We start from the raw sequence: 288,254 nt of genomic DNA on the forward strand, positions 1-288,254 counted from the left end.
GTGATTCTCCTGCTTCAGCCTCCAAATTGTATGATGTATTTTCCTGTTTTATATACTTAGTATGTGAAAACTCTGCAAACTTTATTAATACAAATGACATGCCAGAACTTAGGAGAATCTGACATTTTCCCATGCAAATTAGTAGTGATGTGGAATTCCTGGGCTGGTTTGGTTTTATAAGACATGGGGCGGATTCTTTGCCTAATTTCTGTGGCGCTAACAATTGTTAATCACCCAGCACTCTTACCTCCCCCAACAGCTCAGGTGAGGGCGTTACCCCCGCTGTCATGATGAGAGGCAGGAGACTGAGGCTTAGATGAACAGGTGACACATTACTGTCCAGCCCCACCCACCCTGTAGTTTCCTGCCATGGCTCAGCTATCTTCCTGCAAGAAAGGACAGACACCCTGGTGCTGGGTAGAATTCCTTGTGAACCCCTTTCCATCCTCCAGGGAGTTCTTGCTTTACAGTGGTGGCTCATGGGGAGTCCTCTGGCCCACTGAGAAAAGTGACTCATGTTGTGACATTACTGCCTCTGTCCGGCTGCTGTCGATTGGGTGATTTGTAAAGAGACATTTATTGCTCACAGCTCTGGAAGCTGGAAAGTCCAAGGTCAAGGCAGTCCAAGGTCAAGGCACCTGCACATCTGGTGCCCCAGGGCCTGTGGCTCACAGACGGCAGCATCTCGCCGGGTCTTGTGTTGCAGCGGTCATCTCATGAGAACTCACGTGGTCGAGGAGCAGGAGGGCTCCTCCAGGCCTCCCAACAAGGACACCAACCCCAGTCCTGAGAGCAGGACGTCCCAAAGGCCCCACCTCTTAATGTATCCCGTCGGAGATGGTTTCAGCATGAGGTTTTGGGGACATTCAGGCCAGAGCCATTGCTCTGCTGTGGTGTTAGGGCTGCATGGCATCATTACCGCAGCAGAGCCACAGCTGCTTATCTGCATTTGCTGCAGGAGGAAGACGCAGGTGCCTGTGCAAGTTGGGGTGTCGGTGCAAGAAGTGGTGACTCTGGGAATCTTAGCAGGAGGAACTTAAGGGCTTTGAGAACTGACACCTTAGGACTGTAGTTTTCTTCAGACTGTAAAAACCTTGGTGTGTGACAATACTGAACATTGCCTGAGCCCTGTGATCCTGTAAACAGTGATGGTTAAGACATTCCCCCTCCCCACAACTGCGCCCCCACTTTTACTGCAAGAAGCCCCTTCCCATGTGGCTTAGGCTGACTGGCGGATGACCATTTACCGAGGACAAGGCCAGATACAGGCCTTCAAACCCCTCTTCTCTGCCTTATAAGTGATTAGCTAAACTGCCTGTTCCCACTAATCAATCACCTCCCACATTGAAATGGTTCTTCGTGGTGCAGTTCCGCCTAGGGGGGTGGACTTGTCTTTGACTGTCGCCTTCCACAGAGGACGGTTAGGGTGGGCAGGAAAGAATTCTCTGCTACAGGTCTGCATTCCAGGCTGTTTCCAGAAGTGGGAATTCTGGTGCCCTGGAGTCTGGGAATGGATTTCTAGTGTCCCAGCTTCAGGTGGAGTTGAAATTGAGTGAGGCAACCCACGACACCCATCTGGAGCCAGGAACTAGAGCCATTTTTAAAGTGGCAGTTTCTCCATAAGATTACCCAAAAAATGCGCTCAGCACGTTTTTCTTTCTTTCTCATATGCATTTGGCCATCTAAAATGGGAATGGTGGTTTTTTGAAGCATGGATGTAGTTTTAAATTTTGAGTATTGTAAACCTTAATGTAGCTTCTTAAAATGTTTGCCTGATTATCTGGAGATTTACTAAACCTTTGGAGTGGTAATAATGAGTTGATCTATAGGACTTTGCTTTCTATGATGCAATGAAAGTACTCTAATTAAAACCTCTGCAGTTGGGTCAGCACGTGATTGGCCAAAACAAATTCTGCTTTTTGGGTTTCTTTAACCAAACAAGGGAGTAGAGTGTAGGCTGAAGTGGCAAATTCATTTCAGAGCACGCCAGAGCCCTCAATGATTGAGCAGCCTTCTCAGGTGAACGTGTAACGTGCCGTGAGTCTTGGCAAGCCTGGCTACTGATGTGTGCACGTGACACCACAGAGCCACACCTAGGAAGATGTGGTTTCTGTAACAAACTTTGGAAAACCAAAGTTCAACTTAATTATCCAACTTTGTTACAGAAAAAGCTTAGACCAGATGGCCAAAGACCTGATTGTTTCATGGTTGAGACGTGGTTATAAAATTGCCCTTACTTGGTGCCAATCAGTGTTGGTCCACAGTGATACTCCTCCAACCTCACTGAATAGTTTGGAGACTGATATGAGACTGTGAAAATCTCCTTAAGGTGAAAAGGGCTCTGGGGCAACCGGGAATATCCGCACACCCGTGGCCATTCCCCTATAAGGTGGAAAGGACGGCTGGGTCACGCGGGAGCATCTGCACACCCGTGGCCATCCTCTTTAAGATGGAAAGGGCTGCTGGGGTGCCCCGCAATATCTGCACACGCGCGGCCATTGTGGCTGTCCCCCTTTCTGCTCAGTCACCTCTGTGTTCCCGCATTCAGGCTTTGGGACACTCATGAACAGCTCGTCTCCTGGGCTGGTGAGGAAGGAGTGGGAGGTTGTTCTGAGGCTCTGTCACTGTTTGCCCTGTCATGAGCTGGGCAAGGCAGTGGCAGTGATCTTGGAGGAGTCTGGTCAGTGAGGGCTCTGGCAGGAAGTGATGAGGCTTGAGGTGGCTCTGCCAGTCGTAACCAAATGTCTTCCCTCTTATTTCCATGATTCCTTCTAGTTCTGCACCTTGCACTGCAGAGTCTCTGTGTATCTATAAATACACATGAGTAACGATACAGGTGTCTCTTTCCCCTCTGTCTGGGGCTGGGCCCAGGGAGTGAAGTGCAAGACCCCCTTACTGCTGGAAGCGCACCAGCACGAGGCACTGCCTGCCCTGCTGACGAATGCCTACAGCGAGTCCTGGAAGCCTCCTTCTGAGCACCTGGCCTGTTGACAGTGTATACGGGAGACAACTGAGCTCCCCTTGTCCCCACCCTGAGCAGAGACTGGGGAGGCGGCGGCAGCACTGCCCCCATGGTGCATCCTTGGTGCATGGAGGAAAGTGTGTTCATGCTTAAAACACAGCCCATCCTCTCAAAAGCAGGGTGACAACCACATTTACTTCTGGAATTTTAAAAAAGGGCCCGTCTCTTTGAGAGAAGAATGTGGCATGTATGTGTGTACCTCCTTTGTTTTTTTTTGAGACAGTTTCCCTCTGTCACCCAGGCTGGAGTGCGTGGTGCGATCTCGGCTCACTGCAAGCTCTGCCTCTCGGGTTCATGCAATTCTCCAGCCTCAGCCTCCCGAGTAGCTGGGACTACAGGCACCCGCCACCACGCCTGGCTAATTGTTTGTATTTTTAGTAGAGACGGGGTTTCACCGTGTTAGCCAGGATGGTCTCGGTTTCCTGACCTCGTGATCTGCCCACCTCGGCCTCCCTAAAGTGCTGGGATTATAGGTGTGAGCCACCGCGCTGAGCCGTATGTGTGTACCTCTTTACAAGTCTTGCCCGACATTTGCATTTAAAAATTATTGAAAAACTTAAGGATGTAACTGACAAGAACTTTATAGGTTTCTCCAAGTAAAAATTTGGAAAAGTTAAGTGAACCCATAATGTGTTTCATTTCTATGAGTCCCACATTTGGATTTTTAAATGTGGGCAAAACATCTGTATGTTCTTCAGCCTGATTTCCGTGGAATCGTGAATGAAACGTGCTGAAGTTGCCGTGCGGATTTTGTTATGTGGCGGTGACAAGTGGGGCTGGTCATTAAACAACTGGAGGGATCCCTGTCCTTTCTGTGCTCCTGTTGGACACTAGGCACGTGCTTGGGTGTTTTCTGTGTGTGTGTGGACAAGATGAGGACAGAATTTCCAGATTCACACGGTGGTATCTTCTCCCTTTTCTGTTAAAACGTGTCTTCTGCTGCTTCTACATAGACCAAGTGTTTCTTTCTCTTGCCTGTCTACAGAAACGCTGTTTAACAAAAACTGTATTGTAGACATGTGAAGCTGAATTCCACATGATAAAGCAGATAGAGATGACTGAGTATACTGTTTTGTGGAAGGAAGGTTTAAAATGATTTTTAGCTTTTTCCCTGAAATAGGGAATACTTTTAACTTTTTCCCTGAGATAGGGAATAATGAAATGGGAAAATAATTAAATTTTCCCATGTAATTGTTAGATTATATTTAATTATTAGATTATTCATGTATTGCAAGGGAAAAAGGAACTAGATCACCCCATGTACCCAAATGAAAATTTAAAGGGTATGGGCGAGTTCATTTGAACTCCTTTAATTTGTTTTTGTTCGTTTGTTTTTGAAAGTCTCACTCTGTTTCTCAGGCTGGGTGCAGTAGTACAATGACAGCTCACTGCAACCCCAACGTTCTCCGCTCAAGTGATTCTCCTGCCTCAGCCTTCCCAAGTGCTGGGATTTACAGGCGTTAACCACCACACACAGCTTATCACCTCTTGGAGACTAGCTTTGAGTTTGGGCATTCACTGAACTATATTTTGGTTAATTCTCAAAGTTGTCACTGTTTATCTTTAATTTGCTAAAAATCTACATGTATTGTAAAATGCGTTACATTTCCTTAGCATTCACGGATTCCCTGTTAGTGGGGCAGAGACACAGAAGGGCAGAAAGCGTTCGGACATCATCAGGGTTGCAGTTGAGTCCTTGCCCCGAACACACTGGAGCTCTGGGCTCTGTGGCCACACGGGGGTCCTCTGTCCACTGAGGGGGCCGGGTTACCTGGAAGGTCCCTCCAGCCTCTGCAATTTTGCCTTTTTCAGGTTAACATCTCATCGTTGTCCTGGACAGCACTGCCTTTCGTTCACTGACCCACGAGTGAACAGCTGGTCAGTGGCCAGTGCTGCTTCCTTCAGCTGGGAGGTGGTGATGTGATAACACTTCCGTGGCATTTGGTTCTTGGTGTATTAAGGGTTCGGTTGTATGTTTATTTTTAATCTGCACCTCTGAATTGGTCTTTTGATTGCAAAGAGATTGCTTACTGGATTTGTTTCTGAATATTTCGTGGATAACAGGAGAACCTTGCTTATCTGTGTGTTCATTTAATGTGTTTTTGCCAGGCATTTATATGGGTGTGTTAGCCCTCAGCCCACTTTCTGTGTGTGGTGGAGTCATTGAAATCATTTATGTGAAGTCTGTCTTCTATTAAGGCCAGAGGACGTGGGGTGGTGTCTCCCTAAACTAGGGGGAAATGGCATTGTTCTGCCCTCCTCCCTGGGAACGCTGGTGTTTCCAGGTCTCTGAACTTGGCTCCCACACTGGGAGAGTGGCTGTGGCTTCAGGAGCCCGTTTTGTGCGGGACTGACTCCTTCACTTGCTTTATTCCCCACCGTCTTTGCTGCTTTATGACGCAGGGATGAGGGAGTTGGGCCCAGGGGGCCTTGCCTGTGCCTGAAGGGCCCGATGCAGAAAAATGCTGGTGGGAAGGTTGTTCCTTGAGGGCAGCTTTTGGAGTCTTTTCCTACTTTTAACTGAGAAGCAGCTATTCACATGGTTCTATTCTGCTGGTGTGTTTCAAAATAATTGGTGTAGAGTTGCGAAGATGTCCGAGACACCCATGATCCACTCTGTGCCAGTGCCAGGCATTGTGCTCAGATGCCTTCAGACCACATTCACATGCCAATGATTCTTGCTTGGTTATTCTCAAACTTATGAGAATCTAAAACGCGAGCCACGGTATGGATTTTCTCTTGAGCCCCCATGACTTTGCCTTGTATTTTGGGCATGAATGACTTCATCAAGGGGAAAGAATTTGAGGAAGGAGCCTCTGAGGCTAGGAGGGGGTGGGAAGGGGCCGGGGGAAAGAGGAGGGAAAAGGAGCTGTAGAGAGAAGAGCCAGGCTGGGGCTGGGGCATCTCCCCATGATGCTCCCCCACCCCTGGTGCGAGGCCCCAGGGACTGACTGATTTTCCCACAGGAAATGTGTATGATTGCGTGTCTGTTTTGTGGGCTGGCCATTTGGATTGAGGGAATGTCTGTGTTGTGATTCCTTATTGATTCGAAGGTTGGAAAGGTTTGTGCTCAATACAGGGGTCTCTTGGTGCGATGGGAAAATGTGATCGCAGCCGCCTTCAGGGTGGGGAGAGCGCTTGAGGCCCTCACTGGCGGCCGGTGTCGGCCTTCGCCTCCCTGGGTGAGGGCTGCTCCATCTCCGGCTCTCCGTCTCCTTGCCTGCACCTTCCTCATTGGAAGCCGTGATCCATCAAGTTTGTCCACGCGTGTCCTGCAGACTAGTGCTGACTGCAGGTTCAGGAGTGGTCAGAGGAGGCCCTCGTGATGCGAAGCTAAACGTTTAATGATGGCGCTGCTGAGTGCATGAGCCACGTCAGCCCAAGAGTCTGGGTAGGAGGGAACCGCGAGGTGGAGGGAAGACTGGACAGATGGGTGCTTTCCTCGGCCCCCGGGAGCATGGCCAGGTCCACGCTCAGACCCCCTGGTTTCTCCCATATTTCCATAAATAGCAAGGGAAGGACTCGGGGCACCCAGGGACCTCAGGGGTATAAGCTGTGTCCTCGCGTGGCCCCAGCTGTGGCCAGTGACGTTATTCTCTTTAACCTCAGGCTTATTTTGTATAAAAACACAAAGGGACAGAAGTAGTTCAAGGGCCTCTAAAGACTTATGTAATTGTTAATAGGCCTACTTTTATGCTTTCTTATGTATTAAGAGCAAATCATGAAGCAAACTCATTTCTGTTTGAAGAAATCTTTACTGTCCTCATTTTTGTGGCAAGCAACATTCTTTGCTTAGTGAGCGTTAGTGCCCTCCTGCCCAGTGCCGTTGCCTGGCGTGTCCTCCCACACACCTCTGTCCATTGGTCTCTGTTCACCTTTCCACCTAGAATTGTAGGAGGAGCGCTGGGATCTTAGGGCTAGAAAGAAACTCTGAAGATCACTTTCAGGGGCGGCTTTTAGTCAGGGATCTCCAGAGAGACAGCCAGCCGGGTGTGCGTGTGTCTCCAGGGCGAGGCTTGCTGCAGGGGCTACAGAGTCCAGGAAGCCACAGGACCCACAGCCTGCAAGCTAGAGTCCTGGGAGGGTGTGGCTTGAAGACTTGAGAAGCGGAGTGTGCAGATCCCACCCGGGTCTGAGGAGCTGAAACCCAGGAACACGGGCTGCAGAAGACGGATGTCACTGGCCCATCAGCCAGACAGGTGGAGTGAACCCAGTTTTCCCCGCCTTGCTGTTTTACTCGGGCCCTGGGTGGATAGGGTGGTGCCCCCCACACCGGCGAGGATGGGCCCCCACTCAGTCCAGAGGCAAACATGCATCTCACACAGAAATAATGCAGAACCAGCCATCTGGGCACCCCGGCACGCTCAAGTCGATGCACAAAACCAGTGCCGCGCGTGGCCCTGATGTCTGCGTGTTCGCATCACTCCACGCACATTGCTCGGTCATCGCCTCGGTGAGTTTGTAAGTTCGTTGTGTGGTTCTGGGGGTCTTTGTCCCGGGTGGTGGTGGTGGTGGTGGTGATGACAGGCTCCCCACCGCCCAGCTCAGGTACGGAAGGTGATGCCACCAACCGCTCCTTATTTCTCAGACTCTCGAGCGGGTGCTCTGTGCAGCCAGTTCCACCTGCAGCAGCATCTGTTCCCTATGCCGATTCCATTTGGAGTGTGTGCCTCCCTTCTGTTGAGGGTGCAGCCTTCTTTCAGGGAAGAACTGTGTCCTGTTAGCCTATATCTCCTGTGGTGTATCTCATGGCTGAATAAGTAGCTATAGGATACCTCGGTGGCTGAACGATAGGTTCATTGGAAGGAAAACTTTATACTTTTTTTTTCTTTTTGGGATGGAGTTTCACACTCAACGCCCAGGCTGAAGTGCAATGGCATGATCTCAGCTCATTGCAAACTCTCCCTCCTGGGTTCAAGTGATTCTCCTCCCTCAGCCTCCCAAGTAACCGGGGTTACAGGCGTCTGCCACCATGCCTGGCTAATTTTCGTATTTTCATTAGAGACAGGGTTTCACCATGTTGGCCAGGCTGGTCTTAAACTCTTGGCCTCAGGTGATGCACCCACCTCGGCCACCCAAAGTGCTGGGATTACGGCCATGAGCCCCTGCACCCAGGAACTTAATACCTTTTTTTTTTCCTTTAAATCATAATGGGCTTGTTAAATGCTTACGTTAATGTTTATTTTTAAAAATGTTATCTGTGACCTTTCAGCTTTTCATAGCACTTCTCGTGTGAGTATTTAAAAAAGGCCCTTTAGCCGTGGGGGAGAAGCGGTTATCCCTTTCAGCAGAGGGAGATGGAGGAACAGGCCCTGGTGGGTCTGAGCACAGGCAGTCACCCCAGCCTTGGTGCATGCTTAGGTCTGTTCTCCGTTCACGGTAGCCGCGTCAACTCTCATTGTCAGCTTAAAAATAAGCTTTTTCCTCTTTCTAATCAGAACAGTTAGTTTGTTAACTGTCACATTAAGGTATCGAGAATGATGGCTTTCAGGCCTCAGATATGACACAAGTAGTAAATGCAGCTGACCCTGAACAACATGGGTTTTGAGCTTTGAAGGATCACTTATGTTATTTTTTTTTTCCAACCAAACCCTTATTGAAAAAACCTGGCTTTGTGGAGGGCCGACGTTTCCTACATGTGGTTCCATAGGGTGGCCGTGGAGTCCTGTGGATACGTAGATTTGGGTAAACTCGGGGCGTGTTCTGGAATCCATGTCCCTGTGTATACAGAGGGACAATTGCAGCTTTTTAGAAGTTTGTGTCCTGCCTTGTCCTAAAAAGGCTCCAAGGTGGATGCAAAATTATTTCATTCCTTTGGTTTTCTTGGTGGGATATTGATGTTTATTCTTCAGTGTCTAATATCCTGAGTGAACAGAGTTACCGCTTCAGGAACAAAGCCAGTCTGGAAACACATATTGAGATATCCACCTTTTCTTCATGGTTTCACAAAAGGCCATGATCATATTTTATTCAGTTGAACTGTAGGAAACTGCCGATATTTGCTGTTTTTGGCCTACAAAATGGCAAGTTCGTACGATATTAAAAACAAAGGCTTCCTGGATGGGGAAAATAGGAATCGGTGAGAACCTGAAGTTGTCTGTCATGGCCTCTGAATCACAGGTAAATAAACCTGCGTGAGGGGGAGTTGACTGTACAGTATTTTCCTTCTGTTTTGAGACTGTCAGAAAAAGGTCAGTTCCAATGCGTTGGGTCCCTTTGCCTCACCTTTGCTGCATAGCTCTTGCCATTATACCTCTTGTTCCCAGTGCCCAGGAGGCTGATGCCACATAGAAGACCTGCAGGTCGGTGGATGTGAAACTGGCATCGGACACGCTGTGCACCTTAGGACGCATCTGAGAAGTGCGTGCTTGCAGCAGATCTGAGGTGAGGGCGTGTTCCATCTCCTCTCCCTTCTCTGGCTTTGCAGGCCTTTGAAGTTGGTCCTGGAAAGTGAAATTAGTTAATACTGATTTAAGCTCCAGGTCAAAGTCTGGGGGCCGAAGAGACCCGCCCTTCACTAGGGGTGTGAAGCATTGGGTCTTCCCATCAGGAGGCAGCAGGGACTTGAGAAAGCCCCACATGCCGTCCAGTTCCCTTATGTTGAAAATTTTTGTACTCGGCCATGCCGGGTCATTTTGGGAGGTGAGTAGGGGATTCACATGGGGGTGTGCAGTATTCTTAGGTGTCAGGTGCGAGAGTTGAATTTGTAGAAGCTGTGCAGTTAGGAAAGGGCCTGGCAGGGAGTGCTGTTTACACGGAGCCGATTTAACGCGAGGTCTGTGCTCTGCCTGCCTCCGTGTCTGACCGGTGTCTCCCAGTCTGCAACAGGACGTTCACGTGACTTGGCGCCATCGTCCCAATCTGTGTAGATGTCTGAGGATCTGTGCGCAGCTTCTCTGTGAGAATGCGTTGTGATAATGAACTGAGAAACAGTGAACAAACCCTGAATTGGTTAGCACTGGTTCCACGGCCACTTCTGCCGTGGTTGGAGTCATTCATAATAAAGTGTGCTGGACTCCTATGCAGAGCTCTGAATTTCAGAGGCCCTTTAACTTGGCAGCTAACCAGCTGCTTCCTTCAGAAGACATTTGGGTCCTCTTTACCTACCAGGGTGACCCTGGGAGTTTGAAGATGAGTGAGACAAGCCCTCCGTGTCTTGTGGATTTTACTGTCCAGAGGGGAGACAGATGTGGATGGTGAAGGAGTCCCTATCAGAGGTCAGCGCATGTCAGTTTTGTTTCTTCAGCACTTGCTGTGTTCAGGCGATGCCCCGGGCCATGTGCAGAGCATCTGGGGACCCTGCCCATGGCATCCCAGACACAGCTAGCATCTGCGCCATCTTCATACTTGGCCTGAGTTTTGGGGAAGTACCGAGGATGGCTTCTGTCTTTGCTGGAGAGAGTTGGAAGTCAGGGCAGCCCTCCACAAGGAGATGATCGCCAGCTGATTCCTCAAGAAAGAGAGGTGGTCCCTACATGGGCAGAGCAGGGCAGCATGCACAGACCTGGGTGTGGGGTCTGGGGCATGTGCATCTGAGTGGGGTCTGCTGGGAGACAGCAAGAGTGAGGTGTGAAGGCAGTTGGAATTTACAGGATAAATTATCACTAAGGCGATGCTGGGAAAACATAAAATGGGGACTCTCTGGGGTAAACGTGGACTTAGGGTGACCCTGGGCGTGGGTGTTTTCAGGCTCTGAAGGCAGAGATTTAGGAAATTGGGGCAGAGCTGAGCCCCAGACGAGGATGAAGACCACCCTTGGGATGTTAAATGAGACAGGGGTAGAAACCCAGTGAATGTCATGGGGGGTCAGTCCAGCAGGAAGGCAGCAGAGGAGACTGGTGTCCTCAAAGGCCCCTTGGGCCTGTCTCTGAAAGTGCTGAGATTACAGGCATGAGCCACTGCTCCCTGCTGATACTTTTAAAATTTCTAAGCTACTCTCTCTCATACCCACTCCTGTATTTTTTTTTTTTTTTAGACCAGGTTTATGGCTATATTTTCTCCAAGGGAATCAAAAAGTTACCTGTTTGAAGTACAAATAACACCGTGTTTAACAACCGAAAATGCCAATTTGCATAGAAGTTTCCAAATACCCAGTTGGTTTGAGCCTTGCATTGCAGTGTCACTACCTGCTCTTAAATTTCTACACGATGTATTGATAGCGAGGCAGGGACGGCTCGTACATCTTCAGGTTTCGATTCTACTAACTTGGGCTATATTTTCATTTATTTTGGCACACCTGTGGGTGTGGCAACAATGCCAGGGTATTTATTTTGAAACTTGTCCAATAACAGTTGGGAAGATTTTCACATTTTTAGAATTTTCATAGTAATAGTTATAATTTACAAAGAATTTAAAATTGTGTAGTCATTATTTTGCTTTTTTTCTGGATGTGCTCTGAAACAGAGTTGCTAACTATCATTCTACATCAGAGGATTCAGAACAGTACCCTTTTGGAGCAGATGCCTGTAATCGAGGAATTCTGCCTAGTCAGTTCACTTTAAGCGTGTTTAAAAGGTTTTCTTTATCCTAGTTGGCACCTGTGGCTATAGTTGGTTTTCACTGGTGAGGAATATTCCACGATGGAAGCCGTAATTCATCTGTTTTTCATATCGGTGGACATTTGGATTATTTTGGGAGGGTGTGTATGTCTATTCAGCCTTCATTTTTTCAGGATTTTTTGTAGAAGATAATGTAACAGTGTAACATCCTCTGCTAGGGAGCCAACATGAACCCTGATTACAGCCACACAGACTCTCACACAGACTCTCAGGCCTTGTTACCAACGCACAGAACCATTTTCTTAAGTTGAAACACAGTAGCAGAACCTGAAGCCATGTGAACGGTTCCTCCGATCTTACACTTGGAATTCACCTTTTTATTACTATGTCTGCTAATTAGGAAGCATATCAATTATACAGAAATCTGAGAATGTAAAATTACGCGTTTATAACAGAAAAAACCTTATTTAATACCCCAGAACACATGGCTATGTTTTTCCCTCATGCCCCACCACTGTTTTCTTTGCTTGAAATGGGAAATGACACTTGAATGCGGTTTTCTAGCCACTGTTAGACTGGCATAGTTCTTTAGAGACAGAGGATGTAAAGCACATGGAGAATTTCTGTTTGTGGAATGTGATTTCCGGGTCACCTCATTCAGGCTACCACCGCCTTCCCCTCTGGCCGCCTGCACCGTGGGACGTCTGAGAAGGTCCCTGTTTCATCCTCTGGAAATTCTGCAAAGGAAGGAGAGGAGGGCGTGCAGGGTGTGGTGCATTTGTGTTGGTCCTTCCAGCTTTTATTTGGAGTCTCGGCTACCTTGGTGGTTCCCGCCTTTATGTCCCTAGCTCGTGGCTTCGTCCTTGTGTCTAACTCACAGGCAGACACATGGAAAAGGAAGTTGTATTCAGCCAACAGCTTGATCTTATTCTCAAGGCTCAAATCGACTGGGTATTTGGAGACTTCTGTGCAAGTGGACATTTTTGGTTTTTAAACATGGTGTCTTATTTGTACTTCAAATGGGAAACTGGTTCTCTTGGAAAAAATATAGGCATAAAGCTGGTTCTTTAAAAAAAAAAAAAAAAAAAAAGGGAGTGGGTGTGAGAGAGTGGCTTAGAAATTACACCAGTAATGGTCGGGAGTGGTGGCTTACACCTGTAATTCCAGCACTTTGAGAGGAGGAGGCAGGTGGATCCCCTGAGGTTAGGAGTTCGAGACCAGCCTGGTCAACATGGTGAAACCCCGTCTGTACTGAAAATATGAAAATTAGCCGGGCATGGTGGCAGGCACCTGTAATCCCAGCTACTTGGGAGGCTGAGGCAGGAGAATCACTTGTACCCGGGAGACAGAGGTTGCAGTGAGCCGAGATCACACCGCTGCACTCCACCCTGGGCGACAGTGCAGAAACTCCATCTCAAAATAGAAAAACACAAAAAACAAAACAAAAACCCGGTAATGAAAACCTGATTGCATCATCTGTGATGGAGATGGCGGATTATTTCATTTTTAGTGACAGGATGAATTGGATATGTTTGCAGTATTGATTTGATAAAGGAAATGGTGAGAACCAAATGTGCCGCCCAGCTTGGGCCTCGCCGTTGGCAGAACACCTGGTGGGCAACAGACTGGAGACTCGGAGACCGAGGGGAAAATTCTCATGCTGTGACGCTGGTGCAGTGTGTGCTTCTGGACTCCTGCTGGAGGGAGCTGCCCTTTTGCCTTGCAGGCTTTGGTGCAGTGGAGACCTTAGGACCTGCCCCTCCTGGTACACCTGTGGGTATGGCGAGCAGTACTAGGGCTGAGGCACAGGTGTTGAGCCCAGAACGTGGGACGGGAGAGGTTGCACACGCCGGCAGGCGTCTGCTCCAGCAGCCAGGGGTTTCCGCAAGGGGGCGGGGCGTTGGTTTTCCTCCTTGAATTTGGGTGGGGAGGGTGTCGTGGGGTGCTGTGTCTGCGCTTGTGTTGCTCTGAGGTCAAGTTGTGGCCCCGAGTCCCTGTCCCTCTGCCAAAGTGAGGTTTTGCCCATTTTCAGGTCAGATTTCCCTTGGGTCCGGGTCTCTAGGAGTGGGGGCAGTCGAAGGGGGCGTGAGCACGGTGGACGTGCGTGGGCCTCTTCCTCTCCCCTCAGCTCCTGGGTTGTGTGTGAAGAGCTGCCCAGCGGAATCACCCTCCTGCCTGGTGTTTCATTCACCAGAAATCGTTCTCACTGTGGACTCTTGAGTCAAATGTAATCCAGGAATGGAACGTGCTGTTGCTGGATGCCACACACAGCATCAGGAGCCTAGTTGGGGATTATATGGTCTTACCCCACACCTTAAAAGTAAAGACTATAGTTGTCAGGCGTCTGAGCCCAAGCCAAGCCATCGCATCCCCTGTGACTTGCACGTATATACGCCCAGATGGCCTGAAGTAACTGAAGAATCACAAAAGTGCAAATGCCCTGCCTGGACTTAACTGATAACATTCTACCAGAAATAAGTGAAAATGGCCAGTCCTTGCCCTAAGCGATGATTTTTTTTTTTTGTGAAATTCCTTTACCAGGCTCATCCTGGCTCGAAAAGCTCCCCCACTGAGCACCTTGTGACCCCCACTCCTGCCCGCCAGAGAACAACCCCCATTTGACTGTAATATTCCTTTACCTATCCAAATCCTATAAAACGGCCCCACACTTACCTCCCTTCGCTGACTCTTTGGACTTAGCCCGCCTGCACCCAGGTGAAATCAACAGCCATGTTGCGCTCACAAAACCTGTTTGGTGGTCTCTTCACACGTGCGTGCATGACAATAGTTAAGGGGATACTGAAGTCTTTGGCAGCTCCAAGAGCTTTTTCAGTTTGTGTCGGGCCATTGTCGGCAGAAGGAAATGCTTGCTTAGAGAATCTTACAGAAATGTTTGGTGCAGTGCCATTAACTCGTGGAATAAATGTGTAAGTTTCCATGGCAGACCTCTGGAAAGAGATGCGCTTTGAGTGCACCCTGGCCTGCTCGCTACAAGAATCGGCCGTGTCACCCCGCTTTCCGTGGGTCTGCAGGTGTGCGTGGTCTATTGCCCTGCACTGTGGCCATGGAAGGGAAGATGATCTGGAATGCTGGTGACAGTTATCGGTGTGTGTTGATGTGTGCTGCTTTCTACAGGGGAGAACATTTCTGTTTAATAAACATCTCATCTCGATGATGACTGCAAGATATTTGAGTCTCATTCAATAGTGTTTCTGGGTTCCTTCTGTTTTTAATCTGCTTTCTAGCACTAGGCAAGTGAAGACATGGAAAGTAAAAACCCATCGAACTTGTAGAGACATGGTGTTGTGTAGGAGCAGACTGTAGCCTCTGGCTCTGTTTAAAGATTGTAGTAAACCTCTTACCTGGCATAGTCAGGGTGTAAATTATCTTGTTTAATCGAAATGTGTATGAGTCAAAGCTGGCGCCTGCATTGTTGATGAAATACCAGATTTTAAGGGAACATGTCAATGTGCCGTAAGATACCAACAAAGTTCCTCACTGAAGTTCGGCGCGGGTTCGGAGCAGCTGGGCCTTAGGTCACCAGGGTCGTCTCTGGGAGGAGATGCTCAGTGTGGGCATTAGTCGCTTAGCTTTTCCAGAGCCGAGGAACAGCTCTCTGTGGTGGTTTTTGAAACCTGTATTTTGAGTCAGTTTGTCCCACTTGACTCGAAGTTGCCACGCGATTTCAGACCTTTGCCTCCACCGTGCGCTCGTTTTCTTGTCCCCTGATAACTGCCTCGGTTGCCCCGGCCTGACATTTGAGTCTCGTAGTTCATGGACACAGGCTCCGTGGTGGGGCCAAGGCCGCGACTCCGGCTTGCACAGTTCCGTGCCTCTCACCATGGTTTATCACATCACTCCCGGGATCTCCCATTTAGAGGAAGAGTGTCCCTTTCCTGCAGGCCCTGTGTGGTGTGGAAACCACCCCTACCTAGCTTTTTCTGTTTGAACTGTACCGTGAAGCTATTTCTGTCCTAGTCAACCGTCAGAATTTAAGGAACAGTGATTTATGTAACTTATCACACACTTCTCAGCAGTTCTTTATGAATTTCATTCTGTTGTGAAATTATTTCAGTTTTCATGGCTATGCTGGTCTCACGTTGTGGCCCTTGAAATGAATTCCCTTCCCCATTGTGTGTTAAGGTTGTGCCTGGGAGCTGTTGAAGCCTCACCTCTGCTTAGGGCAGTGGCTTTGCTCTCCTGACAACAGGAAGAATCTTATTTAGAGCATTTCTAATGTAGTTTTTGCTTCCAGACAGAGTTACTTTTTTTCACAGAGACAGCCACTAAAGTCATAAATTATGCTCAGGATGGACACACGGGTCAGCTGACAGAGTGGAGTCCAGAACAGATCCAAAGATGCAAAAGCAGTTCAGTGGAATTTGAGCCTTTACAACAAATGGTGCTGGAATTATGGGACAGCCGTATGCAAAAGAGTGAAAACAGGGAGAAATTCCTGTATGAAAATTAAGGTGGACCATAGCCCTGAATGTAAAATACCAAACTACAAAACCTGTAGAAGAAACGGAAATTGTGGAGACCTAGGGTGAGAGCTCTTAGCCATACCATGATCCATAATCAAGGAAGAAAACAAGTAGGTAAGACTCATCAAAATTAAACTTCTAATATAAAAGACACCCTTAGGGAATTGAAGAGACACATTTTCGATAGATGGGGAGAAGATGTCTACGAACCATGCAGCCGGCAAAGGACTCGTATCCAGAATGCACAGGACTCCCACGGCTCATGACAGAGAACAAACCACCTGACTTAAAAGCGGAAGAGACCTGAACAGATGCTTCGCTGAGAAGGACGGGAGGATGGCCCGAAAGCATCTGAAATGACCTTCAGCATGACTGGTTGCACTAAGATGTGCACCGAAGCCGCAGTGAATTTGTTCACACCCCTGCTGGAGCGCCTGACTGAGGTCTTCCGACAGCCCCAGGTGCTGGTGAGGACAGGCAGTCGGGACTCCTGTGCGATGCTGGGGTTCAGCACGGTGCAGACAACTTGACGATTTCTTACAAAACTGAACTCACACAAACGTGGGGCCTGGTGACCCCAATCCTGGGTATTTACCCTAGAGAAACAGAAGCTGATGTTTAAGAAAAACTGTGCCCAGATGTTAATAGCGCTGTCTATAGTTGTCCAAAACAGGTTACAATGTGCCACAGCCATACGTGGAATAATAAATACCCAGCAGCCCCGAGGCCTGGCTGTTGATCACAGGACACCCTGGGTGCACCTCCAAGCACGATGCCCAGGAAATCGTGATTTTGCGAGTGTTTTGCCACAACGCTCGCAAAAGACAGACCCGGGGGATGGGAGGACAAGGAGAGGGTGGTTGCTGGGAATGGGAGGGTATGCTTATGAGGCCCCGTGAGTGGGTTTGGGGCTGTTGGACTGTTCTGCTTGTGTGATGATGATTATGGGAATATTTGTGCCGAAATTCACAGAACTGAACACGGTCCACTTTACAGTAATTTTTAAAAAGTGGTAATATGCTTATTTTCGGTACTGTTTTTAATGGAAGATGGAGTTTGCAGATGATTTGTCAGGGCAAGCCTATCTCAAGAGTTTGTAGACGATTCGTTAGGGGCCTGTCTCAGGGCGGTTGGGTTGGGTTGGGTTGGAAAAGCCTTCCCTGTTGCGGGCAGTAGCATGGGGCATGGAAAGGATATTGCCAAAGAAACACATAGAATCCTTTGAGGAAACGTGTATTTCTAACTTGCTATAAGATAGAATTGGAAATTGTAATGGTTTTGTTTTCTAGAGTCTTGGTAGAATAGGGAAGACAGTGTAATAAAAGCTAATTTTGAAATGAAGAATTTTAAAGATTTTCAACAGCAATAGCTCTAGGAAGTCACCCTGGAAATGTTTTTAAAGATGTTCAATAGCAATAGCTCTAGGAAGAGTCACCCTGGAGTTGCTTCTTGAGCATTGGTTTCCTGGCTGTATCTTCCGACTTTCATTTTTACGTTTTGCTGTGAGTTGGGGATGTGTGGGAACAGCCATCCCCAGGTGTTGGGTAGGAGTCGCCCTGCAGGGGGGTGCATGTGGCCTGAGGCACTGTTTCAACCTAGCTTGGAACATGGGGACTCTTGTCAGTGGCTGGAGTAAGAGTACCAGCCTGGCAGGCTGGGGGGAGCCCTGGGGTGGTCTGGGCACTGTCCTCCCTGCCTGCAGGATGGCAGCTGGAGGAGCTCGAAGGCTGCCTGCCTCGTGGCTGTCAGCGCAGCAGCCTCTCCTGGCCTTGGAGCAATCTTTGGGTCCATGAGTGTCCGCGCCGGGACTTGCCTCCTGGGACCTCCGCCACTGTCCTGAGGGCCCTGGTGCCACTTTCCCGGTGGGACCCAAGCCTCAGGCAGCTGCGACCCCAGATTCGGTTGCTTTCCCTGCCGTCTCATTCCAGCAAGAGTGCTCATCTCACTCAATGTAGAGCCTCAGGTTCCTTCAAGATCCCCAGAGATGGAATCTCCCAATTTAACAAGATAGTTGGTGACAAGATTTGAGCGGCACTGATTTAACTCAGCTTCCAGAGTTTAAGTTCCCAAGACACACTCCTGCTCCTTCCCTGGCCTCATCCTGTGTGGCTGGCGTGGATGCGGGGTTTCCGGAGGGTGGGGCTGAGGCAGGTCAGCAGCAGGGGGATGGCTCATTATTGATCGCTCAATGCCTTGAGGATAACTAGGATTAATGACCTTTATAGGGCTGTAGTTTTGGAGTATATATATGTGCGTGTGTGTGTGTATGTATATATATATATATATATATGTATGTATATATATATATATATATATATATATATATATATATATATATATATATATATTTAAACGAGGTAGACACGGTTATCACTGCATTTTTCTGACATGAAACTTGGAGAGCAGAGGGTTTAGGAAACTCCTGAAGCCACACTGTCAGCGGGACCCGGGCTGTCTGGCCTTAGACCCTGCACTGCTTGCCCCTCACCACGCTCTCAGCAGACCCGGGTGGTCTGGCCTTAGAACTCACGCTGGTCGCTCCTCCCTGCCACGTTGTCAGGTTTTTCCTGCTTCTGGGCAGCATTTGATAGCTTGTGAAACAAGACCAAGACTTACTATGAGTGGATATGCCATTATCTGAGATCCACAACGTTTCCTGGATCTGGCGTTGCTGATGTCATGTAAGGGGAGGTAAAAACATTTTCATTGTGGTCACTGGGGCTCCTGAAATGGTATTTTTCTCAGTGAAAGTTTACTCATAAAAATCTGTTAACTCAATACTATGTGAACAGGAAGAAGTGTGTTGGGCTCTAGTTAAATGTCTCAGAGCCGCAGAAGTAAATGAGGGCACCTTCCGAGCACAGCCTCCCGGAGGAGGCCAAGGACGTTTGTCTGGAGGGTTTGCCATGAAGCAGGACTTGGGCAGGGCTGGTCTGCCTAGGGAGGCCTCTGCCATGATGTAGGTTAGTTGAAGTAGTTGACGGGTGGTGGCTTGAGATCGGTGGTCCCCGAGGAAGCCCCTAGCAAGGCCGGTTTCCGTGGCTGTAATCCTGGCTTCACGGGTCTGACATACAATCCTGCCCTTGGATACTTGGATCCCAGCCAGGTCAGATGGCCCTGAAAGGACATTCGGACTGTGATGGCTGCACCCATTCTCAGCATCTGTAGGGTCTCCTATGTATGTGTGTGTTTCCATTTTCTTTCAGCACAAATTCTCCCAGTGAAGTCGTGAGAAATAGAAGGAAAGGTGGAATGAAGATGTGATTGAGGAAAGTGTGGTGTGGTCTTCGACCTTATTTTGCCTTGGTTGGTGCTCAAGAACTCCACCTGACCTCAGAGCTGAGCGTTTCTGCCAGGAAGTCCTGCCTTTTATCCTGCCTCGAGGCCTGTTGAGACACTCCAAGAAGCTTCGTTAACAAATTGCCTTTTCCTTTTACAGCAGTTGGATATATTTGCAGCAAAACAAAGGAATAACCCCCCAATATGGTGATGAAATGCATTTACGTATAGATAACATTCAGTCTTGAAGGGCCTGGGATTTTAATCATCTTTGGGTCATGTAACAAGTGGTGTTGGTGATTAAAATCTCCTGACAGCTTTGTTCTGCCACGTTCCTCAGTTTTGAATGATGATCTTCCTGGTGTTGTACCTTGGAGGGGCGTTTGTGTCAGTAGAGAGCAGAGTGGTGGTTCCCAGAGGCTGGAAAAGGACAGAGGTGAGGCCCCTGAAGGACGCTGGTCTTTTGGTTTAGGGGTTTGGGGCTCAGCCACCTTCCTGTGTCCGTGTAAATTATACCCAGGATCATTTTCACTCGCCCCACTTTAGTTGAGCATTGGAGCTTCAGGATGTGTGTGCCCATGTCACCTGGGCCGTGATCCTGGAGTTGGATGAGACTGATTCCCGGGTTTGTAGAATTACTCTGGGATTGTTGAAAACAGAAGCACTTGAGGCATTCATAATGCTATTTCCTGAACATAATTTATGTTCAGTTCTTCAGAAACATTTATCTGAGGAAGCATCTATAATTTTTGTTTTCTGCCACTCAGTGCTAGAAAGAATTGTGCAACACTCCAGTGAGTGGCATTATTCCTCTCCACTATGCAAGCAAGATTAATGGTACCTCTGGCTCCCCTCAATCTTCTCGTCTGCAGGGCACCTGGCGTGGCAGTGTGCTGCCTTCCGTCTTTTTGGGGAGAATTAGTCGTGTTTGTGTGTACTGCTCAGCTCAGCCTGGTGCGGTTGTGTGAGTGAGGAGCTTGGATGCTAGGTGACCCTCCCAGGCCTGCCTCCCACCTCCCTAGGCCTTGTTCTAAACTGACAGATAAACAGTGTGTTTTGGAAGAGGACAGCAGCAGGGCAGGAGAGAGTTTGTTCAGACTTTCTTCTTACACTGACGTTTGAGCCTTCATCTAGCCTGGGCCCTTCTACAGAGCTGCCTTTGTGTGTTGCAAACCATTCCCTCCCAGTAACCGTGTTTTCAGAGGTTTGGAAATGTGACTTAACTCATCTTCAATTTAAAATGTACTATTAAATTTTAGTGTTGAAACTGATGTATTTTATGGCCTTTATTTGATTTCTCTTGATTTTTTTTCCCCACATGAGACATGGCATCTTAAGGGAGACAGCCTGGTGTTGGCCGCCTTTCCTAAGGATGGAAGTGAATTCTGAAAGCCCTTTATGTGGGCAGCGAAATAATCAGGGAACCGTTATTATAGCTATGCCTGTCCATGTAAAGCAAGAACTACTCATAAGCAGAAAAAAGTGCAGCCCAGGGGCAAGGTGAGCCCTAATGTTGCCTGTGCCTCGCCTCCCTGCCATGAGGAAAGGAAGTGCAAGCGCAAGTGGTTGAGTTAGCCTCCAAGCCCAGCCTGCGCCCCCCTCACATCCCTCTGCATCTGCAGGGGCACAGGCCGTGCTGCCACCCCTCGCTCAGTGCCAGGGCTGATGCGTCAGGAACAGGGGGTACTGTCCGCCCCTTGCTCGGTGCCAGGGATGATCTGTCAGGATCCCCCGTGCTCATCTGGTCCTCATGTCTTCATCACCAGCCTCCTGCTGGTAACGGGCTTGTTATTACCTTGGTATGGGTAATAACATACCCATAACAACGTATATAATGACATACCCATAACAACGTATGTAATAACATACCCATACCAACGTATGTAATAACATACCTATACCAAGGTGTTGTGGGGCGGTGCTCAGTCCTCCGAGGGAATCGGCCCTTAGCCGATTCATATTCAATAGGACCGGGAAATGGGTTCTTGTTCCATGTCCTGGATCCCAGGAAGCCCTTTCCCTGGACCCTGTAATGCCCAGGGTCTTCCTGAGAAACGCTGGTGCCACTGGAGCACAGCCCAGCCCCCTCCAGTTTCTCCGCTTTGTAACTGCACTTGTGTTTAGCAGGTCTTCCAGGACTTAGACGCTGCTTGGTGTGAGCCAGGTTTTGTGTGGAAAGAGGACAGATCTGAGCCGGCAAACAATAAGCCCAGGACCATCTTTTATGCTTCCAGATTCTGTGCCCAAAAACTCACTCGTGGACATTGAGGGTGACGCATTTCTGTTCCAAGACGTCTGTGGACTCAGCTGGAGGGATGGAAAGGATGTGGAGCCTCTTCATTCCTGGCCAGGGCTTGGACCTGCTGTGCAGCCTCCCAGTGGCATCAGGGCCCTGTTGTGTCACAGCGGCCTCGGGTTGGTGGCACTGCCCCAGGATGTCCCAGGCTTCATGATGTCCAGGCTCCCCTGGCATGGCGGCCTCAGGTCGGTGGCACTGCTCTGACGGACGTCCCAGGCTTCATGATGGTAGGGCCTGCTTTTGCCATGGCGGCCTCGGGATGGTGGCACTGCCCCAGGGTGTCCCAGGCTCCAAGGCCAGTGTTCCGTCCAGCGAAGGGAAGTTGTACTGTAAGGTCTAGTCTCGGAAGGTGCCTGGGGTCCTATCCTTCAGAGCGGTCCTACCACCACAAATCAAGCCAGGGGAGGCCCTGCCAGAAATTGCAGCTGTTTTTCAGGTCATTCCACAAGGCCTCTTTTATTTTGGCCTAGTCAGGTATATAATTCTTTTTCTCTTTGGTTTTTTTGAGAGAGGCAAAAAAAACCCCTTTTTGTTGCCCAGGCAGTGGTGTGAGCGCAGCTTACTAGAGCCTCAACCTCCCAGGCTCAAGCGATCCTCCTGCCTTAGTCTCCTGAGTAGCCAGGACCCACAGGCACATGTCCCCCGTGTCCCCATGCCTGACTTATTTTTGTATTTTTTGTAGAGATGGAGTTTTGCAATGTTGCCCAGGCTGGACTCAAACTCCTGGACTTAAGCAGCCCAGCTGCCTCAGCCTCCCAAAGTACTGAGATCACAGGCATGAGCCACCGTGCCTGGCCAAGTGTGTTTCTAATTTCAAAATTAAGAGGACCCAGAGTCAGTTAATTATGTCTCTACTGGAACATGCTGCTTATAGTACATTAGGAAAAATCATCCAGAACTTGGTAAAGGAGCTGGACCGACACAGCCCTTCGAGGTTGTCCGATGAACCCCTGTGGTGTTTAACCATCTGGAGGGATGTACCGTGTCAGACTCACTGTTGTCGACCGGCTGAAGCCCAGGTTTCATGAGGTTATGTGTCGGCTTGTAGTACTTTCTCTGGCAGAGATGCGAGTGACTTCTGCCCAGTAAGAGGCTCATCCTAGGGACTTCATGGCCTGAGGGACGGCAGCCTGTTTGAGCTGATCGCGCAATCTCGCGCTACCCTTATTTTCTGAAACGCCTATGAGTGACTTCTCACACGGTCTTTGAAGCGGCTTCGTGCCCGCGCTCCTTGGTAATGATCGAATGCTTTTTTTGACCCCTCGTCCCCTTTCTTTGGGGTGTTCCAGTCTCAGTTCTCATGTGTTCTGCTTCTGCAGGAATTTCTGAAGCTGCTGAGTGTAGAAAGCACTGAGGAGGCTGTGCTCCCACCCCTGTGAGTCTTCCAGGCATCATCCTCTCCCCCTTGGCGAGGAGGCGTCCATGGCACACTGAGGGGGCTGTGCTCCTGTCCCCCGTGAGCTTTCCAAGTGTACAGGAGGAACCTTTCAAACCCTTCTTAAACTTGTTTTTATGTCTTTGTTTTAACAGATTGCTTTGCATCTTCTCCCTTATCCAGAAGTGAGGGTGAACGCTGAGTTATTCACGGGAGTCAAGAAACCACACACAGCCCAAAGTGACGTTTGTTTCCCTGAAATGATTTGTGTGTGTTCACCTTAAAATGCAACTCAGTAAAACAGGTGTGTTTTGAGGAATGACTTTAAATTACTCAGGTAAAAATGTGACAGTTAAATTTCATCATCTCTGTGGGTGTCCACAACTCCCTTCTGTGATTGCGTGTGAGTTTGTGACTTGTGGTTATTTTTGAAGAAAATCTGTTGCTGAGGACTTCAGAGGGTGTGCTGGGATTGTGTAGGGTGGACATCGGGGGCTTCAGTGTGTGGCTTCCTTGAAGAGGTTCAAATTAAGGCTGAGAGTCCCTACTCCAAAATGCTCCGAAACCTGAAACATTCCGAGCTTCCTCATGACACTCGAAGGAAATGCTCTTCGGAGCACTTTGGATTTCAGGCTGGGGATGCTCAACTGGAAAGTGATATATTGAAAGACCCTTCTGTCCCCAGGAGCTTGGATAAGGTCATGGAGGGGGCCTGTGCCGGGTTTTCCTGGAGTGTGAGGCAGCCTGGGCTCGCTGAACTGGTTTTTGTAGGAGCCACAGAAGGGAAAAAGGGTCAAAGTGGCCACGCCTGGCTCCTGAGAAGGCTGGACCAGAAGGAGGTGGATGCGGAGGGCAGCAGTTGAGTCCCCAGCGTCTGGGACTCCTGTCCCTGGTGGAGTTGAGAGCCTCCTCTAGTTGTGGCCTCTCCCCTGTCAGCAGCCACTGAGGCCTGAAGGGAGAGGGGGCTGAGGAGAGGAGGAAGGATAGGCCTACTTCTGGAGAGGGCCAGCATCAGCCTGTGCTAGCCTCGTTTGTTACTCCTGCGTCCAGTGTGCACGGCCGTGCCTCGTGGTGTAGCGGTTCCCGGGATGCACAGCGCTCTTGTCTGCAGTAACTGCTTTGTCTCCGACCGTTGGAGGCAAGTTACTTTTTTCCCAGTGAAAAGAGGTAGAAAATCTTACAGAAATGCATTTGCTCTAATGTCTATTTTCTGATAAGACATGGTCGCTTAGGCTAAATCTTTGGGAGGTCAAGGCAGGAGGATCACTTGAGGCCAAGGGGTTCAAGACCAGCCTGGACAACATAGCAAGACCCCATCTGTATAACAGAAAAGTTAGCTGAGTGTGGTGGTGCGTGCCTGTGGTCCCTGGTACTCTGGAGGCTGAGGTGGGAAGATCACTTAAGGCTACAGTGAGCTGTGATTGCTCCACTGTACTCCAATCTTGGCGACAGAGCCAAGACCCAGTGTCAGAAAGAAAAGTTAAAAAAAAAAAAAATCCAGAAATGTCATTTTCTTTTTAAATCATCCCAAAAGAAAAATCGGTTTTTTCTAAGAATGTAAAGGGAAACTGATACGATTCTTTCCTTGCATTGTTTCTCCTTTTCAAATATTTACAGTGGTACATCCACATCGTCTCTCATCTCATTACAAAGCAGCAGGTGTCTTTGAGGTTAGTGGTGTTTCTCTGTGTCGCACCTTGGAGAACAGCCAGCATGAAACCTCTTACCACGATCGTGCGCATCGTTTGTAGTCCCAATTAAAATCCTCTCCAGAGACGCCTGTGCTGCTTATTATAGCAGAACTTTGGTTTCGCTGAAATGTGCATTCAGCTAATGGTTTTAAGTTCATATCTGAGATGATGGTGTATAATTCCTGAAGCATATGGGATCAGTAATGATTGAAGATAATTCTGGCTGATGTCATTTAGAGGATATTTTTCATTTCAAGTTAAAGCTTTCTTTGCGATAGTCATTTTGGGATTCATTTAACTATGTGCTTTATTTCATAGCTCAAATTTTCATTAGTCATTTCATAACATAGGATTTTGAAAGCAGATTTGGCAAAATCTTTCTAACAAAATGTTTGCTTATGACGTCCCAAGGAACAGCACTCAGAATTGCTGGTAACTGTGGTACATTTTAAGGCTGATGATAGAAGTCACTTGAATGGCAAGGGCTGCTTTGTGAGGCAGATGGGGTTTGAACCCCGACCCTCCTGATACACCAGTCCTGACCCTGGCCTTCTCTCCTCTCCACTGGGAGATGAGAAGGGTGCCAGCATCCACCTCATAGGCTGTCCTGAGAGCCCGGGACTAAGGGCTTGTGTTCCTGTTACAGGTGGCGCAGATGTGGGGGCTTGACGATATACACACTGCAGGCTGCCAGTGTTGGGATAATCCAGTTTTATTCATAAAGGGGGGATATGCTTTGCTCCTCTGAAGACCAGGTGCGGTGCTGCTGTTGTAGCAGGTGTATGGATCCTCTTGGGTGGTCCTCAGGTGGACAAGGAGTCACTGATTCGGATTCCCAGTGTTAGATGTGAGGGGACCATGGACCTCATGTTTTCAGAGGGGAAGAGTACAAAGTTTTGCTTGTAATTCCAGGACTGTCAATCCCAGGAATGCCAAACCACTGGCTTTCACCTGACGCAGTCGTAGGTGACACTGTATGGAAATGAGGACTCATGTTCCGCATACCTGAGCCCAGTACCCATCTCCCTCCAGGGCTGTGGTCGAGCCCTCTTCATTTCGCTGGGTTGCCAGCCTGGGAATCTGTAAGCCCAGTGACGTCTCCGGTCTCGGCCCCCGCTCCCCGTGGGGACAGGAGGTGGCTTCAGGAGACTGGTGATGAATGCCTGAATGAAGCCGACTTGTGACTGCAGTTCTGTCTAAGGGCCTCCCCGGGTGTTAGATGTCAGTAAATGACACCTGTGTGTGGATCTCATGTGATGAGAGAAACAGTGGGGGAAATCAAAGCTTGTGGAGTCTGCAGGTTCTCGACTTGGGGGTGTGTGTACCTGTGTACTTGGTGAGGGGTGTGATGTCTGGAATGAGTGTGCAGGTGTGTCACGTTTGTGCGTGTGTGGTGAGTGTATTTAGCAGGTGTGGCTGCAGTGAGCATATTCATGTGTGTTGTATGTATTTGAGGGTGTGTGGGGAGTGTGTACACGGATCATATTTGGTGGGTGTATTTGAGGGTGTGTATGGAGTGCATACATGCGTTTGCGTGTATAGTATTGGGTGAAGGGGTGGCATGTGTGGAGTAAGCATGCACACGTGTATGCTGTGTGTGGGATTTCTACATGATCCTCCCCTGAGCCTGCTCCTGGGCCCTGCTGTCCTGGCAGCTTTACAGTTTGGTGTGTTTTTGATTCCACAAGATTCTGGAACCAAATTCTGAAGCTGTGATCACAAACTTGCAGCCCTGGAGGACGCTGGCTCGTGGAGCTGGCATGAGGATCTCTGTGCTGGCCTCTTCCTGGACTGGGCTCTGTCCACAGAAGAGCATGTCTGATGATTGAGCTGTGCGGGTCTGTGGCTCCCCAGCCTCGAGTCAGCCCTCAGTTCTGTCCCACCTCTGTTTTTCTTGCTGAGGGGCTCCGGGAAGTGGTGCCTGGGATGGCGTTTTCACCCTGGGGTTGCTTCGCCAGCTGCCCAGGTGCTGGCTGCCTGAGCTCTGCTGCCATCCTGGGTGGACGGGGCTGTCGCGGGGACATCCCTGAGCACCCGCGGGAAGGCAGGTTTAGGAAGTGCCAGAGGTGAGTGGTTTCCTCCCACACTTGATTTTCTGGAAAGTTCTGGGTCTCCTATTTTTCCCTAAGGGAAGTTAGAAACTGAGTTTCTCTTTAGGGGAACGTCTTTGCAGCGTCTGTTGTTTGAATGTTCTCCAAGTGTGGAATACTCGGGGCCGTATGTGTTTGGGAACATCCGTGTCCTGAGCGAATTCAGTAGGGAATGGAGAGAGGCCTCCTGTCAGCTTGGCCTGTTTCCAGCTTGTTGAGGGTTGATGGCTGCTGGTATCCCAGGGAGAGTTAAACACTGGGCGGTGTGGGATGGGAATGTTTGCTCTGACAAGGACAGTGGGAAAGCATCTAAACAAACGTTGCTAGCAGTTCTCCGGGCTTCTCGGAGTCGAGCTTGTTTTGTGGGGTTGAGGGAAAGCTACCCTTGTTCCTGTTCCTCACCATTTGAAAGGTGTCCAGGACACGTTCCTCTGGAGAGGTGATGCGTGTGAGTGGGGGTCAGGTCATAAGCTCCGAGGTTATTTCGAACCTGTCAACTGATTTCCTGAACACACAGGTGCTTGGTAAAGGTGTTCCTGATTAGCTAAAACATTTCAACAGGATGTAATAGCTGGTGGTTGTTTAAAGACTATCACAATTTTCCTGTTACTTTTTAAATGCCTGTTGAATAAGGCAGGATTCACATATTTTTCTTTTCCTGTCTGCATACTTAATATTTTGTTTTTTTGTTTTTTATGTGGGTGTGCAGATAACAGGATTTAGAAGCAGTCTCAGCCCTAGGGAGACTTCAGGACTGCCTCAGTCAGTGCTGAAGGGAGGCAGGGATTTGGGGGCTACCTCCTCCATAGGACGGACACTAAGGGCCAGAGGTCAGCAATCTCAGTGAGGTCACAAAGACGGGCACACCCAGCACCCTGGCCCATGTGCCTCTCCTTCACCTTTGTCTCTGCTCAAAGCTGCTCTCCTGGGTCATCACGGGTGATCTTTAGGCACGTGCTTGGTTCTTTCAGAAGTGGCATCTGGCTGTGGTCAGTGTGGGCCCTCAGGACTTCCATGTTTTTGGCTCACATCAATATTGGGCAGTGGTGTATGTTTGTTTTGGAGGGGTAGATCGGGTGGATTTTGGCTTTGCCAACTCATTTAATACCTGTTCTCCTAGGCCCGGGGACCCTCTCGTAAGCTGCATGTTCTTCTGGGTTCTGGGGCCCTATCATAAGCCGGTGTTCTCCTAGGCGCTGGGACCCTATTGTAAATTGCATGTGAGGGATCTCGGAGGTGCTCCTTATGAGGATCCGATGACTGACCTGAGGTGGAACAGTTGCAATTCAAAACCACCCCCCAGAAAAATTGTCTTCCATGAAACCCATCCCTGGTGCCAAAAAGGCTAGGCGACAGCTGGCCTAATAGGTGCTAAGATGTCAGTAGATTTTTGGACTTGGGCCTCAGTTGAAGAGGATCAGATTTTGAAAGGTGGGGATTTTGAAGGCTTCTAAAGGGCAGGTTTTCATCTCCAGTGGCGCCTGGGCAGAACTGGGTAGAACTGACCCAGAAGCTGACAACTAGTCAGGCTGGCTCACTGCCTGTGTCCTGCATGTGCAGCCTTGCTGTTTATTCAATTGTCTCGAGGTGTTGTGGATTCCATCCACAGCCTCAGAGTAGTGGAACCCATTACTTCAAGGCTGACCTTATTTAACTTTATCAAAAAGACATGAAAATCATTTAGTATAAATCTTCCAGATACCTGTATCCTTTCTTTTCCCAGAGGCTTTTAAGTATTACAACTTAAAAGTCTTCAAAAATAACTTGAAAGGAAAACCTCCTAAGTACACTTTTGATGAGCACCCTTGACAGCTTTAATATGTGAAGTAAATTTCCTTGACTTTTGTATTCCTAGAAACTCGTTCTTGTTCGCAGAAGACTTTGTATTTTGTCAACAGTGGCCACTGTTCAGTGACCATCATACCTGCCGTGTCTCATTTAGAAAGTTGGATGTGGATGTATTGACTTTTCAGACACACAAACACTTGGGCTGTTTGTTTTTGGTTTTGATTTTTTGTTCCACCGCCCCCCCCCCCCAGCTGAATTCAAAAAAGGGAAAACAAGCAGACAGAGTAAGTACCCGAAAGTGTCTAAGTGGCTGGGTGGGGGATCCTACTATGGTGTTGGATTGTGTTCTGCCAGACATCGCTCCTCGAAAAGCTGACCCTGAAAGGGCTAGCATTGCCCTCACCATGGGACATTCATCTGTCTCACCAGTAAATGAAGAATCTGCCAGAGTACTGTGAGTCAAATTCAGTCAGAAATCGATTAAATAAGAGGCTTTGTCTCAAAGGTCAAAACATGAGGACACATTTTTAATTTTTAAGGAGCTCTTCGTGAGTCAGTCCTGATGTGTACTGCATTAGGAAACCTCTGAACTTCCACGGTCAGGCCCAGAACTCTGAGGGAAAGTGGTTGTGCTCTTCCCACTGTTTTTGTTGGAAAAAAAATTCACTTAGGTAGAACTGGAAGCCTTTCCGCAGTGTTAATACTCATGACCCGTTCTGGGTCTCGGTATATGTGTATTGTATAAATGTACATGTTTGTGGTGTACCCATACTACGTGTATTTCCACTGTGCATGTATTTACAATGTATAGGTATGTACACTTCATATGTGTCCTATACACGTGCATGCTGTAGGCATGCATGTACACGTGTGTATGTGTGTATCTATGGGCACTATGGTTATATGCACACTACTTGGACACCTATCTGTTCTGCATGTGTACATACATGCATGTATTTAATGCCACATACATACCTGTGTATGTACACCATGTGGGTATGTGCACATTATTTCTGCAGATGTATATATACATATGTGCACACAAGCATGCATGTACACTATGCACACTGAATAAACTGGATATGTACACACTAATACATATACATGCTGCATATGTCTGTACACTATTGCATATGTGTATATGCTGTATACGTTAGTGTACTGATGTACATTGTATACATGTGCCTATATGTACACTGCGCATGTGTATGAATGCTATAGTGCACCTATGTACATTGGATAAGAATGTATGCTATATGCATGTGTATACATATAGCAAATAGCATACCTGTGTACATACGGATGTGCATGTGTATGCCGTATGCATGTACACACAGGTTATAGTATACCTGTGTACACTGTATGCATATAGATGGGTGTACATGCTATGCATGTGCATACATTTTAGCGTACCTGTGTACATTTGCTATATGGACGAGTGTATGCTTTATGCTTGTACACACGTAGTGAACTTGTTTGTACACTATATATATTTGGATGTACACTCTATACATGGATCTGGATGTGTGTGCACTTTGTACACATGTAGTGCACTTACATACACTCTATGTATTCAGATGTGTGTACGCTCTATGCAGGTACACGTATTACAGTGTACCATATACGTACATTATGTGGATGTAAATGTGTGTGTGCTCTATGGCACCAGGAATAGGGCTCCTGCAGGGATCCGAGAATGCACCATCTCGTTGGCATTGGAGAGTGTAGGGTGAAAACAGTTGTTTGTTGCAACCTAGTTGAAATTTGGCAGGTTACTCTACCCTTTGCAACGATTTAGGAACAGTCACTTCATTGATGTGTGTGTTCCTGAAATCATAAACAGCTCTGTGAGGTGTGTCTCATCCCCAGACGAGAGAGGGAACCGAAACAACAATGACTCGGTCACTTAAGTGAGGTAGAACTAACAGAGCAGCTGTCTAGCTTTCCGTATTATAACTTTGTCAGCAGCTCAATGCGAAATCGGCACTCATCAGGAAATGTGTCCACTTTCTACTGTTCTTGATTCGTGGTGTATTTACTGCCTCGTGTTATTCCTCACGATGTAGCAAAATCCCTCCTAGAGTTGTGAATATAAACAGTTCATGACAATTGTAGTATCTTCTTGGTTAACATTGAAAACGATATGTAAGTTCATCTTCAGATACTGTTTGGAAAGAAGAGAAAGAAGATGTTTAGGACAAAAGAATAGAGAGCTTTCAAGTAAACAGGGAAAATAAGGACTTTGTGCAAAATATTTCCGAATTTGAGAATACTAAATCTCACATCTAAGATCATAGGTAGTTTTTTTGGGGGGATTTTAAAATTAGTACTTGGTTTTCATGCCTTTGGGAATTTCACTCCTGATGGAGGATTGCAAGAATAATCTGATTTTTCAGAACAGAAGGACAGTCTGTCTCAAAGGTAAATTCCAGGTTCTACCATAGAGAAATAGAAATTGCTGTCAACTTTCTGTAAGGTTCTTCAGTTCTTTCCTCTTCTGTGGTTAAAAAACCATCTCTGGGTTTAGTCTCAGCCAAGTTCCTCTTATGAGGTTGCCTTACATTTCACACAGCTGTTGAGAGTCTTCATCATTCGTAGTTAACTTGTTAAAAGCAAAACTTTGTACTAGTTAGATCTGAGCACCTTGAAGGCAGGGCTTTGTTTTATATTTTTAATAAGCAGCAGGGTGATGGCAGGGCTAGGGCCCTTCATCCCATGATGCGTTCCTCTGAGCTTTCAGAGTTCTCACTGTGCGGAGTGTGGTGTTGGCTGTTTAGGGTTTAAATAGGAATACGAGGCTCTGTGACTTGGGACGCTCTTACCACCTTCATAGAGAGCTTGGTGACAGCTTAGCATGACAGCTTGCACACCTGTTGTGTATACTTTATTACGACCCCACAGAAAGGGTATTGAGTTAAACGTGACTAATTTCTTGTGTTTGTTTTTCTTTTATTCCTAGTTACAGTCCCGATACTTTTTCTTCCTTTAAAATCTTGCTAATCGCTGGTGAATTAGTGATAAACTATATTTATGTGTTCTCCAGATCTAGCGATTTAATTGGAGGTCATTTTTCTTGTACCATGTGTCAGTGCTGTGTCAGGATGGTTCAGTTTTACATTGTCAAAGGATTAACTAGAGCAGGATGCAGTCTTACTGGAACTTGCTCATTTATGAAATATAGGCACTTTATTTTTTGTTATACTCGAGGTGTGCTCAAATGTAAACATTTTGAGCCGTGTTAGAAGGATATACAAGATTGTAACGAAGAAATCAACAACTTGATCAAGTACCAGCTAATGAACTTTATGTTTGAAGTATATGGAACATGGACCTTGGCAATCAGTTTTCATCTTGAGCTTTTATATTTCTACTAGAATCTTGGTCTGTCACCCAGGCTGGAAGGGTGGAGCACAGTAGTATGATGTCCATTCACTGCAACCTCTACTTCCCAGGTTCAAGTGATTCTTATGCCTCAGCCTCCCTAGTTGCTAGGGTTACAGGGTGTGTGCCACCATGTCTGGATAATTTATTTTTAGTAGAGATGGGGTTTTGCCATGTTGGCCAAGCTGGTCTCCAACTGCTGACCTCAAGTGATCCACCCACCTCAGCTTCCCAAAGTGCTGAGATTACAGGTCTGAGCCACCATCGCTGGCCTGACCTTCTGTTCTAATATTGGTTATTCAGTCTCGGTGATAGCACCTGGTTGTATTAACTTGGGGTAGAAAGCACAATTGAAATGAACTTCGTTGTGTATGTACGTGTTGACTTAGCGTTCATGGCAGCACTGTGAGGTGGGCATTGTTCCTGAAGGAAGGCCGGATGGGCAAGTCGGGACTTAGATACGGGACTTGTGGGCAGTCACTGTTGTCCCATGGCTGAGATCAGGCCTGTCTGTCGCCTGTACCCCGAACTCTTCTTAACACACGAACGAGCAACTGTCAAGAGTCGGTGCTCGAGTGTGATGTGGCCTGTGGTGTTTGCCTCACAGCCTTGCTTTGGCTCGGGGTAACAGGGCAACAGCTCCCTCCCTCGTGCGGCCTCCTGGGAGTCCCAGGAGAACCCACTGATACCGTTTATAAATGCCGGACATCGAACGTTCTCCTTGGTACCAGCACATCCGGAATCGGACAGTGCAGTTAGATTCTCGGCCAGCAAACCTGTACAGGAGTGTGTGAACTCTGCGTTTGCTTCTCCTGGACAAAGGTGAATTCCTGGTCACTACTGGATGGCAACAGGTGTGGCCTCAGGAGCAGCACGGAGACAGGCACCCGGGTGCAGGAAGAGCACCTGCAAGAGGGGTTGGGGAACGTGACAGACGCACATGTGAGTTCAGCTGTTACCGTAGGGGATGTGGGATGGATGAGACCAGATTTTCTCATTGTTGCCCCTTTCTGAAAAGGACCCTGAATTGACTTCTCTGTGGCTCCTCGCGCCTCCTTGTCAGGTTGGAGGAGACTGCGCCCCTGGCTCAGGCCTTGCTTGCGGCGACGGAAGCTGCTGTTTCTTGCCCTGCCCTCCCTGTGACGTCCTCTGTGCTGTTCTCCTCCGGGAACAGTTCTGCCGAGCAAGCTTGGACTCTGCTCCCTTCTGCTCTTGGATTTCATGTCTGGAAGGCTTGTGTTCTTTTCTGGTTTTTGATAATGCTGAGCTGCGTTTTTGCAGGGATCACACGTGCCAATAGCAGGGAGAAGCCCCTTTGCAATTTTAACATCTTGACGCTCTCAAGCAGAGCTTGCTATCGAAGTTGACAGCCTCCTGTGTTTTTGTTTTGGCAGAAACTGAATTTCAGTCCTAAGACAGCTTCAGGACACTTGATCCTAGCTCTTCTCTCTCACTGCTCCCCTCGTGTGTGGCAGAAATCATACGCACTGAAGTTTACCAGTCCCTTCATTTGAAAATCAGTTAATGTATGCGATCCTCGTGAGAATTTTACTTTTTATAAAAGCAATCACAAAGACTGGGTTTTGTGAAACCAGTGCTTTATGTGTATATTAATTGCACTCAAAATAAGCTTTGTCTTCTAAATATTCCATGTTTTAGATTAGCCCTGGAATCATGCCCTGGAGTAGTTTTGCTTTTCCGCTTTTATTTTTGGCTAAGGTAAAGTTGAGAACATTGTGATATTACGTGTAGTGAGCCCTTTTAGCTTCTTCTATGTCTGTTTTCCTTTAAGCCAGAACCAGTAGACTGATACCAGTTTGTGAACACCTGGCATCTCCCAGGCCTTTCCTGGGTCTTCCCTCCGCTGTCTCGTGGACAGAGCAGTCACTCGTGGAAGGTGAACCTGAGAATCTGTGTGTGGAATTAAGTAAATGTCATAGCTCTCTTCTGTGATGAACTGAATCACATTAAGCCCAGTAAATTGTAACAGCAGGTTTTGCACATACAAAGCATTGAACACCAGGACAGGTAACCAGGCTGCGACACTTCTGGTCCTGCACAAGACCTCCGGTATCACAGCGCATTTAACAAATTGGCAGCATTGAGTGTTTGAAAACGTTGTGTATGTGTCATGTCCGTGATTTTCGAGGGCCTGGAAAAACACCTCTGTGGTTATAGCAATCTTGATCGTTGGGAGCTTAAGGTTAGTACTGGGGCAGACTGTGTTTTAAAGAATCAAGGTCTCTCGAGTATGTTTCAGTTTTCCCATGAAGAAGAAAGATGTTAGCTGTTCTTTCCTGGACTGTGGCTATCAGAGTGCCCCACCACGGTCACTCACACATTTACTTCATTTCCGTTTAACCGGGCTGGGCTTGGGCCAGAGTACTTCGGTAGTCAAATGTCATATGAGGCTGAGGAACTGTCTTCTGCTTCATCGTTGGCATATGGAAATACTGTTTTCCAAAGCATACTCTCCTTTATCATTTGTTTATATAAAATAATGGAATGATTATTTTAACTGTGCAGTTTCCTATGCTTGGTTATACAATTGCGGAAAGATAACGGGTTTATTTTGCTAAAATCTGTGCTAGGAATTGTGCAAAATCTTTGTAAAATGCCCAGTTTACTAGCTTAAGTTATAGATCTTTGTATAAAAAAGAAAAAGCCTATTGCTACGAGGAGCATTGTCTTTATCGATGCAAAAAGCTTTAGGCTTATTGGCTGTGTAGTCAGTAAAATGCATCAGAATGTGGAGGAAATTGAGAAAAGCATTGAAGTTTTAAAATCTGCTATGCAGTTTTCTTCAACTCCCTTGCAAGGTACTTAATTTGAATAAAAGACAGAATAAAGTGTTCCCATTGAGGAAAGTGGCAAGAGGACTGTTGAGAATGTGTTCTGAATCTGAGCAGTCCTGCCACACTCGTCTGTGATGTGGTGGTGTCCATGGTATCACTTTTACAGAACTTTAAGAATGCTGCTTCTGTGAATAAAATACATTTATTCTTAGCATTTCAGTTTTGAGTTTTGAGAAGTGTAAAACGTATTAATGCTTTCTTTCCCTTACAGAATTTGCTTGTTCTTTTTTTTTTTTTTAAATGCCTACAAGACTCTGAAGCACATTAATCACTTGAAAAGAAAAAAAAAGGGCCTGGCGTGATGGCTCACGCTTAGTAATCCCAGCCCTTTGGGAGGCCGAGGTGGGTGGATTGCTTGAGCCTGGGAGATTGAGACCCAGGGAACCAGCCTGGGCAACCTGGTGAAATCCCATCTCTACTGAAAACACACAAATTAGCTGGACGTGATGACTGCACACCTGTAGTCCAGGCTACTCCAGAGGCTGAAGAGAATGGCTTGAGCCTGGGAGGCGGACCTTGCAGTGAGTGGAGATCACGCCCTTGCTGTCAAGCCTTGTTGACAGAGTTTGGACCCTGCCTGAAAAACAGCAACGTTCATAACGTATGGGTGAACTGCCCGGCTGCTCTGTCTAGAGTAGAATAAATCCAATTACATTTTTGTCTTTTATTAGCATTGAAATTTTCTTAATTATCCCTTTGTTTTCATTACATTGTAGCAATATATTGCTGCTTAGAGTCTGGAACAAGTAGGCTTCTCTGGATCAGGTCCTCACTGGATTGCTAAAACTCAGAATGATTTTTCCCCTCCTTGGATGTAACTTATAGAACTTTGCCTTTTGAGGTGATGTGTTGCATTTGATAGCGGACACAGGAACGCCCAAAGAATTCACTTACGGGGCTAAAATGTACGTGCTTTGTAGTGTTTCCCTCCTAGAATGAAAACAGTATCTCTCATTTGTGGGTCGCTGATGCTATTTGCTGAAAACATTTTACATTTTATTTATTTTAATTTTTTGAGACAGACTCTTGCTCTGTCACCCAGACTGGAGTGCAGTGGCACGATCTCGGCTCACTGCAAACTCGGCCTCCCAGTTTCACGCCATTCTCCTGCCTCAGCCTCCCAAGTAGCTGGGACTACAGGTGCCCGCTACCACGCCTGGCTAATTTTTTGTATTTTTGGTAGAGACGGGGGTTTCACCGTGTTAGTCAGGATGGTCTCGATCGCCTGACCTTGTGATTCGCCTGTCTCGTCCTCCCAAAGTGCTGGGATTACAAGCATGAGCTGCCACACCCAGCCGAAAACATGTTTCTTTACTGCCTCAGTCCTCAGTTGGGTAGTCTGTTCTTTGTTAGAACATTCAGGGAGCGGGGACATCTTGAGTCTTGAAAGGTGTGCTCTGCGAGATAGGAATCTTCCGGCTGCTTATTTAGGGAATCCTCCTGGTTGTCATTTACTGGAGAGCGCAGTTTCCTGGCTGCCCTGGTCTTTGAGGGGAGGGAGACTGAGGGGTCATTTTCCCACCTGGACCAACGTGTTTATTAAACCTGGCTTGTGGATCATTTGGATCTTTTTATGAAGGAAAAGCCACATCTGTGACTTTCAGATGAGTGGAAGTCATGTTAATATATATATATATATATATTTGGCTACTATGGAGAAGTTTTGTCCTTGGGACCTGTGAATACAGTCACGGGAGAGCAGAATGTTCACGGTGTGGGTGCCTACAGTGGACATGCAGAGTCACATTCTTCACAACTATTACGTTAAAAAGTGACAAATAAGAGAAAAATATTTTCCTCATGACAACCTCGGTAAGAAGCTGGCACTACTCTTGTTTTTGGAGGGGTGTGAAGGGAATATTGAGAAAGTGTCATCAACATTAGACTCACCCACTCTGCAAATCCTGTGCCGGCTGGAGTGAGGACCCCGTGACGGAAAGATGCACCCCTCTGCCCGGAAGGAGTTGAATCTTTGTGGCACTCAGGATGCACGGTTCTTCTCTATATAAAGGCAGAGTGTGAAACGCCGTGGAGGCTGAGAGAAGAGATGTGGTTAGCAAGTATGAGTGAGACGTTTGGGGCTTGTTAGCACCTATCGTCTGTGCAGCAAGCTTTGCTATCTGCACACGTGTGATCCTTAGAACACTGGCGTGTGGAGCCGTGAGGCTGTCAAGGGCCCCAGCTCCCGGCAGGCTGAGGAGTTCCCTGTTACCACTAGGATAACCGTGATTGAAGGCTGTCACTCAATCCCAAGTCCCCGAAGGGGGCTCCTTTCAGAGAGGAAAATACCCTTAGAGCCTCGGGCAGAATTCAGTGATTTTTCTTATAATGTTGCTTAGATTTCAGCACCTTAGCTGAAAGCTGGTCTCCCATGCGGTGAGCAGGAGCCTACCTCATTGCTTCAGCAAGGAAGATGCTACCCTCATGCTGGAATTTACTTCAAACAAACTTGAAAGCTCTGGCACCGCTGCTCATTTCCATACTGTAGCAGGCTATCTAAAATACGGAGCATGCCTTGGCATTTTGATTTTGTTACTCCTCTTGAAGGGCTCTGAGATGGCTCATCGCGAGTTAGACATTTGCAGAAATGATCAAACAGAGCTGCAGTCATCTTGCAGATCAAGTGAAGTTTTTTTCTGAAAGCTTGTTACAGGCTTAAATTTCTGGTCCCGTTCCATCCACTGATCTTGTATGATTGGTTTCTTTTTGCACCCATTTGGGTCTGTGAAGCGTCTCCCCACCGTGGTAGAACTTTAGCTCTGATTTCATGCATGAGTCGGTATCCTCACTCCTCATCTGCGAGGAGAAAGCGCTGTAGCTCCTGCGTGGTTTCTGTCCCCTCCCTGCACGTGGATGGATTGGGAGGTATTTGTGGTGTGTGAACTTGCTACCCCCAGAGACTCCTTGTTCACTCCCTGGACCACACTCCTCCCTCCTCCCTCCTGGTTTACTCTCCTGTGTCCCCACTCCTCCCTCCTTGTTCACTCCCATGGGCCCCCACGCCTCCCTCATAGTTCACTCCGCAGGGCCCCCACTCCTCTCTACTCCCCTGGGCCGCATTCCTCCCTCCTCTTTCACTCCCCTGGGTCCCCACTCCTCCCTCTTGGGGGCGTGGTAGTTTCTGCTGTGCTTGTGCCAGCGCGATAAGGCTGAGTGGCAGCTCCAGGGCTGTGGCTGCTCACGCAGCTGTGGCGTTAGTGCAGAAAACTGGGGATGCAGCTGCCCTTGCTGTGATGCTTCGAGTGTCACAGTCGGTGTGGGAACCTGGGTGGGACGTGGATGTCCCAGGAAGGGACAGGAGCCTCCCCTCAGCCTCTGTCAAACACTTCTCAGCCAGGCGTGGTGGCTCATGCCTGTAATCCCAGCGCTTTGGGAGGCCGGGGCGGGCGGATCACCTGAGGTCAGGAGTTGGAGACCAGCTTGGCCAGTGTGGTAACTTTTGACACATTAAGAATTAAGGAAAATGACACTCACTTGTTTGCCTTGCTTTTTAATTGATGATTGGTGTAGCCCAGTAGTCTGAACTTGTTAAGCAACCATTCTTACTGAAAGATGAATCTTTAAAAGTCTCTTCCTCTGGACACGTCTTTGGCTGCTGTAATCAAATGCAATGTAATCAGCACTGGTTAATGGCTTTTCTTGCTTGGCTAACAAATGCTCCTCAGAAACTTTGGTTTCTTGTTATTTTAATTTATAATTATGTTTTAAGCCTTCTAATTTTTTTTAGCTTTCCTGAGAGTTGCGAATAAATGTGATGGGTGCTTAGTTTGGGATGTTGACATATACTCTATGCCCAGCTACTATGCCATTGTGTGAACACTGATTTGTCACTTTCTCATGAAGACTGATTTCACCTAGTTTGGTAAATTCTATTAATTTTAAGGAAAGGGGTGGAATGCAACTGCTGTTAGGAGGCTTTTTTAAGGATCGGGGAAATGTTGCCATGATTATTACCATTACAGAAGGAACATAAAAATACGTGCTGCCTTCAGTCATGATGAATATGTAAGTCCGCATCTGTGACTGCAGAAAACAGCAGCCCCAAATCTTAAAATCGTGTGGATGCACCAAGCCCATCTGCAGGGCACTGTGGAGCAGCCTGCATTAGCCGAAGTTGGCCCACAAGCCCTGAGGGATGGTGTCTGAGTTATGATAAGGCTCTGACTTGGGATTAAACAGGCCTCCAAGTACTGTGATATTCTAAACAAAGACACGATACTGCCCAGGGAGCCCAGTGGGCCCCTGTAGGCAGTGTAGGTGAGAAAAGGCTCTAAGGAAGATTCCTGCAGCTCAGCTACGAGGGTTCTGTAAGGCAGTAGACACATCAATGTTCACATAGGAGTGTTGAGCTATATTCATTCCTTTTAAGCAGCCAGGCTTGTGTGTGTTTTTAGGGGCACTCACACAGCGCCCCTTCCACCCTCACTGCTGGTTGTGCCTGTTTGATGTTCTGTGTTAAGTGTGTCCACTCTCCAAATGTATCTCTGTCTCTAGAATATTTTAGAGTAGACCATTTATTGTTTAAACGCTTGCTTTTAGTGAGGAAGAAATCTTTAAAACGGGCCATACAGACCCTGCTATAAATGTTGAACAATGGAATGTGTAATGTTTAACACGTAGTGTTTAAAGTAGAAGACAGTTTAATTTAGAAATCCTGTTGCAATGCCAGTTTAAATTACCACCATCCGTATGCATATGGAAAAGAATGAGAGTGAATGTACAGAAATGGAATTTTCTCTATTTTGTAGAGATTCTGTAATGTATCAGATACAAGCCTCACTTTATGATTTAAATGCATGAAGCTGAAATTACAAAACTTGACAAAAACATGCCTTTGAATAGTGAGCCTTTATCCTCCTTGAAATAGTGATTCATTCACTAAAATGTCCACCTGCAACTTTGTCAAACACATTTGTTGCATTAGTTCTCAAGTGAGCTCAGTTTTCCAGACAGGGAGATTATTATTGCTTAGAGTTTGTCCTGATGATGTTGGTGAACAGGGAAAATCCTTTGACGTGGATCCTCTGTGTGTGTTACACATCAGACGCGGCCTGCCCAACCCTCTGCCTGTAACTGGGAACCTTGACTGTCGGGATCATTGTAGAGAACCTTGAGGAAAGCAAAACAAAAGGCCTCTGGAGTAGCAAAAGATGTAGCTGATTTCATGCAGTAAAACTTACACATTTTTCTTTAAAATGCATCATTTGGAACCTCAGCTTGCTGATTATTTTAGAATCACTGTAGTCTGCCGACAGCAGTCGTGGGAACAGGTGCATGGCCCGGCTGGTGCAGGAGGGTCTCAGAGCGGAGCCACACTGCTGACACCGAAGGAGGGACTGGAGCCATCATGCTCGTGACTCGTGCAGTTGGCCTTGGCTGACCTCCAGAAGAGAAAACGTCAGTATCCAAGGAGGAAAAAGTGTATTAATTTCATGAGTGTTTGCCTTCGCAATGGCTACAACCCTGAGTTTGTGGCACCTGCTGTCTCTGGAATGAGGAGTCTTCCCTTCCTGGCAGACAAGCTCTAGATGGGAACAGGAGCTGTGATTGCTGGATTGAAGAGGTTTCCTTCTTGGGGAGGTGGCCTTCGAGCCTGACATGAAGGAAGCTGTGACTGGTGGGAAAGGGCCTTGGAGACAGTGTATTTACCAGGAGGGTCAGTGACTGAGAACCATCCTGTTCCGAGTGTTGCCATTCTGGTTCTAGAGTAAACTTGGGGAGAAACAACAGCCAAAAGCCTCGAGGAATATTCCGTGATGTTGATCACGTTTGGTAGATTTGTTGCTGAGACTCTGAAATGAGAAGCCCTGGAGGTGCAGGTCTATCAGGCTGTGGGACGTGGGAGAGTTGCTGCCTCAGCTGTTGGAGTCCCCGTGCCAGAGGCTCAGTCCTGCAGAGACTTTTGCACAGTGGGCAACTGATGCCTCCAGTTGACTGTGAGTCCCTCAGATGAATACCCATGAAAGGCACCATATCAGTAAAGAGTCAAACTCTGTGAAGCAATTGGAGATTTATTCTGAGCCAAATGAGTTACCATGGCCCTTGATACTACCCTCAGGAGATCCTAAGAACGTATTCCCGAGGTGGTCAGAGCCCAGCCTGGTTTTATAGCTTTTAGGGAGACATGAGACAATTGATCAAATAAATGTAAGATGTACATTGGTTTGGTCTGGAACGGTGGGACAACTGGAAGCAGGGGTGTCCAGGTCATAGGTAGATTCGAAAATTTCCTGATTGACAGTTGGTTAAGAGAGTTGTCAGATAAGGGGTTGTGGAGACCAAGGCTTTGTCATGTGGAGGGAATCCTCCAGGTAGCTTCAGAGAGAATAGATTGTAAATGTTTCCCATCAGACTAAGAGTCTAAGTTCTGTCTAATTCCAGAAGGGAGGTGGGGTGATGAGGCAAGTCCGACCCCCCGGCGATCATGGCCTGGACTAGTTTTTCAGATTAGCTTTGGAATGCCCTTGTCAAAAGCAGGGGCTGTTCAGATGGCCAAGGGTGCTTCAAATTCTAATGTTTTCACATCCAGAAAGTGATTGTGTTTTTTTCTGTGGATGACAGCCAGTGTGGTAATTAATATTTTATTAGCAGATTAATTTGGAAGTCAATGTGTTTTCAAGTATGTTAATTATTAAGTCATCAACAAACAGAGAAGGGCTTTGAAACCAGCCTGAGACTCAAGAGGCTCATCAAAGAAAACGATGGACTTGGGAGAACTGATTCACGTGTTTACTGTGCCAAGTTTCAGGCATTATGAGAAGTCTGTGCTGATACATTGTGACTTGAGAACTTAAATCTTGATGGACTCTTAAGAGTGAGGCTTTTTTTCTTTTCTTTTCTTTTTAAATGGTCAGTGTTTCTGTCTCCTGTGTTTTGTCTTCCAGCCGCTGAGCACTTTAGGTTTGTGTTCACGTGGCCTTGTTCTCTGAACCACCCGCTTTGCGGCTCCTCTGTCCTGCCCGCCTTAATCGCGTCTTCCCTGACCCGTGGGTTTTATCTCGAGGACTGTTCTCCGCTGTGTGGAGTGGAGGATCAGTGGACACTGGCTTTACCGACTCATTTTCTGTTTCTGTGTAGCTCCCAGTTTCTCAAAATCATAATTGTCTTGGATTCCCTGTGGAACTGGGAGTCAGGCCTTGGTCGCAGTGCTAGGTGGCCTTGGGTGCAGTACTGGGGCAGGAGGGAGAGATGAGAACAGGAAAGACGGGTTTGTCAGAGGAAGGAACCCTTTACCGCATTCCTGTGTCTGTTTTAGGTTAAAGATGAATGGCCGGGTGGTGGATGTCTCACCTCCTGTGGCTGGACCTCGCTGTGCTGAACCCTGAGCAGGGGCCCCAGCAGCTGCCTCCTGCCAGGCCGGGGCCACAGGGCTGGGCTGCTGCCTCTGGGGTGGGTTGCGAGGGCTCGTGCCAAGTTGCAAGGGTCTGCACCGCTCCTGTGTGACCTGAGGGGCATGGGGGAAGCTGGTCTGTGCTCCTTACCTGGGAGAAGTTGAGCTCACCTGGGCCAGAGCCTCTGGGGAGGTATTAAGGCAGAGTCCTGGAATTCCTGCTTTCCCCAGACAGCAAGAAAGCTCAGTGTTGCACCTGCTCTGAGATGCCCTCAGCAGCCATATATAGTTGATTTTAACATGAGGGAAGGTGCCAATTAACCCGGCTCTGTGGAGAGCTTTGAGGAGTTCAGGCCCTGGGCCCCGGGCTTTTTAATATGTTCCTTCCTGAACAAAAAACAACAAAAGATCCCTGTGGCTGATGCCGACTGCGTGGGGTAGGACATACCGAGCTTGCCCCTGAGTTTCCTTGGTGCTCCTCCCAGCCCCCATGGACACCAGCCTTTCCAGGCCGAGGCTTGTCCTGTTTAGACCCTCGTTGGTGGGGTCTGTGGTCCTGGATTGAGGGCCCAAGCACTTCTTTCATTATTATAAATGATTCACCCGAGATACACGGCTGCCCCCAAACATCTCACGAGCATGAGATACAGCCAGTGCTGCTGCCCCAAACTCATAATTCCAGTGGAATGAGGAAATTTTACTTTTAATGTGCTCGTGTGACTCAGATGCAAATATTCAATTCCCGTTAAACTTTCAAGACCTTGAGAACCTCTGAAATTCCTTGGAAGCCGTTCCTTGGCCCCACGACTAACTCTCCTGTGGAAGGGAGGCTGGGGTGGTCCGCGGGGTCTGGGGTCCCGCTGCGTTCTCCAGGATTCCTTAGGTTTTATCATTAGTCCCAGCTCTTCAGCAGGTGGAGCTGATTGACTCTGACATTTCCATTACATTGTTCTTGTGTTGCCTCAGTTAACTTAGAATAACCAGTATTTACCAGAAATAATTGATGGCGAGATGGGAATTATTGGTGATTCCCTGACATAGACAGCCTGTATAGATAAGTGTGTTACACGGTGTCTGATTTCTGAGATGTTGGTCCACACCTTCTCAGGAACACACTTTCAGGGGTAGATTCCTGTGCAGGAGAAGCTGCTTTAGCCCGAGACGCAATGGCGGCCCCTGCACTGGCATGGCAGGGTGGCTGTGTGACTGGGCAGGGCTGGACATGCTCCTGTCTGACCCTGCGCTGGGCGCCCACCTCCGCACCACATGTGTGTTGAGGGTGCCTGCCTTTGTTCCCCCAGCTCGAACTCATAGAATTGTATACCTTCCTGACACATTCCTGCATAGAGATGATTAGATCTGGGGGCTGAATCTCAATGTGACATGCATGTAGGTAAATTATTGACGTGAATGACTTGGGTCCTCCACCTTCAGGGTCAGGAGGCACGAGGTGGGTTTGGAGACAGCTGCCTGGCCTCAGGAAGTTTCTCTCAGAGCCTGTTTCTTTCACTAGCAAAGTAAGTGATGCCTACCTCACCGGGCTTAACACACGCTCAGTACTCAGATGCTGTCTGGTCTTTGTTATAGTTAGTATTTGGGGAACAGCGTAGCTGGTAAGAAAATGTGTTATTTTTACAATTTATAGAATGTCATACAAGGCAAGCGTGAAACCAGGACACTACCTTAATCTGAAGATGCTGGTGCTTAGTCTTCTCCTCAAGCATTTTGTTGTAATTCTGGTGTGTGTCAGCCAAGTCATATGACGGTACCGCGTGCGTGATGCCAGCTCAGTTACCTTGGAACAGGGAACCTGAGGCTGCCAGGGAGCATCCCTCCTGCCTCCAGTCCTCGGGGGTTTCTCTCTTTCTCTCCTTTCCTCTGTCCCTCCCTATCCCCCAATCCTCCTCACCACTCCTGCTCCCCTCACTACCCTCCTCACTTACTCTACAACAGAGGTCCAGACTTTGACAAATCTCAGCTGGGCCTATTTATCGCTTGGCTGGGAAACCAGAGGGAAAGGGGCCCAGTTACTACAAAAATAGAGAATTGAAATAGAATGTGAGCTACTTTTGCGTCTTGTTTTTTATTTTAATCTGAATATAAAAGGCAAGTGTCAAACAAAATCGATGCTAACTGCGCCACTCAGCTCTGAGTCTGCCTTGTCGGGGCTCCTTGGGTTCCCATGCCCTGGTCTTCTCCATGAGCGTCTGGACACGCCGTGGCTGTGAAAGGAGCATTCAGTTATGGTCCTTTGAATGTTCCAGAGTCATGTGTAATAAAAATCTTCACGTTTACCCACAGCCAAGTCTTGATTTAATAACAGGTACTGCAGGTCTGTAGGATGGGCTGAGCCTCTGTTTTAGAAGCAGCCGCACCATCTGAGGGGCAGGTCCGTATGGGCTGGCAGGCGGCCTGGTCCTTGGAGCACAGGGTGGACCTGACTCAGTCCTGGCAGTGGGGGGCCTTGCAGTTCTAGAATGTAGTGACGCAACCTGTGGCATAAATACAAAGCCTCATGTGCCCCCATGAGAAGCTGGGGCTTCCCCTCAGTACTGTGGTGTGCTGTGTTTGTGATCGTGCAGATGTAAAAGGGTGAGGGAGATGTCTAAAAACCAGGCTCCCAAAGACAGTCCTTCATGTCTGGTGCTTTCATGTGTATATGCACACGTGTTTGACGCGTGTACACCTTCACACGTTCACCTGTTTCATGCGTGTACACCTGTTCGTGTGTTCATACACCTGTTTCGCGCATGCGCCTGTTTCACCTGTGTATGTGCCTGTGCATTCACCCCGTATTGCATCATACGTTGTATTTTACAGATTGGGTATTTTCAGTTTGTATCGTGAGCTTGTAACGACTTCGTGAAGAAAAGAGAGGGGCCCTGGCAGCCTTTGGCTCTGAGAAACGTGATGTCAGAGGAACAAATGAGACAGCCCGGGTGAGACCAGCAGAGGCCATGGTGGCCTTGGGAGTCCGTGCACATCCACTGTCTGTCGCTGTGTAACAAGTGACCCCAAAACCTAGGGGCTTGAGGCAAAGTACACGTACGACTGTACAGCTTCTTCAGGTTGGAAATATAGGGCAGCCTTGCTGAGCGGCTCTGGCCCAGTCCCCCGGGTCACCGTGAAGATGCTGTCCAGGGCTGCAGCCATCTGTAGGCTCAGCTGGGCTGGAGGTTCTGCTCCAGGATGCTGTGCTGACGTGTCTGCGGGCAGAGGCCTGGTCCTCCACACCTGGCCCCTCCCCGGGGCTGCCAAGTGCATTCCTGCCCAGGGCCGCTCCTTTCCCCAGAGACGTAGCAGGGCTGGTCTTATGCCCAGCGTCAAGGTGGCCGGCTCAGGAGCAAAGACTTGTTTCCCCTACTCAGCGGCTACTCCTGCAGTGCTGGGCGACAGTGGAGGTCGCGCAGGAAGGTGTTCGCTGAAGACCGTGCTCTGTGACTTGACGGGTGTTCCTCCCAGGAGGGTGAAATGGAGATTGGATGCCGGGAGCAGTATCCTGCGTGACCCCACGTGTAGTGGGGTCACAGCAGAGCTAAGTCCTTCCTTTACAGATACTTTTCAGAGTTTGCCCGCCTTTAGATTCTCTGATCAAGGTGTCTGAGGAGGGTCCCAGGAGTCTGCCACCTGCCAGGCCAAGGAGGTTCCCTGCATGTGGCTGTCCCCTGACACCTCGAGAAACGTGACTCAAGAGAATCACCGGAGTTTCCTAAATGAGTCACCTGCCTTCTCTTCCCTTTGCTTTCATGCCTCCCCCAGGGTGGGTCAGTCCTGTCAGCCGCAGCGATACCTGCATGCTGGGGTTCCAAGGAGATTGGGGGTGTGTGTGGTCCCCCAGGGAGATTTGGTGACTGAGGATGCTGTCATAGCAGCCAACATGTCCCTATTGTTTTCACTTTTAATGAAGTTCAGTTACTAGGTTTTCTGAGGCACAATGATGTCCTTGTGAAAAATTGGTGATCAGGGAACCAAGTAAGTGTGGGAAAAAGATCCTACCCTTAAACCTAAAAAATGATGAAACAGCAAAGAGCCATGAGGAGCCCATGAACCTCCTCATGGGGCGGTGAGGAGACACCTCAGTAATGGCTTAAAAAAAAAGTGATAATACTGAAGAAAAGGTAAACTAAATTTTGGGTCTCCTATGGGTGAAGAGATTGTGGTTTACATTTTGGAGGCATGCATTTATATACTTACTTATTTTTCTTTGTTGGATTTAGAATTAGTTGAAATAATTGTGTTTTTTTAATTTAAAAAAAATGGGGTATACGAAGTCTAATCCCTTTGTGATATTTCTGTACTGTGAGACTCCACATACAAAAGTGAAGCCCAGACTGTCTGTCTCTAATGAACCAGAGAGAGGTGGTCATCTCCTGCAGGCCGGTCTGGTCTCCAGGCATCTGGCCATCCTCCCAGTCTTGGGCACACCTGCATCACTGGTGCTTCCTGCCAGACTGTGACTGCCCAGGTTTCAGGAGCACCCGGAACAGTTTTCCTAGGGGCTCCTGCTTTGTCCTGGCTCCTGGAAGCACAGGCTTTTGATGAAGGACTCTCCCCACTGCCAGGTAAATTGGTGATTGCCCCACAGTCTGTATTTGTCGCATGGGGCACAGAGAGTCCCGGCGTGGTGTCCTGGCCCTGGAGCCAGCTCTAGGACTGCCTGGAGGCCTTGCCTCCCCCCCTCATCTGGGAACAACAGGGTGGTGGGGAGGAGAAGGGAAGCAGGGTCTTGCCCCTTCTGCGTCTCGAGAACACGGGAACACATCGTCCCATTGCCTCGCACCATTCACAGCCCAAGCTTGTGTGAAGTATTATTTTATAACCTCCCCTGACAATGATGTATTTTATATAAGCAGCACATAAAGTGGTAATTTAATACCCTATCGAGCAAGATTAAACAATAAGGAGCAGATATCACTGTAGAAAAGTTACTTTATCCGGGAAACATTTATCTACTGCAGGTGGATGTGAATCATGGCTTCCTCCTCGGTGGCTCCTGACGAGCCTGTGAGATTCTGTCCTGTTCGCCACTGTTAGTTATAAGCTACACCTTTCCTTCTATGATGTTAGTTACAAGCTCTACCTTTCCTTCTATGATGTTTATTTCTTGCCTGTTCACCACTGTTACAGTTAAAAGCTATACCTTTTCTTCTGCGATGTGTATTTCTTGCCTATTCACCACTGTTAGTTACAAGCTATACCTTTTCCTCTGTGATGTATATTTCTTGAAGGCATGGACTAAATCCTAATTCCACAGTATTCGATGCACATACTCAAGAGATACTTGTTTGAATGAATGGATTAATGGAAAATAGAAGTGGTGACTTCACTTTTAATTCATTATGTCAAACTTTGTTTACACGGAAAATTTTATGGTCCTTTGGAAAAACAGGGCCTCTGTGCAGGGTTGTTAGAGATTATGAGAGTGCCACAAATGGCTCTGTGGCTCTAGGCTCACAAAGGGCTTGAGGGACTTGGTGGCGGCACCTGTGTTGAAAACGGAGTTCTGCAAATCCATTCGAGTGACCTGCCAGCACACACAGCCCTCCTTCCCAGTTGATTTCTGCAGAGGCTTCTTCTGAATGCCCCAGGTGAACGTGGGTTCAGCCAGCACTGCTGGGCTTCCACAGCAAGCCAGGGTGCTGCAGGGATGAGAGAGAAGAGGGGCAGGACCAGGATCTTCCTGGGCCCCAGTGCCTGTGTGGGGACACTGCCTGGCCTGGCTCTTCTGGGGGAGGTCAGGGAAATGATGGCATGAAGGGACTGTTGGTATGAGTCGCTTGCTCAAACACAGATCCCAGGTCTGTGTGGGAGGCAAAATAGAAATTTATGTGGGTATCATCAGTAACATAGCAAACATAGGCTTCTTCCCTAGGGTGGGTGACCCTCTTGCTCATCTGCTGAGCAAAGGCCCGGCCCGGCCCGGCCTTCTGCGCCTCCATAGTGAGCTTTTCTCAAGCTCTGTCCACTCCGTGGAGATGGCCAGAGCCAGGGCAGACATGGGGTGTTTTCCACTTTTTATTTATTTTTTCTTTTTTGAGATGGAGTCTTGCTCTGTCGCCCAGGCTAGAGTGCAGTGGTGTGATCTCGGCTCAGTGCAAGCTCCGCCTCCCAGGTTCACGCCATTCTCCTGCCTCAGTCTCTCGAGTAGCTGGGACCACAGGTGTCTGCCAACACACCAGGCTAGATTTTTACGTTTTTAGTAGAGTCAGGGCTTCACCGTGTTAGCCAGGATGGTCTCGATCTCCTGACCTCGTGATCTACCAGCCTCGGCCTCCCAAAGTGCTGGGATTACAGGCGTGAGCCACCGCACCCGGCCAGGTATTTGTCAGTTTTTGTAAGCTACATTTAAAGAATGAAACAGACCGAACAGAATTACTTCCTTTTGAATATTTAATACTCAGTCTACCAGAACACTTCAATATAGTTAATGTATTCAAATAATAAGAAAGAACTTTCCCTCTGTTCCAAGGAAAAAGTATAAACAACCTTTTACTTGTCAGGGATTTCACTATGTTTCTAAAAAGCCAGGAAGCACTTTTCCTGAAATAGACCCATCTCTTCCTCTGCATAGACCCTATGAACATTTTAGCTACATTTCTGCTGTGTCTTGATGTGATAGATTATAGAAAATTCCTTACTACTGGAACTTCACGATGCTTTCCTTTTAAACATCAAATAGAAAGTATGGATAGCAAATCTCAGATTAGTTGCCATTCTCGGTCTTGGTAGAGCTGCCACCAACAGCCTCTGTCAATTACAACAGAGTGTGTCTCCCCAGAAACCGGCTTAGATTGCAGACCGAGCCAGGCTCACCCAGGATTCAGTGCAATGTCTTCCAAAGCCGTAACCACTGCTCTTGGAGGAGACTTGAGAAGTCCTCCCTTTGATGCCTGTGCATGGCTTTTCTCCGACCACAGCAGCTGCAGCAGCTGCAGCAGCATCTCAGAGGATGCCGGCAGGGGTGTCCTGGGTATTGACACCACGGTAGGGGCCTGCAGTGTCTGAATGAAATGCGCCGTGCCAGTGAGCACCCTAGAGGAGTCCACAGCCACGTTTCAAATGTGCAGTGGCCCGAGGTGAACCCCAGAGCACTGAGGAGCTTGGAGTTGACCTGTCACAACTCCACTGAGAGAGCTGACTGAATTCCGAACCTGTGCGGGCAAAATATGGCTGTTTGCGCTTGGCCCCTTCTCAGTCCAGGGCAAGGGATGTTGTCTGCACAGCTAGTGGGAGCTTAACTCTGTGCACACTCGGGGCTGAGTCACGCTCCTTTCTGTGAGCCAAGGGAAGATAGACAAGCCGAGCTCTCCTGGAAGAGGGCCCTGACGAGTGGAAGCTGAGCTTCAAGATGGTGTTGTAGTGTGCGTGGCGGGTTCGGAGTTGGTGCGTGCTGAGTGGGGGCCCGGCTGCTGCTGTCGCTATTGGGCTCAGCAGACGCTGTGGGGGACGTGGCTCCTGTTGTACTTGGTGGTTTTCTCCTCACAGAGGTGGGTTTCCCTGCGATGAAGGTGTCAGTGCTGTGACAGGCAGCCTGGCAGGAGGAAGGCGCTCGTGGGGTTGTGCCCCGAGGCCCCCTTCCTCTTGAGGAGCAGGAAGGGGATTTGGGACCCTGCTTCCGGCTGTGCTCCCTTGCTAGGTTCTTGGCCTCGGGGGCCGGGAGAAGCTGAGTGCAGGCCTGAATCCTGGATCCCTTCCATAGCCTCCGTGGCGCTTGTGGTGGCATGCGGGACGAGGCCCTTGGAACTCCAAGCCCTACCCTGGCATGCCCGCCCATTGGGGCGTCTCGGGCACCTGCTGTGTGCTAGGCTCCGTGGTGGGGTGGGCGGTAGCAAGGGCTGTGGGGTAGAGTGGACACGGATCGCGGATGATGATGAGAAGCATCAGGGAGGCAGTGAGAGCACAGCTGAGACCTGCAAGGAGGGGACTGGCTGTGGGTGTTGGGGCTCAGGGAGCTGCCTCTACCCAGAGCCACAGTGGCCAGTGAGGGCAGAGCAGGGAACCGAGGCCCAGGGAAGCCGTGTGTATGGTTCGCATCAGGTGTGCAGGTCTGCCGGGCTGTGCTGCCCTTCTCAGTCCTGGCTGGGCCTGGGGTCCCAGAGAGAACGGAGGGTCTTCGCATCTCCTTCCTCTTGCTTCCCTGCTGCTTCCTGGTCAAGGGATGCTTCTTTATTGCAACTCTGGCAGTTATTCTGCATATTAAGAGGAGTTTCACAAAATCGTAGTGGGGGAGGCGGACTAGGGATTCATTTTTTTTTTCTCCCCCTGATTTTACACGGAGGCTTCTACTATCCCTTAGTGTAGAGGCAGAGTGCAGATGCTCTACAGTTCTCTGTCCAGGAAGAGAAGAGCTGCTGGGAAGTCACAGATCTGATCCTTGCAATAGCACTGACATTTTAAAGTGGGAAAATGCTGATGTCTATAATAATCAGAGTAAAACTTCAGTAGCTTCAACATAAAGATGTCGAGATGATCTTAGAGCCATTTTGTCCCTAGATCCTTCTGCAGTGTGGAGTGTGACATCTCTACCAGCTTCTGGTCAGTGGCCGCCTGTGGGTAACTGAATGCTTGAAGTGTAAAGGAGAAACTGACCTTCTAATTTTATTTAATTTTAGTCAAATTTAAATAGCTATATGGGCCGGGCACCGTGGCTCATGCGTGTATTCCCAGCAGTTTGGGAGGTCGAGACGGGTGGATCATGTGAAGTCAGGTGTTCAAGACCAGCCTGACCAACAAGGTGAAATCCCGTCTGTACTTAAAAATATAAAAAATTAGTCGGGCGTGGTGACAGGCGCCTGTAATCCCAGCTACTAGGGAGGCCGAGGCAGAAGAATCACTTGAACTGGAGAGGCAGAGGTTGCAGCAAGCCGAGATCGAGCCACTGCACTCCAGCCTGGGTGACAGAGGGAGACTCTGTCTTAAGGAAAAAAAAAGATTTTAAAAAACCCTACATGCCCCTAGTTGCTTCTGTAGGAGACGGCATGGTTCCAGAAGGTAGACTTTGTGTTGAGGACTCTGCAGCGTCAGGCTGGAGACAGTCTCCCTTCCTAGCAGCGTGGGCCCCTGGGCTGTTCTTCTACCAGAAGGGATGGTGGCATCTCTGGGAGGTATCTGTGGACTCAGATCTGTGTGGATTAGTGACTTGTGTTACTCACAGATACTTAATTTTATGGGTAAATGAATACCTGGACTGGCTGCAACTTCAGGGCGAGATTCGGGAGTAGGGAGTGAAAAGTGATGACGGAACCCTGGGCTTGTCCTGCCGCCCCCAGGACCCGGTCGGGGTGCCTTCTCGTCTGAAGTCCCAGCACGTGGTCAGGGTACCCCTCCCCTCTGAACCCCCCAGGAAGTGATCGGGGCACCACTCCCTTCTGAATCCCCCCAGCACCTGGTCGGGGCGCCCCTCCCTTCTAAAGCCCCCAGACCCTCCTGGCCTGCGGTGCTGCTTCTCCAAATGCTGCCCTTGGCTGTTTTCCAGGAGTCATCTGCACCCGAGCAGGCTGCGTGTGTCATTTCTTGTCGGATCTGGGGTGTCAGTGAAGCTCATTTATCTTGTCTTCCTCCTCACGTGCCGTATCTCACCTGTTGTCTGCCCGAGTTCGTGTGAGTGCGTGTTGTGCGTTCTCTGGCTGTACTCGGTGCTTAGGTGACAAGAACGTCTTAGAGCAACGGACTGTCTGCTCCAAAGGACGCTGTGCATGAATCGAGACACGGTTTACTTGTGGGGTTTAAATTTCCTGGGTGTTGGAGACAATGAAGGGGAAACAAAGTCTAAAAAAGCCCCTGGGGATGAGGAAGGCAATAATGAAAAAAATTACTTTATATACACTTAGCAATTGATTTAATTTGTAGGTGAATTTTGCATTTTGGGAGCTACTAAAGCTACTGTTTATAGGGATTCCTTGATGAGCTTCTTGTTTTCTGTCAAGTAGAAAGTAAAGTGGATCGGTTTTGCCTTTAATTCTGACTGACTAGAATCTACTTCCTTTCCCCCACCCCATTCACGTTAGGGTGGGGATTGGACTAGAAGAGCTGTAGGATCTCCTTATTTCTGATCTTAAATGAATTTTTTCTTTACTCACTTTTTTTTTTTTTTTTTTGGGTGAGCTGCTACTTTTTCCTTCAATGCACTGTTCTTTGGTTTGGGAAATGTGCTCAATTTGTACCGTGCTTTAAATGTAAACAGTGGTTCTAAATTGCTACTTTTCGTTAAAGTTAGATATAGCATCTTAATTAAAATGTCATCTATAAATCAGGCACAGTCTGGGGCCTGGAGACCCCTCTTGTCACTTCCTTCCAGCTGTGTCTCCTTCCCTGGCCACGTTGCCCTGGCCACATCTCCTCCCCACACCACGCCGTGTCATCCCCCCACCACGTCACCTCTGGTCACATCACCTCCCTCTTGGCCACATCACCTCTGGCCTCACTGCCTGCCTCCCTCCCTGCCTCCCTCCCTCCCTCCCTGGTAGCCTCTGTGACTCCCGCTGTCTGCCCTCCCGAGGGTCTGTTCAAGGCTCCTTCCCCGTTTTCCGCTCCTGAGTGGGTCTCGGGGCCTGGATGTTTCACAGGATGCCAGTTTCTTCCCTTCCGGCTGTGGGTCTCTGAGCGACAAGTCCAGAGAGGGCACTAAGCTCTCCTTACCAACCTGGGGGCCCCGAGCCCTGACCGCTGACCACCAGGGCTTTTCTGCAGCGTGTGGGGCAGACTCATGCATGAATTGGACTAAAAAGATGCTTCCAGGAATCCTTGTTTTAAGTGCACTGGAGCAGAGATGGGGAGAGGGGACCACCTGGTTTGCTCAGAACTTGGTCCTGATCACAACCAATGAGGCAACATAAGCACCTCCTAAATGAAGCATTCCACACACTGATTTTACACATGACGGTTGTGATGGCTGGAAAAGGCCTCACACAGTGAGTGAGTTTGAGCTGCATTTGAAGGAAGAACAGGTCCCTGCCGGTGGAAATGAAAGATAAGGGTGACCCAAGCCATCAGCAGCAGCGGGGGTGGGGTGGTGCAGACTCCCCATGGATGGTGGGCATGGCTGAAATGTAGGAGAGGGCAGGGGTGCGAAGGAACAGCAGGGTGGCATTAAAATCTCTCTGCAGAGAGGGGATGTGACTGAGATATTATCACATGTATACAACTGAGAGATGATTTGAGGAGGATTTCTGGGAGCCTGTGGGAAGAGCATGTGGTCATCATCAGTTCTCGGGATCTCTTTTTATGAAGTGAAAATAGTCTTGCCTCTGCCTATCTTGTGAGCTGTTGTGAAGATCAAATCAGATAATCTTCAGCGAGCCTTGTAAATGCTAAAGCTTATGACAGACTGTTCCAGCCCCCTTGTCTCCACCCTCCTTTCCTCCTGGGTAACGTGAACCCTGCTGGGTACCTCACTATCTGCCTGGTTTCCTCCTCCATAACGTGAGCCCTGAGTACTTGCTGGGTACCTCGCTGTCCACCTTCCTTCCTCAGTAACGTGAGCCCTGAATATTTGCTGGGTACCTCGCTGCCTGCCATACAGCTGGCTGTAGAATTGTCAAACGCACTTGACTGGCACATAAGCAGAAGTGCTCGCCGGGCCTTGGGAGGGCTTTCTGACATGTGGGTGTCTGCTTTTCGCTATTAGGCTGGAGCTGCAGGAGCCCCCCTAGACCAGATAGAGGACCAAGGCTGTGGCCTCGGGGTAGGGGCTGGGTGAGCTCCCTGGGTTTATTGTGTGGGTGAGAGCAAACTTCAGTCCGGCTGTGGCATTGGGATTCAGGGTTCCTTCTGGAACGTTCTGAGTGAGAAACAGGAAGTGTGCACAGGTGCGTCTTCTGTGGATTTTATGGTTATCTCTTGGGAGAGCACTGGTGCCTCTGAGCTACGAACCTGTAGAACCACTTCTTCCACTAACGGCCGCCTTTATATAAAGAATGACTAACAAACCATGCCACTTTGGATGGAGGTATTCGCAGGTGTGGCCTGAAAAATGAACAAAATGACTTTCATCTCAAGGAAAGTACCTTACATTTTTCCCAATGATATCAATTTGAGCTTTCCAGCAAATATTAAAATATAAAAATCTTGTGTCCACCACTTTCTCATGTGATCAATGGTGATATTGATGTGGGTTTTTTTTTTTTTTTTTTTTTGGGACATATAATGAAATGTGGAAGCCGCTCATAACTCTGAACCAGTGTTTTCTAACCAATGTGTGATTACAAAATCGTGTGCTGGTAAAAGCCATTCAAGTGCAAGACGGACCAGTCGACTTAGAAGGAATTGGGGCAGAAAGGCCCGTCGACCAGAGCACAGACTCTGCGTTGCAGAGAGCCTGTACGGAAGTGCCACTTGTTACATTTGGCAGCAGAGAATACCTAAAATGATCCGAAAACACAATGAAAATACTGATTTCTAATTGTATATCAGTATGGGGTCGGACTTTCTTCATAAACTTCAGTCACGGTTCTGCAGCCCACTGAACGCAGATGCAGGCATGAGAATCCTGCTGTCTGAGGTGCAGAGATGTTAGGTGTTTTCACAGCAGCACAAACTGTTGCCACGCTGCTGCTTATTTTGGATAAAGGTTTCTTGTTTAAGACTGTGTTAAGATGTAATGACTTTATCCTTGTAAAATAAACTAAATTGTTACTTTTTTTTTTTTTTTTTTTTGAGACGGAGCCTTGCTCTGCCACTCAGGCTGGAGTGCAGTGGTGTGACCTCAGCTCACTTCAACCTCTGCCTCCTGAGTTCAAGCGATTCTCCTGCCTCAGCCTCCCTAGTAGCTGGTACTACAGGTGTTCAGCACCATGCCAGGCTAATTTTTGTATTTTAGTAGAGACGGTGTTTCACCACGTTGGCCAGGCCAGTCTCGAACTCCTGACCTCAAGTGATCCACCTGCCTCTGCCTCCCAAAGTGCTGGCATTACAGGCATGAGCAGTAATCCCAGCCTGATGAGAAAGCTTTTTTGTGCCCTTTAATAAAGTGCAAAGGGTTCCTGAGACCCAAAAGTTTGAAAACCACTGGCTTGAACCGACAAAATTGTCCATGATTCTTCAGTGTATCTTCTAATCTGTTGATGGAGAGAGGACAGCAAGGGTTGCTTTACTTTTTTCCTTTCACAACTCAATGGTGCCGGGACAACTGGGGTATCCACATGGAAAAGGATGGACTGGACCCTTCCTCACCGTACAAGCAAAGCTCAACATGGTTCCAATGTAAGGAGCTGACTGTGAGACCCATTCTGTCAGTCTGCTGGGTACCGTAATGGACACCACAGACTGTGTGGCTTAAACAACAACATCTTATTTCCTTTTTTCTGGAGGCTGGAAGCCTGGGATCAAGGTGCGGGCAGAGTTGGATTCTCTGGGGCCTCATCCCATGCTGTGTAGACGGCGTCTTCTCTGTGTCCTCACAGGTTTCTCTTACGTGTATGCAGCACTGAGGACTGTGTCTAAATTGTCTTAAAAGAACACCAGTCATACTGGATCAGGGCCTACTCTTAAGATCTTATGGGACCTAAATCACCAAGTTAAAGGCCCTGTATGTAAATACAGTGACATTTTGGGTTTCTGGGGTTGTGAGTTTAACATGGGAATCTTGGGGGAGGGGGACAGTTCAGCTCATGACACCTTTAGGGGAGAATCCTGGAGAAACTGTTAGGTTGGATTAGGCAATGTTTCCTTAGCTGAGACATCTAAAGCTATAACAAGCAATTGAAGGGAAAAAGACGGTATCAAAATTAAAAATGTTCAATTCAGAGGACACTATTAAAGTAAAATGACAACCCACAGAACAGGATACATTATCACGATAAGGACCTGATATCAAGAATATATTTTAAAACTCTTAATAAAAATCCAATTTAAAAATGGACAAAGGATTTGAATAGACATTCTCCAAAGAAAGACATATAAATGCCTTAAAAAGCACATGAGATGTTTAGCAGAATTCGTCATCGTAGAAATGGAAATCAAAACCACTGTGAGATACCACTTCACAACCGCTGGGATGGGTAAAACCCCAGTATTGGACAGTGATATGTTGGTGAATTGGGAAAAACTGAAATCTTGATATATTGCTAGTGGGACGGGAAGTAAAATGGTGCAGTTGATTTGAAAAAGTCTGACAGTTCCTCAGAAAAGCATGAAATCACCGTACGACCCAGCAATTTCACTCCTAGGCATATGCTCAAGAAAATTGAAAACACTTTTCCAAAAAGTATGTCATGCCTGAATCTTCATAGCAGCATTATTCATAGTAGTAGAAACAGTCCAGGTGTCTGTGAACCTGTCACTCACTGAGATTCCACTCACCTTAGACGTGAAAGGTGTCAGCACCGAAGGTCTCACCAAAGGTCATGCACTGTACGATTCTCCTCACAACAGGTGTCCAGAATGGGCAAATCCAGAGAAAGGGAAGTCGGCTGGTGATTGCCAGGGGCTGGTGGAAGGAAGGAGCAGGTGCTGACTCTTAATGGGTTCAAGGTTTCTTTGGCCTGTGGTGAAAAAGTCCCGGAATTACATACTAGTGGTTGATGTGCAGCTTTTAGAATATGCTAAAAAGACTGAATTGTATTCTTTAATATTAGGGCTTTTGTGCTTTGTAAATTGCTTTTCAATTTAAAAAGGAATTCAAGAAGTTCTTTGGTGTTGATATGACAGTATCCAAAACAAGTTACTATGTAACTCACGTCCCTAGAGTTAAACTTCATTTTCTGAGGATCTTGAAGTGTTTGAGGCTAGGAGACACAACGATCCTATACTGTATGTTACACCCCATCTTACTGATTTCTATCTCACAGAACCATATTCAGGAAAAACCGACATGTAAATGTGAGCTGAATGCTATGCAGAGGCACATTCCTCTTACCCGGATGATCTTTAGTGGTACAGTAAGAGATAAGGTCATAGCAACGTTAGTTTAGCTAGTTAAATTTCCATGGCAACAGGAATTTGGCACATCTGATGAGTTAGATCTCCCTGCACAGCTCCTAACGAGGTTGCCCATTTCTGTGTGGTGTCTGTGTATATTCTCGCTGTGGAAATAAGTGATAGCACCTGCACAAACAATTGCCCGGAAACGTGCACGAAGCTAGTGAAGGCAGAGGACAGGCAAGAGGGAAGCATGGCTCAGCCCTGGCAAAGAAGACCGTTATTCCAAACGCAGAAGATTCAGGAACACAATCCTTGGGAAAACTGGTGATGTCTGTAGATCTCACCACTATCGGGTTGTATCTGTGCAGCCAGTTACCAGAGCCACAGAACGGCGTGTGTTGGTATTGGTGTCATCACTCAACGATTCTGACTTTTCCTGGTGCTGAGGATGACTGCATGTGGCAGAAGCAAAGTGCTAACCTAGCACAGGTCATCATATCCCAGTTCTTTTCTATCGAAGGTAGGCAGGGTTAGGAACCACCCCACCCCACTCCCCAATCCTATAAGAACTGGGATCTGATGATCTGTGCTGTCGAGAGAGGCAGGGTTAGAACACCCCACTCCCCAATCCCATTGTTGAAAATAATAGTTGGCTTGGGAGGGTTTTTACTCCTAAGGTTGAAGCCGTGCATTTCTGGAGCCTGGGCTGTCAGCCAAGGTGGCTGGGGAATGCCGGGGAATGCTGGGGAATGCTGGGGAATGCCGGGGAATGCTGGGGAATGCTGGGGCTGTGGTTGTCCGGCTGCCGGTAGCCCTGCTGGTGGGTCCTCCCTCTTTGACACCGTTCATTTCTGAAGCTTGCTTTCCCCGGTGTTGGAAGTAGCAGCACTGGAGGAATGGTCGCCTTCCTACAGCGAAGCTCTGGCAGGAGAGGAGAAGATACGGAGCGTCTGTTCAAGGACGTGACGTTCTGGGCACCGCACCATGCGTTCTGCTTCTCAGCGGTGCCTCCTGGTTGATGTTACCATCACCTGGCATTTCCCAGGAGGTAACTTGAGAATGCCACACTGAGGGAACAGTGCGGCTCGAGTCCAGGGCCGCTGGAGCACGTCAGCTAGGTCAGGCTGGACGCATGTGCTTGCTGACAGGAAAATGACAGGAAATGACATGTCAGTTCAGGAAAATGACAGGAAATGTCATGTCAGTCCAGGAAAATGACAGGAAATGTCATGTCAGTTCAGGAAAATGACAGGAAATGACATGTCAGTTCAGGAAAATGACAGGAAATGTCAGTTCAGGAAAATGACAGGAAATGACATGTCAGTTCAGGAAAATGACAGGAAATGTCATGTCAGTTCAGGAAAATGACAGGAAATGTGTTTGCTGACAGAAAAATGACAGGAAGACGACAGGAAAGAGGCCCATGAGGAGAGGAACTAGTAGATTCAAGGTAGGTAACCAAAGGAGCGAGCCATCACAGGCTGGGAGGACACCCCAGCCACAGTGGATGTCAGCGGTGGTGGCTGGACTCGGAGTCCGTGAATGTTGCATGATCGAACGTGTTTGGTACATTCTCAGCTCCTGCCCAGGTGCCTCCCAAGCATCAGGTGTTGTGGCTCCCCACACCCTTCCCATCTGTGTGTAGCATGACCACCACCTACCTACCGTGTGTTTGTCCTATCACGGCTGCTGTGTCTAACGGACGCTTTGCTTTCCAGCTACTTTCCTATAACCAAAGCCCTTGAATGACTTTGCGTTTCAGAGACGACAGGGTATTGGTTTTTCATGATTGCTCTGAGGATTTCCGAAAGCAAATGTAACTTACAGGATGGAAGATATTGGAGACAGTAATTATAGATGACTTTTCTCAGTCTTTTGATTGTGGTAAAGTTACACAGCACTCTATTTTTAAGTGTATGGTTTTGTGGCATTAAGTGTGTTCACACTGTCGTGCTGCGATCACCGCCATCCATCTCCAGAACTTCCTGGTCTCCCCACGCTTGAAACTCGGTTTACCCAACACCAGCTCTCCTTCCACCCCAGCTCTGGGAAGCACTACAGGTTGCTTACAAAATAGGCTTTTTCAGTAAGAGAAGGGGAAGGAAAAGAGCTCTAAAGACTGTCTTGAGATTTGAGGAAGTGTTTTAGGTTTTGTTGTCTGGTTCCCGGTGTAAAGGAACTATTGAAGACGTGGGAAGGCGAAGGTCTGTGATCTCAGGAAGTGCTGTGGTGGGCAGCTTTCCCGCTGTGACGGGGGCACTTGCTCTCAAACCTGCCTGAGATAATCGCGTGAGGATGGTGCTGCATTGTGACAGCTCTGAACTTGGTCTCCTTGAACGTTGCCAGGTACATAAGCTTTGGCGGTTACCGTCTAGTGTGAGTGGGAGACCTAGAATTTGAACATTGTTGACTTTAGGACACACTCATTTTATAACACTCTACCTGTTCTCATCAATAGGAAATATGCTGTGTCCTTTTTTTTTTTTTTTTTTTTTTTTTGAGAGGGAGTCTCGCTCTGTCGCCCAGGCTGGGGTGCAGTGGCCGGATCTCAGCTCACTGTAAGCTCCGCCTCCTGGGTTTACGCCATTCTCCTGCCTCAGCCTCCCAAGTAGCTGGGACTACAGGCGCCTGCCACCTCGCCCGGCTAGTTTTTTTTTTTTTTTTTTTTTTTTTTTCTTGTATTTTTTAGTAGAGATGGGGTTTCACCGTGTTAGCCAGGATGGTCTCTATCTCCTGACCTCGTGATCCGCTCGTCTGGGCCTCCCAAAGTGCTGGGATTACAGGCTTGAGCCACCGCACCCGGCCTTTTTTTTTTTTTCCCTTAATATTCTGTGTTGCTGTAACAGTAGTTGCAGCGGACGCTACTTCTGGTTCATGGTCATCACCAAACACAAGCTTCAGGAAACCGTGTGAAAAATGAAGGGGAAAGTGCTTTTCTGCAAAGGGCTTTTTTGAACATCTTGTTTTTTTCTGGAATATCTGTTTTGGTGTAAAATGTTTTCATATTTAGGGGTTTGTAACGTGTTTTATACTGGTTAGCTTTGAACCCCATGTTTTTGCATTTCATGGGGCTGCTTTATCCTGTTATTCTATGATATAGCAGGTTGGCAAAACTATTGGTTATTTCACTTTAAAAACCAAAGCAGCTTACAGATTGAGTGTGATTCTTGCAATAATTTAACTGTAAAATTGATTTGTGTTCAATAAGCTTACTGGAATGGCTAGATCCGTGGACAGAAAGATAAGAATATGTCAAGACTCTGGGCCAGGAAGGACTTCCAAATAATACAAGAGATACACAGTAATTTCTTAACAAAAGATTAGATTTAGTACATAACTGTTTAAAACCTCCATATTTTCTATTATAGCCATTTCACAGTGCCCATGGGGGTGGGCTGCAGGACTGCCTATGGAATCCAAGGTCTTTGGCCGTTGAGGTCCCTGCAATAAAATGGCATCGTGTTTGCATATGACATATGCACATCTTCCTGCAGACAGTCATGTCAGGGTTGCTCGTAACAGCTATACCATGCACATGCCATGCGAGTAGTTGTTTAATGAATAATAAAGTCTGAATGCTTAGTACAAACACATTAAAAAATATGTTGATCTATGGTTGGTTGAATCCACAGGCCTGGAACCCCGGGAGAGAGTACAAACTCTAGAAACAAAACAAAGAAATTGAGGTCAGCAGTGACGGGTGTGGGATCACACTGAATCTCATGTGTTTTGCTGTCTGTGTCACTGTGTCCCGTGTAAACGGGAATCATTTGTAGCTTAAGGTAAAATAGGTAACAGGAAACACTACAGAGTGGGTATGAAGGCGCGCCCCTCATTACCCCGTGTTACAGCCAAGCGTCTGCCTCCTAGGGAAGGATCTGTTCTGTGGGGAGAGTAGATGTTGATGATTTCCGGATGTGTGAAGGGAAATGCCCCCCGAGAAGCGTGGCTTTGGCCCGAGCACATCAGATGAGAGTTAGCGTGGCACGGAGTTTCCACAGTGGCCCTCAGGCCTGCTGCTTCTCTCCTCTCCCCACCCCTGGCCCTGACTCTTACCAAGGGAGGAAAGTTCAGCTCCAGCTGAGCCCCGCACAGGGCTGTGGGTCTCTAGGGCAGGTGCCACCTTCGCCTGAACAGGCTGTGTCAGAGGAGGGTCTGGCTGTACTTGAGCTGTGAGAGATGCTCTCAGAGATCCAGCATCCTGAAAACCCAGGTGCTGAAGGTTCCTCCTCTTCCACCATCCTGCGGGGAAGGGGGTCTTATCCTGTTTCCCCTCAACCCGAGCTGACTTCTTGTCTGTTCTGTACACCTAGTTTTTCAGAACAGTTATTGTTAATCATCTAGCAGACAAACACCATAAGGTGACAGCCTGGGAGGGTAGACGGTGCTGGAAGGTAGTTTCCTGAATAACAGTGTTCAGTTTCCTGTTTTGCCATCATTTGACCCAAGGCCCCAAGATAATTGAAATATTGTCAGCCAAACACCGATTTTTTATCTGAGTTTTTTTTTTTTCTTTTTAAGTTATGGGTGCAAACTTATAACCAGGGACCTGACAAAAAAGAAGGATTTATTTGCAAAGTGAATGTCGGGGATGGTTGGCATTTGCCAACTCTGACTAGCAGGGACCCAGGCTGCTTCCCTTCTGCCGCCCGACTCCTGACCCTCCAGCTCCTGCCCCTGTTCCCACCAGCAGGAAGAGGAGCGGGAAGGTGCCTTTTCCCTTTAAGGCGGTGAGGTGAGAGTTGCACCTGCCACTTAGCTAGTCCCTGGGGTGATTCTCCAGCATGGGTGGGAGTTGGGTTTGGAGGCCTGAGCCCCGTGAAGCTGGGGTTGCTGTTCCCTGAGCAGCAGGAAACTGGACTCTGGGAAGTGGGGTCAGAGGGTAGCATCCTCAGGAGGGGCCTCTCGTCCCATTTGACATCTTCACTGCAAAAGGGGGTGTGGGCTTCATGGTCCATTGACAAATAGAACGTTACTTTTTTTGTTGTTTTTGAAGCACATAGAACCCTAATTCCTTTGGCTTTTACTAAAGTGGCATTTTGTAATTCCACATGATTTCATTGATAAACTCGCAGGAGAGAATGCTTCCTGTAAACCAGAGGATCTCTGCGACAGTCCTCGGTCCATAGAGAGTTCATTTTCCCAAGGTTATAGACACAGCCTTAGGAGGGGTTGAGGACACACTGCGGCAGCCTCAGGAGGTCCTGGACATGTGTCCAAGGTGTTTGGGGCACAACTTGGTCTTACACATTTTAGGGAGACGTGAGACATCAATACATGTGAGACGTACGTTGGTTCAGTCTAGGAAGGATGGACGGCTCGAAGCGGGGAGGGATTTCCAGGTCACAGGTAGATCAGACAAATGCATTTCTGGTGCATCTTTCCAGAGGAAGCAGTCAGATCCGCATTTATCTCCGTCTGCAGATGGTGACTTTGAGTTCTGTCCTCTGTCCATGAGGAATTTCCTTGTGGATCGGTTGTGAGGGAGGTACGTGGCTTTTCCCCCCCACCCCCAGTAGCTGTCTCTGTTCGGAAGAGCCTGGGAGGCAGGTTTGGTCTAAGCTCTTCCTCACCTTGACGTCCCTTTAGCTTAGTGATTTTGGGGTCCTGAGATGTATTTTCAACTTCATGTTTCTGAATACACTGGCACTCTAAACAGTGTTGTAGGAGGCATCTAACTTACTTAGAACAAAAATCTATTTGGAAAGACTTGAGCACCTTCGTCCTTGAGAGAACCAAGCCTTTGTTTAGTTTGCTTTGCCCTGAGGCTGTTACGCTGTCCCGGGCTGTGCGGCCTTAGAAAGCTGTACCCCTACATAGTATTCCATGGTGTATATGTGCCACATTTTCTTAATCCAATCTGTCACTGATGGACATTTGGGTTGATTCCAAGTCTTTGCTATTGTGAATAGTGCCACAATAAACATACGTGTGCATGTGTCTTTATAGCAGCATGATTTATAATCCTTTGGGTATATACCCAGTAATGGGATGGTTGGGTCATATGGTACATCTAGTTCTAGATCCTTGAGGAATCGCCATACTGTTTTCCATAATGGTTGAACTAGTTTACAATCCCACCAACAGTGTAAAAGTGTTCCTATTTCTCCACATCCTCTCCAGCACCTGTTGTTTCCTGACTTTTTAATGATGGCCATTCTAACTGGTGTGAGATGGTATCTCATTGTGGTTTTGATTTGCATTTCTCTGATGGCCAGTGATGATGAACATTTTTTACTATGCAGCCATAAAAAAGGATGAGTTTGTGTCCTTTGTAGGGACATGGATGCAGCTGGAAACCATCATTCTTAGCAAACTATCACAAGAACAGAAAATCAAACACCGCATGTTCTCACTCATAGGTGGGAACTGAACAATGAGATCACTTGGACTCAGGAAGGGGAACATCACACACCGGGGCCTATCATGGGGAGGGGGGAGGGGGGAGGGATTGCATTGGGAGTTATACCTGATGTAAATGACGAGTTGATGGGTTGCAGCACACCAACATGGCACAAGTATACATATGTAACAAACCTGCACGTTATGCACATGTACCCTACAACTTAAAGTATAATAATAATAAATAAATTAAAAAAAAAAAAGCTGTGCCCCTGTGAGCTACTGCCTGTGGAATCTGGTGACTTTGAAGTTAATCCAGCAGCTACATATTTTGGAAAGCAGATTCCCTCTTAAAGTGTTGGTGATTATGATTCTAGCACTAGAATTTCAGTGTGTATTTTCCACCCTTCTTACTTTGTCTCCTCATACACTGAGATGCTGCTGCATTTGCTCTTAGGCTTCACTGAGGGAGGGTCAGTTCTGACCCTTTCTTAGATATTGACCTTGAACGGACAGAATCGAGATTCAGGAAAACTCTCGAGCTGTGAGAGTGTGCTGATATCTATGTAAGTGGGGTTCATGTGTCAAACTCAGGTTTAAGAAAAACCAATTCTAGGCTGGGCATAGTGGCTCACACCTGTCATCCCAGCACCTTGGGAGGCTGAGTTGGGCAGTTCACTTTTGAGCCCAGGAATTCAAGACCAGCCTGGGCAACATAGCAAGACCCTGACTCTACAAAAAATTAAATAGGAGTGGTGATGTATACCTGTGGGCCCAGCTACTCGGGAAGATAAGGCTGGAGGATGACCCAAGCCTGGCAGGTTGAGGCTGCAGTGAACCATGATAGCACCACTGTACTTATGGTGCACTGTGCCTGAGTGACAGAAGAACAACCACCCCCCCACACACAAAATATCAATCAATGCAGTGGCCAGGTCTGCTGGGACCACCTGTTAAGACTACTCTGGGTTTCATGGTTTGAGAAGCGCCTGTCCGGGGTCGAGAGGGAGTAGCTTGAGGGCCTAGAAGCCAGTTGCTGTGGTTCAGCGTGACTGCGGGTGTGGAGTTGGGGGAACGGCTCTCCATGGCATGAGTGGGTAAACGGATGGGCTTCCAGGACGAGCCCCTGTGACTTTGCCTGGTTTACATCCGTCCAATACAAATCCACAGGCTCCTACTCTAGAAGCTTCTGCAGGGGCTGATGGACTGGCCTGGGGACAGAGGGTGCCCTCAGAGCCTCATGGTGCCGTCTGGTTTAGGAAGAGCACTTAGTCACCTAGATCTAGGATTTATGGCACTACAAGGGGACTCCTCACACTCGGAGCAGCATCCATCTGCATTCTAGACTTGGTTCTAGGCAAAGTATTTTGGAGCCTGTTGGTACCCTGTGTTCTGTTTATGTGTAAAACAAGTTAGAGTTATAACTAGTTAAAACCTATTTTTAAAATTTTGTCACAGAATATGGCAGTTGTGGTGGAGCCTGGCCAGAGACCCCCACACTCAGACGCTGTTGCTTGCTGGGGTTGCAGGCGTTGCCTGCATCGGCTGCCCCTCCCGGCGTGTCTGTGTTCTTGACACGGGCGCCCATCGAGGCTCGGCCTGTGAGAATCGTGCAGCCATTTGTCTCCCTGTTCCTCTGAGGTTCCGCAGACTTCACGGTCCCGTGGCAGAGCGTACGGTATCTGCTTGCATCCTGATTTCCCCAAACCCCAGGACAGGCCAAGAGTTCCTTACACACAACTGCAGAGGGCCCCGTGGCGTGGATTTGCAGAGACACAGCCTTTCCCCAGCTTGGCCTTCGTCTCCAGAGTTGGCTTTAGGACGATAGAAGCTTCCTTCAGACTGGGGGGCCTTGAAGCTTTGGTGCTAGGAATTCGGTGACCAGCACGGATGATACCCCGTTTCTCTGCATTTGTAGCAATAGTTGTTAACACGACCATGAGATGTACAGAGGAAGGAAAAAGGAGGTTTTATTTTCAGAGTAACACTCTGTGCTTTGGGAAATGTGGTCTTGGGGGAGCTGTAAGCACACGCCCCTCAGGAGGGGAGGAGGCCGCGGCATTACACGTTCCGGGGTTTGTTGGCTGTGTGTGTTCATCGGGCTCAAGGAATGTCTGAACGTTTACAGGGAAAGTGGGGTTTGTTCATCCGGTTCGTACAATGTCTGAACACTTACAGGGAAAGTCTAGCACACATGCAGTGAGTTAACCTGTAACATCCATGTTCGCCTTGGGGCAAGTGTAACATTTGAAATGAGGTGGACTGGGCGTGTCATGTACAAAGGTGAGCTGTTGGGCGCATACGTTTATGCGCAGCCTCAGTCACAGCCAGGACTGGCTCAGGGTCTGCAGCCTGTGGCAGGAAAGGACACTCATGAGGCCATTCTGTCCAGTCGGGGCTGCCGGCAGGGTCCCAGGGTGGGGCTGTCTGGTCGGCCGGCATCTGGAGTCCACCCAGGTCCAGTGGGCAGCGTTCCTCTAAACCAGGCTTCTGATTGTGGAGGAGACTTCATGCTGGTTAACACACTGTACAGGAATAATGTTGTGGGGCTTTGGGGTCCACCTTCCCTATGATGCCGGTTACATTTCTCTCCGGACCTCACAGCCACAGAGATTGCACCTCGTCTGACAGCAGGGGGTGCCATGTTGACATAGTAATTTATTGTATTAACCTTTTTATTACTATTTTAATAACTTTTTTTTTCTTTTTAAAGAGATAGGGTATTGCTGTGTTACTCAAGCCAGTCTTGAACTTCTGGCCTCAAGCAATCCTCCCACCTCGGCCTCCCAAAGTGCTGGGCTTATAGACATGAGCCAGTGCGCCCAGCCTACAGCCATGTTTTTAAAACTCAGCAGTTTAAAAATCCTATTCCTTTTACCCCCTCAAGCAGGCTGGTTGGCCTTGTGCAAACTGGGGTGTCACGATCTTAGCCCTCCTTTTATTTTTCCCTTTGGCCTCAAATTCTGATGAGAACAGCAGTTACAAAATGGGCTTTAGGTGATCCTTCCGTTACTAAAGCCAGAATTCTCACCAGTTAGAGATGTTTGTCCCCAGCATTCCAGAAAGCTGTTTTGAATCAAGCCCGTAGCAAATAAGTAAGGAACTAAACTCTTGGTCCTCTGCTTAGTACCAGGGGAATGGGTTAGTTGCTGATACCCTTTGATCTGTGCTCACGTGCTGCATCTCATCACGGGAAGCAGAGTCGCCCTGTGGAATAAAGCCCGGCTCAAGGTGGCGCGTCGAGACGCTTGGGGCTGTCAGTCCCTTATACAGCGGCAGACTTGGAGACTCAGTATCGCGTGCAGAGCCCAGGCAACCGGAGTGCATCCACCTTAGAGACCACATGGACGGTCGGCAAGGTGGATGTCCGGGCATATGGCCTTGACAGGCCCACTGCGAGGTGAATTAGGAATTCATTAGCAAAGAAATCAAACTCGCCTTTGGGTCCCAGCTGCTTGGAAGGTTGAGGCGGGAGGATTGCTTGAGGCAGAAGGTCAAGGCCGCGATGAGCCATGATTGTAATACTGCACTCTGGACTGGGTGACATAGCGAGACTCCAAGTCAAAAAAAACAAAAACAAAAACAAAACAAACCTTACTCTTCATAGCAAGAGGGAGAATTTATCAAAGTAACTGCAACAAAATCTTAGATGATGTAATTTCAGTGGCTAAGTGAGCTGTCCAGCCCACGTGGCTGGCTCACAACGCAACAGAGCCAGGTGCTGCTGCAACTGCCCCCCAACCCCGATCGCTTGTGGACATTTTCTGTTTTCCCATATCTCCCTTTTGGATACGTAGCTCGCTACTTTATAGCTAAGCATCAGTAAAACAGGTTGTCTATTTTGAAAAGTAACTATTTTGTCTTTTAAGGACAGAAAATGAAGCAGGTGACAGTAGCATGGCAACCTGGTGAATAGATTTAGAGGAATATTTAATACTTGGCACCACTCTGATCCCTTCTTCTCTCATGCTTAGTTACAGCTACCGCCTCCTAGGACAGAACACTTTCAGCTCTGTGAGTAGGAATTAAACATGTTCTAAATCAGAAGTTTTAGTTAAGCAGTATTTTATGTGAATGCCCAGATCCTAAGTGTTCACTGTACTGGTGTGTGGTGTTGAAGAAGGAACGAGGGCTTGGGGCCACGTCTATGGTGCAGCGTCCGGGTTCCCATATGTGAGATGAGGGCCATGAGACACAGCCTGGAAGGTTCAGACTGTGGGATTGAATGGATCTACCCACTCCTGGAAAGCCTCAAGTCTAACTTGACTTGGGCTGGTTTTAGGGAGATGCTGGCAGCGCTCTCTACACAGGTCACTGGGAGGGGCTCTGGCACCGTCCCCGTCAGGTGTCTCATGATCAGCCCAGCTTGCTCATCTCAGAAGCTGTTGGTCGTGTTCTCGTTCCTGTTGTTCGTTGCGTGTTATTTAGGTTCTGTTCATGTGGGGACCTAGGAAGTTCCACAGTGAGAGGAGAGCCGCTGAGCTGCCTTCCTGCCTGGACGCCAGCCCCACGGAGGACCGTAACTGCTTGAGGTTGTCTTCTGCCCCCGGCCTCACCTGTGGAGGCATTGATGCAGTGGTACTTTCTAAGCTCCTGGGGCACACAGTGCTGTTGTGTGGATCCACAGGCCACTGTGGCGTCCAAGCACGTGCTCCCGGAGGAGAGGACTCTGCGGGCACTGATAGTGGGAGCTGGCTGAGAGTCCAGCGAGTTGAGACTCCCTGTGACGTGCACAGCTGCCATCTGCACAGCCCCTCCTGACGCCAAGATGGTTGTGCGATAAATGCACAAAGCACATCTCCAGCAAAAAGCCGCCGAGTGTCCACATCCAGGATATCCACCACGGTGGCTTTTTGGTGTTAATACGATGAATGTGAGCAGCAAGTGGTCTGCATTGAGTGTGACTGTGCCACTGCAGTTTTGTTCTCATGTCTTGATGAGCATGAACGGTTCCTGACGAGGGTAGGTAAGGATGCTGTGACCTGAGACTCTGCAGTATTGTAGCTTGAGGAACCAAGGAGTTTTTCTGTCTTGCAAACCTGTCAGGGAGGATGTTCCAGGCTGGTGACTGCTCCATGAGGTATTCAGAGATCCAGGTTTCTTCCCGACTCCTGCTCTACGTTCCCAGGGACACGGCTGTCCTTGCCGTGGTTGGGAATGGGTGATTGCCATGCTGGCGGGGGAGGCTTAAGGTGAGAGTGGCCATGATTTACCTAATCTGCATAATGACAGGGAGCCTGGGAGTAAAGTGTAGCCATGACCTGGAGGATGGATGATGGATGTTGGTGAACGACTGTCTGCACTCACCGCAGCTGGCCCAGGAATGGGGAAGGATGGCTGAGTATGCCGTTCAACGGTACCTGGTTCTTTCAGATTTGACTTCCTTATGGATTTTCTGCTGTAAAGAGGAGAGAGCCTGTGGTTCTAGGCCAAGCATCTCACTCATCTCATAACATCTTGTATCCCTCAGCCAACATTTATGTCAAGTTTTAGAAGTCCTATCAAACTGGCAAGCATTTCTCAATTTGGTTTAACCATTGGATTTTATATCTGTGTCTGCATCTCTATTTTACATCTGTGTGGTTATTTGACACTCTGTAGTACCTTTGTAATAGGTTCTATTTGGTGGAAGTTACTTTCAACAAACCCTTGCTGCTACTTGAATTTTCAAGGTTGCAAGTAGAAAGGAGAGAATAAAAACCACGTCTTCTCTAATTTTAAAATTTGTTGTTTCTCAAATCACACCAGAAGTACAGATATTACAAATTACAAAAGCAGCCAGAATCAAGGTTAAGAGATTTCTGGGCGATTCTGGCTAATCAGCAGTATTTGCTGAGGTGTGTGCAGCAGAGCAACATGCCAAGAAGCCCGGGACGGGGGAGAGTTGGGAGGCCAGGCTGTGACTTCGGAGGTGTGTTGCCTCAGGGAGAGGAGCTAGATGTAGAGAGGATAAATGGCCACAGGTGTGAACACCGCCATCCTTGCCGCGGTACGGAGGCCTTTCTACAGGGACCTTTGTGAGCTGAGTTAAAAATCGAAATGCATTCTTAGTTTTTAAAATAAAATGCTAATAGAGAACATTTTGTTTGTAAGAATGTAAAATGTTACATCTTTGTTTAGAATTTAAGAATAATAATTTGCTTCTGAGATCTTTGTGACTGAGATTTGAAATCTTAAGTATGGTTTTTTCTTCCATGTTTTATACATATGCACGTATACACATATATGTAAGGTATATAAAAGGAAATAAGCGTGTCTGTATTCACATTTTTATACACTTCCATAATGTGTATACTTCCAGTCACACATAGGTCTAAGAGACTATGACTTGACTTGATAACCATGAGAGGGTAATCGCGCCTCCCGCGTTCCAGGCCTCACACAGCCCGTGCCAGGTTTTGGAAGCAGGAGTTTGTCTGCAGCCACTTCGGGAAACATGTGGTTGCCAGGATTGCCTAGAGCTCCAGGCTGTCTCCAGTCCCAGCCTCCCTGGGGTAGAAGCTGTCCTACCAGGGGCCTGGACATGGACGTTAGGGCCTGGAGCCAGGGACCGCTCCTGAAGCGGGGGGCTCCCCTCACGGTTGGGCATGAGAACCGAGGATAGGAGGCGGAACCAGCCTCGGGCCAGTGCACGGCCTCGCTGAAGTGCTTGCGGGAAGCCCCAGCTGCACTTTGCTGACCCCATAGACAGCACCTCACTCTGTGAGATCTCCCTGGCCCACCCCTCAGGTTCCTAAAATGATGAAGGTTTCCTGAGCTGTGAATTTTTAGGTCTAGGCTAAAAAGTCCTGGGACAGGCTCACAGGGTTCTTTATGTAGAAATGATGAGTGTGCTGGTGACTCAGAGCAGGCACTGCACCCTCACTCCAGGGTCCTTCGTGCCAGGTGGAAACCAGCGTGTGGGTCACCCAGAGTCCCTGCATCCTCACTCCAGTCACTGCTCTTTGGTTTCTTAATTAAAAGCCTAAAAGCCTTGATAATGAAAATGCATTCTCCCCAGAGAGTCGAGTTTCCGGTTATGGAGGCTCACCTGTAAATGCCGTGCCAGGTCAAATATGCTGAGATCTGGGCCAGGTCCTGCTTCCTGCCCACGGCCAAAGCAGGTACTTCATTTGGGAGGTGACCCAGGGGGATATCTGAGAGGCCTGCCGGTCCCCGAGGGATGAATCCGCTGGCCTTCACACTCTGCTCCGGCCTCCATCAGCTCCTTTCTACCTGCAAACTGCCTGCTTTGACGTTGCCATCATTGGAGATATGTTAGGGACTTGGTATGGGTTGACACCCATAGGACCAGCAGATCGTGGAAAGGTGGGAACCAGGGCTGGGAGGGTGGTGACCACGGCCAAACTGAGAACCGTGGTGGGCTGGGAGGTCCATCTTCTGTCTAAAGTGTTTTTCAAAATATAAAACATAGTGTCTCAGGAGCATGAGAGGGCAGGCCACAGACGGGGAGAACGCATCTGTAAAAGACTCATCTGATAAAGGCTGTTATCCAAACCATGCAAGGAACTCTCAAAACTCAACAAGAAAATGAACAACCTGATTAAAAATGGACCAAAGACCTGGACAGATACCCCAACAAAGAAGATACACAGATGGCAAATCTACACGTGGAAACATGGCCCGCGTCTTATGTCATAGGGTGAGGCATCACTGTGCACCCATCGGCCTGGCCAAAACCTGAACTCCGACACCACCACGTGCTGGTGGGTGTGTGGGCATCAGGACCCTCACTCATCACTGGGGGAAGTGGGGCAGCTGCTGTAGGAGGCAGCGTGGCGGTTTTCCGTGGAACTAAGCTCTCCGACCACAGGAGCAATCACAGTCCTGGACGTTTACTCGGAGGAGCTGAAAGTTTACTTCCATGCGGAAATGTGCACACAGACGTTGACAGCAGCTTTATAATTGCCAAAACTAGAAAGCAACCAAGATGCCCTTCAGCAGGTGAATGGAGAAACTGTGGTATGTCAGATACTGGGATATTATTCAGCACTAAAAAGAACTGGACCCCTAAGCCATGAAGACAAGGAAGGATCTTAAATGCATGTTGCTAAGTGGGACTCCAATCTGGAAAGGCTGCCTGCTGTCTGAGTCCAACCACAGCACAGTCTGGAAAAGGCAAAGCTGTGGAGACAGTCAAACAGTCAGTGGCTGCCAGGGGCTGGGGAAGGGAGAGATGAATGGGAGGAGCATAGGGGATATGGAAGGTGGGAAACAACTCCAGGTGGGGCTTTCATGGGGGATGCATGCCGTTCCACGTCTGTGAAACCCACAGAGTGAGCAGCAGCAGGCCGAGTCCTCGTGTGAGCTGTGGACTGTGGGTGGTGGTGCCGTGTTGATGCGGGTCTGTCGGTCGTAGAGACATGCTGGTCTGGTGAGGGCAGGAGAATGATGGAGGCTGTGCCTGTGCTGGGAAAGGAGATAGGTGAGGACTCTCTGTACTTTCCTCTTGATTTTGCTATGAACCAAAAACTGCTTTTAAAAATGTCTATTGAAAAGACAAACAAAAGAGTGCTGGCCAGACAACATCAGTGTGAGGGTGTGCCCTGTGTTCTACATTCAGAATTTCCGTTAGAATACACACATCTAAATTTTTCAAAGTTAAACCTTTGCATTAAGTAACTCACTACCAAGTTACAGTATCAGCTTGAGCACTGCCAGGATGGCCAGGATCCTGTATCCTGACAGGCTTCTCCCCTTGCAGGTGCAGTTGACGTCCATGGCCACATCCCAGTAAGCAGCAGGGCTGGAATCAGGAGTCAGGCTTTGCAGGACAGAGAGGAAGTGAGATCTGTAAGCACGTGGCTGAGGGCCGGCAGGGATGACTTTTTGATCAGTTTTCCTTATCGCTGAGGCCTTCCTAGACTTGGGGAGTTGGAGTCCCCACTCTCGGGTGCCTCAGAAACCAAAGGCTGCTCGTAATCCTCAAGTTCCAGATGCCTCAGGGGAGGTACCTGGGTTGTTGGGTGCAGTTCCGTTATTTGCTGCTCGGTGGGATTTGCCCACAGCATTTCTGGTTGTTTTTAAGAGCTGATGTTTGAGCTGCTTAAAATCACATATGGATGTCGATTTACCTATAAAAGTTAAGAATAGAATTTTAGTTCAAAGAGTTGTGAAAATGCTCAAGGTTGTGTACTAATGTATACATTACATTTGTGGAAATATCTAAAACTCCAGGATTTATATTAAACACTTCTCTTGATTTTTGTGATATCTGTCATTTTTCCATTTGATTAATAGATGTCAGAGGGCTTAAATTTTGAGTGCCTGAATTCACTGAAATTAAAACTTCTTACATCAAATGTAATTGAACTGAATGTAGCAATAGTGCATGCTTTTATAAGTACTGATTAAAAAATATATAAAAACACATATCCATGAACATGCAGATGGGGGCAACATATTAAACCATGGAAGTAGAATTAGTATTCTTTGTTTTCTGAGAAGACAAAGCTAAGGGGTCTTATAACTTTCTAGTTTCCAACTTATTTACCCTAAAGTGGAAGATTGACAGCAGCAGAAGAGGAGATCCTGGGCCAGTGCAGGCTCTGGGAGCAGCGGGGTGAGTGCTGGAAGGAGCTGGCTGGAGGCAGAGCAGACAGGTGCTCAGGCAGGCCAGGACGGCCTCAGGGCATGCGGCTCAGTGAGTGAGAAAAGGTTCACATTTCTTGGAGAGCCCTTGACTCTGCCCACGGAAAACCCAAACTCCTTCCAACGGGGATGTGCATCTCATGTAAAAGTTGTTACTCCCAGAAAGAAAGCCAGTGGATGTAGAAATTTTACGTATGCAGAAATTACTTCAAATTTGTTTCTAACCTTATCCTTTTCTTCCCCCATCTTAATGTGTGGTGACTTTCTGCAGGTGACGCACACATCTTAGGAGAGCGCTGTATTTCAGTTGCTGTTGGCTCTGTTGTGACTTTGTGGTGTCCGATGTTCTGGTTCTGAGGTTCTGCCCAGAACGTGGCTCCTCCCTGCTGAGCGTTGCTTGTTGAAGGCCCGTGTGGAAACTTTCCCTGTAAGCTCGTTGCCCACAGCAGTCTTGGTTCAGAAATCTTTGGACCTCCTGAGACTCCACACAACCTTCTAAACTTTCTAGCGTGACCTTTTCATTTTACTGTTCCCCACTAACTCAGATGTTTTCCAGAATGTAAGTAATCTGCTGCATGCAGGGTGGGGGATGCCCTCCGTTGGCTCTGGGGAGAAGCATCGCTGTTTCTCCGGGTGGAGCTTCCCGCCCACCATGGTGTGCTCCAAGACGCAGCAGGGTTCTTTGGCAGAAGTAACCATCGAAGGCCCGTGTCTCCGTGGCATGGTGGCTGTGGGTATGCCGCCTCACAGCCATACCGGCCCCTCCCCATCAATGGCACCACGGAGAGGAGCAGGGGGAGGCCTGGGATCTGTCTCCAGAGTCACAGCTGTGCTTCCGAGACTGCGTCGTCCGTTTGTAACTAGACATGCAGAGAAAGTGTTGGAGGTCAGCAGGAGACGGTGTCTGTCCCTAATGAGCTCAGGCGTGCCCTTGAGAGGGTCAGGTTTCTGTGCGACAGATCTGGACTCAGCCTGGCTGTGGCAGTGGAGGTGACTGCTGGGCTTTGGCAAGGCTGCACCCACTATCCGTCTGAAATGGCCCCCTTCCCTGGCTCGCGGTGCCAACTGGGTACCCAGGCCTGTGTATGTGTCGGGGAAGGGGTGGGTGGGGGTCCTACCTTATTGCTGTATCCAATGGCACGTGGGGTCAGCACTCAGGAAACATGTGCTGTGTGGGTCAGCGATTGAGTTCAGAAACCTGGAAAATTCAGCAGTGTAGGCTTTGGGCATGACCCGTCCAGCCTTGGGGCTCTTTCTTTCTCTGAATTTCCTTCCATGGCATCCTCCTCATCCCAGGGGCCCCTGTCCCCGTATGGCTGTAGGCAGCTTCACAGGTTCCTCTGCCTCCCCTCCCAGGCCCTGGTGTGGCTGGGACAGCTAGTGGCTGTGTAGACCCCACAGCCAGTAGATCGTTGGTGCCAACGCCTTGGGCCTGGGTTACCTGAGTCAAGGACTCCAGTACATGGCTGAGCTCACCCTGAATGTCTGGATCAGAAGGCCTTGGGTTGCAGAAAGGTGGGAGTTCGATATCGAAGGACAGCCTCCAAAGCAGAAGGGGAAATGGCTGTGCTGGATGGGCAGCTAGAAGAGTCTGTGCAGAGCCTGGGACCCAGTGCAGACACAGAGCTGACATGGGCAATGCAGTGACACGGCCACCGTGGAAGTGCGCAAAGTTATAGGCTTCAGATCGATATGGAGGGGCTGGTCTAAAACAATCCTCTGTTTCCTTTAATCCTAGCAACTGCTGGCTTTTGGGGTGGGGGAGTGAGATCTGTGGTGGCCGCGAGGAGAGACAGGGATTTTAATTAAACCCCTCTTTCTGGGAGAGGGGAGTAGCCGTTTCTGTAGGGCAGTGAGCATCGTCATCTCAGGCAGCTCAGGCTGCTGTAACGAAACATCATTGATTGAGCGGCTTATGAAAAACAGGAATTTGTTTCTCACAGTTCTAGAGGCTGGAAGGCAGGATCAGGGTGCCGTACGGGTGGATTCTGGTGTAGGCTCCTTCCTGGTTGGCACACACCTTCTCTCTGGCCCTGACACAATGGGAGGGTGAGGGATTTGCTGGGCCCCTTTCTGAGGCACAAATCCCATTCAAGGGTCTCCAGCCTCGGGAACTCATCACCTCCCAAAGACCTCCTGACAGCATCACATTGAGGGTGAGGATTTCAACCTGTGTTTTGGGGGGCAGGCAGTTCGTAACCTTCACCCTCTTTGTGTATTTCTGACTCAACATTGAGTCTGCCTTTGGCTCTCCAGGGGACAGAACCTGTGTGGACACTGAGCAAGGTCAGAGCTGCAAGCATGTGCACATCGGGGGCAAGGGAGCTGCCAGGGGTGTGAGAAGGGGGTTTCAGCGTCAATCGGAGCTGCTTTTCTGGCAAATGTACTCATAAGCTATCCTGGCAACATTTGCTTTTCACGAAGAGTCGATGAGGCAGTGGGGGCAGCAGGCGGTGTTGCCAGAAGCTTGGAACTGATGGGCAGAGGCCATGACCTTGGGGTGGTCAGCAGTGCCAGGTGTCTGCCCTCCAGGTCTCAAGTCTGTGATTGTGCAGAGACTGAGCAGACCGGGGCTTGCCGGCCAGTGTGGCTCTCATGCAGGTGATTATCGGGGTTGCTTTCTATGTAATGTTCCCTCAACCCCATCCCCCGCCACCAATTTCTGTGCCTAGCAGAAATGATGCTGCGTTTCCTTGATGAAGCCTTGAGTTTCCCATGGAGATGTAGGAATAGCACAATTTGGCTCACGTCAAAATACTTTGCAGTGAAGCTGCACGGAAGAGGATTCTAGGCTTCCATTTGACGTTTTCAACAATGCCTGAGTGTTACAGGACCGTCTTGCTTGTTAATAAAGCACCAGATGAAAAAGGCTACTGGTTAATAAAGGAGACTTTTTACATTAGCACAGAGAGGGTGGCTTGAGATAAATTCAGCGTAACATAGGTGTGTTTGTAAGCCGTCAAAAGGACCATCTCTCTGCTGGCGACACATGTTTTCCAGTATTGGTTTTGTTCTGAAAAAGGATGACTGGCATTCGGCAGAGTCATTCCAGAATTCACCTGGAAGGTGTCCACATGGTGCCTTTTCTCCTGACATTCTGGGCACGAGGAATCATTCCTGTCTCCAGCACTAGCAGGAGACTTTTCCTGAACACTTGCTCCTCTTTGGCGTTGTGGGGGTGAAGGGGTCAGAGTGACCCTGTCTTCATGGAGTTTTCAGACACCATGGGGATAGTGTGGCACAAGTGTCGGGCTCAGGGGGGACGGAGGCTTTCCCCAGAAAACAGCTGCCGATTCCAGGATGGTCCTCGACCCCTCCTCCCTCTGTTCCTCTGCGTCATGTTTGAATTAAGGCTGTTCTATCGTAGCGGGGGTGTCATGTTAACTGGAAGTGTGCTTTTTTACTGGGCAGTAAGTAAATTAATGGTACATTTGCCAAGGACAGCGAGGTTTGATTTGATGAATCCAGTGGGGGAAAGGAGAAGGGGCTTGGCTGGGTGGGGACGTGTGTGATGGGAGCAGAATGGAGCAGCCATGCAGGCTGTTGGGATGGAGGGGCCACGCCCGCATTTCCATGGGGTCCGTCGCTGTTTGTGCCACTAGACCTGAACCTCTGTCTCTACAGTAGTAACGCATCATTCACGTCCCAGCAGGCCAAGTCCTCAGGAAAATGGGGCCAAAAAGTAGAAAACCATGACCGTAGAAGGTAACAGCACATGACTAAGCTTTCTGGGTGGTGCGTCCTTGTGATAAAAACAGTCCTGAGCTGAACACCAGAATGAAAACGAACCGTCCTCTGTGCTGAAGTCGGAAGAGGTGTGCTTGGCTATCCGCAGTGCCTGCCTGTTTGGGCGGTGATTACTGCAGGTCACACGTGCTGTACAGGAGGAGGGCAGTGAACTCTGGAGCCAGGCTGGCCGGGTGCAAGTCCCAGCTCCATAGCCAGCTCTGTGATCTGGGACAATTCACCTATGTCCTCTGCCTCTCGGTTTCCTCCTCTGTAAAAGGGGGGTAAGAGTCGCATCTATCTGAAAGCTATGTGAGAATTAAACGACCTTGTAAATGTAAGGGGCTGAGAACAGTATCTGCTCTTGGTGAGCAGAAGGATGACCAGGAGGTGACCAGCAAAATACCCCTTTCGAAGCCTCAATACTGTTCCATAGTGAGCAAAGACACAGCTCCTCTACGGACGAAGCCATTAATAGTCGATCCTGGCAGGCAGAGTGCAGATTCCTTCGAATCAGAAATTTGAACTCTGGCCAACGACTGCTGTACTGATTGAGTAAATCTTAGGATTTGTTGTTAAAGTAGTCTACAAAAACAGAAACAGTCTGAAGGAGTTTGAGAGGGTGTGGGCTCAGCTGCAACCTCTCCTCCCAAGGCCGTTGGTTAACATCATCTCCAGCCCTGTGGAAAGACAGCAGCAGTGAAGAAAATGTCGGACAAACATTTGGTGTGTTTGTACACTTCTTCCAGAAATCCTAAATGCTTTGCATGTTTCAGCTAATAATTCATTAAAATGGATTATGCTGACCATTTTATAACCTACTTCACTGCTCTCCTGTCTAAATCCATCCCTTTGTGACACATTTTTTACACTTGGCTCATTTTTTCAATTGTGTTTGCTGTCTTACTCCCATGTAAAGGATAAACGTGCATGTTTATGTTGATTTGACTGAGACAGCTAATGCTAAATCTGTCTCTGTTCCTTGAAGGTTGACTTGTGATGGTGTCATTTAAGTCTCTTACTTTTTCCCCTTGAGTCAGCAAAATATTCCATGTTACTTTGAGCAAAACTTGCTCACTAGTGTTATGGAGGGTATAAAAGCAAATGGAATAAGTTTCCTGCCTTCAGGAGGATTGAAATCTCAAAGTCGGTATGACAGCATGGATGGGAGTCAGCTCAGTTTGCAGCTTTTAAAACATGTTGGAATCTTTCCTCTGCCACTTTTAATGGTGAGACCCTGAGCAAATCATTTCCACAAGCATCAGGCTCCCCATCTATGACATGGAAGTAAAAATAGCAATCTTGACAAAATTGTGATGACTACAGACATGTACCTAACCTCTTATTTACCGCCTCCCGATAGAAGATATTGTAACTCATCCCGTTTGAGAGCTGGTGGTGATCACCCCATCCTGTGAGATTCAAGTATAATAATTATCTGGAATCCCCCATCTTCAGGGAGGAAGACCCAGCAGCCCTCACAATGTCTTCTGGAAACTGGATTTTGTTTGAAGGGTGAACTGACTCCAAGTTTCTTCTGTTTTCACGTATTGTCCTTCCTACGTGTCTCCTGGGGTTTTTCCCTACCTCCCAATCTACATTAACCTGATAACAGCCAGTTATGTTTTCTAGAATTCCCCTAAATGGACTCATGCCAAATACTGAATACAGTAGATTGGGAGGGTTCATTAAATCACGATAGAGCATCCTAAAGAAGGAAAGTAGGCACCTTTGTTCTTAAAGGGTCTTCAGCCATCCCACCCTGGAGAAGGTTGCTGATTGCCTCTTCTCCTCGGGCAGTCTTGTTACTATGCATCACTTTTTTTTTTTTTTTTTTTTTTTTTTCCTGAGATGAAGTCTCTGTCACTCAGGCTGGAGTGCAGTGTCATGATCTTGTCTCACTGCAACCTCCATCTCCTGGGTTCAAGCGATTCTCCTGCCTCAGCCTTCCGAGTAGCTGGACTACAGGTATGTGCCACCACACCCAGCTAATTTTTGTATTTTTGGTAGAGACAGGGTTTCACAATATTGGTCAGACTGGTCTTGAACTCTTCGTGATCCATTCACGTTGGCTTCCCAAAGTGCTAGGATTACAGGCGTGAGTCACCGCACCCGGCCTGCATCACTTTTTATGCCTCGTCTTCATCCTTACAGCTTCTCCTTCCTAGGGGCCTCAACTCCCAACCCTGGAGTAAGGGTCACAACTGTCCATCTTCATGCAACACAGCTTAGTTCCCCTTCTTCTCCTCCCCACCATGCCCTATGGGCTGCTTTTCTACAACCAGAATGGAGACCCAGGGAGATCTGCTAAACTAAGACAGTTCTCACCCCTGGGAGAAAAATCTACTTCCCAGTTCTCAGTCCTGCTAAACTATTGTTAAGATAAAGAAGGACCATGATAAATCCTATTGGCTAAGAGAAGAAGATTCTCCAGGTTGCCATAGGACAAGAGAGGAAGTGACAGAATCTGCAGCCATTTGGTCGAATATGTGATATGTGAGTCATTCTGAGGAATACGTTAAAATTCTGTAGTCAGATCTTGGAAAATGATATTTCCAGTAGAGGGAAGAATGTAACAAAAAACCCAGGCAGAAAACAAACAAGTGTGTGTGGAGAAGAACAATAATGTGATGTGAATGAAGGGTTCGGTGTCATGAGTGAGAAATGGCTGACCGAAAGTAGGGAGATGCAGAAAGGAAAATACCACGGGAAGACTGAACATCACGTTAAGTGATTTAGGTGATTCTGCCTGCAGTGCAAATATTTTGGGCTCTGAAGTGAAGTCATCAAAAGGTTTACGTCTGTAATGGAGGATTGGTCTAGATAGCCTCTCAGATCCCACTCGGCTTTGAGATCCTTGATTCCGGGTCACACCTGCGGGTCTGGAGGGCAGTTCTTCAGGGTCATGAAGGAAGGATTCCAGGAGGCTGGAACATGAAGGACATTCAGGTGACCACATCAAGAGATCAAGTGGGGTAACAAGAGCCTGAACTAAAAGGAATGCAGTGTAAATACGAAGAAGAAAGAGGAAATGGGAAACTGACTAGAAACGATAAGTAGAGAAAAAGGGAAACGTGTGATTCCAAGGTTTAGAACAGTATTTGTAAGTTACAGTCCCACAACTTCTTGCATAAACAGTATCTAAGAGAGTCATTTTAAAAAGAATAGCAAACTTCCAAGTTCCACTGAAAGACATCAGCATCTCTGTGGAGTGAATTGGGGAAAGAGAATGAAGAAGTCTGTTCAACTTTTAGACACACAAAATGTTAATTGAATTGCATGAGTGACACCAACAATGTGAAGATATTTAACGAGCTCTTTTTTCTCTTTTTGGCCTGTAGTATTTAATCCTTCTATCATCATTATCGTCCTTTCTCTAATTTAATGTCTTTGAACCTTTATTCAAAAATCCACTATGTATAGGTAACATGTTTGTGAGATTATTACTAGACCCTCTAGGAGGTTTCATTAACCCAGTTTTGATAGTTCAGGTAAGTCCTCCACCATTTTTTTTCCAAGTTGTCTTAGCTCTTTTGGGTTCTTTAAATTTCCAGACACATTTTGGAATCTGCTAGTTCATTTATACTGAAAAAAAAAAATAAAATCATGGTGGGATTTTGATTGGAATTGCATTAAACCTCTGATCCACAAGGGCAGAACTGACATCTTAACAATATTGAGCCTGCTGGTCCATGAACACAGTATATCACTTCATTTATTTAGTTCTTTAATTTATCTCAGCATCACTGCCTGCTTTACAGTGCATAGATCTTACACATCTTTTGTCAGATTTAGTCTTAATATTAACTTTGTAAATTTCCAATTATTTCTTTGCTAGTGTAAAAGAGATAAATACTGCTTATGGAAAGTTTGCAAGATACAAGCTAAACACAAACTCACTTATTAGTAAGTAATTTATTATTATTAGTTTTAGTGGCTTTTTGTCATTTCAGGAGATTTTCCACACGGGTGATCACGTCACCTGCAGATACAAATAGTTTTAAATCTTATTTTCTAATAAGGGTGCATTTTGTATGTTTTAACTTGCCTTATTGCACTGACTAGACTCCAAAAAAATGCTGAAAAGCAGTGAGAAAAAAGTCATCAGGTGGGATGGTAAATACAGCCCTTGTTCTTCCATTTTGACCTGAAGCACCCAGTGTGATCATTTTCTCCTTTGATTTTTGTGAGGACTTTTTGTTTCCTTTTTTTCCTTTATTTTTTAAAAATACACTTTATCTTTTAGGCAGTTTCACGTTCACAGAAAAATTGAGGGAAAGGTGCAGAGAGACCTTCTCTATGCCTTCCCTTCCCCCACGTGCACAGCCTCCCCAACTAACAACACTCCTGCCCAGAAGGAGCATTTGTAATAATTGAAGAACCTACGTTGACATATTGTCACCCAGAGTCCACAGTTTACATGAGGGCTCCGTCTTGGTGCTTGTTCTATGGGTTTGAACAAATATGACATGTATCCACCATGATAGCATCGTACAGAGCAGTTGCACTAAAATCCTAAAAATCTCCGTGTTTCACCTCATCATCTCTCCCTCTTCACAACACCTGGGAAGCACGGACATTTTCACTCCATAGTCTGGCCTTTTTCGGGATGTCCTTTAGTTGGAAGCTTATGGTATTTAGTCTTTTCCGAGGGGCCTCTTTTGTGTAGCCATGCATGTTTAAAGTTTCATGGCTTGACAGCTCACTTCCCTTCAGTGCTAAAGAATATTCCATTGTTTGGATATATCACAGGTTATTTATCCACTCACCTAGTGAAGAACATTTTGGTTTCTTCGTTGCCTCCAAGTTTGAGCAATTATGAATAAAGCTGGAATAAAATTAGCAATTATGATTAAAGCTTCTATAAATGTCCACGTGCAGGTTTTTCTGTGAACACAAGTTTTCAACTCCTTTGGATAAATACCGAAGAGTGCAATTGCTGGATCACATGTTAAGAGGATATCTCGTGCCCATCAATGATACACTGGATATACAAAATGTGGCACGTATATACCACGGAATACTATGCAACCATAAAAAAGAATGGGTTCCTGTCCTTTACAGGGACATGGATGAAGCTGGAAGCCATCATTCTCAGCCAACTAAAAGAGGAACAGAAAACCAAACACCACATGCTCTCATAAGTGGCAGTTGAACAATGAGATCACATGGACACGGGGAGGGGAACGACACACACGGGGGCCTGTTGGGGGGTGGGGGCAAGAGGAGGGAGAGCATTAGGACAAATACTTCATGCATGCAGGGCTTAAAACCTAGATGATGGGTTGACAGGTGCAGCAAACCCCCATGGCACATGTATACCTATGTAACACACCTGCATATGTATCTAAGAAATTAAAATTTAAAAATAAAAAATAGGGAGTATAGTTTGGTAAGACAATGTGATAATTTTACAAACACAAAACATGTCATACCCACTTCCCCACCTCCCTCAAGTGCTTTCAACAGCATCCTGTTGCTGTTAAGAGAATAAAGCATCTACCATCTCCCAGCCCCTGCCTGCCTTCCTTCCTTCTTGTCTTGTGCCACTTTCTCCTGTGTTTACTTCCTTGAACGTGCCTGTTTCCTGCTGCAAGAGGCATTCTGCACGCACCCCCATCTCTGTTTAGACCGTGGTGTCCCTACACTCCACCCCCCTCAACAAGCAACCTCTACTTCTCTCCAGACTGCAAGGGGATCATACCTTCCAGAATGCATCGGTTTTCTACCTCTCATCCCAAGATACGCCAGATTCTTTTACAGCATAAATTTAGAGAACCCCGCTTCCCTTTCTTTGGTGCGCTTTCCTCAATTCTTCATCAGAAACCCATTAGACTCATTGTCATATTAGTGCCCATTCTCCCCATCAGGCCGCAAGTTCGTGTGAGCAGGGGCCACAGTCATGTTGGTGAACCACGGTATTCTCAGTGACTATCCATGTGCTTAGAAAGTATTTGCTGAATGAGTAAATGGGTCTGCAGTTCCAACCAAAGCTAGAAGCTTGACTTTGGAAGAATGAAAGTAGATAACGTCTCCAAAGCAGACCCCATAGCATGAAAAAAGAAAGGAAGAACGGAGGCAGAGCTGAAGGATGAATATTGGCACAGGAGTAGGTGAGAGTTTGATGTAGTTTGAACTACATCAAAATATTAAGAGTAGCCATTTCAGGATGACAAGAGAACAATATGTTGTTTTTGTTCATTCTTTTCAACATTTGCAAAGTTTTTTGCCTTGAGTGTAGTCACTTTTGCAATCAGAGGTTACAGTGCTTGATGGAATGAGGCCATGAAGCACACATACCACCGAGTTTCTAACACAGAGCAATCTGTGAGGAAGGATGGAGACACAGGAAAGGTTCATTTTAAAGCAATGCAGGTGTTTTTTTCATAAAGGCAAAAGACATTTTTTAAAGTGTTTGCATCATACACAAGTCTGCTAAATTTGGTCAAAAAACAGAGAAAACAGTAACAGAAGAACACTTTAGCCCACAAGGAGACCAGCACACCCAGCTCGAGACCACTCCAGATGAGGAGTGGAGAGTGGTTTCCTCACAGCTGACCCACAGGATCGGGTAACACAAGCAGAAGGGAAACATGGGGACCACAGAGACATCAGACTGTGGACTTCATAGCAAGAGACAGCAACACAAACTAGCGGAGTAATTAAAAACTATGGTAAAAAGAGGTCCACATTCTATTTTAACCTGAAATCAGTGGCACGGGGACCATCACACCACCCTGCAGTTGCCTCCTCCCTCCCCCACACACAGCAGCCTCCTGGGACAACATCCTACTTCCAACTTGCAGTTGCCTCCTGTCCCACCCCCCCACAGTGGCCCCCTACGACAACATCGTACTTCCACCCTGCAGCTGCCTCCCATCCCCAACACACAGCAGCCTCCTGGGACAACCTCCTACTTGCCGGCCACAGCCTGGAGCCCCCAAAGCATGGAGGGGCTTAGCGAGCCACACAGCATTCCCCCTTCACACCTGGGAAGTCAGCCCCTCACTGAAGTGGGTCCTGTGCCCACCAGCTGTGCACGATCAGAGGTGTGAGGTTATGGACCTGGTCACCCACTGTGCAGAGAGGCGTGAGGTCATGGACCTAGTCGCCCGTTGTGCACGATCAGAGGTGTGCAAGGTTCCAGACCTGGTCACCCACTATGCACAATCAGAGGTGTGAGGTGATGGACCCGGTCACCCGCTGGGTATGAATAGAGGTGTGGGTGGTTAGTGACCTGGTCACCAGCTCTGCACAATCAGAGCCATGCGAAGTTGCAGACCTGGTCACCAGCTGCACCCAATCAGAAGCTTTTGAGGTTAGGGACCTGGTCACCTGCTGTGCACAGAAGTGTGAGGTTAGGGACCTCGTCACCCGCTGTGCATGATCAGAGGTGGGCCAGGTTAGGGACCATGTGCGTGGTGATGGACCTGATCAGCAGCCAAGACACCTGACGTTTCCAGTGTCATCCCGGCTTCTTTCAAAACTGGAAAAGTCTTCAGATATTTCCCAAAAGCTTGTCCATCTTTGAAAACGATATGCGTGTGCACAGGTGATACCGATGACTGAAGATTGAAGGTTAGAGCATTCCAGCCCCATGCCCATGTCCCATCCCATCTGCGAAAACTTGAGCACGAACATCTCCCTCTCTGAAGCTCCCTGAACCCTGTGGCAGGCCTGAGACTCAGGTCCAGTGTCCTGTCAGTTACACTGAACAAAATGTAATTCAACACTGGCCATGGGCCCTGTGCTTTAAAAACCACATATAAATCTCCCAAAGAACTACAATCTATGAAAGCTTTCATGGCTAGTATTTTAGGAAGACTGATCAGTCTTGACCTAAATCAAAGCCGACACTGCCCAAATTCACTCTAACCCCAGCTTCGTGCACAGGCAGCCATCGCCTGGCTGTCAGGGTGACCAGCAGCCTGGGCACAGACAGGACCAGCGCCGGTCCCTCCCTGCACCTTAAGGGGGCTTCTGAGCTGCTGTCCATGATCAGTGATGGTGACGCCCAGAGCAGCTTTCCGGGAAAGCAGTAAACCTTTCAGGTCCTCACCTCACGAGGATGGCCATGTATAAATCAACCGCCTTTGTTACTGCCCTGCCATTCTCAAAGAGGAGATGGGTTAAACTTCTTTATCCACATGCCCAACACAAGGCACACCTGCCCCAGCACGAGGCTCATCTACTTAATCCCGGGAAACTCACACAACCCACAATCAGAGGCCGCACACAATCAGAGGCCGCGCACAATCCGAGACTGAGCACAATCAGAGACCACACACAATCAGAGGCTGCACAGAGACCACACACAGAGACCCACACAATCAGAGGCCACAAAGAGGCCAGAGGCCACAATCAGAGACTATACACAATCACAGGATGTGCACAATCAGAGGCCATGCACAGTCTCTGCAACCTCATCAGAAACTGTTTCTGACCATTCACCTGAGGCCACCAAGTTTAAATGAGAGGCCCAGGTTTTAAAAGACAGCAGGAGTTCTCTGAAGGCAAACTCCGTGCATTCCACCATCAGCACCATTTGTGCCTGTCACGGTCAGGAAGAACCACAACCACGTCTCGGTGCCCTTGCAGTGCAGGGCGCTGCGTTTCTCCCCCTTTCCAAACCCGCGGCGGCTCCTGGCGACCCAGCGCCTCTGCTCAGCCACACGCCCCCAAGGCCTTCCTCCCTCACCCCACAGGGGAGCTCCCGCAGCCGGGCTATCTGGCTCATCACTCCGATTCAGTCACTTACACCCTCATTCCAGGCTGAAAATCTCTTCTGAAAATATCCAAATCTTACCCACGTCAGGCTCCATCTTTTCCCCAGAGCTCCTCATCCCCTCCAGAGCAGCAGCCCTGGTGCCCGTGCAGCCGGGGCCTGTGGGCAGATCCGTGGGCTCAGAATGCCCAGCCCCTCAGCCCCTCTGTGTGTCCCCTTACTCCCTGCTCCCTGGCGTTAATGCCCTCCGTCTTCGATTTCCTGATAGGCAAAAGGGGGTTAATTCTAAGAGTGCTAACCGAACTGGATCACTTAACACCATGTCGGGCCCAGAATACCCCTTGATCAATGACAGGTATTGCTGCGCTGTTACCATTGCGCTGGGTCCAGGTTTCCTGTGAGCCCTTTAGGCTCTTTGCCGTAAAGGCCACTCAATGGTCCTGTCCAAGCCTGTCTGTGGCAGATGGACAGGTGAGTGGCCGACGCACACGTGTGATGCTGAATGGGATCGTGCAAAGCTGGCCCCGCGTATTGTGGTCAACGTAAGAAAAAAGTCGCCCATGCTTGCTTGCTGCTGCCCTGCTGTGTCCAGAAGGAGCCGCTTAAAGGCAACTGCGCCGCACCTACCTTCTTGGAAGGAGACGGCAAGACCAGACTGGCTGGAGCTGGGAAGTTGTGCGCTACAGATCAGGGCTGCATAACCCAGGGAAGGCATCACTCGAAACACGTGCTGGAGGGCAGCCAATCCGACCCGACCGTCCACCTCCAGGGTCAGCCATGGGGCTCCACTTGATGTGTCATCCTGATCACCCCTCACAGAGCAAATGAGCCTTTGACTTCAGCCTGTCCTAGGTACAACACCGACTCCCACCTCCCACGTCCTGAACCAGCCTGTTCCGGGGATTGCTGTGGAGGTAGAGGAGCAGGCCCAAGACATCTAGTGGCATTTCCTGGCAAGGACACTCACCATGCTCGACCATAAAACTCGGGTCAACTGGTTTTTCGGAGGGACTGTAATTTACTTGTGGCACGCATGGATACTGATTGACCCAGGGAGGGGCACGGAGGAGGCTGAAGGAAAACCCATGGTGACTGCGCCAGGCATTCCCGCACACACCGACATCTTCAGACTGGGGCGGCGTCCTAGTCTTACAATCAAACCGAAAGCCCAGAGAAACTAGGGACCTTGTCCAAGACCAGCAACAGGTATGTGGGCAGCTGGGATTCAACTAAGTCCTTTCCTGGATCCATCCGCGCTGCTCCCTGCCCCCACTCCCACCACCCCGCCATGGCCCCCGATAGACACAGCAGGTCTGAACATCAGGCACCCCGCACGCAGAGTACGGAGCAGAGCCGGCTTCCGCAGTGGGATCTCACACACATCCCACTCCCCTTCTTGCCGAATGCCTCGGGACTCTGTGCGGTCAAGTCTGCAGATGTGGCCTCACTCTGCGCTAGGAGATCTGGGTGGCCGGCAGCGTTTTGCAGAGTGCTCCTCCAGACGGGGCTCGTCGGCTGATCCATGAGACACAGGACACCTGAGAGAAGGGCCGACAAACCCCACAAAGTCGCTCCCAACATGGAGAGGACAGGACCACAGCGGGGCTCTCGCAGTCCACGCTTTGGACAGGTCTTGCAAACTGTGGTGCTCGTCAGGCGCGAGGAAGTTTCCCAGGGCAGGACCTCTAAGTTACACAGCAAAAGCGACACAGGCGATGCAGCAGGATGTACTTCAGCTCAGGGCTCAGGAACCACGGGGTGCAGCGTGGCCTGCAGCAAACCAGACACATCAGAAGCCAATGTCCCACCTTTTACATTCAGTGACATAGAACGGAGGGAGTTATCTGTAGCAATCATCTTCCTGGGGGACCCGTACAGCACGCATGACCACCGACACTGACAACGAGTCCTTCCTAGGTCCTGGGGGCTACCCCACTTTACACGCACGGTTCCATGCACAAATCTACGCGTGGCAGTTGTTAGCCCCAGCTTAGAGATGAGGAAAACGCTGCTGGAAAAGCTAAGTGAGAAAATCAGACTTCAGCACACCTGCCATCTCCAAGACCACTACTACTCTATGTGCTAGGGTCTCAAGGGTTGGGTGTGTGGCATTTTAAGTGACTAATTGTAGGTGGTTTTCTTCTCTCCTACACCTGTTTAGCCTGAACGTGCACGTACATGCTCTGCTGCAGGTGCACTGCCGTATGTAGACCAGCAATGCTCTTTCCTGCCTCGGGTTCTCGTCACTGCCTTCCGGAAAATCTCACCTGCTTTACAGCCAAGCCAGGTAGGCCTGGTCAGCCGCACAGTGAAACTCCTGCAGTGTCAGAGCTAAGTGCTGGCTGAGACTTTAACAGCGAAGACAGTGGAGTAATGGGGATAAACTGAGCAAAACTGTATTGTAACGCAGATGAACGTCTAGAAGCAAAAGAAACTGACACCCCTGAGAGCAGGCGACTGTCTCTTACTATGATGTTAATAGCAGCTTGCTGTTTCCAGTGTCTCCGTGTGCCAGGGTTTCCAGTCAGCGTTTGTGTTTATCTGCTCTTGGGCTACCTGATCAAACCTCTGCAGAGATCAGGGATATCTAAATTGACCCAGTATCTGCAGGCTGGCTGCTCAGAGGCCGTGGTGTGGAACGGCCAGGACATCGCTTAGTCATACGGGGCACAAGCATGTCACTTGCCACTCCTGTCTTTCTGTTTCATCAAACCCTCTTTTCTCCTGAATATTGACCATAGCAAAGTCATTAGCCTTCGAGATGCATTTGAAACATCAACTTGCTTTGTTCAAGAGGTTTAAGACACACGTAAGTCTTTCTTGCCATGCTCAACACACACAGCCGGCCATTTCTGAAGTCAGTGTTTCTGGAACAAAAGCCTCGGCCTGCCCCAGTGAACATTCACACTGAGCACACTGTCGCAAGGCTGCTTGGCCAACCAGCAGGGGGCAGGAGAGAGCTGCAGGGGCCACGTGGGGTCCCTGCAAAGGCGCCTCACTCCCTCAAATCAAGACCGGTGCCTCCTGCCAATCCAGCGGCTTCCTCCAAGGGGAAGAGGCCTCTTCAGCTGCTACTGCACTGATTTCAGACGGCTCAGCCAATGGGGCAACAGATTCAACAGAGTTCCATGTTGTTTAAGGAAAACTTCTGTTACCAGGCAACCTTAGTACCATATTCAACGTAAAATAACCAACAACATTGTTTCCAAAACAACATGCTACTAGTGCCTTATCCTTCAATGCTGCTTAAACACGGAAAAGTATGAGGAAAAAAGAGCATGGCACTTACTTCTTAAAAAATAACACCTCTTCCAGGTTATTTTTACCCCTATCATAAAGACTTAGAACTGTGGATTCCCTACAGGAATGTGGAGTGGGGTTGGATCCCCACACTGACCCAGCCTCACCCCAGGTCAGTCATCCCCCCACCACGGGGTTCACACCTCTCCAGACACTGTCACCTCATCAAGGAAAGGTGGCGTCTCTGAGCTCTCTTCGCAGGAAGCACCCGAACGGGAGCTAGAGACACAGACACACCCACAACTACTTTGAAATCCTAAACATATTTAAGGACTTCATTATTAGTTTTTTAAAACTGTAAGAACAAAGTGACCCTGGTTTTAACCTCTCTGCCACAATAACACCGTGTACATCTGTCTTTTGCTATTTGTTCCTTCTCCAGCAGCTGCTGCCTGGTTGGCCGACTGCAGAAGAACAGCCTCTGGTACTCCCGGGAAGCCCTCGGTAAAAGCGTGAACACCACGATCACGTCTCAGGACGCCGCACATGTTAGGGTCGCCCACAGACTGCCATTCCCAGTGCCTAGAAGGCACTGAACGGGCCTCCTGCTCTTTGTAAATGTCAACTTTCCTAAGCTAAGTTTTCTTGAAAATTTTTAACTGCAGTCCACACGTACTTCTTTGTGTCTTGTTTTTATCCTAGAGGAATACTTTTATGGAAAATTAAGCTTGCAAGGTTGAAGGATTTTCTGAAAGTCGACTCCTAATCCTGGAAGAAAAAAAAAATGGGCCAAATGTGGTGCTCACGCCTGTAATCCCAGCAGTTTTGGAGGTTGAGGCCAGGAGATTGCTTGAGCCCAGGAGCTCGAGACCAGCCTGGAAAACATGGCAAAACCCTGTCTCTACTAAAAATACCAATAATAATAATAATAATAAAGCTGGGCATGGTGACGTGTGTCTAGTCACAGCAACTCAGGAAGCTGAGGTGGGAAGATCACCTGAGCCCAGGAGGTGAAGGCTGCAGTCAGCCCAGATTTGCATCACTGCACTCCAGCTTGGGCGACAGAGTGAGACACCGTCTCGAAAAAACAAAAAGCAAAAACAACTGCATAAATCATTATAGAAGGGAGCTGGCCAGGCGCAGTGGCTCACCCCTGTAATCCCAGCAATTGGGGAGGTCGAGGTGGGCAGATCACCTGAGGTCAGGAGTTTGAGACCAGCCTGGACACTATGGCAGAACCCCATCTCTAATAAAAATACAAAAATTAGCGGGGCATGGTGGTGGGTACCTGTAATCCCAACTACTGGGGAGGCTGAGGCAGGAGAATCACTTCAACCCTGGAGGCGGAAGTTGCAGTGGGCCGAGACTGCGTCACTGCACTCCAGCCTGGGCAACAAGAGTGAGAGTCCACTTCAAAAAATAAAAATAAAAATCAAGGGAGCTAATGTTTTTCATTTAAAGGAAGGGAGAAGAACATTCAGTATTTATACCTCTCAAGCACACATCTCCAGTGGTGTCCTAAAGTATTCAAGATACACATTCCTACAAATATAGCTCAAAACTACTCACCAAGTTACATGCTAAAAGCACATGCATTGTAAGAATGCTACATTATATTTTTTGAGCATCTGTATCCAATATTTTAGCATACTGGCAGTTTTCCCTTCAGGTGCTGTATGCCTAAATTATTACATGTTTAGTCATTCATTTTAGAATTTATGACTATTATGCTTTAGGCAATAAACATAAGCTACTAAATGACTTAGGGGAAAAGTTACTAAGTTAACTTGGAAGTTAAACTTTGCAAACTGAATTTGTTGGACCTCATTCAAGCTAGATGATCAGTTTTTTAAATTGTTTCCTGTGTGTTTCCCTCCAGGATGGAAATAGCTTCACTCTCATCCACTGTGCACACTGCAGCCCACGCCTCTCGTCCACCGCGCCACACTGCAGCCTGCAATTCACCCTGTACCAGGCTTTCCACACCGTACCTGAAAGTCACTAAGTATAACCAAGAAGGAAATGAAAAGCAGATAAATGACTTCCACCCCTACATCCAGCATGCAAATGTTAAACATTCATCAAAGTAAAACCAAAATCCCATGTTAGCTCACGATTGTAACTGGTAGAGTTATGTGCATGGCAATTTAAAAAGTCTAGTTAAGTAAAAACCTAATTGAGACTCTCAAGAAAGACATCTGCAAAGATTGACAGTGAGGAGAGGACTTCACTCTGCATCCAGCCTGTTCTGGAAGCCACGGCCAAATATCAGGTTGTATAGATCCGAAAAGCAGGAAAAAACAAGTATTGAAAGGTGTACAGTCTCAGCAATGTACAAATTCGATGTAGGATGCTCAGAAACCTTGAATTTCCAATCAGGAAACAGCAACATGAGCAAGTTTCCCAGAGTGCCCACTTTCTACCTACGGCACGTGTAACAGTTACGCTGGCCACCTCCGGGCGAACAGAGGCTTCCTGGTCACATTCGCTCTGGCAGCCACACAGCTGGCCCCGCCAAACACCTGTCTAATACTGAGGAACCACTCTCTCCCTGGGCTTTGCTCACTCTAGCCAGGAGAGCATATTTACAGAGTACTTTACTGAGTCCTCGTTCAATGCGTTAAGCTTGTTGAAGGCAGGGCAACCCCATTCCTGGCCCAATTAAGTGAACTGAGCAGAGCAAATGCCTCCAGTTGGACGGCACTCAGTCACAACAGCAGTGGCCACTGTTCACAGGGCGCTGGCTTCGTGCCGAGAACAGTTACAAGCGTCTTCTCTCTGTCCGAGGAATGTGCACTGCAACCCTGTGGGGCCGTTTGCAACGTCCACCAGAGTTCTGAGGCAGCCAAGTCCAGGCTGTCCGTGGGCCTTGCCACGTGGCCGTCCACGTCCCCTGCAGATCAGACCTCACTGCAGGGACCACGGGTTCCAGGGCTGCCTTGAGGCACATGCTCCCTTCACCACCTCCTCCTGGCCCCTGACATCAACCCTCACCACTGCTGCCAACACTTGATTTTCTCATGGCTCCTGAGGGGCCTGTTCTGCCCTTCCCTGCTCCCTGCGTCCGGCTTGGAGGGTACCCACATCAACGCCAACGCTCACGTAATCACCAACCTTTCCACGGGGCTTGATGCCTAGGAGTCTCAATATCAGAAAGTCAGATTCCTGTGCTTGTTGGAGAATTTCTTCCCATTGTACAAGTGAAGGAGATAAAATTCTAGGTGCCTGCAATAACCTCATTTCCACAACGAAGCAACTTCAGTAGTAGCACAAAACAAACAAACAAAAAAAGCTTTTTTTTTAAAACTTCTTTTATACAAGCTAAATACAATTTAATTTTTACATCCACGTTCTCATCAGCTCCCACCTGGTGAGCAGGCAAATAGTAATTTTCAAAGAAACAAATTGTTGCATAATTTTAACACTTAGCATTATCACTATTAAGCAAGAAGTATCCCAAAAATACATGATGATCTTGTTCTCACGTTCAAAAATTGATTGTCACACAGTGAAATAACACTCAAAGGAAATTTTCTTTTCAGGTATCTGTTCTGGAAAAGAAAAAAAAAAAGATTTCTGGCAAAGAGATAAACATTAATTATGTAACAATCCAAAATGCCTCTGGGAAAAATGATGTCATCCAATTAGTTCTTTGAAGTGTTACAAATGCAGCTGAGTTTTAATAGTAATTTCTCCATAATTATCAAAAGAGTCTTTAAAAATCTTAGTGCTGAAATAACTATAAATGGATATAATACGCAAAGCAGAAGAGTTAACATTTGGGGTAGATTTTGGCCCATATTTTTAACCTATGCATAGTTATTCACCTAGTTGAAGCTTATCCCTCTCCTCCTAGGCTCTTCAAGACTGATTTTCAAACATAGACTGGCTTTTGGTACATGAAGGCAGCTTTAAAAGATGTCAGGATCAGGCCGGGCACAGTGGCTCAAGCCTGTAATCCCAGTATTTTAGGAGGGCAAGGTGGGCCGATCATTTGAGGCAAGGAGTTCGAGACCAGCCTGACCAATATGGCAAAACCCAGCCTATATTAAATATTTTTGTAATTAGCCAAGCATGGTGGCACACACCTATAATCCCAGCTACTTGGGAGGCTGAGGCAGGGAGAACTGCTTGAAACCAGGAGGCGGAGGTTGCAGTGAGCCAAGATCGCACCACTGCACTCCAGCTTGGGCGACAAAGAGAGACGGTCTCAAACTAGAACTTAGCCCTCAGGAAAAGCATTGAGCACCCCCCACCCAAACCAACCCAAGGAATCACATGGCAATGGTTATCATCTGATTTTGACAAATAAAGTTCTGTTCTCCCCTCTGAACACAATGGTAAACACCTGCCATCAGCCCACAGAAACTCCCAGGACCCAGTAACACTGGACTAGCAAGATCAATGGGCCACGTATGCAGGGTTCAGCAGCAGAAAGTCATGGCACCGAGAATGGTGTGTGCTCAAACCAGATTCCTTGCTTTCGGGGTGAAGGGGCTTCCCGGGAAAATCTAGTCCAGTGGGATGGTTTCCACTTCCACCATGAGGAGGAAATGGGGGATTTCCTGAGGGCACTGACAGGACCTGGGTCTCTGCCCCTTTGTCCTCTGTCCTGTTATGGGATGAGGGTGGGCTGAAGGCAGGTTTCCCCTACATCTTCCGGGCAGGAGAGATGGAGCTGACAAGTGGACGACGCTTTTTCCAAAACATTCCCATGTTTATAACCTGTTATCAACCTGTTTTCCCTGGAGATCAGTGAAGCAGCATCATTGATTCTCTTCCATTAGGGACAACCCGGTGTTACGGGAGGCAGGAGACGACATGCGAGCTGGTCTGAGTCAGTCACTTGTGTCTGGTCCCCAGCGTGCTCGTCTATCAAATGGGCGGCCCCACAGACCAGTGACTTTGAACCAGAGTTCCATGGAGGTTGCCCAAGGACAGGGAGGGGGAAGAGGGGGAAGAGGAGGGAGGAGGAAAGGGAGGAAGGAAGGAAGAAGGGGAGGAAGGAAGGAAGAAGGGGAGAGGAAGGAAGGAAGAAGGGGAGAGGAAGGAAGGAAGAAGGGAAGGGGAAGGAAGAAGGGGAGGGGGCGGAAGAGGAGTGTGGAGGGAGGAGTGTGGAGGGAGGAGTGTGGAGGGAGCACTGTGGAGGGAGCAGTGTGGAAGGAGGAGCAGAAGGGGGGTTCTCTGAGGAGGAGGGCCAAGTTTTTGAGGTGTCTTGGAGTCAGAGGTGGCAGTGGCTTGGGCTCTAGGCCTTCTGTTGCATAGTTTTACGCTTTAACTATTTATATTTGTGGACTCTTTAAAAGATTTAATTTGAAGGAAACCGGAGTCGGGGATACCTTGCTTCTAAAACACAATTTCTCAAGCCTGAGACTAAGTGCTAGGCATTGCTCATTCTGTTACAATCATTTCCTCCTATTTAAAATCAGCCACACACCCCCAATCTCCCTTCAGGGCAAACACCTTTTCCGAGGATCTCAAACAGCAGAGCGAGCGGCCCGTGACCCCAGCCATGGGCACGAGGAGCGAAGAGGAGACGTGTGGAGAGGGCTGCTGATGACATGAGAGGTAGAGGCCCGGAACCTCCCTGCAGGGGCTGTGCTCCTCCAGGCCTAAAGGACATCCTCGCCTCTGGGGTGAACAAGCAGCACAAACTATCAACACTTATTCCAAAAGAACAGGAAGAAAATTCAAACGAAGTTAATACAGTTACCCCAACACAACACTGCAGCAGCCCAGAAACAGGAGGGCCATTGAGCCTGAGGTGGGCGGTTCCAATAGCAGGACAGCGACGTTGGCATTAGGGCTTTTTGGCAAAGAAAAAAAAAAAAAAGACACAAAAGGTAACATGGGCCACCCATTATTTCCTGCCAGTGGAAAGACACCCACAGGCCCCCAGATGCCAACGGCCCCTTGGGAACGAGCCCAAGCAGCACTTCAGGTCTTCGCACGAGCAGGCACGTGGTGTCCTCAGTACCCCCGCCTGTGACACACACACCACACTTGACTCCCATACCTGAGGGTCCAGGGGAATGGCGGGAAGTTCTCGGGGGACCGGGCATCCTGTGAGGGCACTGCATGACTATGTACCTCAGAGGGGTCCCCGGGCAGCTGCTCTCTCTCTCCAAAGGATGAACTGGATCCTGACCACACCCAGATTGTGCTGGCCTCCAAGCCGAGCGCCAACATCTCACATCCAAAGGGATGCACAGATGTCTGCTGCACGTGGAGCCCAAGTCCCTCGCAGAGCTCAGGACGAACCCAGTGTCCAGGCCTGGGGCCGTCACCAGCCAGGAGAGGTGTCCGGGGCACTTCCCAGCGATGGCCACAAGAAGAAACAACTCAGGACAAAGCCAGTGTCCAGGCCCAGGGCCGTCACCAGCCAGGAGAGGCGTCCGGGGCATTTCCCAGCGATGGCCATGGGAAGTAACAACTCAGGCCCATCAGGGCTTCCTCACTATGCGGGTGTTAGAAGTAGAGACAGAGGTCCAGGTCTAGTGGCACAAACAGCGACGGATCCATGGAAATGCGGGCGTGGCCCCTCCATCCCAACAGCCTGCATGGCTACTCCATTCTGCTCCCATCACACACATCCCCACACAGCCAAGCCCCTTCTCCTTTCCCCCACTGGATTCATCAAATCAAACCTCGCTGTCCTTGGCAAATGTACCATTAATTTACTTACTGCTCAGTAAAAAAGCACATTTCCAGTTAACATGACACCCCCGCTACGATAGAACAGCCTTAATTCAGACATGACGCAGAGGAACAGAGGGAGGAGGGGTCGAGGGCCGTCCTGGAAACGGCGGCTGTTTTCTGGGGAAAGTCTCCCTCCCACCCGAGCCTGACACTCGAGCCACACTATCCCCATGGTGTCTGAAAACTCCATGAAGACAGGGTCACTCTGACCCCTTCACACCCACAACGCCAAAGAGGAGCAGGTGTTCAGGAAAAGTCTCCTGCTAGTGCTGAAGACAGGAATAATCCCTCGTGGTGCCCAGAATGTCAGGAGAAAACAAGGCACCATGTGGACACCTTCCAGGTGAATTCTGGAATGACTCTGCCGAATGCCAGTCATCCTTTTACAGAACAAAACCAATACCGGAAAACATGTGTCGCCAGCAGAGAGATGGTCCTTTTGATGGCTTACAAACACACCTACGTTACGCTGAATTTATCTCAAGCCACCCTCTCTGTGCTAATGTAAAAAGTCTCCTTTATTAACCAGTAGCCTTTTTCATCTGGTGCTTTATTAACAAGCAAGACGGTCCTGTAACACTCAGGCATTGTTGAAAACGTCAAATGGAAGCCTAGAATCCTCTTCCGTGCAGCTTCACTGCAAAGTATTTTGACGTGAGCCAAATCATGCTATTCCTACATCTCCACAGGAAACTCAAGGCTTCATCAAGGAAACGCAGCATCATTTCTGCTAGGCACAGAAATTGGTGGGGTGGGCATGGGGTTGAGGGAACATTACATAGAAAGCACAACGCGATAATCACCTGCATGAGAGCCACACTGGCCGGCAAGCCCCGGTCGGCTCGGTCTCTACACAGTCACAGACGTGAGGCCTGGAGGGCAGACACCTGGCACTGCTGACTACCCCAAGGTCGTGGCCTCTGCCCCTTCTCTGCTGCTCATCAGTTCCAAGCTTCTGGCAACACCGCCTGCTGCCCCCACTGCCTCATCGACTCTTCATGAAAAGCAAATGTTGCCAGGATAGCTTATGAGTACATTTGCCAGGAAAGCAGCTCCGATTGACGCTGAAACCCCGTTCTCACACCCCTGGCAGCTCCCTTGCCCCCGATGTGTACATGCTTGCAGCTCTGACCTTGCTCAGTGTCCACACAGGCTCTGTCCACTGGAGAGCCAAAGGCAGACTCAATGTTGAGTCAGAAATACACAAAGAGGGTGAAGGTTACGAACTGCCTGCCTGCCCCCCAAAACACAGGTTGAAATCCTCATCCTCAATGTGATGCTGTCAGGTGGTCTTTGGGAGGTAATGAGTTCCCGAGGCTGGAGGCCTTTGAATGGGATTTGTGCCTCAGAAAGGGGCCCAGCAAGTCCCTCACCCTCCCATTGTGTCAGGGCCAGAGAGAAGGTGTGTGCCAACCAGGAAGGAGCCCACACCAGAATCCACCCGTGCGGCACCCTGATCCTGCCTTCCAGCCTCTAGAACTGTGAGAAACAAATTCCTGTTGTTCATAAGCCACTCAGTCAATGGTGTTTCATTACTGCAGCCTGAGCTGCCTGAGATGATGATGCTTACCGCCCTACAGAAACGGCTACTCCCCTCTCCCAGAAAGAGGGGTTTAATTAAAATCCCTGTCTCTCCTCGCGGCCACCACAGATCTCACTCCCCCACCCTGTAAGCCAGCAATTGTTAGGATTAAAGGAAAATGAGGATCGTTTTAGACCAGCCCCTCCATATCGGTCTGAAGCCTGTAACTTTGCCCAATTCCACGGTGGCCGTGTCACTGCATTGCCTATGTCAGCTCTGTGTCTGCACTGGGTCCCAGGCTCTGCACAGACTCCTCTAGCTGCCCATCAGCACAGCCATTTCCCCTTCTGCTTTGCAGGTTGTCCTTCAATATCCAACCCCCGCCCCTCTGCAACCCAAGGCCTTCCGATCCAGGCATTCGGGGTGGGCTTAGCAATGTACTGCAGTCCTTGACTCAAGTAAACCAGGCCCAAGGCGTTGGCACCAATGATCTACTGGCTGTGGGGTCTGCACAGCTACTACCTGCCCCAGCCACACCAGGGCCCGGGAGGGGAGGCAGAGGAACCCGTGAAGTTGCCAACAGCCATATGGGAACAGGGGCCCCTGGGATGAGGAGGATGCCATGGAAGGAAATTCAGAGAAAGAAAGAGCCCCAAGGCTGGACGGGTCATGCCCAAAGCCTACACTGCTGAATTTTCCAGGTTTCTGAACTCAATCGCTGACCCACACAGCACATGTTTCCTGAGTGCTGACCCCGCGTGCCATTGGATACGGCAATAAAGTAGGACCCCCACCCACCCCTTCCCCGACACATACACAGGGCCTCCGTCCTGGCGGGAAATCAGGCCTGGGGGCCCAGTTGGCACCGCGAGCCAGGGAAGGGGGACATTTCAGACGGATAGTGGGTGCAGCCTTGCCAAAGCCCAGCAGTCACCTGCACTGCCACAGCCAGGCTGAGTCCAGATCAGCCGCACAGAAACCTGACCCTCTCAAGGGCACGCCTGAGCTCATTAGGGACAGACACTGTCTCCTGCTTCTCTCCAACACGCAGTCTCGGAAGCACAGCTGTGACTCTGGAGACAGATCCCAGGCCTCCCCCTGCTCCTCTCCGTGGTGCCATTGATGGGGAGGGGCCGGTATGGCCGCGAGGTCCCATACCCACAGCCACCCTGCCACGGAGACGCAGGCCTTCGACGATTATTTCTGCCAAAGAACCCTGCTGCGTCTTGGAGCACACCATGGTGGGCGGGAAGCTCCACCCGGAGAAACAGCGATGCTTCTCCCCAGAGCCAACGGAGGGCATCCCCCACCCTGCATTCAGCAGATTACTTACATTCTGGAAAACATCTGGGTTAGTGGGGAACAGTAAAATGAAAAGGACACACTAGAAAGGTTAGAAGGCTGTGTGAAGTCTCAGGAGGTCCAAAGGTTTCTTAACCAAGACTGCTGCGGTCAACGAGCTTACAGGGAAAGTTTCCACACGGGCCTTCAACAAGCAACGCTCAGCAGGGAGGAGCCACGTTCTGGGCAGAACCTCAGAACAAGAACATCGGACACCACAAAGTCACATCAGAGCCAACAGCAACTGAAATACAGCGCTCTCCTAAGATGTGTGCCTCACCTGCAGAAAGTCACCACACATTAAGATGGGGGAAGAAAAGGATAAGGTTAGAAACAAATTTGAAGTAATTTCTGCATACGTAAAATTTCTACATCCACTGGCTTTCTTTCTGGGAGTAACAACTTTTACATGAGATGCACATCCCCGTTGGAAGGAGTTTGGGTTTTCCGTGGGCAGAGTCAAGGGCTCTCCAAGAAATGTGAACCTTTTCTCACTCACTGAGCCGCGTGCCCTGAGGCCGTCCTGGCCTGTCTGAGCACCTCCCTGGCTCTGCCTCCAGCCAGCTCCTTCCAGCACTCACCCCGCTGCTCCCAGAGCCTGCACTGGCCCAGGATCTCCTCTTCTGCTGCTGTCAATCTTCCACTTTAGGGTAAATAAGTTGGAAACTAGAAAGTTATAAGACCCCTTAGCTTTTTAAAAATTTGTCTTCTCAGAAAACAATACGAATTCTACTTCCATGGTTTAATATGTTGCCCCCATCTGCATGTTCATGGATATGTGTTTTTATATATTTTTTAATCAGTACTTATAAAAGCATGCACTGTTGCTACATTCAGTTCGATTACATTTGATGTAAGAAGTTTTAATTTCAGTGAATTCAGGCACTCAAAATTTAAGCCCTCTGACATCTATTAATCAAATGGGAAAATGACAGGTAGATATTACAAAAATCAAGAGAAGTGTTTAATGTAAATCCTGCACTTTCAAATATTTCCACAAATGTAATGTATACATTAGTACATAACCTTGAGCATTTTCACAACTCTTTGCACTCAAATTCCATTCTTAACTTTTATAGATAAATCGACATCCATATGTGATTTTAAGCAGCTCAAACATCAGCTCTTAAAAACAATCAGAAATGTTGCGGGCAAATCCCACCGAGCAGCAAATAACGGAACTGTACCCAACAACCCAGGTACCTCCCCTGAGGCGTCTGGAACTTGAGCATTACAAGCAGCCTTTGGTTTCTGAGGCACCCGAGAGTGGGGACTCCCAACTCCCCAAGTCTAAGAAGGCCTCAGCGATAAGGAAAACTGGTCAAAAAGTCATCCCCTGCCGGCTCCCTGCGCCACGGGCTCCTCCCTGCCCGCCCTCAGCCACGTGCTTACAAGATCTCACTTCCTCTCTGTCCCGCAAAGCCTGACTCCTGATTCCAGCCCTGCCGCTTACTGGGATGTGGCCATGGACGTCAACTGCACCTGTAAGGGGAGAAGCTGGTCAGGATACAGGATCCTGGCCATCCTGGCAGTGCTCAAGCTGATACTGTAACTTTGTAGTGAGTTACTTAATGCAAAGGTTTAACTTTGAAAAATTTAGATACGTGTATTCTAAAAGGGAAATTCTGAACGTAGAACACAGGCCACACCCTCACAGTGATGTTGTCTGGCCAGCACTTTTCTGTTTGCCTTTTCAATAGACGTTTTTAAAAGCAGTTTTCGGTTCATAGCAAAATCAAGAGGAAAGTACAGAGTCCTCACATATCCTTTCCCAGCACAGGCACAGCCTCCATCATTCTCCTGCCCTCACCAGACCAGCATGTCTCTACGACCGACAGACCCGCATCAACACGGCACCACCACCCACAGTTCACAGCTCACACGAGGACTCGGCCTGCTGCTGCTCACTCTGTGGGTTTCACAGACGTGGAACGGCATGGATCCCCCATGAAAGCCCCACCTGGAGTTGCTGCCCCACCCTACACACCCCCTATGCTCCTCCCATTCATCTCTCCCCTCCCCAACCCCTGACAGCCGCTGATTGTTTTACTGTTTCCACAGCTTTGCCTTTTCCAGACTGTGCTGTGGTTGGACTCAGACAGCAGGCAGCCTTTCCAGATTGGAGTCTCACTTAGCAACATGCGTTTATGATCCTTCTGTGTCTTTTCATGGTTTAGGGGTCCAGTTCCTTTTAGTGCTGAATAATATCCCAGTATCTGACATACCACAGTTTATCCATTCACCTGCTGAAGGGCATCTTGGTTGCTTTCTAGTTTTGGCAATTATAAAGCTGCTGTCAATGTCTGTGTGCACATTTCCGCATGGAAGTAAACTTTCAGCTCCTCCGAGTAAACGGCCAGGACTGTGATTGCTCCTGTGGTCGGAGAGCTTAGTTCCACGGAAAACCGCCATGCTGCCTCCCACAGGAGCTGCCCCACTTCCCCCAGCGATGAGTGAGGGTCCTGATGCCCACACACCCACCAGCACGTGGTGGTGTCGGAGTTCAGGTTTTGGCCAGGCCGATGGGTGCACAGGGACGCCTCACCCTATGACATAAGACGCGGGCCATGTTTCCACGTGTAGATTTGCCGTCTGTGTATCTTCTTTGTTGGGGTATCTGTCCAGGTCTTTGGTCCATTTTTAATCAGGTTGTTCATTTTCTTGTTGAGTTTTGAGAGTTCCTTGCACGGTTTGGATAACAGCCTTTCTCAGATGAGTCTTTTACAGATGCGTTCTCCCCGTCTGTGGCCTCCCCTCTCATGCTCCTGAGAGACTGTTTTTTATTTTAAAAAACACTTCAGACAGAAGATGGACCTCCCAGCCCACCACGGTTCTCAGTTTGGCCGTGGTCACCACCCTCCCAGCCCTGGTTCCCACCTTTCCACGATCTGCTGGTCCTATGGGCATCAACCCATACCAAGTCCCTAACATATCTCCAATGATTGCAATGTCAAAGCCGGCAGTTTGCAGGTAGGAAGGAGCTGATGGAGGCCGGAGCAGAATGTGAAGGCCAGCGGATTCATCCCTCGGGGACCGGCAGGCCTCTCAGATATCTCCCTGGGTCACCTCCCAAATGAAGTACCTGCTTTGGCCGTGAGCAGGAAGCAGGACCTGGCCCAGATCTCAGCATATTTGACCTGGCACGGCATTTACAGGTGAGCCTCCATAACCGGAAACTCGACTCTCTGGGGAGAATGCATTTTCATTATCAAGGCTTTTAGGCTTTTAATTAAGAAACCAAAGAGCAGTAACTGGAGTGAGGATGCAGGGACTCTGGGTGACCCACACGCTGGTTTCCACCTGGCACAAAGGACCCTGGAGTGAGGGTACAGTGCCTGCTCTGAGTCACCAGCACACTCATCATTTCTACATAAAGAACCCTGTGAGCCTGTCCCAGGACTTTTTAGCCTAGACCTAAAAATTCACAGCTCAGGAAACCTTCATCATTTTAGGAACCTGAGGGGTGGGCCAGGGGGATCTCACAGAGTGTGGTGCTGTCTATGGGGTCAGCAAAGTACAGCTGGGGCTTCCCGCAAGCACTTCAGCGAGGCCGTGCACTGGCCCGAGGCTGGTTCCGCCTCCTATCCTCGGTTCTCATGCCCAACCGTGAGGGGAGCCCCCCCGCTTCAGGAGCGGTCCCTGGCTCCAGGCCCTAACGTCCATGTCCAGGCCCCTGGTAGGGCAGCTTCTACCCCAGGGAGGCTGGGACTGGAGACAGCCCGGAGCTCTAGGCAATCCTGTCAACCACATGTTTCCCGAAGTGGCTGCAGACAAACTCCTGCTTCCAAAACCTGGCACGGGCTGTGTGAGGCCTGGAACGCGGGAGGCGCGTTTTGCAGGGTCCCTGCTCACATACAAAAGCAAGGCTAAGAGCAGATAAATTATTTAATTACCCTCTCATGGTTATCAAGTCAAGTCATAGTCTCTTAGACTTATGTGTGACTAGAAGTATACACATTATGGAAGTGTATATAAATGTGAATACAGATATGCTTATTTTCCTTTTATATACCTTACATATATGTGTATACGTGCATATGTATAAAACATGGAAGAAAAAACCATACTTAGGATTTCAAATCTCAGTCACAAAGATCTCAGAAACAAATTATTATTCTTAAATTCTAAACAAAGATGTAACATTTTACATTCTTACAAACAAAATGTTCTCTATTAGCATTTTATTTTAAAAACTAAGAATGCATTGCACTCTCTGTTTCAATTTTTAACTCAGCTTACAAAGGTCCCTGTACAAAGACCTCCGTGCCACGGCAAGGATGGCGGTGGTCACACCTGTGTCCATTTATCCTCTCTACATCTAGCTCCTCTCCCTGAGGCAACAGCACCTCCGAAGTCACAGCCTGGCCTCCCATCTCTCCCCCGTCCCGGGCTTTTTGGCATGTTGCTCTGCTGCACACACCTCAGCAAATACTGCTGATTAGCCAGAATCGCCCAGAAATCTCTTAACCTTGATTCTGGCTGCTTTTGTAATTTGTAATATCTGTACTTCTGGTGTGATTTGAGAAACAACAAATTTTAAAATTAGAGAAGATGTGGTTTTTATTCTCTCCTTTCTACTTGCAACCTTGAAAATTCAAGTAGCAGCAAGGGTTTGTTGAAAGTAACTTCCACCAAATAGAACCTATTACAAAGGTACTACAGAGTGTCAAATAACCACACAGATGTAAAATAGAGATGCAGACACAGATATAAAATCCAATGGTTAAACCAAATTGAGAAATGCTTGCCAGTTTGATAGGACTTCTAAAACTTGACATAAATGTTGGCTGAGGGATACAAGATGTTATGAGATGAGTGAGATGCTTGGCCTAGAACCACAGGCTCTCTCCTCTTTACAGCAGAAAATCCATAAGGATGTCAAATCTGAAAGAACCAGGTACCGTTGAACGGCATACTCAGCCATCCTTCCCCATTCCTGGGCCAGCTGCGGTGAGTGCAGACAGTCGTTCACCAACATCCATCATCCATCCTCCAGGCCATGGCTACACTTTACTCCCAGGTTCCCTGCCATTATGTAACTTAGGTAAATCACGGCCACTCTCACCTTAAGCCTCCCCTGCCAGCATGGCAATCGCCCAGTCCCAACCACAGCCATGTCCCTGGGAATGCAGAGCAGGGGTCGGGAAGAAACCTGGGTCTCTGAATACCTCATGGAGCAGTCACCAGCCTGGAACATCCTCCCTGACGGCTTTGCAAGAGAGAAGAACTCCTTGGTTCCTCAAGCTACAATACTGCAGAGTCTCAGGTCACAGCATCCTTACCTACCCTCGTCAGGAACCGTTCATGCTCATCAAGACATGAGAACAAAACTGCAGTGGCACAGTCACACTCGACGCAGACCACCTGCTGCTCACATTCATCGTATTAACACCAAAAGGCCACCGTGGTTGATATCCTGGATGTGGACACTGGGCGGCTTTTTGCTGGAGACGCGCTTTGTGCATTCATCGCACGACCATCTTGGCCTCAGGAGGGGCTGTGCAGATGGCAGCTGTGCACGTCACAGGGAGTCTCACTCGCTGGACTCTCAGCCAGCTCCCACTATCAGTGCCCGCAGAGTCCTCTCCTCCGGGAGCACGTGCTTGTACGCCACAGTGGCCTGTGGATCCACACAACAGCACTGTGTGCCCCAGGAGCTTAGAAAGTACCACTGCATCAATGCCTCCACAGGTGAGGCCGGGGGCAGAAGACAACCTCAAGCAGTTACGGTCCTCCGTGGGGCTGGTGTCCAGGCAGGAAGGCGGCTCAGCGGCTCTCCTCTCACTGTGAAACTTCCTAGGTCCCCACATGAACAGAACCCTAAATAACACGCAACAAACAACAGGAACAAGAACACGACCAGCAGCTTCTGAGATGAGCAAGCTGGGCTGATCATGAGACACCTGACGGGGACGGTGCCAGAGCCCCTCCCGGTAACCTGTGAGGACAGCGCTGCCAGCATCTCCCTAAAACCAGCCCAAGTCAAGTTAGACTTGAGGCTTTCCAGGAGTGGGTAGATCCATTCAATCCCACAGTCTGAACCTTCCAGGTCGTGTCTCATGGCCCTCATCTCACATACGGGAACCCGGACGCTGCACCATAAACGCAGCCCCAAGCCCTCGTTCCTTCTTCAACACCACACACCAGTACAGTGAACACTTAGGATCTGGGCATTCACTTAAAATACTGCTTAACTAAAACTTCTGATTTAGAACATGTTTAATTCCTACTCACAGAGCTGAAAGTGTTGTGTCCTAGAAGGCGGTAGCTGTAACTAAGCATGAGAGAAGAAGGGTTCAGAGTGGTGCCAAGTATTAAATATTCCTCTAAATCTATTCACCAGGTTGCCATGCTATTGTCACCTGCTTCATTTTCTGTCCTTAAAAGACATAATAGTTATTTTTCAAAATAGACAACCTGTTTTACTGATGCTTAGCTATAAAGTAGCGAGCTATGTATCCAAAAGGGAGATATGGGAAAACAGAAAATGTCCACAAGCGATCGGGGTTGGGGGGCAGTTGCAGCAGCACCCTGGCTCTGTTGCGTTGTGAGCCAGCCACGTGGGCTGGACAGCTCACTTAGCCACTGAAATTACATCATCTAAGATTTTGTTGCAGTTACTTTGATAAATTCTCCCTCTTGCTATGAAGAGTAAGGTTTGTTTTTTTTGTTTTTGTTTTTGTTTTTTTTGACTTGGAGTCTCGCTATGTCACCCAGTCCAGAGTGCAGTATTACAATCATGGCTCATCGCGGCCTTGACCTTCTGCCTCAAGCAATCCTCCCGCCTCAACCTTCCAAGCAGCTGGGACCCAAAGGCGAGTTTGATTTCTTTGCTAATGAATTCCTAATTCACCTCGCAGTGGGCCTGTCAAGGCCATATGCCCGGACATCCACCTTGCCGACCGTCCATGTGGTCTCTAAGGTGGATGCACTCCGGTTGCCTGGGCTCTGCACGCGATACTGAGTCTCCAAGTCTGCCGCTGTATAAGGGACTGACAGCCCCAAGCGTCTCGACGCGCCACCTTGAGCCGGGCTTTATTCCACAGGGCGACTCTGCTTCCCGTGATGAGATGCAGCACGTGAGCACAGATCAAAGGGCATCAGCAACTAACCCATTCCCCTGGTACTAAGCAGAGGACCAAGAGTTTAGTTCCTTACTTATTTACTACGGGCTTGATTCAAAGCAGCTTTCTGGGATCCTGGGGACAAACATCTTCAACTGGTGAGAATTCTGGCTTTAGTAACGGAAGAATCACCTAATGCCCATTTTGTAACTGCTGTTCTCATCAGAACTTGAGGCCAAAGCGAAAAATAAAAGGGGGAAGCTAAGATCGTGACCCCCCAGTTTGCACAAGGCCAACCAGCCTGCTTGAGGGGGTGAAAGGAGTAGGATTTTTAAACTGCTGAGTTTTAAAAACATGGCTGTAGGCTGGGCGCACTGGCTCACATCTATAAGCCCAGCACTTTGGGAGGCCGAGGTGGGAAGATTGCTTGAGGCCAGAAGTTCAAGACTGGCTTGAGTAACACAGCAATACCCTATATCTCTTTAAAAAGAAAAAAAAAGGTTATTAAAATAGTAATAAAAAGTTTAATGCAATAAATTACTATATCAACATGGCACCCCCAGCTGTCAGAGGAGGTACAATCTCTGTGGCTATGATGAGATCTGGAGAGAAATGTAACTGGCATCATAGGGAAGGTCAACCCCAAAGCCCCACGGCACTACTCCTATACAGTTTGTTAACCAGCATGAAGTCTCCTCCACAATCAGAAGCCTGGTTTTGAGGAACACTGTCCATGGGACCTGGGTGGACTCCAGACGCTGGCTGACCAGACAACCCCCCCCCGGGACCCTGCCGGCAGCCCCAACTGGACAGAATGACCTCGTGAGTGTCCTTCCCCGCCACAAGCTGCAGACCCTGAGCCAGTCCTGGCTGTGACTGAGGCTGCGCATAAACGTCTGCGCCCAACAGCTCACCTTTGTACATGACACGCCCAGTCCACTTCATTTCAAATGTTACGCTCGCCCCAAGGCGAACATGGATGTTACAGGTTAACTCACTGCATGTGTGCTAGACTTTCCCTGTAAGTGTTCAGACATTGCACGAACCGGATGAACAAACCCCACTTTCCCTGTAAACGTTCAGACATTCCTTGAGCCCGACGAACCCACACAGGCAACAAACCCCGGAACGTGTAACGCCGCGGCCTCCTCTCCTCCTGAGGGGCGTGTGCTTACAGCTCCCCCAAGACCACATTTCCCAAAGCACAGAGTGTTACTCTGAAAATAAAACCTCCTTTTTCCTTCCTCTGTACATCTCGTGGTCATGTAAACAACTATTGCTACAAATGCAGAGAAATGGGGTATCATCCGTGCTGGTCACCGAATTCCTAGCACCAAAGCTTCAGGGCCCCCAGTCTGAAGGAAGCTTCTATCGCCCTAAAGCCAACTCTGGAGACGAAGGCCGAGCTGGGGAAAGGCTGTGTCACCGCAAATCCACACCAAGGGGCCCTCTGCAGTTGTGTGTAACGAACTCTTGGCCTGTCCTGGGGTTTGGGGAAATCAGGATGCAAGCAGATACCGTACGCTCTGCCATGGGACCGTGAAGTCTGTGGAACCTCAGAGGAACACGGAGACAAACGGTGGCACGATTCTCACAGGCCGAGCCTCGATGGGCGCCCGTGTCAAGAACACAGACACGCCGGGAGGGAGAGTCGATGCAGTCAACGCCTGTAGCCCCAGCACACGGCAGCGTCCAAGTGTGGGGGTCTCTGGCCAGGCTCCACCACAATTGCCATATTCTGTGGCAAAATTTTAAAAATAGGTTTTAACTAGTTATAACTCTAACTTGTTTTACACATAAACAGAACACAGGGTACCAACAGGCTCCAAAATACTTCACCTAGAACCAAGTCTAGAATGCAGATGGATGCTGCTCCGAGTGTGACGAGTCCCCTTGTAGTATCATAAATCCTAGATCTAGGTGACTAAGTGCTCTTCCTAAACCAGACAGCACCCTGAGGCTCTGAGGGCACCCTCTGTCCCCAGGCCAGTCCATCAGCCCCGGCAGAAGCTGCTAGAGTAAGAGCCTGTGGATTTGTATTGGACGGGTGCAAACCAGGCAAAGTCACAGGGGCTCGTTCTGGAAGCCCATCCGTTTACCCACTCATGCCATGGAGAGCCGTTCCCCCAACTCCACACCCGCAGTCATGCTGAACCACAGCAACTGGCTTTTAGGCCTTCAAGCCACTCCTTCTCACCCGCTGGACAGACCCTTCTCACACCGTGAGGCCCAGAGTAGCCTTAACAGGTGGTCCCAGCAGAACTGGCCACTGCATGAATTGATACTTTGTGTTTGGGGGGGTGGTTGTTCTTCTGTCACTCAGGCACAGTGCACCATAAGTACAGTGGTGCTATCATGGTTCACTGCAGCCTCAACCTGCCAGGCTTGGGTGATCCTCCAGCCTCAGCTTCCGAGTAGCTGGGCCCACAGGTATACATCACCACTCCTATTTAATTTTTTGTAGAGTCAGGGTCTTGCTATGTTGTCCAGGCTGGTCTCGAATTCCTGGGCTCAAAAGTGAACTGCCCACCTCAGCCTCCCAAGGTGCTGGGATGACAGGTGTGAGTCACTATGCCCAGCCTAGAATTGGTTTTTCTTAAACCTGAGTTTGACACATGAACCCCACTTACATAGATATCAGCACACTCTCACAGCTCGAGAGTTTTTCTGAATCTCGATTCTGTCCGTTCAAGGTCAATATCTAAGAAAGGGTCAGAACTGACCCTCCCTCCGTGAAGCCTAAGGGCAAATGCAGCAGTACCTCAGTGTATGAGGAGACAAAGTAAGAAGGTGGAAAATACACACTGAAATTCTAGTGCTAGAATCATAATCACCAACACTTTCAGAGGGAATCTGCTTTCCAAAACATGTAGCTGCTGGATTAACTTCAAAGTCACCAGATTCCACAGGCAGTAGCTCAGAGGGGCACAGCTTTCTAAGGCCGCACAGCCCGGGGCAGCGTAACAGCCTCGGGGCAAAGCAAACTAAACAAAGGCTTGGTTCTCTCAAGGAGGAATGTGCTCAAGTCCTTCCAAATAGATTCTTCTTCTAAGTTAGATGCCTCCTACAATACTGTTTCGAGTGCCAGTGTGTTCAGAAACATGAAGTTGAAACTACATCTCAGGACCCCAAAATCACTACGCTAAAGCGACGTCAAGGTGAGGAAGAGCTTAGAGCAAACCTGCCTCCCATGCTCTTCCGAACAGAGACAGCTACTGGGGGGAGAGGAAAAAAAAGCCACGTACCTCCCTCACAACCGATCCACAAGGAAATTCCTCATGGACAGAGGAGAGAATTCAAAGTCCCCATCTGCACACGGAGATAAATGCGGATCTGGCTGCTTCCTCTGGAAAGGTACACCAGAAACGCATTTGTCTGATCTACCTGTGACCTGGAAACCCCTCCCCGCTTGGAGCCGTGCCTCCCTTCCTGGACCGAACCAACGTACATCTCATATATATTGATGTCTCACGTCTCCCTAAAATGTGTAAGACCAAGTTGTGTCCCAAACACCTTGGACACATGTCCAGGACTTCCTGAGGCTGTTGCAGTGTGTCCTCAACCCCGCCTGAGGCTGTGTCTTTCACCTTGGGAAAATGAACTCTCTATGGGCCGAGAACCGTCTCAGAGATCCTTCTGGTTTACAGGAAGCATTCTTTCCTGCGAGTATATCAATGAAATCATGTGGAATTACAAAATGCCACTTTAGTAAAGGCCAAAGGAATTAGGATTCGATGTGCTTAAAAAACAACACAAAAATAACGTTCTATTTGTCAATGGACCATGAAGCCCACACCCCCTTTTGCAGTGAAGATGTCAAACGGGACGAGAGGCCCCTCCTGCGGATGCTACCCTCTGACCCCACTTCCCAGAGTCCAGTTTCCTGCTGCTCAGGGAACAGCAACCCCAGCTTCACGGGGCTCAGGCCTCCAAACCCAACTCCCACCCATGCTGGAGAATCACCCCAGGGACTAGCAAACTGGCAGGTGCAACTCTCACCTCATCCCCTTAAAGGGGAAAAGGCACCTTCCCGCTCCTCTTCCTGCTGGTGGGAACAGGGTCAGGAGCTGGAGGGTCAGGAGTCGGGCGGCAGAACGGAAGCAGCCTGGGTCCCTGCTAGTCAGAGTTGGCAAATGCCAACCATCCCCGACATTCACTTTGCAAATAAATCCTTCTCTTTTGTCAGGTCCCTGGTTATAAGTTTGCACCCATAACTTAAAAAGAAAAAAAAAAAAAAACCTCAGGTAAAAAATCGGTGTTTGGCTGACGGTATTTCAATTATCTTGGGGCCTTGGGTCAAATGACGGCAAAACAGGAAACTGAACGCTGTTATTCAGAAAACTACCTTCCAGCGCCGTCTACCCTCCCAGGCTATCACCTTATGGTTGTTTGTCTGCTAGATGATTAACAATAACTGCTCTGAAAACCTAGGTGTACAGAACAGACAAGAAGTCAGCTCGGGTTGAGGGGAAGCAGGATAAGACCCCCTTCCCCGCAGGATGGTGGAAGAGGAGGAACCTTCAGCACCTGGGTTTTCAGGATGCTGGATCTCTCAGAGCATCTCTCACAGCTCAAGTACAGCCAGACCCTCCTCTGACACAGCCTGTTCAGACGAAGGTGGCACCTGCCCTAGAGACCCACAGCCCTGTGCGGGGCTCAGCTGGAGCTGAACTTTCCTCCCTTGGTAAGCGTCAGGGCCAGGGGTGGGGAGAGGAGAGAAGCAGCAGGCCTGAGGGGCACTGTGGAAACTCCATGCCGCGCTAACTCTCATCTGATGTGCTCCGGCCAAAGCCACGCTTCTCGGAGGGAGTTTCCCTTCACACATCCGGAAATCATCAACATCTAGTCTCCCCACAGAACAGATCCTTCCCCAGGAGGCAGATGCTTGGCTGTAACACGGGGTAATGAGGGGCGCGCCTTCGTGCCCATTCTGTAGTGTTTCCTGTTACCTATTTTACCTTAAGCTACAAATGATTCCCGTTTACACGGGACACAGTGACACAGACAGCAAAACACATGAGATTCAGTGTGATCCCACACCCGTCACTGCTGACCTCAAGTGCTTTGTTCGTTTTGCTTCTAGAGTTTGTACTCTCTCCCGGGGTTCCAGGCCTGTGGATTCAACCAACCCTAGATCAAGACTTTTTTTTAATGTGTTTGTAGTAAGCATTCAGACTTTATTATTCATTAAACAACTACTCGCATGGCATGTGCATGGTATAGCTGTTACGAGCAACCCTGACATGACTGTCTGCAGGAGGATGTGCATATGTCATATGCAAACATGATGCCATTTTATTGCAGGGACCTGAGTGCCCACAGACCTTGGATTCCATAGGCAGTCCTGCAGCCCACCCCCATGGGCACTGTGGAATGGCTATAATAGAAAATATAGAGGTCTTAACCAGTTATATACTAAATCTAATTGTTTGTTAAGAAATTAATGTGTATCACTTGTATTATTTGGAAGTCCTTCCTGGCCCAGAGACTTGACATGTTCTTATCTTTTTGTCCACGGATCTAGCCATTCCAGTAAGCTTATTGAACACAAATCAATTTTACAATTAAATTCTTACAGGAATCACACTCAATCTGTAAGCTGCTTTGGTTTTTAAAGTGAAATAACCAATAGTTTTGCAAACCAGCTATATCATAGATTAGGATAAAGCAGCCCCATGACATGCAAAAACATGGGGTTTCAAAGCTAACCAGTATAAAACACGTTACAAACCCCTAAATATGAAAACGTTTTACACCACAACAGATATTCCAGAAAAAAACAGGATGTTCAAAAAAGCCCTTTGCAGAAAAACACTTTCCCCTTCATTTTTCACACGGTTTCCAGAAGCTTGTGTTTGGCGATGACCATGAACCAGAAGTAGCGTCCGCTGCAACTACTGCCACCACAACACAGAATATTAAGGCATTAAAAAAAAGGACACAGCATATTTCCTATTGTTGAGAACAGGTAGAGTGTTATAAAAATGAGAGTGTTCTAAAGTCAACAATGTTCAAATTCTAGGTCTTCCGCAGACATTAGACGGTAACCGCCAAAGCTTATGTACTTGGCAACGTTCAAGGAGATCAAGTTCAGAGCTATCACAATGCAGCACCATCCTCACGCGATTATCTCAGGCGGGTTTGAGGGCAAGTTCCCCCGTCACAGTGGGAAAGCAGACAGCAAAACCTAAAACACTTCCTCAAATCTCAAGACAGTCTTTAGAGCTCTTTTCCTTGCCCCTTCTCTTACTGAAAAAGCCTATTTGGTAAGCAACCTGTAGTGCTTACCAGAGCTGGGGCGGAAGGAGAGCTGGTGTTGGGTAGACCGAGTTTCAAGCGTGGGGAGACCAGGAAGTTCTGGAGATGGATGGCGGTGATCGTGGCACCACAGTGTGAACACACTTAATGCCTCCAAACCATACACTTAAAAATACAGTGCTATGTAATTTTACCGCAATCAACACACTGAGAAAACTCATCTATAATTACTGTCATTTCCAATATCTTGCACCCTGTAAGTTGCATTTGCTTTTGGAAATCCTCAGAGCAATCTTGAAAGACTAATACCCTAATCATCTCTGAAACGCAGGCAAAGTCGTTCAAGGGTTTGGTTATAGGAAAGTAGCTGGAAAGCAAAGCGCCCGTTAGACATGGCAGCCGTGGTAGCACAAACACATGGTAGGAAGATGGTGGTCATGCTACACACAGATGGGAAGGGTGTGGGGAGCCACAGCACCCGATACTCGGGAGGCACCTGGGCAGGAGCTGAGAATGTACCAAACACGTTCGATCATGCAACATTCACGGACCGTGAGTCCAGCCACCGCCACTGACATCCACTGTGGCCGGGGTGTCCTCTGCCACAGAGATACACAACCTGCCAAGGATAGTGTACAGATTAAATGTCAAAGCACAGACATGCTCAGGTCCCGCTGTTCACATAGAAGCAAACACAACACATTTCCCAGACCCCAGCAGCATGACTCTCCACTTGACTGCAACCCGGTCCCATTTATTCTCGAACCCATCTCTCCCGGACCCCACAGCATGACTCTCCACCTGACTGCACCCCATCCTGTGCATCCTTGCATCTGTGTCTCGGCCCTTACTCACTCCCTCACTTCCTCGTTGGGTCAGGAACCAAAAGTCCACTGTGTCCCTGGTGCACTGAGCTTTGTCAGGGGCCTCTGGGCCGCATGCTGGGATACGCAACTAGGAACTCCCAGTGCACACGTTGGTCTCCTGCAAGACGCTTGGCTCTTATGTGCGGGAGCCGGGAGCCGGCACCCACCCCTACAATTGACTGCACTCTTAGAAAAGTCACAGAAGGCCCCTCACCAACCCAGCAGCACCCTGAGGCCACATCCCACTTGCCTGCTGGCTCCTGAGCCTCCCACCCTGTGATGACCCGCTCCTTCAGTTCCCCGCCTTGAATCCACTGGTTCCTCTCCCCATGGGCCTCTTTCCTGTCGTCTTCCTGTCATTTTCCTGTCAGCAAGCACATTTCCTGTCATTTCCCTGAAATGACATATTTCCTGTCATTTTCCTGTCAGCAAGCACATGTATCCAGCCTGACCTTGCTGATGTGCTCCAGCTGGCCCTGGACGTGAACCGCGCTGCTGCGGCTTTCCATCAGTGTGACATCTGCGAGTTACCTCCTGGGAAATGCCAGGTGATGGTAACATCAACCAAGAGGCACCGCTGAGAAGCAGAACGCATGGTGCGGTGCCCAGAACGTCACGTCCTTGAACAGACGCTCCGTGTCTTCTCCTCTTCTGCCAGAGCTTCACTGTAGGAAGGTGGCCATTCTTCCAGTGCTGCTACTTCCAACACCGGGGAAAGCAAGCTTCAGAAATGAACGGTGTCAAAGAGGCAGGACCCACCAGCGGCCGGACGACCGCAGCCCCAGCATTCCCCAGCCACCATGGCTGACAGCCCAGGCTCCAGAAATGCACAGCTTCAACCTTAGGAGAAAAAACCCTCCCAAGCCAACTATTATTTTCAACAATGGGATTGGGGAGTGGGGCGTTCTAACCCTGCCTCTCTCGACAGCACAGATCATCAGATCCCAGTTCTTATAGGATTGGGGAGTGTGGGGGGGTGGTTCTAATCCTGCCCCCCTTCATAAAAAAGAACTGGGATCTGATGATCTGTGCTAGGTCAGTACTTTGCTTCCGCCACATGCAGTCATCCTCAGCACCAGGAAAAGTCAGAAGCATTGAGTGATGATACCAATACCAACACGTGCGGTTCTGACAGCTCCGGTAACTCGCTGCACAGATACAACACAACAGCAGTGAGATCCACGGACATCAGCAGTCTTCCCAACGACTGTGTTCCTGAATCTTCTGCGTTTGGAATAACGGTCTTCTTTGCCAGGGCTGAGCCATGCTTCCCTGTTGCCTGTCCTCTGCCTTCACCAGCTTCGTGCACGTTTCCGGGCAAGTGTTTGTGCAGGTGCTATCACTTATTTCCACAGCGAGAATATACACAGACACCACACAGAAATGGGCAACCCCATTAGGAGCTGTGCAGAGAGATCTAACTCATCAGATGTGCCAAATTTCTGTTGCCATAGAAATTTAACTAAACTAACGTTGCTATGACCTCATCTCTTACTGTGCCACTAAAGATCATCCGGGTAAGAGGAGTGTGCCTCTGCATAGCATGTAGCTCACGTTTACATGTCGGTTTTCCCTGAATATGGTTATGTGAGATAGAAATCAGTAAGATGGGGTGTAACATCTAGTGTAGGATCGTTGTGTCTCCTAGGCTCACACACTTCCTTTAAGATCCTCAGAATATGAAGTTTAACTTTGTCGACGTGAGTTACATAGTAACTTGTTTTGGATACTGTCTCTTTCACCATCTAAATATCAACACCAAAGAAGTTCTTGAGTTCCTTTTTAAATTGAAAGGAATTTACAAACCATAAAAGCCCCAATATTAAAGGATACAATTCAGTCTTTTTAGCACATTCTCAAAGCTGCACATCAACCACTAGTATGTAATTCTGGGACTTTTTCACCATGGGCCAAAGAAACCTTGAACCCATTAAGAGTCAGCACCTGCTCCTTCCTTCCGCCAGCACCTGGCAATCGCCAGCCGACTTCCGTTTCTCTGGATTTGCCCATTCTGGACATCTGTTGTGAGAAGAATCGTACAGTGCATGACCTTTAGCGTGACCTTCGGTGCTGACATCTTTCACGTCCAAGGTGAGTGGAATCTCACAGTGAGTGACCTGTTGACAGACACCTGGACTGTTTCTACTACTACAAATAATGCTGCTATGAAGATTCTTGCATAAGATTTTTTTTTTTGTTTGTAAAAATGTTTTCAATTTTCTTGGGCATATGCCTAGGAGTGAAATTCCTGGGTCGTATGGTGATTTCATGCATAACTTTTCTGAGGAACTGCCAGACTTTTCCAAATCAACTGTACCATTTTACTTCCCTTCCCACTAGCAATATATCAAGATTTCAGTTTTCCCAAATTCACCACCAAGTCACTGTCCAATACTGGGATTTTACCCATCCAGTGGTTGTGAAGTGGTATCTCAGTGGTTTTGATTTCCATTTCTAAGATGACGAATTCTGCTAAACATCTCACGTGCTTTTTAAGGCATTTATATGTCTTTCTCTGGAGAATGTCTATTCAAATCCTTTTTCCATTTTTAAATTGGATTTTTATTAAGAGCTTTAAAATATATTCTTGATATCAGGTCCTTATCGTGATAATGTATCCTGTTCTGTGGGTTGTCTTTTTACTTTAATAGTGTCCTCTGAAATGAACATTTTTAATTTTGATACCGTCTTTTTCCCTTCAATTGCTTGTTATAGCTTTAGACGTCTCAGCCAAGGAAACATTGCCTAATCCAACCTAACAGTTTCTCCAGGATTCTCCCCTGAAGGTGTCATGGGCTGAACTGTCCCATTCCCCGCCCCCCAAGATTCCCATGTTAAAGTCACAACCCCAGAAACTTAAAATGTCACTGTATTTAGATACAGGGCCTTAGCTTGGTAATTTAGGTCCCATAAGATCTTAAAAGTAGGGCCTGATCCAGTATGACTGGTGTTCTTTTAAGATAATTTAGACACAGTCCTTAGTGCTCCATGCACATAAGAGAAACCTGTGGAGACACAGAGAAGACGCCATCTACACAGCATGGTGTGAGGCCCCAGAGAATCCAATCTTGCCCGCACCTTGATCCCAGGCTTCCAGTCTCCAGGAAAAAGGAAATAAGATGCTATTGTCTAAGTCGCACGGTCTGTGGTGTCCGTTATGGTACCCAGCAGACTGACAGAATGGGTCTCAGTCAGCTCCTTACGTTGGATTCATGTTGAGCTTTGCTTGTACGGTGAGGAAGGGTCCAGTCCATCTTTTTCCATGTGGATACCCAAGTTGTCCCGGCACCACTGAGTTGTGAAAGGCAAAAAGTAAAGCATCCCTTACCGTCCTTTCTCCATCAACAGATTAGAAGATACACTGAAGAATCGTGGACAATTTTGTCAGTTTAAGCCAGTGGTTTTCAAACTTTTGGGTCTCAGGAACCCTTTGCACTTTATTAAAGAGCACAAAAAAGCTTTCTCATCAAGCCGGGAGTGGTGGCTGCTCATGCCTGTAATCCCAGCACTTTGGGAGGCAGAGGCAGGTGGATCACTTGAGGTCAGGAGTTCGAGACCGGCCTGGCCAACATAACACCCGTAGTACCAGCTACTAGGGAGGCTGAGGCAGGAGAATCGCTTGAACTCAGGAGGCAGAGGTTGAAGTGAGCTGAGGTCACACCACCGCACTCCGGCCTGCGTGGCAGAGCAAGACTCCGTCTCAAAAAAAAAAAAAAAAAAGTAACAATTTAGTTTATTTTACAAGGATAAAGTCATTACATCTTAACACAGTCTTAAAGAAGAAATCATTTTCCAAAATAAGCAGCAGCGTGGCAACAGTTTGTGGTGCTGTGAAAACACCTAACATCTCTGCACCTCAGACAGCAGGATTCTCATGCCTGCATCTGCGTTCAGTGGGCTGCAGAACCGTGACTGAAGTTTATGAAGAAAGTCCAACCCCATACTGATATACAATTAGGAAGCGGTATTTTCACTGTGTTTTCAGATCACTTTAGTTATTCTCTGCTGCCAAATGTAACAAGTGGCACTTCCGTACAGGCTGTCTGCAACACAGTCTGTGCTCTGCTCGTTGGAACTTTCTGCCCCAATTCCTTCTAAGTCGACTGGTCCGTCTTGCACTTGAATGGCTTTTACCAGCACACGATTTTGTAATCACACATTGGTTAGATAACACTGATTCAGAGTTATGAGCAGCTTCCACATTTCGTTATATGTAAAAAACCAAACCAAACCAAACCAAACCAAACCGCATCAATATCATTAATCACATGAGAAAGTGGTAGACACAAGATTTTTATATTTTAATATTCGCTGGAAAGCTCAAATGTCTATCATTGGGAATAATGTAAGGTACTTTCCTTGAGATGAGAGTCATTCTGTTCATTTTTCAGGCCACACCTGCAAATACCTCCATCTGAAGTGGCATCTTTTGTAAGTCATTCTTTATATAAAGGCAGCCGTTAGTGGAAGAAGTGGTTCTGCAGGTTCATAGCTCAGAGGCACCAGTGCTCTCCCAAGATAACCATAAAATCCGCAGAAGACGCACCTGTGCACACTTCCTGTTTCTCACTCAGAACATTCCAGAAGGAACCCTGAATCCCAATGCCACAGCGGGACTGAAGTTTGCTCTCACCCACACAATACACCCAGGGAGATCCCCCAGCCCCCACCCCGAGGCCCCAGCCTTGGTCCTCTGTCTGGTCTAGGAGGGCTCCTGCAGCTCCAGCCTAACAGGGAACAGAAGGCACCCACATGTCAGAAAGCCCTCCCAAGGCCTGGCGAGCACTTCTGTTTATGTGCCAGTCAAGTGCGTTTGACAATTCTACAGCCAGCTGTATGGCAGGCAGCGAGGTATCCAGCAAATACTCAGGGCTCACGTTACTGAGGTAGGAAGGTGCACAGCGAGGTACCCAGCAAGTACTCAAGGCTCACATTATGGAGGAGAAAGCCAGGCAGATAGTGAGGTACCCAGCAGGGTTCACGTTACCGAATAGGAAAGGAGGGTGGAGACAAGCGGGCTGGAACAGTCTGTCATAACCTTTAGCATTTACAAGGCTCGCTGAAGATTATCTGATTTGATCTTAACAGCTCACAAGATAGGCAGAGGCATGACTGTTTTCACTTCATAAAGAGAGATCCCGAGAACTGATGATGACCACGTACTCTTCCCATAGGCTCCCAGAAATCATCCTCAGATCATCTCTCAGTTGTATACATGTGGGAATATCTCAGTCACGTCCCCTCTCTGCAGGGGAATTTTACTGCCGCCCTGCTGTTCCTTCGCACCCCTGCCCTCTCCTGCATTTCAGCCATGCCCACCATCCATGGGGAGTCTGTACCACCCCACCCCCACTGCTGCTGATGGCTTGGGTCACCCTTATCTTTCATTTCCACCTACAGGGACCTGTTCTTCCTTCAAATGCAGCTCAAACTCACTCGTTGTGTGAAGCCTTTTCCAGCCATCACAACCGTCATGTGTAAAATCAGTGTGTGGAATGCTTCATTTAGGAGGTGCTTATGTTGCCTCATTGGCTGTGAGCAGGGCCCAATTCTGAGCAAACCCGGTGGTCCCCTCTCCCCATCTCTGCTCCAGTGCACTTAAAACAAGGATTCCTAGAAGCACCTTTTTTGTCCAATTCACGCATGAGTCTGCCCCACACGCTGCAGAAAAGCCCTGGTGGTCGGCGGTCAGGGCTCGGGACCTCGAGGTGGGTAAGGAGAGCTTAGTGCCCTCTCTAGACTTGTCGCTCAGAGACCCGCGGCTGGAAGGGAAGAAACTTGCATCCTGTGAAACATCCAGGCCCTGAGACCCACTCAAGAGTGGAAAACGGGGAAGGAGCCTTGAACAGACCCACGGGAGGGTAGACAGCAGGAGTCACAGAGGCTACCAGGGAGAGAGGGAGGCAGGCAGTGAGGCCAGAGGTGATGTGGCCGGGAGGGAGTTGATGTGACCAGAGGTGACGTGGTGGGGGGATGACACGGCGTGGTGGGGGGAGGAGATGTGGCCAGGGGCAACGTGGCCAGAGAAGGAGACACGGCTGGAAGGAAGTGACAAGAGGGGTCTCCAGGCTGTGCCTCAATTATGGATGACATTTCAATTAAGATGTTGTATCTAACTTTAACGAAAAGTAGCAATTTAGAACCATTGTGTACATTTAAAGCACGGTACAAATAGAGCCCGTTTTCCAAACCAAAGAACAGTGCATTGAAGGAAAAAGTAATAGCTCACCGAAAACAAAACAAAACAAAACAAAACAAACAAAAAAACTAATTAAAGAAAAAATTCATTTAAGATCAGAAATAAAGAGATCCTACAGCTCTTCTAGTCCAATCCCCACCCTAACGTGAATGGGGGGAAAAAGGAAGTAGATTCTAGTCAGTCAGAATTAAAGGCAAAACCGATCCACTTTACTTTCTACTTGACAGAAAACAAGAAGCTCATCAAGGAATCCCTACAAACAATAGCTTTAGTAGTTCTCAAAATGCAAAATTCACCTACAAATTAAACCAACTGCTAAGTGTGTATAGAGTAATTTCTTTCATTATTGCCTTCCTCATCCCCAGGGGCTTTTTTAGACCTTGTTTCCCCCTAATTGCCTCCAACACCAAGGAAATTTAAACCCCACAAGTAAACCGTGTCTCCATTCATTCACAGCGTCCTTTGGAGCAGGCAGTCCCTTGCTCTAAGACGTTCTTGTCACCTAAGCACCAAGCACAGCCTGAGAACGCACAACACGCACTCACACAAACTCAGACAGACAACAGGTGAGATATGGCACGTGAGGAGGAAGACAAGATAAATGAGCTACACCGTCACCCCAGATCCGACAAGAAGTGACACACGCAGCCTGTTCGGGTACAGGTGATTCCTAGAAAACAGCCAAGGGCAGAATTTGGAGAAGCAGCACCGCAGTCCAGGAAGATCTGGGGGCTTAAGAAGGGAGGGGCGCCCCGACCAGGTACTGGGGGATTCAGAAGGGAGGGGCGCCCCGACCATGTGCTGGGGGATTCAGAAGGGAGGGGTGCCCCGACCAGGTGCTGGGGCTTCAGAGGGGATTGGTGCCCCGATCACTTCCGGGGGGGTTCAGAGGGGAGGGGTACCCTGACCACGTGCTGGGACTTCAGAAGAGAAGGCACCCCGACCGGTTCCTGGGGATGGCAGGACAAGCCCAGGGTTCCGTCGTCACTTTTCACTCCCTACTCCCGAATCTCGCCCTGAAGTTGCAGCCAGTCCAGGTATTCATTTACCCATAAAATTAAGTATCTGTGAGTAACACAAGTCACTAATCCACACAGATCTGAGTCCACAAATACCTCCCAGAGACGCCACCATCCCTTCTGGTAGAGGACCCAGCGGCCCACGCTGCTAGGAAGGGAGACTGTCTCCAGCCTGACGCTGCAGAGTCCTCAACACAAAGTCTACCTTCTGGAACCATGCCGTCTCCTACAGAGGCAACTAGGGGCATGTAGGGTTTTTTAAAATCTTTTTTTTTTCTTAAGACAGAGTCTCCCTCTGTCACCCAGGCTGGAGTGCAGTGGCTCGATCTCGGCTTGCTGCAACCTCTGCCTCTCGAGTTCAAGTGATTCTTCTGCCTCGGCCTCCCGAGTAGCTGGGATTACAGGCGCCTGTCACCACGCCCAACTAATTTTTTATATATTTAAGTACAGATGGGATTTCACCTTGTTGGTCAGGCTGGTCTTGAACACCTGACTTCACATGATCCACCCTCCTTGACCTCCCAAACTGCTGGGAACACACGCATGAGCCACGGTGCCCGGCCCATATAGCTATTTAAATTTGACTAAAATTAAATAAAATTAGAAGTTCTCATTTACACTTCAAGCATTCAGTTACCCCCAGGCGGCCACTGACCAGCGGCTGGTAGAGATGTCACACTCCACACTGTAGAAGGATCTAGGGACGAAATGGCTCTAAGATCATCTCGACATCTTTATGTTGAAGCTACTGAAGTTTTACTCTGATTATTATAGACATCAGCATTTTCCCACTTTAAAATGTCAGAGCTATTGCAATGATCAGCTCTGTGGCTTCCCAGCAGCTCTTCTCTTCCTGGACAGAGAACTGTAGAGCATCTGCACTCTGCCTCCACACTAAGGGATAGTAGAAGCCTCCGTATAAAATCAGGGGGAGAAAAAAAAATGAATCCCTAGTCCGCCTCTCCCCCTATGATTTTGTGAAACTCCTCTTAATATGCACAATAACTGCCAGAGTTGCAATAAAGAAGCATCCCTTGACCAGGAAGCAGCAGGGAAGCAAGAGGAGGGAGATGCAAAGACCCTCCATTCCCTCTGGGACCCCAGGCCCAGCCAGGACTGAGAAGGGCCGCACAGCCCGGCAGACCCGCACACCTGATGCGAACCATACACACGGCTTCCCTGGGCCTCGGTCCCCTGCTCTGCCCTCACTGGCCACTGTGGCTCTGGGTAGAGGCAGCTCCCTGAGCCCCAACACCCACAGCCAGTCCCCTCCTTGCAGGTCTCAGCTGTGCTCTCACTGCCTCCCTGACGCTTCTCATCATCCGCGTACCGTGTCCACTCTACCCCACAGCCCTTGCTACCGCCCACCCCACCACGGAGCCTAGCACACAGCAGGTGCCCGAGACGCCCCAGTGGGCGAGCATGCCAGGGTAGGGCTTGGAGTTCCAAGGGCCATGTCCCGCATACCACCACAAGTGCCGCGGAGGCTGTGGAAGGGGTCCAGGTTTCAGGCCTGTACTCAGCTTCTCCCGGTCCCCGAGGCCAAGAACCTAGCAAGGGAGCGCAGCGGGAAGCAGGGTCCCAAACCCACTTCCTACCTCTCAAGTGGAAGGGGACCTCGGGGCACAACCCCACGAGCACCTTTCCTCCTGCCAGGCTGCCTGTCACAGCACCAACACCTTCACCGCAGGGAAACCCACCTCTGTGAGGAGAAAACCAAGTACCACAGGAGCCACTTCCCCCGCAGCGTCTGCTGAGCCCAATAGCGACAGCAGCAGCCGGGTCCTCACTCAGCACACACCGACTCGGAACCCGCCAAGCACACCACAACACCGAACATCTTGAAGCTCAGCTTCGACTCATCAGGGCCCTCTTCCAGGAAAGCTAGGCATGTCTATCTTCCCTGGGCTCACAGAAAGGAGCGTGACTCAGCCCCGAGTGTGAACAGAGTCAAGCTCCCACTAGCTGTACAGACAACCTCCCTTGCCCTGTCCTGGGAAGGAGCCAAGCGCAAATAGCCATCTTTTGCCCCCACAGGTTCGGAATTCAGTCAGTTCTCTCAATGGAGTTGTGACAGGTCAACTCCAGGCTCCTCAGTGCTCTGGGGTTCACCTCGGGCCACTGCACCTTTGAAACGTGGCTGTGGATTCCTCTAGGGTGCACAGTGTCACGGCCATTTCATTCAGATACTGCAGGCCCCTGCCGTGGAGTCAGTACCCAGGACACCCCTGCCGGCATCCTCCGAGATGCTGCTGCAGCTGCTGTGATCTGAGAACAGCCATGCACAGGCATCAAAGGGAGGGCTTCTCAAATCTTTTCCAGGAGCAGTGGCTACAGCTTTGGAAGACGTTGCATTGAATCCTGGGTGATCCTGGCTTGGTCTGCAATCTAAACCTAGTTGCTGGGGAGACACACTCTGTTGTAATTGACAGAGGCTGTTGGTGGCAGCTCTACCAAGACCGAGAATGGCAACTAATCTGAGATTTACTATCCATACTTTCTATTTGATGTTTAAAAGGAAAGCATCGTGAAGTTCCAGTAGCAAGGAATTTTCTATAATCTATCACACATCAAGATATAGCAGAAATGTAGCTAAAATGTTCATAGGATCTATGCAGAGGAAGAGACGGGTCTATTTCAGGAAAAGTGCTTGCTGGCTTTTAAGAAACATAGTGAAATCCCTGCCAAGTAAAAGATTGTTTATACTTTTGCTTTGGAAATGGAGGGAAAGTTCTTTCTTATTATTTGAATACATTAACTGTATTTAAGTGTTCTGGTAGATTAAGTATTAAACATTCAAAAGGAAGTAATTCTGTTCGGTCTATTTCATTCTTTAAATGTAGCTTTCAAAAACCGACAAATACCTGGCCGGGTGTGGTGGCTCATGCCTGTAATCCCAGCACTTTGGCAGGCCGAGGCGGGTGGATCACAAGGTCAGGAGATCGAGACCATCCTGGCTAAAACGGTGAAGCCTCGTCTCTACTAAAAACGCAAAAACCTAGCCTGGTGTGGTGGCAGACACCTGTGGTCCCAGCTACTCGAGAGGGTGAGGCAGGAGAATGGCGTGACCTGGGAGGCGGAGCTTGCACTGAGCCGAGATCACACCACTGTACTCCAGCCTGGGCAACAGAGCAAGACTCCGTCTCGAAAAAGAAAAACAAAAAGTGGCAAACACCCCATTGTCTGCCCTGGCTCTGGCCATCTCCACGGAGTGGACAGAGCTTGGGAAAAGCTCACTGTGGAGGCCCAGAAGGCCGGGCCTGGTCTTTGCTCACCAGATGAGCAAGAGGGTCACAGCCACCCTAGGGAAGAAGCCCATATTTGCTATGTTACTGATGATATCCACATAAATTTCTATTTTGCCTCTCACACAGAACTGGGATCTATGTTTGAGCAAGCAGCTCATGCCAACAGTCCCTCCATGCCATCATTTCCCTGACCTCCCACAGAAGAGCCAGGCCAGGCAGCGTCCCCACACGGGGACTGGGTCCCAAGAAGATCCTGGTCCTGCCCCTCTTCTCTCTCATCCCTGCAGCACCCTGGCTTGCTGTGGAAGCCCAGCAGTGCTGGCTAAACCCACGTTCACCTGGGGCATTCAGGAGAAGCCTCTGTGCAGAAATCAACTGGGAAGTAGGATTGTGTGTGCTGGCAGGTCACTCGAATGGATTTGCAGAACTCAGTTTTCAACACAGGTGCCGCCACCAAGTCCCTGAAAGACCTTTGTGAGCCTAGAGCCACAGAGCCATTTGAGGCACTCTCACAATCTCTAACAACCCTGCACAGAGGCCCTGTTTATCCAAAGGACCATAAAATTTTCCATGTAAACAAAGTTTGACATAATGAATTAAAAGTGAAGTCACCACTTCTATTTTCCATTAATCCATTCATTCAAACAAGTATCTCTTGAGCGTGTTCATCAAATACTGTGGAATTAGGATTTAGTCCAAGCCTTCAAGAAATATACAGCACAGAAGAAAAGGTATAGCTTGTAACTAACAGTGGTGAATAGGTAAGAAATACACATCGCAGAAGGAAAAGTATAGCTTTTAACTGTAACAGTGGTGAACAGGCAAGAAATAAACATCATAGAAGGAAAGGTAGAGCTTATAACTAACATCATAGAAGGAAAGGTAGAGCTTGTAACTAACATCATAGAAGGAAAGGTGTAGCTTATAACTAACAGTGGCAAACAGGACAGAATCTCATAGGCTCGTCAGGAGCCACCGAGGAGGAAGCCATGGTTCACATCCACCTGCAGTAGATAAATGTTTCCCGGATAAAGTAACTTTTCTACAGTGATATCTGCTCCTTATTGTTTAATCTTGCTCGATAGGGTATTAAATTACCACTTTATGTGCTGCTTATATAAAATACATCATTGTCAGGGGAGGTTATAAAATAATACTTCACGCAAGCTTGGGCTGTGAATGGTGCGAGGCAATGGGACGATGTGTTCCCGTGTTCTCGAGACGCAGAAGGGGCAAGACCCTGCTTTCCTTCTCCTCCCCACCGCCCTGTTCCCAGATGAGGGGCGGAGGCAAGGCCGCCGGGCAGTCCTAGAGCTGGCTCCAGGGCCACGACACCACGCCCAGACGCTCTGCGCCCCATGCAAGAAATACAGACTGTGGGGCAATCACCAATTTACCTAGCAGTGGGGAGAGTCCTTCATCAAAAGCCTGTGCTATCAGGAGCCAGGACAAAGCAGGAGCCCCTAGGAAAACTGTTCCGGGTGCTCCTGAAACCTGGGCAGAGTCACAGTCTGGCAGGAAGCACCAGTGATGCAGGTGTGCCCAAGACTGGGAGGATGGCCAGATGCCTGGAGACCAGACCGGCCTGTAGGAGATGACCACCTCTCTATGGTTCATTAGAGACAGACAGTCTGGGCTTCACTTTTGTATGTGGAGTCTCACAGTACAGAAATGTCACAAAGAGATTAGACTTCGTATACCCCATTTTTTTAAATTTAAAAAACACAATTATTTCAACTAATTCTAAATCCAACAAAGAAAAATAAATAAGTATATAAATGCATGCCTCCAAAATGTAAACCACAATCTCTTTACCCATAGGAGACCTAAAATTTAGTGTACTTTTTCTTCAGTATGATCTCATTTTTTTTTAAGCCATTACTGAGGTGTCTCCTTACTGCCCCATGAGAAGGTTCATGGGCTCTTCAGGGCTCTTTGCTGTTTCATCATTTTTTAGATTTAAGGGCAGGATCATTTTCCCACACTTGCTCGCTTCCCCTGATCACCAATTTTTCACAAGGACATCATTGTGCCTCAGAAAACCTAGTAATTGAACTTCATTAAAAGTGAAAACAATAGGGACCTGTTGGCTGCTATGACAGCATCCTCAGTCACCAAATCTCCCTGGGGGACCACACACACCCCCAATCTCCTTGGAACCCCAGCATGCAGGTATCGCTGCGGCTGACAGGACTGACCCACCCTGGGGGAGGCATGAAAGCAAAGGGAAGAGAAGGCAGGTGACTCATTTAGGAAACTCGGGTGATCTTCTCGAGTCACGTTTCTCAGGGTATCAGGGGACCAGCTACATGTAGGGAACCTCCTTGCCCTGGCAGGTGGCAGACTCCTGGGACCCTCCTCAGACACGTTAATCAGAGAATCTAAAGGCGGGCAGACTCTGAAAAGTATCTGTAAAGGAAGGACTTAGCTCTGCTGTGAGCCCACTACACGTGGGGTCACGCAGGATGCCGCTCCCAGCGTCCAGTCTCCATTTCACCCTCCTGGGAGGAACACCCGTCAAGTCACAGAGCACGGTCTTCAGCGAACACCTTCCTGCGCGATCTCCACTGTCGCCCAGCCCTGCAGGAGTAGCCGCCGAGTAGGGGAAACAAGTCTTTGCTCCTGACCCGGCCACCTTGACGCTGGGCATAAGACCACCACTGCTACGTCTCTGGGGAAAGGAGTGGCCCTGGGCAGGAATGCACTTGGCAGCCCCAGGGAGGGGCCAGGTGTGGAGGACCAGGCCTCTGCCCGCAGACACGTCAGCACAGCATCCTGGAGCAGAACCTCCAGCCCAGCTGAGCCTACAGATGGCTGCAGCCCTAGACAGCATCTTCACGGTGACCCGGGGGACTGGGCCAGAGCCGCTCAGCAAGGCTGCCCTGAATTTGCAACCTGAAGAAGCTGTACAGTCGTACGTGTACTTTGCCTTAAGCCCCTAGGTTTTGGGGTCACTTGTCACACAGCGACAGACAGTGGATGTGCACGGACTCCCAGGCCACGATGGCCTCTGCCGGCCTCACCCGGGCTGTCTCATCTGTTCCCGTGACATCACGATTCTCAGAGCCAAAGGCTGCCAGGATCCCCTCTTTTCTTCACAAAGTCGTTACAAGCTCACGATACAAACTGAAAAAAAACAATCTGTAAAATACAACGTATGACGCAATACAAGCGGAATGCCCAGGCACACACACACGCGAAACAGGCACAAGTGTGAAACAGGCGCATGCACAAACAGGTGTACATGCGTGAAACAGGTGCACGCGTGAAGGTGTACACTCGTCAAACAGGTGTACATACACACATGAAAGCATCCGACATGAAGGGCTGTCTTTGGGAGCCTAGTTTTTAGACATCTCCCTCACCCTTTTACATCTGCACGATCACAAACACAGCACACCACACTACTGAGGGGAAGCCCCAGCTTCTCATGGGGGCACATGAGGCTTTTTATTTATGCCACAGGTTACATCACTACCTTCTAGAACTGCAAGGCCCCCCACTGCCAGGATTGGGTCAGGTCCACCCTGTGCTCCAAGGACCAGGCCGCCTGCCAGCCCACACGGACCTGCCCCTCGGATGGTGCGGCTGCTTCTAAAACAGAGGCTCAGGCCCACCCAGAGACCTGCAGTACCTGCAGTACCTGTTATTAAATCAAGACTTGGCTGTGGGTAAACGTGAAGATTTTTATTAAACATGACTCTGCAACATTCAAAGGACCATAACTGAATGCTCCTTTCGCAGCCACGGCGTGTCCAGATACTCATAGAGAAGACCAGGGCATGGGAACCCACGGAGCACCGACAAGGCAGACTTGGAGCTGTGTGGCGCAGTTAGCACCCATTTTATGCTGATACTTGCCTTTCATATTCAGATTAAAATAAAAAATACGCAAAAGTAGTTCACATTCTATTTCAATTCTCTATTTTTGTAGTAACTGGGCCCCTTTCCCTCTGCTTTCCCAGCCCAGTGATAAATAGGCCCAGCTGGGATTTGTCAAAGTCTGGGTGTCTGTTGTAGAGTAAGTGAGGGGGGTAGGGAGGGGAGCAGGAGTGGAAAGGAGGAGTGGGTGATAGGGAGGGACACAGGGAAGGAGAGAGAGAAACCGCCGAAGGCTGGAGGTAGGAGGGTTGCTCCCTGGCAGCCTCAGGCTCCCCGTTCCAAGGTAACTGAGCTGGCATCATGCATGCGGTGCCATCATATGACTTGGCTGACACACGCCAGAGTTACAACAAAATGCTTCAGAAGACTAAGCACCAGCATCTTCAGATTAGGGTAGAGTCCCAGTTTCACGCTTGCCTTATGTGACATTCTATAAATTGTAAAGATAACGCATTTTCTTACCAGCCATGCTGTTCCCCAAATACTAACTATAATAAAGACCAGACAGCATCTGAGTACTGAGCGTGTGTCAAGCCCCGTGAGGTAGGCACCATTTACTTTGCTAGAGAAAGAAACAGGCTCTGAGAGAAACTTCCTGAGGCCAGGCAGTTGTCTCCAAACCCACCCCGTGCCTCCTGACCCTGAACGTGGAGGACCCAAGTCATTTACGTGAATAATTTACCTACATGCATGTCAGATTGAGATTCAGCCCCCAGATCTAATCATCTCTATGCAGGAATGTGTCAGGAAGGTATACAATTCTATGAGTTCGAGCTGGGGGAACAAAGGCAGGCACCCTCGACACACATGTGGTGCGGAGGTACGCGCCCAGCACAGGGGCGGACAGGAGCAGGTCCAGCCCTGCCCAGTCACACGGCCACCCTGCCATGCCAGTGCAGGGGCCGCCACCGCGTCTCGGGGAAAAGCAGCTTCTCCTGCACAGTAATCTACCCTTCAAAGTATGTTGCTGAGAAGGTGTGGACCAACATCTCAGAAATCAGACACCGTGTAACACGCTTATCTATACAGGCTGCCTATGTCAGGGAATCACCAATAATTCCCATCTCGCCATCAATTATTTCTGGTAAATACTGATTATTCTAAGTTAACTGAGGCAACACAAGAACAATATAATGGAAATGTCAGAGTCAATCAGCTCCATCTGCTGAAGAGCTGGGACTAATGATGAAACCTAAGGAATCCTGGAGAACGCAGCAGGATCCCAGACCCTGCGGACCACCCCAGCCTCCTTCCACAGGAGAGTTAGTCGTGGGGCAAAGGAACAACTTTCAAGGAATCTCAGAGGTTCTCAAGCTCTTGAAAGTTTAACGGAATTAAATATTTGCATCTGAGTCACACGAGCACATTAAAAGTAAAATTTCCTCTTTCCACTAGAATTATGAGCTTGCGGCGGTGACACTGGCTGTATCTCATGCTCATGAGATGTTTGGGGGCAGCCTTGCGTCTCTGGTGAATCATTTATAATCATGAAAGAAGTGCTTGGGCCCTCGATCCAGGACCACAGACCCCACCAACGAGGGTCTAAACAGGACAAGCCTCGGCCTGGAAAGGCTGGTGTCCGTGGGGGCTGGGAGGAGCACCAAGGAAACTCAGGGGCAAGCCCCACGCAAGCTCGGCATGTCCTACCCCATGCAGTCGGCATCAGCCACAGGGATTTTTGTTGTTTTTTGTTCAGGAAGGAACATATTAAAAAGCCCGGGGCCCAGGGCCTGGACTCCTCAAAGCTCTCCACAGAGCCGGGTTAATTGGCACCTTCCCTCATGTTCAAGTCAACTATATATGGCTGCTGAGGGCATCTCAGAGCAGGTGCAACACTGAGCTTTCTTTCTGTCTGGGGAAAGCAGGAATTCCAGGCCTCTGCCTTAATACCTCCCCAGAGGCTCTGGCCCAGGTGAACTCAACTTCTCCCAGGTAAGGAGCACAGACCAGCTTCCCCCATGCCCCTCAGGTCACACAGGAGTGGTGCAGACCCTTGCAACTTGGCACGAGCCCTCGCAACCCACCCTAGAGGCAGCAGCCCAGCCCTGTGGCCCCGGCCTGGCAGGAGGCAACTGCTGGGGCCCCTGCTCAGGGTTCAGCACAGCGAGGTCCAGCCACAGCAGGGGAGACATCCACCACCCGGCCATTCATCTTTAACCTAAAACAGACACAGGAATGCGGCAAAGGGTTCCTTCCCCTGACAAACCCGTCCTTCCTATTCTCATCTCTCCCTCCTGCCCCAGTACTGCACCCAAGGCCACCCAGCACTGTGCCCAAGGCCTGACTCCCAGTTTCACAGGGAATCCAAGACAATTATGATTTTGAGAAACTGGGAGCTACATAGAAAATGAGTCGGTAAAGCCAGTGTCCACTGATCCTCCACTCCACACAGTGGAGAACCGTCCTCAGGATAAAACCCACGGGGCGGGGAAGACGCGATCAAGGCGGGCAGGACCGCGGAGCCACAAACCCGGTGGTTCAGGGAACAACGCCACGTGAACACAAACCTAAAGTACTCCACAGCTGGAAGACAAAACACAGGAGACAGAAACGCTGACCGTTTAAAAGAAAAAGAAAAAAAAAAAGCCTCACTCTTAAGAGTCCATCAAGATTTAAGTTCTCAAGTCACAATGTATCAGCACAGACTTCTCATAATGCCTGAAACTTGGCACAGTAAACACGTGAATCAGTTCTCCAAAGTCCATCGTTTTGTTTGCCGAGCCTCTTGAGTCTCAGGCTGGTTTCAAAGTAAGCCCTTCTCTGTTTGTTGATGATTTAATAATTAATATACATGAAAACACATTGACTTCCAAATTAATCTGCTAACAAAATATTAATTACCACACTGGCTGTCATCCACAGAAAAAAACACAATCACTTTCTGGTTGTAAAAACATTAGAATTCGAAGCCACTTTGGCCATCTGAACAGCCTCAGCTTTTGACAAGGGCATTCCAAAGCTAATCTGAAAAAGTAGTCCAGGCCATGATCGCTGGGGGGTCGGACTTGCCTCATCACCCTACCTCCCTTCTGGAATTAGACAGAACTTAGACGTTTAGTCTGATGGGAAACATTTACAATCTATTCTCTCCGAAGCTACCTGGAGGATTTCCTCCACATGACAAAGCCTTGGTCTCCACAACCCCTTATCTGACAACTCTCTTAACCAACTGTCAATCAGGAAATTTTCGAATCTACCTATGACCTGGACACCCCTGCTTCCAGTTGTCCCACCTTTCCAGACCAAACCCATGTACATCTTACATTTATTTGATCGATTGTCTCATGTCTCCCTAAAAGCTATAAAACCAGTCTGGGCTCTGACCACCTCGGGAATACGTTCGTAGGATCTCCTGAGGGTAATATCAAGGGCCATGGTAACTCATTTGGCTCAGAATAAATCTCCAAATGCTTCACAGAGTTTGACTCTTTACTGACATGGTACCTTTCATGGGTATTCATCTGGGGGACTCACAATCAACCAGAGGCAGCAGTTGCCCACTGTGCAAAAGTCTCTGCAGGACTGAGCCTCTGGCACGGGGACTCCAACCCCTGAAGCAGCAGCTCTCCCACCTCCCACGGCCTGATAGACCTGCACCTCCCGGGCTTCTCATTTCAGAGTCTCAGCAACAAATCTACCAAACGTGATCAACATCACAGAATATTCCTCGAGGCTTTTGGCTGTTGTTTCTCCCCAAGTTTACTCTAGAACCAGATGGCAACACTCGGAACAGGATGGTTCTCAGTCACTGACCCTCCTGGTAAATACACTGTCCCCAAGGCCCTTTCCCGCCAGTCACAGCTTCCTTCATGTCAGGCTCGAAGGCCACCTCCCCAAGAAGGAAACCTCTTCAATCCAGCAACCACAGCTCCTGTTCCCATCTAGAGCTTTTCTGCCAGGAAGGGAAGACTCCTCATTCCAGAGACAGCAGGTGCCACAAACTCAGGGTATTAGCCATTGTGAAGGGAAACACTCATGAAATTAATAGACTTTTTCCTCCTTGGATACTGACGTTTTCTCTTCTGGAGGTCAGCCAAGGCCATCTGCACGAGTCACGAGCGTGATGGCTCCAGCCCCTCCTTCAGTGTCAGGAGTGCGGCTCCACTCTGAGGCCCTCCTGCACCTGCCGGGCCATGCACCTGTTCCCACGACTGCTGTCAGCAGACTACAGTGATTCTAAAATAATCAGCAAACTGAGGTTCCGAAGGATACATTTTAAATAAAAATGTGTAAGTTTTACTGCATGAAATCAGCTACATCTTTTGCTACTCCAGAGGCTTGTTTTGCTTTCCTCAAGGTTCTCTACAATGATCCCGACAGTCAAGCTTCCCAGTTACAGGCAGAGGGTTGGGCAGGCCGCGTCTGCTGTGTAACACACACAGAGGATCCACATCATAGGATTTTCCCTGTTCACCAACATCATCAGGACAAACTTTAAACAGTAATAATCTGCCTGTCTGGAAAACTGAGCTCACTTGAGAACTAATGCAACAAATGTGTTTGACAAAGTTGCAGGTGGACATTTTAGTGAATGAATCACTATTTCAAGGAGGATAAAGGTTCACTATTCAAAGGCATGTTTTTGTCAAGTTTTGTAATTTCAGCATCATGCATTTAAATCATGAAGTGAGGCTTGTACCTGATACATTACAGAATCTCTACAAAATAGACAAAATTCCAATTCTGTACATTCTCTCTCATTCTTTTCCATATGCATACGGATGGTGGTAATTTAAGTTGGCATTCCAACAGGATTTCTAAATTAAACTGTCTTCTACTTTAAACACTACGTGTTAAACATTACACATTCCATTATTCAACATTTATAGCAGGGTCTGTATGGCCCGTTTTAAAGATTTCTTCCTCACTAAAAGCAAGCGTTCAAACAATAAATAGTCTACTCTAAAATATTCTAGAGACAGAGATACATTTGGAGAGTGGACACACTTAACACAGAAATCTGCAACATCAAACAGGCACAAGCGGCAGTGAGGGTGGAAGGGGCGCTATGTGAGTGCCCCTAAAAACACACACAAGCCTGGCTGCTTAAAAGGAATGAATATAGCTCAACACTCCCATGTGAACATTGATGTGTCTACTGCCTTATGGAATCCTCCTAGCTGAGCTGCAGGAATCTTCTTTGGAACTTTTTCTCACCTACACTGCCTACAGGTGCCCACTGGGCTCCCTGGGCAGTATCGTGTCTTTGTTTAGAATATCACAGTATTTGGAGATCTGTTTAATCCCAAGTCAGAGCCTTATCATAACTCAGACACCATCCCTCAGGGCTTGTGGGCCAACTTCGGCTAATGCAGGCTGCTCCACAGTGCCCTGCAGATGGGCTTGGTACATCCACACGATTTTAAGATTTGGGGCTGCCGTTTTCTGCAGTCCCAGACGCGGACTTACATATTCATCATGACTGAAGGCAGCACGTATTTTTATGTTCCTTCTGTAACGGTAATAATCATGGCAACATTTCCCCGATCCTTAAAAAAGCCTCCTAACAGCAGTTGCATTCCACCCCCTTCCTTAAAATTAATAGAATTTACCAAACTAGGTGAAATCAGTCTTCATGAGAAAGGGAGAAATCAGTGTTCACACAATGGCATAGAGTATAGGTCAACATCCCAAACTAAGCACCCATCACAATTATTCCCAACTCGCAGGAAAGCTAGAAAAATTAGAAGGCTTAAAACATAATTATAAATGAAAATAACAAGAAACCGAAGTTTCTGAGGAGCATTTGCTAGCCAAACAAGGAAAGCCATTAACCAGTGCTGATTACATTGCATTTGATTACATTGCATTTGATTACAGCAGCCAAAGACGTGTCCAGAGGAAGAGACTTTTAAACATTAGTCTTTCAGTAAGAATGGTTGCTTAACAAGTTCAGACTACTGGGCTACACCAATCATCAATTAAAAAGCAAGGCAAACGAGTGAGAGTCATTTTCCTTAATCCTTAACGTGTCAAAAATTACCACATTGGACAAGCTGGTCTCCAACTCCTGACCTCAGGTGATCCACCCACCCTGGCCTCCCAAAGGGCTGGGATTACAGGCATGAGCCACCATGCCTGGCTGAGAACTGTTTGACAGAGGCTGAGGGGAGGCTCCTGTCCCTTCCTGGGACATCCACATCCCACCTAGTTTCCCATACCGACTGTGACACTCGAAGCATCACAGCAAGGGCAGCTGCATCCCCGCAGTTCTCTGCACTCATGCCACAGCTGCGTGAGCAGCCATAGCCCTGGAGCTGCCACTCAGCCTTAACGTGCTGGCACAAGCACAGCAGAAACTAACACGACCCCAAGAGGGAGGATTGGGGACCCAGGGGAGTGAACCAGGAGGGAGGAAAGTGGCCCAGGGGAGTAGGGAGGAGTGGGGGCCCTGGGGAGTGAACTATGAGGGAGGAGTGGGGGCTCAGGGGAGTGAACAAGGAGGGAGGCATGGGGTCCCAGGGCAGTGAACCAGCAGGGAGGCGTGGGGGCCCAGGGCAGTGAACCAGCAAGGAGGCGTGGGGGCCCAGGGCAGTGAACCAGGAGAGAGGCGTGGGGACACAGGAGAGTGAACCAGGAGGAAGGAGGGTGGAGTTCAGCCCAGCGAGTGAACCAGGAGGCAGGAGTTCGGCCCAGGGAGTGAACCAGGAGGGAGGAGTGTGGTCCAGGGAGTGAACCAGGAGGGAGGAGTGTGGTCCAGGGGAGTGAGCCAGGAAGGAGGAGGCAGGAATGTGGTCCAGGGAATGAACCAGGAGGGAGGAGTGCAGTCCATGGGAGTAGGGAAGAGTCTGGTCCAGGGGAGTGAACAAGGACCCTCTGGGGGTAGCAATTTCACACACCACAAATACCTCCCAATCCATCCGCGTGCAGGGAGGGGCCGGAAACCATGCAGAAGCTACAGCGCTTTCTCCTCACAGAAGAGGAGTGAGGATACCGACTCACGCATGAAATCAGAGCTAAAGTTCTACCACGGTGGGGAGACGCTTCACAGACCCAAATGGGTGTAAAAAGAAACCAATCATATCATACAAGATCAGTGGATGGAACGGGACCAGAAATTTAAGCCTGTAACAAGCTTTCAGAAAAAACTTCACTTGATCTGCCACATGACTGCAGCTCTGCTTGATCATTTCTGCAAATGTCTAACTCGCGATGAGCCATCTCAGAGCCCTTCAAGAGGAGTAACAAAATCAAAACGCCAAGGCATCCTCCGTATTTTAGATAGCCTGCTACAGTATGGAAATGAGCAGCAGTGCCAGAGCTTTCAAGTTTGTTTGAAGTAAATTCCAGCATGAGGGCAGCATCTTTCTGGCTGAAGCAATGAGGTAGGCTCCTGCTCACCGAATGGGAGACCAGCTTTCAGCTAAGCTGCTGTCAAGGGTCTGCAAACCATGATCCCCGACAGAGCCTTGGCCAGGGAACCAGAAGTGATTTTTACACTTTGAAGTTTTCACAAAAGAAATATATGCAGAGACTTCTGTGGCCCTCAAAGCATAACACGTTGCCTACTCTGCCCTTTACAGGAGCTTCTAGCTTTGCTGTCAGTTACAAAGTGTTTCTATAGAATAATGTCACTGATTTTCAAACATGCCAGGAAAAGTCACACTTCTCAACAACCCTCAATGGAGATGCACCATCCTGTGTTTCACACAGATTTTAGATTTTTAAAAGCCAAAATAAGGGAGGTAATTCAGCTAAGTATTATAGTAACACAATTTGAGATACTTAATGATGTGTGACAACAGAATACTTGGCATTCCTGTGAGGCAATAAACTAGCTCAAACACAAAATAACAAATCAAAGCATGTCTTGGCCTCTCAAAGTGATCAGTGAAATTGGAAATAACATTCAGTTAAATGACACTAAAAAAAAAAAAGCACAAACAAAACAAATACTACTACACCATCACTCCTTAAATTTATTTAACTACTGCTGCCAAATAAAATGGAGAGACTTCTTACTACAGGGTAATAATCGGCCATTGTCATCATGAAATAGACCGCTGTGCAGACTCAGGCCCTCCAGCCCACAAAGGCAGGGGGAGGGAGGAGAAACGATGGCCAGAAACAAAGGGACAGGGCAACCATGACCTAGTCAGCAATTGTACCCTCCCACCTTTCTTCTGGACTTACAATTTTGGAGCCATCTGGGTTTACCTTCCTATGACCATAAGTCAGCAAGTTCTCGAAGCCAGAAATCTACAATGCTTCTGGCAGCCAAGTCCTCTCGGCCTTCCCCCATGTTTTAGGGCCTCATCAGCTCACCCCTGGATAGTATCAATGGCCTCGGAGCTCCAGTCAACTTTGCACTCCACAGACTCAAGTATGCCAAGAGCCACTCCAGGCTGCCACTGCCATGACCAAAGGCTTTCAGAGACAGTCGCCAGCACTGCACAAATCCATTTGGCTTCACCAGGCGCAAAGCGGCTCCAACATTCCATCCAGTCTGTCGCTGATACCATAGCTGTGAGTCTAGGATGTGTCAGGAAGGGAAGGAAGACACCATGTACATCATCTCATTTAAGCTTCAGTGTCACAAGGTGAATTTTGTCGTGCCCGTTTTATGGATCAGGAAAGTTTTAAGGAGGGCAAGCACAGGGCCCTGCTGACACAAGAACAAGACCCCCAGAGGCCTGGGTATGACCCCCGCCCCACGCTCCCTGGGTCCTGATATCCACTCCTCCCCCGTGGGAGCCTGATCCTGGGTCTGCCTGAATTGCTACCATTCCTAAGACACGACTCACGTCTGCCCACCTCCTCCTTTATCTGTTTCCCGCAGCCCAGAGGCGTGTGCTCTTCCATCCAGACAGACATCACACTTCAGCACCTGCACCTGCACCTGACACCACTTCAGCCAAAAGCTTCTCTGAAACCTCCCCACACACCTGCTGGTCACACAGGTCTGCACCCATCACCTTTCTCACATGAATTCTCATATTCCTGTGTAGCACCATCCAACTGATTATAGTCTGGGAGGAGGAAGCTTTGTAGATAAGTCCACATTCTACTTTGCTCCCAGCCCTCCGTCTTGCGTCTTGCATGAGGCAACTGATTAACAGCAAATTCATTTCAGCACAACATTTCCATTTGAAGAAACGCAGAGCATAGGGCTCTGGTCATAATTAAAAGCTTGTTTCATTTGTCATTTGAAATTCCATATACTGCTGCAACAGCAGCACCCCCTCCTCGCCAGGCTCTGCCCTAAGGACATCTTTCTTCCAGCGCACGACTCCCATCAGAACCCCGGCAGTGAAAGCCCCGCAGGTTTCCCAGCGCCTCCGGCTGCGGCTTCCACGCTGGGCTGGAACTGACAGGACCGGAATGGTGCCCCCAACAACTACAGGATTGGAAGCTGGTCGACTGCTCTGTAGGATGGAGACATGTTAGTAATCCCCGACATTTCCAGTGACAGGCTGCTCAGGTAAACTGGGAAAAATTCACAAAATAGAAAGAACCCATGGGGAGGAGCACTTGTCTCTCCAACCTGGCAGCAAATGGTGGCTGTGCAGACGACCTCTTCAGGAAAACCATCAACTGTATCTCAGGTCAACAACAGCCCCGCTGAGGGCCAAAAAATCAGCTCCCCCCGGCCCTCACTTCCTAAGGGTCAGGCCTCCCAGGCCACCTTTCCTGGAAGATCAGCTCTGACGCACCCACGACGGTCAGGAACCGGCTCTGGGACACATTTCCCAGGCTCCTGCCCACCGCCCTCTCTCTTCTTCCTCCTCCATCTCCCTCTTCACTCCCATCTGCCCTCCCCCTTTCCCTTCCCTTCTCTCCTTTCCTCTCCCTCCCTCATTTCCTTTCAGCCCTCACCTTCCTCACTGCACTTCCCTATGCAACTCAGCGGACGCATTCTCAGGTCAGTAGAGTTTTCTTTCACTCTGTTTCTATTGCAATGATCATTCTCTTAATGAACAGAAACCTGTTTCGGACCATGTGGATGCCACCTCCTGACCAACTGCTGCCCCGCGGCTCCGTGTCCACTCAGTGACCTCACGGCGCAGGTGCCCAGCAGTATGGCTGTGACCAGGGGTAGCAACATGGGACATGAGAGAGGTATCCCAGCCAAGAGGCCCTGCAAAGCCTCCCCGGCAAACCGGAGCAAGGCCCAGGGCGGTAGGGAGAGCGCCGTGCTCACGATGTAGGCAGTTCAGCTTCCGCAAACTGTCCATCGACTGCAACTTACTTTGTTTCCATGGTTACAAAAGAACCATAAGCATCCTGAAATATGTTCTTGGTTTCATGTTTGCGAAATCTAAGCAGCATTATAAGAAAAATCACTGAATTCTGCCCTAGGCTCTAGGGGTGTTTTCCTCTCTGAAAGGAGACCCTTCCAGGACTTGGGATTGAGTGACAGCCTTCAAAATCACGGTTATCCTGGTGGTAAACAGGGAACTCCTCATCCCGCTGGGAGCTGGGGCCCTCAACAGCCCCCACGGCTCCAGACGCCAGTGTTCTAAGGATCACACATGTGCAGATAGCAAAGCTTGCTGCACACACGCCAGGTGCTAACAAGCCCCAAACGTCTCACTCATACTTGCTAACCACATCGCTTCTCTCAGCCTCCACGGCGTTGCACACTCTGCCTTTATTATAGAGATGAACCATGCGTCCTGAGCGCTACAAAGATTCAACTCCTTCCGGGAAGAGGGGTGCATCTTTCCATCACGGGGTCCTCACTCCAGCTGGCACAGGATTTGCAGAGTGGGCGAGTCTAATGTTGATGACACTTTCTCAATATTCCCTTCACACCCCTCCAAAAACAAGAGTGCTGCCAGCTTCTTACCGACGTTGTAATGAGCAAAATATTTTTCTCTTATTTGTCACTTTTTAACGTTATACTAGTGAAGAATGTGACTCTGCATGTACACTGTAAGCACCCACACCGTGAACATTCTGCTCTCCTGTGACTGTATTCACAGGTCACAAGGAGAAAACTTCTCCATAGTAGCCAGAATATATATATATATATATTTCATATATATATATATATATATATTTTAACATGACTTCCACTCATCTTAAAGTCACAGATGTGGCTTTTCCTTCATAAAAAGATCCAAATGATACACAAGCCAGGTTTAATAAACACATTAGTCCAGGTGGGAAAATGACCCCTCAGTCTCCCTCCCCTCAAAGACCAGGGCAGCCAGGAAACTGCGCTCTCCAGTAAATGACAACCGGCAAGATTCCCTAAATACGCAGCCGGAAGATTCCCATCTCACAGAGAGCGCCTTTCAAGACTCAAGATGTCCCCGCTCCCTGAATGTTCTACAAAGAACAGACTACCCAACTGAGGACTGAGGCAGTAAAGAAACATGTTTTCGGCCGGGTGCGGCGGCTCACGCTTGCAATCCCAGCACTTTGGGAGGACGAGGTAGGTGGATCAACAGGTCAGGAGATCGAGACCATTCTGGCTAACACGGTGAAACCCCCGTCTCTACCAAAAATAAAAAAATTAGCCAGGTGTGGTAGTGGGCACCTGTAGTCCCAGCTACTCGGGAGGCTGAGGCAGGAGAATGGCGTGAAGCTGGGAGGTGGAGTTTGCAGTGAGCCGAGATCGTGCCACTGCACTCCAGCCTGAGCGACAGAGCAAGACTCTGTCTCAAAAAATTAAAATAAATAAAATTTAAAATGTTTTCAGCAAATAGCATCATCGACCCCCAAATGAGAGGTACTGTTTTCATTCTAGGAGGGAAACACTACAAAGTATGTACATTTTAGCCCCGTAAGTGAATTCTTTGGGCGTTCCTGTGTCCGCTATCAAATGCAACACATCACCCCAAAAGGCAAAGTTCTATAAGTCACATCCAAGGAGGGGAAAAATCATTCTAAGTTTTAGCAATCCAGTCAGAACCTGATCCAGAGAAGCCTACTTGTTCCAGACTCTAAGCAGCAATATATTGCTACAATGTAATGAAAACAAAGGGATGATTAAGAAAATTTCAATGCTAATAAAAGACAAAAACGTAATTGGATTTATTCTACTCTAGACAGAGCAGCCGGGTAGTTCACCCATACGTTATGAACGTTGCTGTTTATCAGGCAGGGTCCAAACTCTGTCAACAAGGCTTGACAGCAAGGGCGTGATCTCCACTCACTGCAAGGTCCACCTCCCAGGCTCAAGCGATTCTCTTCAGCCTCTGGAGTAGCCGGGACTACAGGTGTGCAGTCATCACGCCCAGTAATTTGTGTGTTTTCAGTAGAGGCGGGATTTCACCAGGTTGCCCAGGCCGGTTCCCTGGGTCTCAATCTCCCAGGCTCAAGCAATCCACCCGCCTCGGCCTCCCAAAGGGCTGGGATTACAGACGTGAGCCATCACGCCAGGCCCTTTTTTATTTTTCTTTTCTTTTTAAGTGATTAATGTGCTTCAGAGTCTTGTAGGCATTTAAAAAAAAAAAAAAACAAGCAAATTCTGTAAGGGAAAGAAAACATTAACACGTTTACACTTCTCAAAACTCAAAACTGAAATGCTAAGAATAAATGTATTTTATTCACAGAAGCAGCATTCTTAAAGTTCTGTAAAAGTGATACCATGGACACCACCACATCACAGATGAGCGTGGCAGGACTGCTCAGATTCAGAACACATTCTGAACAGTCCTCTTACCCCTTTCCTCAATGGGAACACTTTATTCTGTCTTTTATTCAAATTAAGTACCTTGCAAGGGAGTTGAAGAAAACTGCATAGCAGATTTTAAAACTTCAATGCTTTTCTCAATTTTCTCCACATTCTGATGCACTTTACTGACTACATGGCCAATAAGCCTAAAGCTTTTTGCATCGATAAAGACAATGCTCCTTGTAGCAATAGGCTTTTTCTTTTCTATACAAAGATCTATAACTTAAGCTAGTAAAATGGGCATTTCACAAAGATTTTGCACAATTCCTAGCACAGATTTTAGCAAAATAAAGCCATTATCTTTCCGCAATTAAATAAGCAAGCATAGGAAACTGCACAGTTAAAATAACCATTCCATTATTTTATATAAACACAAATGAGAAAGTAGAGTATACTTTGAAAAACTGTATTTCCAGGCCGGGCGCGGTGGCTCAAGCCTGTAATCCCAGCACTTTGGGAGGCCGAGACGGGCGGATCACGAGGTCAGGAGATCCAGACCATCCTGGCTAACCCGGTGAAACCCTGTCTCTGCTAAAAAATACAAAAAACTAGCCAGGTGAGGCGGCAGGCGCCTGTAGTCCCAGCTACTCGGGAGGCTGAGGCAGGAGAATGGCGTGAACCCGGGAGGCGGAGCTTGCAGTGAGCTGAGATCCAGCCACTGCACTCCAGCCTGGGCGACAGAGTGAGACTCCGTCTCAAAAAAAAAAAAGAAAAACAGTATTTCCATATGCCAACGATGAAGCAGAAGACAATTCCTCAGCCTCATATGACATTTGACAACCGAAGTACTCTGGCCCAAGCCCAGCCCGGTTAAATGGAAATGAAGTAAACGTGTGAGTGACTGTGGTGGGGCACTCTGATAGCCACAGTCCAGGAAAGAACAGCTAACATCTTTCTTCTTCATGGGAAAACTGAAACATACTCGAGAGACCTTGATTCTTTAAAACACAGTCTGCCCCAGTACTAACCTTAAGCTCCCAACGATCAAGATTGCTATAACCACAGAGGTGTTTTTCCAGGCCCTCGAAAATCACGGACATGACACATACACAACGTTTTCAAACACTCAATGCAGCCAATATGTTAAATGTGCTGTGATACCGGAGGTCTTGTGCAGGACCAGAAGCGTCACAGCCTGGTTACCTGTCCTGGTGTTCAATGCTTTGTATGTGCAAAACCTGCTGTTACAATTTACTGGGCCTAATGTGATTCAGTTCGTCACAGAAGAGAGCTATGACATTTACTTAATTCCACGCACAGATTCTCAGGTTCACCTTCCACGAGTGACTGCTCTGTCCATGAGACAGCGGAGGGAAGACCCAGGAAAGGCCCGGGAGATGCCAGGTGCTCACAAACTGGTATCCGTCTGCTGGTTCTGGCTTAAAGGAAAACAGACATAGAAGAAGCTAAAAGGGGTCACTACACCTAATATCACAATGTTCTCAACTTTACCTTAGCCAAAAATAAAAGCGGAAAAGCAAAACTACTCCAGGGCATGATTCCAGTGCTAATCTGAAACATGAAATATTTAGAAGACAAAGCTTATTTTGAGTGCAATTAATATACACATAAAACACTGGTTTCACAAAACCCAGTCTTTGCGATTGCTTTTATAAAAAGTAAAATTCTCATGAGGATCGCATACATTAACTGATTTTCAAATGAAGGGACTGGTAAACTTCAGGGCATATGATTTCTGCCACACACGAGGGGAGCAGTGAGAGAGAAGAGCTAGGATCAAGTGTGCTGAAGCTGTCCTAGGACTGAAATTCAGTTTCTGCCAAAACAAAAACACAGGAGTCTGTCAACTTCGATAGCAAGCTCTGCTTGAGAGCGTCAAGATGCTAAAGTTGCAAAGGAGCTTCTCCCTGTATGGGCACGTGTGATCCTTGCAAAAACATAGCTCAGCATCATCAAAAATCAGGAAAGAACACAAGCCTTCCAGACATGAAATCCAAGAGCAGAAGGGAGCAGAGTCCAAGCTTGCTTGGCAGAACTGTTCCCGGACAACAGCACAGAGGACGTCACAGGGAGGGCAGGGCAAGCAACAGGAGCTTCCGTCTCGCCGCAAGCAGGGCCTGAGCCAGGGGAGCAGTCTCCTCCAACCTGACAAGGAGGCGCGAGGAGCCACAGAGAAGTCAATTCAGGGCCCTTTTCAGAAAGGGACAACAATGAGAAAATCTGGTCTCACCCACCCCCCACCCGCCACGGTAACAGCTAAACTCGCACGTGCATCTGTCATGTTCCCCAACCCCTCTTGCAGATGCTCTTCCTGCACCCGGGTGCCTGTCTCCGTGCTGCTCCTGAGGCCACACCTGTTGTCATCCACTAGTGACCAGGAATTCACCTTTGTCCGAGAGAAGCAAATGCAGAGTTCACACACTCCTGTACAGGTTTGTTGGCCGAGAATCTAACTGCACTGTCCGATTCCAGATGTGCTGGTACCAAGGAGAACGTTCGATGTCTGGCATTTATAAACGGTATCAGTGGGTTCTCCTGGGACTCCCAGGCAGCCGCATGAGGGACGGAGCTGTTGCCCTGTTACCCCGAGCCAAAGCAAGGCTGAGAGGCACACACCACAGGCCACATCACACTCGAGCACCGACTCTTGACAGTTGCTCGTTCGTGTGTTAAGAGTTCAGGGTACAGGCGACAGACAGGCCTGATCTCAGCCATGGGATAACAGTGACTGCCCACAGGTCCCTTATCTAAGCCCCGACTTGCCCATCCATCCTTCCTTCAGGAACAATGCCCACCTCACAGTGCTGCCATGAACGCTAAGTCAGCACGTACATACACAACCAGATTCATTGCAATTTTGCTTTCTACAACAAGTTAATACAACCAGGTGCTATCATCGAGACTGAATAACCAATATTAGAACAGAAGATCAGGCCAGGGATGGTGGTTCAGACCTGTAATCCCATCACTTTGGGAAGCTGAGGTGGGTGGATCACTTGAGATCAGGAGTTGCAGACCAGCTTGGCCAACATGACAAAACCCCGTCTCTACTAAAAATAAATTATCCAGACATGGTGGCACACACCCTGTAACCCCAGCTACTAGGAGGGCTCAGGCATAAGAATCACCTGAACCTGGGAAGTAGAGGTTGCAGTGAACGGACATCGTACTACTGTGCTCCACCCTTCCAGCCTGTGTGACAGATCAAGATTCTAGTAAAAAAAATAAAAGGTCAAGATGAAAACTGATTGCCAAGGTCCATGTTCCATATACTTCAAACATAAAGTTCATTAGCTGGTACTTGATCAAGTTGTTGATTTCTTCATTACAATCTTGTATATCCTTCTAACACAGCTCAAAATATTTACATTTGAGCACACCTCGAGTATAACAAAAAATAAAGTGCCTATATTTCATAAATGAGCAAGTTCCAGTAAGACTGCATCCTGCTCTAGTTAATCCTTTGACAACGTAAAACTGAGCCTTCCTGACACAGCACTGACACATGGTACAAGAATAATGACCTCCAATTAAATCGCTAGATTTAGAGAACACATAAATATAGTTTATCACTAATTCACTAGCGATTAGCAAGATTTTAAAGGAAGAAAAAGTATCAGGACTGTAACTAGGAATAAAGGCAAGAAGAAACACGAGAAATTAGTCACGTTTAAATCAATACCCTTTCTGTGGGGCCGTAATAAAGTATACACAACAGGTGTGTAAGCTGTCATGCTAAGCTGTCACCAAGCTCTCTATGAAGGTGGTAAGAGCGTCCCAAGTCACAGAGCCTCATATTCCTATTTAAACGCTACACAGCCAACACCACACTCGGCACGCAGTGAGAACTCCGAAAGCTCAGAGGAACGCATGATGGGATGAAGGGCCCCAGCCCTGCCATCACCCTGCTGCTTATTAAAAATATAAAACAAACCCCTGCCTTCAAGGTGCCCAGATCTAACTAGTACAAGGTTTTGCTTTTAACAAGTTAACTACGAATGATGAAGACTCTCAACAGCTGTGCGAAATGTAAGGCAACCTCATAAGAGGAACTTGGCTGAGACTAAACCCAGAGATGGTTTTTTTAACCACAGAAGAGGAAAGAACTGAAGAACCTTACAGAAAGTTGACAGCAATTTCTGTTTCTCTATGGTAGAACCTGGAATTTACCTTTGAGACAGACTGCCCTTCTGTTCTGAAAAATCAGATTATTCTTGCAATCCTCCATCAGGACTGAAATTCCCAAAGACATGGAAAACCAAGTACTAATTTTAACCCCCCCCAAAAAAAACTACCTACGATCTTAGATGTGAGATTTAGTATTCTCAAATTCCAAATTTGGAAATATTTTGCACAAAGTCCTTATTTTCCCTGTTTACTTGAAAGCTCTCTATTCTTTCGTCCTAAACATCTTCTTTCTCATCCTTCCAAACAGTATCTGAAGATGAACTTACATATCATTTTCAATGTTAACAAAGAAGATACTACATTTGTCATGAACTGTTTATATTCACAACTCTAGGAGAGATTTTGCTACATCGTGAGGAATAACACGAGGCAGTAAATACGCCACGAATAAAGAACAGTAGAAAGTGGACACATTTCCTGATGAGTGCCGATTTCTCATTGAGCTGCTGACAAAGTTATAATACAGAAAGCTAGACAGCTGCTATGTTAGTTCTACCTCACTTAAGTGACCGAGTCATTGTTGTTTCGGTTCCCTTTCTCGTCATGGGATGAGACACACCTCACAGAGCTGTTTATGATTTCAGGAACACACACATCAATGAAGTGACTATTCCTAAATCGTTGCAAAGGATATAGCAACCTGCCAAATTTCAACTAGGTTGCAACAAACAACTGTTTTCATCCTACACTCTCCGGTGCCAGCGAGATGGTGTGTTCTTGGATCCCTGCGGGAGCCCTATTCCTGGTGCCATAGAGCACACACACATTTACATCCACATAGTGTATGTATATGGTACACTGTAACACGTGTACCTGCATAGAGCGTACACAAATCCGAATACGTGGAGTGTACATAAGTGCACTACATGCGTACAGAGTGCACACACATCCAGATCCATGTGGTGTCCATGCATAGAGTGTACACACATCCAAATATAGTGTACAAACAAGTTCACTACGTGTGTAAAAGCATAGAGCATACACACATCCATATAGCAAATGTACATAGGTATGCTAACACGTATGCGCATGCATAGCACGTACACCCATCTGTATGCATACAGCGTACACAGGTATACTATAACCTGTATGTACATGCATATGGCATACACATGCACATCCGTATGTACATAGGTATGCTATTTGCTATATGTATACACGTGCGTATAGCATACACTTTTTTTTTTTTTTTTTTTTTTTGAGACGGAGTCTCGCTCTGTCATCCAGGCTGGAGTGCGGTGGCCGGATCTCAGCTCACTGCAAGCTCCGCCTCCCGGGTTCACGCCATTCTCCTGCCTCAGCCTCCCGAGTAGCTGGGACTATAGGCGCCTGCCACCTCGCCCGGCTAGTTTTTTGTATTTTTTTAGTAGAGACGGGGTTTCACCGTGTTAGCCAGGATGGTCTCGATCTCCTGACCTCGTGATCCGCCCGTCTCGGCCTCCCAAAGTGCTGGGATTACAGGCGTGAGCCACCGCGCCCGGCCAATAGCATACACTCTTATCCAATGTACGTAGGTGCACTACAGCATGCATACACATGCGCAGTGTACACATATGCACATGTATACAACGTACATCAGTACACTAACGTATAAAGCGTATACACATATGCAACAGTGTACATACATATGCAGCATGTATATGTATTAGTGTGTACATATCCAGAAGTTTCTTCAGTGTGCATAGTGTACATGCATGCTTGTGTGCACATAAGTATATATACATCTGCAGAAATAATGTGCACATACCCACATGGTGTACGTACACAGCCATGTATATGGCATTAAATACATGCATGTATGTACACATGCAGAACAGATAGGTGTCCAAGTAGTGTGCATATAACCAAAGTGACCATAGATACACACATATACACATGTACATGCATGCCTACAGCATGCACGTGTGTAGGACACAAAGGTAGTGTACATACCTATACATTGTAAATACATGCACAGTGGAAATACACGTAGTATGTGTACACCACATACACACATGTACATTTATAGAGTACACATATACCGAGACCCAGAACGGGTCATGAGTATTAACACGGCGCAAACGCTTCCAGTTCTACCTAAGTGAATTTTTTTCAAACTATAATAGAACTCATATAAAAAGGGTTTTAAGGAAATCAATACAGCTAGTGACAAAAACAGTGGGAAGGGCACAACCACTTTCCCTCAGAGTTCTGGGCCTGACCGTGGAAGTTCAGAGGTTTCCTAATGCAGTACACGTCAGAACTGACTCACAATGAAGCACTTCTTAAAAATTAAAAATGTGTCCTCATGTTTTGGCCTTTGAGACAAAGCCTCTTAGTTAATCGAGTTCTGACTGAATTTTACTCACAGTACTCTGGCAGATTCTTCATTTTCTGGTGAGACAGACGAATGTCCCAGGGTGAGGGCAATGCCAGCCCTTTCAGGGTCAGCTTTTCGAGGAGCGATGTCTGGCAGAACACAATCCAACACCATAGTAGGATCCCCCACCCAGCCACTTAGACGTTTTCGGGGACTTACTCTGTCTCCTTGTTTCCCTTTCTTGAATTCAGCTGGGCGGGGGGGGAACTCAAAAAAATCAAAACCAAAAACAAACAGCCCATGTGTTTGTGTGTCTGAAAAGTGAATACATCCACATCCAACTTTCTAAATGAGACACGGCAGGTATGATGGTCACTGAACAGTGGTCACTGTTGACAAAATACAAAGTCTTCTGCAAACATGAACGAGTTCCTAGGAATACAAAAGTCAAGGGAATTTACTTCACATATTAAAGCTGTCAAGGGTGCTCATCAAAAATGTACTTAGAGGTTTCCCTTTAAAGATATTTTTGAAGATTTTTAAGTTGCAATACTTAAAAGCCTCTGGGAAAAGAAAGGATACAGGTATCTGGAAGATTTATACTAAATGATTTTCATGTCTTTTTGATAAAGTTAAATAAGGTCAGCCTTGAAGTAATGGGTTCCACTACTCTGAGGCTGTGGATGGAATCCACACCACCACCAGACAATTGAATGAACAGCAAGGCTGCACACACAGGACACAGGCAGTGAGCCAGCCTGACTAGTTGTCAGCTTCTGGGTCAGTTCTACCCAGTTCTGGCCAGGCCCCACTGGAGATGAAAACATGCCCTTTAGAAGCCTTCAAACCCCACCTTTCAAAATCTAATCCTCTTCAACTGAGGCCCAAGTCCAAAAATCTACTGACATCTTAGCACCTGTTAGGCCAGCTGTCCCCCAGCCTTTTTGGCACCAGGGATGGGTTTCATGGAAGACAATTTTTCTGGGGGGTGGTTTTGAATTGCAACTGTTCCACCTCAGGTCAGGCAGCGGATCCTCATAAGGAGCACCTCCGAGATCCCTCACATGCAGTTTACGATAGGGTCCCAGCGCCTAGGAGAACACACAGCTTAAGATAGGGTCCCAGAACCCAGGAGAACACGCGGCTTACAAGAGGGTCCCAGCGCCTAGGAGAACACGCGGCTTATGATAGGGTCCCAGAACCCAGGAGAACATGCGGCTTACGAGAGGGTCCCCGCGCCTAGGAGAACAGGTATTAAATGAGTTGGCAAAGCCAAAATCCACCGGATCTACCCCTCCAAAACAAACATACACCACTGCCCAATATTGATGTGAGCCAAAAACATGGAAGTCCTGAGGGCCCACACTGACCACAGCCAGATGCCACTTCTGAAAGAACCAAGCACGTGCCTAAAGATCACCCGTGATGACCCAGGAGAGCAGCTTTGAGCAGAGACAAAGGTGAAGGAGAGGCACATGGGCCAGGGTGCTGGGTGTGCCCGTCTTTGTGACCTCACTGAGATTGCTGACCTCTGGCCCTTGGTGTCCATCCTATGGAGGAGGTAGCCCCCAAATCCCTGCCTCCCTTCAGCACTGACTGAGGCGGTCCTGAAGTCTCCCCAGGGCTGAGACTGCTTCTAATTCCTGTTAGCTGCACACCCACATAAAAAACAAAAAAACAAAATATCAAGTATGCAGACAGGAAAATAAAAATATGTGAATCTTCCCTCATTCAACAGGCATTTAAAGAGTAACAGGAAAATTGTGATAGTCTTTAAACAACCACCAGCTATCACGTCGTGTTGAAATGTTTTAGCTAATCAGGAACCTGTGTGTTCCGGAAATCAGTTGACAGGTCCCAAATAACCTCGGAGCTTACGACCTGACCCCCACTCACGTGCATCACCTCTCCAGAGGAACGTGTCCTGGACACCTTTCAAATGGTGAGGAAGAGGAAGAAAGGTAGCTTTCCCTCAACCCCACAAAACACGCTCGACCCGAGGAGCCCGGAGAACAGCAACGTTTGTTTAGATGCTTTCCCACTGACCTTATCAGAGCAAACGTTCCCATCCCACACCTCCCAGTGTTTAACTCTCCCTGGGATACCAGCAGCCGTCAACCCTCAACAAGCTGGAAACAGAGGCCAAGCTGACAGGAGGCCTCTCTCCATTCCCTACTGAATTCGCTCAGGACACGGATGTTCCCAAACACATACGGCCCCGAGTATTCCACACTTGGAGAACATTCAAGCAACAAAAGCTGCAAAGACGTTCCCCTAAAGAGAAACTCAGTTTCTAACTTCCCTTAAGGAAAAATATGAGACCCAGAACTTTCCAGAAAATCACATGTGGGAGGAAGCCACTCACCTCTGGCACTTCCTAAACCTGCCTTCCCGCAGGTGCTCAGGGATGTCCCCGCGACAGCCCCGTCCACCCAGGACAGCAGCAGGGCTCAGGCAGCCAGCACCTGGGCAGCTGGCGAAGCAACCCCAGGGTGAAAACACCATCCCAGGCACCACTTCCCGGAGCCCCTCAGCAAGAAAAACAGAGGTGGGACAGAACCGAGGGCTGATTCGAGGCTGGGGAGCCACAGACCCGCACAGCTCAATCATCAGACATGCTCTTCTGTGGACAGAGCCCAGCCCAGGGAGAGGCCAGCACAGAGACTCTCGTGCCGGCTCCACGGGCCAGCGTCCTCCAGGGCTGCAAGTTTGTGATCACAGCTTCAGAATTTGGTTCCAGAATCTTCCGGAATCAAACACGGACCAAACTGTAAAGCTGCCAGGACAGCAGGGCCCAGGAGCAGGCTCAGGGGAGGACCACGTAGAAACCCCACGTGTCCATGCTTACTCCACACATGCCACCCCTTCACCCAATACTATACACGCAAACGCATGTATGCACTCCATACACACCCTCAAATACACTCACTAAATATGATGCGTGTACACACTCCACACACACCGACAAATACATGCAACACACATGAACATGCTCACTGCAGCCACACCTGCTAAATACGCTCACCACACATGCACAAACGTGACACACCTGCACACTCATTCCAGACATCACTTCCCTCACCAAGTACACAGGTACACACACCCCCAAGTCGAGAACCTGCAGACTCCACAAGCTTTGGTTTCCCCCACTGTTTCTCTCATCACATGAGATCCACACACAGGTGTCGTTTACTGACATCTAACACCCGGGGAGGCCCTTAGACAGAACTGCAGTCACAAGTCGGCTACATTCAGGCATTCATCACCAGTCTCCTGAAGCCACCTCCTGTCCCCACGGGGAGGGAGGCCGAGACCGGAGACGTCACTGGGCTTACATATCCCCAGGCTGGCAACGCAACGAAATGAGGAGGGCTTGGCCACGGCCCTGGAGGGAGATGCGTACTGGGCTCAGGTATGCGGAACATGAGTCCTCATTTCCATACCGTGTCACCTACGACAGCGTCAGGTGAAAGCCAGTGGTTTGGCATTCCTGGGATAGACAGTCCTGGAATTACAAGCAAAACTTTTTACTCCTCCCCTCTGAACACATGAGGTCCATGGTCCCCTCACATCTAACACTGGGAATCCGAATCGGTGACTCCTTGTCCACCTGAGGACCACCCAAGAGGATCCACACACCTGCTACAACAGCAGCACCGCACCTGGTCTGCAGGGGAGCAAAGCAAATCCCCCATTTATGAATAACACTGGATTACCCCGACACTGGCAGCCTGCAGTGTGTATATCGTCAAGCCCCCACATCTGCGCCACCTGCAAGAGGAACACAAGCCCTTAGTCCAGGGCTCTCAGGACAGCCTGTGAGGAGGATGCTAGCACCCTTCTCATCTCCCAGCGGAGAGGAGAGAAGGCCAGGGTCAGGACTGGTGTATCAGGAGGGTCGGGGTTCAAACCCCATCTGCCTCACAAAGCAGCCCTTCCCGTTCAAGTGACTTCTATCATCAGCCTTAAAATGTACCACAGTTACCAGCAATTCTGAGTGCTGTTCCTTGGGACGTCATAAGCAAACATTTTGTTAGAAAGATTTTGCCAAATCTGCTTTCAGAATCCTATGTTATGAAATGACTAATGAAAATTTGAGCTATGAAATAAAGCACATAGTTAAATGAATCCCAAAATGACTATCGCAAAGGAAGCTTTAACTTGAAGTGAAAAATATCCTCTAAATGACATCAGCCAGAATTATCTTCAATCATTACTGATCCCATAACGCTTCAGGAATTACACAGCATCATCTCAGATATGAACTTAAAACCATTAGCTGAATGCACATTTCAGCACAACCAAAGTTCTGCTATAATAGGCAGCACAGGCGTCTCTGGAGAGGATTTTAATTGGGACTACAAACGATGTGCACGATCGTGGTAAGAGGTTTCATGCTGGCTGTTCTCCAAGGTGCGACACAGAGAAACATCACTAACCTCAAAGACACCTGCTGCTTTGTAATGAGATGAGAGACGATGTGGATGGACTACTGTAAATATTTGGAAAAGGAGAAACAATGCAAGGAAAGAATCGTATCAGGTTCCCTTTACATTCTTAGAAAAAAACGATTTTTCTTTTGGGATGATTTAAAAAGAAAATGACATTTCTGGATTTTTTTTTTTTTTTTTTTTTTTTTTTTTTTTTTTTTTTACTTTTCTTTCTGAGACTGGGTCTTGGCTCTGTGCCAAGATTGGAGTACAGTGGAGCAATCGCAGCTCACTGTAGCCTTAAGTGATCTTCCCACCTCAACCTCCAGAGTAGCAGGGACCACAGGCGCGCACCACCACACTCAGCTAACTTTTCTGTTATACAGATGGAGTCTTGCTATGTTGTCCAGGCTGGTCTTGAACCCCTTGGCCTCAAGTGATCCTCCTGCCTTGACCTCCCAAAGATTTAGCCTAAGCGACCATGTCTTATCGGAAAATAGACATTAGAGCAAATGCATTTCTGTAAGATTTTCTACCTCTTTTCACTGGGGAAAAAGGTAACTTTCCTCCAAGGGTCGGAGACAAAGCCGTTACTGCAGACAAAAGCGCTGTGCATCCCGGGAACCACTACACCACGAGGCACGGCCGTGCACCCTGGATGCAGGAGTAACACACGAGGCTAGCACAGGCAGATGCTGGCCCTCTCCAGAAGTAGGCCTATCCTTCCTCCTCTCCTCAGCCCCCTCTCCCTTCAGGCCTCAGTGGCTGCTGACAGGGGAGAGGCCACAACTAGAGGAGGCTCTCAACTCCACCAGCGACAGGAGCCCCGGACGCTGGGGACTCAACTGCTGCCCTCTGCGCCCACCTCCTTAAGGTCCAGCCTTCTCAGGAGCCAGGCGTGGCCACTTTGACCCTCTTTCCCTTCTGTGGCTCCTACAAAAATCAGTTCAGCGAGCCCAGGCTGCCTCACACTCCAGGGACACCCGGCACAGGCCCCCTCCATGACCTTATCCAAGCTCCTGGGGCCAGAAGGGTCTTGCAATATTTCACTTTCCAGTTGAGCATCCCCAGCCTGAAATCCAAATTGCTCCGAAAAGCATTTCCTTCGAGTGTCATGAGGAAGCTCGGAATGTTTCAGGTTTTGGAGCATTTTGGAGTAGGGACTCTCAGCCTTAATTTGAACCTCTTCAAGGAAGCCACACACTGAAGTTCCCGATGTCCACCCTACACAATCCCAGCACACCCTCTAAAGTCCTCAGCAACAGATTTTCTTTCTTCAAAAATAACCACAAGTCACAAACTCACACGCAATCACAGAAGGGGGTTGTGGACACCCGCACAGATGATGAAATTTAACTGTCACATTTTCACCTGAGTAATTTAAAGTCATTCCTCAAAACACACCTGTTTTACTGAGTTGCATTTAAAGGTGAACACACACAAATCATTTCAGGGAAACAAACGTCACTTTGGGCTGCGTGTGGTTTCTTGACTCCCATGAATAACTCCGTTCACCCCCACTTCTGGATAAGGGAGACGATGCAAAGAAATCTGTTAAAACAAAGACATGAAAACAAGTTTAAGAAGGGTTTGAAAGGTTCCTCCTGTACCCCTGGAGGGAAGACGAGGACACTTGGAAAACTCACGGGGGACAGGAGCACAGCCTCCTCGGTGTGTCATGGACGCCGCCTCGCCAAGGGGAGAGGATGATGCCTGGAAGGCTCACAGGGGTGGGAGCACAGCCTCCTCAGTGCTTTCTACACTCAGCAGCTTCAGAAATTCCTGCAGAAGCAGAACACATCATGAGAACTGAGACTGGATCACCCCAAAGAAAGGGGACGAGGGGTCAAAAAAAGCATTCGATCATTACCAAGGAGCGCGGGCATGAAGCCGCTTCAAAGACCGTGTGAGAAGTCACTCATAGGCGTTTCAGAAAATAAGGGTAGCGCGAGATTGCTCGATCAGCTCAAACAGGCTGCCGTCCCTCAGGCCATGAAGTCCCTGAGATGAGCCTTTCACTGAGCAGAAGTCACTCGCATCTCTGCCAGAGAAAGTACTACAAGCCGACATATAACCTCATGAAACCTGGGCTTCAGCCGGTCGACAATAGTGAGTCTGACATGGTACATCCCTCCAGATGGTTAAAGACCCCAGGGGTTCATCGGACAATCTCAAAGGGCTGTGTCTGTCCAGCCCCTTTTCCAAGTTCTGGATGATTTTTCCTAATGTACTATAAGCAACATGTTCCAGTAGAGACGTCATTAACTGACTCTGGGTCCTCTTAATTTTGAGATTAGAAACACACTTGGCCAGGCACGGTGGCTCATGCCTGTGATCTCAGTACTTTGGGAGGCTGAGGCAGCTGGACTGCTTAAGTCCAGGAGTTTGAGTCCAGCCTGGGCAACATTGCAAAACTCCATCTCTACAAAAAATACAAAAATAAATCAGGCATGGGGGACACGGGGAACATGTGTCTGTGGGTCCTGGCTACTCAGGAGACTGAGGCAGGAGGATCGCTTGAGCCTGGGAGGTTGAGGCTGTAGTAAGCTGTGCTCACACCACTGCCTGGGCAACAAAAAGGTTGTTTTTTTTTTTTTTTTTTTTTTTTTTTGCCTGTCTCAAAAAAACCAGAGAATAAGAATTATATACCTGACTAGCCCAAAATAAGAGTCCTTGTGGAACAACCTGAAACACAGCTGCAAATTCTGGCAGGGCCTCCCCTGGCTTGATTTGTGGTGAGTGTAGGACCGCTTTGAAGGATAGGACCCCAGGCACCTTCCGAGACTAGACCTTACAGTACAACTTCCCTTCGCTGGACGGAACACTGGCCTTGGAGCCTGGGACACCCTGGGGCAGTGCCACCATCCCGAGGCCGCCATGGCACAAGCAGGCCCTACTATCATTAAGCCTGGGACATCCTGGGGCAGTGCCACCAACCCGAGGCCACTGTGACACAAGGGGGCCCTGGTGCCACCGAGAGGCTGCACAGCAGGTCCAAGCCCAGGCCAGGAGTGAAGAGGCTCCACATCCTTTTGATCCCTCCAGCTGAGTCCACAGATGTCTTGGAGCAGAAATGCATCACCCTCAATGTCCACGGGTAAGTTTTTGGACACAGAATCTGGAAGCATAAAAGATGGTTCTGGGCTGGTTGGTTGCCGGCTCGGATCTGTCCTCTTTCCACACAAAACCTGGCTCACACCAAGCAGCGTCTAAGTCCTGGAAGACCTGCTAAACACAAGTGCAGTTACAAAGCGGAGAAACTGGAGGGGGCTGGGCTGTGCTCCAGTGGCACCAGCGTTTCTCAGGAAGACCCCGGGCATTACAGGGTCCAGGGCAAGGGCTTCCTGGGATCCAGGACATGGAACAAGAACCCATTTCCCGGTCCTGTTGAATATGAATCGGCTAAGGGCCGATTCCCTTGGAGGACTGAGCACCGCCCCACAACACCTTGGTATGGGTATGTTATTACATACGTTGGTATGGGTATGTTATTACCCATACCAAGGTAATAACAAGCCCGTTACCAGCAGGAGGCTGGTGATGAAGACATGAGGGCCAGATGAGCATGAGGGATCCTGACAGATCATCCCTGGCACCGAGCAAGGGGCGGACAGTACCCACTGTTCCTGATGCATCAGCCCTGGCACTGAGCGAGGGGTGGCAGCACGGCCTGTGCCCCTGCAGATGCAGAGGTATGTGAGGGGGGTGCAGGCTGGGCTTGGAGGCTAACTCAACCACCTGCGTTTGCACTTCCGTTCCTCACGGCAGGGAGGCGAGGCACAGGCAGCATTAGGGCTCACCTTGGCCCCGGGCTGCACTTTTTTCTGCTTATGAGTCGTGCTCGCTTTACATGGACAGGCATAGCTATAATAACGGTTCCCTGATTATTTCGCTGCCTACATAAAGGGCTTTCAGAACTCACTTCCATCCTTAGGAAAGGCGGCCAACACCAGGCTGTCTCCCTTAAGATGCCATGTCTCATATGGGGAAAAAAAAAATCAAGAGAAATCAAATAAAGGCCATAAAATACATCAGTTTCAACACTAAAATTTAATAGTACGCTTTAAATTGAAGATGAGTCAAGTCACATTTCCAAACCTCTGAAAGCACGGTTACTGGGAGGGAATGGTTTGCAACACACAAACGCAGCTCTGTAGAAGTGCCCAGGCTGCATGAAGGCTCAAACGTCAGTGCAAGGAGAAAGTCTGAACAAACGCTCTCCTGCCCTGCTGCTGTCCTCTTCCAAAACACACTGTTTATCTGTCAGTTTAGAACAAGGCCTAGGGAGGTGGGAGGCAGGCCTGGGAGGGTCACCTAGCATCCAAGCTCCTCACCCACACAACTGCACGAGGCTGAGCTGAACAGTACACACAAACACGACTAATTCTCCCCAAAAAGAAGACGGAAGGCAGCACACTGCCATGCCAGGCACCCTGCAGATGAGAAGATTGAGGGGAGCCAGAGGTACCTTTAATCTTGCTTGCATGGTGGAGGGAGAGGAATAATGCCACTCACTTGAGTGTTGCACAATTCTTTCTAGCACTGAGTGGCAGAAAACAAAAATTATAGATGCTTCCTCAGATAAATGTTTCTGAAGAACTGAACATAAATTACGTTCAGGAAATAGCATTATGAATGCCTCAAGTGCTTCTGTTTTCAATAATCCCAGAGTAATTCTATAAACCCGGGAATCAGTCTCACCCAACTCCAGGATCACCGCCCAGGTGACGTGGGCACACACATATCCTGAAGCTCCAATGCTCAACTAAAGTGGGGCGAGTGAAAATGATCCTGGGTATAATTTACACGGACACAGGAAGGTGGCTGAGCCCCAAACCCCTAAACCAGGAAGACCAGTGTCCTTCAGGGGCCTCACCTCTGTCCTTTCGCAGCCTCTGGGAACCACCACTCTGCTCTCTACTGACACAAACGCCCCTCCAAGGTACAACCAGGAAGATCATCATTCAAAACTGAGGAACGTGGCAGAACAAAGCTGTCAGGAGATTTTAATCACCAACACCACTTGTTACATGACCCAAAGATGATTAAAATCCCAGGCCCCTCAAGACTGAATGCTATCTATACTTAAATGCATTTCATCAGCATATTGGGGGGTTATTCCTTTGTTTTGCTGCAAATATATCCAACTGCTGTAAAAGGAAAAGGCAATTTGTTAACGAAGCTTCTTGGAGTGTCTCAACAGGCCTCGAGGTAGCATAAAAGGCAGGACTTCCTGGCAGAAACGCTCAGCTCTGAGGTCAGGTGGAGTTCTTGAGCACCAACCAAGGCAAAATAAGGTCGAAGACCACACTACACTTTCCTCAATCACATCTTCATTCCACCTTTCCTTCTATTTCTCACGACTTCACTGGGAGAAATTGTGCTGAAAGAAAATGGAAACACAGACATACATAGGAGACCCTACGGAAGCTGAGAATGGGTGCAGCCATCACAGTCCGAATGTCCTTTCAGGGCCATCTGACCTGACTGGGATCCAAGTATCCGAGGGCAGGATTGTATGTCAGACCCGTGAAGCCAAGATTACAGCCACTGAACGGCAGTTTTCCATCCCACGGAAACCGGCCTTGCTAGGGGCTTCCTCGGGGACCACCGACCTCAAGCCACCACCCGTCAACTACTTCAACTAACCTACATCATGGCAGAGGCCTCCCTAGGCAGACCAGCCCTGCCCAAGTCCTGCTTCATGGCAAACCCTCCAGACAAACGTCCTTGGCCTCCTCCGGGAGGCTGTGCTCGGAAGGTGCCCTCATTTACTTCTGTGGCTCTGAGACATTTAACTAGAGCCCAACACATTTCTTCCTGTTCACATAGTATTGAGTTAAAAGATTATTATGAGTAAACTTACACTAGGAAAAATACCATTTCAGGAGCCCCAGTGACCACAATGGAAATGTTTTTACCTTCCCTTACGTGACATCGGCAACGCCAGGTCCAGGAAACGTTCTGGATCTCAGATAATGGCGTATCCACTCATACTAAGTCTTGGTCTTGTTTCACAAGCTATCAAATGCTGCCCAGAAGCAGGAAAAACCTCACAACGTGGCAGGGAGGGGCGACCAGCGTGAGTTCTAAGGCCAGACCACCTGGGTCTGCTGACAGCGTGGTGAGGGGCAAGCAGTGCAGGGTCTGAGGCCAGACCGCCCGGGTCCCACTGACAGTGTGGCTTTAGGAGTTTCCTAAACCCTCTGCTCTTCAAGTTTCATGTCAGAAAAATGCAGTGATAACCGTGTCCACCTCGTTTAAATATATATATACACACACACACACATATATATATATTCATACATACACACACACGCACATATATATACTCCAAAACTACAGCCCTATAAAGGTCATTAATCCTAGTTATCCTCAAGGCATTGAGCGATCAATAATGAGCCATCCCCCTGCTGCTGACCTGCCTCAGCCCCACCCTCTGGAAACCCCGCATCCACACCAGCCACACAGGATGAGGCCGAGGAAAGAGCAGGAGTGTGTCTTGGGAACTTAAACTCTGGAAGCTGAGTTAAATCAGTGCCGCTCAAATCCTGTCACTAACTATCTTGTCAAATTGGGAGATTCCATCTCTGGGGATCTTGAAAGAACCTGAGGCTCTACATTGAGTGAGGTGAGCACTCATGCTGTAATGAGACGGCAGGGAAAGCAACCGAATCTGGGGTCGCAGCTGCCTGAGGCTTGGGTCCCACCGGGAAAGTGGCACCAGGGCCCTCAGGACAGTGGCGGAGGTCCCAGGAGGCAAGTCCCGGCGCAGAGACTCATGGACCCAAAGATTGCTCCAGGGCCAGGAGGGGCTGCTGCGCTGACAGCCACGAGGCAGGCAGCCTTCGAGCTCCTCCAGCTGCCATCCTGCAGGCAGGGAGGACAGTGCCCAGACCACCCCGGGGCTCCCCCCAGCCTGCCAGGCTGGTACTCTTACTCTGACAAGAGTCCCCATGTTCCAAGCTAGGTTGAAACAGTGCCTCAGGTCTCGGGGCGCATGCACCCCCCTGCAGGGCGACTCCTACCCAACACCTGGGGATGGCTATTCCCACACATCCCCAACTCACAGCAAAACTTAAAAATGAAAGTCGGAAGATACAGCCAGGAAACCAATGCTCAAGAAGGAACTCCAGGGTGACTCTTCCTAGAGCTATTGCTACTGAACATCTTTAAAAACATTTCCAGGGTGACTTCCTAGAGCAATTGCTGTTGAAAATCTTTAAAATTCTTCATTTCAAAATTAGCTTTTATTACACTGTCTTCCCTATTCTACCAAGATTCTAGAAAACAAAACCATTACAATTTCCAATTCTATCTTATAGCAAGTTAGAAATACACATGTTTCCTCAAAGGATTCTACGTGTTTCCTTGGCAATATCCTTTCCATGCCCCATGCTACTGCCCGCAACAGGGAAGGCTTTTCCAACCCAACCCAACCCAACCCAACCCAACCCAACCCAACCCAAGGGCCCTGAGACAGGCCCCTAACGAATCGTCTACAAACTCTTGAGACAGGCTTGCCCTGACAAATCATCTGCAAACTCCATCTTCCATTAAAAACAGTACCAAAAATGAGCATATTACCACTTTTTAAAAATTACTGTAAAGTGGACAGTGTTCAGTTCTGTGAATTTCGGCACAAATATTCCCATAATCGTCATCACACAAGCAGAACAGTCCAACAGCCCCAAACCCACTCACGGGGCCTCATAACCATACCCTCCCATTCTCAGCAACCACCCTCTCCGTGTCCTCCCATCCCCCGGGTCTATCTTTTGCGAGTGTTGTCGCAAAACACTCGCAAAATCACGATTTCCTGGGCATTGTGCTTGGAGGTGCACCCGGGGTGTCCTGTGATCAACAGCCAGGCCTCGGGGCTGCTGGGTATTTATTATTCCACGTATGGCTGTGGCACATTGTAACCTGTTTTGGGCAACTATAGACAGCGCTATTAACATCTGGGCAGAGTTTTTCTTAAACATCAGATTCTGTTTCCCTAGGGTAAATACCTAGGATTGGGGACACCGGGCCCCACGTTTGTGTGAGTTCAGTTTTGTAAGAAACTGCCAAGCTGTCTGCACCGTGCTGAACCCCAGCATCGCACAGGAGTCCCGACTGCCTGTCCTCACCAGCACCTGGGGCTGTCGGAAGACCTTAGTCAGGCGGCTCCAGCAGGGGTGTGAACAAATTCACTGCGGCTTCGGTGCACATCTCGGTGCAACCAGTCACGCTGAAGGTCATTTCAGATGCTTTCGGGCCATCCCCTAGTCCTTCTCAGCAAAGCATCTGTTCAGGTCCCTTCCGCTTTTAAGTCAGGTGGTTTGTTCTCTGTCATGAGCCGTGGGAGTCCTGTGCATTCTGGATACGAGTCCTTTGCCGGCTGCATGGTTCATAGATATCTTCTCCCCATCTATCGAAAATGTGTCTCTTCAATTCCCTAGGGGTGTCTTTTATATTAGAAGTTTAATTTTGACGAGTCTTACCTACTTGTTTTCTTCCTTGATTATGGATCATGGTATGACTAAGAGCTCTCACCCTAAGTCTCCACAATTTCCCTTTCTTTTGTAGTTTGGTATTTTACATTCAGGGCTATGGTCCACCTTAATTTTCATACAGGAATTTCTCCCTGTTTTCACTCTTTTGCATACGGCTGTCCCATAATTCCAGCACCATTTGTTGAAAAGACTCAAATTCCACTGAACTGCTTTTGTGTCTTTGGATCTGTTCTGGACTCCACTCTGTCAGCTGACCCGTGTGTCCATCCTGAGCATAATTTATGACTTTAGTGGCTGTCTCTGTGAAAAAAGTAACTGTCTGGAAGCAAAAACGACATTAAAAATGCTCTAAATAAGATTCTTCCAGTTGTCAGGAGAGCAAAGCCACTGCCCTAAGCAGAGGTGAGGCCTCAACAGCTCCCAGGCACAACCTTAACACACAATGGGGAAGGGAATTCATTTCAAGGGCCACAACATGAGACCAGCATAGCCATGAAAACTGCAATAATTTCACAACAGAATGAAATTCATAAAGAACTGCTGAGAAGCGTGTGATAAGTTACATAAATCACTGTTCCTTAAATTCTGACGGTTGACTAGAACAGATATAGCTTCACGGTACAGTTCAAACAGGAGAAAGGTAGGTAGGGGTGGTTTCCACACCACACAGGGCCTGCAGGAAAGGGACACTCTTCCTCTAAACGGGAGATCCCGGGAGTGATGTGATAAGCCATGGTGAGAGGCAAGGAACTGTGCAAGCCGGAGTCGCAGCCTTGGCCCCACCACGGAGCCTGTGTCCTTGAACGACGAGGCTCAAATGTCAGGCCGGGGCAACCGAGGCAGTTATCAGGGGACAAGAAAACGAGCGCACGGTGGAGGCAAAGGTCTGAAATTGCGCGGCAACTTCGAGTCAAGTGGGACAAACTGACTCAAAAATACAGGTTCCAAAAACCATCACAGAGAGCTGTTCCTCAGCTCTGGAAAGGCTAAGTGACTAATGCCCACACTGAGCATCTCCTCCCAGAGACGACCCTGGTGACCTAAGGGCCAGCTCCTCCGAACCCACGCCGAACCTCAGTGAGGAACTTTGTTGGTATCTTACGGCACATTGACATATTCCCTTAAAATCTGGTATTTCATCAACAATGCAGGCGCCAGCTTTGACTCATACACATTTCGATTAAACAAGATAATTTACACCCTGACCATGCCAGGTAAGAGGTTTACTACAATCTTTAAACAGAGCCAGAGGCTACAGTCTGCTCCTCCACAACACCATGTCTCTACAAGTTCGATGGGTTTTTACTTTCCATGTCTTCACTTGCCTAGTGCTAGAAAGCAGATTAAAAACAGAAGGAACCCAGAAACACTATTGAATGAGACTCAAATATCTTGCAGTCACCATCGTGATGAGTTGTTTATTAAACAGAAATGTTCTCCCCTGTAGAAAGCAGCACACATCAACACACACCGATAACTGTCACCAGCATTCCAGATCATCTTCCCTTCCATGGCCACAGTGCAGGGCAATGGACCACGCACACCTGCAGACCCACGGAAAGCGGGGTGACACAGCCGATTCTTGTAGCGAGCAAACCAGGGTGCACTCAAAGTGCATCTCTTTCCAGAGGGCCGCCACGGAAAGTTACACATTTATTCCACGAGTTAATGGCACTGCACCAAACATTTCTGTAAGATTCTCTTAGCAAGCTTTTCCTTCTGCCTAAAATGTCCTGACACAAACTGAAAAAGCTCTTGGAGCTGCCAAAGACTTCAGTATCCCCTTAACTATTGTCATGCACGCCCGTGTGAAGAGACCACCAAACAGGCTTTGTGAGCGCAACATGGCTGTTTATTTAACCTGGGTGCAGGCGGGCTGAGTCTGAAAAGAGTCAGCGAAGGGAGGTAAGTGTGGGGCCGTTTTATAGGATTTGGATAGGTAAAGGAAAATTACAGTCAAAGGGGGCTTGTTCTCTGGCGGGCAGGAGTGGGGTCACAAGGTGCTCAGTGGGGGAGATTTTTGAGCCAGGATGAGCCAGGAAAAGGAATTTCACCAAAAAAAAAAAAAAAAAAAAAAAAAAATCATCGCTTAAGGCAAGGACCGGCCATTTTCACTAATTTCTGGTAGAATGTTATCAGTTAAGTCCAGGCAGGGCATTTGCACTTTTGTGATTCTTCAGTTACTTCAGGCCATCTGGGCGTATATACGTGCAAGTCACAGGGGACGCTATGGCTTGGCTTGGGCTTGGGCTCGGACTCAGAGGCCTGACAGCTATAGTCTTTACTTTTAAGTTGTGGGGTAAGATCATATAATCCCCATCTAAGCTCCTGATGCTGTGTGTGGCATCTAGCAACAGCACGCTCCATTCCTGGGTTACATTTGACTCAAGAGTCCACAGTGAGAACGATTTCTGGTGAATGAAACACCAGGCAGTAGGGTGATTCCGCTGGGCAGCTCTTCACACACAACCCAGGAGCTGAGGGGAGCGGAAGAGGCCCACGCGCGTCCACCGTGCTCACGCCCCCTTGGAATGCGCCCCACTCCTAGAGACCCGGACCCAAGGGAAATATGACCTAAAAATAGGCAAACCCTCACTTTGGCAGAGGGACAGGGACTCGGGGCCACAACTTGACCTCAGAGCAACACAAGTGCAGACACAGCACCCCACGACACCCTCCCCACCCAAATTCAAGGAGGAAAATCAACCCCCTGCCCCCTTGCGGAAACCCCTGGCTGCTGGAGCAGACACCTGCCGGCGTGAGCAGCCTCTGCCGTCCCACATTCCGGGCTCAGCACCTGTGCCTCAGCCCTGGCACTGCTCGCCACACCCACAGGTGTGCCAGGAGGGGCATGTCCTAAGGTCTCCACTGCACCAAAGCCTGCAAGGCAAAGGGGCAGCTCCCTCCAGCAGGAGTCCAGAAGCACAGACTGCACCAGCGTCACAGCGTGAGAATTCTCCCCTCGGTCTCCGAGTCTCCAGTCTGTTGCCTGCCATGGTCTTCTGCCAACGGCAAGGCCCAAGCTGGGCGGCACGTTTGGTTCTCACCATTTCCCTTGTCAAGATCAGTACTGCAAATATATCCAATTCATCCTGACACTAAAAATGAAATAATCACCATCTCCATCACAAATGACGCAACCAGGTTTCCATTACCGGGGTGTCCCCCCCCCTCTATTTCGAGATGGAGTTTCTGCTCTGTCGCCCAAGATGGAGTGCAGTGGTGCGATCTTGGCTCACTGCAACCTCTGCCTCCCGGGTACAAGTGATTCTCCTGCCTCAGCCTCCCAAGTAGCTGGGATTACAGGTGCCTGCCACCATGCCCGGCTAATTTTCATATTTTCAGTACAGACGGGGTTTCACCATGTTGACCAGGCTGGTCTGGAACTCCTAACCTCAGGGGATCCTCCTGCCTCCTCCTCTCAAAGTGCTGGAATTACAGGCGTAAGGCACCACGCCCAACCATTACTGGTGTAATTTCTAAGCCACTCTCTCACACCCACTCCCATTTTTTTTTTCTTTTAAAGAACCAGCTTTATGGCTATATTTTTTCCCAGAGAACCAGTTACCCATTTCAAGTACAAATAAGACACGGTGTTTAAAAACCAAAAATGCCAATTTGCACAGAAGTCTCCAAATACCTAGTCGATTTGAGCCTTGAGAATAACATCAAGCTGTTGGCTGAATACAACTTCCCTTTCCATCTCTCTGCCTGTGAGTTAGACACAAGGACGAAGCCACGAGCTAGGGACATAAAGGCAGGAACCACCAAGGCAGCCGAGACTCCAAATAAAAGCTCGAAGGACCAACACAAATGCACCACACCCTGCACACCCTCCTCTCCTTCCTTTTCAGAATTTCCAGAGGATGAAACAGGGACCTCCTCAGACGTCCCATGGTGCAGGTGGCCAGAGTCGAAGGCGGCAGCAGCCTGAATGAGGTGACCAGGAAATCACATTTCACAGACAGAAATTCTCCATGTGCTTTACATCCTCTGTCTCTGAAGAACTATGCCAGTCTAACAGTCGCTAGAAAACCACCTTCAAGTATCATTTCCCATTTCAAGCAAAGAAAACAGTGGTGGGGCATGAGGGAAAAACATAGCCATGTGTTCTGGGGTATTAAACAAGGTTTTTTCTGTTATAAACATATAATTTTACATTCTCAGTTTTCTGTATAATTGATAGGCTTCCTAATTAGCAGACATAGTAATAAAAAGTGAATTCCAAGTGTAAGATCAGAGGACCCGTTCACATGGCTTCAGGTTCTGCTACTGGGTTTCAACTTAAGTAAATGGTTCTGTTCATTGGTAACAAGGCCTGAGAGTCTGTGCGTGAGTCTGTGTGGCTGTAATCAGGGTTCGTGTTGGCTCCGTAGCAGAGGATGTTACACTGTTACATTATCTTCTACAAAATATCCTGAAAAAATGAAGGCTGAATAGACATACACACCCTCCCAAAATAATCCAAATGTCCACCGATATGAAAAACAGATGAATTACGGTTTCCATCATGGAATATTCCTCAGCAGTGAAAACAAACTGTAGCCACAGGTGCCAACTAGGATAAAGAAAACCTTTTAAACACGTTTAAAGTGAACTGACTAGGCGGAATTCCTCGGTTACAGGCATCTGCTCCAAAAGGGTACTGTTCTGAATCCTGTGATGTAGAATGATAGTTAGTAACCCTGTTTTGGGGCACATCTAGAAAAAAAACTAAATAATGACTACACAATTTTAAATTCTTTGTAAATTATAACTATTACTTTGAAAATTCTAAAAATGTGAAAATCTTCCTAACTGTTGTTGGACAAGCTTCAAAATAAATACCCTGGCATTGTTTGCCACACCCACAGGTGTGCCAAAATAAATGAAAATATAGCCCAAGTTAGTAGAATCGAAACCTGAAGATGTACGAGCCGTCCCTGCCTCACTATCTATACATCGTGTAGAAATTTAAGAGCAGGTAGTGACACTGCAATGCAAGGCTCAAACCAACTGGGTATTTGGAAACTTCTATGCAAATTGGCATTTTCGGTTTTTAAACACGGTGTTATTTGTACTTCAAACAGGTAACTTTTTGATTCCCTTGGAAAAAATATAGCCATAAACCTGGTCAAAAAAAAAAAAATACGGGAGTGGGTATGAGAGAGAGTAGCTTAGAAATTTTAAAAGTATCAGCAGGGAGCAGTGGCTCATGTCTATAATCCCAGCACTTTCAGAGACAGGCCCAAGGGGCCTTTGAGGACACGGGTCTCCTCTGCTGCCTTCCTGCTGGACTGACCCCAGGATATTCACTGGGTTTCCACCCCTGTCTCATTTAACATCCCAAGGGTGGTCTTCATCCTCGTCTGGGGCTCAGCTCTGCCCCAATTTCCTAAATCTCTGCCTTCAGAGCCTGAAAACACCCACGCCTAGGGTCACCCTAAGTCCACGTTTACCCCAGAGAGTCCCCATTTTATGTTTTCGCAGCATCGCCTTAATGATAATTTATCCTGTAAATTCCAACTGCCTTCACATCTCACCCCTGCTGTCTCCCAGCAGACCCCACTCAGATGCACATGCCCCAGACCCCACACCCAGGTCTGTGCATGCTGCCCTGCTCTGCCCATGTGGGGACCACCTCTCTTTCTTGAGGAATCAGCTGGCGATCATCTCCTTGTGGAGGGCTGCCCTGACTTCCAACTCTCTCCAGCAAAGGCAGAAGCCGTCCTCGGTACTTCCCCCAAACTCAGGCCAAGTATGAAGATGGCACAGATGCTAGCTGTGCCAGGGATGCCATGGGCAGGGTCCCCAGATGTTCTGCACATGGCCCGGGGCACCGCCTGAACATAGCAAGTGCTGAAGAAACAAAACTGACGTGCACTGACCTCTGATAGGGCCTCCTTCACCATCCACATCTGTTTCCCCTCTGGACAGTAAAATCCACAAGACACAGAGGGCTTGTCTCACTCATCTTCAAACTCCCAGGGTCACCCTGGCAGGTAAAGGGGACTCAAATGTCTTCTGAAGGAAGCAGCTGGTTAGCTGTCAAGTTAAAGGGCCTCTGAAATTCAGAGCTCTGCAAAGGAGTCCAGCACACTTTATTATGAATGACTCCAACCACGGCAGAAGTGGCCGTGGAACCAGTGCTAACCAATTCAGGGTTTGTTCACTGTTTCTCAGTTCATTATCACAACGCATTCTCACAGAGAAGCTGCGCACAGATCCTCAGACATCTACACAGAGTGGGACGATGGCGCCAAGTCACGTGAACGTCCTGTTGCAGACTGGGAAACACCGGTCAGACACAGACCCAGGCAGAATACAGACCTCGCGTTAAATCTGCTCCCTGTAAACAGCACTCCCTGCCAGGCCCTTTCCTATCTGCACAGTTTCTACAAATTCAACTCTCGTACCTGACACCTAAGAATACTGCACACCCCCATGTGAATCCCCCATTTACCTCCCAAAATGACCCGGCATGGCCGAGTACAAAAAAATTCAACATAAGGGAACTGGAGGGCATGTGGGGCTTTCTCGAGTCCCTGCTGCCTCTTGATGGGAGGGCCCAATGCTTCACACCCCTAGTGAAGGGCGGGTCCTCTTCGGCCCCCAGACTTTGACCTGGAGCTTAAATCAGCTTTAACTAATTTCACTTTCCAGGACCAACTTCAAAGGCCTTCAAAGCCAGAGAAGGGAGAGGAGATGGAACACGCCGTCACCTCAGACCTGCCGCAAGCACGCACTTCTCAGATGCATCCCAAGGTGCACAGCGTGTCCGATGCCTGTTTCACATCCACTGACCTGCAGGTCTTCTATGTGGCATCAGCCTCCTGGGCACTGGAAACAAGAGGTATAATGGCAAGTCCCCTCTGCAGCAAAGGTGAGGCAAAGGAACCCAACGCAATGGAACTGACCTTTTTCTGACAGTCTCAAAACAGAAGGAAAATACTGTACAGCCAACTTCCCCTCACGCAGGTTTATTTACCTGTGACTCAGAGGCCATGACAGACAACTTCAGGTTCTTACCGATTCCTATTTTCCCCATGCAGGAAGCCTTTGTTTTTAATATCGTACGAACTTGCCATTTTGTAGGCCCAAAACAGCAAATATTGGCAGTTTCCTACAGTTCAACTGAATAAAATATGATCATGGCCTTTTGTGAAACCATGAAGAAAAGGTAGATATCTCAATATGTGTTTCCAGACTGGCTTTGTTCCTGAAGCGGTAACTCTGTTCACTCAGGATTTTAGACACTGAAGAATAAACATCAATATCCCACCAAGAAAACCAAAGGAATGAAATAATTTTTTGCATCCACCTTGGAGCCTTTTTAGGACAAGGCAGGACACAAACTTTTAAAAAGCTGCAGTTGTCCCTCTGTATACACAGGGACATGGATTCCAGAACACGCCCCGAGTTTACCCAAATCTACGTGTCCACAGGACTCCGTGGCCACCCTATGGAACCGCATGTAGGAAACGTCAGCCCTCCACAAAGCCAGGCTTTTTCAGTAAGGGTTTGGTTGGAAAATAATTAACATAAGTGATCCTTCGAAGCTCCAAACTTATGTTGTTCAGCGTCAGCTGCATTTACTACTTGTGTCATATCTGAGGCCTGAAAGCCATCATTCTCGATACCTTAAGGTGATGGTTAACAAATAACTGTTCTGATTAGAAAGAGGAAAAAGGTTATTTTTAAGCTGACAATGAGTGGATGCGGCCACGGTGAACGGAGAACAGACCTAAGCAAGCACCAAGGCTGGGGTGACTGCCTGTGCTCAGACCCACCAGGGCCTGTTCCTCCATCTCCCTCTGCTGAAAGGGATAACCTCCTTCTCCCCCACGACTAAAGGGCCTTTTTAAAATATTCACACGAGAAGTGCTATGAAAGGCTGAAAGGTCACAGATAACATTTTTTAAAATAAACATTAACGTAAGCATTTAACAAGCCCATTATGATTTCAAAAAAAAAATGGTATTAAGTTCTTGGGTGTGGTGGCTCATGGCCGTAATCCCAGCACTTTGGGTGTCCGAGGTGGGTGCATCACCTGAGGCCAAGAGTTTAAGACCAGCCTGGCCAACATGGTGAAACCCCTTCTCTAACGAAAATACGAAAATTAGCCAGGCATGGTGGCAGACGCCTGTAGCCCCAGTTACTTGGGAGGCTGAGGGAAGAGAATCACTTGAACCCGGGAGGGAGAGTTTGCAATGAGCCAAGATCGTGCCATTGCACGTCAGCCTGGGCGTTGAGTGTGAAACTCCATCCCAAAAAGAAAAAAAAAGTATAAAGTTTTCCTTCCAATGAACCTATCATTCAGCCACCGAGGTATCCTATAGCTACTTATTCAGCCATGAGATACACCACAGGAGATATAGGCGAACAGGACGGAGTTCTTCCCTGAAAGAAGGCTGCACCCTCAACAAAAGGGAGGCACATACTCCGAATGGAATCGGCATAGGGAACAGATGCTGCTGCAGGTGGAACTGGCTGCACAGAGCACCCGCTCAAGTGTCTGAGAAACAAGGAGCCGCTGGTGCCATCACCTTCCATACTTGAGCTGGGGCAGTGGGGAGCCTGTCATCACCACCACCACCCGGGACAAAGAGCCCCAGAACCACACAACGAGCTTACAAACTCACCGAGGCGATGACCGAGCAATGTGCGTGGAGTGATGCGAAGACGCAGATGTCAGGGCCACGCACGGCGTTGGTTTTGTGCATCAACCTGAGCGTGCCCGGGGTGCCCAGATGGCTAGTTCTGCATTATTTCTGTGCGAGATGCATGTTTGCCTCTGGACTGAGTGGAGACCCATCCTCGACGGTGTGGGGGGCACCACCCTATCCACCCAGGGCCCGAGTAAAACAGCAAGGCGGGGAAAACTGGGTTCACTCCACCTGTCTGGCTGATGGGCCAGTGACATCTGTCTTCTGCAGCCCGTGCTCCTGGGTCTCAGCTCCTCAGACCTGGGTGGGATCTGCACCCTCCGCTTCTCAAGTCTTCAAGCCACACCCTCTCAGGACTATAGGTTGCAGGCTGTGGGTCCTGGGGCTTCTTGGACTCTGTAGCCCCTGCAGCAAGCCTTGCCCTGGAGACACACGCACACCCGGCTGGCTGTCTCTCTGGAGATCCCTGACTAAAAGCCGCCCCTGAAAGTGGTCTTCAGAGTTTCTTTCTAGCCCTAAGATCCCAGCGCCCCTCCTACAATTCTAGGCGGAAAGGTGAACGGAGACCAATGGACAGAGGTGTGTGTGAGGACACGCCAGGCAGCAGCACTGGGCAGGAGGGCACTAACGCTCACTAAGCAAAGAATGTTGCTTGCCACAAAAATGAGAGCAGTAAAGATTTCTTCAAACAGAAATGAGTTTGTTTCATGATTTGCTCTTAATACATAAGAAAGCATAAAAGTAGGCCTATTAACAATTACATAAGTCTTTAGAGGCCCTTGAACTACTTCTGCCCCTTTGTGTTTTTATAGAAAATAAGCATGAGGTTAAAGAGAATAACGTCACTGGCCACAGCTGGGGCCACGCAAGGACACAGCTTATACCCCTGAGGTCCCTGGGTGCCCCGAGTCCTTCCCTTGCTATTTATGGAAATATGGGAGAAACCAGGAGGTCTGAGTGTGGACCTGGCCATGCTCCCAGGGGCCGAGGAAAGCACCCATCTGTCCAGTCTTCCCTCCACCCCGCAGTTCCCTCTTACCCAGACTCTTGGGTTGACACAGCTCATGCACTCAGCAGCGCCATCATTAAACGTTTAGCTTCGCATCATGAGGGCCTCCTCTGGCCTCCTCTGACCACTCCTGAACCTGCAGTCAGCACTAGTCTACAGGACACGCGTGGACAAAGTTGATGGATCACGGACTCCAACGAGGAAGGTGCCAGGCAAGGAGTTGGAGAGCCAGGGATGTAGCAGCACTCACACCCAGGGAGGCGAAGGCCAACAGCGGCCACCACCGAGGACCTCCCTTCCCACCCTGAGGGTAGCTCACCCAGGGAGGCGAAGGCCGACACCGGCCACCACTGAGGGCCTCAAGGGCTCTCCCCACCCTGAAGGCGGCTGCGATCACATTTCCCATCGCACCAAGAGACCCCTGTATTGAACACAAACCTTTCCAACCTTCGAATCAATAAGGAATCACAACACAGACATTCCCTCAATCCAAATGGCCAGCCCACAAAACAGACATGCAATCATACACATTTCCTGTGGGAAAATCAGTCAGTCTCTGGGGCCTCGCGCCAGGGGTGGGGGAGCATCATGGGGAGATGCCCCAGCCCCAGCCTGGCTCTACTCTCTACAGTTCCTTTTCCCTCCTCTTCCCCCCACCCCTTCCCCCACCCCCTCCTAGCCTCAGAGGCTCCTTCCTCAAATTCTTTCCCCTTGATGAAGTCATTCATGCCCAAAATACAAGACAAAGTCGTGGGGGCTCAAGAGAAAATCCATACCGTGGCTCGCGTTTTAGATTCTCATAAGTTTGATAATAACCAAGCAAGAATCTTTGGCATGTGAATGTGGTCTGAAGGCATCTGAGCACAATGCCCGGCACTGGCCCGGAGTGGATCATGGGTGTCTCGGACATCTTCGCAACTCTACACCAATTATTTTGAAACACACCAGCAGAATAGAACCATGTGAATAGCTGCTTCTCAGTTAAAAGTAGGAAAAGACTCCAAAAGCTGCCCTCAAGGAACATCCTTCCCACCAGGAGTTTTCTGCATCGGGCCCTTCAGGCACAGGCAAGGCCCCTGGGCCCAACTCCCTCATCCCTGCGTCATAAAGCAGCAAAGATGGTGGGGAATAAAGCAAGTGAAGGAGTCAGTCCCGCACAAAACGGACTCCAGAAGCCACAGCCACTCTCCCAGTGTGGGAGCCAAGTTCAGAGACCTGGAAACACCAGCGTTCCCAGGGAGGAAGGCAGAACAATGCCATTTCCCCCTAGTTTAGGGAGACACCACCCCACGTCCTCTGGCCTTAATAGAAGAGAGACTTCACATAAATGATTTCAATGACTCCACCACACACAGAAAGTGGGCTGAGGGCTAACACAACCATATAAATGCCTGGCAAAAACACATTAAATGAACACACAGATAAGCAAGGTTCTCCTGTTATCCACGAAATATTCAGAAACAAATCCAGTAAGCAATCTCTTTCCAATCAAAAGACCAATTCAGAGGTGCAGATTAAAAATAAACATACAACTGAACCCTTAATACACCGAGAACCAAATTCCACGGAAGTGTTATCACATCACCACCTCCCAGCTGAAAGCAGCAGCACTGGCCACTGACCAGCTTTTCACTCGTGGGTCAGTGAACGAAAGGCAGTGCTGTCCAGGACAATGATGAGATGTTAACCTGAAAAGGGCAAAATTGCAGAGGCTGGAGGGACCTTCCAGGTAACCTGGCCCCCTCAGTGGACAGAGGACCCCCGTGGGGCCACAGAGCCCAGAGCTCCAGTGTGTATGGGGCAAGGACTCAACTGCAACCCTGATGATGTCCGAACGCCTTCTGCCCTTCTGTGTCTCTGCCCCACTAACAGGGAATCCGTGAATGCTAAGGAAATGTAACGCATTTTACAATACATGTAGATTTTTAGCAAATTAAAGATAAACAGTGACAAACTTTGAGAATTAACTAAAATATAGTTCAGTGAATGCCCAAACTCAAAGCTAGTCTCCAAGAGGTGATAAGCTGTGTGCGGTGGTTAACGCCTGTAAATCCCAGCAGTTGGGGAGGCTGACACAGGAGAATCACTTGAGCCTAGAACGTTGGGGTTGCAGTGAGCTGTCATTGTACTACTGCACCCAGCCTGAGAAACAGAGTGAGACTGTCAAAAACAAACAAACAAAAACAAATTAAAGGAGTTCAAATGAACTCGCCCATACCCTTTAAATTTTCAGTTGGGTACATTGGGTGATCTAGTTCCTTTTTCCCTTGCAATACATGAATAATCTAATAATTAAATATAATCTAACAATTACATGGGAAAATTTAATTATTTTCCCATTTCATTATTCCCTATCTCAGGGAAAAAGTTAAAAGTATTCCCTATTTCAGGGAAAAAGCTAAAAATCATTTTAAATCTTCCTTCCACAAAACAGTATACTCAGTCATCTCTATCTGCTTTATCATGTGGAATTCAGCTTCACATGTCTACAATACAGTTTTTGTTAAACAGCGTTTATGTAGACAGGCAAGAGAAAGAAACACTTGGTCTATGTAGAAGCAGCAGAAGACACGTTTTAACAGAAAAGGGAGAAGATACCACCGTGTGAATCTGGAAATTCTGTTCTCATCTTGTCCACACACACAGAAAACACCCAAGCACGTGCCTAGTGTCCAACAGGAGCACAGAAAGGACAGGGTTCCTCCAGTTGTTTAATGACCAGCCCCACTTGTCCCCGCCACGTAACAAAATCCGCACGGTAACTTATGCAGGTTTCATTCACGATTCCACAGAAACCAGGCTGAAGAACATACAGATGTTTTGCCCACATTTAAAAATCCAAGTGTGGGACTCATAGAAATAAAACACATTATGGGTTCACTTAAATTTTCCAAATTTTTACTTGGAGAAACCTATAAAGTTCTTGTCAGTTACATCCTTAAGTTTTTCAATAATTTTTAAATGCAAAGGTCGGGCAAGACTTGTAAAGAGGTACACACATACGGCCCAGCGCGGTGGCTCACACCTATGATCCCAGCACTTTGGGAGGCCGAAGTGGACAGATCAAGAGATCAGGAAACCGAGACCATCCTGGCTAACACGGTGAAACCCCGTCTCTACTAAAAATACAAACAATTAGCCAGGCGTGGTGGCGGGTGCCTGTAGTCCCAGCTACTCGGGAGGCTGAGACTGGAGAATGGCATGAACCCGGGAGGCGGAGCTTGCAGTGAGATCGCACCACACACTCCAGCGTGGGTGACAGAGGGAAACTGTCTCAAAAAAAACAAAGGAGGTACACACATACATGCCACGTTCTTCTCTCAAAGAGACGGGCCCTTTTTTAAGATTCCAGAAGTAAATGTGGTTGTCACCCTGCTTTTGAGAGGATGGGCTGTGTTTTAAGCATGAACAGACTTTCCTCCATGCACCAAGGATGCACCATGGGGGCAGTGCTGCCGCCACCTCCCCAGTCTCTGCTCAGGGTGGGGCAAGGGGAGCTCCGTTGTCTCCCGTATACACCGTTAACAGGCCAGGTGCTCAGAAGGAGGCTTCCAGGACTTGCTGTAGGCATTCATTAGCAGGGCAGGCAGTGCCTCGTGCTGGTGGGCATCCAGCAGTAAGGGGGTCTTGCACTTCACTCCCTGGACCCAGCCCCAGACAGAGGGGAAAGAGACACCTGTATTGTAACTCATGTGTATTTATAGACACACAGAGACTCTGAAGTGCAAGGTGCAGAACTAGAAGGAATCATGGAAATAAGAGGGAAGACATTTGGTTAAGACTGGCAGAGCCACCTCAAGCCTCAGCACTTCCTGCCAGAGCCCTCACTGACCAGACTCCTCCAGGGTCACTGCCACTGCCTTGCCCAGCTCATGACAGGGCAGACAGTGACAGAACCTCAGAACAACCTCCCACTCCTTCCTCACCAGCCCAGGGGATGAGCTGTTCATGAGTGTCCCAAAGCCTAAATGTGGGAACACAGAGGTGACTGAGCAGAAAGGGGGACAGCCACAATGGCCGCGGTGTGCAGATATTGCGGGGCACCCCAGCAGCCCTTTCCGTCTTAAAGAGGACGGCCACGGGTGTGTGGATGCTCCCGCATGACCCAGCCGTCCTTTCCACCTTATAGGGGAATGGCCACGGGTGTGCGGATATTCCCGGGTGCCCCAGAGCCCTTTTCACCTTAAGGAGATTTTCACAGTCTCATATCAGTCTCCAAACTATTCAGTGAGGTTGGAGGAGTATCACTGTGGACCAACACTGATTGGCACTAAGTAAGGGCAATTTTATAACCATGTCTCAACCATGAAACAATCAGGTCTTTGGCCATCTGGTCTAAGCTTTTTCTGTAACAAAGTTGGATAATTAAGTTGAACTTTGGTTTTCCAAAGCTTGTTACAGAAACCACATCTTCCTAGGTGTGGCTCTGTGGTGTCACGTGCACACATCAGTAGCCAGGCTTGCCAAGACTCACGGCACGTTACACGTTCACCTGAGAAGGCTGCTCAATCACTGAGGGCTCTGGCGTGCTCTGAAATGAATTTGCCACTTCAGCCTACACTCTACTCCCTTGTTTGGTTAAAGAAACCCAAAAAGCAGAATTTGTTTTGGCCAATCTCCTGCTGACCCAACTGCAGAGGTTTTAATTAGAGTACTTTCATTGCATCATAGAAAGCAAAGTCGTATAGATCAACTCATTATTACCACTCCAAAGGTTTAGTAAATCTCCAGATACTCAGGCAAACATTTTAAGAAGCTACATTAAGGTTTACAATACTCAAAATTTAAAACTACATCCATGCTTCAAAAAACCACCATTCCCATTTTAGATGGCCAAATGCATATGAGAAAGAAAGAAACGTGCTGAGCGCATTTTTTGGGTAATCTTATGGAGAAACTGCCACTTTAAAAATGGCTCTAGTTCCTGGCTCCAGATGGGTGTGGTGGGTTGCCTCACTCAATTTCAACTCCACCTGAAGCTGGGACACTAGAAATCCATTCCCAGACTCCAGGGCACCAGAATTCCCACTTCTGGAAACAGCCTGGAATGCAGACGTGTAGCAGAGAATTCTTTCCTGCCCACCCTAACCGTCCTCTGTGGAAGGCAACAGTCAGATACAAGTCCACCCCCCTAGGCACAACTGCACCACGAAGAACCATTTCAAGGTGGGAGGTGATTGATTAGTGGGAACAGGCAGTTTAGCTAATCACTTATAAGGCAGAGAAGGGGGGTTTGAAGGCCTGTGTCTGGCCTTGTCCTCGGTAAATGGTCATCCGTCAGTCAGCCTAAGCCACATGGGAAGGGGCTTCTTGCAGGAAAAGTGGGGGCGCAGTTGTGGAGAGGGGGAATGTCTTAACCACCACTGTTTTACAGGATCACAGGGCTCAGGAAATGTTCAGTATTATCACACACCAAGGTTTTTACAGTCTGAAGAAAACTACAGTCCTAAGGTATCAGTTCTCAAAGCCTTAAGTTCCTCCTGCTAAGATTCCTAGAGGGTCTCGACTTCTTGCACTGAACCCCAGCTTGCACAGGCACCTGCGTCCTCCTCCTGCAGCACATGCAGATGAGAAGGCTGTGGCTCTGCTGCAGTAATGATGCCATGCAGCCCTAGCACCACAGCAGAGCAATGGCTTTGGCCTGAATGTCCCCAAAACCTCATGCTGAAACCATCTCCGAAGGGATACATTAAGAGGTGGGGCCTTTGGGAGGTCCTGCTCTCAGGACTGGGGTTGGAGTCCTTTTTGGGAGGCCTGGAGGAGCCCTCCTGCTCCTCCACCATGTGAGTCCCGATGAGACGCCTGCTGCCACGCACGACCCGGTGAGATGCTGCCGTCTGTAAGCCACAGGCCCTGGGACATCAGATGTGCAGGTGCCTTGACCTTGGACTGCCTTGACCTTGGACTTTCCAGCTTCCAGAGCTGTAAGCAATAAATGTCTCTTTACAAATCACCCAATCGACAGCAGCCGGACAGAGACAGTAATGTCACAACATGAGTCACTTTCTCAGTGGGCCAGAGGACTCCCCATGAGCCACCACTGTAAAGCAAGAACTCCCTGGAGGTTGGAAAGGGGTTCAAATGGAATTCTACCCAGCACCAGGGTGTCTGTCCTTTCTTGCAGGAAGACAGCTGAGCCATGGCAGGAAACTACAGGGTGGGTGGGGCTGGACAGTAATGTGTCACCTGCTCATCTAAGCCTCAGTCTCCTGCCTCTCATCACGACAGTGGGAGTAACAACCCCCTCACCTGAGCTGTTGAGCGAGGTAAGAGTGCTGGGTGATTAAAAATTGTTGGTTCCACAGAAATTAGGCAAAGAATCCATCCCATGTCTTATAAAACCAAACCAGCCCAGGAATTCCACATCACTACTAATTTGCATGGGAAAATGCTGGATTCTCCTAAGTTCTGGCATGTCATTTGTATTAATAAAGTTTGCAGAGTTTTCACATACTAAGTATATAAAACAGGAAAATAAATCATGCAATTTGGAGGCTGAAGCAGGAGAATTACTTGAGCACAGGCAGTGGAGGTTGCAGTGAGCCGAGGCCTCGCCACTGTACTCCAGACTGGGAGACAGAACGAGACTCCATCTCAAAAAAAAAAAAAAAAAAAAAAAAAAAGACTTTGCTGCTTCATACCAGTAAAGTGGGCAGATTCTACGTGCCAACTCTTATTCCAAGGTCGCCTAACACTGACTCAGGAACTCTGTCCCTGATGTGCTTGGAGTTTTAATCCTAACAGTGTTAAAGACCACTCCCCCCAGGAGCTCTGAACAAGTACTCCAGGTATACGCTGAACAAGACCACACACACTAACCGAAATCTAACTTCCCAGACCCAAACTACAGAACCACAGAAGACACTGCTTCTGTCCAACTTTTTGTTCTGTCATCGTTTGTGTCCATTATTTCCTACAAACCATCTCATTAGAATTTAGGGCACACAAAACGCCAATACAACGGGGTTACTTTTCAAAGGTTTGGAGGTGAAGAACAGATACAATGCATTAACTTCCTATTGCTGCTGCAACAAATTACCACAAATGCAAACCTTCTCTCAGCCCTGGAAGTCAGGAGTCCCGGGGCTGAAGTCAAGGGGTCAGTAGCTTGTATTCCTGCCTGGAGTCTCCCAATTCATAGAGGCCACCATGGAGCTTGGCTCACAGCCCCACACCCCTCCTACCACTGCCCCGGCCTCAGCCCTGCACCCCTCCGGCCCCATGCCCCACCCTTGCCCTCAGCCCCACAGCCCTCTGGCCTCTATCTCATCCTCAGGTCTCCTCCTCTGAGATGGACGACTGGACCCTAGACGGAGGGATGAACATTCTGAACAGAATCAACGTAACTCAACATTTGAGTCGGAGAGGCCAAGCAATAAGACTTTCAAAAAAGCAACCAGAAAGTATGTACCGTGCCTGTAGTTCACATCTGCGCCTGGCGTTTGAGCACGAGCGTGCGGACGCGCACTCCAGGCCCAAGTTTAAGATCAAATATAAGGAGCTTTCCACTGTAGTATTTAACTAGATCTTATTACAAAATAGCCTCCTGATTGCAGTTTTTATCCAAAAAGTTCTCTTTAATTAAGGAAATTAATTTTCCCCTAAAAGACATTTCTCTATCATCCCATATAAACTAAATGGGCATATTAAAGAAAAAAGACAAATGTTTGATTTAGGGGGTTTGCCTACGACTTGGATAAGCATGATTTTCTTCTGGCCAAGCAGGGAGCAGCTGGACCAGACTGGAGGGAAGGAAGAACAAATTTCCACTCTGACCTCAGTTGGGCACCAGGGTCTTCCCTGTCAGATGTGGGTGTGGTGCTTCCCACACACCAGTGTCTGATGAAACTCAGCCCAAGGGTATGGGAAAAGGCCATCTACTTCTGAAAAATTTATCAAGTGCAGACATGTCAAAAGCTTCAGAAGACTGTAAAGGGCCAAGGAGACCACTACACCCTTGGAGTTTACAGAAAATGGTCAGCATCACACGTGCCTGAGGTCCAGGGTCAGCTCCCGGCTGCCGCGACACCGTGAACACAGCCCTGGCTTCCCCTCTGATGCAGAGAGCTGGTCACTCTGCTGGCAGCACTCAGAGCTCCGAACATTCTAGATGAAAGCAACGTGTTCCTTTTAAAATGTGGAAGTGGGGCAGCACAACTGAAGCTCTACGACTATGTCAACTGCTGGGTTTCAGGGTAGCATTAGGAAATTGTGAGAATCCAAATCTCAATTTCATACAGATTCCAGATTCACTGCAGCTTCCAGAATTTCCTGAAACATTCTTCCAATTTATCACTCAGGATTCCCTTGCCAAAGCTAATAAAGTCTACATTCCTTATGGAAAACCCACCATAAGCACCACCACAAATAAGATCAACTGACGCCTGCCCTTTGCACCAAACCTATAAACTGTTACTCACACAAGACTGTACTGGAGGCAGCTCTCAGCTGAAGCTGAAGCCGAATCCGTGAGACTTCATTATCCCCATTTTGGATCGAGTGTGAAGACTGTCAGCAAACCAGGGCCCCAGTGTAAAGCAGAGAACAGATCCTCTGATGCCTGCCTGAACATTTCATTCCCACCTCTGGCTTGTATATTGGACACCCTCAGAGCTACTGAGTCACCCACAATTGCAGGTCATTTATCCAGCCACCAGGATAACACAATTATGCGATAAAAATGCCTTCTCAGGGCTTTGTCATACTCAACAAGGAAGCTCAGAAGGCTAGGTAAGCGCAAGAAAGGGGGAAGCGTCCTCCAAACAGACAAAAACCAAGGAAAACCATGCAGAGACTCTTTCGAGGGAGCAGAAACAGAGCCCTCTGTAGCCTTTCAGGCCCTGCTGGCCGCAGCCCTGCTTTAGGTGGCACCATTTCAACGGATGCATCCTGCTGGGCCCATTTGAAAGGTCCCGCTTGCGAGACACTCACCCCCACTTCCAGCTCCTGCAAGACCCGCTGCAGCCCCACTCCATCCTGGGGGCCGACTGTGCAAGTCTTCCTGGCGAGACCCCTCAGAGTCTGCACATCATCTGAGACTGGGAAGCACCAAGGATCCCGAAACGCACAAATTCGTTCTCCTCGTGCTGCTTTCTGGGTTCCAAGTTGTCTTAAGAACCAGTCCTGCATAAACCCCGGGCTGGGGAGCCAGCCACAGCCCAGCAGCACCCAGCTCATGTGCTCCACCCACCCCACAGAGGACCACGGAGGCCCCAGCACGCTCTGTCCGCGGGGCAAGACACCAGAAACAGCCACAGTTCAGGGTTCTGCCACCCGCCCCTCTGCCGTAATTACCTGCTGTGATCCGAATTCTCATTGGTTGGAAAGGTGATCCCACAGCTCCGCTGCCTTAATTACCTGCTGGGATCTGAAATTGCATTGGTTGGGAAGGGGATCTCACTGCTCAAGCACTCCCTGCTGCCTCCTTGCAAACAACATAAAAAATCCAAAACCCCTCTTAAAGAACATGTACTATAACCTCAAAACAAGACCCATCACGAGACCAGGGAAGATACACACGCACATCTGACAGCTGGTGGGCGTCAGTGACCGATGCCACGGCTTCCGTGTGGCATGTGAAGCGGGAGGCCTGTCACGGTGACTCAGGCTGGGGTCTGAATAGGGGTCTTCCAAGCAACTAGGCAACCAGGACGCACACCCCAAAACCCAAGTCCCCGCACTCATGTACCTGGCACAAATGCTGCGTGGCCATCGACACCAGTTGTGAACCAAGACCGATCTGTGTCCTGTGGCCCTCACAACGTCCGTACATGCCTGGGCCCAGCACAGGCCCGCACAGCACCCTGCTTGCCTCCAGTGGGGTTCTCTCCTACCAAGGGGGATGGCCCTGAAGTCCGTTGAGATTTCCAAAGCTCTACAAAGTCGCCCTTCCTCTTGCTTGTTCAGAGGACCTAAAGCCCTGAAGACACCAGTGAGAATTGACCTAGCCTCTTAAGGCAGCTCAAACACCTAAACACAGGAACACTGGACCTCTCTGCCCTCAGGAGCAGCCAATAACCCACTGGGCTAAGCAGAAGGCACAGATGTCACATCCAGAAGCCAGTGGCACTCACGTTTGCATTCCAGGAGCTGCCCTTGTGAGTCCCTCCAAGGCTTCCAAATCCCACTTGATTGTTTTCATCGTATCTCTACAACATCAGAGACATTATATCTCATGGTATCTATGAGATCCTCTTTACTTTTATGAGCATATATGCTCCCTGACTTACCATGGGATGAAACTGTTCCAATAAACCCAGCGTAAGCTGAAAATATCCTAAATAGAAAGTGCATTTGACATCATAGTTTCAACTTACAATGGGTTCATCCAGAGGCAGCCCATCTCGGGTCGAACACTGCACTGAGTGTGACTAGTTCACACCATCACAAGGTTGAAAAAAAAATCACAAATGTAACCATTGGGAGCCAGGGACCATCTGTATTGCGGCTCCTGTCTTCAGAGACAACAGAAACCTCTTCTTAGACAAGAATAACAATTTATAATCCTAAAAATGTTAAACTTAGTTTAACAATCTAGAGGTTCAAACAAAGCCAAAGTAGGCCCACAAGGCCGTTTGTGTCATTCGCTAAGACACACAACTCTGTAATAACCCTCACCACAGCCCCTCAGGGTGGGTCCCAGAGGCGGCTGAGGCTTGTGGCTATGGACACTAACGAAACCAAAATCAGAGTACGCAGGTGCAGTCAAGTCATATGACTTCTCCAGTAGGATATGCACAAATGTTCATCAGCAAATCTCATCTTCGCTTTACCTCCCTCCCATGACCTAAAAAGGAGTCCACCACACACACCCATACACACACACCTCACTTCAAAAACATAATTAGTACTTGCATTCAATTCTGGGCATTCGGAATAGACCTAATGGGTGATTAAATCTCTCCTCCAACCCATTGCTTAGTCTTCTTAGAGGATGAAGGATTTTGCATAACACAAATCAACATATAAAAGATCTGCTATAGAAACAGACTTTCAAAGTGGTCCTCATTATAGTGATTCAACTAATATACAAAGGACCCAACACACAACACAGTGTATATTAGAAGAATGATTAATTTGTTCCCCTAAAAATCCTAATATCTACACAGAAAAAAATACCCTATACACATTTTATCATTCTTTACCAGTATAGTCATACAAAGGAGTATCACAAAAGCAAAAGAACACATTTGGTTTGACTCGCAGTTCTAAGTTTAATATAAAATTGCTAAAACCACCAAGACAAACATGACTATGAAATATTTAACGATCTTCACCTAAATTCAAGTCACCATTCAACCACCAATACCTCTGCTCTCCTTACGGGAACTTTCCAAAAGTAAATTCTGGAATTAACAGGACAAAATTTTCTGGTGATAGAAATTAGGAAGAAATTGGTTGAAGGCTGTTCCTTGACTGTCAAACTTTTTCTCAATAATATTTTGTAAAATAAAAACATCAAACAGATCTTTACATTAACTTACAATCTATCAAGCAATACTGGAGCAAGCTTTAAATATTAGCCACATTCTGTCAGGGCTGACTAACATTAAATCAGTATCAGTCTCATGTCTTGCAGCATCCACAGCTCATCTTCTTAAAACCACTTAAGATTTCATAATTAACTCAATTAAACAATGTAAGTCATCTCCTTGATCTTTGACATGAAGGGGTAATTTTCCCCCAAAATAGTACCTCTTTCCTTGACATGATTTAATCTGTGGTTAGAGTATTTAACAGGATTTCTTTCCTTCTTAGAAAATAAAATATACACCTTTCCAATATAGAAAAACTCTAACTGATAATGCTATAGCTTAACCAGGTCAAAAGCATTTTTTTTTTAAGTTAAAAAAAGAACCTAACTGCATCTTTGGACCTTATGTGAGGTAGTGTCCAGGGTCACTGGGATCCCTGCTTGGCTAGTGTAGCTGGGTACCAATTAAAGACAGAAACCCAAGCATTCACTCAAAGCCCCTTCCCAGCTGTTCATCCTAGTGGAAGAAGCCGTGGGTACAAACGAATGCGGCATTCTACGGAGGGCTTTGGGGATAGGCTGCTTGAGAACATCAAAGTGGCTCATGTCCCCTGAGTATAAAGCCAGTGACTGCTCTCAGCTTCAGTGCAGCACCATCCACAGCAGCCAAGTCCGGGATCACCTGAGTGCCCGTCAACAGGGGATGAAGGGAACGTGGCCTGAACATACACAGGAGCAATACTCCACCACACAGCGGAGAGCCCTGTCATCCGCGACAGTGTGGATGGAGCTGGAGGACATTACGTCAAACAAACCAGCCAAGCAAAGAAACGGAGCATGTTCTCACTCTTAAGCAGGAGCTGAGAGCAGATCTCATGGAGACCAAGAGTAGGTGGTCAACAGGGCCCAGCAGAGCCCACTCATAAGCAGGATGGGCAGAGGCTAGTAACAGGCACAAATACACAGCCTAATGGGAGCACAAGAACTACTATTGATATATCAGCAGGGGGATGGCAGTGGGTCATCTACTGTGTATTTCAAAACATCTAGGAGAGAATAACTTGAACATTACCAGCGTAAGGAAAAGAAAATATTTAAAGTGAAAGACATCCCAAGTACACAGATTTCATCAATATAGGGATGAATCTAGATATCACATGCACTCTGAAAATATGTACATATATTATGTATCAACAGAAACAAAAACCAATGACAGAACTATTTGCAAAGCATGTGTAGAAGAATGGGAAGCACATGGTGTGGCTCTGTGTCCCCACCCAAATCTCATGCTGAACTGTAACCCTGTGTTGGAGGTGGGCCCTGGTGGGAGGTGATTGACTCATGGGGGTGGTTTCTAATGGTTTAGCACAATCCCCCAAGTGCTGTCCTCATGATAGTTCTCCTGAGATCTGGTTGCTTGGAGGTACATGGCACCTTCCCCTTCACTCTCTCTCCCCTTCCAGCCATATGAAGACATACCTGCCTCCCCTTCACCTTCCACCCTGATTGTAAGTTTCCCCAGATGTAGAAGCCTGTACAACCCACAGAACTGTATGCCGATTAAACCTTTTTTTCCTTATTACCCAGCCTCAGATAGTTCTTTATAGCAGTGGAAGAACAGTATAGTCCTCAGGACCAGCAATGTTTTCCTTCTACCCAGTGGCTAACAAGGTCCCACACCGTAGCTGGTTTTCCAAAGCCTTTGCCAGAATGCTGAGGTTGTTTTGGGGATACTAACTTTCCCCATCTCTGGCAAACCAGATGGGGCATCCTATTTGCCTCTTACCACCTTTCTCAGAGAAACTCCACCTCTCAAACAGCCTCGGCCAGGGGCCTCCTTCAGCAGCAGCAAAGCTGAGTATTCCTTGCACTTCCCTTCTTCTGAACAAGTAAACATCTTAAGCTTGTTTTTCCATCTTCCCAGCTCATTAAAAAAAATATCTTATGCTTTCTATTTTCCTAACACACACACACACACACACACACACACACACACACACACACACACACACACACACACGGAAGAGAAGTGCCGTGAGGGCAGGGGCTCTTGTTTTCCCGGATCTGAGCCTGGCCCTCAAACACTAGCCGAATTCATACTAACACGATATCCAGAGGCAGAAATGCAAATATCCTCACGATTTCAAGTACCCTAAGGATCTAACAGGCCAAGTGGCCCATGTAACTATGGTTTGTGCTGGGCCATTCAACTGGTGTCCAAATCCCTGTCCAAGTGAGCTCTTTAATTTCGGGACTTTTCAGACAGTTTTTTGTTGTTGTTGTTCTATATCTTTTTTATTAAAGCAAACTATTACAGTTACAATCAAGAATATCCCAGGCCGAGTGTGGTGGCTCATGCCTGTAATCCCAGCACTTTGAGAGACCAAGGGGAGCGAATCACCTGAGGTCAGGAGTTCTGGCCAACATGTTGAAACCCCGTCTCTACTAATACAAAAATGAACCAGCCATGGTGGCAGGCACTTATAATCCCAGCTACTCAGGAGGCTGAGGCAGGGGAATGGCGTGAACCAAGAGGTGAGGCTGCAGTGAGCCAAGATCACACTACTGCATTCAAGCCTGGGCAACACAGCAAGACTGTCTCAAAAAATTAAAAATAAACCAATACTCCCAGTTACTTCTTCACCAATGTCAATGTCAGATATATCAGTTTAAAGAAAAATATGAAAGCATGTTTTTAAATTTCAGTGTTGAATTTAACCATATCTTTTAAGAAGATATGAAGATAGAAGTTCCCCAAGGATCGGGGAAGAAAAAAGCAGTTAAGAAAATCTTAAAACCTCTGGAGAAAACCAAGTATGGGTTAAGACCTTAAGGCAAAACTTTTTCTTTGCATTTTGATTTCAAAAGAACAGAGAAGCCCAAAATATGAACCCTCCCATCTGCATTTTATATTCCTCTGTGTCCTTTGAAAGGCTGGAGATGGGATCCCAGGTTCCAAAGTGCCTGGCCATGGCTCACATCAGGCGGCATCTTTCACAGCCATTTACTCCTCTGACTGTGCCTAGAGAGCTCTGTGGCCCAATTTACAAAAAAAGATCCTAATTTACTCACGTTCATCACTTTGAGCAGAGTCTCAAGAAATGAGACAAATATTGACACTCCACAGAAGCAAGTACTCTCTTCCTAAAAGTGTCAGGTTCCCATGAGCCAGGCAGCTTGCGTACAGAAAGCACTGGCTGACTTGCTGGTTGAATGTTAAATGCATTAAAAATGTTAAGTGATCAAACCCCCCTCCCAGTGGGTGTGCGCGTTGAGCTGACTGCAGTAGTGAGGCAGACGACGTTCTTTCCTTTGGTTTTGCTTCAAGCAGAGCACCCCACACCCAGGAAGAGGCCAAATGACGGCATCGAGGTCTAGGACAGATCTAAGGAGAGCTGCAGGCTGACTGCCTCATCTGCAAATAGTCTCTCATTTCAGAGAAAATCACTGAACAGAGTTCATGACACGTGAATTTTTAAAATTCGTATATCTAATTTCATCCCATTAGAACTTTTGAACCTCCGCCTCCTACCTAGAGAACGTCAGCTCAAGCCGATCACAGCGCAGTGCGATTTTCTATAAATAATGTGCACGCCTGCATCTGAGCTGAGATGTGAATGTCTGGAATGTGCCTGCCAGGCCCAGGAGGAACTGCAGCAAGTGTGGGGACACATGCCGCTAAGGAATCTGATTTGGAGGGAACTGGAGGCAACTAAAACTAGGTCCACTGGTTTTTCTTGGTAAGGTTTGACCAGGCAAACTGTTATCACTGTTGCTAATTTATGGTAACTGGGATGGGGACTTAATAGTAAGTAATTAGAGCAACTACGGAATTTGCTACTCAATTACAATGGCACAGATTCCTGAGAATGGAAGAACTGTTGCCCAGGAATAGAGTTCAAGAGGTCCTCCCCATGCTCCGAGGAACATGGCATTTCCACGCACCCCTGCTTTGGTCCCTGGCCACCACCATCCTGATCTCGGCCATCTGATGGCATCAGTCCCCAAAGCTGGAAACACCTGACACCTCTTGTCACCCTCCCATCTGCCCTGCCTTCCTCCAGTCCAGGATATTCAGAGATGCCCACATACAGGACCAGGAAATCAAGGTTATCCCAAACCAGTGCCTGCATTCAAAGTCCTCCACGGCAGCACAATCACCAATGGCCAATACTCCCAGAACCTTCCACCTCAAAATGGGAGCACATCTGGATTCAAGCTGACAATGCTGCATTCACTTTGCCATGTACACATGGAGACATGTCAGGTTCCACCTAAAGGTATCAGGTTCCACGCTGGTCAGGAGCCCAAACCTAGTCACTCTGCATGATCTCAATTCACCATCCAGAGAAGCCGGCAGTTTTCCTCTGGTGCACGGTGTGGATGGTGGATGCATTTCCCCTGAAGACTCAGAGACAGGAGCCTGGCCAAGGAGGCCAGTCACCCCAGCCCCTGCAAGGCCCGGACGTGACCCTCTGCTGTCTGCACACAGTACCCAAGTCTAGCAGTGCTGGCTCTGTGGTGGGATCCATCTGGGCCTGCAGAGGACCCGGGGCACAGGAACCGTGCAGCCTGGCTGCAGCCGGAGGCCTAAGGGATCCCCACGAGGCTCTCCAGCCTAGGTGCCCTCACCACAGGCAGAGCCATGCAAGAGAGTTGCCTGCTGAACTGGAAATGCCCCAATCTGCTCAGCCAACACAGAAAGACAACAGCCACCTACAGCTGCTGAGCCTCGAAACGTGGCCACTGGGCCTGAAGGGTGGAATCTGGAATTTAATCTATGAAGTTCTTTTCAAATGTGTTTAGCTATGTAATCAAATCTTTATTCTAATTAAATTTAAAGGAGCCTCTGGGCTATGGGCTCCCTTGTCGGGCATCACAGCTCCAGGGAGTAAGAATGGGAGAGAGAGGCCCAGAGCCTCTCTGCATTCTCCACGCTAATTCAACAAGTCATCATAAGGAAAGGCACTCCAGCAGGTGAGGTGTACACGGGAAGAACTGGGTTGGCCCTGACAAGCATGACCCCCATGGCATCACAGCTGCCTCAGGCAACAGGCAAAAGACAATGATGCCCACCTGGACAGGCCACCGGATGTGATGATGCACCCCCAAGCCCTAGTCCCACAGCAGCCAGAGACCACCTGCTGCTCATCCTGGCTGAAACAGGCAGAGCTACCGGAGCCCTCAAAAGCAGGAAGAATTAAGGAGGCAATTCCCACGACACAAGTGACACTCCTTGGAGACAGACACAGGCTTCGCTGTGAAAGTGCAGAGGACAGTGGAGTCCCTAGGCGGGCTGCTTCTTCCAACGATCGGGAATAAACCAGATCCATTTCCTTGTAGGAGAATCATTTGTACCGTGATTAGACAGAAGACAGAAGGTGGCTGATATTATCAAATCATCAAGCACCTCACGGCTGCTTCTCCAAGGAAGGCCTGGAAACTTGCAGCCACCCGCGTAGGGGCCGCAGTGTTTACAATGGAGATACGGGTGACTGAGGTCTGGCTTCCTCAGGGAAGCTACATTTAAACTTTCAACACTGAGGAATCGGTCATTTACAGTCACTCACCCTCAATGCAGAAGAGGGCTCAAGACACTGCACCAGACTTCAACACTCAGGGTTAGGGTTAGGGTCAGGGTCAAATTCACAAGTTTTACAAAATGTATTTCCTTGGGATGCCAGAAGAGATGCAGCTTCACAACCCCCCACCTCCATGGTTTGCTTATCCCCTTCACCAGTGGATCTCACCTACAGATGACACATCCACGCCTCATCCATGGCAGCACAGAAAACCACTTGGAAGACAGCCACTCCCACCAAGCTTCCTGACTTTGGTGTTTAAAATCTGCATCTCATACGTGAGATTACACTCCTCCGGACAACGACATTGCCACTGTCATTTCACCCAAAAGGGCTTTAGGAAATGACACACGGTCCAGATGCCAGAGGTTGCCGGCCGCCTTACTCTAGCCTAATTCCTTTGTGCCTGTATGGAGGCTTCACAGCTACAGCCCATTAATGACAGGATGAGAAGCTCAGGGCATAGACGAACTCAGTGCTGAATTTTTTCCGTTTATCACCCTTTTGTTTTGTCCAGAAGACAGCTGAGAAATGCGGGGGCAGATCATCTCCTCCAGTGTAATGACTCTAGCCACTTCTCTTCACCCCAGGTCACCCCTCAGTCAACACGCTCTTGAGAAACCAAAGCAATTGTTCCCTTCACTCTGAGTTCCAAGCACTAAATTCCTCCATTTTATCAATTAGATTATCAAGCAGCCATTTGTAATCTGGACTGCAATCTGATACGAAATTTAAAGCTAATTTAAATTGCGGTAATAGCTCCTATTTACATTATAGATAAGGCATGAAAGAAAACTTTAATCTGTTCATAGGACCAACTTTGTAAACAAACCAATTATTCAAGCAATGATTGTCTTCAGTTAGATGCAAATTACTTTGCTCATAAAAGATTTTCCAGTAGGAATTTTTAAATCCATGGTCTGTCTTTTCTGAGCCTGTCTCTGCACCTTCCCCTGAGTGCACAGCAGGACTTCTCAGGGCATCCCATCAGCAGACCCACTGAAGAGAATAAGCCCGCAGCCCCCAGCCCGGGAATCAAGTCCGAGCCCCAGCAGCCCCTCGTCCAGCCGGGGCTTCCTCACCAGCACAGCACCCAGGGGTCTTCCAGGTTTAATGCCATGTGTGCGTGGAAAGTAGAGTGCTAGAAGGAACACAATAGACATTCAACAATGCAAATTACCCCCTGGAACAGCCCAGCAACCCTCTGTACCTTCCCCAAAGTACCCATGCTAGGCAGGCGTAGAGTCTAATGGGGGTGCCTAGGAATCAGCATTTAACACTATTCTGATGAATAAGAGAGTTTGAGAGGTCGGTCAGCGAGAGGCTGCTGTGGCCTCCACTCATTTGCAGGCTCTGAAGAGACACAGATTCAGGTAACAGGCCAGACAGGACAGGACAAGGATGAGGAGGTGGAGGGCAAATTCCATGGACCACCAACCACCCTGCCATTCCCACTGAGACTCCGTGATTTAAAGAGAGGCAAAGCCAGGGAGAAAAGGTGCCCGAACCACACGAGGGACTGAGATTTCACCTAAAGCACGCAGCATGTGGCTGAGGGCCAAGGTTGGGCAAGCCAGGAGCACAGAACGGGGTTCACAGGCCCAGAGGTGTCTCCCACACCCACACCCCGTGCAGACCTCCCAAGCACTGCCTGTGTCTCCTGCCTGGTTTAGTTCCTCCCCGCCTTCTACTGTGTTGGTTTCTCAGCCGCCACCCACCACCACACAACCGTCTTTACAAGCTTGGTGGACTGAAAAGAGCGGGGGCGGGTAAGATCTGGGCTCTGGGGCCAACGTCCTGCCTGAGACATTAGTTCCAACTCACCTAGCTGTGATGTGAGCCCCCGAGATTTCTCAAATGTGAGATGGGAAGGTAACTGAACCCACTCACCAGGACGGCTGTGCAGACTGAGATTACATATAACCACACCTCAGCATCCACCACACGTGGGACCCCAGTCGTGTTGCCCCTGATGGGAATCCCTCTATCTATGCCCCTTCTGCTACCAGAGCCAACTCCCAGCAGTAGCTGTGGAGGGTGCATCCTTTATTCCCACTCCACTCACCTCCCATCGCTCCACGCAGTGACCTGCCACGCAGCGGCCACCAGCAAATCCGGCCCCACTGGATAACCGACCACCAGCCCCCCTCACTTTGGGGCGTCTTCCACTTGCAGTTCCGAAGCAGGCCGAGAAACCGCCCTCAAGGGCAGTCACCTGTTCCTTAGTGCATGTAATGACCTGCCACGCAGGACCACCAGCAAACCCAGCTCCACCATCCAGGCTCCTGTGGATAACCGAACCCCCACCCCCCACCTTGGAGCGTCTTCCACTTGCGGTTCTGAAGGGGGCCGAGAAACCGCTCTCAAGGGCACTCACCTGTTTCTTATTGCACGTAATGACCTGCCAAGCAGGGCCACCAGCAAACCCAGCTCCACCGTCTAGGTTCTGGTGGGTAACTGCCCCTGTCCCCTGCTTCCTCCTGGGGTGTCTGGGAGGCTCAGAAACTGCCCTCCAAGGGCACTCATCTGTTCCTTATTGCACTAATACCTCATTTACAGAAATCCACTTTGACTTTCCAGCACTGCAGTTGTGACAATTTAGCAATCCTGCTTGCAAGCTACAAGAGCTTGAGGTCACGTCCACCTCACCAGTATCCCAGAGACCCAGCACTATCCCACTGTGTTTAAAATTCCAAAATACTCCTTCAAAATGCTACTGGCATTTGCTTTGCACATAAAATGCTAAAAACCTTCAAGTGAAACAAATATCTTCAACAGTTTGATACAACGACATGTGAGTTACACATATGCCAAGTTGTAAAGCCTCATGCATTTATAACATTTTATGTACGGTCAAATGGTTCATTAATATAAATTATGACAATCTCTAAGAAACAGGTTTTTTCTGGCATTAGATGACCAAAGGAAAACTGGGTTCTGGCTGGCTTGTGGGCCTGTAGAGGCAGACATATCTGCTGACACAACCAAGCTCCTTCCCACTGATGTGGCCTCATCCCAGGCCCCTCACCCGGATGCCTGCAGGCCCCTGGAGGAGCAAGCTGACCTGTCCACATTTCTCAAATGCACAGCTGTTGTTCACACTGCAGATAGAGTTCAAGGCACGAGCAGGCCACCATGCTAAAAATACCACGCATCGTCCACGCCAGGTGACGGTGGTTTTCACTCCATCCCAAAGCCCCAGGTATGAGTTTACAGCCATGATTACCACATGGATTTTTGGACCCTCAAGACATACTTTGTTTCCTTTTATGCAACAAAGTTAAAAGACTATCACTCAGATATAGGCTCTGAAACTGTGGAATAATTATTTGGGAACAGAGCCTCTGCCAGATCAGGATTAGCACTTGGGACAACACCCCGTGACCTCGGTCCACACAAACCCATCCAGACCAGAAGCCTCCCGCACTGTCATTTCTGTGGATTTCTGTAAACGAGGTATTACTGCAATAAGGAATAGATGAGTGCCCTTGGAGGGCAGTTTCTGAGCCTCCCAACCACACGGCCACGTTCAGGCTGAAGCCGCACCACCTCCAGAAACACTGTCCCTCGCCGTGGTGTGCCTGGCTTCTCCCTTTTTCCAAAACTTAACAAAACCTGAAAAGGACAGGTCTGTGTAGAAAAACACAAGCTACTGGCGATTCCTCTTCCCAGTTCAGGCTGTAGGAAGCTCGTCTCGGCCCTCACCGTGTTCTGACTGTGGCTTGGTTCCCATAAGAAATAAAGTCAGAATTCTAGTCCCTGTCTCCTGGGCAGTGTGGCAGGCATACATACCTTCAGTTATATGAAGAAAGGCGTGGCGAGCCCCCTTCCTTCAGTAAAACTGCACAGTTCCCAGAACCCTGATGACATCTCCCTCACACCACTGTGAACACCTGGAGAGAGCACATTTCAATGCGTGCACATTTGTGGGCTAGTTTTCTATTTCTCCACTAAATCACCCCAAATTTAGCGCCCTAAACTCTGACTTATTTTCTCACATTTCTGGAAGCTGGAGTCCAAAACAGGTCCCACCAGCTAACGTCGAAGTGGCGGCAGGGCTGGCTCTGGGGAAGCGACTGTCTCCTTGCCTCCCGCAGCCTCTAGAGGCTTCTGCATCCCCTGGTCCATATGGCACCCACTGTCTTCAGGACCCACAGCGGCTCTGACGGCCTTTTAACTGGAAGACGCAGAACTGTCAGGAGCCCGGAAATCTAGTGCTAAGGCCAAGCCTCCCCACCCTCCCAGCTCCTCACACACTCCCGTGTGAGCTAATATAGATTCCACTTTAACTAGTGTCACCTGTGTAAGGGGTAAGTGCCCAGCTGTGAACTGGTTAACCTCGCCCACACAAACCCCGAGAATAAACTCACAGGCCATGGACCACTCCACAAGCAATAAGTGACCACCTGCTCAGGGACCTCCATGCCCCAGCAGAGCCCTCCGGTACCTCCTTGTGAGCTCAGACTGGCGGCAGGGTTCTGCAGCGCCGGAGGGCCCTGGATAAAAAAGACAGCTCCCATATCGGGAGGCAACCGCCCGCGGTTGGGTTCCCAGTACTTTAATAGCCCAGGTGGACAAGCCGCGCCGCATGCAAACGCATCACCAGAATAACGGCTGCACGTGGCGAGTGCACGGGTGGCCACCACTCAGCCCAGCTGGCCGCGCTAAGCACATCACCACCGTGACGCCCAATCAGATTGAACTGCTGGGACAGTCCCAGCATCGGCCCCCAAGAACATTCTGGATCACAATTCAGAGTAGTGATTGCGATCAGGGCCACATGTGGCTGAATGTTTTTACAGGAGGACACCACAGCTGGACTGACGCCACAGCTGGATCTGGCTGGACTGAGAGCATTTCCCACTGGACATTCTTACAACACCATTTTATTTGCGCTTTATTAAACTTCTATGGCTTTTTTCTGCTTATCTACTTTATGGGAGTGTTTCTTGTTCTTATGACTGCGGTGACACTTCAAGCTACAACTATCAATGTGTAAATTAGTTTGGAAGTCGCCTTATCATTAAACATTTCACAAGCAAGCAGTCAGAGGCACCTAACCCGGAGGCCTCTTTTCTTCTCTGAGCCAAACCTACCTTGGACTCAAAGAAAATGGCACATGGAGAGGGGCTGGATCTCCAGCGCCCATTCCTAGGGAGCCTCCTGGGGAGCAGATATGGAGGGAGAAGCCCTGGGTTATGGCACTGTCGTACTAAAGAAAAGTCTATTTGGGTAATGTAAGCACCAGACTTAAGAGATTAAGCAAACCATGAAAAGAAACTACTAACCACAGCTTCTCCAAAACAGAACTAAACTCCCTTTAGTTTGAATTGGAAAAGCAGAAGTGATGATCAGGATACAAAAAAAAAAAAAAAAAAAAAAAAAAAAAAAGAAATGACACAGTATCTGAACACAGGAGAATAATCAAGGGCCACTGTCTCTTCCTGTGTCAGTGGGAGCCTCGCATCTAAGCTGGATTTAGAAGGTTGCTACTTTGGACTGAAAGGTATCCCCAACCCTAGTTTGTAAGCAAGTGGAGCAGAATGCTTCAATTCTTTCAAGGTTTAGCGGTAAAGCTCTGCAACTCTCACAACCATTTTAATTCGTGTGAATTTTAAAGTGACTCAATCTGTTGGCTGGAGTATCTAACGGCTTAACCAGGGGGTCACGTTGGAAAATTTTTCCAATTGCTTTTGTTTTTCCTACTGAAGATGCATTTGAACGTTCTTGTAGTTTGCAGTTGGCTGGTTCTGATGTTTGGTCCTGAGGAAGCCCAAGTATCCGTAGAGGAAGAATCTGAAACCTCAAGCCACTCGAGTGCTGTCTGGGCAGATGGAGACCCCAAACCGAGGGCCACTGACAGGCTCAGCATGGGCGCAGGGCCGCCCGATGCAACAGGCCACGTATTTGCCGGTTACAAAACATCATAAGCACACACCCCCAGGTGTGCACACACGCTCTGTACACATCTGTCCCTGTCAACACCAGCACACACCCCCAGGTGTGCACACACGCTCTGTACACGCTCACGTCTGTCCATGCCAACGACAGCATACACCCCGAGCTGTGCACACACGCTCTGTACACATCTGTCCCTGCCAATGCCAGCACACATCCCCAAGGTGTGCACACACATTCCATACGCGCTCACATCTGTCCCTGCCAACGCCGGCATACACCGCCAAGGTGTGCACACACGCTCTGTAAACACTCACATCCCTCCCTGCCAATATGAGCACACATTCCCAGGGGTGCACACAGGCTCTGCACATACTCATGTCTGTCCCTGCAGCCTGAGTCAAACAGTCACAGAGAGGCAGAGGAGGAGGAAGAAGGATGCGATGGGCACTAAGGTCCTGGGCCGGTTCCGCTCCCTACCTCGGGAGAGACCCCTCATGTGATCCTGCCATCACTCACCCTTCCGCCTCCATCCTCCATCCTCCCACAGGGATCAGGAGGATGCCCACTGCACAGAGCTGTGATGAGCATGAACAGAAGATGGCAGGAGCTCACGCCAAGGTGCTGAGCACGGGGCCTACGGAGTGCTTCTTTCTGCTGTGGCTGACATCATCAAACAGAGACTGACACAGCTTCTGCAGAGAATGCCACTTGCTAAGAAACTGAAACGTGTGACCTAGGAGCCTGTGAAGGTCTAAGAACAAACCAACAAACCAAACGGTTTTGTTTGTTTTTCAAACACCATAGCCTGTTTTTTCTTTTTTTTCATGCTCTACCTTGGGTATCATTTAGTTTAATTTCAAAGTAAGTCCAATAATTACACAAAATCACAGGACTGAGCATGGAGCATTGTTTCACTTCATGTCCTTCAGCCTTTAGGACACATTTAGGAAAGACATGATTCCAGGATTCCCATTAGAAAGGCTGCCCTGAGGCACCTGCTGGGGCAGCCAAATTGCAGCTGTTGATGCTGCCCCCAAGCTGCTTGGATGAAGCAGAAGATTCCGGAGATCTCCTCTCTTCTGCCCCTTGTCCAGGAGAGAAGGTGGGGGGAGAAAGGTGAGAGAAGATAGGAAGAAGGAGAGGGGAAGGAGGGAGAGAGGAGAGGAGAGGGAGGGAGAGAGGAGGGGGGAGGGAAGGATAGGGAGAGGGAGGGAGGAGGGGCATGTTCCATCCACCAAGGCAGCTACACTGCAGAGAGAATGGAGGGTGTGTTGCCTCTCAGGACAGCAAGTTCAAGCTGTTTATAATTGTTAGCATAAACAGTGACCAGCTGAGGACAGGGCTGTCATTGGAGTTGACGTTTTATTTTCATAGTTGATATTGGGGACCTGGACCTAAAGCAGCGTGCCTTGCCCTTTTGCCAGATGGGCCTATGCTTCTCTATACTTGAGTCTATTTGATTAAATACCCGATATTGACTAGGAATTATGACGTGTAGGATACCCCTTACCACAGTAACATCAAACTCATATTCTAAATGCAATTTATTCAGGGACTGGCTTCTAACTCTGGGTGGGAATGTTAAGCTCAGTCCAGTTCAATTCAGTAAGCATTTATCAAGAAACTCCTAGACCAAGAGCTCTGTTAGACACTGGGTATGGGGTGATGGGGATACGAAGATGTGGAATTAGAACTCGAGAAGCTCAAATGCTTCCATTTAATTCCCTAATGCAATTACTAAGCTTCAACCTGATGGCTGTAATATCTAAATTCACTTTTTCTTTATTCCAGTTCTACATAACAAAGGACAAATAATCACAGAGGAATGATTCTGTGTTGGACTATTCAGTGGACAGAGAAGAGCATTCTGACCGGCGTGAGACACTGTCTTCCTTCCCAGGGAGCCCGTGAGGTGGCTGCACAGAGCACACGCGTGAAGATTCAGGAACACGAGCATCAGGTGATGGGAGGGGCACGGAGGCAGCACCAGAAAGATGCCTGCCGAGAGGCCACTGCAGCCAGGCCGGCCGGGAAGGTCACGGGATTGGGCGCAGGCATCTCCCTCCAGCCGCACTTGGTTTTCATGAGGACGCGTGCACAGAAGGGGATGACACCGAAATGCTGTGGCGCTGAGGGGAGGAAGGGAGGGACACAGGGCCGACGGCTGGCCCCCACCCCTTCCGTCCCTGCCCCTATGAACGCTGCCAAAATCAGCCCCAACGGGGAGAAATGAGGTGGGTGAAAGAGGTGGACAGACTTGGCTTCCATGGAATTCACAGATTCTAGTCATTAAAAATCCCTTCTGAGTTTTCACCTGGAAAACTTTGCCAATGTACTTAGGGACAAGAGGCGGAAGATGAAGCCAACACAATTGGGCTCAAACTGCCACCCTTCTCCTTCTCTCTTCATCCACCACCCTCCCTGGGCCCCTGAGTGTGAGAACCAGGAGCTGCACAGCCCAAGGGTGCTGCAGCCCCTGACCAGAGGAGGGAGCCGCACGGCGGGGCCCCCAGCACGTGGATGGCAGGATCTGTGCTATGTCAGTCCCAGGGCCCCAAGCAGAGAAGGCCTGGGGCTCCCAGCTGAAGTTTTGCTGTCTCCTTTCTCACCAAAGTCGAGAAGGACTGAGTTGGACCAACGCTGCACCTGGCGGCTCCTCAGTGGCTGCCGATGTGGTCCTCACACTGCAGGTGAGACCCTCTAGGGAAGCCCAGACAGTGGCGAGAATCACAGCCAGGAGTGCTCCAGTTGCCCCAAAACTCCAGCATAGCCTGAGGAAGGCAGCGCCCGCTCAGATCCCCGTGCAGGCTTGTGTGGCACACTGGTGAGGCACACAGCACCAGAACATGGCACTTTAAGTGGCTTTGTGGGGTGTAGGAACACAAAGTGTGGTCTGGAGTGGCTCAGAAGTCACTCCCACCAGCCTGTGGGACCCGGACGGCCCCTTTGGACGTGGCTGGAGTCTCTCCAGGGCGGGCTCCAAAGTCCCAAGGATGAGGTGAGCGTCGGTCTTGCTCTGAGGAAGGCCCCTGACAAGTATCCTGAACATGCAGGTACACAGCTGGCTGACTCATCTGAAGGGACCTGCTGAGCTACGAGCTAGGGACAGCTAGAGAAAACTGCGTGAACCTTTGTGACTACTCACAGGTAGGTAGCTACTGCCTGAGACACAAAGGTAAAGAATTAACCTGAAACTGTATATTATAAAACTTATTTTTAAATGATGGCGCTTAATTGAAAAGACTCCCAAAGAATACTGCATTAGAAAGTGACAGAGTGAAACCGTGAGGCTGACCACAGGAGTCCCTGGAAATTTCACCAAATGTTGTGTCAAAACTGGGAAACAGAAGAACTGCACCTGATGAAACATTCCATTAATCACTCGAGTCCTCCCCACATACGAAGCTATGTAAAAAGTGTTCCCAGAAGGTAAAGTGAGCAGGAGGGCTGTGAACACACAAAGAGAGAGCCACTTCGTCCACGGACCACAACAAAAGAAACGCTAATGAGTGCCGACGACACGCTGGAGTCCAGGGCTCTGGGCGCAGCTGGGACGGGGACACTCAGGGTCCCACTGTCCAGATGGGAAACCAGGGTGGAAACACCAGGGAGCCTGTCCCAGGGTGCAGAGCTAGTGAACAGTGGTTCATACTGCGACAATCCCAGCTGCCAGGCTCTGGGGCTCCTCGGGACAGAATCCTGTTGACTTCACTCTGGGGTGCGAGAGGCGGCAGCATCCCCCAAAGGCACCTGGAGAAGTGGTGTTACCCTCCATCCCCTGTCCCTGGTGTTACCCTCCATGCCCCTGTCCCCGGCCTTACCCTCCGTCCCCCTGTCCCTGGTGTTACCCTACTTCCTCTGTCCCCAGTGTTGCTCACCATCCTTCTCACCTCCAGGCCCCTCTCCCTGTCCTCCCTCGTTTTCCTGTTCAGCCAGAGCACATCACATGTCTCTTCCCTTTTCAAGAGGCTCAGCTGCACCCAGAGGCATTCCAGCCTATTCGGGATGGGGCACACACCCTGGGGAAATGCCAGCACAGGGCCGGAAGGGCCTGAGACCCTCTCACTGTCGCCCAGGAAGGATGGAACAGCCCACGGTCATACTCATTGTCAGGCAGGATGAAAAATTCTGTGTCCGAAATGTTCTTTTCACTGGAACTGTTCGGACCATTCGTGAACGAATCAGTTAAATACCAGCAAGTGCCACTCCCACTTATTCTCTGGCTAGTTTTCCACCCACCAGCAACCACACTCCTAGGAATTATCCCTAACGCAGAATCAGCGCCTTGTGCCTTTAGGAAAACCTCTTTCTCTCCAGCTTTGTCCTCCTTCCACAAAAGGTGCCTCTGACTGCCTCACTCGCTGTACCAGGATTTCACTCGGCTATGGAGGAAAATCTGCGTGGGGCTCAGAGGTGGGTGGTCCCTGCATGGGCAGCAGGTCTGTGACATCCTCCGAGGAGCCTGGCCCAGGCCTGCCTCACACGCCAGGACTCTGCCTTCTGGCCCTCGGGCCCCCGAAGCTGCTTTCCCTCCAGGTGTCATGCCCCGGGCAAGAAGGCCGGACAAGGGCCCAGGGCTGCTGTGGGTCAGGAAAGCCTCCTGACACCTCCCACTCCAGGACCCCACATCAGCATCCCAGCATCTGGACCTGTGTCACCAGCCGCTCCGCCGTACAAGAGAATTGGATTTTCAGCTGGGTGTGCTGCTTCCCTAAACAAAGTAGGGTGTTGTTACTCAGGAAAAAGGAAAAAATTGGCATCTTCTTGGCAACCCCGCGACATCCAGCCACCGGTTCTCACCACCCCAGAGATGTCCACCCAGGGCAGATAGTGTCTTCAACCGAGCGCCACTGACCCAGAAGTGCAGTAATTAGTACACTTTCACCAGAATCACCCACTCCTTCACCTTTACACCCAAGAAAAACATGTTTGCCAGGCAAATTAGATGTCCAGGAGGTGTAAGGAAACCCCAAGCCTGCTTTAAGCCTCAGACTTTTGAGACCGTTGAGGGCTGTGCGCACAAGAGCAAGGCTGCACCCGAAAGCTCTGCTTCTGCCGGACGTCATGGACAGACCACACGGCTCAGCCACATGGACCCTTCCAGGACTTCACGAGAGGGACTTCCGTGGTACATGCAATGATGTGCACTTCGTTCAGCCTCGAACAGACCACGCCCTCGTTACAGGGTCGGTGGTCCACCTCCTGCCATCAGCCCCCCACCTCACCGAGGGTCTGTGTCTGCCTCTGAAAGAACTTTGCTGTTTTACCTGGGTACCAAAATGCAGCATCGCGATGTTTAAAGGTCTTTAAATATCAACACTCCGGGTACAGTCCTTGTCACTTTAATGCGGTCACTCGATGCAGGCCTCACTCACAACTCTGAGGTAGCTCATACCTTCCCTACCTAACCAAGGAAGAAACGAAGGCATGGAAGGTGCAGCTCCTAAGGAGCAGATTAGGATTCAAACCAGTGAACTTCGTCACATGCTGACCTACCTCTCAGGCTGAGATAACGTTGAAAATTAACGAGGTAGAACAGCGTTCCATAAATCAGCTGGAAATGGTCCTTGTGGATGGGCCTGTGGTTACTCCCTGAAGAACCAGACCATTAGCCCAAAAATCCACCTGTGTCACACTCAAATGTTTACATATACAACTATTTTTAAAATAACCCAATCAAGCATGTTCACAGCCATTTAGAGCCATATAGATTGTCTGCTTCGCTGACAATCAACCCAAGACCTCTGTCGGCAAAGGCCACGGTGCCAGGTCCAGAGAAGGCGGGACAGAGACACAAGCAGACACAAGCAGGAACCTCTCCATCCCTGGGAGCCTCGCTCTGATCGGTCCGTGAGGACACGGTACAGATCGTGGGGCACAGGCAGACGGCAGGCCAGGAGAAGGGGCTGCATTGCCGGGAGGCAGTGCTTTGAGCTCTAATGGATGGAACACTGCTAACCAGTGAAGGTGGAGAGAGGGCACACGTCTGAGAGCATGTAGAGGCAGCAAAGCACAGCCAGCCTCGGGGAACCAGAAGCCACAGGGACATCAGGTTGGGTGCTGCTGTCTGCCGGCCACCGGCTGGGGGACTGTACTGGGCCTGGAGGGACATCCCTGACACTCCCCACCAGATGCCAGGGGCACCCCCAGCCCCAGGTGAGAACCACGGATCCCATGGTGAATGAGGCCAGCCTGTGGGAAGTGGGGCTGGGACAGCTCTGTACAGCTTAATAGGAAAGTTGGGTTCTATTTTGTGGGGTTTTGGTCACGCCGATGGCTAGTCATGGCTGTCCGTCAGGAAGTGATTTGAGGATAGACTAGAGAAGGGGCTGCCAAGACCAGCGGAGCATTCGCTGTCTGGGTCCAAGGAAAAGGAAATAAAGGCTGGCGATGTGACAGTGGGGGGAAGCACAGAGCAAAGGAACTGGTGGAGACACAGGGCTGGCCCCGCACAGGGCTTTGAGCAGCTACCCGGGGGTCGTCCTATTAATTCTCCTCATGGCCCCAAGAGGCGGCTGTGAGGATCCATCTCCTGAGGACAGAACTGCTCCAGAGCCACACAGCGAGGATCCACAGAACCAAGATCCGGGCCAGCTCCAAAGCGGGTGAACTTGACCCCTCAGCCATGGTCCTAAGACAGGGATCGGAGCCCCCTGGACACACAGACACAGGAACTGCAGGAAGGGGAAATGGATGCCCTGGACCAGTGGCGGGACCCAGGGTTTCAGCCCTCTAGGGCCACTGGGACCAGCCACTGCACAGGTGGACACATGATGCTTTAACTCGCGCTGGGGGAAGGAGCCCTCACTCTCAGGGTGGAGACCGCAGCTCGATCGGGCCGGCCTCCCTGCTGGGCACAGCCTGAGCCACACAGGATGCTGAGGTGCCCCAACGTTGGGGTGCTCAGAGCCACTCAGCTGAGATCGTGGTGCTTTCTGTAACCACCCTCGTTTCTTCACGGTATAGATCTGGACTCCATCCTTTGCAATGTGTGAGGTTCTAGGAAGAGGCTGGCCAGCTGGGGAAGTGTCCTGGGCTCTGTCCCAGTGATGACGAACTTGGCTCCCCACAAGGGCGGCCTGTTCACCACAGTGACCCCCGGGGACCACGCCTGCACCCACCTTGCTGAAGATAATTCACTTCTCATCCGTGAAAGAATAAAGCTAGACTAACTCAATTTCACACTCACTTCCAACTTTAACAACTTGTGTTAGGAAATCAAAGACAAGGACTCTGACCACGTCACAAACCCAGGAAGCAAAATCCGAGATTAACGGAATGATGCCACCTTCGCAGTTCCGAGCTTTACTAGTTGTTTTTCTTTTCTGGTCTGTTTTCCTCTTTTGGTTTAAATAATTAAAGACCCTCGTTCACAAGAAAAAAAATTCTCTATGAAACTAAAAAAAGTGGTTCTAATTAAACATTTAAACATTCTTCCATATGCTTTATAAACAGTTGAAATTACAGCTCTACTTACTGTTAAGTACTTTAACCAAATGAAAGGTTAATTATACAGACTGGCAATTATAAAAAATAAGGCTACATATTCGTGGCATCATGAATAATTAATAAGAACCGTTTGATTTCATTCAGACCAGGGATTCTGTGCTAATAGGCTCTTAGCTGTCTTGAAATAATGGTGAAATTTTAAAATTACTTTTGTACTTAAACACGTCCCCAAAGTGAAGCACAGCAGTTACCATCCATCATGGTGCCCAGCAGAGCGACCCGCCCTACTATGGCCGACACCCTGATTCCCGAGGGCTGCATCCCGGGGCTGTACTGGTGCAGAGAACGTTCAGGAAACAGACCAGGTGGCAGGAGGGGGTCTTGTCCTCAAGGAACCTCATGAGTCTTGCTAGGGGGACAAACAGCGAGAGAATGAAACCGGCAGCCACGGAATCCGGACAGCGATGCCCAGGCCCCGCCATGCATAACCCCTGGCTGGCACCTCCCTGAGACCCGTCTGGCACAGGCAGCGGCAGGGTCCGGCCCTTGGAGCGCAGGGATGGCAGAGCAGGGCCATCAAAGCGGGTGGCATGCCGACAGCGGCTTCTCCGCAAGAGCTCCTGGCTCTCAGGGAGCTGAGGGCTCCTCAATGGGAAATTCTGGCTGAGCTCCAGGGGAAAGCGGGTGGGAGGCCTGTCTCCTCTGCCCCCATCTCCTCTGCCCCAACCCTGGAAGAGGGTCAGATATCAATGCTAACTCTTGTGCTGACTCAATTAAATCAAACAATTCAGAAAACAAACTTGCTTTAAGTATTAATTTCCTAAAAAGAACTAACATGAATTCAAATAATTCACATAATTAAAATGATTTTAATTGTTAATTTAATTAAAAGTTCTCCGTTTTCACAGCATCATGTACCTTGGTACTTTCTCCTTATTGCATTTCCCATCTTCCAGGGCAGGTTTCCTTCCACCCAGGGCAGCAGCGACTCTGGTGTCTCGGGTATTCCCAGGCTTCCGTCAGCCCCTGGGGGGCTTACAGTTCTGCAGCGGTCTCCATCCTCATTAATCTGCATAAGAACATCCGTCCGCAGGGATGTCCTGTGGCCCCGTGGCCACATCTGACGTGCAGCTAAACGCTGGGCGTGTCGCCTGGTGACAGCAGATGACACAACTGTGGGCAAGGTAGCACCCCTGGGCGCCGACACTCTCGATGAGTTTTTTACAAGACCATTCTTTAATGGGTGAACCCTGACAGGAAACACTAAAGATTGTTTTTAACTATTTTTATATCGAGACAAATCTTTGTCAAACGTTCACTCAATGCTAAATGTCACTTCTCCAGCCAACCCCTTTAAGAATACCTAAAACTTAAGACTGGAATGACGCTTTCAAACACATACTCTACTCATGCATTCCCGGGAGCAGAGAGCAGCTTAATGTTTTCACGCTACACAGGCATGAAGTTTGGCGAAGGCATTTTAATATTTTTACCTGAATATTTTAATAAAATCAAAAGATCATTTTCACTCTAATACTCTACTTAGAATCTAATTTTCCATTAAATAAGCAGTCAATGTTCAGTAACCCACATGCTGATAAACTTTTGAAAACTTTAGAAAGTATTAAGTATAATCAAAGATTACTTTTAATTTTCGAGCTGGTAGGAGCCTGTGTCAGGGAACAGAGTTGAGATTGAAGAGATAAAAGCACGATGATTTTCTTAAAGAAAAGCGAAATTCGTAAAAGAGACCAGGTGATTATATAAAGAAACACAGAATCCGTTTTCAGAAATGGCAAACATTGACCACAGAACACCAGTGTTGCCCGTGATGAGGGAAACAGTTAAAAGGAAGAATTCACGGTGGCCCAGCATAGATCAGGTGTGGGAGGACAGAGACGTGATGAAATGATCCTCCTTCTAACTTCCCAGAAAGGCACAAATGGCCAGCACTGTAACTGAAGACCACGCAGGCACCAGTGTGAACTCAGACTCCATGGCCAGCACCGTAACTGGAGACCACATGGGCAATGGTGTGAACTCAGACCCCACGGCCCGCACCGTAACTGGAGACCACACGGGCACCAGTGTGAACTTAGACCCGACGGCACCTGCCTGGGCTGCTCCAGCCACCACCAGAACCTGTTCTGCAGCTGAACTGGAAGCTGATTCTGGAAGGAACTGAGGAGCATGAGGACGAGATCCTTCTACCTCAACAGGGATCAATTTTTTAATGATTTCTTTCTTTTAGAAAACTGTTAATAAAATACTTTGTTCTAAAATGACCAGGATTTCAGCAGCCTCTACATTCCTTCATGTCAATCAAAGCTTAGGCACGTGGGTTACTTCACTGTTCGCGACACCCTTTTGAAATAAAACCCGGGGCCGTCTGTGTACCCAAGAGCCTGGGCACTGAACATTCAGACAAAACGTCCAGGGCGAGAATGTTCACGTCCCAGCGGTGCGGTAGAGTGGATGGGGGGAGTTCGAGCCACAGGTGGCCACGCCTCCCCTGCCTCCGGCCAGTGCCCACTGCTCACGCACTCCTTCCTCGGCCCATCCTGAGCCACGGGGCCCTCGCGTAACCAAGGCCACTGCGGTACCTCCAGGAACAAACTGGTTACAGGTGGACTGCTCTCTACGCAACGTACAAAGATTGTTTTTAAAACTGCTCGTCTCTGGAACTTATCCCAGTAACAGGCTAGATTAAGAAAACTGACTAAAAACAGTAGGAAGAAAAACTCACTCTACCCGTTGAGGCAAGAGAAATGCACACAGCCTCTGAAATAACTGCAGAGGAGTTTTCCTGGGTTAGGTACGCGGTGGGGTGACCCTACCCCATAGCGGGGCGATGGCACATGGTGGGAACCAAGGAACATCTCCGAGTAAATGTAGGAAAATGCACTCAACTCCCAAACAGAGAGAGAAACTGCTTTTTTCCTTAAAAGCTTCTCTCTTTTATTCTCAGAAAGACTCTCTTTGGTGTCTTGACTGCTGAAGGGACAAGCCTGTCATCCCCAGAAAGCAGCCCTGGACAGTCTCCAGATCCTATGGCCCTCAGGCCCACCTTGCCTACTGATGATCCCACATTACGAAACCTAATCATCAGAAGAAGCCTCCCAGTCCGCAGCTCACCAGTGACATTTTATTCAGGGAAATGCTAATAAAAACCTGGGGCTCTGTGTAAACGCTGTCCCCTAGGTACTGAGGCTCCACACAGATGGCACACAGGGAGACAGGCCTCACCCCTTCCTGGTGCCCCATGTCTCTCCTCACATTTTATTAGCTGAGTTTTGTGGCGGTTTGTTACTTTTAACCTGACTGTCCAAGGCAGCTGCACTAAACTAATTGTCCAGGGCAGATCCACTCATAATGACCATCAGCTAGCTCAGAGTTGGAAGTAGCACTGGAGAATGAGGTGGTGTCAGGGCACTATGCTTCCCTGCCCTCTTTTCCAGGGATGCCAAGTAAGTTTCTGCCATGGCTGATGATGTCAGCACTACACTAACATTAGTTCAACGGCAGGCCACCAATTAATACTTAATGAACAATGCCCTTAAGAGCAAAACCCCATCTCTGCCAAAAATACAAAAAATTAGCTGGACGTGGTGGTGAGCGCCTATAATCTCAGCTACTGGGGGACTGAGGCAGGAGAATTGTTTGAACCCAGGAGGCAGAGTTTGCAGTGAGCCGAGATTGCACCATTGCACTCCAGCCTGGGCAACAAGAGTGAGACTCCATCTCCAAAAAAAAAAAAAAAAAAAAAAGAAAAGAAAGAAAGAAAGAAAGAAACGATTCTCATGACCCTGTCAACATCTTCAGTTTTTCCCAAGGATAGTGTAAAATTATCACACACAACGTAAACCCAATTAGATCAACGTTCTCTCCTCACCAATCCATACCTAAATCCATATTTCAAAATGGTCCCCAATTTTTCACAATTTAAGAAGACTGAGAGGAATAACCATGAACAAACAAGGTTTACACAGACGTCAGTCTTCCCAACTCTCGCTCAGGAGCTCACCCCAAACTCCTCCTGTGGAATCAGCCCGGATAACAGTTCCTGGTGGCCGCACAAGAACAGAGGGTCCCACGAACCCACGACAGACCCCACCATTCAGCCCCAGGCAGAGGAGGGAGGTGGACGGACACGAAAGACAGAAAGGCAGGGAACTGTGATTCTTCTGAGTTAATGCAGGTGATTGGGCCAAAAAACAAGGCACATCCACCTGTGAATGGGGTGAGCTCCCAGCTGGCTGTGCAGAGGCTGTAGATATGAAGGAACTCACTTCCCTGCACACTGAAGTGCATGAGCATCTCCACATCGACCGCACCTGGGCTCTGCTCGCCCCTCACAAACTAAGATGACAGTGGTTGCTTCTGGACAGAATGTCAAGGACAGATGGACAGACATCCTGGACAGACACTGTATAGAGACCAGGGGCTGGGAAGGGGGAAGCGGCACAGCCTTGGGGCCAGCAGGGGCGAGGCCAGGAAGCCTCGGTGAAGGCCTGCATCTCCTCATCCAACAGAAGCAGGAGGGGCCACCCAGTGAGGGCTGCAGCTGCGGTGAAGTGGCCAGTGGGACATAGCAGGAGGCCGTGGCCAGCCTTACCCCCAGCCCAGGAAGAGGGGCCCAGCTGCAGGCATTGCCCCGGGAGCCAGAATCCTGAGCCCCCAGGGAAGGTGGGAAATTGCCCCTGGGCACTGGGTGCTCAGGCTGGAGGTGGTGAGACCTCGAGGCCCTGCAGTCGGGGAGGTGAGGGCAGAGATGGCCAAACTGCAGCTCAGTGAAGGGCTTTGTCAGGAAAGGCCCTCAGAGGCTGCCTCACCAGCCAGGGGGAGGTTACTTCCAGCCCAGAGGCTCAACAGGGCCCTCGGTGGTGATGCTTAACCTTGTCCTCTGACAGAGGACCATCGAGACAGAGTCACTCAAACCTCTGCCAAGCTCTGCACCCAAATGAAGCTGTTACCACAGACGCTGAGGCAGGTAGTGCTCATCTCAACTCTGTACAAGTGGTTTATTTAGCCAGTTCTCCAAATTCTTAATGACAAACCACACTAAACGTGTGTTTTCAGTATCACCTATGCTCATAGCTATGTATAAAATAACTATCACAAGGAAAACTAGGTGGTGAACCCAGGAGGAGGAAATCCCCACGACGAGTCGAGAGAACACCAAAGGACCGTTGGCTCTTCCCGGCTGAACCCAAGAGCACTTGGCTGGGCTCACTTCCGTTCTAATTTCCAGATTTATTTTTACTTTCCCACATTTTCATTATGAAAATGTTCAAACATATTTAAAAAGTGGAAGAACAGTACAACGAGTGGTCAAGTTTTCTCCACGTGGAGCTCCAACAACTGCTAACATTTCGTTAGATTTGCTTTCTCACTCTCTCTGTAGATCAGACAGAGAGACAGATTTGTTTCTTCTCTGGAGCCACTTGAAGGTGAGAGGCTCCTGCTGCCTCACCGAGTCCTCAGGCACACGTTCCCTAGGAATAAGGGCCCCTCTGCAGCCGCAGTACCATCATCGGCAGACAAGAACGATTTCAGAGCATCGTTGTCCAGGTTATGTTCAGGTAGCACAATCGTTCCGAAAACGTCTTTTCTATCCGGGCCACACACTGTGCTGAGTGACTCTCCTTCCCCGTCTTAGTCAGGGACAGCCTCGCACCCCTTTTATCTGTGATCTTCACTTTTCGAGAAGATCATTGCATTGTCCTGCAGAATATCCCCTACCCCAGAGGCATCTGTTTCTAGGGCCACCATTAAATTCCCTACTATGCACCTCCATTCCCTGTAAACAGGAAATTTCAGTCTCGAGGCGCGATCACCTTCTGTCAAATGCTTCTCGGCAGCTTCCGGGTGAGGTTGCTGCTTCACGAGGGGCGCGAGCTCCTACTCCTGGTCACTGACGGCACGGCCGCGACCAGCACCACACCCCGAATCAGAAACGTCTGGAGGGGCCGCGGGCAGCCGACACAACTGGAGGTGTGAACGGCACAGGCGTGGGGCAAGAACAAGGTCAAATCATAACGGAACGTCTGATTCCAGACACTTCCACCTGGGTAAGATGGTGACATCTCCCTAGCAAGTATCTGAAGGCAGAAAGCATGACAGAAAATTCACGACCTGCCTTCGTTCACCCAGGCTGCTCTAACAACACACCACAGGCTGGGCAGGGGCTGGCAAATGACACAAGTTCATCTCTCACAGCTCTCAGTCTCAGTCTCAAGCTGGGAAGTCCATAGTCAAGGCCTGACAGGTTTGCCTGGTGAGGGCTTCCTGGTTCATAGACGGCGCTTCTCACTGTGTCCGCACACCATGGAAGGAGTGAGGGAGCTCTCTGTAGTCCCTTTTTTGAGGGCACAAATCCCATTTATGAGACCCTCACGACCTCCTCACCGCCCAAAGCTCCCCCTCCTAGCACTATCTCCTCGCGGGTGAGGATTCCAACTTGTGAATCTTGGGGAGACACAAACATTACAAAAGCCCATCATTTAATTTTTTTTAAAGGCATTTTTGCTTCTGCAAAGTCTCAAGATAAAATCAAAAGAAAGAGGTCTGAGTCAATCCACACAGTTCTCCCAAAAGGGGAAGTGATCAATTGCCACCACTTTTTATCCGAGACCTGCTGGGTGCCCCGGTCTGCATGACTGATTGTAAAACGCCATCCTCTCCTCTGCCATTCAGAGGTCAGAGTCAGTCCAGAGCTTAACACCAAGGCAGAGCTGACTGAATGACACCAGCTAATCCAGTAAGACAAGCCAAGACTCCTGCCCAAGGCCTAATCCTTCCCCCAGGGAAACATGGAAGGGCCAGACACCTGGCAGCCCTTCTTTCCTGCTCTAAAGCCCCAGAGACACAGCGCCGGCCAGGTGTGTGCCTGGGGCAATGCACAGTAACGTCAGCTGGGCACCGAGTCTGAGAACATGCTCTCAAGTAAAAATGAAAACAAGACTGCTGAGAAAAGTTCATGCTTAATCACCTCTGGGCTAAATTCTAAATACAATGTTATTTCAGAACTAGGTGGAAGTAATTCCTTAAAAATATATATGAACAGTGACTAGCAACCAGGGTGATAAGTACTCAATATGTGTTTGATGAATAGATGAATTTTTAAAATTTATGAAAAGAGCACGCTCTATTTAGGAGAATTCTATTTAATTGGATGTCCTAACTATACAGTGGTTCCTTCGTGCTGACAGCAGAGTTTGTTTCAGTTAACTCAAAAAATGGTAAGTCACTCTAACAGAAAACCAAAAAGCTTTACAGAGAGTCAAATTATGGTGCCAATTCAACCGTGCATGGCAATTTCACCTTAATATTTAAATTCTCGAAGCACCATACTCAGAAAACAAGACATAACATACATAAATGCATCGACTAAAGCACCATCATCTAGAATTTGACAAAGTTTGACTGAGTTTCAAGAAAAGGGCTGATGAGGCCAAGAAGTTCCTTCCCCTCTCCCCTTACCTCCCATTTTGGTGACCAACTTAATGCAGAGAAATTCCTGTTTCAGGTTTGCACATATTGGAACAATCCTGGTATCTATTCCCCCAAGGCTGAAGTCTGCAGGGTGCACATATTGAAAAATCACAGGAGCACTAGAGTGGCGGAAAGAGGTGCCCGTGAAGACGTCATCCTTTCTAAGACAGGGTCTGATTCCGCCTCCGGGCCCTTTTGCAAAAAGCCATTGGTACAAATTCATAGCCACCAGGAGGAAACACGCAAAAGACCCCACTGCCCTCCTGGCTTCCCAGAAGGCCTCAGAAGGATGAGACATGGAGCCTGCGTGCAATCCTGGACCCTCCTCCCTGCATTCAGTTTGACATGTGTCACTTGTTTGACTGACGGAGGTCCCACAATGGGCACAAGGAGACCCGTCAGGTCAAGAGGGTGCTGCCCGGCTCATGGTCCACACATGCGGACCTGTCAGGTCAGGATGCCCGGCTCATGGCCCACACGTGGGGATGCGTCAGGTCGGGAGGGTGCTGCCCGGCTCACGGTCCACACATGGGCATGCGTCAGGTCAGGAGGGTGCTGCGCAGCTCTCAGTATCAGCCACATATGCACATTCTCCACTGAAGCCACTGCGTGAAACCACTGCATGAAGCCACGCTGGAAGCACTTTCTGGCAGGTTTAGGAGGCTCGTGTCCAAGGTCATTAAACACATGGCAAGCTCGCCTTGGAGGCATTTTACTTTGCTTATGACAATGAAGCATTCTCATTGCACTGAATAGAGCACGCTTTCTTGTTCAGTGCCTCGTTGAAATAGGCATTTTGTACCTGTCTTACAGATTACATCAAGGCCCTAATACATTTAGACCCTTGTCTCAGGTACACACAAAGCAGCGGCATCTCTAGAACATGTTTTGGACCACGGGAGGAAACCAAATCGCAGCATTATCCATTGATGTTGCTTAAAGTGTATTTCCAAATGTGTCTCCCGAGCCCGGCCTGTGTTCACGGCTTCCGCTGACCACACGCCATCTGCTGGGCACTCTGTGCACTTTCTCTCACACCCGCCATGCCTGTGGTCCTGTGCCTATCCCGCCTCACGTCCCCACGTGGCTAAATCTCCCACACTCACCACGCCTGTGGGCCTGTGCCTGTCCCTCCAGGCGTCCGCACCAACCACGCGGCTAACGCACACTTCCTACAGGCGGCAAGTGCCTGAACATCCCCACGGCTGGAGGGGCTTTGGGTAGGTTCTACAGAACCCACAGACAGGCATGGCCACCCCGCCCACGGCCACCAGAGGCTTTGCTTCGTCTCTAGAGGTGCCCTTCGATGAGGCGACATGGCAGACGACCCAGTGTTAGGTAATTAAGACTCAGGAAATCACGGCCGTCTTACCTTTAGAACTCACCTCTCTCCCCAGCACTATATCGCGAAGGGTGGGTCACCAGAGTTGGGGAAGAGATGCCCAAGGCTCCCTCCTGCCCTGACAATCTGGGACACTGCTCCCCTCTGTTGGTTTCTCACCGCACCTCAATAAACTGAGCTCACAGCAAGAGGCAGGCATGGGCTGAGTAGAAACACACAGCAGACCCCGGGTGGGCAGGACGGAGGACGAGGGTGCTCGCGGAGACGAGGGTGTGCCCCAGGAATAAGGTGCACGCGGGGTAGAGGGTGCGCGCGGGGAAGAGGGTGCACAGGCCCCGAGAACCTGGTGGCAGCAAGGCTGGTCAAGGCTGAACTCCAACAGAGGCAGCAGCAAAGGTGTTGGTCAAGTCACAGAGAAAGCACCACCCAGAGGGGCTGCATGAACAAGCAGCGACCCCAACCCAACGTGCTCATCGGACTGGGCACACGCACACGCTGTGGACACGTGTGAATATGTTCCACTTAACGTGATGTTACATAACAATCAACAATGTTAACCCCACGACTTCATTACATGGCATCTGGCACATTGAAACTTTTTATTCTGTCTCTCTTCCTATACAAAGAAGTGGAAAATAGGTCCAAGATCATTCACAACAAATTATTGCTAACTGAAAAAAAAAAAAAAATTCCTACCCTCACCTTGGAGGATCTCAAGGCAACACCTCGTTCTTTGAGGTCATGGTTGGGACCCTCTCCGGACCCCTAGATGGGTCTGAAACTGCAAGGAATCCCCAAATGGGCAGTTTTGGGGCCAGCACAGATGCCAGCCACACATCCAGGCAGGTCTTGGCAGGTTGCTCCGTGACTTCGGCTGGGTCACTAACCTTTTCTTGCACTCAGAACACGCCAGGAACGAGGGCACTGGCCCGCACGTCTCGGCTCCCAAGGCTACATCCCCTATGTTCCGCTGCACTCTGGGTTCCATGTCTTAGATCCCAGGCACCTTAAAGTTGACGTTTCCCCACCAGCCCTCATGAAGTTGATACTCAGATAACGTCCTTCCTCTCCCACCTGGTCAGTACCCGGGGAGAAAGGAACACGGGTCTCAGTTTGATTTTCTGCCAGTCCATCGAAAAATCAGCTGGCCAGCAGCACTGGTGCACAGCACTGCCAGGTTACCCGTGATGAAAACAAAGCAAAACGAGATATACTCAAGTCAGCTGCGGCAAGTGCTTCTACATCCCTGCTCCAACAAGGAAAGACAGGAGGCCAGGAGTGTGGCTCACGCCTCTTGTCCTTCCTTGTTGGGTCAGGGGTACAGAAGCATTTTGGGAGACTGAGGCAGGACAAATGCTTGAATTTGAGACCACCCTGGGCAACATAGCAAGACTCGTCTCTACAAAAAAAAAAAAAAAAATAGCCAGGTATGGTATCGTGCCTGTAGTCCCAGATACTCAGGGGGCTGAGGTGAGACGATCACCTGAGTCCAGGAGGCAGAGGTTGCAGGGAGCCAAGATTGCACCACTGCACTCCAGCCTGGGCATCAAGGTGAGACCCTGTATCAAAATAAAGAAAAAACAAAAAACAAAAAAAAAGATAAGAAATACAGGAGACCACTAATAATTCCAAATAGTGCCTGCTAATTTGAAATCTTTTCCAGATATGGTGAAGGAAATCATTTTTCTTCCTACGCCCATTCTAAGGAAACGTTTCTATTTTTCTGCTATACAATTTGGTAACCTGCCATTTCAGATCCTGGCCTCTTTAAGCAGGACTTGCTGGAGTGCCAACAAAGCAGCGCTCTGAAACCTCAGCATCCTCAGCATCACCCTGGAGGGCAGGTGAAGGATGCTGGGCCTCCACCTCCAAAAGTCACACTGGGGTGGGGCAGATCTGGGGTGAGGCAGGGTTTGCATTTCTAGTCTAGGGCCACACCACCCTAAACATGCCCATCTCATCTAACGCATACCAGAGGGAGAAGCCATGTAGGGCAAGTCACAGAGCAAGCGTCCAGGCACCAGGTCACCAGTTGTCTATTTAAATGCAAACCCGTCAAACAGCTTAAGTCAAACAGGTTCACCCTCCTAACACATTGGCCAACACAGGTAGTGATAAATATCACTGCTGTTAGACCTTCTGCTCACTGATGACCAGAGCAATGGCCTGAAACATCAAAGCTGAAGGGTGTGTGCCACGGTCAGGGCTCTGAACACCCCCATCCCAGGCCATCTCACACGGGTGCCTTCACTGGCACCAGGGTCTCACAGACCAGCTCCACGCTCACACTTACTGGGACGCAACCACCCTTTCAGGCCTTCATGCATCTGTACCCTATAGCAGTGTTCAAGGGAGGCTTATTTAAGTAAGAAATGTAATACGGACATCTGTGAACTCTTCCTCCATATCCACTGAGTGGCCGTCCAGAAACAGAAATATTAAAAAGAAAAAGAAGATTTAAGAGTCAAACACAGGGCCGGGTGCAGTGGCCCATGCCTATAATCTCAGCACTTTGGGAGGCCAAGGCGGGTGGATCACATGGGGCCAACAGTTTAAGACCAGCCGACCAACATGGCAAAATCCTGTCTCTACTAAAAATACAAAAATCAGCCAGACATGGTGGCACATGCCTGTAATCCCAGCTACTAGGGGGGCTGAGGCAAGAGAATTTCTCGAACTGAAAGGCAGAGGTTGCAGTGAGTGGAGGTTGCAGTGAGCCTAGATCATGACACTGCACTTCAATCTGGATGACAGAGCAAGACTCCGTCTCAAAAAAACAAAAACAGGCCAGGCACGGTGGCTCACGCCTGCAATCCCAGCACTTCAGGAGGCCAAGGCGGGTGGATCACAATGTCAGGAGATCGAGACCATCCTGGTTAACACTGTGAAACCTCGTCTCTACTAAAAATACAAAAAATTTAGCAGGGCGTGGTGTGGGCACCTGTAGTCCCAGCTACTCGGGAGGCTGAGGCAGGAGAATGGTGTGAACACGGGAGGCGGAGCTTTCAGTGAGCCTGGATCGCGCCACTGCACTCCAGCCTGGGTGACAGAGAGAGACTCCATCTCAAAAAAAATAACAACAGCAACAACAACAAAAACACAGAAACTCGTGGAACAAGCCCTTGCCCCACTCCATGTCAGCTGTGCTGTGCCACCCAGGAGCATGCCAAGCTCAAAGAGTCATCCACCTGCCTTGCGTAAATGATGTCACTACTCGAATCACAGAGACTCAGATTCCCTAGCCCTCGCCATGTGCATGTCACTCACAAGCAGGCATGAGGACCCTCGCAATTCACAGGGAATCCCTCTGGCCATCTGATGACCATCCATTCATAAATAAAAAGCATTAATTCCAGCGGGGTTGCAGAGGTGTATACATCAATACTTGTTACTGTTCACAAATGTTCCACTTGCGGATGGAGTGACGTTACAGAATTGGGAAGAACTTCACAGACATACGAGGGGTGCATTTAAGGAAAAAGTGTAAGGAAAAGGTGAGAAAATGGAATATGCTAACCTCTGTCTTTTCATTACCCTCTAAATCTTATGATTCCAGTTCTGTTCATTCTGCAGTGAAAAATAACAAGTGATTCACACTCAGACACAAGGTGGCTTAGGAAACTATGGCTGTTTTACAAAGATGAAACAATTTCGAAGATCAGGATTCCATGAACGTACTTACTTAAAGAGAGAAGAGACTGGGAGTTACACATCAACTTACCAAGGCTGTCCCGAAGTCCAGGAGCCCCTTAGGAGAACAGAGAATGTGCAGTCTCCACAGACCAATGCAGGTGGCTGGGCCCAAGAGTGGGGACGGGTAGGCTGCAGGAGGCTTGCAGAGGGAGCTGTACCACCAGCCTCTCGCAGAAATTCCTAATTAAACCCTGACAGCAACTCTGTTTAGTGAATTGTCTCCTGGTAACTAAGAAGAGTGAAGCTGTTGAAAGCCTACAGCCAACCCTCTGGATAACAGTTGAGATGTATTTTAGAGAAGGAAATGATCCTGTCACAATCCCAGTCCTGCCCACAGCTGCAAGCACGTCCTGGGAGTGCGGCTTCTTGCTCTGTCAGCACCAGAGCCCACTGTAGTGCCACACGGGTTCTGCTCGACGTTCCCACTTCAGGGAGTCTGGGCAGGTGCAGCTGAAACACCCAGGGGGCAACCCCCACACTCACTTCTCAAAAGTACATGCAGAGGCAGACAGAATGAAACACGGCCCCCAAACCTCAGACGTACGGTTCAGCAGCACGGCCCACCATAGAGCCACATGGGATTTGCCCGACGCCCCCAATTCACAGAGTCTGGGCAGGTCCAGCTGAAACAGCACCTGGGGGGCAACCTCCAACCCCACTTCTCAAAAGTACATGCAGAGGCAGACAGAATAAAACACGGCCCTCGAGCCCCAGACATAAAGTTTGGCACGGGCATCTGTGAAACAAGAACAAAAGTCGCATGGGAAAGTGAGCACAAAAATGAAAAAAATAACAGAATTACAGTGAAGATGGATGAGATGGAGAGGATTGCGAGGAAGTTGAGAAAGGGACTGAGGACCTGAAGGGGGACATAAGGGCTGGACATTCCCGACAAGGTAACAAACACACCTCTGGATGAGGTTGGACATCATCTTCATTATGGAAATAAAGGGGAAAAGCCTGAAAACACCAGTTTCCTACCAAGAAGCAAAAATCAAACTGGCTTCAGATTTCTCCTCTACAACACTGGGTTCCAAAAGATGAGGATGTGGCATCCGTGGGGTCTTGAGGGAGAGCTGGCACAAACGTCCCAGAGCTGCCGTCTCCAGAAGCAGCTGAAACAGCCTCAGATCCAGCAAACTCTTGTCTTGAAAAATCTATCAGAGTACACTCCCTTATCAAAGGGACGCGTGGCTGCAGGGGTTGTGGTGTAAGGCAATTTAGAAATCTTACTCCGTGCAGACCCTAAACTTGGGAGGCTGCTGGTCACACCCTGGGAGGACCTCAGCCAGCGGGAAGCCCTGTGCCTCCTCTCTGCTCCATCTCTAATGCCAAGAAACATTTTATGCATAATATTACGTTATTTCCAATTTGTTAAATTGTATCTATTAAGTCCATAAAGAGACCAAGAAAATGTATAAAAACACTGATGACTTCACGGTGGTATTATAATTAATTTTTAAACAAAACATGTTGTCTAAATTTTCCAGACTGAAAAAATACTCTTTTTAGCAAGAAAGGTGCTTTTAAAGTCACCATAAACAATTATATATCCATCCTACGAACGTGGTCTTAAAACAAAAAGTGAAGAGCAAAAACAGCAGAAGGAAGTGCATGAATATGTTGATAACGTTTATCTCTGAATGGGGACGCTGTTTTGCCTTCCATTTCCCTATGCTTGAAGTGTCACCTCTGTAATGTAATAATAGAGCAAACACCATAGTTGAGGAAACACTGCTGCCCACTAGGACATAAACCAAGTCTCCTCCAAAATGCTGCGACCCCAACCTCTGATTTTATCTTTTAAATCAGCTAGGTTTTCTCCCCAAAAAAGAAGCATATTTTATCATTACTCTTTAAAGTTAGGTGACTTAACAGGCATACAGACTTAAACACCTTCTGGAAAGGTGATGTGTCAAGTTTAACTATGATTTGTTTTGTTCTGAAAAGAGCAGGGGCACGTTCCCAGGTGAGGGGACTCCAGGAAACACTGGCTGTGTCCGATGGGCCCTCACCTGGAGAAACAAGCGCTCGACGCCTCCACCCTCCACCCGGACTCAGCAGGAAAGGGATGCAGAGCTGAAGACAGACTCATCTATAAAAACCCCAACGGCTGTTTCCAGGAGCTACTCACTGTCCCGTGCCGCTGCACCCTGCCCCCCTGTGCAGGTACCGGAGCTGCTGTCCAGGCTTCCCCAGGCTCTCCACGCCTCCTTCCACCCCACACCAACCTGCACCACCCAACTCCCCACCGTCTCTTACTGACCACCGGCCTCAATTCCCGCATATCCTGGAAACTGCAAAGCTGCCTGGCAGCAAGAGGGGACGGGCAGCGAACGCACCAGCCAGGTGGCACCTGCTTCCACCAGACTGCAGGGTCACAGCCCCTGCCTCATGGAGCCGTTGTTATGCACAACTACACTGGGAAATCAATGCAGCTTTAGCTTTACTTTGGTGCTAAATTAACTTTATAACACTTGGTTATAACATACATTAATTTTTACAGCAATTACTAAAATAACAACTCATAATGCATTCATTTACCATATTCAGAAAAGCAACTGAAAAACAAAACACACAGCAGAATTTTATAGGACTGTAGTAGTTTTTGTTAGGTTGTCAAATTATTTTAAGCTCAAAATTAAAGTAATTAAATCTGTGACTCTCAACTGGGGGAGGTGGGCACACACAGAGAGGGGAAGTTAAAATCCTTTTTTTCTTCCAAACCTCACACAGACCCACTCGGCTGGTCATTCCCATTGCTGGAATTATGTCCTGTTCCTTAGGTTAAAAACAACTGCCTTCATGCCTATTAAAAATAATGTTTCTTCCTTTCCTGAGTGATTGTGAAATGAGCCATGGTGGCAAGGTAGGCACGAACCGAGGGAAACTGAGTCCATGCCCACATTTGATGGTGGGCAAGAACAGAAGGAAATTGGGTCCATACCCACATTTGATGGTGGGTGAGAACAGAAGGTAACTAGGTCCACATCTATATTTGATGGTGGGCAAGAACAGAGGGAAACTGAATCCGTGTCCACATTTGATGGTGGGCAAGAACAGAGGGAAAGTGTGTCCAAGTCCACATTTGATGGTTAGCAAGAACAGGGGGAAGCTGGGTCCACGTCCACATTTGATGGTGGGAAAGAACGGGGGAAACTGGGTCCACGTCCACGTTTGATGATGGGCGAGAACACGGGGAAACTGGGTCAAAGTCCACATTTGATGATGGGCGAGACCAGGGGGAAACTGAATCCACATCCAAATTTGATGGTGGGAGAGAACAGGGGAAAACTCGGTCCACGTCCACATTTGATGGTGGCTTTTAATGCACTGCAGCCTGTGTCCCCTTGACCTTCACGAATTTTCAGGTAGTAAGAAAGCAATTTTTCTTACTGGAAAGGAGAAAACTAAGTGGCTGCAAAGTAATATAATTTCCTTAAAGCAAAACAACAGAGAACCAACTTTGACTTTTTCCACATTACCCAGTAATTCTAAGACCAAGGGTTTTGTCATGTTACAGCAAATGCCGTTCATTAGGGGGAAATTGGAAGTCAGAACAGTGTGTGCTATTCAAATTCTCAATGAATAATTAACTCAAATGGGTTCAGAGTGCTACAAAATGAAATTAATTTGTTTTTAGTTTAACCCCAAATCCCCAATCCCTTGCCAAACGATCCGCTATGTATCCTACATAAAGGACAGCGTCTTTCTGGCAGAAAACCATTAAAAGATTTTATTTGCAGTAAGAGAAGCATGCCTTCTTAAACAGGTGCATGGCCCCCTTGCGGGGGGTCACCCATCACCTGCATCCCCGTGTGTCACGGTGTTGCCGCACACCATTAACGCATCAAAATGGAAAAGGAAATGTAAGCAGTGTTTGCTGTCCAAAGTTCACGTCAACAACTCCTTATTATGAAGGCACTTCTGAGCCTTTCCTCCTGCATCTGGGAGCTGCCAGCAACCCAGTTCCAGGAGAGAAAATAGCTCGACACCTCCTGCAGCCCATGGAGTCCTCTTGTTGGGACAAGGTCCCCCCAGGAGAGAGGAGCGCCCAGCAGGGTCAACAGTGGAGGTCCTGGGGGTGGGTGGTGCTGGGGAGGCCATGCGGGGAGGGCTGTTCCCTGTTCCCTTCCCCTCAGGAGACAGCTGGCCCAAGGTGACACAGGACCGGATGGGATTTCAGGGTCAGGGACCACGGAGCCCGGGGCTGTGGACCACACCAGCCCAAAGCCACTGCATGCCCCAGACCGGGGCTGTGGACCACACCAGCCCACGGCCACTGTATGCCCCAGACCAACACGAGAAGAGTGCAGATCAACAACATCTTCGTCTACGGTAGGTGTCACCGTTATCGTTCCTAAGAGAGTCCACGGCCACTTCTATCAGGTGCCCTCCACTCTTCCCTTGCCCCAGCTGGTCCCCCTGTGACAGCCGTGTCTTTGAGAATGGGGTGTGGAGCCAGGGGGAAAACACAAAATAAACCACCTGCTACTAGAAACAGCCTCGCTGTCCTCAGGGAGCCGGTCCCGTGGCCAGCCTCGCTGTCCTCAAGGAGTCGATCCCGGGGCCAGCCTCGCTGGACTCAGGGAGTCGGTTCCAGGACCCCATGGACACCAAATCCAGGCACATTCAAGCCCCACAGGTGGACCTGCCGAACCTGCGTGTACAAAGAGTCGGCCCTCCGACACGCGTTTCACATGGCAGGAACACTGTATTTTCTGCGTGTACAAAGAATCAGCCCTCCGACATGCGTTTCACGTGGCAGAACACTGTATTTTCTCCCTGAGTTTGGTTGAAAAAATCCACCTATAAGTTGACCCGCAAAGCTCAAGCTTGTGTTGGACAAGAGTCAACTGTACGCAATTGACACTGATTCCTACCAACAATATCCAAATCTTACCATGACCAGCACGATAAAGAGAATGAGCAAAATTTAAAAACTAAAGCAGAGTGTTTTCCTGCTAGTTGGGGCACTGCGTATCCCCTGTGGGAAAGACCACACTGGCTGCTGACCAAACTCCATCGGCCTCTTCCTCTGTCCTGAGGGCATCTTCCTCCATCCTGACAGCAGCCTCGGCTTACCTCAGTCCCAGGGCGGGGTAGGAGGACGCACTGTGCACCCTCCCAGCTCTCCTCCGCCCCTTCCCTCAGGCTGGCCCAAGAGCAGCCTGGACAGTCAGGTGCTGGGGAAACCGAGCTGCCCCTCCTCGGCCCACAACCTCAGGCCACCTGTCTCATTTGTGACTGAGAAACAGAGCTGCAGCTGCAGGCGGGAGGCGGGACACGCTGGGATCTACCCATGGCCAGGCCGAGCTGCTCTGAACACTCAAGCTTCACTTTCATCACTTGCTCTACCAAATAAACTAGAATAAAATATGCCACTTCCTCCTTTGCACGCACTCCCAAGCCTCCCATCCCACTTCCCGGCGCTGACCCCATAAGAACACTTTCTGTGCCTTTCCAGGTATTTTCTATCCTCCTCAAGCACAGAACCACATTCAGAGTGAATTTTTTTTTTTTTTTTTTTTTTTTTTTTTTTTTTTTTTACAGAAATGGCACCAGGGCAGATGATGTTTTTTTGTACCATTTCTTTGGTTTCTTGGGCATTTTCCGCACCAGGACAGATGGGCTCTGCTCTCCTTCCTCCCCACCGAAGGCTGCCTCATAGCAGCCACACACAGAGCCGTAAGCCCTCGCAAGACTGTGGGTGTCTCGGGGTGCCCCACGTCCCCAAAGACCAAGGGGTTACAGATCCACACTGTCCAACAACACTTCAGACATGGCCTCGAGCCTGGGAACCCTGCTGGCCAGCCCAGGCCAACAACAGAATAGAGGTGTGAGAGGTAACATTTGCACTTCTTTAAAAAAAAAAAAAAAAGGCAGATATTCAGTGCCACATTTAAAATGATCATGGCGGCCAGGCACAGTGTCTCATGTGTGTAATGTAAGCACTTTGGGAGGCCAAGGTTGGCAGATCCCTTGAGGTCAGGAGTTCAAGACCAGCCTGGCCAACACGGTGAGACCCCTGTCTCTACTAAAAATACAAAAATTAGCTGGGCATGGTGGCAGGCACATGTAATCCCAGCTACTTGGGAGGCTGAGACACAAGATTCTCTTGAACCCTGGAAGCAGAGGTTACAGTGAGCTGAGATTATGCCACTGCAATCCAGCCTGGGTGACAGAGAAAGACTCTGTCTCAAAAATAAAAATAATAAATAATAACAAAAGAAAAAATATATATGCATTCCTAGTCCCTTGGAGCTGCTGCAACAAAGCTGGTGATATATTTTGGGTGTTTCTAATCAATGTTTTCCATGAGCTACACTGCAAGTCTCAACCTTGACCCTGCTACAGTAATCATCTATTACAAATTAAAACAAGAGCCATAACTCTGTCTCCTACTAAAATATTCTAACTGAGACATGTTAACAGAATACATTTCTTTGGGTGAGAAAGTATCCACCAGGGTGGGGAACAGACGGCCCACCGATTGTGCTGTGGCCCTAACCACCAAGGACTCATGAATCATCCACAGCAAGGCTGGTGACTCAAAAACAACACTAAATTGCTCTTTGACATCAATTCTTAAACCTTGAGAAGCCAAAGTTCTCTTTGTAACAGACTTGAAAAAGGATGAAGTCAGAAGTAGCTCAGCAGAGATGCACCAACTCTTACCTGGGAGAGACACTCCTTGCTAATCACGTCTGGATTAACGGATGTGCTAAAAGCATCTCTTCCAACAGAGACACAGACTGCAAACAGGAATGCCATGAACACCTTCCCCAGATAACCCAGTCCTCACCCATCCACCCCTCAGGAGGTCCCCAGACAAGTCCAATAAGGAAATCACCCCACAGCAGATCCAGGTGCAGGCAGTGAGGGTAGTGGCGTCAGGGAATTCCGCCGTAAACCTTGGCAGCACGCAGGGAGGTGTACCCAGCTGGACAGGTGAAGTCAGAAGTGCAGGATGATCTGGCCATTCCAAATGAGCAGGGCATAACAATTTTGTTAAAATGAAACCCAGCCTTTGAAAAGGCCTGGACTTCCCACAATGTGTGGTATTTATAGTGTGGACGGCACTGTAGAGAAGTTATCAGAGGGTTCACGATGGCAAGATCCACGGAGGCTCTGCCATGTGCCAGGCATGAGACAACAATTCACACAAAACACCTCATTTCACCCTACACAGAGTCCACAGACTGTTCCACAGTCTCCCAGGTAAGAGTTGGTGCATCTCTGCTGAGCTACTTCTGACTTCATCCTTTCTCAACTGCTTCATGTTTCACCCTACACAGAGTCCACAGACTGCCCCACATTTCACCCTACACAGAGTACAGAGACTGCTTCACAGAATACTACCAAAGGGGACCATCAAATGATCCCCAAGAAGTAATGAGCGCCTTAAAAGTAAGAAAGCCAACCTCCTCCCCCTCTCTTAACTCCCTCTCCTCATTTCTGCAGAACCAAAGAAATATGAAGGGCCAGTGACGCCCCACTGAAGAACGCTCTCCTGGTGGTTACACTCTGTACATAGGGAGCACAACACTGCTCCGTGCTGCATGAGGCTACTATTCTATACTACACTAGTATGATCTGTTTGTTCTATTCTATACTATTCCATTCTCTATGATAGAATACTACAGCTTCATTCCATACTATAAAATACTGTACTATCTGTTCTATTCTATTCTATTTTCTTCTATACAGAAAGGAGTTAGCCAGCTTGCTTTAGGCAGACAGTAAGGGAAGGGTCCCAGAGAGCCTCCAGTCCATGTTTTGTGCAGATAGGGGGACTTGCACGGGGGGCTCGCCTAAACATGCTCACAGCAGACTAAAGGTCCCCATGCACACGAGGGAATGGGGTGAAACCACCAGATATTTGCTCCTTAGACAGCGAGCCCAGCCCCTTCAGCTTCTATATAAAAGCCCTTGTAGTCAACTGGGAAGGGGGCGACCAGCAATCTGCTCTCAGGACCCCTCTTTTCGCTGAGAGCTTAACTTTTAGCTTAACGAGTTCCACTGCACTCACTCTTCGATGTCCCCGTGCCTGTTTCTTCCTGGTCATGAGACAAGAACCTGGACCCAGCTGAGCTAAAGAGCAAAACTCCTGCATCAGTGCTACAGAACACTATCCTCTCTGTTCTGTGCCATGCGACTCTACTATTCCACACCACACTACGTAATATTAATACTATGCTGTGTGTTCTAATCTAGACTGTATTATGCTATGCAATACTACGTCATTAGTTCAACTGAATACTCTACAATACTATCCCACTTGTTCTATTCTAGACCATGTAATACGATTTTTCCTATTGTATACTATACTACATAATGTTACACTGTTTCTTCTATTCTATGCTACCCTATATAACATTATGCTATTTGTTCTATTCTGCGCTACTCTATATAATTCTATTCTGTTTGTTCCATTCTATACAATACCTTGCATCATTTTACCATGTTCCACGATACAAGAGTAGAGTCAGTTATACTTTCATAATCTCTTTTCCAAGCTCTTACCCAGTAAGAAATGTTTTACTATGCCTCACATAAATGCACATTTCATGATAATCAATGCCATTTCCTATGGTTGTAGGATTCTGTCTCTATGATTCTACTGATACGGCTTCTTTGGGCTTTTCTTTAAGTCCTTTGCAGTGTCTGGTTTCCTAGTGAAAAGATGACTAAGGTCCCGATAAGATCCTACAAAACCAGCATTCACACAGGCTCACCTGTGTGCACTCTGCTGGACTACGTGTTGAAGGAGGGACAGGAAGACAGACGGCTGTCGGTGGATGGAAGGCAACAAGCACAGAGTAGATTCCAGAACTGAGACAGGTACCAAGGCTCTGGCACAGCTGAGGGTCAATCCCAATTCTAGCCTCTGACAGAAAGGCAGAGGAGACTTAGCACAAAGAGCACGGAACTTTGCTTTAATAAAGCAAATGCTTACCATCCACTCTGAGGACCTCAAGGAGAAATGGCAGTAGGCTCTACTAATAACTACTGCTTTAAAAAATGGAAGGGAGAGGGTACATTTTCACATGGGCCATGTGGAAAGTTGGCTGAACCTGCCGCTGGACCTGACACTGGACCTGCCGCTGGACCTGCCCCAGGACCTGCCCCTGGACCTGCCGCTGGGCCTCTTCCTGGACCTGATGCTGGACCTACCGCTGGACCTGATGCTGGACCTGACGCTGGACCTGCCCTTGGACCTGCCACTCGGTCTGCTATTGGACTGCTAACAAATGCTGCAGATTTTTATGGAGAGAAAAGTACAGTGCGTCTGAGAGCAGCTGTCCCAGCTCTGGGAAGCCGGCAGAAAAAGGAAGCAGCAGAGACGCTGGTATCATTCAGTGGGCAGAGTCAATGACCCTCCTCTAAGTCCAGCAAAGCTCAACCTGCATGTCTGCAACTAGAAATACCAATCATAAGCCAGACCTCCTGGCAAATACCATTGACCCGCTGTAATTCTGTGTGGTGTATTATGTCCCATGTACAGGAAATCATTCACAAAGCCTTTAACCAGGAAGTACTAACATGACTTTTAATGCAATATAACAGCTTTGCACCCATTTAACATATATTTAACCCCAGTGGTATATTTAAATATATATTTTATAGAACATCAGGCATGTTTACCTAATGGCTCTAACTTTCATAATGTCTCTCCCTGAGAGGACAGCGGAGGATCCCATGCACTGTTTCCAGGAACATGCCCCTCCCAGAGAGGATTCACAAATCAAATGTGCACATGCATGCATGCACAGACACATATCACACACACACACACACACATGGACACGCACACCTACATGCAATACATACATTCACACATGCACACACATTCACATAATCACATAATACCACCACATAACACATGCATACACATACACACAACACTCAAACACACACGCACAAACATACAACACTCAAACACACACGCACAAGCATACATACAACACTCACACATGCATATACGTACACATTCTGACACACATACATATGTAAATGCGTAGACATAACATGCACAAATATACATGTATAACTATATACACATGAGCATCCATTCATGCCTACTTGCACATATGTGCAGTCGTGCCTAAACATGTAACACATGCACACACATACATGCAACACAAATACACATGCACACATATACACATGCATGCACATGTACATTACACGCAAAGGCACACATACATGCACAACACATATACATGCAATATACACTTTCATACACATAAATGCAAACACACATACTTATATACATCCCTCAAAGACCCCATTATTCAATTCTAAACAAAGTGGTTTATCCCCCAAATGTACCTTCCCGTAATTAATAAGCTCTACTGCACATTTCTTGTTTCAAATAATGAGGTCTCACACACAGCACACACACATTTATACTCCAATACGTGTGAACATATAAATAGAAATAGGCACATGGGCACGAAGACCCTCTTCTGTAAAGGTATTCTCAAACTTGAACTGAACGAATTCTGCTAATTATAGTCAGAGTCAGCAAAGATATATATTTGACCTCGGAATGAATATACTCGTTCTTTTCGTTACCCCTGGCAACAGCAAGAATGTAAAACAGAGTTGTGCGATACCATGTCACTTATTCAATCCCACTTCCTGGGATCTGACCCACTTGGAATAGCGTTTCTGTCTGAGTGATTTCCTTCTGACTGAAATCATGAGATAATTCCTTCTCTTCCTGCTTTCTCTTTCCCAGGCCTTTTCACTGCCCTTTCATCATCTCGGAAACTAAATCATACTTGTCAAAATGGAACGCAAGGAAACAGCCTTAGGAGAGAATCCCACAATGGAATGGACCCAAGAGAGGAAAAAATATTCTTTTTGAAAATGTACAAAAGGAAAAGTCAAGAGGCCTGGGTTCCCTCTCATGACAGAAACAGACGTCAGCATAGCAGGTCGCTCAGCACAGTTCAGCTCTGTGTATGAAACAGAGATTCTAGTCCTTGTCCCTGTTTCAAGTTCTGTGTATGAAACAGATTCTAGCCCTTGTCCCTGTTTCATGATGTTGCAGTGAAGGTAACAAAACAGACAAAGGGCACAGGCTGCAGAAAAGGATTTTAAAAGGATGACTTTTAAAATGTGAGCCTGCTTTTCAAGGGCACAATGAGGACATTTTCAAGTATATTGAAGCTGATTTATAAGAGATGGGTATAAAGACTCTACAAGGTCATTAGACTTTAGACTTACAAAGAAAACAAATCACATTCTCCTAGCATCACCAGTCAGGTGTTCCACAAATACTAAGAATAGCCACTGCAACGGGGTCCACTATGAGGGGTCAAAACATAGCCCATGAAGCATGGCCGAGAGCTCCTATAACCTGATTTCTAGGAATCTAATTTTAAACATCCTCACAGCTAGCACATCACAAAAATACAGAGCTCCAAATGCTGTAACACAAGTGCTAACAACACCTAGCCAAAAATATACGAGGCATTTCAGGCAAAAATCCCAGAATCAGAAGAACACAAGTTTTCTAAGTTCTTCAAAAGCCGATGCTGGTTGAGGCTCTTCTGCAGACTTCAACAAAAGACACGCTAGAATTAGCCATTGACGGTAACCCTGAGTCAACACGCACAGTGTTCGGAAAAGCACAAGGCCTGCTCCGGCTTGAGACCCCTGGGAACTTTCTCTGGACCGCACCGAGTGGACGACTTTGAGGACTCAAAATAACCAACAACCAGTCCATGAACAGAGAAAGAAGACTGCAGCCTCCCTGGGGACCTGGCTACATGCCTGCCCCCTTTCTTCCAGATACTTTTGCCCTTCCTGGCTCCCTCCTCCACCTGGAGATGCTCTGGGTTCAGGCCCCTCTCCAGTTGTGTCTCGGTCCACAGCTGGCTACCTGTGTGAAGCACCAGGCCTTGAAGGACCATCTCCACCTGCTTCCTGCACTTCCCACCCACTTCCACCATGACGCCCAGGCTCTGGCTGCTCTCAGGGATCAGGGCCGCCAGGCTCCCCTCACAGGCTCCAACTGGAGTCCTGCCCCCTGGTTTTCAGCAACACTTGGGACTTTCTCCTGGAAACTCTCGGCTCTGGGCTTTCGTGAACTGCGCCATCCAGCTCTTCTCTGGACTCTAAGCAGGGCCTTTTCTGGGTCTTCCAACCCTTCCTCCATTTCCAAATGTGGGCTTTCCTTTGGCCTCCTCTCTCCAGACATGCACGCCTCACACTCTGGCTACTTGACCTGCACTTCTACCTAAGAGGCTCCCAAATGCTCCCTGCTCCAGATTTTCCCCAAGCCTCCTCCTGTATTTCCAAACTTGCAGCTTGCAGTGGTGTCTCTAAGTATCTCTGAGTCAGGTCCACACTTGCTTCTCCTGATTTCCGGCAAAGCGCAACGGCGACCCCGGGGTGCAGACTCGCAGCTTCATCCGCCTTCCTGTACTCCCTCTTCCCTCCTGACCCAGGCACCGAATTGCTCAGCTCACTGGCTGCCTTCTCTCCTCCTCCGGCCACGGCGAGTGCCCTGCATGAGCCTGCCCTGTCACCCCCCGGCTCCACGGCATGCCGCACATCAGAGACACGATTCTCTCCGAAACCCTCAGTGGTTCCCTAGTATCCCACAGGTAAGGACTTCCACATTCTGCCCCCAATCTAACTTTCTGGCCTCAGATATGCACATGCATATTTTATCTATGCAAAGAGAGTACAGGCCTCACACCCGCTCTCATTCCTGGGCTCCTAGCTCCTCTTAAAGGTGCTGTATGAGGTACCTATGCACTTTCCAAACACTAACTGAATATGGGCTTGGAGAACACTTACTTGATAATTTTGTGGCATTGTCGGATAACGTGGACAAAGTGAGAACTACGCAGGTGTGTGGATGCTGCCTTGCCCAGACCTCACTTACCCAGACACTCCCAGATGCTCAAGGTGACCAGCCCTATTGGCGCACAGGCAGGCACAGGCTGCACCCCCACAGCTGGGCCCCGCGAGCTGAACTATAATTACGAAGCAGCTGTTTGCTCCTAAATCTGTTTATGCTGGTGCATTTGTTACACATTACTGAAACCAATAAAGTATGACTCCAAAGAGTGAATAATTGTATGAAAACTAAGTTGGATGCCTTTCAAAGACTTAATATAGGGGAATTTTTTTTTTCATTTTAATCTTTTTAAAATTGCTATCAAATTAGGTGTGAGCAAAAAATATATACAATGTTTGAGGAAATAATTTTTAACGGTTTCATATCTAACATACCTTGCTTCTCTTGTGTTGCCTATTCTCTTCTAGAAGAATAAAAACTGTGGCAGGCCTGCGATGGCTGTGGTTGAGGAAAGAGGCCACAGCCACAGCCAGCAGAACCATGCTCAGCAGCAGCCTAGCCCTACGTGGAAGAGGCATGAACACCCTCGGGAGAGGTGGATGTGCACTAACGGTTCCCAGCTCTGACCTCTTTGATTAACTGAATGCGGTGATTGGTTTTATCTGAACGTCAGACAAAAGGGTGTCTACGTCCAGGAAAGACTCTAAACACTCTGGACGCTGCTGGGGCAGATGGTGACCTTGACCCAGTGATACCACTCTCCAGTGGGCAGCCAACCCGGTCTCCTAATCGTAAAGGACATTCATAGCAACACTACGAAAAAGAAACACTACTGTTCTGACCCAGAAAAGTGAAATTTAAAACATAAAATACACAGGTTCTAACTAAGAGGCAGACAGACCGGGCACGGTCGCTCACGCCTGTAATCCCAACCCCTTGGAAGGCCAAGGCGGGTGGATCACTTGAGGTCACGAGTTCGAGACCAGCCTGGTCAACATGGTGAAACCCCATCTCTACTAAAAATGCAAAAATTACCCGGATGTGGTGGCAGGCACCTGTAATCCCAGCTACCTAGGAGGCTGAAGCAGGAGAATTGCTTGAACCTGGGAGGTGGAGGTTGCAGTGAGCCAAGATCATACCACCGCACTCTAGCCTGGGCAACTCCTTCTCAAAAAAAAATAACATAAAATAAAATAAAAGGCAGACAAACAAAGGAGATTTCCTCTGATCTTAAAAACAGAAGTATTTGTTTCACAGCGTGGATAATTGAAGATCTGCATAGAAATCACCTAGGGTCCCTCCCTCCCTCACAACAGACTGGGATAGAGGGAAGGAGGGCAGGAGGTGGGCCCCTTGTCCACGAGAGCCTCCTCCCACCCCATCCCCTTCCTCAGGAGGGCAGCCTGCCCACTGCAGGCTCCCTTCTCCCCAGGTAAGACCCTGGCGTCTCTACAGGAACACCCACCTCCCTTCCCTGCAATCCACTCCAGCTGCTCACGGCCAGTCAAGGGGGGCACTCTTCAGAGAGGAGCAAACGGTTTCGAGGACAGCCTGAACTCCAACGTCCCAGGTGTGGCTTGCCAGGAAGCACAGAGGAAGGATGCAGGTCCCGAGAAGGAGGAGGCACAGGAGGACGACGAGAGAGAAGAGAGAGAGACAAGAGAGGCAGACTGCCCAGCGGGGGGCTGAGCACAGGACCTGGCTGAGGCCTCCTGGGGAGGGGCAGAGGCAAACAGGCTGCTTCTTCTAGGCTGCTTGGGAAGATACAAGCTCAAAGGGGCTGCAAGGCAGGACTCACTGAGGAGCAGTCATGTGGATGCCCCTCCTCTCACATGGCACACACTGACAACATGCAACTCACATGCAACACAACACAACACGCATGTACAATGTGCTTATACAACACTTACAACACACACTGCACACAAACACACACAACCTATACAACACATACCCAATACATGCAACTCACAACACAATGTGCATTTATAACACACTCATACGACACATAACCAATACCTGCAACTCACAACACAACATGTGCGTACAACACACTCATACACACATACAGCACACGTAAGTTACATACAACACAACACGCATGAACAATGCACTCATACAGCACACACAACACACAACTCACATACAACATGCACATGCAACACACTCATACAACACACAACACTCATACAACACACAACACACATAACTCACAACACAACATGCACACACAACACTCATACAACATACATACAATACATGCAACTCACAACATACACATACAACACACTCATACAGCTCACGTACAACACATGCAACTCACGTTCAACACAACATGCACGTACAACACACTCGTACAACACAACACTCATACAATGTACACACAATACATGCAACTCACAACACAACATACACATACAATACACTCATACAACACATACAACACATGCAACTCACGCACAACACAGCATGCACGTACAACACACTCATACAACATATAACACATACAACATACACACGACACACACAACTCAACACAAATACATGTACAATTCACTCACAACACACAACACTCATACAACACACAACACATGCAACACATAAACACATGTACAACACACTGATACAACACACAACACTCATACATCACACACAATACATGCACCTCATATACGACATACACATACACACATACAACACCCAACACTCATACAACATACAAAGCATGCAACTCACAAATACACGCACAACACACTCATACAACACACAACACTCAAACATACAATAAGTGCAACTCAACACAATATGCACATACAACACACATACAACCCATGCAACTCACATGCAACACAACACACTCATACAACACATTCATACAACACACACTATACAGATTCTAAGTATGAAATAGAAAACAGCACACGCACAGTTTCTAAATTTGATGAAAACTTTTTTCAAGAAAGTCGTCCAACATTCAAACTGGTACCATGTCCTCATTTTCAGCTGCTGTTCAGATTCAAGCATTTTTATCATCTACTCTATGAATTATAATAATACAGCATAAACCCATTTTTCATTTTACACCCACTTTGCTGTGGGGTGCTCCAAAACAGGGGCCAGGAGCCTCAGAGTCGTCCCTCGGAACAAAACACAACCGACACTCAGAGGCCAGGAAGGGAACTCGGGGGGTGACACACACTCTCTCATCTGCAGAGCTCTGCTTCAAATACTTTACACGTAACCAGGGCTGGAACGGGTTGGTGAGGGTACAGACATGGCAAACTGAGAAGAAACTGGCAGGTGGAGAAAGATCAGTCAAAATCCAAGGAAAAATGCTGAACATTTTCCACAAATAGTTCACACAACAGATGATACTCAGGCTACTGAAAGTTTACTGAGAGGGGTCTTGCTCCAAAGAAAAAGTTCTCTCCCAAAGTTATCAAAGTTTCACAGCAGGCACCTGCCCCCAACACACCATCTTCCGAGGGCCTAGGAGTCAAAAAGAAGGTAAGACAGTAGTAAGGGTACAGGGGGAGGAGAGCGGGAGGGGACCGAGAACTCGGAACCAAGAGATGGGCGGACACTGAATGCCTGACTCCAAGGTTATCACCTCAGAAAACAAGTCTGTTTAAGTCCGTAGTAACAGTGTTAGTACTTTCACTGAACCTGCACTCAACACTGGAGAACCTCCCTGTGTTATGAAGACGATCTGAAAAATAACATTAATTCACAATGTAGAGTGATGATTCAGCCACAGAAAATAAAACTGACATAATCCACTACAAGTCACACTATGTCTTTCCTTAAGACTGGTTTATGATGCAGAAAAGAGGCAGTTTGAGATCTAAAATACTTAAACTGGCAAACACCTTGTTTCCCTGAATTCTCACAACCGTGGCATCAGCTAGAGTAAGACAGAGTGGTTTTCAGAGCTTCCAGAACAGCAGAACAGATCAATCATAAATATGCAAAAGTGATCTGAAGACAGAATTAATTAATATTCCACGTTTTGGCTTAAACTAGTCATGTGATTTCCAATAAGTGGGAAACATTCACACCAATTTTTATAAGAAAGTTCAATGTGAACACATAGTACAGAACATTGCCTTTGTTTTGGAATTTATTTATTTAATATGACAATTTCATTTGTATTTAGTTATTCTTGATGTTGAATGCTCATCTTTATTAATGATGAGCTACCCATTTTCTGACTGAGGAAACAGAAAATTGTCACTGCCTAACAGCAATACTCAAAACAGCCTGTATGAAAGGAAAAGGTATATCTGTGCGCACACAGATGCATACACATGCATACACGTACCTATACATGTACACACGTGTGTACATATGTGCATACACATACACACATACACGTGTATGCACGTGCACACGTGCATGCACATGTACACGTGTGTGCATGAGCACACATGCATGCACACATACGCACATACATGCATACACACGCATATGCACATACACGTACACTCATATACACACATACATATACACACGTACACATGCACACACATACATGCATATACACGTGCACATGGACACGTGGACACGCACATACACACGCATACACACATGCACACACATGCATGCGTACATGCATACGTAAGTATCATCTCAGGTACGTGGATTCAAAATTCTGATGCAAACAAGAATAATTACAAAACAGGGTAGGGTGTCAACAAGTGAGAATTGAGATGAAAGTTCTGATATGTTCCAGAGACAATACGGGAGGTCGTCACATCACATAAATATCTTACCCATTTTAAACGTGACAATTCCTGCCAACATCGGCCTGGATTAAGATGATTTCATTGACATAAGGAACAGAAAATATAATATTTATTCTAATGAGATTCTTTAATCATTACATTATTTTCACAATTATAAGTAATCACTAAATAACTTCCTCCCAAGGGTCTAAAAATAAAAATAAGATAACAAAAGAAGGTCACAGTCCTGACAGCTTTATCATGCAAATCACAACTGTGAAAATCAAGCATGTTTTTTAGACTATGCCCTCCTCAAATATCCTTCCTGGAATTTTGTACCAGTAATGGCTGGTAATTAATTGTTATACCAGCTGGAAAGTATATCATTTGGGGTATGTGAAGTAAACATGTAAAGAGAAATGACCACACACACCTGAAATCAGGCCTCATTTCACAACTGTTTCCTACTTTCGATTTGCTTAGTTTACTTCATGAGGTATCTCGAGGAGAGAAAGCAGAGCTGAGATCTGCCCTGAGGCTGCTTCGGGAAGAGCTGGGTGGGCACCAAGACCCTCAGACCGAGGGCTGAGCTGCGTGGCTATGACCCCATCACTGCAGCTCCCCAAGCGTGTGTCCCTGTGTGCCACGCAAACCCCTGCCACACAGGTGACACACGCCACACGCCTGACACAGGCTCAGCACACAGGGAGCGATCAGTAAGTGGTGACTAGAGAGAAGTGACGGCCTTCAGCGTGGACGGAGAAAACAGGCCACAGACTCACAGAGGAAACGCCACAGATCCACAGACGGAGAAAACACCACAGACGCACGGAGGTAAGAAAAGCGCCACAGACGCATGGAGGGAGGAAAAGTGCCACAGACGCAGGGACGAAAGAAATGCCACTGACGCACGGACGGAAGAAACACCACAGACGCATGGATGGAGGAAACGTGCCACAGAGGCACACACGGAGAAAACAGGCCACAGATGCACGAACGGAGGAAACGCCACAGATGCACGGACGGAGGAAACAGGGCAGAGACGCCCACACACCAGTGTGGAACGTCGGACAGGAACGTCCCGGCCATGCACTGTCCACTCCCCCTAGAGACTTCCCACCCCAGAGCACTCAGGATGGCTGTGGAGCGCCTGCCACGCACCCCAGAGGCGAAGCTGGGGAGCCAGAGATGAACAGGTTCACGTCCATCAAATGCAGCTGCAATCCCTGTAATAACTGCAGGTCACTATTAAACAGAAGGGCACCTCACTTGGAATAAAAGCACTCTGCATGAAAGAACTAAAGATTGGCTGGAGACAGCTTAGAAACCGTCACCATTATTCTTGTTAGTGACAGCGAAGCTTCAAGAGTGGTCATTTTTCCTGTAGAAATCCCATAGAGGTGATTCCTGGAACTCATTTAGAATATTTCTTTCCCAGAAACCACACAACCAAGAACTTAATAGTGCCGTCTCTTGACCAGAAAGATTCAGATTTCTGATGAAACTAAACCCTGTCCAGCCTCCTGATTCTAGAAGATGCTATACAGAAAAGCTAACTCAAAGGGGTCTCATTTCTTTTGTCGTCTATGACACATATAAAAAAAATTTTTAAATATACAAAAAATGTAGGAATTGTACAGTGAATACCCATGTGTCTACCCCCTGGATCACAGATTAGATTTCAATGTAAAGTTCTAAAGGTTCCCAGCTAAGGAAATGTGCAGTGTAAGCCTCTACCTGGTTAGAACCAAGGGGAATGGAATGAGCTTTCCCCAGCCTTGCTGCTCAGCTGGGAGGGGCTGCCACAGCTCAGCCACCCCACCCCAGAGCACCCAGGATGGCTGTGGAGTTCCTGCCACCCACCCCAGAGGTGAGGCTGGATAACCAATCGCGGTGTTAAGAATGAGCCAGCCTTTAGAGGCCATGTGGTCTATACTTGAATAGAAAATGTTCCAGGAAACTAAACATTCCAATGCGTGCGCTGAATTCCTAACCATTTGAAACCCAGGCGCCTCATCTATATACGAAGAATAACGCTCTCTCCTGGGAAAGCATTTCAGAAGGACGAAAAAGGATCCACATGAGAGCAGCTGAAAACTACAAGGCATCATGCAATTATAAGCCTTTTTCTATATCTTTGTTTCAAGGAATGTCAGCATTGTAAATATTGCAGTTCATCCCACATCACCTTTCAGGAGCAAATCATAACGATCAAAACTATCAGCAGAATCACTACCAGCTCAGTCGCCACGTGCTTCTTCTTCCTGCATGACAATTCCTGCAGAACGATGGGACCATCCCAGAATGGCTCCCTGCCATCATGTGCCCATTCTCCTTCCCCAGGGAGCTATTCCTGTACTCATGGGGCATGGGAAACCTGTATAACGTCACCAGAAAGTCCTTGTTTGACTTACACACTTCCCAGAAGGGCTGATTTTATCCAGACTCCTAACTGTGTCAAACACTAAACCTAAAAAATCATCAAGAAACCAAAGAAATGTAAGGCCAGGTCCTGCCCCGGGTGCATGGCTACTAGGGGAGAAATAGAAAATGAGACATGAAAGGAAACTTTTAAGATATTCAGACCATCACTGGATGATTCCAGGAACCCATTACAGATCATTGCTCTTCCTAATAACAGGAAAGAAATTCTAAAATCCCAACAGGCATGGTGAGTCCCTCACTTGCATGAAGTCAAAATAATAATCCATCACTCTCTTCAAAAGGACAAAAGAAAAACTCTACTTCCTCTTCATATTAATTTGTGTAAAGCAACTTAAGTGAGAAAATCTTAATGTCTGGACTGTGATATCAATAGCAAAATAATCCCAAGATTCCCAATTAAAAGATACAGACGGGCTGAATGAATTTAAAACAAGAAAAACTGACTATATGCTGCCTACAAAAAACTCAGTTCAGCCGCAAAGACACACATAGACTAAATGTGAAGGGATGGAAAAACACATTCCACATTAATGGAAATCAAAAGTGAGCAAGAGCAGCCATATTTATTTCAGATCAATCACAATTTAAGTCAAAAACTGTAAAAAGGAGACAAAAAGGTAATTATATAATAAAGAGATCAAAATAGCAAAAGGATATAATAATTATGAGTATATGTGCACCCAACAACAAAGCACTCACATATATAAAGCAAATATTAGTAGATCTAAATAGAAAGAGAGGTCGGGCGCAGTGCCTCATACCTATAATCCCAGCATTTTGGGAGGGATGTGGAGGCAGGTGGATCACCTGAGGTCAGGAGTTTAAGACCAGCCTGGCCAACATGGTGAAACCTTGTCTCTACTAATACAAAAAATTAGCCCAGCATGGTGGCACATGCCTGTAATCCCAGCTAATTGGGAGGCTGAGGCAGGAGAATCACTTGAACTCAGGAGGTGGAGGTTGCAATGAGTTGAGATTGCACCTCTGCACTCCAGCCTAGGCAACAGCAGCAAAACTCTGTCTCAAATAAATTTATATATACATATATATATATACACACACACATATATATATGTGTGCGTATATATATATATATATATAGAGAGAGAGAGAGAGAGAGTGAGAGAGAGAGACAGAGAGAGACAGGGAGACAACAACACAACAATAGTAGGAGCTTCAAAATCCCACTGTCAGCACTGGAGGTCATCTAGACAAAAAATAACAACAAAACATCAAATTTAAAGTCCAGTGTAGACCAAATCGACCTAACAGACATTTACAGAACATTTCATCCAACAGATACAAAATGCACATTCTTCTCCTCAGCACATGGAACATTCTCTAGAATCCACCACATGCTAGGCTACAAAAGAATTCTCAATACATTTTTTCTAAAATTGAAATAACATCTAGGATATTCTCAGACTCTAACAGAATAAAGCTATAAATCAACAACAAGGAACAGACACTTCTCAAAAGAAGACATTTATGCAGCCAATAGAGACATGAAAAAATGCTCATAATATAGAATGAGACCACCACTTCTCCTGTTGTCTTTCCCAACTTTTCCCCGTCTCCCCTTTTCCCTAGTTTATAAGACAGGAGAAGGGGAAGAAAACAAAAAGTTGGAAGGAAACAGAAGTAAGATAAATAGCTAGATGACCTTGGCACCACCACCTGGCCCTGGTAGTTAAAATAATAATAATAATATTAACCCCTGACCAAAACTACTAGTGTTATATGTAAATTCCAGACATTGTTTGAGAAAGCACTGTAAAACGTTTTGTTCTGTTAGCTGATGCATGTAGCCTCCCATCATGTTTTGTCTGCGGCTAGTCCTGCTACAATAATCACTCGCCATCAGAGAAATGCAAATCAAAACCACAATGAGATACCATCTCACACCAGTTAGAATGGCGATCATTAAAAAGTCAGGAAACAACAAGTGCTGGAGAGGATGTGGAGAAATAGGAACACTTTTACACTGTTGGTGGGACTGTACACTAGTTCAACCATTGTGGAAAACAGTGAGGTCATTCCTCAAGGATCTAGTACTAGAAATACCATTTGACTCAGCCATCCCAATACTGGGTATATACCCAAAGGATTATAAATCATGCTGCTATAAAGACACATGCACATGTATGTTTATTGCGGCACTATTCACAACAGCAAAGACTTGGAACTAACCCAAATGTCCATCAATGACAGACTGGATTAAGAAAATGTGGCACATATACACCATGGTATACTATGCAGCCATAAAAAAAGGATGAGTTCATGTCCTTTGTAGGGACATGGATGCAGCTGGAAACCATCATTCTCAGCAAACTATCGCAAGGACAGAAAACTAAACACCGCAAGTTCTCACTCATAGGTGGGAAATGAACAGTGAGATCACTTGGACACAGGAAAGGAAACATCACACACTGGGGCCTGTTGTGGGGAGGGGGGAGGCGGGAGGAGGGAGGGATAGCATTAGGAGATATACCTAATGTAAATGATGAGTTAATGGGTGCAGCATACCAACTTGGCACGTGAATACACAGGTAATAAACCTGCACATTGTGCACATGTACCCTAGAACACAAAGTTTAATTTAAAAAAAAAATCAACAACAAGGAGAACTTTCAAAACTGTATAAATACATAGAAATTAAACAATATGCCCTTGAATAGCCAATGGGTCAATGAAGAAATGAAGAAGGAAATTTAAAAATTTCTTGAAATAAATGAAAACAGAAACACAACATATCAAAGTTTATGGTATACAGCAAAAGCAGTATTAAGAGGAAAGTTTATAACAATGAACTCCTACATTTAAAAAACAGATTTAAAATAAACAACCTAACAACGAACTGCAATGAGCTAGAAGAGCAAGAACAAATCAAATCCAAAAGTGGTAGAAGAAAAGAAATAACAAAGATCAAAGAGGAACTAAATAAACTTGAAACTAACAAATATAAAAATGAAGAAAAAAATGTTGGTTTTTTGAAAAGATAAATAAAATATACAAACCATTAGCTACACTAAGCAAACAAAAAGAAATCCCAAAGAAATAAAATTAGAAACAGAAAAGGAGAACGATAGTTGATACTACAGAAATACAAGGGATCATTACAGACTATTTTGAACAATTGTATGTCAACAGATTGGAAAATCTAGAAGAAATGGATAAATTCCCGGACACGTACAACCTACCAAGATGGAACCAAGAAGAAACGGAAATCCTGAAGAGACCAATAATGAGTAACATGTATGACTAAGTAATAATAAAAAGTCTCCCAACAAAGAAAACCCCAGAACTAGGTGACTTTGCAGCTGAATTCTACACATTTTTATTTCAATTCTTCTCAAACTATTCCAAAAGTATTGAAGAGGAGGGAATCCTGCCAAGTTCATTCTTCAAGACCAGCATTACCCTGATACCAAAATAAGACAAGGACACAATAAAAAGAGAAAACTATAGGTCAATATTCCTGATGAACACAGATGCAAAAATCCTCAACAAAATACTAACAAACTGAATCCAACAGCAAATCAAAAAGATTATACGCCATGATCAAGTGGGATTTATCCCAGGATGCAAGGATTGCTGAACAAACACAAATCAATAATCATGCTACATCACATCAACAGAATTAAGGACAAAAACCATAATATCATTTCGATAGATACAGAAAAAGCATTTGATAAAATTCAACGCTGCTTCATGATAGAAAGTCTCAACAAACGAGGCACTGAAGGAAACATACCTCAACACAATAAAGGCCATATGTGACAAACCCACAGCTAACATAATGGGGAATGGGGAAACACTAAGAGCTTTTTCTCTGAGATCTGTAAAAGACAAGGACGCCCACTTGTGCCACTCCTATTCAACACAGCACTGAATGTCCTAGTCAAGAGCAGTCAGGCAAGAGAAAGAAATCAAGGGCACCCAAAGTGGAAAGGAGGCACTCTAATTGTCTGTTTTCAGACAATGTGCTCTTATATATTTAAAAAAAAAAAAAAAAAAAAAAGACTCCAGCAAAAATCTCTTTGAACTGATAAACAAATTCAGTAAAGTTACAGAATACAAAATCAACATATAAAAATCAGTAGCATTTCTATAGACCAACAATGAGCCAGTGGAAAAAGAAATCAAGAAAGCAATCCCATTTAATTACAAAAATATAAAATAAAAATAAAAATACCTCAGAAGAAATCTAACCAAGAAGGTTAAAGATCTCTATGAGGAAAACGATATTCTACCCTCTGAAGGTAGAACAGTGGCTTCTAGAGACAGGAAAGGGCGGCGGGAAGGCAGAAAGGGAGAGGTTGTCTAATGGATACAAAATTACATCTAGATAGTAAAAATAAGGGTTAGTGTGCTATAGCCTTGTAGGGTGACTATAGTTTACAATTTATTGTATATTTTCAAGCAGCTAGAAGAGAGGATTTTAAATATTCCCAGCATTAAGAAATGACAAATGTTTGAGATGATGGACATGCTAATTACCCTGAGTTGCTAATTACACACGAAAAACATGTATTGAAATATCATACTGTATCCCATGGATATGTACTATAATGTGTCCATTAAAAATAATAATTGTTAAAAACCCAAGGGTCATTTCTCATGTGTCCTATGTCAGTGTTGTGGTCCATTGCTGGAGACCTAGCCATTTGCAAGTAAGACTATAGTCACTTGAGCTGAAAGCAAATGAATCGTCACAAAGTTACCACTGGCACCAAGTCTTCTTTCCAGAATTTCCTGCCCACAGCACTGCCACAGTCACTGTGGGCAGGAAAGACACACTAGCACCCAAGTTTCAACCCCAGTACAGTTGATGCTTTTATTTCTCTGGTTTGGAATAGGTGTGTGTTCCTAATTTACGTCTACTCCAGCTGTCCCCTTGCTTAAATAGCTTCTTAAGGATAACTTCCTCTTACTAAATTCCAACAGCTTCTGAGCATCCATTATATTCTCCAAAGTAAATAAAAAGAGAAAATGTGTTGAAAGCCTGATAATGTTCACTTAAGAATCCAGCATGATGTACAGCTTAAAATGGCTACTCCACCTTGTTCCTTTACATGACTTTTAAAGTAGCCCCAGTTATTATGCATAATTGAAGTCATAATTTCTGCAATACCATTAGGTCCATGAACGGTGGGGCCAGGGGACTTTAAAGTCTGTCTCCGATTTTTTTGTTTTTAAAAAGGAAAGCTCATGAGAGTAGGTAATGAAAATAAATATTCACACAACTCGGAACAGGGGATGATGAAACATAAAGCTCCAGCCTGGCACAGGTGTCCAGCCAGTGAGGGTGGGGACACAGACTCATACGGTCCCCACAATCCCTCAGAAGTGCCACAGACAGGTGGGTGGCCTGAGACAGAGCCAGGATCCGAATTCCAGGAGCTGTCTGGCTCATGTGCACCGCATGTGGTCCACAGTGCACGAGGATGCCCAACGTCACCAGTCCCGGTGCAGAACACAAGAATGCCCCATGGCATGAGCCCCCGCTGCACAGCATAGCCCGAAGGTGCCAGCTCAGACTCCTACACACGCTGGTCACCAAGGCACTGCCCTCCAGGAAGGAGGACCCCAGAGGTCGTGACAGGGTGAGGTTCTGCTCTTCATCATCCCCGAGCAGAGGGGAAAGTACCAGCAGACATTTGGGGAGCCTCTACACGTGGTTCTGGGACTCTGAGTGGAGGTTCAAAGATGTCCCCAGGTACGCCAGACTCAAACTTAAAAAAGACCCATTCTTCCAGATATGCCCAGACTGGAACCTATATAGGCCATCCTTCCTAGCTTTTCTCTGGAAAAGCAGGCTTAAAAGAGTATCGACTAAAAGGCGCCACCAGGAAGACAGAAGTCCTATCTTTAAAAAAAGATTTTTTTTTTTTTTTTTAAAAAGAGGCACTGAGGCTCTCACCCATCTGAGCACAGAGTACATGCTCGGCAGCATCTGTCAGAGCAGAGCAAGTACACACATGCTCTCCATGCCCTGTGCTCCCAGCACCCGTGCTCCCCGCACCCATGCTTCACACGCCCGTGCTCCCCACACCTGTGCACCGGGCATCCGTGCTCCCCACACCCGTTCTCCCCGCACCCATCCTCTCCACGCCCATGCTCCCTACACCTATCTGTGCTCCCCATGCCTATGCTCCCTGCAGCCGTGCTCCCCGCCCTGTGCTCCCTGCGCCCATGTCTGCTCCTCGAGCTCTCTTCCACTGGTTTCCTCTGTACATCCCTCTTGATAGACACTGTCACCTCGAATCACCTGGCTAAATGGAGGTAAAGAAAAAGTCTAGAGTAGCACATTGGAGGACAGAGTGGAAGTGGTTATTTACCAAGCAGGGCTATGAGATGAGCGCATCTGATCCCCATTAATCCTGACGGTCAGTTGATTAGCCCTGTTCAACAGCTGGGGACACTGAGGTGTGGAAGGACGGGCTTGCTTACCCCAGACGATGCTGACAGTGTGGGCCCAGCCCAGTCCCACAGCCACCAGGAGGAGGCTCCTCACTGGGCAGGCGCGGAGGTGCAGCCCAGAGAACGCTTGGGACCCTGGCACAGACTCCTCAGGAAGGAAACAGAGAAAGGCCCACAGAGACTCAAGCAGCACAGAAGAAGGTCACCCACAAGTTAAAAATAGATGTTTGTGCTTTACCGTCCCAGAGTGCTAAAAATCCAACCCACTCACACGCACAGCCTGACGTGAGCCTGGCCTCCTGCAGCACTGGGCTAAGCGAGAGACGTACCTGCCTCTCTCCCGACAATAGCAGACTTGGCAGCTATTCTTCAATGTACTTGACACGCTTCAGTGAGGATTAAGCGACACTCTGTCGACACTGGCTAAGTTTAATCCTGACACAGCCAACCATCTAGATCTGCAGTGAACAAACAACTTACTTTGGATGATTCTGCCACTAACAAAGACCCTGAATCTCCCACCAAAGCTTAGTGACACGACTTACCTTTCTGTTTTCATTTCAGGTACACTGGCCCACATGATCTAATTTACCTGCTGATAATGCCTTGGAAAGACCACCAGGGGGCCCCACACCATTTTCAGCTTTAGAGGGATGTGAATTTCCCTTTGATGAGAAAGGTGATGGGGAAATAAAACAAGGATCCAAAACAGATGCCTGTGTGTTTCCTGGGAGTGATAAAGTCAGGAACTGCCTCTGTGTGTCAGGCGAGGGAGTAACAGAGACAATGGCACCAACTCCTGAGACAGAGGACCTGATGCATGGTGCAGCCACCGCCTGTGGCCAAGGAAATTCCAGGGAATGTAGACCCCAGTTGTATGGTACAGCCACCATGTGCGACCACAGAAATTCCAGGAATGCAGACCCTCAGTCACATGGTACAGCCACTATCTGCAGCCACAGAAATTCCAGAGAACGCAGACCCTCAGACACATGGTACAGCCACTATCTATGGCCATGGAAATTCCAAGGAATGCAGACCCTCAGTCACATGGTACAGCCACCATATATGACGACGGAAATTCCGAGGAATGCATACCCCAGTCGTATGGTGCAGCCACAGCCTGCAGCCACAGAAATTCTGGAGAACGCAGACCCCAGTCGCATGGTACAGCCACCACCTATGGCCATGGAAATTCCAGGGAACAGAGACCCTCATTCCCATGGTACAGCCACCACCTATGGCCACGGAAATTCAGGGGAACTCAGACCCTCAGTCACATGGTAGAGCTACCACCTGTGGTCACAGAAATCCTGGGGAACACAGACTCCAGTCGCATGGTGCAGCTACCACCTGTGGTCACAGAAATCCTGGGGAACACAGACTCCAGTCGCATGGTGCAGCCACCACCTGCAGTCACAGAAATTCCAGGGAATGCAGACCCCAGTCACATGGTACAGCCACCATCTATGGCCACGGAAATTCCAGGGAACATAGACACCAGTCGCATGGTGCAGCCACAACCTGTGGCCATGGAAATTCTGGGGAATGCAGGCCCCAGTCTCTAAAGTATGAACTTCACTGCAGTGAATGTGGAAGAGTTTCTCTCTGTGCAGAGCTCAGTATCCAGAAGGGAAGATGGCCCCAGGAATGCCTTCCTCCTCTTCAGAGCTCAGGGCCTAGGGCTGACACCCTTGGGAGGGGTCCTTGTTCAGCAATTGTGCCTGTGGAGGGTCCCCCAACACTCACCGTGCACCTCCTAGGAGCGGAGGCTACAACAGGGAGCCAGAGACCAAGCTCTGCTCAGACAACAGTGAGCTGATGGCCTTCCACTCTAAGTTCAAGAGGGACCCAGGGACCAAGCTCTGCTCAGACAACAGTGAGTTGATGGCCTTCCACTCTAAGTTCAACAGGGACCCAGGGACCAAGCTCTGCTCAGACAATAGTGAGCAGATGACCTTCCACTCTAAGTTCAACAGGGACCCAGGGACAAAGTTCTGCTGAGACAACAGTGAACTGATGGTCTTCCACTCTAAGTTCCAACTGCATGGAATGTGTATTCCATGAATGCTTGTTAAATGAATGATTCATATAAGGTCATCTGTGCTGACCTTTGCTGGTCTGCTGACTGTGAGCTTCAGAGCATAGGCCTCATTCCTGGAGCAGCCAGCTCTTCCCAGAGCGACGGCCGCTGCAGGGCAAAGCCCAGAGCTTCTGTCCTGCAGCAACACACTCAGGACCCTGCGCTGGGCACGCTGGGGGCCTCTCCAGCAGAAGATCCTCAGCCCTGACCTTGCAATACCAGTGAACCCCAGGGGAGTCCCAAGTGCTCAAAATCATGTAAATGTCCATTGTGATTTAACATATCAATTTTAGAAGAAAGGGCATATTGCCACCTCCCTCCTCAAACTAGGGACTATAAATCGATCCATCACCCTAACTGAGACTCTACCTTAAATTCTGCTAAAACTACCATCCAAACACTCAAATTTACATTAGCGTTAAGGGAAAAAAAAAAACTAAACCAAACACCTGTAAGAAACGGTCAAGTAACCTGTGATACATCAACCCAAAGATTAAACATGAAAACAATGAAGTAGCAAGATATTAAAAGAATATAAACTCTATGTACATCATGGCCCAAGGTTCTAAAATTACACAGAGACAAAGACTGGAATGGAAGGGGGATATGTTTACAGATACATTTTTTATTTTTTAATTTTTAATATTACTTCTCTAATGTATGATTTGACTAACCAGATAATTCAGCAAAAAATAAAAAAATTAATTATGCCTATAGATAAATATGTAAAGAATCCTTCTCTTTGATGCCAATGGAATTAGTTTGGGTCTGACCCACAGTCTTCAATCTTTTAATTAAGACACAAAAATCATCTTTCAAGCTGTTAGGAAAAAAAAAGAAGAAGATTGAAAACCAGGAGCCCAGAAGAAAAGGACTCGCTATGTATCACAGCGTCTCTCCACGCCTCTCCACCCCGGACAGTGCTCCCTCTTTCCCCATTTTCATACCTACTGCACAAAACACTTAGTAAAGAACTATCTCAATTCATGAGTCACACAGCACAAAGGGCCAGTGTCGCTGCCAAACATACCCTGCAGCCCCAAAACGAAGAGGCAACTGGTTCCTTCCTTCCTCAGTGAAGGAAGAATGAGAGGCTGCTGGTTGTCATTTTAAATCTCACACCTCAATGTCTTAGCACTTTCCTGCTTTGTTGGTTTCCAGGGCTTATTAAAATTAACCACCACCACCCCCCCCCCCCGCTGGATATTGAAGAAAGAAAGCAGGACGGTTGTGCAGGCTTCCAAGAGGCAGAGAACTCCTTCCGCGGCCACCTCTGTCTTTCTACCCACAGCAGCCGGGTTTACCAATTAGTCTCCCTTAAAGAGCAGTTTATGCTCATCGAGAACAAATGGATGCAATTGCTTCTTTTGAGATGCAGCAAGTTTTGGACCCTCAGCAAAAAAAATAAAAAAAAGAAAGAAAGAAAGAAAGAAAAAAAACAGGGCACTGGCACAACAGTCATAACCTCTGCGTGGCACACACACAGAAGGAAAGTTAAAGCCCTGGAGGCGGAGGCGTTCGGAAAGGGAAGGTGGAAGTAGGAAGGACGCCCACGGGATAGAGTGGTCAGAAACAGACCACCTCACCAAAGGGCGCCTTAGACTTTCCAGAGGACAAAATGCCCCTCTTTCCAGGGTAAACACCCATTTGCCAAACTCAGCCAGTGATGGCAAGCAGGAGTTTGCTTTTTTTTTTAAGGCGTCTGAGTAACGATGACAAGAGCAAGAAATGAGCTTAATAATGGGACTGACAGGGCCCTGGGCTGGTGACTCTGCTGATGTGCACAGCATCAAAACCCAGGTTCCTCAATGCGCTCCCTCTGCAGTTCAGGACAGCACTACAACTCACCCCATCAATCACTGCTTAAAAAATCAGTTCTAAAAAAAGACGACCCATTTGAAAGCAGCCGGAGGAGGAAGACAGAGAGTGTCTCACAGAATCCAACCGCTTGTAGCCTCGGAACCATAACAAGAATATGAAACTAGCGGGTCCAGTGTGAGGCAGAACAGAGACGCCGTCACGGCTCTCAGGAGGCTGAGCGGGAAGCGCATGGCTCAGGCCCCGCAACGCCCTAAGGGCGCCTGGAGCAGCCCACAGGCCTGTGTCCTTCGTGTGGGTTCACCTTCCTAGTTTCCTGGGTAAATTCAATGTACAGCATTTATTCGCCAAGAAAAGAACATTCAAATCAAACTACTGTCATAACTCTGAAGGGCTCTTAACACTCCAGTCCACACGTTCAAAAGCCCACAGATATCAGTGCTGCCACTGTGCAGGTAACAATGTTTTGGATGCATCATGCACGTAACCAGTAACGATGTTTTCATGTTTTCCGTAGCCATCTCATTCAGGATACTAAAATGATCTGTGACGACTTGATACTTAGTTATCTGTGATTTTCAGATAGATTTAACGAGGCTAACTGGCCAAGAAGGCCTCACCCTCCTGAACCCGGGCACCAGTGCCCCTACGTGCACCCGGGGCCTGGGGAGCGCAGTCTCCACCACCTCCCACTCTTCAATGTTAAATGTCCTCCCGGCGCGCCTGCGTCGTGGGCCCAGGCTCGGGCCCCTCCTGGAGAGCCCTTTCCACATTACAGGACAGGGGAAGCCCAGAGCCCGCGCTGCGGCGCCGCTGACGTCCGGAGTCCCCGCTTCCTGGTCCTTCCCGTCCGCGGAGGCTGGCGGGGAGGGCCTGGGACCCATTTTAGTTTTCGGTTTTGTCACGAGCCGGAAGGCGACAGCACATGCGAGCGCAGGAAACCCTTTTTTAAAATCTTCCAGCGGAAACGCGAGGGGCTGCCGGACCGCCTCGGAGACGCTAGGCGGGAACCCAGAGCACCCCTGCCGTTTCCCGCATTGCAGCAGCCGGGACCCCGCCCACGCCGCGGGGGGCCGGAGGCGACAGGAGGCCCGCCGGGATCCGGCCGTTTCTTCCTCGACATGCTGGGGGGTGGCGTGGGGCGGAGTTGGGGTACGGGGGCAACTTAAGAAGTGATCGCGCTGTACCCAGGATTCGGAGGGGAAGCCAGGCCCCATCCTACAGCTCAGAGGCAGAACGACCCCGGAAGGTGCTCCAGGCGACCCCCTCTACCAGGCTCAATTTAAAACATAAACCGGAGAGGGTGGAAAGCTCACTATTTTCCGAATGGAGGTTCCTACCGCCATGTTCCTTCCTCCTCCGCCCCACCCGGCAAGGACCCCGGGGCTGCCTTGCCGGCTCCCGCCGCCCCGCAGGTACCCCTGCCGCTCCCGGGCACGGGCTTCTCCCCAGTTCTTCCCATCGCTTCCCCGCTCTTCTCCCCAGTTCTTCCCATCGCTTCCCCACCTTTCCCCGGGTCCTCCCATCGCTTCCCCCTCTTCTGCCCGGTTCCCCCATCCCCTTCGCCGTGCTCTCCCCTTCTCCCTCTTCTCCCCTTCTCCGTCCGTCCCTCCCTCGCCGCCCGGAGGGGGGCACGCACCTTGAGCACGTCCCCCGCTGGTCAGCACGCCGATGGCCTTGCCGGTCCCGGAGAGGTGCTCCAGGAACTTCCGCAAGGAGCCCTTGGGGGCCCGGGAGTCGTCCGCGTCCAAGGCGAGGAGGCCGAGGGCAGCCGCTAGTCCGGGTGCGCAGCAGGCAATGGAGACCCTGCCGGCGCGCGCCCGACTCCGAAACGCTGCCCCGCCCGCGCCCCCGCCCGGCCCTAGCGCCAAAGGGCCTTGACGGGCGGGGCCCAAGCGCACAGGAGGGGCTGCGGCGGTGGGGGCGCGGCTAGGGGCAGGGGCAGGGGCAGGGGCAGGGAAAGGGGCAGAGAAAGGGGCAGGGGCTGGCCGGGGGCGGGTGTGGGCAGGAGGACCTACGCGGGGGTCGTCGTAGGTGGCTGCCGCGCTAGCGGTGGGTGAGGTCGCGGAGGCGGGGGTAGCACCACAAGTGGGCGGGGTCCCTGGGGGTGGGGCCGCGTTGCCGGTGCGCTAGCCTCGCGGGTGGGTTGGAGGACTCTGGTTGGGGCCTTTAGAGATGCCCAGAGCGCCACAGGTGGGGGCAGGGGCAGCGACCGGGGGAGGGGATACCGCAGGGGGGGCGGGGTCACATCGTTCGCTGGGCGGGCCAAGGCAGGGCGGAATAGAACGCCGGGAGCATCTCCCGGGGGGGGGGGGCAAGGGAGACCGTGAGTGGGCGCGAACGCCGGGGCCGGTGGAAACCCCGCACTTGCGGGGAGCGCCGATGGCGGGGCGGGGTGGAATTGGGGCGCGGAGACCCCACCTGGACGCGGAGGCTCGCGGCAGGCCCGGTAGATCCGGCTGTTGTCAGCGCCGAGCCCGGCCGCGCGCACAGCTTCTTGTTGGAGGCAGGATTCCTCCTGGGGCTGCGCTAGGAGCCTCTGCGCGCGGCTTCCTCGATCCCCGCCCCCACGTTTTCTCTGCAGCCTGAGGTCGGGAAGGACGCACGGAGAGTGGATCCTCCAGGTGGTGGGAAAAGCTGAGCGCGGCGAGCTTAGCTATGACGAAGCTGCGATTTCCCGGGTCCACGGGGTCTGTGGCGCTCCCGGGCCCCCAGCCCGTCCCGTTGGGAGAAGAATCCTTGGGGTGGGGGAGAGTATCGGGGCGCTACCCTCAGAGACGCCTGGGCGCGCGAAAGTCAGAGTGGGACAGGAGGAGGCGCAACGGGACTGACCTGGCGGGGAGGCGGGACGACCCTTCCTCCCTACGGACAGGCGCGCTGCTGTACGCTGTGCCGACCTCGGCTGACTTCACCGGCCAACTCCACGTGCTGAAATACGCACATCCAAAGCGCTGTGCCAGTTGCCCATCCACAGCTTAACAGCCTGGTGCCAGTTACCTGCGATGGGACAGGGAGCAGCCCCTACAAAAGCACGGGCTTATGGGATCCCGGTTCCTTCAGTGCTCACCCCACGAAGAAGGGCTCCCAAACGGCCCCACTCGAGGGCTTTCCGGAGGGTGGTCCTGCGCAGTGGGTGTTTGTTGAACAGATAGGAAACAACAAAAGAGACTAAGAAGAGGTTTGTTCTATGAACCCGGGAAAGTGAAGCAATCGCAAAGGAGAGTCTCACCAAAGGGCAATCCTGGGGAAAAGATGGAGAGGCATGGATTTTTCTTGGATGTGTGCCTCATCCTGGGGCTCATCCCGCTGAGCATCAAATACTCATTGCAAAAGAGGAAAAAAAAATATATGCTGCGGACAATGCTGGGTGGTCTAATCTCTCCCTTGGCCAGAATTAACGGCGAAATTCCTAACCCCTCGTGGTCCTCAGAATCACCTGTCCTATGCACACCCCCATTAAACCACTGAAGTCCAGTTTCTGGGAGCTCAGCCAGGAAATGTGTAGTTTTAAACAAACCACCTAGGTTATCCTGATGAATGCAAAGTCAGAGAGCACTGCTCTCATGCAGTGAACCTGAGCATTATTCTATTAATTAAAAGGGAGAAGAGAATCCTGGCTGTCTTAAGGTGGCAGTTGAGTGGCCTTTGCCTTCTGGCGGGCAGAAGAGCAGACCCAGGCTCTAAGCACCTGCACCCACAGCTGAGCTCAGGATCTGTGCTGGAGAATAGAAGGGCTAATTTAATTATTCATGCCTTTTTAGAGCATGTTACATGTGGAGAAGGTGGGCCACACTGAATTTTATTTTAGCCAAATACCCGTTATCTCCTTATACAATTGATATTTTTATATTGAACATTAGGGGATTGGTCATTTGTCATCAAATTGTCTGTAATACAGAAAATGATAGATACAACCTAACAGTTCAAACATGATGAGTTAAATAAATGATGGTAAAAATATGCGCTGCAATAATATTTAGTTGCTGTTACCGCTACAAAGATATGTGTCTACTGACATGGAAATATGTTCAGGACATACAAATAAGTGAAAAGGCAGGCCTAGACGCAGTGCGAGCCTGTGTGTGAGTGCGTGCGTGTGTGTGTGTGTGTGTGTGTGTGTGTGTGTGAGTCTGCATACATATGTAAATGTTTCTGAGCATTTTATTTCCTTTCTTTTGCTTAGTATAGGCAATGCCATTTTTCTCTGCGATGAACAGGTATTGTTTAGGGAATAGAAATAGTTAATGAAAAACAATAAAATTTAGAGTGTCAAGACCCCCAAGGTTACGGATTATATTCAAAAGTTTGTCTGTGTATAAGGGCTGGGGTCAGGGTGGTCACTGACGGTCCTCACACATCTGTTCTTATGAGTTTGGCCCATTGCTCAGTCAGTCAGGGAATTAACATATATTAATATATACCTGTAGCAAAGATGGAAAAGAATAGCTATGGCTTTTTTTTTTTTTTTTTTTTTTTGGAAAGTCATGTATTTCAATGTTGCTACAACTAGAGGTTTTTTTTTTTTTTTAACTTTGGCCTTAGCAATGAATCTTCTAATTTAAGAGGAAGATATTACATGCCGTGCTGACCGTACAGCTTCCACCCAGTAGGACCTGAGGCGTGTGCTTGTTCTTTATTGTCCCTTGACAGATTACTCCAAAGGCCCACACCAGCACACACTTATACCCCAGGAATGATTACTCCTTGGGCCAGGAGTTCAGGCAGGCTTCACTGGGCCCTCTGCCCCAGGGGCTCTCCAGGGCTGCAGTAGGTGTCTGCCTAGGGCTGCTGTGTCTTCTGAAGGCTCAGGCTCATCAGGGGAGGAGCTGCTTCCATGCTCACTTCTGTGTTGCTGGCAGGATTCTGTTGCTTGCAGGCTGTTGGACTGAAGGCCCCAGTCTCTCTGTGGCATCAGCTTCAGGTTGCCCTCTGCCCTGGGCGGGTGACTGGCTTTGCCAGAACTAGCACCTACCAAGAGCCAGGGAGAGAGTTCCAGTGGACAGAACCTCAGCTCCTCCCAATCCAATCTCAGGAGAGACCGCCATCTCTTTTGCCTGGTTCTATTCATCAGAAGTGAGCCGCTGAGTCCAGCCCTCTTCTAGGGTCTGGCTGTGAACACTAGGGACAGCGGCCAAGGGGAGCCACTTGGGAGGGTGGTGCTGCCTGGGACCTGCCTAGGACAAGTTGAAGGAGAACATGCATAGGGACAGCTGCCCTTCCCACTTCCCCTCAGTGGTGAGCACAGGAGTTGCCAATGTGCCCTAAAGGAGTTCTGGCATCCCAGGAGGGAAGCAGCTCCCAGCCATGAGGACACCATGACCCAGTGCCCCAGCATGTGGGGCTGCACATTCCAGGGCTACCTGAGCTGCAGCCTCTTCCCCTTCTCTGCTGTCTCGGCCTGTGCATGGAGTGGGCATCTCAAATCTGCAGGGGCCAAACTGAGCTCAGGCCTCTGCACCCCCCACACAACCCCCCATCGCTCAGTCTTCCTCACCTCAGCTCCTGGTGACTCCATCCTCCCAGGGGCTCAGGCTGAAGCCTTGCAGTGCTCTTCCACCCTGGCATCTAAGTCCTTCAGGAAAGTCCCTATTGGCTCTTCATTTCATCTGGAGCCACTGGGGCCAGGCCACCACCTTTGACCTGGACCGGAACAGGCTCCCTCCTCATCCCCTGCTCTGCCCCAACCTCCACCCCACCTCCACGTCTCGGGTGTCCTCAGCTTCAAAGTCAGGGTGCACCTATCAGGATGTAATTCAGGCATCTTCTCTGCTGACTCGGAGTCACAGACCCCACACAAGCCACACTGGCCTGTCCTCCGGTCCCTTCAGATCCTGGTGCTGCCCAGAGGCCCATGCAGGCACCCGACAACCTCAGGCCCAGCCTGCTCTTTCCTCAACCCAGGCCCTCCTCTCCCTACCGACTCTGCCCACTTTCCACAGGTCTGTCCTGCAAGGTCTCCTGCACGGTGAGGCCTCCCCAGATCACCCTCTTAGAAATTTTGGGCTCCATGCACACTCCTGTTCCCTCCCTGCTGCTCTTAAAACATCCTCGTCAGTGTCACACGTGGGGCATTTCAACTATCTGCTGGGCTTCTCGAAAGGTCCCCCGGCTGAACTCTGAATGCTGTGGATTCAGAGATCTTTGACTCTTCCCTGCTGCAGTCCCAGGGCAACAGCAGAGCCCAGGACAGAGTGAACCTGTCATGGGTGCTGCTGAATGAATGAATGAAGGAGGGAGTGAGTGAGTGAGTGAAGGAGTAAATGAGTGAGTAAATGAGTGAATGGGTGAGTGAGTGAGTCAGTCAGTGAATGAGTGAGTGAGTGGATGAGGGAAGGAGAAATGAGTGAGTGAGTGGGTAAATGACTGAATGAGTGACCGTGAGTGAGTGAATGAATTGCCAAGGGAGTCAATGAGTGAATGAGTGAGTGAGTGAATGGGTGAGTGAATAAGTGAGTAAGTGAATGAATGAGCGTCTTAGTGAATGAGTGAGTGAATAAGCAAGTGAATAAGTGAGTGAATGAGTGAGTGACCGAGGGAATAAATGAGTGATGAGTGAGTGAGTGAGTGAATGAATGAGTGAGTGAGTGAATGAATGAGTGACTTAGTGAATGGGTGAGTGGGTGAATGAGTGAGTGAACAGATGAGTGGGTGAGTGAGTGAATGGGTGAGGGAAAGAGTGAGTGAATGAGTCAGTGAGCGAACAAGTGAATGAGGGAGTGAAGAAGTGAGTGAATGAACGAGTGAGTGAGTGAATGAGTCAATAAATGAGTGAGTGTGTGAGTAAAGGATGAGTGAATGAGTGAGTGAAGAGGTGAATGAGTGAGTGAATGAGTGAATGATTTGAGTGAGTGAATGATTGAGTGAATGAATGAGGAAATGAATGAGTGAGTGAATAAGTGAGTGAATGAGTGAGTGAGTGAAAGGGTGAGTTAGGGAATGACTGAGTGAGTGAATGAGGGAATGAATGAGTGAGTGAATGGGTGAGTGAATGAGTGAGTGAGTGAGTGAATGGGTCAGTGAATGAGTGAGTGAATGAGTAAATGAATGAGCAAGTGAGTAAAAGGGTGAGTGAATGAGTGAGTGAGCGAGTGAAGGAGTGAATGAGTGAATGAGTGAGTGAGTGAATGAGTTAACGAGTGAATGAATGAGTGAGTGAATGAGTGAGTGGGTCGCTCAGGAGATGAGGACAGGAGTTGCCCTCTGACTGCTACAGTAGACAGGAGCTGAAGGAGTCTGAAGGGTGGGAGGTGCTCACTCGGTACATACACCCTGCTCCACACATTCCCAGAGAAACCTAGTCTCACCAGAGTGGTCGCTTGAGAATTATTAGTAACAACCTTTTTCCCAATATTTCATATATGCAGGATGATTTCTTACTTTCCTTGAAAATGCCAATCGTTTTTTGGACTTGGAATTCTCCACTGCTGGTCCACGCCACTGTATTCTCCCATAGGGGCATCCCCCGAGTTGGACAAAGAGTCATTCCCAGGAATGGATAAAAGCCAGAAGGGCATCATCAGGTGGGGCACCTTCTCCTATCATCCTCCCCTTCCTGTCTAGGTTACCCTGAGTGACTTGGTTTGGAGGTCTACAAAATGCAGACATATCAAATTTAGATAAAAGCCTAAGCAGTTTAAGAGGTTGCAGTGCTAGCAGGAAGGTCTTTGGCTCCCGGCACCCTCCTCCTGTCCAGTCTCTGCTGGACCCAGGACTCTGACTCCACCTTCGGCCTTGGGGGTTTCCTCCCTTCCTTCCCAGCCACTGAGCCGGCTTGGGCTAATCTGCAACCGCAGAGGCGCAGCCCTCCTCCTTTCCTCCTGCCTCTTCCTCTCTTCTCACTTTCCTTCTGCTTCTTTCAGGACTTTGGAAAGTCCAAGAATAAGCAAAACTGTAGACCAGAAAACGCTGCCTTGAGCCCATTCCCCTCCCAGCAGCTTCCCTTCAGACTCCTTGATCTTGAAAACTTATTTTGCTTCGTATCTAGATGCTAAACTTTATATAGAAAACAGGTGGGGTTGGTTTCTTGGCCGGGTACAGTGACTCACACCTATAACCCCAGCGCTTTAGAGGCCAAGGTGGAACGATTGCTTGAGGTCACATGTTTGAGACTAGCCTGGGCAACACAGGGAGACCTCGTCTCTACAAAAATTCAAAAAAAAAAAAAAATTGCCTGGAGCGATGGCACATCTGTAGTCCCAGGTACTTGGGAGGTCGAGGCAGGAGGATCACTTGAACTCAGGAGTTTGAGATAACAGTGAGCTATGATTATATCACTGCACTCCAGCTTGAGTAAGAGAGTGAGACACTATCTCCTAAAAAAATAAAAATAAAAAGTGCTGGAGTCCAAGGCCACAGCCAATTGCAATATGTAGATCTTTTATTTTTATAATCCGCCTCTCTTGTCTAAGTGCCAAATGACACTTTCATTGTGTGCAACTACTTCCACTTTTGACTGGCTTCTCTTTCCTTATGTATTAAGAATCAGGTTGTATAGAGTTCTGAGAAAATAAAATAATAAATCAGCTGCGTGCCATGGCTCATGTCTATAATCTCAGCACTTTAGGAGGCTGACACAAGGATTGCTTGAGACCAGGAGTTTGAGACCTGCTTTGGCCACATAACGAGATCCTGTCTCTACAAAAAATAAAAATAAAACGTTAGCAGGACATGGTGGCACACCTGTAGTCCCAGCTACTCAGGTGGCAGAGGCCTGAGGATTGGCTCGAGCCTGGGAGGTTGAGACTGCAGTGAGCCGTGATCATACTACTACACTTTGGCCTGAGTGACACAGTGAGACTCTATTTCTAAATAAATAAATAGTATAATATAATATAATATAATATTAGTATAGTTTAAAAACAGATGGAAGCTTCCCAAGACTTTGATGCAGAAACAGGTTGCCCTGAACCAATTAAAATTAATGTCCAAAACCCGGAAAGAAATGAAAGAAAGAAGTTGAATTATTTCTGTAAAGTATGAGGCCACTACAAGTTTTACTTTCTCTAGGACATTTTCTCAGTGGTGTCAACTGAAGTCCACTTCACAGAATGACTTCATCTCCTGAGCACATTGGAGAACGATGATTAAAGAGACTTCCTGGCACTCCCGATATTTTTAGTGTCACATGGAAGCAGCAAGAGTCATATGTGTGAAATACGTGGTATTAAAGCGGAAGACATTGGTTTGTTCTTTCATGAACATCATCGGAACATTTCTCTAACGACTAGTGTTATGTCAGAAAATGGGGAGAGAGAGATGGTTGTTTATTGGCAAATAAGTTACATAAATTTCCCAGTTAGAAAAACAATCATGATTTTAGCCTTGTCAGATGAAGTCAGATACGCCCTATGCTTCAGTTATGGAATGCTACCTCTGAATATTGATTGACAAGTATCTTCCACAGACCTGTGATCTGTCACTGTGTATAAGCTTGAATTCATAACTACCAGTCCTTGAAGCTCCCTTGCTGCCTGCGCTGAACTGAAGTGGCTCCCGACTGAGGCATTCAAGGGAAAACTCACTGAAATATTTGAAACCACCGCCATGAACAAGAATGCTCTTCCTGTATGCTAGGATGTACACCCAGAGCGTTATCTCATTAGTTGTATATGCCAGCATCCCGCAGGATCTTTTACCTTTTTTGGGTGTCAACTTCGAGATTCTGATGTAAGCTGCAGACCTCTTCCTCTTCCAGGCGGGCTGGAGGAGAAGGCTGGGCTGGAGGGGAAGGCTGGGCTGGAGGACAAGAGTGGGCAGGAGGGAAGGGTGGGCTGGAGGGGAAGTGTGGGCTGGAGGAAAATGGTGGGCAGGAGGGGAGAGAGGGAACCTGTGGTCTTCCTCAGGTTGCAAGAGAAAGAGAGCAGATGGGGAAGGATCAGTTACGTCTTCATCTCACATGCGGTAAATCAGTCCTCTACATAAGCCTTTATATAAGATAAGGTGAACATAGACCAGCTTCCTGTGGAGATGTAGCTATCTGTAGCTATCTGCTTAGGAACAAAAGGAAATGCAGTTTCTTGCATGATTCAGCTTCCAACTTAATGATTTTTTTCCGTTTTGGCTGTGAGTTGGGGTCCCGAGGCTTTATTTTTCCCTGTGCACTATATTGTATGTGAAAATTGTTGTTTGGGACCTAAAGTTGTTTACTTACTCCACCTGCATCCGTTAGCTCAATTTCCATTTGGAGTGGCTTCTGGAAGGCTGGAATTGAAATCCACCAGTGCCCATTTCAAGGTGTTCCCAACATTGCCTGGGAACAAGGAGCCCGGATATGCTTCCCTGTGGATACAGGTCAGTCATCATAACGCACAGAAACAGCGTTGACCTCAGCCTGGAGCCATCGTCCTGAAAGGGGATTCTTCTCAGCTCGGGCCCGAGACTGATCCCTGAGAAGCGGCTGCTCCATCCCTGAACCCTTCCTGCTTATGTCGCCTTACTTCCTAGTGATCACGGCATTCAGGCTCAGAATGCCGCAGGCCTATCCCACTGGAAGCTGCCGAGGTGCCTCCTGCCACTCAGGACGCCCGGCACAGCAGCAGGATCAAGGGACCAGCAGGGAAGAGGCTGCAGTGATTTGGGGGAACAGCCCAAAAATCACCTGGAACCTGGTGGCAGGTGGTCCCACCTCCTCCCCAATATTATGTCCCAGAGAAAATGACAATATGAGCAGCTCACGTCACCATTATTAGCAGAGTCTTTTTATTCTTTCCTTAATTTTTTGCCATTAAATGGAGCTCTATAGGCCCATTTTCTTTTTTCTTTTTTTTTTTTTTAGACAGAGTCTTTTTCTGTTGCCCAGGCTGGAGTGCAGTGAAGCGATATTGGCTCACTACAAGCTCCGCCTCCCGGGTTCACGCCATTCTCCTGCCTCAGCCTCCCGAGTAGCTGGGACTACAGGGCCCCGTCATCATGCATGGCTAATTTTTTGTATTTTTAGTAGAGACGGTGTTTCACTGTGTTAGCCAGGATGGTCTCGATCTCCTGACCTCGTGATCCACCTGCCTCAGCCTCCCAAAGTGCTGGGATTACAGGCATGAGCCATCCCGCCAGGCCTATAGGCACATTTTCTGCTTTTAATGCCACCAATACATGAAATTCCAGAGCTGCTTCTGTAAAACATACTTTCATTTTCATTATTTTATTATTCATTACATTAATTCTAGTATTTTATTCTCTTTGTTTTTTTAAGAAGAACTTCAGCGAGAGAGGGGCTATCCCTGCTGCCTTGTGGCTGCAGAAGGAGAGAGAAGGAGCCTCTCCTAAAAAGGGTTTCATGAAAGCCCTGAGGCGAGATACTCACTTCAGAGGGTTCAGGACAAGGACACTCACTTTGTTCTGTGCGGTGTGGAGACACGGGTGAGCGTTCCTCAGTGACACCAACTGGTTCCCTCTTGTCCTCAGCTGCCAGTGCCCTGGGACATGTCATTTGGACAAAACCATTTTCCATGTCCTGCCATCCATTCCACGGAGGCAGGAGAAAAGGGTCTGGAGGCAGGAACATAAGGCCGATTCACCTTGACTTCCGAGAATGAAATGAAATGGAAACTCTTGGGGTATGACAAGAAATATCCTCTCCATTTACACAGGGCTTACACCGAGTACATGACTTTGTAATTTTACTTCATCCTCTTCATTTACGTAGGGTACACACCAAGTAACCAATGGAAACCTCGAGAGGGGATTTAAGCCCTAGAAACTTCAGTAACGGGTCCCCTGTGCTCAGGCGCTCTCACCCTGTGGAGCGTGCTTTCATTTTCCGTAAATGTCTGCTTTGCTGCTTCATTCTTTCCTTGCTCCATTTTTGCATTGCGTCCAATTCTTGGTTCAAGGCACCAAGAACCTGGACACTTTCAACCAGTAACATTATCTTAATATCTTGTTTTAAAACTGAATTCTGTTTTTCATCTGTTCACCTAGTTTTTAGAAAATAACAATGAAATACCAATTGGAGCTTACCACAGCTTAATAGGAGGGTCACTATGAGCTATACAACAGGTTTGATGTTTAAAAGTTTGCAACATTTTTTATTGCTCTTTCATTTACAAACTACAGTAAACATTTAGTTTTTTATGTTTAATTATGAAATATATGACACCTAAGAGTCTATAAAATTTGGCTGGGCATGGTGGCTCATGTCTGTAAGCCCAGCACTTTCGGAGGCTGAGGCGGGTGGATCATTTGAGGTCAGGTGTTCAAGACCAGCCTGGCCAATGTGGTGAAACCCGTCTCTACTAAAAAAATACAAAAAGTTAGCTGAGCATCATGGCAGGCACCTGTGATCCCAGCTACTCGGGAGGCTGAGGTGGGAGAGTTGTTTGAACCCAGGAGATAGAAGTTGCAGCGAGCCGAGATTGTGCCATTACACTCTAGCCTGGGCTACATGAGCAAAACTCCGCCTCAAAAGCAAACAAACAAACAAAACTGAATGCATAATCTGATAGATTAATAATTGCGCTGATGTCATCATGCATTAGCATCGAGTGTCTTGAAAGGCTACAATACGCCCTTCTTTGATCACCTGGGTCTCCCTTCTTCACCCAGACATAGGACTAATGTGTTAATGTTTGTCTTGCTTTTCATAAGTTATATCATTTCTCTGTATATTATTCAGCCATGTCATATGTTATAGTTTGTGAACTGTATATGGAATAGCAGTGTATTTTTCAGTAATTTCCTTTGTTCACTGTAATTTTTCATTGCTGATGCTTCTAACGGCAGTTCATTTTCACAGCTGTATCATATTCCACAATGTGACTATGCCAGCTTTTTTCCTTGATAGAGATGTATTTGGGTGGCTTTCAAGTGTTTTCTATGTCTACAATCACTGCCTAAATATTCTTGCCCCGTATGTGTCTCTTGGAGAAGGCAGTGCAAAGGCATTTCTGGGGCAGACATGCCTGAGAAGGCAAGTGTGAGGCCACAGAGGGGCGTGTCTAGCTTTTTATGAAATACAGTCTCTTAACGGGAGCAACAGCAGTGGATACTTTGCCAGCAGTTGATCTTTTCCACATTTTGGATTTTTGTGGCTCTGCTCAATTTGTTTCTTGATTTATTGGATGTATCCACAGTACTTTGTTTACTTATGTTTTGTAACTTTTTGCACAGGGACTTATCTTTCTTGGAATTTTAAGTGGGGAGATATTTTGAGGACAGGGTTGCATTGTTTCAGCAAAGATGTTCACTCACATGGGGTAGAGGTGAAGTTAGCAGCCGCCTGGTGCCACGTCGATTTGATCCATGCTCTCGAGGTCTTCCAGCATGAACTCCTGGAGGACTGTTTCTCATCGGTTCTCAGGGTCAGTGGTTTTCCTTCCACCCAGCACCAATGCAGGGACAGCTGCTCTCCTTGCTGCTCCTGCTCTGAGGTGGGCTTTTATTTTAAGTCTAAGATGTCAGATTTCTGACCTCATTTTGGAGAGACATCCGGTTTTGTTTCTGATGCCCCATCCTCTGTGCAACTGTCTAAACAGAAAAATAAATTCCACTTTGGTTCCCGCCAATTCCTTATCGACTGCTGTGGATTCCATCCTTCAATGCCAGCCCAGTAATGCACTTACAAAGATGCATTTTTGTAGGTTTTACCCAACATCTCAGTTGTTTTCATTGGGAAAGCTATTTAGTGTCCCTTATGTTGAAAGTTGGAAGCGCCTGGCAACACTATAGGTGAGAGAGCTGCTCTTCCCCCTTTTCATCATCTTCACGCTGGGTCCAGGCCGTCTTCACTCTGTGATTAAGATGCCACAATGGGCCGGGCATGGTGGCTCATGCCTGTAATCTCAGCAGTTTAGGAGGCCAAGGTGGGTGAATCACCCGAGGCCAGGGGTTCAAGACCAACCTTGCCAACATGGTGAAACTCCGTCTCTACTAAGAGTACCAAAAATTAGCCTGGCATGGTGGTGGGTGCCTGTAATCCCAGCTACTCTGGAAGCTGAGGCAGGAGAATCGCTTGAACCCAGGAAGTGGAGGTTGCAGTGAGCTGAGATCACGCCATTGCACTTCAGCCTGGGCAACAGAGTGAGACTCCATCTCAAAAGAAATAAAAAAATAAACAAAAAAATAAATAGCTGCTATGGCCTCTGAGCTGCTTGCTCTGCCTCTGGCATCCATTCTCATGCCCCACATTAGCAGAGATGCACTCACACCCAGTGGGAAGGCAGGGCGACTGAAGGGCTGTTATTATTAACGAGAAAGATAAAATAATTCTGAGGATAATGTATAATTCTGTTTCCTAGAAATATAAAAATGCTCTGATAAATTATTAGAATTAACAAAATTCAGTTTAGCACTCATGTTCCAAATGATCACCAACTGTAATATGCCAACAGTAGCCAGACTAAATAATAAGAGGGAGTGAGGGGGTTCACTCACAAGGGCCAGGCCTCTGCAGAGAGGGCAAGAAGGTCGACTCACTCTGCAGCTTCCTGGCCCATCATCGTTTTCCATGGTGAGAGGCTTATGGGGCCTGGCCCTCCCTCTCCCGCCTGGGGCCTCCAGCCTATTCTCAGGGCTGGGCAAGGAATAAGCCCCATTTAGGTCATTTCCTCACTTGACCTTCTTCTGGACTGAAACGCATTTGCTTTCCGAGTGCTCATCAGGGAGCCGCACATAGAAGCCCTTGTTTTCTCCCCACTGCTGACTGATTCTGGGTTCGAAAATGCCCCCATTCCCCTGACTCCTTGGACACTGCATCTTTGGCTTTCATTCCAAGATTTTGACCTCAGTTAAGGATTCAGAAACTCTCTTTTTAAACTTTATTCTCAGATTGGTTTTCTAAAAGTCAGGCCAAAAAAAAAAAAAAAAAAAAAAAAGACACGTAAAGTGGGTGAGTCAAGTGTGAGTGTAAAGTTCCGAGGATGAAGCCGAGCATACACGAACCTCTGTGAGGGCAGCGTCTGTGCTCAGGAGTCATGTTCATCCCAGAGCTTCCCAGGACACAGACCTAAACAGAAGAAAAAAAAGGAGGATAACAGAAGTAAATGCTAAGATTCTCCATAAAATCCCATTTTTTTGGTGAATGGGTTTTCCCCTTAATTTCTAGGCATTTGGCATCATGGAAATAGAACAGCAGCATCTTCTACCTGCATGGCCGAGCTTTTTCAGGTAGGCAGAATAAACCAGGACAGTATACAGATCAGAGGGCAGGTTGGCAGGTGTGGATGGCCACAGAGGATGTGGGATGATCCTAAGGGGCCTTTCTACCACGAAGTGTATGGGATGCAGGGAGGGGACAGAGAAGCAGGCAGGGAGACAGGGGCCGGGGGAGAGTGGGAGAGAGAGAGAGAGAGAAAGGGGGAGATAGAGAGGGAGAAAGGGAGGGAGGCAGAGACAGAGAGAGGGAGAGAGAGAGAAAGGGATGGATAGAGGGATGGAGGGAAGGACATAGAGAGGGAGAAAGAGAGAGAGGGAGAGAGAGAGGGAGAGAGGACCAATTCACCACTTTTGTCCAAAAAACCAGGCCAAATGTCTGGAGCCGGAGGGTACCTTCTCTAAAGGGTTTTGGAGCATATTGTATTTAATTCCCTTATTCCTGCAGCTCTTCTAGAATATGACCATCTTCTGACTGTTCTATTCTTTTCTTTCTTTTATTCTTTTATTAAATACACTCCTATAATTTGAGCTTGTTTTCCTATCTTGTAAGCTATATCCTGGCAACATTCCAGGAATGAGTCTAATTTTATTGTTTTATTTATTTATTTAAACATTTTGCTTTTTCTTTAAGAAAGATTCTAGAAGTGGAATTTCTGGCCCATGGATGCAATTGTGAGGACATTTGTGAAGCTCTTGTCCAATGCCAGTCCAGAAGGCTGGTCCCGAGAAGGCTCCTTGAGGAAGAGGGGGTCTGCTGCACAGCTCCCGGTAGGCACCTGTGCCATTGATCTGGGTTGGCAGGATGCCAAGCTCCAAAGGTGGCCTCACAGCCTGGGACCTGGGTGTCCTAGAACAGCCCTGAGGTCCTACTTTGCCCCTCCTGCCACTGTTCCTTCTTCCCTAATGTCATTCTGCTTCTAGGAGGACTTCCTTTTGGTTCCTGTGACCTGGCCTTCTGTTTGATTCGTTACTGAGCAGTCTTAGTTCATTCAGGCTGCTATGACAAAGTGCCATAGACTGGGAGGTTTATTTTATTTATTATTTATTTATTTATTTATTTATTTATTTATTTTGAAATGGAGCCTTGCTCTGTTGCCCAGGCTGGAGTGCAGTGCTGTGATCTCAGTTCACTGCAAGTTCCAACTCCCGAGTTCCAGTGATTTTCCTGCCTCAGCCTCCCGAGTAGCTGAGACTACAGGTGCCCAAAACAATACCTGGCATTTTCTCTCTTTTTTTGTATTTTTAGTAGACATTTGGTTTCATCATGTTGGCCAGGGTGGTCTCGATCTCTTGACCTCTTGATCCACTTGGCTTAGCCTTCCAAAGTGCTGTGATTACAGGCGTGAGCCACCGCACCTGGCCTAGACTGGGTGATTTATGAACAACGGATACTGATTTCTCACAGTCTGGAGGCTTCAAGTCCAAGGTCAATGGAGTGGCAGACTTAGCATCTAGCGAGGGCTGCTTTCTGTTTCATCGAAGGAACCATCTCACAACACCCTCCCATGGTTAAGGAGCAAGCCAGCTTAAGGGGGTCTCTTTTACAAATCTCATTCTGGCTCCCAGAAGCCAGGGGGGCGGGCCGGGGGTGGCGGCTGGGAGCCCGATCGCGGGCTAATTATCCTAATATTTAGTATTAGGAACTAATAATATTATTTGATGACATTAATATTAATAATTAATTGAAAGCAGGCATAATCATGTATTGAAAATCATTATCCATAATTAATAATGGTATCTTATGAATTTTTAGTATCATTGATAATTATTAAAATCGAACATTGATGATTACTAATCATATTATTATTCCTCATTCCACAGGAGGTGTAAACCTACTTGTGATGCTGTTCTTAATATCCAGGGTCGGAAAGCAGGACTTTAGTTTTAATATCGCAGTAGGTGTACACTCACCACGTGACACTGATCCTAATATGAACGGGGGTAGAGTATCACATGACTCCAATTATAGCAATGCAAGGATAGCTACGTGGTAATATTGCTCCTAATATTCCCGGAAGAAGCCTTTGCTATTAGTCCGAATATGGCACTGAGGGGACAGCTTATCTGAGATATAGTTCCTAGTATACGGAGTTGGAGAGGATGATAATAATTCGCAGGCTGTGTGCTCCCGCCCAGTGATATTGTAATTACTATCCTGGGAGGGAGAGGATGATATTGCACTCTGTACAGCAGGAGGCGTACACCCAGTCTGGGATATTGTTCCTAATACCCATGGAGGGGACAGGCTGATATTACTCGCAAAGTGGTACAGGGTGGACATTCACCCTCTTTCATCCTTCTCAATATTAGAAGGCCGAGAGACAGATATTAATCTCAGTATCACAGACACTGGAAAACACCTTGTGATAATCTTCCAAATATCCAGATCAGGTTGCCAGGAGCCACCCCCGGACGGCCCCCCTGGCTTCTGGGAGCCCCATCGCGGGGGGGTCAGGCACCCCCCCCGATAGGGCTCCCAGCCGCCACCCCCGGCCCGCCCCCCTGGCTTCTGGGAGCACCATCGCCGGGGGTGCAGGCACCCCCCGCGATCGCGCTCCCAGCCGCCACGCCCGGCCCGCCCCCCTGGCTTCTGGGAGCCCCATCGCCGGGGGTGCAGGCAACCCCCGCGATCGGGCTCCCAGCCGCCACCCCCGGCCCGCCCCCCTGGCTTCTGGGAGCCCCATCGCCGTTGGTGCAGGCACCCCCAGCGATCGGGCTCCCAGCCGCCACCCCCGGCCCGCCCCCCTGGCTTCTGGGAGCCCCATCGCCGGGGGTGCAGGAACCCCCCGCGATCGGGCTCCCAGCCGCCACCCCCGGCCCGCCCCCCTGGCTTCTGGGAGCCTTGTGGACCCCCAGCCTCTTTCTCATATTCTGAGTAACATCATCTCCCCATCGGAAAATTTTCAACTCCTTCTCAGACGATTGTACACCCCCAGTGTGCACACCCTCAGAGGGAGTAACCCCCTCTGTATTAGGAGTCACATCAGCCTCTTCCTCCCTGAATATTCAGAACAGTGTCCCACCGTTGTTTCTACTTCCAGTGAAACTGATTGTCATATCCTCCTCTCCCAAGCAGAAGTTGGAAACTCTGTCACGTGGGGTGTACACCGTTGTGATATAGAAATTAACATCGTCCTCTCCCGGGTTTACATCAGGAGCAAGTCTATTAATCATTAATATTCATAATTATATTAATATTAATAATAATTATTGATATTAATGATCATAATAAAGAGAGTAAAAATGAATACTGGTTTAAAAGGTTAACCATTTGTAATCATAATTATTAGTAATATCACTATTAATAAAAATATTATGATATTAGCAATTAATGTGACTTAAATCAATACCCAGTGATGCTAGGAATACAATAATGATTAGTATTAGGAACTAATAATATTATTTGATGACATTAATATTAATAATTAATTGAAAGCAGGCATAATCATGTATTGAAAATCATTATCCATAATTAATAATGGTATCTTATGAATTTTTAGTATCATTGATAATTATTAAAATCGATCATTGATGAGTAATAATCATATTATTATTCCTCATTCCACAGGAGGTGTAAACCTACTTGTGATGCTGTTCTTAATATCCAGGGTCGGAAAGCAGGACTTTAGTTTTAATATCGCAGTAGGTGTACACTCACCACGTGACACTGATCCTAATATGAACGGGGGTAGAGTATCACATGACTCCAATTATAGCAATGGATGGATAGCTACGCGGTAATATTGCTCCTAATATTCCCGGAAGAAGCCTTTGCTATTAGTCCGAATATGGCACTGAGGGGACAGTTTTTCTGAGATCTAGTTCCTAGTATACGGAGTTGGAGAGGATGATAATAATTCCCAGGCTGTGTGCTCCCGCCCAGTGATATTGTAATTACTATCCTGGGAGGGAGAGGATGATATTGCACTCTGTACAGCAGGAGGCGTACACCCAGTCTGGGATATTGTTCCTAATACCCATGGAGGGGACAGGCTGATATTACTCGCAATGTGGCACAGGGTGGACATTCACCCTGTTTCATCCTTCTCAATATTCCAAGGCCGAGAGACAGATATTAATCTCAGAATTACAGACACTGGAAAACCCCTTGTGATACTTTTCCAAATATCCAGATCAGGTTGCCAGGAGCCACCCCCGGACGGCCCCCCTGGCTTTTGGGAGCACCATCGCGGGGGGGTCAGGCACCCCCCGCGATCGGGCTCCCAGCCGCCACCCCCGGCCCGCCCCCCTGGCTTCTGGGAGCCCCATCGCCGGGGGTGCAGGCACCCCCCGCGGTCGGGCTCCCAGCCGCCACCCCCGGCCCGCCCCCCTGGCTTCTGGGAGCCCCATCGCCGGGGGTGCAGGCACCCCCCGCGATCGGGCTCCCAGCCGCCACCCCCGGCCCGTCCCCCTGGCTTCTGGGAACCCCATCGCCGGGGGTGCAGGCACCCCCCGCGATCGGGCTCCTAGCCGCCAACCCGGCCCGCCCCCCTGGCTTCTGGGAGCCCCATCGCCGGGGGTGCAGGCACCCCCCGCGATCGGGCTCCCAGCCGCCACCCCCGGCCCGCCCCCCTGGCTTCTGGGAGCCTTGTGGACCCCCAGCCTCTTTCTCATATTCTGAGTAACATCATCTCCCCATCGGAAAATTTTCAACTCCTTCTCAGACGATTGTACACCCCCAGTGTGCACACCCTCAGAGGGAGTAACCCCCTCTGTATTAGAAGTCACATCAGCCTCTTCCTCCCTGAATATTCAGAACAGTGTCCCACCGTTGTTTCTACTTCCAGTGAAACTGATTGTCATATCCTCCTCTCCCAAGCAGAAGTTGGAAACTCTGTCACGTGGGGTGTACACCGTTGTGATATAGAAATTAACATCGTCCTCTCCCGTGTTTACATCAGGAGCAAGTCTATTAATCATTAATATTCATAATTATATTAATATTAGTAATAATTATTGATATTAATGATCACAATAAAGAGAGTAAAAATGAATACTGGTTTAAAAGGTTAACCATTTGTAATCATAATTATTAGTAATATCACTATTAATAATAATATTATGATATTAGCAATTAATGTGACTTAAATCAATACCCAGTGATGCTGGGAATACAATAATGATTAGTATTAGGAACTAATAATATTATTTGATGACATTAATATTAATAATTAATTGAAAGCAGGCATAATCATGTATTGAAAATCATTATCCATAATTAATAATGGTATCTTATGAATTTTTAGTATCATTGATAATTATTAAAATCGATCATTGATGAGTAATAATCATATTATTATTCCTCATTCCACAGGAAGTGTAAACCTACTTGTGATGCTGTTCTTAATAACCAGGGTCGGAAAGCAGGACTTTAGTTTTAATATCGCAGTAGGTGTACACTCACCACGTGACACTGATCCTAATATGAACGGGGGTAGAGTATCACATGACTCCAATTATAGCAATGGATGGATAGCTACGCGGTAATATTACTCCTAATATTCCCGGAAGAAGCCTTTGCTATTAGTCCGAATATGGCACTGAGGGGACAGTTTTTCTGAGATCTAGTTCCTAGTATACGGAGTTGGAGAGGATGATAATAATTCCCAGGCTGTGTGCTCCCGCCCAGTGATATTGTAATTACTATCCTGGGAGGGAGAGGATGATATTGCACTCTGTACAGCAGGAGGCGTACACCCAGTCTGGGATATTGTTCCTAATACCCATGGAGGGGACAGGCTGATATTACTCGCAATGTGGCACAGGGTGGACATTCACCCTGTTTCATCCTTCTCAATATTCCAAGGCCGAGAGACAGATATTAATCTCAGAATTACAGACAATGGAAAACCCCTTGTGATACTCTTCCAAATATCCAGATCAGGTTGCCAGGAGCCACCCCCGGACGGCCCCCCTGGCTTCTGGGAGCACCATCGCGGGGGGGTCAGGCACCCCCCGCGATCGGGCTCCCAGCCGCCACCCCCGGCCCGCCCCCCTGGCTTCTGGGAGCCCCATCGCCGGGGGTGCAGGCACCCCCCGCGATCGGGCTCCCAGCCGCCACCCCCGGCCCGCCCCCCTGGCTTCTGGGAGCCCCATGGCCGGGGGTGCAGGCACCCCCCGCGATCGGGCTCGCAGCCGCCACCCCCGGCCCGCCCCCCTGGCTTCTGGGAGCCCCATGGCCGGGGGTGCAGGCACCCCCCGCGATCGGGCTCCCAGCCGCCACCCCCCGGCCCGCCCCCCTGGCTTCTGGGAGCCCCATCGCCGGGGGTGCAGGCACCCCCCGCGATCGGGCTCCCAGCCGCCACCCCCGGCCCGCCCCCCTGGCTTCTGGGAGCCCCATCGCCGGGGGTGCAGGCACCCCCCGCGATCGGGCTCCCAGCCGCCACCCCCGGCCCGCCCCCCTGGCTTCTGGGAGCCCCATCGCCGGGGGTGCAGGCACCCCCCGCGATCGGGCTCCCAGCCGCCACCCCCCGGCCCGCCCCCCTGGCTTCTGGGAGCCTTGTGGACCCCCAGCCTCTTTCTCATATTCTGAGTAACATCATCTCCCCATCGGAAAATTTTCAACTCCTTCTCAGACGATTGTACACCCCCAGTGTGCACACCCTCAGAGGGAGTAACCCCCTCTGTATTAGGAGTCACATCAGCCTCTTCCTCCCTGAATATTCAGAACAGTGTCCCACCGTTGTTTCTACTTCCAGTGAAACTGATTGTCATATCCTCCTCTCCCAAGCAGAAGTTGGAAACTCTGTCACGTGGGGTGTACACCGTTGTGATATAGAAATTAACATCGTCCTCTCCCGGGTTTACATCAGGAGCAAGTCTATTAATCATTAATATTCATAATTATATTAATATTAATAATAATTATTGATATTAATGATCACAATAAAGAGAGTAAAAATGAATACTGGTTTAAAAGGTTAACCATTTGTAATCATAATTATTAGTAATATCACTATTAATAATAATATTATGATATTAGCAATTAATGTGACTTAAATCAATACCCAGTGATGCTGGGAATACAATAATGATTAGTATTAGGAACTAATAATATTATTTGATGACATTAATATTAATAATTAATTGAAAGCAGGCATAATCATGTATTGAAAATCATTATCCATAATTAATAATGGTATCTTATGAATTTTTAGTATCATTGATAATTATTAAAATCGATCATTGATGAGTAATAATCATATTATTATTCCTCATTCCACAGGAAGTGTAAACCTACTTGTGATGCTGTTCTTAATAACCAGGGTCGGAAAGCAGGACTTTAGTTTTAATATCGCAGTAGGTGTACACTCACCACGTGACACTGATCCTAATATGAACGGGGGTAGAGTATCACATGACTCCAATTATAGCAATGGATGGATAGCTACGCGGTAATATTGCTCCTAATATTCCCGGAAGAAGCCTTTGCTATTAGTCCGAATATGGCACTGAGGGGACAGTTTTTCTGAGATCTAGTTCCTAGTATACGGAGTTGGAGAGGATGATAATAATTCCCAGGCTGTGTGCTCCCGCCCAGTGATATTGTAATTACTATCCTGGGAGGGAGAGGATGATATTGCACTCTGTACAGCAGGAGGCGTACACCCAGTCTGGGATATTGTTCCTAATACCCATGGAGGGGACAGGCTGATATTACTCGCAATGTGGCACAGGGTGGACATTCACCCTGTTTCATCCTTCTCAATATTCCGAGGCCGAGAGACAGATATTAATCTCAGAATTACAGACACTGGAAAACCCCTTGTGATACTCTTCCAAATATCCAGATCAGGTTGCCAGGAGCCACCCCCGGACGGCCCCCCTGGCTACTGGGAGCCCCATCGCGAGGGGGTCAGACACGCCCCCCGATCGGGCTCCCAGCCGCCACCCCCGGCCCGCCCCCCTGGCTTCTGGGAGCCCCATCGCCGGGGGTGCAGGCACGCCCCCCGATCGGGCTCCCAGCCGCCACCCCCCGGCCCGCCCCCCTGGCTTCTGGGAGCCCCATCGCCGGGGGTGCAGGCACCCCCCCGCGATCGGGCTCCCAGCCGCCACCCCCGGCCCGCCCCCCTGGCTTCTGGGAGCCCCATCGCCGGGGGTGCAGGCACCCCCCGCGATCGGGCTCCCAGCCGCCACCCCCGGCCCGCCCCCCTGGCTTCTGGGAGCCCCATCGCCGGGGGTGCAGGCACCCCCCGCGATCGGGCTCCCAGCCGCCACCCCCGGCCCGCCCCCCTGGCTTCTGGGAGCCCCATCGCCGGGGGTGCAGGCACCCCCCGCGATCGGGCTCCCAGCCGCCACCCCCGGCCCGCCCCCCTGGCTTCTGGGAGCCCCATCGCCGGGGGTGCAGGCACCCCCCGCGATCGGGCTCCCAGCCGCCACCCCCGGCCCGCCCCCCTGGCTTCTGGGAGCCCCATCGCCGGGGGTGCAGGCACCCCCCGCGATCGGGCTCCCAGCCGCCACCCCCGGCCCGCCCCCCTGGCTTCTGGGAGCCCCATCGCCGGGGGTGCAGGCACCCCCCGCGATCGGGCTCCCAGCCGCCACCCCCCGGCCCGCCCCCCTGGCTTCTGGGAGCCCCATCGCCGGGGGTGCAGGCACCCCCCGCGATCGGGCTCCCAGCCGCCACCCCCGGCCCGCCCCCCTGGCTTCTGGGAGCCCCATCGCCGGGGGTGCAGGCACCCCCCGCGATCGGGCTCCCAGCCGCCACCCCCGGCCCGCCCCCCTGGCTTCTGGGAGCCCCATCGCCGGGGGTGCAGGCACCCCCCGCGATCGGGCTCCCAGCCGCCACCCCCGGCCCGCCCCCCTGGCTTCTGGGAGCCCCATCGCCGGGGGTGCAGGCACCCCCCGCGATCGGGCTCCCAGCCGCCACCCCCGGCCCGCCCCCCTGGCTTCTGGGAGCCCCATCGCCGGGGGTGCAGGCACCCCCGGCGATCGGGCTCCCAGCCGCCACCCCCGGCCCGCCCCCCTGGCTTCTGGGAGCCCCATCGCCGGGGGTGCAGGCACCCCCCGCGATCGGGCTCCCAGCCGCCACCCCCCGGCCCGCCCCCCTGGCTTCTGGGAGCCCCATCGCCGGGGGTGCAGGCACCCCCCGCGATCGGGCTCCCAGCCGCCACCCCCGGCCCGCCCCCCTGGCTTCTGGGAGCCCCATCGCCGGGGGTGCAGGCACCCCCCGCGATCGGGCTCCCAGCCGCCACCCCCGGCCCGCCCCCCTGGCTTCTGGGAGCCCCATCGCCGGGGGTGCAGGCACCCCCCGCGATCGGGCTCCCAGCCGCCACCCCCGGCCCGCCCCCCTGGCTTCTGGGAGCCTTGTGGACCCCCAGCCTCTTTCTCATATTCTGAGTAACATCATCTCCCCATCGGAAAATTTTCAACTCCTTCTCAGACGATTGTACACCCCCAGTGTGCACACCCTCAGAGGGAGTAACCCCCTCTGTATTAGGAGTCACATCAGCCTCTTCCTCCCTGAATATTCAGAACAGTGTCCCACCGTTGTTTCTACTTCCAGTGAAACTGATTGTCATATCCTCCTCTCCCAAGCAGAAGTTGGAAACTCTGTCACGTGGGGTGTACACCGTTGTGATATAGAAATTAACATCGTCCTCTCCCGGGTTTACATCAGGAGCAAGTCTATTAATCACTAATATTCATAATTATATTAATATTAATAATAATTATTGATATTAATGATCACAATAAAGAGAGTAAAAATGAATACTGGTTTAAAAGGTTAACCATTTGTAATCATAATTATTAGTAATATCACTATTAATAATAATATTATGATATTAGCAATTAATGTGACTTAAATCAATACCCAGTGATGCTGGGAATACAATAATGATTAGTATTAGGAACTAATAATATTATTTGATGACATTAATATTAATAATTAATTGAAAGCAGGCATAATCATGTATTGAAAATCATTATCCATAATTAATAATGGTATCTTATGAATTTTTAGTATCATTGATAATTATTAAAATCGATCATTGATGAGTAATAATCATATTATTATTCCTCATTCCACAGGAGGTGTAAACCTACTTGTGATGCTGTTCTTAATATCCAGGGTCGGAAAGCAGGACTTTAGTTTTAATATCGCAGTAGGTGTACACTCACCACGTGACACTGATCCTAATATGAACGGGGGTAGAGTATCACATGACTCCAATTATAGCAATGGATGGATAGCTACGCGGTAATATTGCTCCTAATATTCCCGGAAGAAGCCTTTGCTATTAGTCCGAATATGGCACTGAGGGGACAGTTTTTCTGAGATCTAGTTCCTAGTATACGGAGTTGGAGAGGATGATAATAATTCCCAGGCTGTGTGCTCCCGCCCAGTGATATTGTAATTACTATCCTGGGAGGGAGAGGATGATATTGCACTCTGTACAGAAGGAGGCGTACACCCAGTCTGGGATATTGTTCCTAATACCCATGGAGGGGACAGGCTGATATTACTCGCAATGTGGCACAGGGTGGACATTCACTCTGTTTCATCCTTCTCAATATTCCAAGGCCGAGAGACAGATATTAATCTCAGAATTACAGACACTGGAAAACCCCTTGTGATACTTTTCCAAATATCCAGATCAGGTTGCCAGGAGCCACCCCCGGACGGCCCCCCTGGCTTTTGGGAGCACCATCGCGGGGGGGTCAGGCACCCCCCGCGATCGGGCTCCCAGCCGCCACCCCCGGCCCGCCCCCCTGGCTTCTGGGAGCCCCATCGCCGGGGGTGCAGGCACCCCCCGCGGTCGGGCTCCCAGCCGCCACCCCCGGCCCGCCCCCCTGGCTTCTGGGAGCCCCATCGCCGGGGGTGCAGGCACCCCCCGCGATCGGGCTCCCAGCCGCCACCCCCGGCCCGTCCCCCTGGCTTCTGGGAACCCCATCGCCGGGGGTGCAGGCACCCCCCGCGATCGGGCTCCTAGCCGCCAACCCGGCCCGCCCCCCTGGCTTCTGGGAGCCCCATCGCCGGGGGTGCAGGCACCCCCCGCGATCGGGCTCCCAGCCGCCACCCCCGGCCCGCCCCCCTGGCTTCTGGGAGCCTTGTGGACCCCCAGCCTCTTTCTCATATTCTGAGTAACATCATCTCCCCATCGGAAAATTTTCAACTCCTTCTCAGACGATTGTACACCCCCAGTGTGCACACCCTCAGAGGGAGTAACCCCCTCTGTATTAGAAGTCACATCAGCCTCTTCCTCCCTGAATATTCAGAACAGTGTCCCACCGTTGTTTCTACTTCCAGTGAAACTGATTGTCATATCCTCCTCTCCCAAGCAGAAGTTGGAAACTCTGTCACGTGGGGTGTACACCGTTGTGATATAGAAATTAACATCGTCCTCTCCCGTGTTTACATCAGGAGCAAGTCTATTAATCATTAATATTCATAATTATATTAATATTAGTAATAATTATTGATATTAATGATCACAATAAAGAGAGTAAAAATGAATACTGGTTTAAAAGGTTAACCATTTGTAATCATAATTATTAGTAATATCACTATTAATAATAATATTATGATATTAGCAATTAATGTGACTTAAATCAATACCCAGTGATGCTGGGAATACAATAATGATTAGTATTAGGAACTAATAATATTATTTGATGACATTAATATTAATAATTAATTGAAAGCAGGCATAATCATGTATTGAAAATCATTATCCATAATTAATAATGGTATCTTATGAATTTTTAGTATCATTGATAATTATTAAAATCGATCATTGATGAGTAATAATCATATTATTATTCCTCATTCCACAGGAAGTGTAAACCTACTTGTGATGCTGTTCTTAATAACCAGGGTCGGAAAGCAGGACTTTAGTTTTAATATCGCAGTAGGTGTACACTCACCACGTGACACTGATCCTAATATGAACGGGGGTAGAGTATCACATGACTCCAATTATAGCAATGGATGGATAGCTACGCGGTAATATTACTCCTAATATTCCCGGAAGAAGCCTTTGCTATTAGTCCGAATATGGCACTGAGGGGACAGTTTTTCTGAGATCTAGTTCCTAGTATACGGAGTTGGAGAGGATGATAATAATTCCCAGGCTGTGTGCTCCCGCCCAGTGATATTGTAATTACTATCCTGGGAGGGAGAGGATGATATTGCACTCTGTACAGCAGGAGGCGTACACCCAGTCTGGGATATTGTTCCTAATACCCATGGAGGGGACAGGCTGATATTACTCGCAATGTGGCACAGGGTGGACATTCACCCTGTTTCATCCTTCTCAATATTCCAAGGCCGAGAGACAGATATTAATCTCAGAATTACAGACAATGGAAAACCCCTTGTGATACTCTTCCAAATATCCAGATCAGGTTGCCAGGAGCCACCCCCGGACGGCCCCCCTGGCTTCTGGGAGCACCATCGCGGGGGGGTCAGGCACCCCCCGCGATCGGGCTCCCAGCCGCCACCCCCGGCCCGCCCCCCTGGCTTCTGGGAGCCCCATCGCCGGGGGTGCAGGCACCCCCCGCGATCGGGCTCCCAGCCGCCACCCCCGGCCCGCCCCCCTGGCTTCTGGGAGCCCCATGGCCGGGGGTGCAGGCACCCCCCACGATCGGGCTCGCAGCCGCCACCCCCGGCCCGCCCCCCTGGCTTCTGGGAGCCCCATGGCCGGGGGTGCAGGCACCCCCCGCGATCGGGCTCCCAGCCGCCACCCCCGGCCCGCCCCCCTGGCTTCTGGGAGCCCCATCGCCGGGGGTGCAGGCACCCCCCGCGATCGGGCTCCCAGCCGCCACCCCCGGCCCGCCCCCCTGGCTTCTGGGAGCCCCATCGCCGGGGGTGCAGGCACCCCCCGCGATCGGGCTCCCAGCCGCCACCCCCGGCCCGCCCCCCCTGGCTTCTGGGAGCCCCATCGCCGGGGGTGCAGGCACCCCCCGCGATCGGGCTCCCAGCCGCCACCCCCGGCCCGCCCCCCTGGCTTCTGGGAGCCTTGTGGACCCCCAGCCTCTTTCTCATATTCTGAGTAACATCATCTCCCCATCGGAAAATTTTCAACTCCTTCTCAGACGATTGTACACCCCCAGTGTGCACACCCTCAGAGGGAGTAACCCCCTCTCTATTAGGAGTCACATCAGCCTCTTCCTCCCTGAATATTCAGAACAGTGTCCCACCGTTGTTTCTACTTCCAGTGAAACTGATTGTCATATCCTCCTCTCCCAAGCAGAAGTTGGAAACTCTGTCACGTGGGGTGTACACCGTTGTGATATAGAAATTAACATCGTCCTCTCCCGGGTTTACATCAGGAGCAAGTCTATTAATCATTAATATTCATAATTATATTAATATTAATAATAATTATTGATATTAATGATCACAATAAAGAGAGTAAAAATGAATACTGGTTTAAAAGGTTAACCATTTGTAATCATAATTATTAGTAATATCACTATTAATAATAATATTATGATATTAGCAATTAATGTGACTTAAATCAATACCCAGTGATGCTGGGAATACAATAATGATTAGTATTAGGAACTAATAATATTATTTGATGACATTAATATTAATAATTAATTGAAAGCAGGCATAATCATGTATTGAAAATCATTATCCATAATTAATAATGGTATCTTATGAATTTTTAGTATCATTGATAATTATTAAAATCGATCATTGATGAGTAATAATCATATTATTATTCCTCATTCCACAGGAAGTGTAAACCTACTTGTGATGCTGTTCTTAATAACCAGGGTCGGAAAGCAGGACTTTAGTTTTAATATCGCAGTAGGTGTACACTCACCACGTGACACTGATCCTAATATGAACGGGGGTAGAGTATCACATGACTCCAATTATAGCAATGGATGGATAGCTACGCGGTAATATTGCTCCTAATATTCCCGGAAGAAGCCTTTGCTATTAGTCCGAATATGGCACTGAGGGGACAGTTTTTCTGAGATCTAGTTCCTAGTATACGGAGTTGGAGAGGATGATAATAATTCCCAGGCTGTGTGCTCCCGCCCAGTGATATTGTAATTACTATCCTGGGAGGGAGAGGATGATATTGCACTCTGTACAGCAGGAGGCGTACACCCAGTCTGGGATATTGTTCCTAATACCCATGGAGGGGACAGGCTGATATTACTCGCAATGTGGCACAGGGTGGACATTCACCCTGTTTCATCCTTCTCAATATTCCGAGGCCGAGAGACAGATATTAATCTCAGAATTACAGACACTGGAAAACCCCTTGTGATACTCTTCCAAATATCCAGATCAGGTTGCCAGGAGCCACCCCCGGACGGCCCCCCTGGCTACTGGGAGCCCCATCGCGGGGGGGTCAGACACGCCCCCCGATCGGGCTCCCAGCCGCCACCCCCGGCCCGCCCCCCTGGCTTCTGGGAGCCCCATCGCCGGGGGTGCAGGCACGCCCCCCGATCGGGCTCCCAGCCGCCACCCCCGGCCCGCCCCCCTGGCTTCTGGGAGCCCCATCGCCGGGGGTGCAGGCACCCCCCGCGATCGGGCTCCCAGCCGCCACCCCCGGCCCGCCCCCCTGGCTTCTGGGAGCCCCATCGCCGGGGGTGCAGGCACCCCCCGCGATCGGGCTCCCAGCCGCCACCCCCCGGCCCGCCCCCCTGGCTTCTGGGAGCCCCATCGCCGGGGGTGCAGGCACCCCCCCGCGATCGGGCTCCCAGCCGCCACCCCCCGGCCCGCCCCCCTGGCTTCTGGGAGCCCCATCGCCGGGGGTGCAGGCACCCCCCGCGATCGGGCTCCCAGCCGCCACCCCCGGCCCGCCCCCCTGGCTTCTGGGAGCCCCATCGCCGGGGGTGCAGGCACCCCCCGCGATCGGGCTCCCAGCCGCCACCCCCGGCCCGCCCCCCTGGCTTCTGGGAGCCCCATCGCCGGGGGTGCAGGCACCCCCCGCGATCGGGCTCCCAGCCGCCACCCCCGGCCCGCCCCCCTGGCTTCTGGGAGCCCCATCGCCGGGGGTGCAGGCACCCCCCGCGATCGGGCTCCCAGCCGCCACCCCCCGGCCCGCCCCCCTGGCTTCTGGGAGCCCCATCGCCGGGGGTGCAGGCACCCCCCGCGATCGGGCTCCCAGCCGCCACCCCCGGCCCGCCCCCCTGGCTTCTGGGAGCCCCATCGCCGGGGGTGCAGGCACCCCCCGCGATCGGGCTCCCAGCCGCCACCCCCGGCCCGCCCCCCTGGCTTCTGGGAGCCCCATCGCCGGGGGTGCAGGCACCCCCCGCGATCGGGCTCCCAGCCGCCACCCCCGGCCCGCCCCCCTGGCTTCTGGGAGCCCCATCGCCGGGGGTGCAGGCACCCCCCGCGATCGGGCTCCCAGCCGCCACCCCCGGCCCGCCCCCCTGGCTTCTGGGAGCCCCATCGCCGGGGGTGCAGGCACCCCCCGCGATCGGGCTCCCAGCCGCCACCCCCGGCCCGCCCCCCTGGCTTCTGGGAGCCCCATCGCCGGGGGTGCAGGCACCCCCCGCGATCGGGCTCCCAGCCCCCCCGGCCCGCCCCCCCTGGCTTCTGGGAGCCCCATCGCCGGGGGTGCAGGCACCCCCCGCGATCGGGCTCCCAGCCGCCACCCCCGGCCCGCCCCCCTGGCTTCTGGAGCCCCATCGCCGGGGGTGCAGGCACCCCCCGCGATCGGGCTCCCAGCCGCCACCCCCGGCCCGCCCCCCTGGCTTCTGGGAGCCCCATCGCCGGGGGTGCAGGCACCCCCCCGCGATCGGGCTCCCAGCCGCCACCCCCGGCCCGCCCCCCTGGCTTCTGGGAGCCCCATCGCCGGGGGTGCAGGCACCCCCCGCGATCGGGCTCCCAGCCGCCACCCCCGGCCCGCCCCCCTGGCTTCTGGGAGCCCCATCGCCGGGGGTGCAGGCACCCCCCGCGATCGGGCTCCCAGCCGCCACCCCCCGGCCCGCCCCCCTGGCTTCTGGGAGCCCCATCGCCGGGGGTGCAGGCACCCCCCGCGATCGGGCTCCCAGCCGCCACCCCCGGCCCGCCCCCCTGGCTTCTGGGAGCCCCATCGCCGGGGGTGCAGGCACCCCCCGCGATCGGGCTCCCAGCCGCCACCCCCGGCCCGCCCCCCTGGCTTCTGGGAGCCCCATCGCCGGGGGTGCAGGCACCCCCCGCGATCGGGCTCCCAGCCGCCACCCCCGGCCCGCCCCCCTGGCTTCTGGGAGCCCCATCGCCGGGGGTGCAGGCACCCCCCGCGATCGGGCTCCCAGCCGCCACCCCCGGCCCGCCCCCCTGGCTTCTGGGAGCCCCATCGCCGGGGGTGCAGGCACCCCCCGCGATCGGGCTCCCAGCCGCCACCCCCGGCCCGCCCCCCTGGCTTCTGGGAGCCCCATCGCCGGGGGTGCAGGCACCCCCCGCGATCGGGCTCCCAGCCGCCACCCCCGGCCCGCCCCCCTGGCTTCTGGGAGCCCCATCGCCGGGGGTGCAGGCACCCCCCGCGATCGGGCTCCAGCCGCCACCCCCGGCCCGCCCCCCCTGGCTTCTGGGAGCCCCATCGCCGGGGGTGCAGGCACCCCCCGCGATCGGGCTCCCAGCCGCCACCCCCGGCCCGCCCCCCTGGCTTCTGGGAGCCTTGTGGACCCCCAGCCTCTTTCTCATATTCTGAGTAACATCATCTCCCCATCGGAAAATTTTCAACTCCTTCTCAGACGATTGTACACCCCCAGTGTGCACACCCTCAGAGGGAGTAACCCCCTCTGTATTAGAGTCACATCAGCCTCTTCCTCCCTGAATATTCAGAACAGTGTCCCACCGTTGTTTCTACTTCCAGTGAAACTGATTGTCATATCCTCCTCTCCCAAGCAGAAGTTGGAAACTCTGTCACGTGGGGTGTACACCGTTGTGATATAGAAATTAACATCGTCCTCTCCCGGGTTTACATCAGGAGCAAGTCTATTAATCATTAATATTCATAATTATATTAATATTAATAATAATTATTGATATTAATGATCACAATAAAGAGAGTAAAAATGAATACTGGTTAAAAGGTTAACCATTTGTAATCATAATTATTAGTAATATCACTATTAATAATAATATTATGATATTAGCAATTAATGTGACTTAAATCAATACCCAGTGATGCTGGGATACAATAATGATTAGTATTAGGAACTAATAATATTATTTGATGACATTAATATTAATAATTGATTGAAAGCAGGCATAATCATGTATTGAAAATCATTATCCATAATTAATAATGGTATCTTATGAATTTTTAGTATCATTGATAATTATTAAAATCGATCATTGATGAGTAATAATCATATTATTATTCCTCATCCACAGGAAGTGTAAACCTACTTGTGATGCTGTTCTTAATAACCAGGGTCGGAAAGCAGGACTTTAGTTTTAATATCGCAGTAGGTGTACATTCACCACGTGACACTGATCCTAATATGAACGGGGGTAGAGTATCACATGACTCCAATTATAGCAATGGATGGATAGCTACGCGGTAATATTGCTCCTAATATTCCGGAAGAAGCCTTTGCTATTAGTCCGAATATGGCACTGAGGGGACAGTTTTTCTGAGATCTAGTTCCTAGTATACGGAGTTGGAGAGGATGATAATAATTCCCAGGCTGTGTGCTCCCGCCCAGTGATATTGTAATTACTATCCTGGGAGGGAGAGGATGATATTGCACTCTGTACAGCAGGAGGCGTACACCCAGTCTGGGATATTGTTCCTAATACCCATGGAGGGGACAGGCTGATATTACTCGCAATGTGGCACAGGGTGGACAATCACCCTGTTTCATCCTTCTCAATATTCCGAGGCCGAGAGACAGATATTAATCTCAGAATTACAGACACTGGAAAACCCCTTGTGATACTCTTCCAAATATCCAGATCAGGTTGCCAGGAGCCACCCCCGGACGGCCCCCCTGGCTTCTGGGAGCCCCATCGCCGGGGGTGCAGGCACCCCCCGCGATCGGGCTCCCAGCCGCCACCCCCGGCCCGCCCCCCTGGCTTCTGGGAGCCCCCTCGCCGGGGGTGCAGGCACCCCCCGCGATCGGGCTCCCAGCCGCCACCCCCGGCCCGCCCCCTGGCTTCTGGGAGCCCCCTCGCCGGGGGTGCAGGCACCCCCCGCGATCGGGCTCCCAGCCGCCACCCCCGGCCCGCCCCCCTGGCTTCTGGGAGCCCCCTCGCCGGGGGTGCAGGCACCCCCCGCGATCGGGCTCCCCAGCCGCCACCCCCGGCCCGCCCCCCTGGCTTCTGGGAGCCCCCTCGCCGGGGGTGCAGGCACCCCCCGCGATCGGGCTCCCAGCCGCCACCCCGGCCCGCCCCCCTGGCTTCTGGGAGCCCCCTCGCCGGGGGTGCAGGCACCCCCCGCGATCGGGCTCCCAGCCGCCACCCCCGGCCCGCCCCCCTGGCTTCTGGGAGCCCCCTCGCCGGGGGTGCAGGCACCCCCCGCGATCGGGCTCCCAGCCGCCACCCCCGGCCCGCCCCCCTGGCTTCTGGGAGCCCCCTCGCCGGGGGTGCAGGCACCCCCCGCGATCGGGCTCCCAGCCGCCACCCCGGCCCGCCCCCCTGGCTTCTGGGAGCCCCCTCGCCGGGGGTGCAGGCACCCCCCGCGATCGGGCTCCCAGCCGCCACCCACGGCCCGCCCCCCTGGCTTCTGGGAGCCCCCTCGCCGGGGGTGCAGGCACCCCCCGCGATCGGGCTCCCAGCCGCCACCCCCGGCCCGCCCCCCTGCTTCTGGGAGCCCCCTCGCCGGGGTGCAGGCACCCCCCGCGATCGGGCTCCCAGCCGCCACCCCCGGCCCGCCCCCCTGGCTTCTGGGAGCCCCCTCGCCGGGGTGCAGGCACCCCCCGCGATCGGGCTCCCAGCGGCCACCCCCGGCCCGCCCCCCTGGCTTCTGGGAGCCCCCTCGCCGGGGGTGCAGGCACCCCCCGCGATCGGGCTCCCAGCCGCCACCCCCGGCCCCGCCCCCCTGGCTTCTGGGAGCCCCTCGCCGGGGGTGCAGGCACCCCTCGCGATCGGGCTCCCAGCCGCCACCCCCGGCCCGCCCCCCTGGCTTCTGGGAGCCCCCTCGCCGGGGGTGCAGGCACCCCCCGCGATCGGGCTCCCAGCCGCCACCCCCGGCCCGCCCCCCTGGCTTCTGGGAGCCCCCTCGCCGGGGGTGCAGGCACCCCCCGCGATCGGGCTCCCAGCCGCCACCCCCCGGCCCGCCCCCCTGGCTTCTGGGAGCCCCCTCGCCGGGGTGCAGGCACCCCCCGCGATCGGGCTCCCAGCCGCCACCCCCGGCCCGCCCCCCTGGCTTCTGGGAGCCCCCTCGCCGGGGGTGCAGGCACCCCCCGCGATCGGGCTCCCAGCCGCCACCCCCGGCCCGCCCCCCTGGCTTCTGGGAGCCCCCTCGCCGGGGGTGCAGGCACCCCCCGCGATCGGGCTCCCAGCCGCCACCCCCGGCCCGCCCCCCTGGCTTCTGGGAGCCCCCTCGCCGGGGGTGCAGGCACCCCCCGCGATCGGGCTCCCAGCCGCCACCCCCGGCCCGCCCCCCTGGCTTCTGGGAGCCCCATCGCCGGGGGTGCAGGCACCCCCCGCGATCGGGCTCCCAGCCGCCACCCCCGGCCCGCCCCCCTGGCTTCTGGGAGCCTTGTGGACCCCCAGCCTCTTTCTCATATTCTGAGTAACATCATCTCCCCATCGAAAATTTTCAACTCCTTCTCAGACGATTGTACACCCCCAGTGTGCACACACTCAGAGGGAGTAACCCCCTCTGTATTAGGAGTCACATCAGCCTCTTCCTCCCTGAATATTCAGAACAGTGTCCCACCGTTGTTTCTACTTCCAGTGAAACTGATTGTCATATCCTCCTCTCCCAAGCAGAAGTTGGAAACTCTGTCACGTGGGGTGTACACCGTTGGTGATATAGAAATTAACATCGTCCTCTCCCGGTTTACATCAGGAGCAAGTCTATTAATCATTAATATTCATAATTATATTAATATTAATAATAATTATTGATATTAATGATCACAATAAAGAGAGTAAAAATGAATACTGGTTTAAAAGGTTAACCATTTGTAATCATAATTATTAGTAATATCACTATTAATAATAATATTATGATATTAGCAATTAATGTGACTTAAATCAATACCCAGTGATGCTGGGAATACAATAATGATTAGTATTAGGAACTAATAATATTATTTGATGACATTAATATTAATAATTGATTGAAAGCAGGCATAATCATGTATTGAAAATCATTATCCATAATTAATAATGGTATCTTATGAATTTTTAGTATCATTGATAATTATTAAAATCGATCATTGATGAGTAATAATCATATTATTATTCCTCATCCACAGGAAGTGTAAACCTACTTGTGATGCTGTTCTTAATAACCAGGGTCGGAAAGCAGGACTTTAGTTTTAATATCGCAGTAGGTGTACATTCACCACGTGACACTGATCCTAATATGAACGGGGGTAGAGTATCACATGACTCCAATTATAGCAATGGATGGATAGCTACGCGGTAATATTGCTCCTAATATTCCCGGAAGAAGCCTTTGCTATTAGTCCGAATATGGCACTGAGGGGACAGTTTTTCTGAGATCTAGTTCCTAGTATACGGAGTTGGAGAGGATGATAATAATTCCCAGGCTGTGTGCTCCCGCCCAGTGATATTGTAATTACTATCCTGGGAGGGAGAGGATGATATTGCACTCTGTACAGCAGGAGGCGTACACCCAGTCTGGATATTGTTCCTAATACCCATGGAGGGGACAGGCTGATATTACTCGCAATGTGGCACAGGGTGGACAATCACCCTGTTTCATCCTTCTCAATATTCCGAGGCCGAGAGACAGATATTAATCTCAGAATTACAGACACTGGAAAACCCCTTGTGATACTCTTCCAAATATCCAGATCAGGTTGCCAGGAGCCACCCCCGGACGGCCCCCCTGGCTTCTGGGAGTCCCATCGCCGGGGGTGCAGGCACCCCCCGCGATCGGGCTCCCAGCCGCCACCCCCGGCCCGCCCCCCTGGCTTCTGGGAGCCCCATCGCCGGGGGTGCAGGCACCCCCCGCGATCGGGCTCCCAGCCGCCACCCCCGGCCCGCCCCCTGGCTTCTGGGAGCCCCATCGCCGGGGGTGCAGGCACCCCCCGCGATCGGGCTCCCAGCCGCCACCCCCGGCCCGCCCCCCTGGCTTCTGGGAGCCCCATCGCCGGGGGTGCAGGCACCCCCCGCGATCGGGCTCCCAGCCGCCACCCCCGGCCCGCCCCCCTGGCTTCTGGGAGTCCCATCGCCGGGGGTGCAGGCACCCCCCGCGATCGGGCTCCCAGCCGCCACCCCCGGCCCGCCCCCCTGGCTTCTGGGAGCCCCATCGCCGGGGGTGCAGGCACCCCCCGCGATCGGGCTCCCAGCCGCCACCCCCGGCCCGCCCCCCTGGCTTCTGGGAGCCCCATCGCCGGGGGTGCAGGCACCCCCCGCGATCGGGCTCCCAGCCGCCACCCCCGGCCCGCCCCCCTGGCTTCTGGGAGCCCCATCGCCGGGGGTGCAGGCACCCCCCGCGATCGGGCTCCCAGCCGCCACCCCCGGCCCGCCCCCCTGGCTTCTGGGAGCCCCCTCGCCGGGGTGCAGGCACCCCCCGCGATCGGGCTCCCAGCCGCCACCCCCGGCCCGCCCCCCTGGCTTCTGGGAGCCCCATCGCCGGGGGTGCAGGCACCCCCCGCGATCGGGCTCCCAGCCGCCACCCCCGGCCCGCCCCCCTGGCTTCTGGGAGCCTTGTGGACCCCCAGCCTCTTTCTCATATTCTGAGTAACATCATCTCCCCATCGGAAAATTTCAACTCCTTCTCAGACGATTGTACACCCCCAGTGTGCACACCCTCAGAGGAGTAACCCCCTCTGTATTAGAGTCACATCAGCCTCTTCCTCCTGAATATTCAGAACAGTGTCCCACCGTTGTTTCTACTTCCAGTGAAACTGATTGTCATATCCTCCTCTCCCAAGCAGAAGTTGGAAACTCTGTCACGTGGGGTGTACACCGTTGTGATATAGAAATTAACATCGTCCTCTCCCGGGTTTACATCAGAGCAAGTCTATTAATCATTAATATTCATAATTATATTAATATTAATAATAATTATTGATATTAATGATCACAATAAAGAGAGTAAAAATGAATACTGGTTTAAAAGGTTAACCATTTGTAATCATAATTATTAGTAATATCACTATTAATAATAATATTATGATATTAGCAATTAATGTGACTTAAGTCAATACCCAGTGATGCTGGGAATACAATAATGATTAGTATTAGGAACTAATAATATTATTTGATGACATTAATATTAATAATTAATTGAAAGCAGGCATAATCATGTATTGAAAATCATTATCCATAATTAATAATGGTATCTTATGAATTTTAGTATCATTGATAATTATTAAAATCGATCATTGATGAGTAATAATCATATTATTATTCCTCATTCCACAGGAAGTGTAAACCTACTTGTGATGCTGTTCTTAATAACCAGGGTCGGAAAGCAGGACTTTAGTTTTAATATCGCAGTAGGTGTACACTCACCACGTGACACTGATCCTAATATGAACGGGGGTAGAGTATCACATGACTCCAATTATAGCAATGGATGGATAGCTACGCGGTAATATTGCTCCTAATATTCCCGGAAGAAGCCTTTGCTATTAGTCCGAATATGGCACTGAGGGGACAGTTTTTCTGAGATATAGTTCCTAGTATACGGAGTTGGAGAGGATGATAATAATTCCCAGGCTGTGTGCTCCCGCCCAGTGATATTGTAATTACTATCCTGGGAGGGAGAGGATGATATTGCACTCTGTACAGCAGGAGGCGTACACCCAGTCTGGGATATTGTTCCTAATACCCATGGAGGGGACAGGCTGATATTACTCGCAATGTGGCACAGGGTGGACAATCACCCTGTTTCATCCTTCTCAATATTCCGAGGCCGAGAGACAGATATTAATCTCAGAATTACAGACACTGGAAAACCCCTTGTGATACTCTTCCAAATATCCAGATCAGGTTGCCAGGAGCCACCCCCGGACAGCCCCCCTGGCTTCTGGAGCCCCATCGCCGGGGGTGCAGGCACGCCCCCGATCGGGCTCCCAGCCGCCACCCCCGGCCCGCCCCCCTGGCTTCTGGGAGCCCCATCGCCGGGGGTGCAGGCACCCCCCGCGATCGGGCTCCCAGCCGCCACCCCCGGCCCGCCCCCCTGGCTTCTGGGAGCCCCATCGCCGGGGTGCAGGCACCCCCCGCGATCGGGCTCCCAGCCGCCACCCCCGGCCCGCCCCCCCTGGCTTCTGGGAGCCCCATCGCCGGGGGTGCAGGCACCCCCCGCGATCGGGCTCCCAGCCGCCACCCCCGGCCCGCCCCCTGGCTTCTGGGAGCCCCATCGCCGGGGGTGCAGGCACCCCCCGCGATCGGGCTCCCAGCCGCCACCCCCGCCCGCCCCCCTGGCTTCTGGGAGCCCCATCGCCGGGGGTGCAGGCACCCCCCGCGATCGGGCTCCCAGCCGCCACCCCCGGCCCGCCCCCCTGGCTTCTGGGAGCCTTGTGGACCCCCAGCCTCTTTCTCATATTCTGAGTAACATCATCTCCCCATCGGAAAATTTTCAACTCCTTCTCAGACGATTGTACACCCCCAGTGTGCACACCCTCAGAGGGAGTAACCCCCTCTGTATTAGGAGTCACATCAGCCTCTTCCTCCCTGAATATTCAGAACAGTGTCCCACCGTTGTTTCTACTTCCAGTGAAACTGATTGTCATATCCTCCTCTCCCAAGCAGAAGTTGGAAACTCTGTCACGTGGGGTGTACACCGTTGTGATATAGAAATTAACATCGTCCTCTCCCGGGTTTACATCAGGAGCAAGTCTATTAATCATTAATATTCATAATTATATTAATATTAATAATAATTATTGATATTAATGATCACAATAAAGAGAGTAAAAATGAATACTGGTTTAAAAGGTTAACCATTTGTAATCATAATTATTAGTAATATCACTATTAATAATAATATTATGATATTAGCAATTAATGTGACTTAAGTCAATACCCAGTGATGCTGGGAATACAATAATGATTAGTATTAGGAACTAATAATATTATTTGATGACATTAATATTAATAATTAATTGAAAGCAGGCATAATCATGTATTGAAAATCATTATCCATAATTAATAATGGTATCTTATGAATTTTTAGTATCATTGATAATTATTAAAATCGATCATTGATGAGTAATAATCATATTATTATTCCTCATTCCACAGGAAGTGTAAACCTACTTGTGATGCTGTTCTTAATAACCAGGGTCGGAAAGCAGGACTTTAGTTTTAATATCGCAGTAGGTGTACACTCACCACGTGACACTGATCCTAATATGAACGGGGTAGAGTATCACATGACTCCAATTATAGCAATGGATGGATAGCTACGCGGTAATATTGCTCCTAATATTCCCGGAAGAAGCCTTTGCTATTAGTCCGAATATGGCACTGAGGGGACAGTTTTTCTGAGATCTAGTTCCTAGTATACGGAGTTGGAGAGGATGATAATAATTCCCAGGCTGTGTGCTCCCGCCCAGTGATATTGTAATTACTATCCTGGGAGGGAGAGGATGATATTGCACTCTGTACAGCAGGAGGCGTACACCCAGTCTGGGATATTGTTCCTAATACCCATGGAGGGACAGGCTGATATTACTCGCAATGTGGCACAGGGTGGACATTCACCCTGTTTCATCCTTCTCAATATTCCGAGGCCGAGAGACAGATATTAATCTCAGAATTACAGACACTGGAAAACCCCTTGTGATACTCTTCCAAATATCCAGATCAGGTTGCCAGGAGCCACCCCCGGACGGCCCCCCAGGCTTCTGGGAGCACCATCGCGGGGGGGTCAGGCACCCCCCCCGATCGGGCTCCCAGCCGCCACCCCCGGCCCGCCCCCCCTGGCTTCTGGAGCCCCATCGCCGGGGGGTCAGGCACCCCCCGCGATCGGGCTCCCAGCCGCCACCCCCGGCCCGCCCCCCTGGCTTCTGGGAGCCCCATCGCCGGGGTGCAGGCACGCCCTCCGATCGGGCTCCCAGCCGCCACCCCCGGCCCGCCCCCCTGGCTTCTGGGAGCCCCATCGCCGGGGGTGCAGGCACGCCCCCCGATCGGGCTCCCAGCCGCCACCCCCGGCCCGCCCCCCTGGCTTCTGGGAGCCCCATCGCCGGGGGTGCAGGCACCCCCCGCGATCGGGCTCCCAGCCGCCACCCCCGGCCCGCCCCCCTGGCTTCTGGGAGCCCCATCGCCGGGGGTGCAGGCACCCCCCGCGATCGGGCTCCCAGCCGCCACCCCCGGCCCGCCCCCCTGGCTTCTGGGAGCCCCATCGCCGGGGGTGCAGGCACCCCCCGCGATCGGGCTCCCAGCCGCCACCCCCCGGCCCGCCCCCCTGGCTTCTGGGAGCCCCATCGCCGGGGGTGCAGGCACCCCCCGCGATCGGGCTCCCAGCCGCCACCCCCGGCCCGCCCCCCTGGCTTCTGGGAGCCCCATCGCCGGGGGTGCAGGCACCCCCCGCGATCGGGCTCCCAGCCGCCACCCCGGCCCGCCCCCCTGGCTTCTGGGAGCCCCATCGCCGGGGGTGCAGGCACCCCCCGCGATCGGGCTCCCAGCCGCCACCCCCGGCCCGCCCCCCTGGCTTCTGGGAGCCCCATCGCCGGGGGTGCAGGCACCCCCCGCGATCGGGCTCCCAGCCGCCACCCCCCGCCCGCCCCCCTGGCTTCTGGGAGCCCCATCGCCGGGGGTGCAGGCACCCCCCGCGATCGGCTCCCAGCCGCCACCCCCGGCCCGCCCCCTGGCTTCTGGGAGCCCCATCGCCGGGGGTGCAGGCACCCCCCGCGATCGGGCTCCAGCCGCCACCCCCGGCCCGCCCCCCTGGCTTCTGGGAGCCCCATCGCCGGGGGTGCAGGCACCCCCCGCGATCGGGCTCCCAGCCGCCACCCCCGGCCCGACCCCCTGGCTTCTGGGAGCCCCATCGCCGGGGGGTGCAGGCACCCCCCGCTATCGGGCTCCCAGCCGCCACCCCCGGCCCGCCCCCCTGGCTTCTGGGAGCCCCATCGCCGGGGGTGCAGGCACCCCCCGCGATCGGGCTCCCAGCCGCCACCCCCGGCCCGCCCCCCTGGCTTCTGGGAGCCTTGTGGACCCCCAGCCTCTTTCTCATATTCTGAGTAACATCATCTCCCCATCGGAAAATTTCAACTCCTTCTCAGACGATTGTACACCCCAGTGTGCACACCTCAGAGGGAGTAACCCCCTCTGTATTAGGAGTCACATCAGCCTCTTCCTCCCTGAATATTCAGAACATCACATCAGCCTCTTCCTCCCTGAATATTCAGAACAGTGTCCCACCGTTGTTTCTACTTCCAGTGAAACTGATTGTCATATCCTCCTCTCCCAAGCAGAAGTTGGAAACTCTGTCACGTGGGGTGTACACCGTTGTGATATAGAAATTAACATCGTCCTCTCCCGGGTTTACATCAGGAGCAAGTCTATTAATCATTAATATTCATAATTATATTAATATTAATAATAATTATTGATATTAATGATCACAATAAAGAGAGTAAAAATGAATACTGGTTTAAAAGGTTAACCATTTGTAATCATAATTATTAGTAATATCACTATTAATAATAATATTATGATATTAGCAATTAATGTGACTTAAGTCAATACCCAGTGATGCTGGGAATACAATAATGATTAGTATTAGGAACTAATAATATTATTTGATGACATTAATATTAATAATTAATTGAAAGCAGGCATAATCATGTATTGAAAATCATTATCCATAATTAATAATGGTATCTTATGAATTTTTAGTATCATTGATAATTATTAAAATCGATCATTGATGAGTAATAATCATATTATTATTCCTCATTCCACAGGAAGTGTAAACCTACTTGTGATGCTGTTCTTAATAACCAGGGTCGGAAAGCAGGACTTTAGTTTTAATATCGCAGTAGGTGTACACTCACCACGTGACACTGATCCTAATATGAACGGGGGTAGAGTATCACATGACTCCAATTATAGCAATGGATGGATAGCTACGCGGTAATATTGCTCCTAATATTCCCGGAAGAAGCCTTTGCTATTAGTCCGAATATGGCACTGAGGGGACAGTTTTTCTGAGATCTAGTTCCTAGTATACGGAGTTGGAGAGGATGATAATAATTCCCAGGCTGTGTGCTCCCGCCCAGTGATATTGTAATTACTATCCTGGGAGGGAGAGGATGATATTGCACTCTGTACAGCAGGAGGCGTACACCCAGTCTGGGATATTGTTCCTAATACCCATGGAGGGGACAGGCTGATATTACTCGCAATGTGGCACAGGGTGGACATTCACCCTGTTTCATCCTTCTCAATATTCCGAGGCCGAGAGACAGATATTAATCTCAGAATTACAGACACTGGAAAACCCCTTGTGATACTCTTCCAAATATCCAGATCAGGTTGCCAGGAGCCACCCCCGGACGGCCCCCCTGGCTTCTGGGAGCACCATCGCGGGGGGGTCAGGCACCCCCCACGATCGGGCTCCCAGCCGCCACCCCCCGGCCCGCCCCCCTGGCTTCTGGGAGCCCCATCGCCGGGGGGTCAGGCACCCCCCGCGATCGGGCTCCCAGCCGCCACCCCCGGCCCGCCCCCCTGGCTTCTGGGAGCCCCATCGCCGGGGGTGCAGGCACGCCCCCCGATCGGGCTCCCAGCCGCCACCCCCGGCCCGCCCCCCTGGCTTCTGGGAGCCCCATCGCCGGGGGTGCAGGCACCCCCCGCGATCGGGCTCCCAGCCGCCACCCCCGGCCCGCCCCCCTGGCTTCTGGGAGCCCCATCGCCGGGGGTGCAGGCACCCCCCGCGATCGGGCTCCCAGCCGCCACCCCCGGCCCGCCCCCCTGGCTTCTGGGAGCCCCATCGCCGGGGGTGCAGGCACCCCCCGCGATCGGGCTCCCAGCCGCCACCCCCGGCCCGCCCCCCTGGCTTCTGGGAGCCCCATCGCCGGGGGTGCAGGCACCCCCCGCGATCGGGCTCCCAGCCGCCACCCCCGGCCCGCCCCCCTGGCTTCTGGGAGCCCCATCGCCGGGGGTGCAGGCACCCCCCGCGATCGGGCTCCCAGCCGCCACCCCCGGCCCGCCCCCCTGGCTTCTGGGAGCCCCATCGCCGGGGGTGCAGGCACCCCCCGCGATCGGGCTCCCAGCCGCCACCCCCGGCCCGCCCCCCTGGCTTCTGGGAGCCCCATCGCCGGGGGTGCAGGCACCCCCCGCGATCGGGCTCCCAGCCGCCACCCCCGGCCCGCCCCCCTGGCTTCTGGGAGCCCCATCGCCGGGGGTGCAGGCACCCCCCGCGATCGGGCTCCCAGCCGCCACCCCCGGCCCGCCCCCCTGGCTTCTGGGAGCCCCATCGCCGGGGGTGCAGGCACCCCCCGCGATCGGGCTCCCAGCCGCCACCCCCGGCCCGCCCCCCTGGCTTCTGGGAGCCCCATCGCCGGGGGTGCAGGCACCCCCCGCGATCGGGCTCCCAGCCGCCACCCCCGGCCCGCCCCCCTGGCTTCTGGGAGCCCCATCGCCGGGGGTGCAGGCACCCCCCGCGATCGGGCTCCCAGCCGCCACCCCCGGCCCGCCCCCCTGGCTTCTGGGAGCCCCATCGCCGGGGGTGCAGGCACCCCCCCGCGATCGGGCTCCCAGCCGCCACCCCCGGCCCGCCCCCCTGGCTTCTGGGAGCCCCATCGCCGGGGGTGCAGGCACCCCCCGCGATCGGGCTCCCAGCCGCCACCCCCGGCCCGCCCCCCTGGCTTCTGGGAGCCCCATCGCCGGGGGTGCAGGCACCCCCCGCGATCGGGCTCCCAGCCGCCACCCCCGGCCCGCCCCCCTGGCTTCTGGGAGCCCCATCGCCGGGGGTGCAGGCACCCCCCGCGATCGGGCTCCCAGCCGCCACCCCCCGGCCCCGACCCCCTGGCTTCTGGGAGCCCCATCGCCGGGGGTGCAGGCACCCCCCCGCGATCGGGCTCCCAGCCGCCACCCCCGGCCCGCCCCCCCTGGCTTCTGGGAGCCTTGTGGACCCCCAGCCTCTTTCTCATATTCTGAGTAACATCATCTCCCCATCGGAAAATTTTCAACTCCTTCTCAGACGATTGTACACCCCCAGTGTGCACACCCTCAGAGGGAGTAACCCCCTCTCTATTAGGAGTCACATCAGCCTCTTCCTCCCTGAATATTCAGAACAGTGTCCCACCGTTGTTTCTACTTCCAGTGAAACTGATTGTCATATCCTCCTCTCCCAAGCAGAAGTTGGAAACTCTGTCACGTGGGGTGTACACCGTTGTGATATAGAAATTAACATCGTCCTCTCCCGGGTTTACATCAGGAGCAAGTCTATTAATCATTAATATTCATAATTATATTAATATTAATAATAATTATTGATATTAATGATCACAATAAAGAGAGTAAAAATGAATACTGGTTTAAAAGGTTAACCATTTGTAATCATAATTATTAGTAATATCACTATTAATAATAATATTATGATATTAGCAATTAATGTGACTTAAGTCAATACCCAGTGATGCTGGGAATACAATAATGATTAGTATTAGGAACTAATAATATTATTTGATGACATTAATATTAATAATTAATTGAAAGCAGGCATAATCATGTATTGAAAATCATTATCCATAATTAATAATGGTATCTTATGAATTTTTAGTATCATTGATAATTATTAAAATCGATCATTGATGAGTAATAATCATATTATTATTCCTCATTCCACAGGAAGTGTAAACCTACTTGTGATGCTGTTCTTAATAACCAGGGTCGGAAAGCAGGACTTTAGTTTTAATATCGCAGTAGGTGTACACTCACCACGTGACACTGATCCTAATATGAACGGGGGTAGAGTATCACATGACTCCAATTATAGCAATGGATGGATAGCTACGCGGTAATATTGCTCCTAATATTCCCGGAAGAAGCCTTTGCTATTAGTCCGAATATGGCACTGAGGGGACAGTTTTTCTGAGATCTAGTTCCTAGTATACGGAGTTGGAGAGGATGATAATAATTCCCAGGCTGTGTGCTCCCGCCCAGTGATATTGTAATTACTATCCTGGGAGGGAGAGGATGATATTGCACTCTGTACAGCAGGAGGCGTACACCCAGTCTGGGATATTGTTCCTAATACCCATGGAGGGGACAGGCTGATATTACTCGCAATGTGGCACAGGGTGGACATTCACCCTGTTTCATCCTTCTCAATATTCCGAGGCCGAGAGACAGATATTAATCTCAGAATTACAGACACTGGAAAAACCCCTTGTGATACTCTTCCAAATATCCAGATCAGGTTGCCAGGAGCCACCCCCGGACGGCCCCCCAGGCTTCTGGGAGCACCATCGCGGGGGGTCAGGCACCCCCCCCGATCGGGCTCCCAGCCGCCACCCCCGGCCCGCCCCCCCTGGCTTCTGGGAGCCCCATCGCCGGGGGGTCAGGCACCCCCCGCGATCGGGCTCCCAGCCGCCACCCCCCGGCCCGCCCCCCTGGCTTCTGGGAGCCCCATCGCCGGGGGTGCAGGCACGCCCTCCGATCGGGCTCCCAGCCGCCACCCCCGGCCCGCCCCCCTGGCTTCTGGGAGCCCCATCGCCGGGGGTGCAGGCACGCCCCCCGATCGGGCTCCCAGCCGCCACCCCCGGCCCGCCCCCCCTGGCTTCTGGGAGCCCCATCGCCGGGGGTGCAGGCACCCCCCCGCGATCGGGCTCCCAGCCGCCACCCCCGGCCCGCCCCCCTGGCTTCTGGGAGCCCCATCGCCGGGGGTGCAGGCACCCCCCCGCGATCGGGCTCCCAGCCGCCACCCCCCGGCCCGCCCCCCTGGCTTCTGGGAGCCCCATCGCCGGGGGTGCAGGCACCCCCCCGCGATCGGGCTCCCAGCCGCCACCCCCGGCCCGCCCCCCTGGCTTCTGGGAGCCCCATCGCCGGGGGTGCAGGCACCCCCCGCGATCGGGCTCCCAGCCGCCACCCCCCGGCCCGCCCCCCTGGCTTCTGGGAGCCCCATCGCCGGGGGTGCAGGCACCCCCCGCGATCGGGCTCCCAGCCGCCACCCCCGGCCCGCCCCCCCTGGCTTCTGGGAGCCCCATCGCCGGGGGTGCAGGCACCCCCCGCGATCGGGCTCCCAGCCGCCACCCCCGGCCCGCCCCCCTGGCTTCTGGGAGCCCCATCGCCGGGGGGTGCAGGCACCCCCCGCGATCGGGCTCCCAGCCGCCACCCCCGGCCCGCCCCCCTGGCTTCTGGGAGCCCCATCGCCGGGGGTGCAGGCACCCCCCGCGATCGGGCTCCCAGCCGCCACCCCCGGCCCGACCCCCTGGCTTCTGGGAGCCCCATCGCCGGGGGTGCAGGCACCCCCCGCGATCGGGCTCCCAGCCGCCACCCCCGGCCCGACCCCCTGGCTTCTGGGAGCCCCATCGCCGGGGGTGCAGGCACCCCCCGCGATCGGGCTCCCAGCCGCCACCCCCCGGCCCGA

General features: G+C 49.4%; 1 long non-coding RNA gene across 9 annotated transcripts; it reads right to left on the reverse strand.

Moving 5' to 3' along the window:
• Nucleotides 1-52,567: 52,567 nt before the first annotated feature.
• Nucleotides 52,568-243,430, reverse strand: LOC139355961 (uncharacterized). Of its 9 annotated transcripts, XR_011607339.1 has the most exons (7): nt 243,218-243,429; nt 151,823-151,958; nt 151,581-151,727; nt 72,787-81,438; nt 70,324-72,367; nt 56,391-56,572; nt 52,568-54,056 (listed from the first exon to the last, which is right to left on the reverse strand). It is a non-coding gene; the product is annotated as an uncharacterized lncRNA (long non-coding RNA). The 9 variants fall into 9 exon arrangements; XR_011607341.1 differs by lacking the exons at nt 52,568-54,056; nt 56,391-56,572 and adding an exon at nt 59,755-60,612; XR_011607338.1 differs by lacking the exons at nt 52,568-54,056; nt 56,391-56,572; nt 243,218-243,429 and adding exons at nt 152,047-153,294; nt 225,551-225,927 and having other exon boundaries at nt 63,330-72,367.
• Nucleotides 243,431-288,254: the final 44,824 nt, after the last annotated feature.

The sequence above is a fragment of the Macaca nemestrina genome, chromosome 8 (genome assembly GCF_043159975.1).
Source record: "Macaca nemestrina isolate mMacNem1 chromosome 8, mMacNem.hap1, whole genome shotgun sequence".
Taxonomy (NCBI): domain Eukaryota; kingdom Metazoa; phylum Chordata; class Mammalia; order Primates; family Cercopithecidae; genus Macaca; species Macaca nemestrina.